The sequence below is a fragment of the Crassostrea angulata genome, chromosome 10, assembly GCF_025612915.1.
Source record: "Crassostrea angulata isolate pt1a10 chromosome 10, ASM2561291v2, whole genome shotgun sequence".
Lineage (NCBI taxonomy): Eukaryota > Metazoa > Mollusca > Bivalvia > Ostreida > Ostreidae > Magallana > Magallana angulata.
In genome coordinates, this window is record NC_069120.1 from 45,679,355 (window position 1) to 45,934,309 (window position 254,955).

Sequence of the window (254,955 nt, forward strand, 5' to 3'; positions counted from 1 at the left end):
AATTACTAATAACTTTATCACTAAATTCTATGGTCTGATGAAATGGAACTAATTTTGTACATAGTGTTAGGATTTCACTAACACATAACAAAAACACATTCAAACGAACAAAAGGTTGTGTAAATTAACTCTTATATGATATTTAGAAAAATGAAAACCATGTATGTAAGATGAATAAAATGTCAAAGTAATAAATGGCTGATCTATCTGCGTGATAAGTTGGAGACAACAACAAAGAATACATAAAAACATCGATAAAGCACATTGGTTGGACGTCACTCGTTTAAAAGGTTTAAGAATAATATTTACATTACATCATTGTTAAAAAGTAGTCCCTATTTTTTGTAATGATCACATACTTTTTTACTTAATATCCCACCTTTAGAATTAGATAAAGATAAAAAGAAAAGAATATACAGTTGACACATAAGAGGTTTTTTACTTTGTTTAATATTTTAACGTTGGAAGAATAATTTGATCAATTATTACATAAACTGACCTTAAACTCTACATTTTTATTTCAAGCTGGGTTTATCGACATGATAAAATAGAGGAAAAAGAAATCTTTTGATTTGTTCTTTCTTCCCGTGCAAATTGTTGTTTAAATACTGGGGTATAAATATAGAACAATTCAAAAATCATTTTAATTACAACTCGGAGCAGAATATAAAAGTTTCCTTGTCTCCTACTGTGGAATCATCATTGTTCGTGGGAGACTAATGTTCGTGGCTTTCGTTGAAAACCCTTGCCCACAGCTTACATCCCCACGATCGTATATACAATCATTTGTTTGATATTAATTAGATTTATCCTAATTAAACTACCAACGAAACTACGTCCCCACGAACCAGGACAATTTTTGCTATCCACAAACGTTGACCCCCCCCCCCCCCCACAATTAAAAATGATTTCACAGTATCCAGCTCGAATTCACTCCTCATTGCTCTAAACACTTACTTAATATTGAGAACAGCTAAGCATAATGATTTACCCCCCCCCCCCTCCACTCCTAACCACCAAATCGATTTGATTTTTCTGATTTTTACACCGTAAGCAACAAAAGGAGAGCCAAGCCAAGCGTTTAGACATTACCAGCTTATTCCACGCACAGAGTTGAAAATCCGTATCAAATGACTGTTAAACTTTAAATGTTAGAAACCAACCGTTAAGAGGGTTGATGTTCGCAATTAACCTACTTCCTCTTAATGCCGATTACATGAACATGTGTTCATGTTTATATTTGACACAAATCGAACAGGCCATTTAAAATTAATACTGTGAACATAAATCTTAAAACAGAACAGGTCATAAAATGGATTGGGAAAGACAGTATCGGGAATTCGTACATCACTTCAACAATTTGGATATTCACCAGGTATGTCGAGAGAGAGAGAGAGAGAGAGAGAGAGAGAGAGAGAGAGAGAGAGAGAGAGAGAGGGTAACATATGTTTCTCAACTTCACCAGTTAAATGATTAAGATTTTAAAAACATAACTGAACGTTATGTTTTTGTAGTAATGCATAGATCCCATGAATATGAAATATTAAATAGTTTCTATCTGTATTTATTTTGTTTTTGTGTTTTAGTCTGTGACACTAATTCTTGAAGTTCATATGGCTCAAAAACATGGGCGATACTGGAGAAGGAAGCCAAGAAAGGTTCGCCATTTTAACTTGTTTATTTAAAGGTTTAAATCGTATAGTAAATACAGGAATATTTTCAAATGATAATACTCTTACAGTACAATTCTTAACAGGACTGGGTAAAATTTAAGTCTGTATTTAAATCATTGAGACGAAGAACTCTGAATGAATGATTGGATCCGATGTTTTCTTCAAAAGATAAAATGATATGAGCTGGTATACCAGTTTTAAAGTAAAGTAAATCTTTATTTACCGTTACTGTGTTAATTATCCAGTCGCCAAACGTTCTTAATGAAAACGTCACTGTATTGAATGCATAAAATATGTTATGGATTACACCATTCATGCTAAAGTTTCAGAAAGGTTTGTTAATCAAACATCATTGCTCGTTTTTATGTTTATCTGACGCTTTTTTTTTAAATTTCAGATACGAACAGAAGATAAATTTTTAGTAGCTTTAAAATGTTTCTTTATTATAATTATGTGCATGATCAGATATTCGTTTGGAGAGTTCGGTATTTTTAAAGAATTGTCATATACATTTAGACGGATGAATAGCCTTCTTTAAAAATTGTGCATTTACCAAGTTTGGAGAAAAATAAGATTAACATTTCAAATCCTTTAGAATGCTACGATATATTTAACTTTGTATTGTTAGTATATGTGGAAATTGAGATACATGTTAATATTTATGTATAGTTTAGATAATAAATGTTACTATCACTAGAGCAAAAGTAATTAAAATCTTAAAAACAAATTATAGCCAAAGTTTGTCTTTTATAAAGCGATAAAAAATGAGCTTACTTAAACTAGTACTTAAGAGCTAATGTCTTATTTTGTAAAGTTATGTATTGTAGATTTTCTTTACAAGACTGTTGTTACGTCATTCATTGTTTTATACTGTGTATAAAATAAAATATATTCAATTCAATATATGTAATAAAGGCTTGAACAATTTATCAGTTTCAGTTGTAATTCACGGAATGTTTAAAGTCAGAATTTGATTGGTTGAGAATTAGGGACGTCAATTTTACTCAAACTGATTAGTCACTTCATCATGGGCTTTATTCGATAATTAGGTGGACTTGTAAATTTAAATTGTGTATCTTTTTTCAAATCACGTTATGTTTAAATATTTACATTCACTTTTTTCCCTCTGTTAAATTGCATTGGTTGATTTGAGTGATATTTATGCATAACACAGAAGACCCAATCACCAAATCTGGTGCGTATGAATACATTCAGTATTCCTTCAGTATTTCTCGAAGAACATGAACTGACTCCTCTTGCTACTTCAAACTGGATAACGACCTGATATTATACTTACGCTGATAAATATTTCATTGATGTAAATATATTTTGACAGTTAAATGATCAATTCAGTTGATTAATTTCTTAATATACCAAGAGTAAATTCATTAAATTACAAAAAGAAAAAGAAAATTGTGTTATTAGAATTTAAAACGCTATGCACTATTTTTGTCAGCATATTTCGGCTGTTCCAATGGCTATTCCGTTAATTTCACATTACTCATTGAATAAAACCGAGCCTTTTAAAAATAAATCATATTTCCGGGAAGGAAATAAATGTTTAAAAAAACGTAAATATAAACATTGAATCATTATTTTTTGAAAGATGTGGTCTCATAACTGCAACGATGAGTGCAAACAAATTATCATAACGCGCTAGCGCGCGTTATTCAATTTGTATGCACACACCGCTGCAGTTATGAGACAACACATCTTTCAAAAAATAATGATTCAATGCTTAAAAATATGCTTACACGTGATATTTGCATGTAACATTAAAACATCTATAAACTTATAAATGTTTGTACTTAATGTCTTTTATTTAAAATTAAGTCGAAAGGTATTTTATGTGTATCTATCAATAAACTTGACCTATAGTGCTTTTACTGGTTTTTGTATTTACAAGAAATATATCGATTTCCGTTCCACTTCTTGAATTTAGGCCTTACACAGTAAACTCTTAGGTTCTTGATCTCATAATGTACAGTCGCATGCCATAAATGAGTTCGCAAAATGGCCGTCGTAACATAGTTTTTTCTGTAAGGTAGATTTTAAAAAGAAAATAAAGCCTATTTTATACGATAACCAGAATTAAAAAATCGTCCGATGATTCTCCGACTTTTTTACTGCTTTCGCCTATGTTATTTTTTGGGTTATTTCCCTTTGGTAAACAATCATCGTCAGAAAGCAACATGGCACCAACCGGAGAAAATGTATGGGAAAAGAGTACCAATTCATTTCCCATCGGGCCCAATGTTAACCCAAACCCACCTGGCTAGTTTGTTATTATTCTTACAGACACATCCTTGGTCACATTTGAAAGTTCATTCCAAGCACAAACGAAAAATCAATAGAAATACATAGGGTCCCATGGGTTTTATAGGTCAAAATTGAGCTTGTTTACAACTTACAGCGATCCGGAGCAAATAAATCTAAGTCCCAAAATTGACACCCACCCCTATTTCAACCCCTCTTATTTTTTTACTTTCTGCAGTACTTCTTCTATCCATCATTTATTGTAAACAGTGATAAATTTACTTTGAAATAATCATTATTTCAGCAATTAATTCAGCCAATCACCTTAGCCATACCTTTTTCTGTATTAACCCTTCTCTGATGTCAACATCCGGTGCATTGGTACTCTCATTCCTAGTATGGGAAGTTGTTTCCCGTTACGCGATTTTAAAGGTCGCAAACCTTTTTGACTTTGCGATAAATAATGCACGTCGTCTTAGTTTTTCCAACAGAAATAACAATGAAAAGTGATGTTTAAAATTGTAGAAGGATTTTTACGAGGCTTTCAAACACTATCCTCGTTCACCGTACATTCAATTGAACTTTTGTCCGTATTAACATTAAATTTTGTGATTTCAGGAAATTACATGTAACTCAGATTCCATATGCTTCCTTAACACCCCAGCGTCCATTTCCTATATGGGTAAATTCTTTTGTTATTAACAATTGATACTTTCTAGTAGTAAATGTCTTGGTTTTTCCTTTCTCTTGAGACGCTTATTTATCAATAATTGAGCTAGTCAAACATATCATCAAAGACAAACAAAACGTGTCTTTATTCATGACAAGTTCTTGTATCGTACCAAATTATTTAGTTTACTAATTATGAAAATAAACGCCAAGATAGTAGATATAGTTTAATTTTTATTTATATAGCATCTTTCACTCAATCCAATAATTCATTGAATTGATGTTCAAAATTAAAAGAAACATCAAATTGGTCTTTTCAATTACATAAAAGCTTATCAATACTATCAATATTAATAATATTGATAATCACTGATTTAGCCATACCAATATATAAGCCGTCTAAAAATGCATCCGTGGCACAAATGGAACAGGCTACATGTATAACATATGGATGAAACTGCTGAGAAAGCCTTTAAATTTCATTCACATCCTGAAAATTAGTTCGTTAAGAAAAAATAAGATTGTTTCAAAATCTAATTGTTTTTCTTTCTACGAGAAATAAACCAAGAAGTTTTTTGTCGAGGATAGGAAGGACTGAGTGATAGTCTAAAAGTCAGGTACATGTACTCTTTAACATCCAATTGTTTTTTTTTTCTAAAGGATGGCATTAACTCGGAATGAAAAAAAATGATAATAAGGAAAAAAGAACTATTGAATGTTATAGAACCTTTTCATTGTAGGAATTGTTTTCCCATTCAAGGTCAATGGGTCAATGACCTTCTTTTTGAGTTATTGGCCATTGAATATTTTTGAAAAAAAATCACTTTGGAGATATAAATATAAAGCAAACAATACTCTCTTTGGTAGTTAAACGTGTTTAAAAAAAACCAAGCACTTTAAACAAAACTTACATACACCAAACGAAATTCGATAACTGGTATTTTAAATAGAAATTTAAATGCAGGATATCAATGCAAATGTTTCAATATTTAATATGTTTTACGGTGCTACCGTTCTGGCGAGCGCAGCAAGAATTACACAGACCTTGCATCATTGTCAACTTGTAGTTTTGTTTAGGTATCAACGAACTTCAAAGAATTTTTGAGAGAGTATTGCTCTACAATAAATATGCCAAAGGTACTAATTATAATGGTTATGATACATACGGCGCAACCCACTACCGAGAGAAAGAGAGAGATAGATAGAGAGCCCGGTACCTGTTTGTAGGTGTGTAATTTCCCACAATTTAATGGTCTGAGTATATGTAATATCTACATAATTTTTCAACTGTTTATTTTTTCATTTTATTCATTTTTATTTAGTTCAAAATGTCTTATTGTTTATTTCCTCCCTACTCATATAGGCTACATACCTGCCTACTGTACATGCATGCACAATTAGCTTAAAAATGGATCGATATGACAGTAAAGTATGGCTCTTGCTAGTATATAAATATAAAATCTCTATATTATAAAAAAATAAAAACAATTCATATGTCAATGAGGCAGGTATCGCGGTCTATACTGAAATAGCCAGTACACTCATTACAGATGTTTGATCCACCTCTAAATTTATCGCGGGAAATATAGCGCGAGTGCACTGTGACGTCATCCATAACTTTGTTCGTCTTTGTTTACGTTTCTCGACTCAATACAAAAGTATAGAAGCATGTAACAAATCTTTTGAGTGTCGCCAAAGCATAAACGGTACTCAAAACGTGTCTTCAAACTTTAAGTCACTGTAAATTACGAGTTAAAAGTCGTCCATTTTGGCATAGCACCACGGATGAAAACATTAGAGAGCATTATGGGACGTAGACAAAAAATTTTGTTTGATGAACTGTAGGTTTAGCTCGTGCTTTTTCCCGCGCATACTGGTTCTTAGAGCTCGCTTCGCTCACCGGCGCTGTGCCCCGGCGAGCTCGCTCGCTATAATACTTAATGATAGCTAGAATGCAAGTAATGTGAGAGATATCGTTGTCCTGTAGATTTAAAAGTGCCAAAGGTAGAACGGAAATTTTTAAAATGTCATACATGTATACAGGTTATTGAATAAATCATACAAAGATGTTTATTTATGTGTATTTTATTGTATACGTAATACAATATAAGAATGGTTAAGACAATGCATCAAAAACGTTATCAAAACACCCAACACTGTATATCAACATTTAAAATCCAGATCTAAAATATTTGTATAAAGTAAAAAAAATAGTAACACACTTTATCTTTTTACAAATTGATAATTTGGGGTAATAATACATCTATAAATCATATAAATGAAATTAGAAAATATATTGTCAGACCACATATTAATGCATACATGTAGGTAATTTTTTATTGTCGTCCATTTAACAATACGAGTGCCATACTTTTTTATCGTTATCAAACTGTTTATCAACCCAATGTAAGAGGAGTGGAAAACAGATTGGTGTTTCAGATTGATTAAACATTATTTTGATAACAAAACATATGCATATATTTGCTACCACCAAGGATGATTCCCTCAATTTTTATACGGAAATTGATTGGAAATTCATAGCTCTAGAAACTGAAAGGAATATAAACTACATCCCTTGTTAGACTCAAATTCCTACAGAAAACAATTTGGCTGTTCTTTAATGTAACGTACTGATGTACATTAAAATTAATTTGTTAATATGTCTTATTTTTTAACGCGTGTTATGTACACTATTTAATGTGCAATGTCGCTTTCTTTATATCCCGCATGAATCATCAAAGAAAGCGTTTGGTTTTTAAATGTACATATTGCCAAAATCATTTTAAAATGCACTGAATTTAATAGCATTTATTAAATTTTCACATATTGTGTCTGGCACTGCCAACAGTATACATGTTTATATATATATATATATATATATATATATATATATATATATATATATATATATATATATATATATATATATATATATTAACATTAAATGACTAAATACTGTAAAAGTGATAATGGTTTAAGACAAACATATAAAATGATTGTAAAGCACGAAATGTATATAAATAATGTCAGATCATACAATAATACAGTTTTGCCAACTCTTCACAATGAATGTTTCTGTTTTGTCTGATTTTAAGGTAGTCCATTCATAACTAAGGGAAATTTAACAAATTTGGTTGATCTATACTATATCAAACACGTATTTTAAAGTTATTATGAGGCTGACAAAAACCAAACTTGGGAATATGTATGTAATCAATTAAATTAACTTTTTGCACTTAATATTTTTATAGAGTTGTCCGCCCTTCAGGAAAATAAAAAAAATCATTTTCTGAAAATATAGTTGGTAAATTATGAATTATTTTAGCATATTCGAAGAAAGGGAAAGCTTTTGCAACTTTTTACTTAAAGAAATTTGAGAAAACTACTTAATAAAAAAATAAAATTAAAAATGCATATCCATAGACTTCAGTGTTTACCTCAACATATGGTAAATTTGTTAATATGCAATTTTTTTTATCAATTTTAAAGGTGAATCTTTATTATTTAATAGACCCCTTAAAATCACACTAAAATTCTAATAATTAAACGTGCAATTTTTTAGATATCAAATATCATAGTTATGGATGGAATACCTTAGGATAATGAACAAGAACACATAGATGAATAGAAATTTGGTCATTAAATAACAAAATGACGATAAACGTTATCATATATAAAAAAAATTATATACATCATGTAAAATAATATCAAAAACATTGATCATACAATAATACATTTGTTAGAACAAAGTTTTTCTATCTCACACACACATTCATTTTTTCTCTCTCTCTCTCTCTCTCTCTCTCTCTCTCTCTCTCTCTCTCTCTCTCTCTCTCTCTCTCTCTCTCTCCCCTAAACTCCAATTGGAACAATTATATAGAAATGCCCGACTTATTACATATTGCATATTCTAGTACCTGAATGTGTCACATACCCGATTGTGTTGGTGCTGTCAATTGTAGCTATACTCTCTGGGTTTGTTGTAGAGATTGAATTTGATTTTAGCTCACCAGGAACAGAGAGTTCTATAGCTTGTTGCTGATTACAAGGTACGTAATCACTACACATCATGACTATGCCATTGTTGTTGCTTTCCTCTACCAAATCAGCTGTTTTGATTTCAGAATGGCACACATGTTGGTTTTGCCTTAAACGCGCATTCATCGTCGACATGTTTGATTCTGTTGAAACATTACTCTGTAATGCATGGCATGATGCGGTTTCGTTCCAATCATTTAATGAAAGTATGTTCTGCATATTGCAATCTTTGTTTTGTTCAGGTTTTGTGTCTTGTTCATTCAAAGTTAGAGTTCCTAAGTTACGTTTCTCATCATCATATTGAATGTCATCATTCATTCCATTATGAGACACATAGCCATTATTTTGAGTAGAAAGTTCTGGAGATTCTATGTAATCCAAAATATCTGCATTCTCTAAAAAAATTAAAACATAAGCACATTAATATATTCAAGAATTATAGTAGTTAATAAAAATATGATGAGCGATCTACTGTCAGCTACTTCAACACACCTCAATCACTTTTGGATTCTAAAATGTGCTTTGCCCTCAAAAAAGTCAAAAGAAATCTGAGAACATTATAACATGTTAGATGTGTATATATATATGTTTTTTTTACTTTATGCGTCAGTGTTGGTAATGTTAAAAGAAAGACAGTACATGCATAGACGAATACAGTTTCAAAACCTTTACCGGATCTTACCCTTTAGGCATTGATCAACAGTAACTGCTTGTGTATAATCCGGAGGTAATTCTTTTTTCTGTTTAGGTTTGTCGTTTCGTTGTTTCTCAATAAATCCGCTTGCAGGTTTGTCGGCTTTTATACTGTTTTTAACTTCTTTAAGTTGGTCATGACGCAATGTCACATTAACTGAATTTGACATTTTGTTCATCTGAATAAGAACGCCATTTGATTGCGCTACTCCATTTGCAAAGTTCTGTGTTGAAAGAGATGCTGATTCTGTCTCTCTAGAAATGGATACGTTTTTCTCGACTTTTTCATATTGATGTGATTTCCCTTGTTCATCGGTGAAAATCTAAAAAGTTAAACAACATTTTTTGACTAACATTTACTATGAAATTTATGAACACATTCATTGTTCAACACATTGTTCATGTCAGACCTAGATAAGAGTAAAATCACGGCGTTTCTAAAATCCTGAAAGTTTGGTAAGTTATGATTTCTCAAAGATATAATCAAAATAAAAGCAAGAAAAAAATTTACAAAAGAGAACCATATTTTTCAAATTGCCCTTTCATTGCCATTTTAAATGGGCTTGATGATCATGGCTATTTTAAAACTTTATTAAGCTCATAAAGAGGAAGAGCTGTGCATAAATATAGAGAGAAATAAAGGGAAAATCTAAAAATATCAAGCCAAAACGTACTAATTTTTTAAACATAATAATATTTTATAGTGTAACAAATCAATTTTTAAAATCAATGGTTAATTTTGTTGACCAGCCACTTAACAGTTCAAACATATCAATGCATCTTGTCACAGAGTGGCATAGAATAATATGTACATATTCGCATGGATCTTAAACATTCCATGCATCTAATTAACACAGCTTTAAAAAAATAGTTAACTTTTGAGCCACGAGTTAAATAACAACACGTTTCAATATGTTTTCAAGGGACATGCAATTTGTGCACAGCAATTATGGCAAAACACTGTAAAGTGACCTTTGTATGTATTGTACTGGTTTACATATCTATTTTTAGAGGGGGCAGCGATATAAATGTTGAAATGACGAAGCATGTTCGTTGTGTGGAATATCAGCAATCCCTTTATAGAAGATCTGATAAAACAGGTTCTGTAGAAATGATTTATCTGTCAATATGTATGTTGGATGCTAAACATATAACAAACCTTGTTATCCATCTCTGGAATGTGTATGGGAAATGCTTCATCAAAACCGAGTCTATGTTTGACATTTCTAAAAACAACATAAAAATGTTAACGTAAATTGACTCAGATATTCAATGCTTTTTAAATGCACTAATAAATGTTATTTCATTTCATTCTTGTACCACCTGATATGCAACTATTTCATTATTATTCAAATTTCCTTTTCTATTGTCTTAAATTTGACGAAATATTCTACTAAATTTGTATAAATGATTAAATCCTTTTTAAATCAAAATGTTTACAAAATCCTTTGTAATCTGGGTCTTTTCACACTTTCAAAATGTTTAACTTGATAATTCGATATTATATAGTTACAAAAAACATACATATGACATTTCACCATGCATATTTTTTAAACCTAATATGTTTTTTAAAAGATCAGTGCGTTTAAATATAAAAAATGTGTACCTAACAATGAACATTACTCCAGCGAAAACAAGGGCAAACACAAAAAGAGAAGCAACTACTATTCCTGCAGTGGCTCCTGATGGTAAATCTGCAAGTAAGACTTGAATTCAATAGTCCTGAATAACGAATTTTTTCTTAATTCTCTAAAAATATCAGGACATTTTTTGTAAAGGACTTTTCAATAAATCTTTTGATATGAACCTTAATCAAAGATTGAAGAATTAATTTTCGATGAGATATTCATTATTGAACTTAGAAAAAATGAAGTTATTATTTTAATGAATAGGGCAAACATAAAATGAATCATATAAGAGAAAACATATGCATCCTTCCTGGACAAAAAAGTTTTGATTATATACGGCTAAAACTGCTTTTGAGTATTTCCCAATTACCGTTGTTTGTGGGTCGACCAGTCACAATTTCACTCCTTGGTCCCTCCCTTGTCAGAGACGACGCCTTTACCCATATTCCATACTCTTTTTCGGGCTCAAGGTTTTGAATCATGTATTGTGTATTAGCAGATGCTAAAACTGAAACTGAACTTTCGGTCCCTATTAAAGAAATGAAATGTATAATACAATCATTTCTGATTCATAAAGTTTTATTTTTTTTCTATAAAATGCCAAAAATCATAGATTTTATATATATGTTGCAAATGTTTAACTATGTTGAAAGGCTACTTTTTTATTTAGGCTATAATATGTTATAATACATGGAGAAAAATGACTATTTTTCTGATAAACATTTTAAAAGTTTACCTTTACAGTCACCAGATATCAGCTGGCAGTAGATGATTTTATAGAAATGGACGTAAGCATTACTATCTGTGCTGGTGTCACAGAGATGTGGACTCCATGAGACGACCAAACTGTTTTCTGGTGGTTCAGGTTGTAAAGACACATCCCGGATTTCTCTTGGCTCTGAATTATTTAAAAAAAAAACCTCTCAAGGCATTCTAGTACAAGATTTCAGAGCAAATCAATAATCACGGGATAGTTTGTAAACGTAAAAGTTTCTGTGCATACATTAAATCTAGTTCCTTTAACAGGGTTTGTAAATGTAAAGCTAATTCTCAGAGAAGAAAAGGTTATAAGAGACAGACGAAAATACATTTTACATCTTCATAAAAACACACACGACCTTCAGTTAATCTGAGTTAAAATCATTGCAATTACATATGTATCAAAATTGTATATTTTTACAATACAGTATTTTATGATACCATAGTCCTTTTTGTAACGACAAGGATCCTGCCATCTTATTCCACTGCTGACCTTGTTCTTATCTAAAATAGCAACACCAAAGATGACATCTTGAATAGAGCTATTTATCTCATTCTGATGAAGGACTGTGTGGGTGACGTTTCCTTTGAATAACAGTATGTTTATTTCGTTCTGAAAAAAAGACAATACATTTTGCATGCAGTATCGTATTAGCACTTGCTTTGATATTGAAGAAATTGGATGCTTTTTCATATAGATTTCGCTAAAAATTAAAGTAGCTCTATCAACAGACGGCAAGCTGTATATTAATATTTACACAGCGACATGGTCAATAAAATCTATTTAGAAAATCGTACATTTGAATGATCATTTTTTTTTTCAGATAAGACGTATATGTTGCATATTGATAATATGGGACCAATCAATACTACTTGAATTTTTTTTCAAATATCCATTCATATATATGCTGTTCATATAATTTATATAAAGCTCTAAAGTCTGAGAAATTAACACAAATTTGGAGCAAAAAGTACCAATAAAAAAATCTTCGTTACATGACAGGGATCTTTCTATATACCTGACATAGGAAGGAAGCAGTACACCAAACAATATCAGCCTCGATTTGACCTTCTCCTCCAAACCAGGTCAGTTCTACCGCAGATGTGTTATGATGTTCAACTATTAATTTCGTTGGAGCGAAACTGTCTGTTATAGTATGAGAATTTATCTAATCATTCAAACAGAATAAGAGGTCACATTTGTGCCTTCTTGAATTAAGATAATATATTGAACAACATGCCTCCATCACAAGTTTATTCAAATCTTCAATAAATTATCTTATAACGGTTAATATATCAGTACAAGCATACGGTAGCGTATTGCTGCTAAATTAATTTGATTTAAACAAGATACTAAGTCGTTCGTACTTTCATGTTTTACTCATAATGTTAAATTTAATTGACCTTTGAATTGAGGTATTGCGCTCGTTGAATTCGGTGAACAGCCAATTTCATTGCACCCATATACGCTTATAGAAGAGTTTCGTGCACAGGGGGTTTGTAATTGGCCATGTGAGTTCTCTGCTGACACCGACACTGAAGCACCATCATATGCAAGGATGTATTTCGTCAATTTTCCATTTTGATACTTTCGTGGAATTTTCTAGTTGATCATGAAACAGACAAATATATAATCAAAAATCACTAAATACTTTGACAAACAAAAACATATTAAAAAATTTAATTCGAACGTCCCCATAACAAATATATGGTGGTGTAGTTCTGCCACCACTTGTCATATAGTAATGTCTACTTGTCAGATCTTTAAAATATGACACGTGAATAAGTAAGAAGTCGTCATTAAGATCTGACAAGTCAACATAAGATCTGACCAGACAGTAAAATTATCTGACAAATCGGCATTTAATTGTCCAACATCTGAAAAGTGGATCATTCGATAATTAATGTTGATTTGACATATCTTTATGGTTTTTTTTGTTCAATTGAAAAGTTTACTTGTCAGATAAACTTCGTAAGATAATTGCAAATACTGGGAATTTACCTTTTTTTAGCTTTAAATTAGACATGTGAATAACTAACCAGTTAACATAAAGTTCTGACAAAGCAGAATTACGATCTGACAAGTCGAAATTAATGTCTGACAAGTGATGGCAGAACTACTCCACCATATAAAAGGCTAACGCATTACAAACTAAGTTCTGTGACTTTGAATACCTTCCAGTAGACCGTGACATTGCGATAGAGCGTATTGTAGCACGTGCCCGAGGAGAACCCGCTCCGGAATACAGTGGGCGCTCTCGATGGTGCTTCCAATATAAAAACAAAGTTTCTTAACTAATCGTTGATGTAATGTTTGACAACGGTAAACAACACTTCAAATACGATCATCTATATTATGCACATAATTCAGTTGCTATAATTCTTTGATAAGTTAGTATATGCTTCAAAACGTTTTTGATAGTATCAATTGCAAGGATAATTTTGGCGTATCGTTATGCGCTATACTATGTTATATTAAATTATGTCATAATTTAATTCGGATTGTAACGCCTCATTTTATTAGCTAAACAAATTCATATACATCGTATAACATATAACGTATAACTTGCCTACGTCACAATACGACACGCGTGCAAAACGTATTAATCCGCTTGACGTTACGTTTAAATTTTTTACAAATTTACATATTTTAACTAATTAATGGGCCTTATTATCTGATTTGAATAGTAGAAAATTAAATTATAAGAAATAAAGTTTAATTTCTACCTATGTTATACGAGTATAACATAACTTGGAACAGTTTACTTTTTTTATAAACCGTTCGCGGTTTATAAAGCGTAAACTGAACAAAGTTATGTTATATCGTATAGCATAGGTTGAAATTAAATTCATTCCTTAAATATTAAAATGTGTTTTTAAACTTAAAGTGGCATGGTCACGATTTTGGTCAAATTCTATTTTTCTGTTTTTATCATTTTAAATGCTTTAGGAATGCATTTCTAATGATCAAATGAAATATGAGAGTCAGTCATAGAGTTATAAGCAAGATACAGGGCTCACAATTCTTTGTCATGTAAACAAGACCAGCGCCTTGTTTATTGTTTACATAGCTGCAATATATCAGTAAAAATCTTTCTCAAGCTGATTTGTCTACCTTCTTATTCAGTTAAGAATAAATGAATAATCCCCAACGTTCAACACATTCATTTTAGGTCTAAAACTGGAATTTTCACATCAAGATTCAAAATCTAAACAAAACCTTTGTTTACATAGCAAAGAGCTGTAAGCTCCGTACCTCGCTTATAACTCAACGAATGACACTCACATTTTGGTTGCCTATTAAAAATGCCATACTGAAGCATTGTCAACAATAATATCAGAATTTTTATTACTAAAATCGTGACCATGTCCCTTTAAACTGCATACATGTATACAGTCATGTAGATGCGTTACCTGCAGAACACGTGGAGAAACTTGATTGTTTTATATCACTGTAGTATAGTCCATTTGGATGTTTTACCTGAACCGTTATGTTGTATTTAGAGTCTGGTATGAGATCACATACCGATAAAGTTTCATTTTCCGTTGTCTGAAATATAATAAGTTTTTCTTTTTCACCATTTCAATGCTAATATCGACTTAACGATGAATTTTCATTTTTTTCAGTTTTACAAGTTGTATATATTTTACCCTTTTTTATTTAATAAAAGGTATGAAATAATTAAGTAATTATATAAAGTATAAAACCATCATGCAATCTCTAGGCCATGACACGGAAATAATGAGGGGCTTTCTAAATGTGGTCGATATGCTGAATATAATTAGGTCGAGATCAATTTTAATTTATCGTGGAACTTTGTAAAATATAATTCAATATTAAAATATATTATAAGTTGTTTAAATACACACATATACTTTGGAGTCCCATTCTGAGTGAATAGTTAACTTGGATGAGGTTCGTATAAGTCCTGGTATTCCTTCCCAGGTAATATTGGCGCATGTACAAGTTGTCATCTTCTGAATCGTCGCATTTATGTCACTTGTAGGTCCATACTTTGCTATCAGAAAATCAGGAATGAAAGAAAATAAATTTGGAGCAAGTTTAAAACTGGATGAATATCTATCACTGGAAGTAAAATAATAGAATCGTACGTTTCTAAATAAACATTAGCAATTTTATGTAGATTTCCATTAAGCTGTATTTCATATTATCATAGTATTCAAGTACTTGTGCAAATGTAAAGATTCGAACTTAAAATTTCAGATTTAATTGTATTTTCTTAAACCAATACAAAACCCAGAAATTTACAGTGCACAAACACTGACGTTAGTTTAAGTGTTTGTTACCTTATTCTATAGCGCATTGTATAGAGATGCGTGTATTTGATACCAAAACCTTCTTTAGATAGCTTAATACCGATGATGTCTCTTTACAATGTACCTGCCTTAGACTTGCTTTCTCTCATTTTAAAGTTTATACTCACTTATTTCTTGTCTGTAGTAAGTTCTTTGAAATAAATTTGATGAAACGTCATATTTGCTGTTCCGAATTTCCAGATCAATTTTGTTCTCTAAGGCACCAATGGTAGCATCAGCTGACGTCCAGGTACAGCTTATCTGGGACATCCTTTTGCAGTCGTCGTTTTTGATTATCGCTGGACAGGTAACTACGCTCTCCTGATTCACAGTCCTAAAACAAAGAATACATAAGAAAAACCATCAACAAATCAAATGGAGGCTCATTTGGTTCTATCTGCTCTGACTTACAAGTTAGCGTTGAACCGAAGAAAACAAGGGTGATGATACAATCCGAGATCCCAGATACATGTCAACTCGCTCGTCTGATCATATATCACACAGGTAATATTTGTAACATCACGGATAGCTTCATCTGAAGATTGAAAATTGTAACGCGCTATAAATTAATCAAAGCAATCGTAATTCATCTAAATAATGTTTTTTTTTTAAATCAAACTCAAATCCATTCAATTTTACTATTTAAAATTTATGTGTTTTCATCAGAAATCGCTTTCATCCATATTTGATGATTTACTTTTATGTTGTACACAGTTCAGCGTTCCTAGTAAACACTCACTTATATCACATCAAATTGGATTCTAGCATTTGGCTGCAAGTTAAAAGACCTAGTATGCCAACCGCTCAATGATTTTGAAAAGTAAATTGCTCTTTCAGTAAATACCATAGCACAACTGGATATTTTAAAGAAGACATAGTATTCTTGAAAGAAATATCGCAAAAACTTCAGTTTTCTTCATTAGGGGTAGGGGGGCTACATAACTACAGCTGTTAAATGTACAAATTGTTTTGCTACTCCTTGTTCATTGGGTATTTAACTCAATTAAACTACACGTCGCTATATAAGATCTAAAAACCTAAACTCGGCACTCATGAGAATTATCAATGACCGTAATGTAACGGGATCCACAAGGTCTAGAAATCGGGGGAAAATCTCATCCACGAAATATTAGCTTCTATGGGCAGGTAACCATTTGATCATTTCGGCTTCCATTGGATAAGTTAGAAATTTTTTGCACACCCATCTGCTTCAATCTCGTGAACTTGATTTTCTTGCCGTTGTGCCACAAATCGAAAATCCAGATTCCTTTCTCATAAATATTAGATTTGCACGTCTTTTAACTTTTAACTTAATAGCTCATTAAAAATTTACTCAAATAAGAATAATAAAGGGGAGAGAAATTAATTCCCACAAGTAATATGATTTATTGGTAAAATATATCTTCTTAACTCCCAAACGTGTATGTAATAAATTATTTATTACCATAAAACGGCATATGGCTATGCGTTCTAACATTTGGTGAACCCCAGGGAAGAAAAACTGCATCATTTACCTGGCTATATAAATTACCTTATCAAATTGTCGTTGAGCGAGATAAAACCGCATATTTTATTAATTAAATGACCAATATGAAAATATTAGTAGGACATAAATGTGGTCTATTATGGAGACGGTCGAGATGAAGTCACACAATTAACATTACAATTGCGTAAAAAGTTAATATTCTCTATTATACAAAAAAGCAAGGTGTTTTAAGTGCAGCACATTGTTAGCTTTGTATTGTTTATAGATGTGAACACTTACATTCGACGAGAAGATGTGTATAAGCAATAATTTCTCCTTTCCCATTCGTACTACTCTTTTTACATGTATAAATTCCCTCTTCTTTAACATTTGTGATTTCTTTTCTAAATAATAATGTCCTTTCTCCAACGGGGATCACGTGGTCATCAGGCACTCGTTGTTCAAATTTATCCTCCCAGTAGAGCATGGAGACATTTACTCCGGAATCCTCAAACACCGTACAGTTAAGCTCCAAAGTTTCGTTTACGACGACTTGTGGGTCCTTAGGTGTTATTTCTATAATGAGTAACGAAAGGCGCTAGGTTGTTCATAGTCAAATCAATTTTTAAAACTATTTGGTTAGTTATTTAAATATAGAATATCAATATTTGATTTTTTAAAAATTCGAATTCTTTCTGGCCAATCTGCGTGAAACTTCCTGCATCTCAATGGCCATATATCATGGGAATCCGTTTGAGAAAGATACAGGCATGCTTATAAAATCTTCATAATTTTGTTATATTAAGTCGTTAATGAAAGGCTTTGCATCAGATAAATTTCTCAGACTTTGCGCCACCATTGTCATTAACTTTTCCAAAGTGATGAAAACAACTTTATTTTTGTTGGTGTTCAAATTTAATTGAATCTTAATATTCAGTACATATACTTAGTCTTAGATCAAACTCCCATCCATTGTTAATAGTAAAAGTAATACATAAATTTTAAAGTAAAAAAACTGGTTAGTTTTAACATTAGTGTAAATCTTTAAGGAATAATCAAACTTAATAAAACAAACAGATTTATATCATAAGATTGTTGTCAAAATCTGCAGAACTTCTCGTTTCGTAACCATTTTGGACAAAATACAAAATATTCATACATGTAACTCAAGCTTCAATACGGAAACGTACAAACCTCCGAGTTTATTGAAAAACCATCCAGTTGCTGCTGAGTGTACCAAAAATGCAATGACAAACACGCTGCTTTCTTGCATCATTTTCTGAAGTTTGATCACTCACGATAACACTGCAATATCAATGATAACATATCTCAAAGAGTCTGAAAATTTTAACTTTGATAAATGGCGGTACGTTTCATGCCAATGAAGCTAGGGGGAAAGTGCATTTTGATGAATTGAGAGAGCAATTTTACAGTTTTCTTTATTCTGATGCTGTATTTGAACACTGATGTTTGCATGTGGGATATTCTTTTCTCTGAAAAATTAAAAGTTATTGAACTGCAACATCTAATATGTAATTATCATTTGACAGGTTACTAAAAATTCATAATTAACACACACACACACACTCACTGATAGGAGAATAGGTTCCATAGGTCGTGAGTTCATGTACTGGCCGGGGTGGAGGTGAAGCTCCCATAAGGTGAATATTTCTGTGCTTTCTGTATATATATGATCTCTTATGATTTGCGATGATATATGGTTTTTATCCCACGAGTTGCATGTGTGTTTCCTATAAGCGAACCTATTTTTTATCACATGTGTTCTACGCCTTTTATCAAACTTTTTATAAGATCTTCATAGTTGTGAGCCCCACACCTCATTTACCAAATATCAAGCTTTTCAAACAAACATATCATTTTCAAACATATTCTTATCAATCTATGAAAAGAGGGATTATAAAACAGCATTGAATGCTTTACAATTATAACTCTAGACTTCTCAGTTTTTTTTTCTTTCTTTTTTGTGTGTGGGGGGGAGGGGGGTTATATTTTCAATCTACGTTAATCTACGTCAAACATCCGACTGAAAGAGGATTGTTTATCTGTTTTTAAGCAGACATTTAATTTTGCGTCATCTGAAGTCTATAAATTCTGCATCATATGTTTATTCTATGCCCTTGCCAAGGCTTTGAAATAGAAAACAACTTGTTAGAAAAAATCATATACCATTACAAATCAATCTTTTAAGTTTTAAGTCTGTTGACTTACGAGTAGAATCTTTTTAATTCAAGGCTGCTATGTCATGTCAAATTGTTTAAATTTTCACAAATATAATTACCAGTTCTTAAATTCTACCTGTAGTGCTTATTTTGATTGTCGTCTATTTGAAGTTGTGTGACAGTTTTCCAAATCAACAGAAAAAAATGTCTCAAATAGGACAGCAATAGTTATACTAGTACATGTAAATTGGCATTGAATTAGCCGCCTTAGATAGTCCCTAAGTGCCTATTAACTTAAAAAAAATGGACCATAGTATAAATCTGTCACAGATAATGAAATAATGGATAAGTAATAAATAAAAATAAATAAATGATAAATGAATGATTAAATTTCTAGAGGTAATGAAATCTTTGCACATTTAAACACAGAGATCTAAGTTTCTTTATATTGATTTGTTGAAGAGTTATGTAAAAAAAAATTCCTCGAATATAACTGCTTTAGTATACGTACTTCGACCGAGGCAGCAGATCTGGAGAAACACGATATTATAACTGGTTGTTGACGTCGATGCCTTAAAACAAACTAGGACTATGGTAGCTTTATGGTTTCTATGATTAATTTGATTAATTCCAATCTACAGAATATGAAATTAACAAAACACAAAAACGGTGTATACTTCACATTTAATAAGATTCATTGTATGATGATCAATACATCATTAGTTATGAAGATAAAATCCTCCGTTGTCATAAAGTTGATCTGCACCTGAAGATTATGCATTTTTGTTATTTATGTCTTTCAACTAGCAGTCCGTAAAACAATTAAAAATTCATGATTTTCAGGCTTTCGGTTCTGTAAATTAATGGCCATAATAATGCTTCTCAATTTCAATTTGTTTATTTTCTCAAATCATTAAATACACATGAACATGAGGTACAAAATTGTGTTATTTGCATGAAATTGTAATGTCAATGGTCTTATTAAATATAATATTATATTACAACATAGTAACACATGTTTCTAGTCTATTCTTTAAAAACGGCTGATCAATCTTTTTTTATGTATATATATTATATACCTCAAATTTAAACAGTTTAGAATTATTTACATAAACCTTTTAATCATGCAAGTGCCCATATTGGGTTTCAACATATAGAATGTTTAGTGCAATGATTTTGCAGAAAATTGCTGATCTATATTTTTTTTAAAATGTGGGGATTTTTATTTATTTATTCTGATTATCATGTTATAGGCAAAACTAAATGTTTTTTTAATATTTGGTTTCAACAAATTATTCTCAGGTAATTGATAACAAATACATTAACATGTGAAAACAGACTCTAGCCTCCTGACCACTCAGGTGTGAAAAATCAAAATGTTGGCCAAGTGGGAATTGAGAATTTCAGAATGTTGGCCAAGTGGGAATAAACCATGTCGTTATTGTATTTACTTTGAAATATTTGTATCTCAAATGTAAACGTATACTTTTTTGAAAGTGATACCTTGTAAATACTAAGCATAGCTAGCTTCACTGGACAGTTGCGCCGCAAGCAAATTAAAAGCGGGGTGGGGGGTAGACCTTATCAGAAAAAAGAAAGGATGATGAGTATGAATAAGTCTAACTTTGCATATAAAGTGTAAAAAGCAGGGGGTGAGGCCGAGCCCCCTCACCCCACACCCCCAGGTCCGACGCATATGCTGGAATATGAAGTCAGTTAAGTTTAAATCTAGTTAGAAGGTCGTTAGGCTTCTCATAGTTGTTGTACTAACCAACCATTTTTATTTTCAATTTTTTTTTATTTATAAAAAAGTGTTTATATATAATAGTTGAACAATTTATTTCAATAAAATATGACATTATTTCTATATTATTCTAGTCTTTTGATAATAAATCCTAGTTTCAGTTGGACCTGTAAAAGGTAGAGCTGTATTTTTTATTCCCGTACAACCTATCCGATTTTTGAAACACAGTAAGACACAATATCAGTTTATTCACCCTTTGTGTTTGTTCACCCCTCTGTCTGCCTTTTGAGCGCAACACGAGACAGATATCATTCAACGAAAAATTCGGTGCAAAAATGTTTTAATGAAACTTTAAATCGCTACCAGGCAATGGTACTTGGTTAAATATTTAAACGCACTTTGGACTTGAATTCCTGTATAAATTCTATTTATGAACCTGGCATATTTATACTGTACAGAGGATACCAAAAAAAAAAACCAAGCAAACAAGATTTATATCTGCAAGACTGTTTTCTCTCTTTGTCATGCAACATTTTTGTGAATGAAATCAGATTGACTATTTCTTAAGTTTCCTTACCTGTGTGCAGATTGCCTTGCAGATGCACTAAAATGAACATGGTTAACAGATCCTCCAAACCCAGTTAGACGATTTATATTTCCCGGAAAGTACTCATTCACACACAACAAATAGAAAGTGCTCCAAAAACACAGTCACTTCTCTGAGATAGAACCCACATCAATATGCGATCGGGTGGTGCTGTCCTAAATAAAAAAGGACTTACCCGGCAATGTGTATCAAGTGATGTATAATCAAAATATAAGCTTTCAGACACTCCGTATTGTAACGCGTAAACTTCTTCCTTCGAAATGTTTACAACCGTTCAGATATAAACGTCATAACAGATAAGAGACGCTTCAAATGAATTTCGGGCGTGTTACACAAAATGAAATATAAACGTTATTTCTAAGAAATAAATCGATACTGTGTGATACTACATTTATCAGTTCGAAATCAAACGTCTATCCGACATGTTTAAGTTCTCAATGGAGGCCTTTAAACGTTGATAAATAGGTTATATTTATGTCATATAAACCTACGCAAAAGACACATATGAGATTCCCAGTATAATTTTGAGTTAGCGATAGTAACTGTTCTCTCTCTCTCTCTCTCTCTCTCTCTCTCTCTCTCTCTCAGAAGAAAACCCTAGCTCAGTGATTTATATTATCATAAACCATACAATTTAGGGGTATATACTGTACGCCACAAAAGGTGGCAATCATAGCAGACGATAATCACAAATCCCGAGTGAACGGGTAATAAATTTTTCCCCTGCAATTCTCTTTTCCTTTGCCCCCCCCCCCCAAAAAAAAAACAACTTAAAGTTATTTTAATTGTTTTAAAAGACAAAATCAAACATGTACATCGTCGCTTCATGGTTTTTTTGCCAAACGAAATGTTCTAATAACATCAAAATCCAATCAAAATGAAGTAATTCAGCTGTCAGTTCTATATGGTTCTAAAACATTACTGATTTAAAATTGGTAGTGAGTCTCTAGGTCTCTCTCGAGATATATTAACCTGCTAATCAAAAAAATTCATAACCTTTTCTTTCGAAAAAAAACCTATAAATTTTAAAACTTTTTTAGCAGCAGTTCAACATCGATATATTGTGTAATGAAATCGATTAGCAATAAATAGTTAGATATAAAGATATGTTTATTACACCTAAGTATTGATCTAATCATAAATATCACATGTCAATATTGATAGTCTTCAAGTGAAAAAAAAAAACTTTCATTTGTCAATGTGATATGATCAAGATATACTTTATTAATTTTTTTGTGGTATCTTTTTACCAACCACCCATCTTCTTTTTTTAAGACAATACTTCTGTAAATAAAGTATGTAATTTTTGTAACCTCTGTAAGAATGTTAATGTGTTAAAAACTACATTCTTTTCTATTGGAAACAAAAGCTCCATACTATAGGACACAGTGTTTTTTTTATCTGAGTGATATCAATGAAAAAACGTCTGTTCGTATTTATTTTAATGACAGCTGCTGTATACAGAAAAGGGCAAGTGGTGCTTTTTTCACAATAACCTAGTCTGCACATCAACAAAGGAGCATCTGAAGGATGCCTTAAAACAAACTAGAACTATGGTAGCTTTATATGTTTTCTTTAATCGTTCTCACATTGTTTGATAATAATAATTCATTTGTTATAATCATGTTCTTTTATTGTTTTAATGCATATGCCCGCCAAGAACCCTTGATTGGTGAATAAACATATCTATATAACATACCCTCCACAACCACAACTGGAAAATAAATATAACTGTTACATATCTTTGGCAACGTTCTAGTAGGGGATGGCTTAGGTTCGTATAAATTACAAATGACGTGCGGACAAAGTTCATTCTCTACATATAAATAATTAAAATACCTTTAGTTATTGTTCAGTTTAAACAACATTAGTTATTGTTTGGTGATAAAGGAGTCAATGAGAACTATATAAATCGGAAATAATTTGACTACTGATAGCCATAGAATAAGTGGGACATAATGACCTACTTGAGGATTCTGATAAAACTTCCGTTCAAGATCCCTTAGCTAAACTTGTTTTTATGGATCAAGGCCTCTGAGTGTGCGAAGTAGATGTGATATCGTCATGGTATTTGTACAAGAAATAAAACCACTGCGTTAAGAATTGCAACAGCCCACCCCCCTTCCCATCTAAAAAAGGATATGTATTGTCCTTAAGGTATTCGGATAATGTTTAAGTATGTACTACAATAAGTTACAAAAATTACATAAAGAAATGAAAAGTGATCTATTTCTTGGACGAGACAAACCATATCTATTCAGAGCTGTATCCGTTGACAATGCAAGTTTAAGGAAGCAAACAGAAGGACGAACTGACGGATGGACATAAAAGCTCATAAACCATTATACGACCTGATAAGACAAGCTCATTAAAAAACAATCGGAAAAGTCATTGAAATTAAAGAACAGACAGGCAATTCAAGTGAATCACTGGGCACCTAAATTCAAGTCTGATTTTGGTTTTGATTTTTTGTTCTTTTTATATTGTTGACTTTTTTTTAAAATCTTTTTTGTTTGTTTTGTTTTACGGACGGCACGGTTATTCACTTTGGGGATTTATTTGCTAGTTACTGATAAAATATCAAGTTCCTGTGGTGATAACAAGGAAATGGTGCAAACCAATCTTCCCACGGCATCTACTAATCATTTTTATGGCGAACACATTAAATATGAACATGGAATTATAGTGTAACTTCTGTCCAAAAAAAAGAAATAACACTCAAAATAATGAAGATTTATTCCCTGCAGGTTGAGGTTTTTTGAAGTCGCTTGTTCATTATAAATTGAAAAAATAAATTGACAGTTTTGTGAAGTCAAATAGTTTGCCAGGTTTTTTTTATTTAATTTGTATTAATAAGATATAACAGGTTTTCATTTCATTTTGTTTTTTTTCGTTCGTTTTTTTTCTTTTTACACATTACAGCACCGAAATAGATAAACCTCACGCATTCCTATTCTAAAGATAAACATGTACACATATTTCTCGAGTTCTGAGAATAGAGCGTCATTATGGCCCGTTATCAAACCGAACATACGCTATCTATAACAGAAAAAACTCACGAAAATATAAAACCGGAACAGTTGGGACTTGTTTTTGTCTTGTTTTTCACGACCCAGACACCGGCAATCCTTACACGATTAAAGCGTCTTTCTGTTTATAGTACAGCAGCGCTTTGAGATTGCAAGTTACATTGCAATAAAGCGCTTTTTGTAAAAAATAGTTTTGAAACTGTTTAGTAGAAATGAATAACACATTGTATGTTGATAAAAAAAAAAACTCATTTAAAATGTGAACGGCAGATAAAATGTATATCGCTATATACACCCAATAGTCAAAAAGATGTACATGCATATGCAATTTATTTCAATTGTATCCAATTAATGTTCTAACTATTTAAAACTTTGTCTCTTCCAAATCATAATACATTTCATTTAATATCTTATATAGCATTCACCTTTATTAAATCATTTTTCTACACCAAATTAAAAAATATGGCGGGTGGGGGTGTGAGAGAATGACCAATTATTGAGATTTCTATGCAAGGCAGGGAATAATTTCAATGCTTAAACCCTTGATGAATAACTAAATGTGGCGGAAGAAAGGGTAAACTATGGTAATGCAAAAACAAACTACTCTCCAAATTATACTGAAAAGCAAAATAAACTAGAATTGCACTAAACAATTTGGATATTTTTTATTTCAGTATTTTATTATAAAAAATCCATAGTTTGTTTTGTGTTAAAACCTATATCTCTTCCTGGTGATTCCATTAATAACTCTAATAGAATATGCAGTCAGTTTAGACTTGCTCAAGTCTATATGTTTCTGTATTTTCTTATTCATTGCAGTTTTCACTGTGTTTCAGAAATTTTAAATTCTTCTCTTGTTAAGGTCTTCCGTTTTCAACGGAAGACCTTGTACTGATTCTGTTGGTAATTCTTTTTATTCTTTTTTTTCTTCTAGACGTTTTTTAAAACTCAAATATCTTGCTTGTTTGTTGTCCTATAACGTTCAAATTTTCAGAGCTTATTGGTAGTTACTATTTCTCAATATCTAAGGAAAATCGTTGAAATCGACACTTCCGGTACCGAGTAATTCCCCTTTTCCCCAAAAATATAGGCATTCTTGTGCACGCAAAGGCTCTGAAACCGCTCACATCATTTGTTACAAAGTCGCAAATCTTAAAAATAGAGAGTTTGAACGTTGTCCTCCGAGTTTTGTTTTTACAATTTTCCTCCTTTAAAGTTTCAAAAAATTTATTTGAATTTCTGTTTCAAAAAATGCTGATTTTTGGTTGTGTTTTTGTTATGTAGCTCTTTAGTTTAAAATTTATATAGAGCAAAATATGTGCAAAGTATCAAGGGCTTTCACTTGACACCATTGAAAAAGGGCTGGTCCTTTAATTAAGGGGTCTAGAGCCCTTAAAAGTCTTCGCTTTATAACTCAAAAATGGTTAATATTTCGCTATAGCTGTCGATAGAAAAGTTGTTCATTATTGTGTTATCAATGTCGTTACAAAATTATTTTGTACCGGTAATGCGTAATATGAGTGTAAAAAGCTTGTCTTGTTAACATGTACCTATATTCATTTGGCAAGTAAGCGAATCGTCTTCGTGCGCATAACGTACATAAATTAACAGCTTAAAGTGTACCAGCATATACGGGATGCTTTAAATCATTTGAAAAAGTGTCTAAAAAGTATACGTGTACATGTTTTTCTAACAGCCTTTTTTTTTGGAGTCACCTGTGTTTAGGTCCTATAGTGGACAACCGTTAAAAAAAGCAAAAACGAGAAAATATAAACGTTCTTTTTCTTATCTAGTGAGATATATAAACTAGATTTAAAAAAAAAATAACTTCCATGAAATAGATTTGAGTCATTTTACTGCAAGCATTTCAAATCGACCTAAATTCTTAGCTGTCTGCGTCATTACATAACCCATCTCGCCCGCGGCCGAGAAAATCGATCGTCAAGGTCGCGGCTGGACTACCTAGCGGTCAGCGGTTATCTAATACACAAGAATCGCGTCTGTCATATGTGATTTTATTTAGCCGCAAACACTAGAATCGTACACAATGACATTAAAGCTTACTCTTCTTAATTTGAATTAAACGATAGAGTGTCAATAAGAAATCGTTCTGTTTAATCATAAAAGCAATGCCATTCTCGAACTGAAGCAGTATCAGACAGATAGATCAACTGTGGGATTCAAGGGGGAAAAAACTTAAATTAATTAGAGTTTAGTCATCATACTGCAAACATTGTAAATCTTCCTGGGTTCTGAGCTTTCTATGTGTGTTTTACATTTCCGTAAGTTATCCGATCCCTCATCCGCGGCCGAGGAAATCGGTCGCGGCTGCACTACCTAGAGGTCAGTGGTTATCTAATAACAAGATATATATACAAGAACTGTTTCAATTTTATGTTCTTAAAGTTTGTTCACCTTCAATTTATTTAATTAAACATTAGAATGTAAATTGAGAAGCCCCTCTAAAAATTGATAAAAGCGATATTATTCCAAATCAGAAACATCATCAATTCTAAAATGTTCTAAAAACTATACATTTACTAATAATGTTATAAACAACAAAAAACCACAAAGATTAAACCTTAAAATGATGACTACCCCTAGAACATAGCCAAGGAGATCCCGCGCGAGTGGACAAGTGATCCGCGGTAGCTTCGTGTTCTTCTACATGTACTTTATCACACGTGCATGTTTATTGATATTTTGTACGATTCCAACTATTTGTTTATTCGAGATTTTGACCGGTACATGTAAGATTGACTTGTGTTTCAATTTAATTTTTTCTTATTTACCCACGAAAATTTCCGCTAAATACTGCTGAGAGGTTTTATAGATATCGTAGAAAGTAGTTGAGGTCTTCATAAGGTTGCACATAAAATGAGAGAGAGAGAGAGAGAGAGAGAGAGAGAGAGAGAGAGAGAGAGAGAGAGAGAGAGAGAGAGAGCGCGCAAAATTGGAAGAATTATTTAGCCGAATTTAGAAAATGAAACAGTCCCCAAGCGTTCAAGGCAGGATGAAAAAAATCAAATATTAAATTAACACATGCGGTAGAGGCAATTGCAACTTCTCTGACCTTTCCGGCAAGTTTGAAAAAGCACCTCGAATGTATTAACATCACCAGATGTTAAAATTTTATACAAAATGGAGTCGCTTCCCATTAAAATAAGTATGTATCGGCAAGAAGTCTTGTATGTCGTTTCTGTGTTATATTTTAGTGTATATTGATACCTTTAATAAAGTATAGCTCACATCTCAACATATCATAAAATGTGTTGTAATTATATCAAGTTTTATAAAAGGGGGGGGGGGGGAGTTGTCATGGACGCCTAGGTAATACATTCGAAGTGTTTTTCCGAGCTTGCCGGAAAGGCCCGAGAAGTTGCGATTGGCGGTAGAGGCTTACACGATAAAAGAATTGTCCAGAATTGAGGGATTTAGTGATTTTTTTTAGAATGTTCACGTTCACATGAGTTTTTAAACAAGATTTGTTTAGATTTTATCGGTTTCATGATCACAGTGCAAGGGCTTTATTTTTTTTCAAAATGTGGCGAAGACCTATTTTTGGCGACTACTTATCATGTGTACATTTTTCTCCTCAATGTTTGTCATTTTCCCACCCGTGTGTTTATTCGGTCAGTCTATGCTAAGTCAATCCGCTCCACGTGCGACCGAAAATCTCGTGTCGCGTCAGCACACATAGCTCAGAATATTGCCCCTGGGCTGCAGATCAACAATTGATAAATAATTGAGTAACATTTGGAAGGACGCTTTCACTGCAGCGGTCAATTGTTAAACAATAAGTGTCTAAATATTCGATGTCAATCAACCTCACATTAAAGGTGCGATATCGTAATCTGAGAATGTGGCTAAAAAATTAACCTGTTGAACACGCTAAACTTCTATAGTTATGAACAGAACTAGAGCAGAGCTCGTGGCAAAGCCACGAGTAGGTCTTCCGTTGTTGCTGCGGGTTGAAAATATATGTGATATGGTGTCAAACGATTATAATGACTAAACATTCAGTTCTGCTTTTGTTATAAAAACGTGTTGTGATTGAAAGACTGTATATTAAACGTGTTTTGAAAAAGAAAGGAAGAAAATGTTTTAGGAAAACTATTTGTCGAACACAGTTTTTGTAATCGTTTCAAAAATTCTCTAAAAAAATGAGATGTTTAATGGCGAGTTAAATTCTCAAAGGGTAGCAAGCATTGTTGTAAACAGTATGTACTCATGATTCATGTCAGGAATTGTTTTTTTTTTTTTTAAAACCGCACCCGCCTACAAAACACGTAACCTTTTCTCTGGGATAACTTCTTTATTTAAATCTTTCTAAATTTTTGAAGACTATGTGCAAGTTTAGAATTGTTACGTGCTGACAAAATTTAGTAATTAGTCAAAATTGAAGGCATCTCTGAACTTTTCTACAGGGAAATGTGTGTCGTCTGATATTATTTAATGATACAAGTAGACTTGGACATTCAAAATAATATATAATCAGCTAAAAAATAAAGGATCTGCGGGAGAATTTATGCAAAAGCCAGCATCTAAATTTTACACCAGATGGTGTTGTTTCATAGAGACACCGCTATGTAACGTGAAATTAAATAACCTTATTTACAAAAATGAATATTTTTTCTCTCGACGGTGTAATAATATGCAAAATCCTTTCTTTTATGTCAGTGGGTTGACTAATTAAATTGAAAAAAAAAATTCAATTGCGCTTGCGTAAATTGGAATTCTGGGAAGGAATTAGACAGTCCGTGTTAGAGAAATTCGAAGAAGTTATGAAAGTGGTCAGTTTCTAGATCAAACTGCGCATTGATGTATTATTAGACTATCATGGGTATCGTCTGTAGCCACGGTCCGGAATCCGTATGTGCAGTCATACATTGTATGTACCGGTACATCGATACACCTTTACCTCCTCATTTACAGCCATACAAATGAGGGTGCAACCTTCATATACACATGCATAGTATTATAGTTCTGGAAACTATTTATCTTGTATTTTAATATTGGGTATTCATTGTTCACCTAGAATTAATATTCCACTGGCTGTAGCTAACTTTGTAAGTAAATTAAGTTGCATTACAACCTCATAATACACAACTTCAATTAAAAGGTTTTTTTTATCAATTTTCATACAATTAGCAATAAATATAATCCTCAATAACGCACATCTATCTCACTTAAGTGTAACTTTCAGAAGCGCATTTATTTTTGGGAGGCAGATATGTCGCTATATTATAGTCTGCAAGTCAAGTGAATTATCATGGTCTTTCAAAGAAATAAGAAATCTGTCGACACTTGCAGTACTTTGATGATTTCTATGGCGATCGACTGCATTGCATAATGTAGTCGTATTTCCCACGAACAATATTTCCTTTGACTTCAAACTTTTAATTTTAATATTTTATAAATTATTCTGTTCATAACTATAAAGGTTTAGCGTGTTCAACAGGTAAATTTTTTAGCCACATTCTCAGATTACGATTTCACATCTTTAATGTGAAGATGATTGATTTCGAATAATAGTCTTATTGTTAATAAAAGCACCCTCCCAACTGTTACTCAATTACATATGTTCTGAGTTGTGTGAGCTAAAGCGACACAAGATTTTCGGTCGCACGTGGCATTTGAATTAACACAGACTGGCCGAATAAACAAACGGGTGGGAAAGTGAAACACGTTGAGTAGAAATTGTTGCACATAAGAAGAAGTAAAAAAAATGTTTTTTGACAGATCTGGATATCTTTTCGCCAATTTAAAAAAAAATCCAGCGCGAGCACTTATCAGCGGGGCGGGAGGGGGGGGGGGGGCGCAGCAATGAGTTCGCTTCCACACTGAAACGAACAACCATGTAGAAAAACTACAGAGTGATTAATATGTGACCGATAAAATTTAATCGTAATTCGTTTAAAACTCATGTGAATATTCTTTAAAATAATCATCAAATGCCTCAATTCAGGACATTCTTTTATCGTGCTAGCACCTACCGCAAACATGTAACATGGAACTTTGATTATAATTTGATTTGATTTTTAAACTACCTTGTACGCTATCGTATGATTAAATCCATGCTTAATCAACCGTACAAGTAAAATAAATTTATCTTTTCATCTTAAAACTATATAGACGTCGCGCACGGTGTTGGTGTTAATTTCGGTAACGTAAAAAACCCGTCAAAAACGTCATTTTCACTCATCATTATCATAACTTAATTAATAATACATTTCATTAACCACAACATACAAATAAATTAAAAAATAAGACCTTTAAGTTGATTTTTTTTCCCACATGTAAGAGATTTTATATTTCAAAACTGTTATATGAATAAATATTTGTAAGAAATATCAATGTTCAAAAGCATGTCATTCGCTCACAGCTTTCAATTCTTATTCCTAAATTCTTAAATGAACTTCCTCTGAAATTAGTCATATATTATAAAGAATAGCTCTTGATTCAAAAATGATATACAAAACTCCTTCATTCCTGAGTCTGTTCTACCCTTCTATGTTTCCTTTTTTCTTCATTAATGTTAATTCGTAGAGTAGCAGTCAAAGATCCCGTTGAAATAATCAAAATACATGTTCATCGTCACATCACGTTTAAGTCCTTGCGTCATTTTACGTACCCGTGACATATAATGTTGACATCATTTTTTTTCCTAAAAATCAATTATTTTTATTCGCAATGCTTGTATATTTGGCATCAAATTGTTTGGGAGAAAAAGCACATTTCTAACTGCGATTCATTTTTGTGAATTTTCTGCGCGACTTTTTAAAAGAAGTGTCTAAGTTACTTTCTCTTTCATTGCTTATGTAGTTTAATGTGTTTTTATGAAAGTGTGACATTTCATGTTGACATTCTAAAATGTTTCTATTAAGAAAATTTGCGGACATGTTTGCTTCTTTTTAATGGCTATACAACTTATGAAAATGCACATTCTAAAATGATTTCTATTAATATGAAATATAGCCACCATTTTTTAAAATGGGCATGATACTTGTGATCGCCATGCTACGCATAACGTTCGACTGTGAAATGTATCTCATGTGACACGTGTCTTGAATAAACTCCAGCATATCGAATTTTTTTTATCATTGAAAATTAAATTATTATAAAATATATATTACGAAAATTTTACACAGAAACAATTTCTCTTTATTAAAAAAGTCATATATTTAAAAAAAACTTCAATAAATCATTGCAAGTTCCTGAATCACAATTTATATTTTGGCAATTAACTCATCTTGCCCTGGCCATTTTCGAGGATTTTTTACGCATCTACAACTCCATTCTGGGAATTCTTTGATCCGGCGTCGATTCCTGGCATTGATTACGTCAAAAACGTTATGACGTATATCTGTTACATTATCAAAATAATTAGTCCACCAAAAATTTCTCTCCCAAAATGAAAGTTCACCGAGATAATGTAGATTATTTGAGATATGTACCCAAAAAGTGTTACCTATCTACATGCCATTTCTAGAAAAAATTTCAGGTTTTAACACCGATTTATGAAATATTAAAAAAAAATCCTACATTTTATTACATGTTTTGTTGAAGTCCGTATACATTCGAACAGATCGGTATATAAAATTACATATGTCCAAATTTTTGTTTTAAAAAATACTCAAATACTGTGCGCGCACCCTGAAAGGACATTTTAACACCAACACCGTGCGCGACGTCATAACAGTTGAAAACATAAAAAAATATAGTTCTGTCCGTGAAAATATGAAACATGACCGCGTGATAAGGTACATGTAGAAGAACACGAGCCAACCGCGGATCACTTGTCCACTCGCGCTGGATCTAATCGGCCATGTGCGAGGGATAATAATCATTTAATATTAGTGGGGTGGGGGGTTAAAATTTTATAGATATACAAACCAACCATAAATTTATGTCTGACGATGTTTCCGATTTGGAGTTCTTGTATTTACGGCTTTTTAAACTCAAACACGTTCATATTCATCTAAGTGTGCGTCACGGTGTGCGAATCTTGTGTATTAGATAACCGCTTACCTTTAGGTAGTGCAGCCGTGGCTGATCTCCTCGGCCGTGGAGGAAGGATAGATTACGTAAAGGTACAACGCACAGACACGCACAGCTCAGAACCCAGGAAGATTTGAAAAGTTTGCAGTATAATGACCATATTCTATCAAATAGAAGTCCTTTATTTTAAAGTGAAATCCACAATTGATCTATGTCTAATATTGCTTTAGATTGAGAATGAAATTGCTTTTATTAATTAACTGAACGATTTCTTAATTGACACCCGATCGTTTAGTCCATAAACTTTTATGTGTAATCAAAACTAAAACAGTTCTTGAGTTCGCGGCTGGATAAACTCTTATACGAGAGACGCAACTCTCGTGTATTAGATAACCGCTGACCGCTAGGTAGCCCAGCCGCGACCATGGTTACCGATTTTCTCGGCCGCGGGCGAGGGAGAGTTTCGTTAACTTGGCCAAATTGCCGCGAGTGCTGGTCAACACGGATTACTTTTTACCCTCATATTATGCAATACCCGAACACAAAAACAGTTTTATGAGTTCAATAAAGTCACAAACAACATTTTTTGCAGCGACGCCCATATCGAAAAATTTACCGTTTTAGAGTTATGAAGCAAAGAATTTTAAGGGATCTAGACCCCTCATTTTAGGGGCTAGCCCCTTTATTGTGGTATCAAATGAAAGCTCGTAATATTCTGCACAACTTTTGTTCTATATGTGATTAGAAAAAATTTACTACTAAAAAGTTATTGAGCAAAAATATAAGCAAAATTTAACATTTTTTGAAACATAAATTTCGATGTAATTTTTAAAGAAGTAAACGTGGGTAAATCAAACATGTAAAACTAAGAGGACAACGTTCAAGATGTCTACATTAAAGATTTGTAAATTAAAACTACTTGCTACGGATCAACTCGGAGCCTTTGCAGGTACACGAGACCCACTAAAAAAATATTCAAAGGGGAATAAGTCAAAACCGGATGTAGCGATTTCACAATATTTTGTGCCATATTAAGCTATTATCATTTCCAATTAACCCTGAAAATTTGAATAAAATCTAATGACAAACAAGCGAGATATTACAGTTTAAAGAAACGTCTAGAAGAAAAAGAAGAAGAAAAATAATAATGAAGAATTTCCAACAGAATCAGTACAAGGTCTTCCGTTGGAAACGGAAGACCTTAATAAAATATATTATCAGAGACATAAATAACTTAATAAGTTATTTATGTCTCTGGTTTAATAAGTTAACAGTTTTAAATCAAAGATTAAATAAAATTTGTTCTCAGGATTATAAGTAATGATATACGACTACATTAAGCAATAAAGTCGGTCGATCGTCATTAAATCATCGGAGTACTGCAAGTGTCGACAGTTTCTTATTTCTTTGAAATAATTGTAGTAGTTCAATTGACTTGCAGACTATAATATAGCGACTTTTCTGCCTCTCAAAATGTATGCATTTAATCATTTAATTGTGATAGATATTTGTTCTTGGGGATTTTACTTATTGTTATATGCATATTGATAAAAGAAAATCATTGAAGTTGTGTAGTATGAGGTTGTAATGCAGATTAAGTGACCTAAAACTCAGCTCAATATTTTATTTTTAATCTAGCTTGTCAAAATAAGAGATTTTTAACTTGTAGCTCGTTAACTCTGAAAAAGTCTAGAACAGAAAAAATAAAGTCTTTATAGCTTTCGCTACATCTTCTTATTTATGTGTACGCGTACATTAAGCTATTTTAGTTTTTTTTTACTGTATAAAAAAGTGTTGTTTTTCCTAACCTTAAATCTAAATCTATAGAAATTCAATATCTACATGTAACATCTCAAAAGCTTTGATAGCTTACCGCTTGGAAATTATTTAGTGATGCAAACTGACAAATGCCCATGAAAGACATTATTGGACCCCAAGGGTTTCTTATCCTTTCCGACGATGATGAGAAGAACTCAAATGTGCATACATTTACATGTATATTTATATGTGATATGATAGAAATAATTGAAAAATATAGGTCTTTTTTGTGCCGCATAAAACGGGCGAAAAGGATTTTTATACCCCACGAAAATAAATTGAGGGGGGGGGGGGGTTAAATAAAAATCACCTTGTCCGTCCGTACGTCGTGTCCGGTCTATATCTTTCTGATGGAGAAACATTGGAAGTGTTCTTACTTCATACACGTATTACTCATTACCTGACGAAGCGTCATGACCTAAACCCAAGGTCATTTGGACAAAGTAAAGGTCACTGGCAGGAAAAGTGCAAAATTTATTTCCGGTCCACTTTGGAATTTCTTACTTCACACAAAGATTGCTTATGACCTGAGGGTGTGTAATGATTTGTCCCTATGTCATTTAAGGAGAAACATTGGGAGTTTCTATTTCATGTAAAGATTCCCGATGACCGATGATGTGTCATGAACTTGACCCAGGGTCAGTTGCGCAAGTTCAAAGTCAAACATGTGTCATATCTTGTATTAATGGAAATGAGTAAAAGCTAGAGTTTGACATAAAGATTACTTGTGACCTGTAAATATACCCTGCCTTGTCTGACTCACTAAAGAAAAAGAACCATCCATTATTCTCTAATAGAGAAATACGTGAGTAATGACTTCTTTCTTAGCGGGGATATCATTTGTGAGCTTGCTAACAGTACCTTTTAGATGGTCCAGTGGGAGCAATGCCCCCCTTTCTCTCAACCAAAATTTCCCTTAAGTTAACGCTTAGAAAATTGATTTTTGGGTCATTTCCCCCACCGCCACATCCACACTTTTATTATAATTAAATTAATTATATACATGTACATAAATGATGTCTTTTTTAAAGTTATCCTAAACTTGAAGTAAGTTAAACGAAGAACTTGCCTGGTATGAAAATAATACTTTGAAATTGAGTCTCGTTTTCGATTTCTTGAACTTACTATTATCACATTGATAATCCAGTATCATTTCCCTTCTCCTTACACTCGCCAGGTTCTGATAGACCTGTATCAATAACAGACTATCTCCACTTGACCTCCACATTTGCATACAATCTAAATAAACACCTACTTAGCAAAGATATGCCTTTATCTGTTTAATGAGTGGTGCAATACTCAATCTAGAGGTTACATAGAAAACAGGCATGAATTAATTTTTTTGTCTCCATTTGAAGAGTTTCAATCAATTTTCTACAGCTCTTATTGGTAAGAAGAAATGGTCGTGTAAAGATGACATTTTATCAATACAGGTTCTGGCTCTGACAAGTGTCAGGAGAAGAAGGTGTTTAAATCAGACTGATGGACAATCCGTTCGCGACACGAAGTTGCGACGGAAGACCTACTCGTTGCTTTGCAACGAGCTCGCCTCTAGTATTATTAAACTTTCGATTCGATATTAAACAGCATAAACATTATTAAACATAAAGACTTAAGCAAGTCTATCATACATTTTTAAATTCAGTTTTTGTTTAAATATTTAGGGCCAATGATCAAATACAATTGTTTGACGAGATTACAGTGCAAAGAATTTAAGCATTGCCATATAAGTTTACGCAATATTGGGACAATCCTAGCATTTATATTATCGTTATGAAATAGACACAGAAAGATGATATATTGCTTTGGGCAGTAATGACGTTTTTGGTGAACAAACACTGCTGAAATTAAATATCTGTATACAAAACCTGACTATTAAAAACTTCTAATGAGTCAAAATTAATGCAATTATTCCAATGGAAAATATGACTATTTCAGTGATCTTGGATAAAATTCTAAATGCCATAAGATTTATAAACGTACAGGACATTAGGTTGTTTAGCAATTTGATCTTGATTTTATCCACTCTTCTTTATTCTAATCTGCACAAACCCAAAGAAGGAAAATCTTTATCAAATGGATTTCCAGTTACATTTTATGATCAGTTTGTGAGGGTTGTAACACCTTCATAAATAGCAAACACAATTGCTATTAGATAAACTCTTTGACGACCTTTATGATTTTAGATGTAAAAAGAAACAGTTGGGTATAAAAACAACACTGTCTGTACCATAGTTTTAAAACAACTTTTTAATGGAGCTTATTTATTTATAGATTACGTCAACGAAAAAGATAATCATGTCAATATGCAGAATTCATGCGCAAGTCAACAGCCTTCAACAAATTCATGTTAACATGCACGCAAAACTACATTTGAAATCAATATTTGAGATTAAATTTCAGTAGCATACTGCAGTGTATAGGGGCCTACACTTGATTTGATATCAACAATTTACAATCATATTTTTCTATAATCTCATCAACATATTATTTATTTAAGTATTATAACTTTTTATAACTTTTATTGTGTCTAGTAGTTAAACATCTTCATGTATATACTAGTAATCAATTCGGTTTTATTGTAAGTCATATCGGCTACATGTATATATTCTAAGATTTTGGTGAAAATGAGATCTTTTTATCGATAAAGCCACTCTGACGAACGATATAAATATAATTATTTATTACTGTCATATCGGTTTAATATTTTTGTTAGATTATTATTATTTTAAAATGAAGAAAATAATGAAGGCATCGAACATTTTTACTCTTTCTCGGGAACCGAACTTCTATAGGCACGGCACACTAACCAAGATCTCACTCCATCGAGTACACGTAAACTATTTACATGTAACTGTGGATGACAAAGGGATTTAAAAGCCGATATTGCTGTTGATAAAACTAATAATTCATCACTTACTTTCGAGAACCAAATTAAATATTAATGTATAAAAAAATTGCAATAATATTTAGATATTTTTATTTGCTATGATAGGGAGCATCTAGATGTGAGCAGTTTATTTACGGTACTATATCAAAGTTAATAGGAATAACCAACTTAAAAAGAATTGAAGAAAATCTGTGACTGCGTTCCCAACGAATTTAGTATTTCAAAAATTAAAATTTATGTAACTTAGAAATTTTAGGGTAATCGGTGACTACTTGTATGCGTCCACCGAAGTATAGTATTTCAAGGAATCACAATTTTTGTCTGCAATTCAAGTTTAGTCCTAATATTCTAGCTGGTATTATTAATGACGTTGCAAGCTCTTTAAATATTTATCATATTTTGTTTGAATATTGCGGGAAGCTATCATTATAACTTATCCTATGTCCCTGATCAGAAACTTTTTAAATATTAAAAGGAATAATGGAATAATCATGTGCTGAGGTTAGTTTAATATTTAGTATTTTTGGTGAATTTGTGTTCTAAACAAACAATTATGATTATATTCTCAATACCTTTTATATGTGATATAATTTAGGTCCCAGAAGGTGTATAGTCTACATTTTTTATAATTACATGTATGACTCTCAACTGAATTTACTGTTCAAAATTTGAGATTAAAACATTATCTCATATGAATTATCTTAGTTTGTAAATTACTATTAAATATTTGAAAACGTTTTTTTAAAAACAAACTGAAAAATATTAATTCATGTAACCAGCAAGTGGAGACGAGACCCTGAAAATAAATGAATTACAAGATTTCTTATTAACATGATATACTGAAAAAGCACATATTGTCGTTGGCTTAAAATTTCGTTGTTTATAAACCAAATGCAATTTCGTTGGCATTTAATTTCTTCATATCCTTATCCCTAAAGTGTGTTACGTATGAAATCTGTATTAATTAATACTAAGGTAAAAAAATTCGTCATGGATTTTATTTCGTTGATTTATTCTGCTAACGAAAATAACGAAATTTAATCCTCAACGAATATGTCTGGTTCTACAGTATCTGATAAAATTCAGCAAAATGGAAAAAAAGGGGGTCCATACTCTTACCATATACAATTACAATATCAATCTTATGATACCACCTCCAACAGTATTTTCTGTATTTGAAGACAATGATTTTCCCACTTATAATATGGAGACCTTGATAAGTAGCCTTCATAGTTGTCAGGTTTGTTTTTTAACTCTTACCATTAACACCTTGTCAATAATGTATGATTATCTACACACAAAATGTATTTTCAATATTTTAAACAAGTTGTGGGGTAGACATAACCCAGTATGTCCATGTAGATATGGACATATTATGTCATTTTAATCGGAACAAAATATACATATCACTTTCTGTGGTTTATTGTACAAATGGATAACATAACAGTATTATAATGATACAAAGGTGATTAAAATTTTGACAGAAATTTCACTTTAAACCCAGTGCAAATACTATTAATGGCACACATTACATGGGTACTACAAAGTCATGTCATGAATATTACGTTAAGACAAAAAAGATTAATAATAGTGATACACAGAACTTCAAAGAATGGAATAGTTGGAGAATCCTGCTTGTGTCCTTATTCATCACAAAAGTATTCACTTCAGTGATTTTCAATACATTTTATTATACATACTCGACTTTTATAAATCAAAAATAATTCAAAGGCGTACAATGAAGCAGATCATGAGATAAATTAAAAATCCTGAGAATTTCACATACATGAACCGATCTATGGAATAGCACCAAAATCTCTAAAGAAGCACCATCCAAAATAATAGATGTTATAGTAAGTTTTCTACATATACGATTTTTAACCTTTACATATGGCTTTAAAGAGAGTGCCCAAACTTATTCTATCAAATGAACAAACTTGACCCAAATTATGTCGATTTATTTTCTAATAAAAAAAAACAACTGAAAATGTTTAATGTCATGGAAAGATATATAAGCATTATTTCTACATGATAATTTGTATAATAGCGAGTGTGTCCTTGGTGCTGATAAATTTGCACCATCTGATAAAAAAGTAAGTGAATTATTTATCATATAACATCTGTTGGTAATGATAGAAATTAAGCTACTTTTTTTTTACTACAGGTAATGTAAACCACTAAGGGGGAGGGGGTATCAATAGTTAAACATTCTTTTAGACAATGAACAGAGCAATTTATTCAAATGACATTTGAAATTTGAAAAATAACATGTAGTCGGTTTATTTTTTCCTTTGATTAAAAAGAAATAAACCTAATTAATAAATTTTAAACATGTTCATCGTCTTGATGTAATAATCTTTCAAAAATGAAATTGCAACTTTTTTCAATTAAGAATCTTTAAAACAATGTTATGAAATATGAAAATTACAAGATAATCAGGAGGTAATTTTAAACTTTTTGAAATCATGTACAAGAAAAATAACTGTTATTGTAAATTCTAAGTAATAAAAGTATAAAACGTTATATTATACAATAGTATATCAATACTGCAGAGTAGAATGACGACTCAAATTATCAAAAACTCGACTATATACACACCATATAATGAGTATACGATGTGAAAAAAAAATAAAAACATGGATAAAAGAGGACTCAGAAAATGTTATTAATTTAATAACAACAATCATCTGAGCTTTTGCTGTACAGGAATGTGGTAATCGGGATAAACCCTGATAGGTTGAAAACATATATGTAAATACAATAGAAACAAGAACTTAAACTTTCAAACCTGATAGACTGACTTTCAATTGTAATCAGAGGTTGCCTATTTTAATAGAGTCAGGACTATCACTAATAAAAAAAATAGCGAGGTTCCATCGACCGTTGACGAGCTTATACCTTTTGAAAGGGAGTGTATTATATGTTAGTAAACAAGAGGCCCATGGGCCACAAATCGCTCACCTGAACAATAGTCCTTGTATCATTTTATTTCGAAAGGGTTTATTATGAAGTGAACTCTGAATAAATATTGTAAAACTCATATATTTCAAGATTTTGCCATATATTAAACAATACATAAAAAGAAGAAACAATTTTATCTTTGGCATGTTTTTATTCATAATTATTTCACACATCAACTGAGACTGAATTTTAAGCTCTAAAATACCCATTTGCAGTAAAAAAAAAAATCCAATTTCACTGAAAAAATTGAATTATATTCATTAAATAATTAAAAGATGATATTGGCATCTGTTTTGTATTTCAATCTTTAAAAGCTTCTTTATCGATTCATTAAATAAAAATATTGCAGGTGTGATGAGGACATTAGGCATGTTAGATTTTGCATTTTCATCGATCATCTGTCTTATAGACTAAACTCAAAAAACATGGAAAGTCTATATATAGTTGATAAAGTCTATCAATGATTCCTACTTTTTTTCCATATCTTTTGTTCCTTTATCTTTCCTAACTGTGTGTTTGTGAATCAAAACTTCGTAAAAACTAAGATCCACACCTTTTTGAAGTTGTTTGAATTTATGATCTTTGATCCCGATCACTTGTATCCCGATATGTGAGTAATTGATGTCGGGATTGAAATTCCAAAAAAACCCAAAAAACTAGTCGATAAACATACACATGGGTAACCAGATAATTTAACGATGATAATCTTATCATGGAAATTTCTTTTTTTTTTTTTTTTTAATACTTCTTTTAATAAAACATGATTTAAACAATTTAGAATCTGCACTATCTCAGAATGATTGCACAGTAATCTCACAAACTGTAGCATTGTAATTCTTAAAAAGAAGAGTTTAAAACATTTTCCCATTATATAAGTCTATGTTTAACTTTGAACATATTTTGGGGCCGTATGTAGTATTAGTCCGGGGATCACGGTTTTCACAATTTAGAATCTACACTTTTAGGGTACTTGTATATTAATCTCACTAATTTTAGAACTGTAGTCCTTGAGAATACATTTTTAAAAACACTTCCCCCCATATATTTCTATGTTAAATTTGTCTTTTTTAATCAACTTTGAACCCCTCTTGGGACCCCAGTATTGACCCGGGGATCGCGATTTTTACAATTTAGAATCTTCACTATATATACAAGCTTTGGTGTAAATATTGGCATATCTGGTGTAGTGGTTCTTAAGAAGAAGATTTTTTAAGACACCCACCCAATTTTCGCAGTTTCGCAATTATCTCCCTTTTAAAAAGGGTTGTGACCTTTATTTTAACAATTTAGAATCCCCTTCTCATAAGGATGCTTTGTCTCAAGTTTGGTTAAATTTGGCTCAGTGGTTCTAGAGAAGAAGTCAAAAATGTGAAAAGTTTACAGACGGACGGACAGACAGACAGACGGACGGACGGACGGACGGACGACGGACAACAGGTGATCAGAAAAGCTCACTTGAACCTTCGGTTCAGGTGAGCTAAAAAGGGAGCCTGAGATAAAAATAATGACTTCGTCTAAGTTTTATTGGCCAAGGGATGGAAATCTTATATCAAGCCGTTTTGTATCAGCAGTTGCCAACTACATTTAAAAAGATTTTTCATGCCTTTAGCTCGAAAACTAACCGAAACTTGCCTTATTGAGACATATAGGTTTGAAAAGATAATTTATGATAGACAGGCGGTATTGTCTGGTACAGTCAGTAAATTTTTAACTTGGCCATATATACAGAAAAAAATCAGAAAAGGCTAAATTATGTTCAAATTTAATCAAGTAAGTAACTGGTACCATACGTAAGGCCATGCTTCAACCAAAAACAAAAAGTCAAGGAATGAGGTAGAAATTAAAGCAAAGAGATGTTTTAGCGTAAAATGGGACATCTATTAATAATGTTATATTGTGTGAGATTTAAACATATTGGAGATATAAATAATTAATTAAAAAACATAATTTTATTGCACTTAATTGCTCCAATTTGCAAGCAAGAGAATTTCTAAGCGGGGTTTTTAATGGATTTTTATTTCTTTATACTGAAAATCAATTCCTATGACATTAATATAAATATTCATAGACGTTTAAGATTTCATCTGAATTCAATGACAAATAACTTCAGAATATTAATTTGACACACGTTAGAGCATGAAAATGATTCAGTCCAATACCTGCATAACTAAAATAAAACTTAATAAATCATTCCTTTTAATGATGTAAATTCATTTCGTTTGACACAAAAGTAAAAAAGAATAAGGCATTGATTCAATATTATTGATATTTTCTTATAAAGTTGTACAATATGTTATTCCAGCAACTGTGAGAATTATCACAACGATTCCAGACTTACGGGGGAAAATAATTAACTATAAAAATAGTAAAATTAAATTTAGATTTAAAAAAAAAAATCCAACAGATAGAGCTTTTTTAACAAATCAAAATAAAACCAATAAAACATGAAATTGGTGAAGGTAGTTGTTGGCATTTTGAAATGTTTATATGAGGTAAACCAAAAATGGTTTGTATTTAAACTCTTTAGTCTTTACACGTCGCTCAGCTTCAAGGGAGAGAATACTCACAAAAGTTAGTGTTCACTTCTGAATTTCATTGTCCCGCAGATGTCATTAAGCATGTTGATTGAATTATTTTACCAAAATAAGTGCAATAATACATTGGTACTATACAAAAATTTAACCATAGAAATTAATTTACATTAGTAATACATTGTAGATATAAAAAAAAGAGTCGTAAAATTCAAATCAAGAAAAAGGTGTCGGAATGATATATGACCTTACCGTAACTAAAAATTTCAAATCCCATAACTCAGTCCCAACTCAAATCCTGAAAAGAAAAGTGCATAAAAGAGGTAAAAACTTAGTCTTTGGGCTGAATAACTTGAGGAAAGTTGGTGACGGTGGGGCCAATAGTACATGTAAACTTTGCACATGCATCTAAAAAAAAACTGGTCTACTGAATGATTGCATTTAAATGAATGCATTAACATTATTTCAAAATTTATGAAATCAAAGAAATATTTTTTTTTCATGTAATGTAAATTATTTCAAACCAGCAGATTCTCCATAAGCAAAAATTAACGATCGTATACATTTATGATATCTATAAACAAATCATTATTTTAAAAAATATAAAACAAATCTGGAATAACGGTTTCTTAATGGATATTATGCAAACACTTAATTAGATAAAAACAGTTAATCAATAGCTTTTGTTCTCTCCTTCAAGCAAAAAAATTCAGAGGGCCAGAACTGCTTCTGCAGACACATACCCACTGTTGAAGATCACTTCCTCCCTCTCCCCTTCATCCCCTGAGCTCTCTTGCTCAACAGCTTCAGTAGACACAAAGCCTGCTGAATTTATCATGTCAGCAGTAACATAGCCACTGTTATGAATGCATGACCTGTTTGCAAAACTCCCAGAACTTGTGCCTGATTCAGTTTCAAATTCTGGATTACATTTTCTATCTACGTCACTGTCAAAAAGAGAGGTTGTATTCACATCTTTGGTGCAATTTGAGAAATTTTCAAGTTTTTCTGACTCTAAATCTGTTTTTGCGGTATCATTCTTCACGTATCTCACGTTAGACAAGTCCATTGGTTTATTTAAAACAGAATTAACGTTAAAGGAATCCACGGAATCATTTGGAACCTGGTGGGAACAAGATTGATCAATTTTTCCAATAGGACATTTTATATTATTCATTTTAATTTCACCCATTTCTTTATTTGGAACATGGTTACTATAAGGCTGATTCGCAGTTCTGTCTGAATCTATATCCTTAATTAATTGTTCAACTGGTCCACATTTTCCCACTGTTCCATTCGGAACATAACCCATAACAAGTTTATCTTCAAAATCATTGAGAACGTGACTCTGATCAATTTGATCAACTGGTCTATTCAAAACACAATCTGAAACTGAATTTTGAAAAGCTTTTGCTTCCTTTGGAACATCACCCATTTCAATTTTATCCCCTGATTTGTTTGGCAAGTAGTCTGGGATAGCGGAATCATTTCGTATATAATCAGGACAATTGATATCATTGATTGGCTGCTTCAGACAGGAGCTTGTTTCTCTAGTCTTCGGGACTGAAGACACATTGTTTTCGATCATCGATTGTTTAGTAAACTGATTTCTTAAAACTTGTGCATTCATTGTCTGGTCATCCAACGAAGGCTGAGATGGATTCACATAATGCTCAACAGCAAACAGTTCTGTTTCTTTAAACTGGTCTGCACCACTCGGTGGTTCGTGAGAGGAATGTTGGGTGTTGTCTGCTTGGTAAAATACATAATTTAAAGTTAGTTCAACTGTTCCTTGCTTGGTATGTTGGGAGTGATCTTGATTGATTTCTTTGGATGTCTCTGAAGATTGCGGGCTAGTGTTGTTTGCTACAATAAAATGTGGATACAATTAAGAGTACTGGATGCTCTTTGTTTAAAATCCTCACATTGAGAAAGTGGTTGTGTAAAATATAGAGTAAGCTTTCAAATTTAAAATAAATGACAATTGAAAACATGCCATAATTAGATTTGACTTATTGCAAACACCAAAACTATCGAGTATAATACGTTAAATTCTCAGCAACAGGTTTAATAACACATGTTTTCATTCAACTTGCAATACAGAATATATCTTGCAATTTAAAAGCAATGACAAGAATATATATTTTGCAAATAAGTTTGGCAACGAGGAATCGGGCGGTAATTTAAATATATAGAGGTAGTCAAACACAAAACTCAATTTCATTGAATGTTGTTTTGGTTCCCAATGATTTATTTTGTTATCGATGTGATTTAACTTTCTGTATCCATGTAGAAAATGTACATATAGTATATAAAATCATAAACTGTTCAATCGTTTAGTTATATAGCAGCTAACGATCTAATCATTGATATCAATTTGGTCAAAAGCTAATTTTGCAACTACATTTTAGTACTAGTAAATTGTTCAATCTTGCTTGCAAACGGTATCATATGCAGTACATTTACCTTCTTCTTAAAAAAATATACTTTCAAATTTTGAAAAAAAAATATATTAGCCAATTTTATATTTTAGCAACTATGTCCAGGATTTGTTGAAATTAAGGGCAAACATCTAGTAAAACTAGGTATGAAACAATTGAATTTTTAGAACAGCAAGTGCCATGTTGGATGTGCTCAGGTGTGTGAATGGCAAGGACATACATTTCAGCATCAAACTACAAAGACAACCTTTTACATATGGCAGAGGACAATTGATATACAGGTGCTCTACTTAAACTGTGTGAACACAACACCTCAGGATTAGTGTTATATATCATTAAGAGGACAATCATCATAAAGGATGGACATAGACCAATTTAGATCTATTCCCCCCAAAATACTGATCCACCACTTCTCTCATTCTTTTCCTACAACTACACAAATGCATGATCCAAAGTATAACCAAAAATTGTCAAATGGCATGCATACATCGTCAAGTTATTATGGAAAATAATATTACTATCATGCATTTAATATGTTGAAATAACGAATCATTTTATATATTAAAAAATGGTTTTGGGTTTTTTTTAATTTTGAAAGCGTCTTTTTATTTTTTTTTTTGTAGGTGGGTGTACAGTGTATATTACTTACGTAATAAGCAGTTGCCACTTCCTGAGAGATCATTGCACTGGCAAGACGATTCTTTCAAGTCTGTTGGAGAGTTTTCTTCTCCAGTATCAAAGGATCCATTTTCTATATTAGTGAGAGAAAACAATCCAAGAAATAATATGTATTATTCTGGTATATATTTGTACAATTTTTTTTCTCGTTTTGCTATTTTACGACACCAAAATCTAATTACCTATTAGTTGTAGTTATATGAGCTATATACTAGTATATATAATAACAAATATCCACAACGAATAAAAATCTGTTAAGACTTTGACGAATAATCATTTAATATTGAACTGTTTCTTCTGCGCCTATGTGGGCTTATAATTTGAATATAAAAATGATATTATTCATGAATATACATATAAAATTGTGATAATAAAGGTCAATGTAAGACATATTTTGATGTAAGGCAGGAAAGATATTTTGCAGATAAACTTAAATAGTTTAATGCTGTATGATTCTATAAGAGTTATCTCTATTACTAAAGTCTAATTACATGCAATCGTTTGTTTAATGTGTATGAACATAATACTGCGGTATTAAATGATGAGAGTTTTCATATAAAAAATCATTTCTTACACTGCCTTGCCTCATCTTAACTATTCTTTTGAGTTTGACTTTAGACTTTACCCTGATTTTTATACAGTTTCAATACACACTTCAAAAATGTAACTCCATGTTAATTGACAATGACTTCAAAATCTACAAAATGTTCACATGCTCTTACACTAGCATGTAATCCAATTTTAATTTTAGGACCTGTAACTTGATCATTACCATGATCATTACCATGAAAACAGCGTGTATTAATGGCTGTTGCCTTGGCATATCCATGTGGAATAAATTCAGCGTTCGACATCAATTCCTTCTCTTGCACTGTCTTGTCAGGAGTAGTTGGCTGGTTTACAGAGGTGGGAGACATACTTCCGTGTCCGCTATCTTTGCTGATTTGCCGTGGAATATCGTCCAGGGCCAATGTACCTCCATTGGACTTTGAGGTGCTGTTTACAACACAGTGCTTTTCTCCTTCTTGCTCTATGGCTTTTACCTCTGAATAACTGCGGTCATCAGAACTGCTGTGTCTTGCAGTTCCATTCTACATAGGGAGCAAAATAAGAAATTTTATAAATCATTATAAACATTCACGTACATCAGTTTAAAACTAATTGCACTGATATCTAGTTATCTGTTTCTCTTTTTAAAAGTCAAAGTTATTTCGAAGAAAAGAGAACTCTAAAAGCTCAAATTGAAGACTGTCGTGGTATAAACGAGTTCAATCTACTGGACAATGTTAAAACAAGAACTTAGACTACGTGTATAAGAGGGATAACTTACTGCTGTGATCAGAGGGAGGCGGCTAGACCTATCTGAGGGCAATGCAAGACTATGGTAACGCGGAAAGACACCACTAGGCTGTAACAGACAATCAAGGTAAATGCATTCTCTTGGCTGTAGCAGACAATCAAGTTAAATGCATTCTCTTGGCTGTAGCAGACAATCAAGGTAAATGCATTGTCTTTACTCTTTAAAAGATAATTCATAACTTAATAGAGAAACAAGGTATTTACTTTACTTTACTTAAATAACTTTACTGCTCAATATACATATTAATTTGAAGAATACACCAAATTGATTTTTCTCTTTTCATTTTTCAACGGAAAAAACACTCATTGGTCATCTTTCATCGAAAAGAACAAAATTATGCTTGGTAATAAGATAATTTTAAATGGATTTGCATAAATATAAAAGAGCACAATGCAGATTTTGCATAAGAAATTCACAACAGCCCAAATTTACCGTATCCCTGTATGGAACAACAGAAGGAGTTTCAATTTCAAACTTTTCATTCAGGTGTAAGGCTTTTCTCACTTGTCTGAAAAAGAATTAAGTCTGAATTATGTAAACGGTGTTATGAATAAATTACTATCTACCTTTGTAGATATCTACAATAATTATTTTAAATTGGGGGCAATTTGATTGATGACTTCTTATAATTTAATCAAGTAAGAATGTCAAGTAAACAAGAATTTGCTTCATTCAAAATACATAATGTTGATTTTATACTTAGATCGACTACAAATATCTGTAAAAGAAATCCGATATCATTTATTTTTCGTCTTATCATTTAATGGTTAAATTATGCTTTTATCGTTTTGATTACAATAATACTCTTACGCTATGTGTAATCTAATACGTTCTTAATCAAGATATACGAGTTTATTTTGCCACGTGCGTATGAGCTAAGCGTAGACATTCCAACAAATTCATATTTCTGTGTAACAAGTGTCTTGAATAGACACAATGGCGTGATTTAATCAGTACATTATATATTTATATTTACCTGATCACACAAAAACACCCAGCAGCAACAAAAATGAGGACAAATATGGATCCTATTACAATGCCTACGACTTGTTCCTCAGATAAATCTAAAACAAATTCCATTCTTGTAAATAAATTTACACCACATAAAGACCATTTCTTCTTAACAATTCAGACATCATCTTTCAATCAATCTGTCAATCATCTAATAAATTTACAGCACATGTTTATCAGCCTGCATATTTAATTTTCTTCTTTTTTCCATCATCGATCAATAGCGATGAAATCATTTCAAAATATTTCACCAGGTTGGAGAGATTATCAACTTGCAAGGTCCTAAAGATCCGATGTAGCTATTAATTTCTAAGTATGCAACATAAGCATTAATAACATATTCATATCGAATCCAAGTATGACAGATGAGTGCTCAATAAAGCGCTTTCAACTTGATTGCTAAAAAATGAAACTGACGACGTATTTATGACCCCTATAAACCAATTGTTTCGCATGTATTATATAGGAAAGTGGACATTGTGAAAAAATGACGATATATGTTCAATTTTAAAAAGGGAGATACTTGTACATATGCAACATTAGATAGGGAAAGAAAGTTGTCCTTTTTCCTTGAAAAAAGTCATAAGGTATCGTTTTTGGATGTATATCAGACTGAGTATATAAATACGGATTGGTCACGTGATCAAATCCTATACATAACTAGTTTTAGTACATGTACTGTTATCGGGTTTTTTGGGGTTTTTTTTTTGTTTATGGTGTGTCTTTGTCATTTATTATGAATGTTTACATCCATGCATTGTACTTGACAATTTGAAAAGAGGAAAGAAAATATTGAAAGAGAAAGGTTTATTTTCTTTATTTCATGCAACAACAACCCTCACCAATTACAAGGGATACAAGCAAAAGCAAAAGTACCTTCAACACTATTATCAATGCGTTTTAAAGTCACAATCTGAGCCGACAGTTTCACACTTTTATTTTTCAGTTTTCTTAATGTTTACAATCGTACACAATTTCTTTTTTCAAACGTTCAACCAAAATTTGGATGTCAGTTTTCGAGTTCAGAGTGAGCAACGGAGATCACAGAGTTTGTAATGAAAACAGAAATCATTTGTAAACAAAACACGCCATGGGAATTGTTTGAAATAAGACAAGAGTTGAGAGCTCTGTGTCTCCGAGTGGATGAACACTTGACAACAGAAAATTTTGGTTGACTATTGGATAAACCGTATTGAACCATTAAAAAAAAAGAAAATCTAAAAAAAATTATCAATTTATTCTGCACAAATTTTAACTATGATCCTTTAAAAGGGCAGACACGTTTTAAACGAAAAAAAACAACTAAGTTCTACTACGTCATTTTAACCGATAACGCTGAATTTAAGCTAAACGCGAGATTTTCCTAGGTTGGATTTTTTAAATTTAAACTTTGCTCGACCTTTGTTTCGACTGGTGTTTAATGTAAATCCTTTCCATCAAATTTTGGTATGGTTTTTATTAATTGTTATTTATGAACACGGTTAATCGGTCTATTCTGATAGGCAGGAATTTTTGTTTAAAATACATGGTAATTTCTTTACAATATATTCTAAACAAATGAATTGCACAGACTATGTTTATATTACAAAATATTCTAAGTTTTGTGTATCTTTTGTACACTGACTTCAAATAAAAAAAATTGTAAAGTTTTAGAAATATCTTGGTTCTTGGCAACTGAAAAATAAAACTTCCAAATTTTTAGCTCAAATCGTGTCTTTGATTGTTCCTTTAAAATTCTAAAACTCTCTACATATTTTTTTTTTAATATGGATTTCCAAATTTTAATTTTTAAACACTTTCCCCAAAAATATATTACTTATAGAAATCGAATTGGACACCAAGCACATATATTGTTGTCCTTCCCCCAATTATATAGTCCCAAAACCATAAAAATTATGATATATAGAGATGTCAGGTTATGTTACTTATAGTAGATGTTTATGTATATATGAAATAGTAAAGAGAGAAAAGCAAGAGCAAAAATGAACAAAAGAAAAGTACAAGCTGCAAAAGTACCCACCATACTAGCTATGTTATGTTCTATAATACTAGATTGTAGATGCGTTAATTCAAACAACTTGCGCATGTCTTGCAGGACAATGATAGAAATAATTTTCTAACTTGCAATTTAAAACTCCGAACACTGTGGTATCCGATCGTTAAATATTGATGGTGGTTTAACTTTTAAATTAGTTGATTTTGCGGGTACCCCTCTTCAGACATTTCACATCTCAACAAATTTTTTTTAAAAAGCTACGAAATGATTGTTCCTATAAACCTGTACAAATCTGGAAATTTACAAAGTTTGGCCACCATTAATTTAAATATTCAAAAGTAATCATTTTATTCAGATAAGAGTTATCTATCTATTACATTTTTTATTTATGTAAAACGGAAAAATAGATGAGATTTTAAAATCTGCTAGAGCGACTTACCGCTGAATATATACAATGTACCTCAAGTTGAATTAAGGAATTTACAGTATTTTGTTTTCAGGGGGGTTTAAATAGGTAAATTAAAGATACTGAGATGTTTGAGATTTGAACAAGATTGATTATCTAATAGAAATCTTTTCAACAATATGTATATCAACCAAGCTTCACGTAAACAAAGATTTAAAACTCATCTTTTGCAGTAAACATTTTAGCAAATTGCAAGTGAATCTTTCTCTCACTGTGCAGTGCAAGAATCATGTATCATAAAAAACCACAAAGCGTGTGATAAACGTGGCGAGAAAAACAACCATGACAGTAGAGCGTTGAAGGAACTGTAGTTAGTTAATTAGCGTTGCTAAAAAATTGTCCCCTCTGAAATAATTTATTTCTTAGATAAAATATGCAATATAATTACTTTAAGTAATCATATGGCAGATTAATTTTTGGAAAATAATCATACTGCAGAAATTTTTGATGGGAGTCATATTGCAGACACAATTTAAGAAATAAAAATGTCAGAAGAGGACAGAATGTAATGCTAGCAACCAATGACAAGGTTTTTTTCATGGTAAAGAAGGATTTAAGAGAACGAAAACAAACAATAGGAAATGAATACATGGTTATGCTTATTAATTAGTGGTTTAGTAAAAGTTGAAACATGCTAATAAGCTAATAATCTAATTTTATCTGAATAAAATGATTAAAAAGTTAGGCCAAAGATCCTTTTTTGTTGTTTTTTTTTCCATTTTTAGTTGAAAACCAATTTTCAAATTTGATGCAACAAATATTCCATCATCAAAATCATAACGTAATAGACAGTTGAAAATGATATTTTCTTGAGGCCACAAATTTTTTTACTTGGTTCTTTTGCCAGTTTGTTGAAATATTGATACTAGAGGGTGGCACATGTAATTTTTCTTATTATTTCATAAAATTGTGACTTCCTATGATTTAATTGACCAAACTAAGTTTTATTGACAAATCTTCATGCCCCTCTGGAAACGTCGAAATTCAAAGCATGAGAGTAACTTGGTATAGAATCATGAAATCTGATAAGAGTTGGTCTGGAAATCAAGGTATTTTTTATGCCAAACATGTCTGAAAGTCACCTACCCAAACAATTTTTTTTGTTTTAAATGAGTTCACCAACCTGAATCAATTATATTTGTTTTTTTAACAGTTTTGATTCCAGGTAAAACCCTACAAAATATGTTGGGCTGTAAAGACGTACATTAATTTGCTCCTATCTGATTTACCGTTATTGTTGGGCCGTCCAGTAATCATTTTACTTTGTGGTCCCTCCTTTGTCAGAGATAGGGCCCTGACCATAACTCCATACTCCACATCAGGCCTCAGATCTCTGAGAGTATACTGAGTAATACCCCACGCAGACACATTCACCATGGAAACCTCTGAGGCTGAAAAAAATGAGATATAAATGCCTCTTATTATTAATATGTGAATTACTCAATGCAAACCTTAGCATAAAACATTTTATGTCAATGAGTGATCAGAATCCATTTACCATACATCAGAATTTAAGACTACAGAAATATTTTTCAAATCATAGCAATTTGAAATGTAAGGTGTGAAAGCTTCAATTAAACCCTGGAAACATTTTCGGAAGGAAACTGCAATAATTGGAATTTTTTTAAGTCCCATGGGTGTACTGTCAAAAATTGTTTGTTCGTACAAAAAATCGATCTTGATCTAGATATTATCGTGATTAATCTGTATAACAAATTATTTCAACGAGTGTAATCTCTGCGAACAAAATCAACGGAAACTGCAAATTATTGGAATTTTTCTATGTTCAAGGGGCGCAATTCTAAAGAAAATTACTCTATCATACCCAAAATCGAACTTGACCTAGATATTATTCTGATAAATCTGTATACCAAATTTCATTCTAATATGTGCGACCTCCGGGAAGAAAATGAACAGGAATTGTTTGCAGACCGACCGACAGAAAGACTAAAAGAGAGACAAACAGACAGCAGCAAAGCATTATAACCCCCCCCCCCCCCGCATAATACAGGGCATAATACCGTAATATTACAAATAGTATTGAGAAATGTTTTCGTACTATCACAGGTGTCCGCTGTAGGCTGCTGGCAGTAGATGATCTGGTATTGGTTGATATAAGCGTTGTTAGTTCCTGAGTCACATTTGATCGGAGCCCAGCTTATGGTCAGACTGTTCTTTGGGAGAGAGGGGAGCAGGGACACATGCTGAACAGCTGGGGGCACTGCGAACAAAACATTGGTAAAACATATTCTAATAATTGCAAATCATACTAAGAAAGGGATGAAAATATTTGTGTTAACTTCTCAGTTGGAAATCCTTCAACTCTAGCTCCTTAAAAATAATCATTGTCTGCTAAATACTTTTAAATGCAATTTTGAGACACTAGAATGCTTATTGCGAATAGGAACTTCTCATGTATCATAAAATAAATAATGTATTTTGTTTACATGATGTAATCACACACAGGAAGAAAGTTCAAGTACTCAGATCCATGATATTTCAGCACTGAATTTCCTGTTTTATTCAACAAATGAGACCTTGGTGATAATGTCACTAACATACCTGCATTCTTTACATATCTGCATTCATCCTGCCATGTAACTCCACTGCTGATGTTTCTATTATTGATGGCAGCTACACCAAAGAGCTTTTCATCAATATATGGACCGATTGTTTCTTGAAGCAGAACTATGCTGTTAGCATTTTCACTTCTAAGAATATGGATTTCATCCTGCAGGACAGAAACCAAAAAAAAAACCATCAAAATACACAAAACTTATCCAAAACTTACATCATTGTCTATCCCCTCTGAATCTAAGATGAACAAATATACACTTCATATCATCAGTTTGTGTCTAAAATCGATTCATACCTGTTTACCCTCCTTCATCTTGCAGGAGACTCCCGCAAAGCGGCCTAGAATTCAAAACATCTCCCACAAACATATTTGTCTCCCCCTTAAGCGATTGATTCCTGACATGATTATTTCAACAACCACTGGGGGTTTTTCTTTGAGTTTGACTTCAAAAGCTGATTTGAAAAAATCATAATTCATCAAAGTACTGCCTACCATGATTGACGATGACATGTTTTCATCTAGTATCTGACATATTTTTTAAAATTAATATTTATAAGTTAGGGGAAAGCTATAGATGTTAAAAAAGAGATAATTTCTAATTGATGATGGAGGTATAGGTTTGTGTGTTAAAAATATATCCAAGATATAAGGCAACATTATTCAACTTGTATTATATCTACTGCCAATTCAAAATAAGCAAAATAAATTTCCTGTTTTATCCTAGATATCAGCAGTGATGGTCCACAGATAATTCTTTTTTCAATATTAAAAAACAGAATCTAAAATCTAAATATAAAAAGTGACACCATTTGCTCCTCGTATTGTATCAAGCAAACTAAATAATGGTTTTCTGAACACAGGAACACAAGAACTGGCATTCATAGAAATAATTACATTTAAATGATTGAAACTAATGCATTAAAAATGTAAAAAAAAAAAAAAAAAAGGTATTTTACAATTTTTTATAATATATTTGCATTCACTTGATAACTTTTCACGTGATAAAATGTAATTTACCCAAAATCTCCCATTAGTAAAGTTTGTAATTCAAATAAGGGGGAAATTCTCCCACATAGTAGCTTTGAAAGGTTAACAGGTAAGCAATTAATTCTACAACTCGAATTTGTGTATGCATGTATGTATCTAAAAGGTTGAAAAATCTATCAGATTGAATAAATTCGTTAATTTCCTTTATACATAATGGCAGAATAGTAATGCATGTATTGAGTTCTTACTTTACATTTGAAACCTGCAGGTCTCATTTTACACCAGGCAATGTCTACAGCTGTTAAAGCCTCATTTTCAGTTCCAAACCAGGTCAGGTGAACTTCACTCTCTGATTGTTCCATTACAACTCTCTGCAGATCCACTGTTTCTACAGATAGGAAAACTTTCATTTCATAAATGAGTTCAATGAATTTCTTTTGATAATTTCCATCTTACATATGCATGATCCTTTTTGGATGAAGGACTACTGAGATTGCCATGGTAAGTATGGTTTGCAGTCAAATTTTATTTAAAATGTAGCCCCAGCATGTACTTTACCCATGCGTTATTCTATATAGAGATGCAGTGATAGCTGGCAATTCACATCAGAAAGCTGTGCTTGCTTTAATGAATATGCCTATCACTATACAGCCACCCAAGTCAGTTACAGGTATTAATTGTAACAGACTAAACAATTACTGCAAATACTGGGATACTGTGTGACCATCTGTTCATTAGTTGTCACCATCTACCATTATGTACATATGTATGGTTGGAAAAGTATTTGATAACCTCGGGCTGATAACATAATAGTGCTTAAGTCTAAGACAGTGCTTAAGTAGGACTTAAGTTCATTCTTAAACTTACATGTAAGTATGTAACTAGAAGAGTGCTTACCTAGGAAATTTTACCTAAAACTTAAGTGGCCGATAAAGGTGGCTTCTACAGATCTTAAGTTTTGTTTTACATAGATTTAGAAGTTTATTTGTTAAACAATTTCAATTCAGCATTTAAATACAGTATATCTATCACATGATTTACACAAAATTAATATCTTAATAATCACCAATATCAAAGTTTTGGTTAAATTGATATAGATATTTACAGTGGTTGTAATAAGCTATAACATTTTCCGAATACATGTAGTATGCAAGTGGACTGCTGAATAGGTTATAAGCACGTAAGGGCGAGTTTACAAGAGGTAAATGTGACTAGTATATAATTATATGTCAAACTACAGAAGTATAAAAAGGACGTTTAAAGAAAAAAAAAACCCTCAGTGATCTTTAAAATGACTATAACCTCAATTCAATATATGGTTTTAAAGAAATTATACTTAGATTATGTGAATTGTCTTATTGGTGAGGTAAGATGTAGAACAAATGATGAAAAGAAATCCACAATGACTATTTTATTTATTACATGTAAGTTCTAACGGCATCACAATATTGTACCACAGACAGTCTTCGATGATTTTAGCATGCTTTATGTTACAAGTCCCAGGTACTTTATTCATATCATTTATTTAAACAATTCAATATATCTATATAAAATGACCCCATTTCTGTGTAAATTCACTGAATGTGGAAAAAATATGAGATATAAATGTTAACAACAATATACATCCAAGAGATCTTTTGTTCGAGATTCTGATATTTACCTGTATAGCAAAAGACTTCTATTATTTTTTTTTTTAGTTTTACCTCTGTAGCTTGGAATCAGAATGGAGGCCTTTGGAGAGCACCCTTGTTGATTACAGCCTCTGACTGACACATTATGCTGCCCCTCGCATGGTATAGAGAGAGAGGAGGACACTTCTTGAGGACCCCTTGCTCCCACTTCTGCATCGTCCACAAACACTTTGTACTCTAACAAATGCCCGTTATGGAACTTTTGGTTAATTTTCTGCATAGTTAAAAAAACAGTACATGTTCAATTGATAGAATCATTAGATTTCCTGGTGGATAAATTTTAATAAAAATGTTGGGTACCTTTCATTCACAAATAACATCCTCCACAAATTAATTAATTAGTGTTATAAAGCTGTTTTTCTTCGGTAGGTATAAGTTAATACACGAAATTACCTCCCCTAAAACCTGTAAAATTTAAGCAATCCACGAAAATTAGCCCCACAAATTTTAATGATTCCACAGTAATGAAAATGATGCAGCTGATAATTTGTAAAATAAAAAACTTATATGCTTAAGCACTTTATTTTATTACAAGTACAGTAATGAGAAGCTTTCAAAAGTCAAAGCTGTTTTGAAAGAACTGTATACTACTTTCACCAGAATATAATATACTGGCATTGTATTGTAACGGGAATGGAGAAATAATGACGGATCAGACCGGGATTTGAACCGGGGCCCCCTGAATCTCTTATCAGGTGCTCTACCAACTGAGCTATTGGACGCCGGTATTCGATCCGGTCTACAGTATATTTAAAGTATATTGTAAATTTAAAGTCTATAACTTTCTGCATAATCATTTTCACATTGAATGTTATACAATTGTTGCTGTTTTGAGGTTAATACTATGATTTAGCTATCTAAGATGTACGATATTTGTCGAGCCAGAATGAGATTGTTAGATTTTAGCCAATCAGAGGGCTAGGAATTAACCCCTCATACTGTAACAAATCATGGACATTAATGTGACGGTATTATACAGGTCCACAGTGCTTTGCTATAAATGTACAGTAAAACACAGTTATAGTGAACATGCTTAAAATGAATTTAAGCTTTCAGCGAAGTGATTTTCATTCCCCGTGACTATATTACATTGTAAACTTGATGGATAAAATTAATACAGCTTTTTATATAATGAAGTATAATCGCCCGTCCCTGGCACTTCATTATAAGCGTGTTTTACTGTATATCACAGTCTACATTATCAACATAAAACAGTGAGTATTACTGATTAATAAAAAAAAGAATATTTACTTATGAATATACATGCTGATACAAAAACACTGAATGTTTGATACTAAAAAAATTGTCTAAATATTCAGTTTTTTTTAAAGTTGGACAGATCAATGAAGTTTAACATTCATTTAACATTTATTTAACATTTTAACATTAATTTGATCTTACCTCCCAATACACCACCACAGGGCGATCTCCATTGGCACAGTCTCTACTGAAATATCCACTGGCTTCCATATGAGGTGCCGAAGATGGGGCTATAATAAAAAAAACACCAGTCCTATTGTAACCATTAACATTTATTCAATAAATGAGTTTATACAGTTGAATTAGGTCACTCTATAGTATTTTTTAACACAATTAAGGAACTAAGTTTCATGATTTTAACAGTCCCTATACATGTACCAGTATACAATGCTCACAGATCAAAACCGAAAAATACTATCAAATACTAGCATACTGAAAACAGCAATAACCACAATTTTGGAATCAGTTTTACTGTTAAAAGATGTCAATTAAGTAATCAAGAAAATTTATTTGGAAGATGATATTTATATTATTTATTGATAACCATCTAGCCTCCTTAATTCTACTGCACAATTTATTTTGTTGCTTTGAAGTAACTTGTCAATAATATTTTAATCTTGAAAAGAAGCTAGTTCCATCATATAATATTTGAAGATTTTTTTAGCATTACAAGTGATACAATAAATAAATTGCAATCATTATAATCATTTACAAAAAGACATTATAAGAAATAAATCTTCTCAAATCAAACCAAATTTCAACGCTTTCCTCAGACTGGTCTGGTCTTATACAGTAGTCATTATTCACTGTGACATGCATTGTATGTCACAGTTTCAAAATGTCACAATCTCAGTATACCAACAGCATTTCACTGAAAAACCCACCTGTGTGACAAGTTTCAAAGTCCATATCTGCCGTGTTGCTGTAATACATTCCCCCTACAGGTTTGATCTTGATTTCCACTATGTAATTGGTGGCTGGTACCAGGTTACAGACTTCCAGACTGCTGTCTGTATTCACAGTGTGAGTCTGAAAACAATAGGCACAATGGTTATCTCAACAATAACTAAACATGTGTTTTTCTGTTTAGCTGGCTGTAGCAGTTTTCATAAAAACATACTGCAAATATATAACATGTAATAACAATTTTTGTTTGGAATGTAACATATTCCACGTAAAAAAAAAATAACAAATGCATTAAATTGTTAAAAGTACATATGCATCCATGTACATAACTTTCTTGAATTAATACAAATAAAGTGGATGTGAATTTGTACAATACTATTTACAGAAAAAAACTGTACACATTTGACCTTTATAAACTACTCCATATGCATGCAGATTGTTTCTTGATATTATCTACTGATTCATTTTTCACAGGGTGTATGAAAGTTTATAGGTGCAGTATCAATGTGTGTATAACATTTTGATGGAGGTCTAGCAACACATTGAAATTTGATTTTCTCTAAAACTCAAATTTAATCAACTCAATCATTTTACAACCATCAGAATTTTACAGATTTGTTTAAATTCAAGTAATTGTTGTAGAACTTTTCTCTTTAAATTTGTAAGACAACTTTTACAATATACACATACCTCTATGCAAACTAAATACTAAATTACATATAAACAGGGAAGGAAATAAACTATTTTTGAACCTCATTTTGTTTATATATTCACTCAAAAACTATTAAGCAGTTATAAAAACATGCAGTGTTAATTTGAGTGTAGATGTTGTAAACATTGAATTTTTTTTTCAATTAGTAATTCAATTCTCAATCATACAGTATAGAAATTAAAAAAAACTGTCCTCATGAATTACTATAATAACCCAATACATAAAAAAATATTAAAACCTAACATTTATAGCTTTTTTGTGACATCATCAAAACAAGAGGCCCATGGGCCACATTGCTCACCAGAACAACAGTCCATAGTATCATTTAATATATATAGATATATATATATATATTTTTAAAATAGCTTCCCAATATATTTCAAAGTTAAACACTGACCCCTGTTGAGACTCCAGTATTAGTCCAGGTTATACAATTTTAACAATTTATAATCTACCCTCTCTAAGAATGCTTGCATTAAGTCATTGTATCATTGTACTTATTGAAAATAAGATTTTTAAACATTCTTGATTTATATTTCTCTGTCAAACTTTAAACATCTCTTGGGGTCCCTAGTTTAAGTCCGGGGGTCACTAGTTTTACAATTTAGAATCCACAATAAATCAGGATGCTTGCATAGTAATCTCATAAATTGTAGAATTGCAGTTCTTCAGAAGGACATTTTTAAACATTTACCCTATATATTTTTATGTTAAACTTTGAACCCCTCTTGGGGCCCCAGTATTATTCTTGGGATCATGATTTTAACAATTTAGAAGCTTTGGTGTATAATTGGCATTTCTGGTGCAGTGGTTCTTAAGAAGAAGATTTTAAAGGTTTATGCCCACTGTAAAACAATTATCATAACGATGCTTTGTACCAAGTCTGTTTAATTTTGGCCCAATGGTTCTAGAGAAGTCGAAACTATCAAAAGTTTACAGATGGACAGACAGACAACGGGTGAGCAGAAGAGCTCACTTGAACCTTTGGTTCAGGTAAGTTAAAAAGTGAAAACAAGTGAAAATTTTTTTATATTTTGCCATTAAAATAGTACTTAACAAACAGAAACTAAATCTAAGGTATATATTCATGAAGTCGAGTAATAAACAATTAATAAAGAAAAATTGCTCTACAGTTCGCGGTTTGTACTCACCAGAGGGACGGTGTTCCACTTTGACTTCAGAGTGACAGAAGAGGTTGTGTTCACTCCTCCGGGTATGGTCGCCCAGGTAATGGAGGCACAGCCACATTTCTCCAGGGAGGAGGAGGAGGCGTTGATGAAGTTTGGGGGTGCAGGTTTACCTACAAACAAAGTTATAATATAATCAGCATGAACAGATTTATCTGAAAGTAAACCTGAAACATATGAACAGAACACTCAACTACTGTACAGTTATATTGTGGTGGTTGAGGACCCCTTGACAGTATGCATCAGTTTGGTAGTGTCCTATTCCTCTCTAAAACAGTTATCCAAAAATGGGAGCATTCTGCAATGAGGATTTTAAAAATATAAATGGCTGGCCTATTGGTCAGTGATTTGTTTAATTTGATATTTCCAAATATTGTATACCCTTGCTTTCATTTTTTCCTGACAGCATGTTTCCAATGAAAACAAGAGGTAATGTGAGCAAGCTAACAAATGATGCTCCAGCTAAGAAAATATAATAGCTCAAGTACCAGTATTTCTCTATCGGAAAGTAATGGATGCACCATTTTCTAATAGTGACCTTGAACCTTGGTCAAGTGACACATCCTCAGGTCTTAAGCAACCTTTGTGTGAATGATTCTCCATAAGAAACATTTAAAATAAAGCACACACAAATTTTGCAATTTTCCTTCCAGTGACCTTGAACTTGCTTAAATGATCTTGTGTCAAAATCATCACACCCTTAGGTGATAAGCAATATTTGTGTGAAGTAAGAACTTCCAATGTTTCTCCATTAGAAAGATATGGACCAGACACAAATTTTGCACTTTTCCTTCCAGTGACCTTGAACTTGCTCAAATAACATTGGGTCATAATCATATAATACCCTCTGGTCATAAGCAATCGTTGAGTGAAGTAAGAACTTTCAATGTTTTTCAATCTGAAAGACATAGACTGAGACATGAATTGTGCACCTTCCAGTGACATTGAACTTGTCCTAATGACCTTGGGTTAAAATCAAGACACACCCTCAGGCCATAAGCAATCTTTGTGTGAAGTAAGAACTGACGGGAGGGGTGGGGGGATAATAAAATTATGGGACTGTACTAGTTGAATGAAATACCAGCTAATGTAAAATACAATGGAGTATGAATATTTAAGGTATATATAGCAGATTAGAAGCAATAAGCGTAGTGATACGAAATGAAAGCTAATTAATATGGCAGTAGTAAGAGATAAAAGTTGGAAAACTTTAAAATTTGAGCAGCTATTGTTACAAATCATTATCACCTCTTTATCTATACCTGAATCAGCCAGCTAGCCATTAGTGCTTGCTGTATAATAATGTCTATGGAGCTGAGACTAACACATGTCTAAATTACGAATTAAAGTGCATGGGAAAGTATCAATCTGTGTGAACGTCTAGTCAGAATAAATGTAGCATTAGAACCCACCACATGTGTTATTTTTATGTCTGAATAGACAGTCTGATACTAAGCAATTTTACACAAATGTTTTCTGGGTTTTTTTTACTCAAACCAAATATATATATATATATATATATATATATATATATATATATATATATATATATATATATATATATATATATATATATATATATGTCAATTACACTAAATTATAGTATAGACTACCATGGTATTTTTCTGGAAATAAGAAACTGAGCAATATATACACACATTAATAACGATGTTCTGTATACTGGGTCATTTTTGGTATCAATTTTCTTTTTGCCCTTCTATACAACTTCATGCAAACTGTTTGGCCCCATCTTGAACTCACCCAGAAAAGTTGTGTTAAAATTTAAGAAAAATAATTTAAAACATCAGAATTTACCAATGCAATCTTAAATTTCCCACTGAGAGTGAGGGCAAAAGGGGCAAAAATGAAACAGGGGCAAATATTTTCCTGTGCACAGTATTATAATTAACTATACTTACTAATGTTCTGTGTCCAGAATTCCTTTCTAAATATCTTGGAAGTCTTGAACTCTAAGTTTGTGACGTTAAGTATGACTATTTTAGACATGGAATTAATGCTTGGCTCATCATGTTCTGTCCAGACACACTGCTCTCTAATTTTCTTCTGTGGACAATTGACACTATTCTGTCCATTGTCTACTGACCTGTTAAAAAAAAAGGAGGAATAGCTTATACCAGCACGTGTAACTGATTACCTGTTAGAAATGACACTGTTAGACGCAAAACTTGTGTATGGAAACAAGTGTATGTCATTGAGACAAATTTATAGGTTGGTTAGCAAACTCAGCAAGAAAACTGTTGGTGGACTGACCGACCGCCGACCTACAGACAGACAGCAGCAAAGCAATTTGCCCTCCCTTCTACAAAGGGGGGCATAAAAAATATTCATAGACATACTTGCCAACTAGCCAATTGCAAAATGATCTGACTAAAAATCCCAAACTTAAAGTCATGTAAAAAAAATTACAACAGTAACTTGATCCAAAGGGTCGTTGCCAAAGCATCTTGTTTGATCTGATGATCTCCGCCTGGCAACTAGACATGATCAGGCTCTTTATAATGATAAATTTATTATATACCCTTATCTGTTTAAAAGTTTTAATTACAAATATATCTATTTAAAACTGACTGTATGACGTTTACTTATATAACAAACTATTTTTTAAAACTCTTTAAAATGCTAAAATACAGATATTATTTATTGCATACGTCATCAGTTTCAGAGAGTGGTGATACGGAATTGGAAACTTACAGTGTGGTGATCCGGAAAATTGGATCATAGTCTGTAAAATTGACTGTATCAAGAAGGGAAAATTGATGGGTATAAAGTAAACCAGGCTCTGATTTAAAAAAGAACACTTAAGGAGGCCGACGTCAGTTTTCATTGCGCATGTTTTTGCGCATTCTGGTATAAAACAGTGGATTTCTACTTCTTATGAAATTTTTATAGTATTTATAAGATTGAACACAATACACAAAATACAGATAATTTTTATTAGATATTTTAAGGAAATTCATATTTTTTTAACGATTTTTCCGTTGTGTGGTAGGAGATCATTGCCATTGCGCTTTTATGACGTTGTGAAAAACATGAAGATTTGTTGGAGTAGGTTATAAGAAATAATATAAAAGAAAAAGTAAAAATCATAGTCTGTTGAATGTGTATACACATAATAATGCTATCCTGGAGGACATTTAACTAATTTTTTAATGAATGTATATAATACCAATCTTCTTTTGTAATACTCCAAAAATAGAGCAAAATTTAGTGCATTTTAATATTTGGAGATGGTCCCCACTAAAATCCACATCGTAGAATTTGGTATTTTTACGTTTAAGGTAGGAAATGATATGACTAAGCATATATAACTTGATAATTTGATAAAACAAGCAATTGTAGTATTTTTTAAATCTGCTTGGAAGTGCGAAAAATGACAGTCTATATATTCCTATCGTAAATGTACCTCTATTTTGAGATGGTCCCTTAAAAGAACTAGAAAGTGGATTTTCTTTAAACTGCGCAAAGAAACTAAAGTTGGTTTAAATGGCATATGGTTAAAAAATAAAAGAGTTTAAAAGAGCTGTGCAGTGCACAACAGAAAAAACGTTTAGAAAATAAAAATTTCATAAAATTGCTAACTATTTTTATCAGTATTTTGTTTATTGTGTTCAATGTCATAAATGATTTCGAAAAAATTTCATAAGTAGTATAAATACACTACAGTACGCTAGAATGCACAAAAACATGTGCAATGAAAGCTAGAGTCGGCCTCCTTGATTCAGTTTTTTTCTCAAATTGATTGAAAACTAAGATTTTTTTCTGAAATGTAGAGATTTGAGTTTTCTCAAATTTCAGAAAAAATCAAATATTTGAGAAAAAACTCAGACTTAAGTCTGAGATTTCACTTAAGTTTGTTTTGTGAAATCGGAGCCTGGTTATCTTCTGTAATATACTTACAAAATTATGTTAACATCTAGGTATGCAGGATTGAGGTACTTTCCTAAATTCCAGTTACAGCGGAACTCTTGTGGATTACTTGTATTGTCCAAAATACATTGAAAATCTGTGACATTCCTCACATCTTCATCTGAGAAATGTAAAAAAAAATGTTCAAAAACCTTGAAAAAATCAGACATGTAATGAATATGGTAATTTCTGCCGCTTTCAAAAAGATCTAAATTATATTTGTGTAGCATCAAAAGTAGTTAATCATTAGTTATCACCAACTTTCGTTTAAATAAATTTTTATCTCTGTAAACAATAAACTAATTAAGAAATGAATTTAATAATTTTTCAATTGATTAATGCATCAAAGGAAAAATTGACCAGAAAACTTTTTTTTCATCAATGCACTCCAATTTGAGCTTTTCTGACCTAATAATTTTTTAGAGGTCAGGAAATTTTTATAAGATTTTCTCTATATATTTTTATGTAAAAATTCACACCCCCCCCCCCCCCAATTGTGGCTCCACTCTAGACCATGATTTGAACAAAATTTAATCTACACTATCCAATTTGAGCTTTTCTAAAAAAAAAAAATAGTGGTTTTAAAATGTTGTTTTAAAGTATACAAATTGGAAAAAAATATAAATATATTCCTTAATTGAATACCAATTAGGTTGTTAGAAAAGTTTGTGGACAAGTTTGATTGTAAGCACGAGACTTGCTTGATATTAGCAAAACTTTTCAGATTTTAACAACGTATTCTCCAAAAAATAAGTAAAAATTGTTTGTTTTTTTCTCAAAGGCACCATAAGAAATATAGGCTACGGCTTAATCTTTATGATTAGATATGCTTCAGGTAGCATTCTTGTTTTATTATGCTTTTATATTTTGTACGGATTTTCCGGTTATCTTTCATTAGAAAATGTAAGGTTTAAAGGTATGTAAATGCCCAATATTTCATATGATTTAATTCCATGACAAACACTTATGAATGTCATTGGGATCAATTAAATTTGATAATTTATGACCATTTTATCACCAAAAATGGATGACCAATGCTTGAAAATTGAACCGAAAACATTAACATTAATTTAATATATCTTGGAAGACCGGACTGTTATTATATTTTGTGTGTAAGCAGGAAAATCTCTGATGGAGATCAAAACATTAATAGATGCTGCTGAAGATGGCTGACATGTGTCAAAGACAATGGATTCCAAATGAAATCAGAGCTTTAAAGATGGAAGAACTGATATTTTGAGCTCTTGCAGCACTCCAACCAACCTCCATACAGCTTAAATCTTGCACCTATGAATTTCGCTTTATTTCTAAAGTTGAAACTGCTTGGACAGAGATTTTCGAACCTAAATAGTCTACGATAAGCCACAAAAGATAATATACCAAAACTTTGTGTAAATTTTATCTGCAATGATCGCCACCTAATCATAACCCGCCTTTGACCAATCAATAAATGGGTCTTGTAGATTTTAGTGTGGCTGTTTCTATAGAGCTATGAATTAACTATATAAGTTTCCGTAAGATATAGAGGAAATCAGTCTTGGAAGATGTAAATATAGAAAATAATTAGGGATGTCAATTTTATTCGGTAGCGATAGTTGAATGAGTATTTGTTCATTTATTTGAAACTGTATGTCCTTTAAAAATTACATATTGCAACTATCACATACACCTTAAAGTAAACTCAAAAATATTTTTAAAAAATTATGATAACATCCACTTGATATATTTGACAAAAATACATTAAGAAGTATTGTATCTAAATATCTGTTAGCTAATGTCTTAGCTTTTCCTTTTTCTTTGGACAGTCACATATAATTGAGCTCCATATCATCAAAGGCAAATTAAATGTGACCTGTTTCATGTTAGTCATTGCCCCGTGGAAATCAACATTAAAAGTCAATGATTATAAAAACAAACGCCTCGAAACAATTACTGATATGATTAAATTTTTGATTGATACTAAATCTTATTCAATAAATAACTGATTACACAATAACCACAAATTGATCTCTTTAAGTACATGTTTGGTTAAGTATTGCTATTCCAAGAAAAAATGATAGACAAAATAAAAGAAATCAATTATTTGCCGCTTCAAATAAAAGAAATCAATTATTAGCCGCTTATAAATATATATACTAAAACATAGGTAATCACAGATTACAAAGCTCACCGAGACGAGACATCACCCTTATGAGACTTCACCTTTATGAGACCACCTTTATCATATTAAATGAAAATCATACTTTATGATCTTGGATATTCATGGATTCTGTTTTGACACAATATCGTATATCATCTGTTAAAAAAGTGTATGATAATCATATGTTCATATGTTAATCAATACAATAATATAAAATTAAATATTGCATCCTATCATATTTACAACATATATCATATAATACAATAAAATACCACAATAAACAATGATGAGTTATGATATTGTAACGTATGATATGACATTGTATTGTGTTATACGTTATTGTATTTGATCACATAATACAATATCATAATGTATTAAACAATATAGTATTATATTACAATATCATATTACATAATACATCATAACATTGTAACATATGATATTATATTGTATAATATAGTATGATACTGTATGATACTATCATTTTTGATACATGATATGATATTGTATCATATGATACCCTATAATTTGATACAACATTGTATCATATCAAATGATACAATATTATGTGATAAAGTAAAATATTATATAATTATACAATATTATTATATCGTATCATATAACTTTTTATAATATTACATATGATATCATATTGTATCATATTAAACAATATTGTTTCATACAATACAATACTATATCTTAGGAATCATGTTATATCATTTATCATCAAACACATCTATCTTTCCAGCAGGTTTGAGTGAGGTAGGAGATTTCTTTAGCATCCTTGATAATGGAGATCAGGCTCTGCATCTGAAGCAACCTCTGCGTTTCATTTATAATAAAGTTAAATCATCTATGCAAGCTATCATCTATAAAACATGTGACCTGTTAAAAAAAAACTTAACCTCATCCAGCATCCGAACCCTATGGCTCAGATTCAGCATTCAAGCCTGTCAGGTGCATCTGCATCATAATACACACAATCCATTCAAGTTTGGTGAAGTTAGGACCTGTAATAACTAAGATATATTTTTTAGCATCCTTGATAATGTAGATCAAGCTCTGCATCTGAAGCTTCCTTTGTGATTCATTCATATTACAGTTTAATCAACTATGCAAGTTTGAAATAGTACTATTTATATCTATTAAACATGTGACCTGTTCCAAAAAACTTAACCATATCCAGCATCTGAAACCTATGGCCCAGACTCAGCATTCAAGCCTGTCAGGTGCATCAGTATCATAAGACGCAACATCCATGGAAGTCTGGTGAAGTTAGGACAAGTAATAATTAAAATATAATCATCAGAGGGCACCTGTTTCAAAAACTTTAACCAGCTCTAAAAACCTTAACCTCCTACAGCATCCGAAACCTTTAGCTCAGATTCAGCACTCAAGCCTGTCAGGTGCATCTGCATCATAATACACACAATCCATTCAAGTTTGGTGAAGTTAGGACCTGTAATAACTAAGATATATTTTTTAGCATCCTTGATAATGTAGATCAAGCTCTGCATCTGAAGCTTCCTTTGTGATTCATTCATATTACAGTTTAATCAACTATGCAAGTTTGAAATTGTACTATTTATATCTATAAAACATGTGACCTGTTAAAAAAAAACTTAACCTCATCCAGCATCCGAACCCTATGGCTCAGATTCAGCATTCAAGCCTGTCAGGTGCATCTGCATCATAATACACACAATCCATTCAAGTTTGGTGAAGTTAGGACCTGTAATAACTAAGATATATTTTTTAGCATCCTTGATAATGTAGATCAAGCTCTGCATCTGAAGCTTCCTTTGTGATTCATTCATATTACAGTTTAATCAACTATGCAAGTTTGAAATAGTACTATTTATATCTATTAAACATGTGACCTGTTCCAAAAAACTTAACCATATCCAGCATCTGAAACCTATGGCCCAGACTCAGCATTCAAGCCTGTCAGGTGCATCAGTATCATAAGACGCAACATCCATGGAAGTCTGGTGAAGTTAGGACAAGTAATAACTAAAATATAATCATCAGAGGGCACCTGTTTCAAAAACTTTAACCAGCTCTAAAAACCTTAACCTCCTACAGCATCCGAAACCTTTAGCTCAGATTCAGCACTCAAGCCTGTCTGGTGCATCAGTATCATAAGATACACCATCCATGCAAGTTTGGTGAAGTACGGACCTGCAGTAGCTTAGATATTGCTATCAAAGGGCACCTGCAACAAAAACTTTAACCAGCTCTAAAAACCTTAACCTCTTTCAGCATCCGAAACCTTTAGCTCAGACTCAGCACTCAAGCCTGTCTGGTGCATCAGTACTATAAGACACACCATCCATGCAAGTTTAGTGAAGTACGGACCAGCAGTAACTTAGATATTGCTATCAAAGGGCACCTGCAACAAAAACTTTAACCTGCTCCAAAAACCTTAACCTCCTCCAGCATCCGAAACCTATAGCTCAGATTCAGCACTCAAGCCTGTCTGGTGCATCAGTATCACAAGACACACCATCCATGCAAGTTTGGTGAAGTACGGACCTGCAGTAACTTAGATATTGCTATCAAAGGGCACCTGCAACAAAAACTTTAACCTGGTCCAACAATCTTTACCTCCTCCAGCATCTGAAATTTAGGACTCAGATTCAGCATCCAAGTCTTTCAAGTCCATAAGTAGGTCCAGATGCATCATCCATGCAAGTTTGGTGAAGATAGGACAAGTAATAGCTTAGATACAGGACCTGCAACAAAAACTTTAACCAGGTCCGGACGCCGACGCCGACGTCTCGGTGAGCTAAAATGCTTTAAAAAGAATACTGTTATTTTCATTTCAAGCCCAACAATTTCTGAATTTAAAAAAAATTGACTGTTCATTTTTTCTTCACTTTATAACAAGCAATTGACTAAGAAAATTTTAGTCAATGATCAGCATGATAGTCAAGTACTGGAATACTCGGTGATATCCCTGAAAATTGTATTAATTTTCTATATATGAGAATTATACTAATTTCATTTGCATCTGGCCCCAGGACCATAACACTTAGATGTGCCTACTTTTGATCTTAATCCGAGTTTCACAAAAGGAAGACATGGTAGAAAAGAAAGACTGAGATCACACGTGAGCTTGTTTATAAAGTTTTATGGCCCCCGGGCCTGGACTCAATTATAAACTTACATTCTACAATAAGATTGACAGAGCCGACCATACTAACAGGAGAGCCTATTTCATTAACCCTCCAACAATTGTAGCTGCCTTTGTCTTCGATCTTGCTGATAGTTTTTTTCAACAACAGCGTCCTGTCTCCCACTACAGTTAGCATATCAGAGCTCGCCTCTATGTTAAGTGGAAGCTCAAACTTCAAAAGACTGGTATTCAAGCCAGAGTCAGGAAATACTGTACAATTGAGCTCCAATGTCTGATTTATTAAAATCAATGGATATTTTGGAGTCAACTCTGTAAGAATGAAAAAAGATTAACAAATTAGTAATCATCTTGGTATATTCTACATGATATACTAGAAACAAATGCATGTGTAATTAAATAATTTGAAAACAACTTCAGTCTGAGTTCATTTATCATCATTCACAGTGATTTGAAGAGAAATTGTGTAAAAAACCATGACTGACAGATATACAGACTGACAGTTTGAATGAGGACATAAAATCATTATCCCCTCCAACTCTTTTCAGAGATGAAAACTTTAAAACACTCGGTCATTCTTATTTTCTGACACACACTTATGGAATAGCAAACTTAACAACGACTGGGACAATAGATGACGAACAATATTCATCAACCAGATCTCAAAACCTGAACATTCAATAAATAATATTTTAAACATCTGGAGGATCTAAGTCAACAAATTTTAAACCACTAACCTCCCGATGGTTGAAAAAAAAATGCTTGGAATATTGGGATCAAACTGAGAAGAAATCCCACCACAAACCAATGTGAAAGCAGATGCATGGTTTCCACTCCTTAACACAGCAACAGTTGTTTACTTCCTCCAATGTTGAGCATCTAGATTAATTTGACCTACCATATAAAAAGAAAATGAACTTCCTATAACAACAGCACAAGGGAATTATTTTTTTCCAAGAACTGCTTTTGATCTTGTGAATGTCTGAAACTGGTGTTTGAGTTGTTTAGTTACTTGGGCCAGTTCTATATACACTATATACCGGTACAAATACTATAAACAGTTCTAATGTGGCCAACTAATAATGGCACTCACATTTAAATTTAATAGAAAATTAAAAAAAAACTTATAAAATAGGAATTTTTAGATTTAAGGTGTAATATCCCTCTGCTATTAATTCTACCATATATTTTTTCAAAAATTTCATATTGATTTTCATGAAAGTCAATATCAATAGATTCAAATGAAACAAAGCTGAAGTAATGAAGCGCTGCTAGATTTTTCAAAAATTGATAATGTGTCTTATTATGATATGAAGAAAACTAGACATAGTGAATAGAAAAAGCAAAATTTTACCATCGCAGCATAAAATTAAAATATTAACTGTATTTGAAAATAATATACAGCTATATACATCGCCAATTCATATTACAAAACACAATGAAGCGCTGCTTTTTAGTTTAGAATAGCACTTTGTTGTATAGGTTTGTAACGAATATTGCTTCAATTAGCATGTTATCTTTCTTTATCATAGACTATTGAAGGTTTTACATATGTTTTACATACAGTACACTATAAACTGCCACAGTTTCTAATTAATCAGAAAGGTTTTCTGTTTTTAAATTTGGATAAGATAATAGTACATGTAGTACATATGTTTTAAAAATGCTAAAAATTTAAACCAGTAGCAAGAGCAGTTTGTTATAACACAAAAAGGGGATCAAATGAATGATCTTCCATTGATCCAGAGAGAGAGAGAGGGCAAAATTTCATCCAAAATTCTGTGGCCTAAAACACCAAACACATACTGTTCATGTACTGATCTAGTACATAAAATTAAGTAATATTTTTAAAAAAAATAATCCATTGGGGGAGGAGAATGGGTATACATTTTTCCTCATCAAAATTTTGACAGTCTTTTTGGAAAAGATTTCTTTACTTTTTCCCCTGCAAAAAGGTTGGGTTCAGTTCGTTTCGTTTAAATTTTCTTTTCTTTTTTTTATAATTGAATATTAAATAAATGTCGTCTTCCAACATTAATTGGGGCCCAGCACTGCCTCCCTCATTGCTACATCCCTTAATAATTGTGAGTTAACAGAAACAAAGTGAGATTATTTTCTACAGAAGTTATCTCTCTTATCAGAGGGATATTCCACCTTAAAACACTTTTAAAATAATCATAAAAAATCAATTCGTACAGAAAATTTGATTTAGGTTAGTTCTATAAATCTGTTGTGTCAAAAAACCCACTTTAAGGGTCAACTTAAGAGTGAAATTTTTAAAGAAATCCTTTCTTACATATGATAAATGAATAATTATATTTTCTGAAAAAAGGTCACAATGGTAATTATTCATCTCCGCTTGGTAGAAAACAAGGATTAAACTAACTTTCTTGCCCACAAAATAAAACCGAATGATTTTTTAATATTTGAACATTGAAAATGATAAATTAAAGTTATTAAGTAAATTTAAGTAGACAACATTGAGATGGTTACCATATCAAAGGGCCCAGTCTAAATGATGGACGATAGGTGAAAAACATTTCAAAGAATTTTGCTTTGACTTTATCCTATAACTTGGAAATTTCCAAGCTGCCTTTAAACTCTTAAATCATTGACATTACCCCTTACATACAGGAATTTTGCTCAACATAAGCAAGATTAATTAAATGAGAAATAATTTACAACCTAAAATTGATAAAAAAGAGATCTGCTATGACCTTTACATTGACTTGGTTCAAAGTTACTGCACGCCATTAACCCAAAAGCTTTTTTTATGTGAAGTATGAGCCAAATAGGGCTAAGTGGAGCGTATATTTTTCATATTGCTCTGCAATGGCTTTAACCTTAGACCTAAAGCATGGTTCAAGGTCACTGCACACATATTATCAAAAGGCACTCTGGGGGTATTGTGTATGAGCCAGATCGGGCCAAGGGGAGAGTATTTATTCTCCAGACAAGGATTTTTCATAAAATTCTGCTATGGCCTTCACATTTGACCTAGACAATTTGTTCAAGGTCAGTGCACACCTATTACCAACAGGCACTCTGTGGGTGATGTATGAGCCAGAATGGGCTACAGGGAGAGAAGATATGCTCAGAACAAGAGATCTTGGACAGACAAATGGACGGAATGACAGATGGACGGACAAACTGATCACTATAGGATGCCTGCAGAGCGGGACCCTAAAAATCGAATTGTAATTAATTGCATCTGTACATTTCATTGTCAAATTATCTCCAGAAATTAAAATCCACATGATCTGAGGCCACTGAAAATTAATTAAGAACAACAAAAAGCACTTCACAATTTCTAGGTCAATATTTTTTTATATAGCTAGGTGTATCCTGTAGTTTTATAATAATGCAGATCAGTTACATAATTACATTATAACATTTGTATTTCAGAAATGTTCACAAACAAATTTTTTTCTGTGAAATTTGATATCTAAATAATGGATTGATACTAGGAGTTTTTATCTTAAAGCACTTATCCGTGGAAATGACGTCACAATTTTAAGTACTTGTACTTCATAGATCATGAGAGAATTACCAATTAATCATTCAATGTAAAAAAAAATCCTCCAACTCTAAATATCAGGAGGGAGGAAGAGAGAGCTCCATTATGTCACTTTTTTCTTGAAAATGATGAAGTCTATATATGATTTGATTTTCCTTTTTATAATCCAGAATTCAAAGAATAAAAGGATATTTGGAATCAGCGAATTCATAAACATATACCATAAATATTCCTTTTTAAAATGTCCTTTACATTTTGGAAAAAGAGTGAAACTGGGACTCTGTACATTAATAATAGTACATGATATAAGAGCCACACTCTTGAAAGGATCACTTACTAATAAAGCTGACATAAATTTATTAAAACATCTAGTCGCCTCATTAGTTTCAATAACCTCTTAACTGCGCTAAGGGTATATACTAACAATTGATTTGATTTTAATTTGATTCATTTTCCATTTCATTAAAGTAGTAAATGTGATTGAATTATGAAATGGAGCTATTGTACTTGATATATGTGTTTGTGTTGTCTTGTGATGTGTATGTTTCTGTACGTTTGTGTATGTTTCAGACCTACATTTGTATATCTCATTCATCACAATAAAACCTGTTACAATACATGTGTGCAGTGATTAAATCCCGTAACATAACTATAAACTATAACTATATACTACTAGTGTACTAACTAGTATACAGGTCAGAAAGTTACGGTCAGTTGCTATCCGATCAAGGTATTTAGGTTGCACGGACGTCTAAATGCATGTTGTACACATTTTAGCTATAAAAGAACACACAATAGAAAAATAAGAGATAGTATACATTGTATTTCTAAAAGAATTTCTAAGGTATCTGTATTTTTCTTCTCAGATGTAAATGTAAAATGCTGCCTAATGCCTAGGTCACATTTAAACCAATGGCGGGGCGACCATATTTGATAGATAGTTGGCTGAAGAAACATGATCGCCAAACACTGGTATCGGTAAATATGGATTGGTCAAATTAATTTCTAGGAAAATATATATCTTCAATAGTTTGAACATACCGGGCATATTAGTTGATGAATCTTCACTCGATCATCGAACATTGAGACACAGTTTGATTTTTAGGTCAGTTGATTACATAAACAACTTAGCAATTGCTAAACCATCACCTGTAAGTATGCATCATTGCTTCAATTTACTGACGAAAAAAGTATCCAGCATAGCGTCGTCGGCCTGGCCGCACGTTGATAAAGAGTAGATGTTTAACATAATCCATATATGGTCAGTCCTCCATCAGCCAATTTGTCAAAATTGCCTGATAGACCAATCGACCGTTAGTCAATTTTCCGGGGTCATGCGGTCAGCTAAAATATAAGAAAATTCCAAATGCCATAAATTAACCAACAGCAGACATATAAACAAACTGTCCCCGATGGTTGGACCATGATCAAAGGTTGCTTGATAGACTATTCAATGACTGTTACAACAGATGAAATCTGCCATCACCACGCAGAAAAAATTATTACTTGGACAGCTGAAATATAAGAAAATTCCAAATGCCTTAATGTCGACCAACCAACAACAGAGATAACAAACTGTTCCTGATGGTTGGACAATGATCGAGGGTTGTTTGATGGAGTATTCATCAACTGTAATTGAACTGATGAAATTGGTCATTGTCACACAGAAACATCATAACTTATAGCCGGACAGACATCAACAGCCAACACTCCTTATTCATTCTGCTGGAAGCAGAAACTTGGGACAGGGCAATAGTAAAATGATGAATTACCAATATATTATTGTTTCAATTCGCATAGCCCACAACTTAATATAAACATGTTTTTGTCTCTAACGTCTTGATTTTATTGTCATTATTTATTTATTTATTATTATCTTCATCGATATTATCAGCGATTATCACTTTTTTCTGTCAAGTCAAAACCTTAAGAAATCCAACTTTCGGTTTGAAAAGAAACATGTACTAGTAAAGTGTCAACTTATATTTTCATTTTCTTACCATGATGTACTATATGAATCCTTCATTATGACCTAATTTTACGAACCACTTCTCATCATTATGGTACATCAAATATTCCTTCCCTAATCATCGAGTAATCGTCTCTGATAATAAAACATGGCTCGTCTATTGATATGTCTAATATCAGGAAAAAGAACAGTTATTAGATGTGATGTTCTTCGTTAATAATGAAACTGGAAAAACCAAACAAACTGTTTGGAAACAAACATTAAATGATAAGGAAAACAAAATGTTTTCTGTGTCATTTTTAGAAAATCAAATCTTATCAGACACATGCAAGTAAGGTCAAAAATATCAGAGCGGTAACGAGATCATTCCGCGTACAATGCGTTTGAACCATGGGGCGATTCGATCCGAGAATTACACAAATTATTCATGCATATAAATCAAACAGAGAAGGGAACTGGATTCTTTAAGATCAGCAGCATGTGTTATAAATGCAAGAAAGAAAGAAAGAGAGAGAGAGAGAGAGAGAGAGAGAGAGAGAGAGAGAGATAGAGAGAGAGAGAGATAGATAGATAGATATTTATTTCTCCGGCTCTGGAACCTCAACCGCCCTTTTCATGAATAAATATTTTTCAAATATCAAACAATAAAAGCAAGGTAACAGTCAGAGGAGTCTCTGATTATGGTTTAGACTTCAAAATGAAGCTTAAATTGCAAACATCAGAATATCCGACTTGTCGATCTGAGGGATATGGGTCTTCAGTGACTAGATTTAACGGTTGTAAACTATAATTTACGGACAGAAACCTATAGTTAACGACGACAATCTATATTTCACATCTGTAAACCATAGCCGACATGATTATCTATGTTTCAGAAGTGTCAAACTATAAATAACACTGAAAATAATCATTTGCAATTGCAAAACATAATGGATCAGATAAAGATAGCTTCACGGTTGTGAAACTATGATCAACAACTATTAACTATAGCTAACGAATGTAAATTAAAGTTTACAGACCTGAATCCATATTTTTATATTTATCGGCAAAATTTATCGTTAACGTTATTTACAGACTGAGAAACGTATATTATCAGTCGTAAAATGTTGTTTACAACCGTTATATATTGTTTTGCAGATGACAATTGTTAACTATAGTTTAGCGTTTGTAAACTATAGTACACGGTCGATAAACCAAGTTTATCAGCTGTGAAGTTTTTTTTTACGCCGTTAATCTATATTTCACATATGTAATTAAACCACGATTAACGCAATCGTCTAAGTTTAGAAGCAAAAATCTAGGGACCTATAATTTAGACTGAATTAAACCATTTTTGATTGCAAAACAAATACTGATAAATACCGGTAAAGTTTCACGATTGGGGAACTATGATTAACAAGTCTTAACTATAGTTAACGAATTTAAATTATAAAACTGTAGTTTACAGATGTGAATCTATTTTAATCAGCAAAATATATTGTTAACGTTAAATGAAGACAGATGGATTATCATTTGTAAACAATAGTTTACAACCGTTAAATTAAGTTTGACAGATGAAAACTTTAGTTAACGAATCGTTAACTATAGTTTGCTGTTCGTAAACTATAGTTAACAGTCGATAAACTTTTCATCAAATAAGAAACTATGTTTAGGTAATTTGTTTTTTATTTGGCGTGCCATAGACTTAATGGACATCATAACCTTGCATTGAGCTTTTATTTCGTATATGGGTGCAGAGAAGAAGATTTTTTGAGATTTAATTTGTTTTTACTATATGACCATATTGGCCCCACCCTAGGGCCTGGACCCCAGACCCATGGGCCATGAATTTCTCAATTTCAGTAGAGGACTTCGCAGACATTATAACCACGCATACGTTTTCCTCAAATATATATATATATATATATATATATATATATATATATATATATATATATATATATATATATATATATATATATATATATATATATATATGAGAGTTGAGAAGAAGAGTGTTAAGATCCAATACATTTTTACTATACGGACATATTGGCCCCACCCTAGGGCCTGAACCCCTGACCCAGGGGCCATGAAGTTCACAATTTCAGTAGAGGACTTCGCAAACATTATAACCATGCATACGTTTTTCTCAAATATATATGAGAGTAGAGAAGAAGAGTGTTAAGCCATGATCCAATACATTTTACTATACGGACATATTGGCCCAACCCTAGGGCCTGAACCCCTGACCCAGGGGCCATGATTTGACAATTTTGGGCTTCATGCACATCATAATCATGCATTCAAGTTTTTCCCAACATTTGTGGGAGTACGGAAAAAGATTTTTGTAAATTGGCTTTTTTGTGTATTGGCCCCACCTATGGCGCCCTTGAGGAGGTAGAGCCATGCATCTCACAATTTAGATTCCTCCTACCATTGAGATCCTTCACATCAAAAACTCTAACAATTGCCTTTGTAGCTTTCAAAAAGAAGTTAAAAATATAAAAATGTTAACGAACTATGCACGACGGACGACGTACGACGAACGTCGACGGACGAAGACCAATTGCAAAAGTCACCTGAAGGACTCAGGTGACCTAAATAAAATCAATAACAGATGCGATTTCATTCTCTGTATCAGTTATATAACTAATTACTCGTCTTTTCTATGTAGTATATACTTATTCTGGTAAAATTTCTGTAAAAGTGAAAGTATTATGCTTTGTGTAACGAAGAATGTTGACCCAGGTTAAAAATTGACCCAAAGGTCATTTTTCAACATTGAATGTTGAGACCAAAAGTCGTGAAATTCATATCCAGGGTAATTTTTTAACAGTTTGAAGATTTTTGAAAACTCTGTTGACATCGACCCTTTAAAAATTGACCCTTTTAAAAATCGACTCCCACTTCAGAGTAGAACTGAATTGCTCTACATGGTTAAAGTGTACATGCATTTAAATGAAAATTTCTAAACACAAAATGTATATTTAATATTTTGAACAAGTTGTGGGGTAGACATAACCCAGTATGTCCATGTAGATATGGACATATTATTTCATTTTAATCGGAACAAAATATACATATCACTTTCTGTGGTTTATTGTACAAATGGATAACATAACAGTATTATAATGATACAAGGGTGATTAAAATTTTGATACAAATTACACTGTAGCCCAGTGCAAATACTATTTATGGCACACATCATATAAAACATCTGTACAACAAAATCATGTCATGAATATTACGCTAAGACAAAAAAGATTAATAATAGTTATACAAAGAATTCAAAGAATGGAATAGTTGGAGAATCCTGCTTGTGTCCTTATTCATCACAAAAGTATTCACTTCAGTGATTTTCAATACATTTTATTATGCATACTCGACTTTTATAAATCAAAGATAATTCAAAGGCGTACAATGAGGCAGATCGTGAGATAAATTAAAAATCCTGAGAATTTCACATAAATAAACCGATCTATGAAATAGCACCAAAATCTCTAAAGAACCACCATCCAAAATAAGAGATGTAATATTAAGTGTTCTACATATACGATTTTTAATCTTTACATATGGCTTTAAAGAGAGTGCCCAACATGAATGTATCAATTGAACAAACTTGACCCAAATTATGTCGATTTTTTCTCTAATATAAAAAAAAACTTAAAATGTTTTATGTTATGGAAAGTTATATATGCATTATTTCTACACGATAATTTGTATAATAGCGAGTGTGTCCTTGGTGCTGATAAATTTGCACCATCTGATAAAAAGTAAGTGAATTATTTATCATATGACATCTGTTGGCAATGATAGAAATTAAGCTACTCTTTGTTTTATTTCAGGTAATGTAAACCACTAAGGGGGAGGGGGTATCAATAATTAAACATTCTTTTAGACAATGAACAGAGCAGTTTATTCAAATGACATTTGGAATTTGACAAATAGCATGTAGTCGGTTTATTTTTTCCTTTGATTAAAAAGAAATAAACCTAACCAATAAATTTTAAACATGTTCATCGTCTTGATGTAATAATCTTTCAATAATGAAATTGCAACTTTTTTCAATTTAGAATCATTAAACAATGCTATGATATATGAAAATCACAAGATAATCAGGAGGTAATTATAAACTCTTTGAGATTATGTACAAGAAAAATAACTGTTATTGTAAATTATAAATCATAAAATTATAAAATGTCATATTATACAAATACAATAGTAAATTAATACTGCAGGATAGGATGACGACTCAAATTATTAAAAACTCCACTATATACACACCATATAATATAAAGCTTAAGATGAGTATACGAAGTAGAAAAATAAAAACATGGATAAAAAAATGACTCAGAAAATGTTATTAATTTATTAACAACAATCATCTGAGCTGTTGCTGTACAGGAATGTGGTAATCGGGATAAACCCTGATAGGCTGAAGACACATACGTAAATACAATAGAAACAAGAACTAAAACTTTCAAACCTGATAGACCGACTTTCAATTGTAATCACAGGTTGCCTTTTCGACTAGAGTCAGGACTATAACTAATAAAAAAAAAATAGCGAGGTTCCATCGCCCGTTGACGAGCTTATAATTTTTGAAAGGGAGTGTATTATATGTTAGTAAAAGAGGGAGACTGAGATAAAAATGGTGACTTCGTCTAAGTTTTATTGGCCAAGGGATGGAAATCTTATATCAAACCGTTTTGTATCAGCAGTTGCCAATTACTTTTTAAAAAATCTTTTATGCCTTTAGCTCGAAAACTAACAAAAACTTGCTTTATTGAGACATATAGGTTTGATTTTGATTTTGATTTTTTTTATGATAGCGCATTTCTTATAATAGACAGACGGTATTGTCTGGTACAGTCAGTAAATTTCGTGAACATTTTAACTTGGCCATATATATATATATATATATATATATATATATATTAGCAAAAGGCTAAATTATGTTCAAATTCAATCAAGTAAGTTACTAGAACCATAAGTAAGTCCATACTTCAATAAAAAAAAAAAAACATTCAAGAAATGAGGTAGAGATCTTTTTAGCGTAAAATGGGACATTTATTAATAATGTTATATTGTGTGAGATTTAAACATATTGGAGATATAAATAATTACTTAAAAAACATAACTTTATTGCACTTAATTGCTTTTGCAAACACGCGAATTTCTAAACAGTATTTTTAATGGATGTTTAATTTTTATACTCAAAAATCAATTCCTATGACATTAATATGAATATTTAAATATAAGTGGTTATTAGATGTTTAAAACTTCATCTGAATTCAAAGACAAATAACATCATTCAGAATATTAATTTCACACAGTCAGAGCATGAAAATGATTCAGTCCAATACCTGCATAACTAGAATAAAACTTGATAAATCATTCCTTTTAATGATGTAAATTCATTTCATTTGACAAAAAAGTAAAAAAAAATAAGGCATTGATTCACTATTATAGATATTTTCTTATAGAGTTGTACAATATGTTATTCCAGCAACTCTGAGAATTATCAAACGGTTCCAGACTTACAGGAAAAAATAGTTAACTTAAAAAAAAGTAAAAGAAAGGAGGCCGATTTGGGTTTTTCTTGCGGGAAAACTACAATGGCAAAAGTTTTTATTGTTTAACCATATGTTATTTGTGAATTTTTAAATGTAAAGGGTTATGGTCACGATTTTGGTAAAAAATTATTTTTTCGATGTTTACAATGCTTCATTTAGGCATTTTTAATAGGCAACCAAAATTTGAGTGTCTTTTGATGAGATATAAGCGAGTTACAGTGCTTACAATTCTTCGCTTTGTAAACAAAGCGTTTGTTTACATTTCGAATGTTGAAATGAAAATTCCAGTTTTAGACCTAAAATAAATGTGTTAATCGTTAGGAACTGTTTATTTATGCTTAAAATGAATAATAAGATAGACAAACCAGCTTTAAAAAGATTTTTTTCTGGTATATTGAACACATGTAAACAAAAACAGGTCACGAGCCTTGTTTACATGATTGTTAGCCCTGTATCTTGCTTAAAACTCAACAACTGGCACCCAAATTGCATTTGATCATTAGAAATGCATTCTTAAAGCATTGCAAATAATAAAAGCAGAAAAATAAAATTTGACTAAAATCGTGACCATGCCCATTTAAACCAACTCTAGTTTATTTGCGAAGTTTCAAGAAAATCGACCGTCTGGTTCTGTTTCGGGACCATCTCAAAGTAAAAGTACATTTACTATAGGAATATACCGGAAAATTGTTATACGTTTATGATAAGTAAAATAATTTCCTACCTTATATGTAAAAAAAACTAAATTCTACCGTCTGGTCTTTAGTGGGGGCCATCTCAAAATATTAAAATGCACCAAATTTTGCTATATATTTGGATCATTACGAATGAAGATTTGTAAAATGGATTCATTCAAAAGATAAGGAAAACGTCCTCGAGGATAGCATCATTCCATATATAAAATTTCAACGGCGTACAATTTTTACTTTTTCTTTTATGTTATTTCTTATAACGTATTCTTATAAAGCTTCATTATATCATAACATCAGAAAAGCGCAATGGCAACGCTTCCCTAACCCACAACGGAAAAATCGTTTAAAAAATAAAAAATTCCTTTCAAAATATAAATATTTTTATCTGTCTTTTATTTTTTTTTGTGTTCAATTTTATAAATGATATCGAAAAAGTCTCATAAGAAGTATAAATCACCTGTATTATACTAGAATGCGCATAAACATGTGCAATGAAAACTTAAGTCGGCCTCCTTTAATTTAGATTTCAAAAAAATAAAAATTCCAACAGATCAACCATTTTAAACAAATCAATTTGAAAATAAAATCAATAAAACATGTAAATATTGGTGCAGGTGGTTGATGGCATTTTGAAATGTTTATATGAGGTAACCAAAAACGGTTTGTATTTCAACTCTTTACTCTCTACACGCCGCTCAGCTTCAAGGGAGAGAATACTTACAAAAGTGCAATGCAGAAGTTAGTGTTCACTTCTGAATTTAATTGACTCGCAGATGTCATAAAGCATGTTGTATAAATTATTTTACCAAAATAAGTGAAATAGTACATTGGTACTATACAAAAATTTAACCATAGAGATTAATTTACATCAGTAAAACACTGTAGATATAACAAAAAAAGTTGTAAAAATCAACTCCAGAAAAAGGTGTCTGAATGATATCTGGCCCTACCGTAACCAGAAATTTCAAATCACTCAACTCAGTCCTCAACTCAAATCCTGAAAACAAAAGCGCATTAAAGAGGTAAAAACTTAGTCTTTGGGCTGAGTAACTTTAGGAAAGTTGGTAACGGTGGGACCAAATACTACATGTAAACTTTTCACATGTATCTAAAATACTGGTCTACTGAATGACTGCATCTATAATGAATGCAATGACATTAATTCAAAATTCATGAATTCAAAGAAAAAGGTTACTACCAGCAGATTCTCCATAAGCAAAAATTAACAATCGGATATATTTATGATATCTATAAACAAATCATTATTTTAAAAAAATATAAAACAAATCTGAAATAACAACTTCTTAATGGATATTGTGCAAATACTTAATTAGATTAAAACAATTAATCAATAGCTTTCGTTTTCTCCTTCAAGCAAAAATTTCAGATGGCCAGAACTGCTTCTGCAGACACATACCCACTGTTGAAGACCACTTCCTCCCTCTCCCCTTCATCTCCTGAGCTCTCTTGCTCAACAGCTTCAGTAGACACAAAGCCTGCTGAATTTATCATGTCAGCAGTAACATAGCCACTGTTATGGATGCATGACCTTTTTGCAAAACTCCCTGAACTTGTGTCTGATTCAGTTTCAAATTCTGGATTACGTTTTCTGTCAACGTCACTGTCAAAATGAGAGGTTGTATTCACATCTTTGGTGCAATTTGAGAAATTTTCAAGTTTTTCTGACTCTAAATCTGTTTTTGCGGTATCATTCTTCACGTATCTCACGATAGGCAAGTCCATTGGTTTATTTAAAACAGAATTAACATTAAAGGAATCCACGGAATCATTTGGAACCTGGTGGGAACAAGATTGATCAATTTTTCCAATAGGACATTTTATATTATTCATTTTAATTTCACCCATTTCTTTATTTGGAACATGGTTACTATAAGGCTGATTCGCGGTTCTGTCTGAATCTATATCCTTAATTAATTGTTCAACTGGTCCACATTTTCCCACTGTTCCATTCGGAACATAACCCATAACAAGTCTATCTTCAAAATCTTTGAGAACGTGACTCCGATCAATTTCATCAACTGGTTTATTTGAAACATGATCTAAGACTGAATTCTCCATTGTTCCATTTTGAAAATCTTTTGCTTCATTTGGAACATAACTCATTTCAGTTTCATCCCCTGATTTGTTAGGCAAGCAGTCTGGGATAGAGGAATCATTTCGTATATAATCAGGAAAATTGATATCATCGATTGGCTGCTTCAGACAGGAGCTTGTTTCTCTAGTCTTCGGGACTGAAGACACATTGTTTTCGATCATCGATTGTTTAGTAAACTGATTTCTTAAAACTTGTGCATTCATTGTCTGGTCATCCAACGAAGGCTGAAATGGATTCACATGATGTTCAACAGCAAACAGTTCTGTTTCTTTAAACTGGTCTCCACCACTCGGTGGTTCGTGAAAGGAATGTTGAGTGTTGTCTGCTTGGTATAATACATAACCTAAAGTTAGTTCAACTATTCCTTGCGTGGGATGTTGAGAGTGAATTTGATGGATTTCTTTGGATGTCTCTGAAGATTGAAGATTATTATTGTTTGCTACAATAAAATATGGATACAATTAAGAATATTGGATGCTCTTTTTTCAAAATCTTCACACTGTAAAAGTTGTTCTATTGTGTAAAATAATAGAGTAATCTTTTAAATTCAGAATAACTTACTATTGAAAATATGCCATAATTAGATTTGACTTATTGCAAACACCAAAACTATCGGGTAAGATAGTTTAATTTTCAGCAACAGGTTTAATAACACATGTTTTAATTCAACTTGCAATACAGAATATATCTTGCAATTTAAAAGCAAATAACAAGAATATGTATTTTGCAAATGATTTTGACAACCAGGAATCGGGTGGTAATTTAAATAATAGAGGTAGTCATACACACAACTCAATTTTATTGAATGCTGTTTTGATGTCCAAAGATTTATTTTGTGATCGATGTGATACATGTAGAAAATGTACATATAGTATATAAATCATAAACTAATCAATATTATAGTTATCTAGCAGCTAACGAACTAATCAATGATATCAACTTGGTCAAAAGCTAATTTTGCAACTACATTTTAGTACTAGTAAATTGTTCAATCTTGCTTGCAAACGGTATCATAAGTAGTACATTTACCTTCTTCTTAAAAAAAATACACTTTCAAATTTTGAGAAAAAAAATATATTAGCCAATTTTATATTTTAGCAACTATGTCAAGGATTTGTTGAAATAAAGGGCAAACATCTAGTAAAACCAGGTATGAAACAATTGAATTTTCAGAACAGCAAGTGCCATGTTGGATGTGCTCAGGTGTGTGAAAGGCAAGAACATACATTTCAGCATCAAACTACATAGACAACCTTTTACATATGGCAGAGGACAATTGATATGCAGGTGCTCTACTTAAACTGTGAGAACACAACACCTCAGGATTAGGGTTATATATCATTTAGAGGACAATCATCATAAAGGATGGACATATACCATTTTAGATCTATTCCCCCCAAAATACTGATCCACCACTTCTCTCATTCTTTTCCTACAACTACACAAATGCACGATCCAAAGTAAAACCAAAAATTGTCAAATGGTATGCATACATAGTCAAGTTAAGGATATTATGGAAAATAATATTACTGCCATGCATTTATGTTGAAATAACGAATTATTTTATATATTTAAAAAATGGTTTTCGGCGTCTATTTTTCTTTTTTTTTTTTTTTTTTTGGGGGGGGGGGTTAAGGTGGGTTTACAGTGTCTATTACTTACGTAATAAACAGTTGCCACTTCCTGAGAGATCATTGCACTGGCAAGACGATTCTTTCGAGTCTGTTGGAGAGTTTTCTTCTCCAGTATCAAAAGATTCATTATCTATTATAGTGAGAGAAAAAAACCTAGAAATAATATGTATTTTGGTAAATATTTGTACAATTATTGTTCTGGAATATATTTGTACAATTATTGTTCAAGTTTTTCTAGTTTACCACACCACAATCTAATTAGTTTTAAGTTGTAGTTATATGAGCTATATACTGTGGAATCATCAAAATTCGTGGGGGACGATTTTAGTAAATTTTAGTAAATTGCTGAAATTTTATAGGTTTATGGGGATGAAATTTTGTGTATTTTCTTATACACGAAAGGGAGTATGACTTTATAACCCTTTTTTATGAATTCGTGGAGGATGTTAATTCGTGGTTGAGAGGTACCCACGAATTCCACGAAAATTGAGCCACCACGAAATATAATGATTCCACAGTATATCTAATAACAGATATCAATTACAAATTAAAACATACATGTATTAAGACTTCGACAAATAATCATTAAATATCAAATTGTTCCTTATGCACCTATGTAGGCTTATAATTTGAATATAAAAATAATATCATTCATGAATATACTGATGAAATTGTGATAAAAAAAGGTCAATGTAGTCATATTGTGATGTAAGATAGGAAAGATATTTTGCAGATAAACATTTGTTTAATGTGTATGAACATAATACCGCGGTATTAAATGATGAAAGTTTTCATATAAAAAAATCATTTCTTACACTGCCTTGCCTCATCTCAACTATTCTTTTGAATTTGACTTTAGACTTTACCCTGATACATTTTCCATACACACTTCAAAAATGTAACTCCATGTTAATTGACTATGACTTTAAAATCTACATAATGTTCACATGCTCTTACACTAGCATGTAATCCAATTTCAATTTTAAGACCTGTAACTAGATCATTACCATAAAAACAGCGTGTATTAATGGCTGTTGCCTTGGCATATCCATGTGGAATAAATTCAGTGTTCGACATCAATTCCTTCAAGACCTGACAGTTTTCCTGCACTGTCTTGTCTGGAGTAGTTGGCTGGTTTACAGAGGTGGGAGACATACTTCCATGTCCGCTATCTTTGCTGATTTGCCGTGGAATATCGTCCATGGCCAATGTACCTCCATTGGACTTTGCGGTGCTGTTTACAACACAGTGCTTTTCTCCTTCTTGCTCTATGGCTTTTACCTCTGAATAACTGCTGTCATTAGAACTGCTGTGTCTTGCAGTTCCATTCTACATAAGGAGCAAAATAAAAAATTTTATAAATCAGTATAAACATTCGTTTACATCAGTTTAAATCTAATCGCACTGATATTTAGTTATGCGTTTCTCTTTTTAAAAGTCAAAGTTATTTAGAGGAAAAGAGAACTCTAAAAGCTTCAAATTGAAGACTGTCTAGCTATTAACGAGTTCAATCTACTAGACAATGTTAAAACAACTTTAAAAAATGAACCAAGAACTTTGACTACGTGTATAAGCGGGATAACTTACTGCTGTGATCAGAGGGAGGCTAGACCTATCTGAGGGTAATGCAAGACTATGGTAACGTTGAAAGACACCACTGGGCTGTAACAGACAATCAAGGTAAATGCATTGTCTTTACTATTCAAAAGATCAAGTCAATTCATAACTAAATAAAAAAACAAGGTATTTATTTTAATTTACTTTAAGAACTTTGCTACTCAATATCCATGTACATATTAATTTGAAGAATACACCAAACTGATTTTCCTCTTTGCATTTTTCAACGGAATAAACAGCCATTAATTATCTTTCATCGACAAAAACAAAATTGTGTTTGGTAATAAGATAATTTTAAATGGATTTGCATAAATATAAATGAGCACAATGCAGATTTTGCATAAGAAATTCACAACAGCCCAAATTTACCGTATCCCTGTATGGAACAACAGAAGGAGTTTCAATTTCAAACTTTTCATTCAGGTGTAAGGTTTTTCTCACTTGTCTGAAAAAGAATTAAGTCTGAATTATGTAAAAGGTGTTATGAATAAATTACTATCTACCTTTGTAGATATTTACTATAATTATTTTGAATTGGGGGCGATTTGATTCATGACATCTAATAATTTAATCAAGTAAGAATGTCAAGTAAACAAGACTTTGCTTCATTCAAAATACATAATGTTGATTTTATACTTAGATCGACTACAAATATCTGTAAAAGAAATCCGATATCATTTATTTTTCGTCTTATCATTTGATGGTAAAATTATACTTTTATCGGTTTGATGAGAATAATACTCTTAAGCTATGTGTAATCTAATACTTTTTAATAAAGATATACGAGTCTATTTTGACACGTGCATATGAGCTAAGCAAAGAAATTCCAACAAAATTCATATTTCTGTGTAACAAGTGTCTTGAATAGACACAGCATGGCTTGATTTAATCAGTAAATTTACCTGACCACACAAAAACACCCAGCAGCAACAAAAATGGCGACAAATATGGATCCTATTACAATGGCTACGACTTGTCCCTCAGATAAATCTAAAACAAATTCCATTCTTTAAAATAAATTTACACCACATAAAGACCATTTCTTCTTAACAATTCAGACATCATCTTTCAATCTGTCAATTTACAGCACATGTTTATCAGCCTGCATATTTTAATTTCTTCTTTTTGACATACATGTTTTTCTGTCTCATATTCCCGTCGTATTTTAATACTTCAGTAAAGATAGTGGATTTTACCAACAAAAATCTGAATGCATGACAACGTGAGATAACTCACTGCTCGAACTCATAGCCAGTGTTGCATACACTGATAAACTTTATTTTCTATTTATGCCAGATTCCAAATTGCCTCATCCAACACACACATGGTAATGCCAACATCAGCATATTTCCATAAAATGATTCTTGGTTGTTATATATGTGTGTCTCTATTTAGCCTAATTATAATTACAATGTAGATTAATTTCTGCGAATTCTTATTTTAAGATTATAAATCACAGAAAAGTTTACCTACATTTAGTAAATGTACGCAAGACTGAAAATTAAACAATTAAAATGCTAAATTTATTTGACGCTTCACGGATGTACAAATATAATAGCCTTGCAGAAAAAATACGATATTCTTGCAGGAATATCTTACTCCCTTAAGTGTATATTATAAAACTTGCTAATTACGGTATAATTATGAATGACGACTACTGTATAGTTTCTCCAAAAAATAATTATACCCATGTGCTTAACTGTAATTGTAATTTTCTGACCTTATATTAAGTTTTCAATATGTACAGTAAGTTAGTTTTTTTTCCATCATCGATCAATAACGATGAAATCATTTCATAAATATTTCACCAGATTGGAGAGATTATCAACTTGCAAGGTCTTAAAGACCCGATGTAGCTATTAATTTCTAAGTATGTAACGTAAGCATTAATAACATATTCATATCGAATCCAAGTATGACAGATGAGTGCTCAATCAAGCGCTTTCAACTTGATTGCTAAAAAATGAAACTAACGACATATTCATGACCCCTATAAACCACTTGTTTCGTATGTATTATATATGAAAGTGGACATTGTGAAAAGTTGACGATGGATAAGTATCTTCAATTTTAAAATCGGAGATACTTGTACATATGCAACATTAGATAGGGAAAGAAAGTTTTCCCTTTTCCTTGAAAATAGACATAAGGTATCGTTTTTGGATGTATATCAGTATATAAATACAGGTTGGTCACGTGATCAAATCCTATACATAACTTGTTTTAGTACATGTACTGGTATCTTTTTTTTCTTTTCTTTTTGTTTATGGTGTGTCTTTGTCATTTATTATGAATGTTTACATCCATGCATTGTACTTGACAATTTGAAAAGAGAAAAGAAAATATTGAAAGAGAAAGGATTATTTTCTTTATTTCATGCAACAACAATTCTCACAAATTACAAGGGATACAATGAAAGCAAAAGTACCTTCAACACAATTATCAATGCTTTTTAAAGTTACAATCTGAGCCGACAGTTTCACACTTTTATTTTTCAGTTTTCTTAATGTTTACAATCGTACAAAATTTCTTTTTTTTTCAAACGTACAACCAAAATTTGGATGTCAGTTTTCGAGTTCTGAGTGAGCAACGAAGGCCACAGTGTTTGTAATGAAAACAGCAATCATTTGTAAACAAAACACGCCATGGGAATTGTTTTAAATAAGACAAGAGTTGAGAGCTCTGTGTCTCCGAGTGGATGAACACTTGACAACAGAAAATTGTGGTTGACTATTGGATAAACCGTATTGAACCATTAAAAAAAAAGAAAATTTTAAAAACAATTTTCAATATATTCTGCACAAATTTTAACTATGATCTTTAAAAGGGCACACACGTTTTGAACGAAAAAAAAAATAACTAAGTTCTACTACGTCATTTTAATCGATAACGCTGAATTTAGGCTAAACGCGAGATTTTCCTAGGTTGGATTTTTTAAATTTAAACTTTGCTCGACCTTTGTTTCGACTGGTTTTTAATGTTTATCCTTTCCATCAAATATTGGTATGGTTTTTGTTTAATTGTTATATATGAACCCGGTTAATCGGTCTATTCTGATAGGCAGGAGTTCTTGTTTAAAATACATGGTAAATTCTTTACAATACATTCTAAACAAATGCATTGCACAGACTATGTTTATATTACAAAATATTCTAAGTTTTGTGTATCTTTTGTACACCAACTTCAAAATAAAATTTTTCGTAGAGTTTTAGAAATATCTTGGTTCTTGGCAACTGAAAAATAAAACTTCCAAATTTTTAGCTCAAATGGTGTCTTTGATTGTTCCTTTAAAATTCTAAAACTCTCTACATATTTTTTTTTTAATATGGATTTCCAAATTTTAATTTTTAAACACTTTCCCTAAAAATATATTACTTATAGAAATCGAATTGGACACCAAGCACATATATTGTTGTCCTTCCCCCAATTATATAGTCACAAAAACATAAAAAAAATTATGATATATAGAGATGTCAGGTTCTGTTACTTACAGTACATGTATATGTATATATGAAATAGTAAAGAGAGAAAAGCAAGAGCAAAAATGAACAAAAGAAAGGTACAAGCTGCAAAACTACCCATCATACTATCTATGTTATGTTCTATACTATATTGAAGATGATTTAATTCAAACAACTTGCACATGTCTTGCAGGACAATGATAGAAATAATTTTCTAACTTGCAATTTAAAACTCCGAACACTGTGGAATCCGATCGTTAAATATTGATGGTGGTTTAACTTTTAAATTACTTGATTTTGCGGGTACCCCTCTTCTGACATTTCACATCTCAACAAATTTTTGAAAAAAAGCTACGAAATGATTGTTCCCATAAACCTGTACAAATCTGGAAAATTCACAAAGTTTGGCCACCATCAATTTAAATATTCAAAAGTAATCATTTTATCCAGATAAGAGTTATCTATTTATTACAAGGACCAATTGACCTTTATTTCTGTAAAACGGAAAAAAAATTCAGGGTTTGATGCTATAGATATATCTTTACCAAATGAAAAGAAAAACAAAGAAATTAATGTCAAATAAATATTTATTTTCTCTTTAAAAAATCAACCTAAAACAGTTTTTTCTTTCTCTGAAAAAGAAAGAAATGTTTTAGTTAGCATGCATTATGTTCTTGCTTATTGATGACTATGGGTTTATATTTCATGAATAGGCCCAAAGGCCACGACGCACACCCGATTCTGACGATTCCTTATTTTACCTGAGTACATGTATTTATTTCCTAAATTCTTCCGTTTTATACAAGTATCAAATTGCCAGAATATAAAATCAGCAGCAAGAAACTTTTGTCATAATTTTATTTATTTATGAATGTCAGAAAAAAAAGTGAGATTTTAAAATCTGCTAGAGCGACTTACTGCTGAATATATAACCTCAAGCTGAATTAAGGAATCTACAGTATTTTGTTTTCATGGGGGTTTAAATAGGTAAATTAAAGAAACTGAGATGTTTGAGATTTGAACAAGATTAATTATCTAATAGAAATCTGTTGAACAGTATGTATATCAACCAAGCTTTATGTAAACTTTATACAATGCATGTTTGGCAGAATTTAACAAAGATTTAAAACTCTTCTTTTGCAGTACACATTTTAGCAAATTGCAAGTGAATCTTTCTCTCACTGTGCAGTGCAAGAATCATGTATCATAAAAAAACCACAAAGCGTGTGATAAACATGGCGAGAAAAACTACTATGACAGTAGAGCGTTGAAGGAACTGTAGTTAGTTAGTTGGTTAGCGTGGCTAAAAAATTGTCCCCTCTGAAATATTTTATTTCTTAAATAAAATAAGCAATTTAATTATTTTAAGTAATCATACTGCAGATTACTTTTTTAGAAAATAATTGTACTGCAGAATATTTCTATGAAAATAAAGTTAGTCATATTGCAGACTAAATTTAAGAAATAAAAATCTCAGAAAAGGACAGAATGTTATGCTAGCAACCAATGACAAGGTTTTTTTCATGGTAAAGAAAGATTAAAGAGAACTAAAACAAACAATAGGAAATGAATACATGGTTATGCTTATCAATAAGTGGTTTAGTAAAAGTTGAAACATGCTAATGAGCTAATAATCTAATTTTATCTGAATAAAATGATTAAAAAGTTAGGCCAAAGATCATTTTTTGTTGGTTTTTTTCCCATTTTTAGTTTAAAACCAAATTTCAAACTTGATGCAACAAATATTCCATCATCAAAATCATAACGTAATAGACAGTTGAAAATGATATTTTCTTGAGGCCACAAAATTTTTTTACTCGGTTCTTTTGCCAGTTTGTTGAAATATTGATACTAAAGGGTGGCACATGTAATTTTCTTTTTATTTCATAAAATTGTGACTACCTATGATTTAATTGACCATACTAAGTTTTATTGACAAATCTTTATGCCCCTCTGGAAACGACGAAATTCAAAGCATGAGAGTAACTTGGTATAGAATCATGAAATCTGATAAGAGTTGGTCTGGAAATCAAGGTATTTTTTATGCCAAACATGTCGGAAAGTCACCTACCCAAACAATATTTTTGTTTTAAATGAATTCACCAACCTGAATCAATTATATTTCTTTTTTTTAACAGTTTTGATTCCTGGTAAAAATCTAAAAAATCTGTTAGGCTGTAAAGACGTGTATGTTAATTTGCTCCTATCTGATTTACCGTTATTGTTGGGCCGTCCAGTAATCATTTTACTCCGTGGTCCCTCCTTTGTCAGAGATAGGGCCCTGACCATAACTCCATATTCCACATCAGGCCTCAGATCTCTGAGAGTATACTGAGTAATACCCCATGCAGACACGTTCACCATGGAAACCTCTGAGGCTGAAACAAATGAGTAATAAAATGCATCATATTAATATTAATAACGAGCGCAAAGCGAGGCTTAATGGTAAGACATATATATAAGAAAATCAGTGAAAAATAAAAGTTGAATCTCGGATACTAAGGCCATAAAAAATTCTTCCAGCCCTGGGCGCAGCCATTTTGTTTTTAAAAAGTTAGTTCAATTGATTGACTGGTACTTATCGATGTTTATTGTTCCGAAACTTGATTAAAAATGTTCTATTGTTTCAAAAGAAGGTAATTTGAATTAAAAGAAGTTAAAGAGGATATCAGATAAGTTTCAATTGTGCTTTAATCAACTTGAAACACGACTAGTTCTGTGTATGTCTTATCAAATAACATTGACATCATGGAACTGATCTTTTAGATACTAAATAAAGTATTCAATTTTATTACTGCAGCGTTCATATTAATTAAATCGATAAACAATGAAAGAAGAAATAAAAAAGGTAGAAATCAGGTAACTTTCTTCGGCTATTTCCGAGGAAAAAACTTCAACGTTTTACGTCTGAAACATGATGTCATAATGTAGAATGAGCTAGCGACTTTAAGTTTAACTTTGGCAAATGATTTGAGAAGGCAACCAGGTCGATTCTACTGTTGTGCGTTTCAAATAAATTTTGTTCCAAAATTCAAAAATCAAACTGCACAGTGTTAAATCTGCGCTCGGTCCAACGGTCACACCGTTTACATATTGTGTGAATTACTCAATGCAAACCTTAGCATAAAACATTTTATGTCAATGGGTCATCAGAATGCATTTACTATACATCATAATTTAAGACTACAGAAATATTTTTCAAATCATGGCAATTTAAAATGTAAGGTGTGAAAGCTTCAATTCAATCCTGGAAACATTTTAGGAAGGAAACTGCAAATAATTGGAATTTTTTTTTAAGTCCCATTGGTGTACGATCGAAAATTGTTTGTTCGTACCAAAAATCGATCTTGACCTAGATATTATTATGATTAATCTGTATAATAAATTACTTCAACGAGTGTAATCTCTGCAAACAAAATCAACGGAAACTGCAAATTATTATTGAAATTTTTCTATGTTCAAGGGGCGCAACTCTAAAGAAAATTGCTTTATCATACCCACAATCCAACTAGACCTAAATATTATTCTGATAAATCTGTATACCAAATTTCATTTCAATATGTGTGGCCTCTGGGAAAAAAATGAACAGACTTGTTTGCAGACCGACCGACAGAAAGACTGACCGAAAGAGAGACAAACAGACAGCAATATACCCCCCCCCCCCCCCCCGGGTAGTATTAAGAAATGTTTTCGTACTATCACAGGTGTCCTCTGTAGGCTGCTGGCAGTAGATAATCTGGTATTGGTTGATATAAGCGTTGTTTGTTCCTGAGTCACATTTGATCGGAGCCCAGCTTATGGTCAGACTGTTCTTTGGGAGAGAGGGGAGCAGGGACACATGCTGAACAGCTGGGGGCACTGCGAACAAAACATTGGTACATCATATTCTAATAATTGCAAATCAAATTAAGAAAGGGGTGAAAATATTTATGTTAACTTCTCAGTTGGAAATCCTTCAACTCTAGCTCCTTAAAAATAATCATTGTCTGCTAAATACTTTTAAATGCAATTTTGAGGCACTTGAATGCTTATTGCGAATAGGAAATTCTCATGTATCAGAAAAATAAATAATGTATAATGTTTACGTGATGTAATCACACACAGGAAGAAAATTCAAGTATTCAAATCCATGATATTACAGCACTGAATTTCCTGTTTTATTCAACAAATGAGACCTTAGTGATAAAGTCACTAACATACCTGCATTCTTTACATATCTGCATTCATCCTGCCATTTAACTCCACTGCTGATGTTTCTATTATTGATGGCAGCTACACCAAAGAGGCATTCATCAATATCTTGACCGATTGCTTCTTGGGGCAGAACTATGCTGTTAGCATTTTCACTTCTAAGAATATGGATTTCATCCTGCAGGACAGAAACCAAAAAAAAACCCATCAAAATACACAAAACTTATCCAAAACTTACATCATTGTCTGTCCCCTCTGAATCCTGGATGAACGAAAATACACTTAATATCATCAGTCTGTGTCTAAAATCAATTCATACCCGTTAACCCTCCTGCATCTTGCAGGAGACTCCCGCAAAGCGGCCTCGAATTCTAAAATTTCCCACAAACATATTTGTCTCCCCCTTAAGCTTATGAATCCTGACATGATTATTTCAACAACCACTGAGGGTGTTTCTTTGACTTCAAAAGCTGATTTGAAAAAATCATATTCATCAAAGTACTGCTTACCATGATTGACGTATGACATGTTTACATCTAGTATTTGACAGATTTTTTAATATTTATAAGTTAGGGGAAAGCTATAGATGTTAAAAAAGAGATAATTTATAATTGATGATGGAGGTATAGGTTTGTGTGTTAAAAATCTATCCAAGATATAAGGCAACATTATTCCACTTGTATTATATCTACTGCCAATTCAAAATAAGCAAAATAAATTTCCTGTTTTATCCTAGATATCAGCAGTGATGGTCCACAGATAATTCTTTTTTCAATATTAAACAACAGAATCTAAAATCTAAATATAAAAAGTGACACCATTTGCTCCTTGTATTGTATCAAGCAAACAAAATAATGATTTTCTGAACACAGGAACACAAGAACTGGCATTCATAGAAATAATTACATTTAAATGATTGAAACTAATGCATTAAAAATGTAAAAAAAGGTATTTTACAATTTTTTATAATATATTTGCATTCACTTTATAACTTTTCACGTGAGAAAATGTCATTTACCCAAAATCTCCCATTAGTAAAGTTTGTAATTTAAATAAGGGGGAAATTCTCCCACATAATAGCTTTGAAAGGTTAACAGGTAAGCAATTAATTCTAAAACTCGAATTTGTGTATGCAAGTATGTATCATAAAGTTTGGAAAATCTATCAGATTGAATAAATTCGTTACTTTCCTTTACATAATGGCAGAATAGTAATGCATGTATTGAGTTCTTACTTTACATTTGAGACCTGCAGGTCTCATTTTACACCAGGCAATGTCTACAGCTGTTAAAGCCTCATTTTCAGTTCTAAACCAGGTCAGGTGAACTTCACTCCCTGATTGTTCCATTATAACTTTCTGTAGATCCACTGTTTCTAAAGATTGGAAAACTTTCATTTCATAAATGAGTTCAATGAATTTCTTTTGATAACTTCCATCTTACATAAGCATGATCCTTTTTGGATGAAGGACTACTGAGATTGCCATGGTAAGTATGGTTTGCAGTCAAATTTTATTTAAAATGTAGACCCAGCATGCACTTAACCCATGCGTTATTCTATATAGAGATGCAGTGATAGCTGGCAATTCACATCATAAAGCTGTGCTTGCTTTAATGAATATGCCTATCACTATACAGCCACCCAAGTCAGTTACAGGTATTAATTGTAACAGACTAAACAATTACTGCAAATACTGGGATACTGTGTGACCATCTGTTCATTAGTTGTCAACATCTACCATAATGTACATGTGTATGGTTGGAAAAGTATTTGATAACCTGGGGCTGATAACATAACAGTGCTTAAGTCTAAGACAGTGCTTAAGTAGGACTTAAGTTCATTCTTAAACTTAAGTATGTAACTAGAAGAGTGCTTACCTAGGAAATTTTACCTAAAACTTAAGTGGCCAATAAAGGTGGCTTCTACAGATCTAAGTTTTGTTTTACATAGATTTAGAAGTTTATTTGTTAAAAAATTTCAATTCAGCATTTAAATACAGTATATCTATCACATGATTTACACAAAATTAATATCTTAATAAATCACCAATACATGTATCAAAGTTTTGGTTAAATTGATATAGATATTTACAGTGGTTGTAATAAGCTATAACATTTTCCGAATACATGTAGTATGCAAGTGGGCTGCTGAATAGGTTGTAAGCACGTAAGGGCGAGTTTACAAGAGGTAAATGTGACTACTATATATAATTATATGTCAAACTACAGAAATAAAAAAAGGAAGACAAAAAACACCTCAGTGATCTTTAAGATGACTATAACCTCAATTCAATATATGGATTTAAAGAAATTATACTTAGATTATGTGAATTGTCTTATTGGTGAGGTAAGATGTTGAACAAATGATGAAAAGAAATCCACAATGACTATTTTATTTATTCAGTTCTAACGGCATCACAATATTGTACCAATTTTGCATCTAATATAAAAATACCAAGCACTTGTATCTAATAGTAACTTGTATAAATACACAAGATATTAACCTAAAATAATGATTTATTATGGTTACATTCAAATTTGATAAAAGAAATGACCAATTTGTTTTTACTTTTTTTTCACAAGCATGACTTAGCTAAGACATTGCTAAGTTTGCCTTATGTTACGTTGTAAGACATACTAAGTACGACTTATGCAGGTCGTAAGATTCTGCCTAAGTCCTACATGTACTTATGATATCTTTTGTTCGAGATTCTGATATTTACTTGTTAGTAAAAGACTTCTATTATTTTTTTTAGTTTTACCTCTGTAGCTTGGAATCAGAATGGAGGCCTTTGGAGAGCACCCTTGTTGATTACAGCCTCTGACTGACACATTATGCTGCCCCTCGCATGGTATAGGGAGAGAGGAGGAGACTTCTTGAGGACCCCTTGCTTCCACTTCTGCATCATCCACAAACACTTCGTACTCTAACAAAGGCCCGTTATGGTACTTTTGGTTAATTTTCTGCATAGTTAAAAAAAACAGTACATGTTCAATTGATAGAATCATTAGATTTCCTGGTGGCTAAATTTCAATAAAAATTTGGGGTACCTTTCATTCACAAATAACATCCTCCACAAATCAATTAATAAGTGATATAAATCTGTTTTTCTTCGGTAGGTATAAGTTAATACAACTGTACATGAAATTACCTCCCCTAAAACCTGTAAAATTTAAGCAATCCACGAAAATTGGCCCCACGAATTTTAATGATTCCACAGTAGAGAAAATGATGCAGCTGATAATTTGTAAAATAAAAATCTTATATGCTTAAGCACTTTATTTTATTACAAGTACAGTAATGAGAAGCTTTCAAAAGTCCAAGCTGTTTTGAAAGAACTGTATACTATTTTCACCAGAATATAATATACTGGCATTGTATTGTAACGGGAATGGAGAAATAATGACGGATCAGACCGGGATTTGAACCGGGGCCCCCTGAATCTCTTGTCAGGTTCTCTACGAACTGAGCTATCGGACGCCGGTATTCGATCCGGTCTACAGTATATTTAAAGTATATTGTAAATTTAAAGTCTATAACTTTCATGCATAATCATTTTCGCATTGAATGTTATATAATTGTTGCTGTTTTGACGTTTATACTATGATTTAGCTATCTAAGATGTACGATATTTGTCGAGCCAGAATGAGATTGTTAGATTTTAGCCAATCAGAGGGCTGGGAATTAACGGCTCATACCGTAACAAATCATGGACATTAATGTGACGGTATCATATGGGTCAACAGTGCTTTGCTATAAATGTATAGTAAAACACGGTTATATTGAACATGCTTAAAATGAATTTATGCTTACAGCGAAGTGATTTTCATTCCCCGTGACTATATTACATTGTAAACTTGATGGATAAAATGAATACAGCTTTTTATATAATGAAGTATAATCGCCCGTCCCTGGCACTTCATTATAAGCGTGTTTTACTGTATATCGCAGTCTACATTATCAACATAAAACAGTGAGTATTACTGATTAATAAAAAATAAGAATATTTACTTATGAATATACATGCTGAAACAGAAACACTGAATGTTTGATACTAAAAAAATTTGTCTACATATTCAGTTATTTTTTAAGTTGGACAGATCAATGAAGTTTCACATTCATTTAACATTTATTTAACATTTTAACGTTAATTTGATCTTACTTTCCAATACACCAGCACAGAGCGATTCCCATAAGCACAGTCTCCACTGGAATATCCACTGGCTTCCATATGAGGTGCCAAAGATGGGGCTATAATAAAAAAAACACCAGTCCTATTGTAACCATTAACATTTATTTAATAAATGAGTTTATACAGTTGAATTAGGTCACTCTATAGTATTTTTTAACGCAATAAAGGAACTAAGTCTCATGATTTTAACAGTCCGTATACATGTACCAGTATACAATGCTCACAGATCAAAATATTCATTTGAAAACCGAAAAATACTGTCAAATACTAGCATACTGAAAACAGCAATAACTGCAATTTTGGAATCATTTTTACTGTGCAACGATGTTGATTAAGTAATCAAAAAATTTATTTGGAAGATGATATTTATATTATTTATTGATAACCATCTAGCCTCCTTAATTCTACTGCACAGTTTATTCCGTTGCTTTGAAGTACCTGCATGGTCAATAATTTTTTAATCTTGATAAGATTTTTTTAGAATTACAAGTGATACAATAAATAAATTGCAATCATCATGATCATTAAAAAAAGACATGTGCATGCATTATAAGAAATGAATCTTCTCAAATCAAACAAAATTTCAAAGCTTTCCTCAGACTGGTCTGGTTATTTCATATACAGTAGTCATTATTCACTGTGACATACACTGTACAGTACAGATCAGAACAGAAAGTAAACCCCAACTAAACCCTGGTTTTACTTTCTGGGTTTACTCTGGGTTTACTAGAGTAAACCCAAGAGTAAACCCAGAGTAAACCCAAAGTAAACCCAGAGTGGACACAGAGAGTAAACCCGGTCAGAAGTATACCCCTGAAAGCAGACGCTAACTGTGAATTCGGAATATACAGGGCAAGAATTACAGGCAGTAGGATGATAAGATAAAAGATGGGTCTGCTTCACACTTCAGTGTGTACAGTTGACCTCAAAAGCATTTTCCAGGTAAACCCAAAGCAAACCCTGAGTGGACCAAAATTTTCAAAAAGTAAACCCCAACTAAACCCCAAAAGTAAACCCAGGGTTTAGTTGGGGTTTAATCTGGTGTTGGGTTGGGTCTGATCGGTATTGTATATCAGTTTCAAAATGTCACAATCTCAGTATACCAACAGCATTTCACTGAAAAACCTACCTGTGTGACAAGTTTCAAAGTCTGTATCTGCAGTGTTGCTGTAATACATTCCCCCTACAGGTTTGATCTTGATGTTCACCGTGTAATAGGTGGCTGGTACCAGGTTACAGACTTCCAGACTGCTGTCTGTATTCACAATGTGAGTCTGAAAACAATAAGCACAATGTTTATTTCAACAATAACTAAACATGTGCTTTTCTGTTTAGCTGGCTGTAGCAGTTTTCATAAAAACATACTGCAAATATACAACATGAAAAAACAATTTTTGTTTGGAATGTAACATATTCCACATAAAAAAAAACCTGAATGCATTAAATTGTTAAAAGTACATATGCATGCATGTACATAACTTTCTTGAAATAATACAAATAAAGTGGGTGTGAATTTGTAAAATACTATTTACAGAAAAAAAACAGTACACATTTGACCTTTATAAACTTCTCCATATGCATGCAGAATGTTTCTTGATATTATCTACTGGTTCATCTTTCACAGGCTGAATGGAAGTTTATAGGTGCATTATCAATGTGTGTATAACATTTTGATGGAGGTCTAGCACACATTGAAATTTCAAATTGATTTTCTCTAAAACTCAAATTTAATCATCTCAATCATTTTACAACCATCAGAATTTTACAGATTTTTTTAAGTTCCAGTAATTGTTGTAGAATTTTCTCTTTAAATCTGTGGATTATATGGACCATTTTTACAATACACATACCTCTATGTAAACTAAATACTTAATTACATATAAACAGGGAAGGAAATAAACTATTTTTGAACCTCATTTTGTTTTATATATATATATATATTTTTGAACCTCATTTTGTTTTATATATATATATATATATATATATATATATATATATATATATATATATATATATATATATATATATATATAAAGCCTTGGTACAGCAAAAAATACTTAAATAAATAAAACAGAATGCAACAGTCCAAATTAATATATAATATATATATATAATTTATAAATTTTGTACATAACTGCCTGAAGAGCCAGGAATGGCGAAAGCGTTTGCGGTTAATAGGATCAATTTGTGATTTTATTCTGGATATTTATTATTTTTAAATTATTTAAAACTGTGCCGATTTATTTTTTGTTGTATTGGGAAATTATATATATATATATATATATATATATATATATATATATATATATATATATATATATATATATATACACATATTAAAAGGAAAAATTCAATATAGCTAGAAAATTTGTGCAAGTATATATTGGGTTGAACAGTTTAGTAGTGAATACCCTTCAAAAACTATTAAGCAGTTATAAATACAAGGTTAATTTGAGCGTAGATGTTGTAAACATTGAATTAGTAATTCAATTCTCAATCATACAGTATAGAAATTAAGAAAAACTGTCCTCATGAATTACTATAATAACCCAATACATAAAAAAATATTAAAACCTAACATTTATAGCTTTTTTGTGACATCATCAAAACAAGAGGCCCATGGGCCACATTGCTCACCAGAACAACAGTTCATTATATATTTTTTTTAAATATCTTCCCAATATATTTCAAAGTTAAACACTGACCCCTGTTGAGGCTCCAGTATTAGTCCAGGGTATACAATTTTAACAATTTATAATCTACCCTCTCTAAGAATGCTTGCATTAAGTAATTGTATCATAATAAGATTTTTAAACATTCTTGATTTATATTTCTATGTCAAACTTTAAACATCTCTTGGGGTCCCTAGTATAAGTCCGGGGGTCACTAGTTTTACAATTTAGAATCCACAATAAATCAGGATGCTTGCATAGTAATCTCATAAATTGTAGCATTGCAGTTCTTCAGAAGGACATTTTTAAACATTTACCCTATATATTTTTATGTTAAACTTTGAACCCCTCTTGGGGCCCCAGTATTAATCTTGGGATCATGATTTTAACAATTTAGAATCTTCACTATGTATACAAGCTTTGGTGTATAATTGGCATTTCTGGTGCAGTGGTTCTTGAGAAGAAGATTTTAAAGGCTTGTGCCCTATTTCTACTGTAAAACAATTATCATAACGATGCTTTGTACGAAGTCTGTTTAAATTTGGCCCAATGGTTCTAGAGAAGTCAAAACTATCAAAAGTTTACAGATGGACAGACAGATAACAGACAATGGCTGATCAGAAGAGCTCACTTGAACCTTTGGTTCAGGTAAGTTAAAAAGTGAAAACTTTTTATATTTTGCCATTAAAATAGTACTTTACAAACAGAAATTAAATCTAAGGTATATATTCATGCAGTCGAGAAATAAACAATTAATAGAGAAAAATTGCTCTACAGATCGTGGTTTGTACTCACCAGAGGGACGGTGTTCCACTGTGACGTCAGAGTGACAGAAGAGGTTGTGTTCACTCCTCCGGGTATGGTCGCCCAGGTTATGGTGGCACAGCCACATTTCTCCAGGGAGGAGGAGGAGGCGTTGATGAAGCTTGGGGGTGCAGGTTTACCTTCAAACAAAGTTATAATATAATCAGCATGAACAGATTTATCTGAAAGTAAACCTTAAACATATAAACAGCACACCCAACTACTGTACAATTATATTGTGGTGGTTGAGGACCCCTTGACAGTATGCATAAGTATGGTAGTGTCCTATTCCTCTTTAAAACAGTTCTCCAAAAATGGGAGCATTCTGCAATGAGGATTTAAAAAATATAAATGGCTGGCCTATTGGTCAGTGATTTGTTTTATTTGATATTTCCAAATATTGTATACCCTTGCTTTCATTTTCTCCTGACAGCATGTTTCCAATGAAAACAAAGGTAATGTGAGCAAGCTAACAAATGATGCTCCCGCTAAGAAAATATAATAGCTCAAGTACCAGTATTTCTCTATCGGAAAGTAATGGATGCACCATTTTCTTATAGTGACCTTGAACCTCGGTCAAGTGACACACCCTCAGGTCATAAGCAACCTTTGTGTGAATGATTCTCCATATGAAACATTTAAAATAAAGCACAAACAAATTTTGCAATTTTCCTTCCAGTGACCTTGAACTTGCTTTAATGATCTTGTGTCAAAATCATCACACCCTAAGGTGATAAGCAATATTTGATTTGTGTGAAGTAAGAACTTCCAATGTTTCTCCATTAGAAAGATATGGACCAGACACAAATTTTGCACTTTTCCTTCCAGTGACCTTGAACTTGCTCAAATGACATTGGGTCATAATCATATAATACCCTCTGGTCATAAGCAATCGTTAAGTGAAGTAAGAACTTTCAATGTTTCTCAATCTGAAAGACATAGACTGAGACATGAATTTTGCACCTTCAAGTGACATTGAACTTGTCCTAATGACCTTGGGTCAAAATCAAGACACACCCTCAGGTCATAAGCAATCTTTGTGTGAAGTAAGAACTGAGGGGAGGGGTGGGGGGGACATTAAAATAATGGGACTGTACTAGTTGAATGAAATACCAGCTAATATAAAATACAATGGAGTATGAATATTTAAGGTATATATAGCAGATTAGAAGCAATAAGATTAGTGATACAAAATGAAAGCTAATTAATATGGCAGTAGTAAGAGATAAAAGTTGGAAAACTTTAAAATTTGAGCAGCTATTGTTACAAATCATTATCACCTGTCCAAATTGTAACGTCCTTAGAAACCATTGATACTAAATCCTTATCTATACCTGAATCAGCCAGCTAGCCATTAGTGCTTGCTGTATGATAATGTTTATGGAGCTGAGACTAACACATGTTTAAATTATGAATTAAAGTGCATGGGAAAGTATCAATCTGTGTGAAAGTCTAGTCAGAATAAATGTAGCATTAGAACCCACCACATGTGTTATCTTTATGTCTGAATAGACAGTCTGATACTAAGCAATTTTACACAAATGTTTTCTGGTTTTTTTACTCAAACCATATATATATATGTCAGTTACACTAAATTATAGTATAGACTACCATGGTATTTTTCTGGAAATAAGAAACTGAGCAATATCACACACATTGATAACGATGTTCTGTATACTGGGTCATTTTTGGTGTCAATTTTCTTTTTGCCCTTCTATACAACTTCATGCAAACTGTTTGGCCCCATCTTGAACTCACCCAGAAAAGTTGTGTTAAAATTTAAGAAAAATAATTTAAAACATCAGAATTTACCCATGCAATCTTAAATTTCCCACTGAGAGTGAGGGCAAAAGGGGCAAAAATGAAACAGGGGCAAATATTTTCCTGTGCACATTATAATTAACTATACTTACTAATGTTCTGTGTCCAGAATTCCTTTCTAAATATCTTGGAAGTCTTGAATACTAAGTTTGTGACGTTAAGTATGACTATTTTAGACATGGAGTTAATGTTTGGCTCATCATGTTCTGTCCAGATACACTGCTCTCTAATTTTCTCCTGTGGACAATTGACACTATTCTGTCCATTGTCTACTGACCTGTTAAAAAAAGAAAGGAGGAACAGCTTATACCAGCACGTGTAACTGATTACCTGTTAGAAATGACACTGTTAGATGCAAAACTTGTGTATGGAAACAAGTGTTTGTCATTGAGACAAGTTTACAGGTTGGTTAGCAAACTCAGCAAGAAAACTGTTGGTGGACTGACCAACCGCCGACCTACAGACAGACAGCAGCAAAGCAATATGCCCTCCCTTCTTCAAAGGGGGGCATTAAAATTATTCATAAACATACTTGCCAACTAGCCAATTGCAAAATGATCTGACTAAAAATCCAAAACTTAAAGTCATGTAAAAAATTACAACAGTAACTTGATCCAAAGGGTCGTTGCCAAAGCATCTTATTTGATCTGATGATCTCCGCCTGGCAACGAGACATGATCAGGCTCTTTATAATTATAAATTTATTATATACCCTTATCTATTTAAAAGTTTTAATTACAAATCTATCTTTTTAAAACTGACTGTATGACGTTTACTTATATAACAAACTATTTTTTAAATGAACTCTTTAAAATGTGCTAAAATACAGACGTTATTTATTGCATACATCATCAGTTTCAGAGAGTGGTGATACGGAATTGGAAACTTACAGTGTGGTGATCCGGAAAAATGGATCATACTCTGTAAAATTGACAGTATCAAGAAGGGAAAATTGATGGGTTTAAAGTAATACAGGCTCTGATTTTAAAAAGAACACTTAAGGAGGTCGACTTCAGTTTTCATTGCGCATGTTTTTGCGCATTCTAGTATAATACAGTGGATTTAAACTTCTTATGAAATTTTTCTGATATTATTTATTTATTAGATTGAACACAATACACACAATACAGATAATTTTTTGAGATTTTTTTAAGGAAATTCATATTTTTTTAACAATTTTTCCGGTGTGTGGTAGGAGAGCATTGCCATTGCACTTTTTTGACGTTGTGAAAAAATGAAGCTCTGTTGGAGTACGTTATATGAAATAATATGAAAGAAAAAGTAAAATTCATAGGCTGTTGAATGTTTATACACATAATAATGCTATCCTGGACGACATTTAACTAATTTTTTTAATGAATGCATATAATACCAATCTTCTTTTGTAATGCTCCAAATATAGAGCAAAATTTAGTGCATTTTAATATTTGGAGGTGGTCCCCACTATAAACCAGATGGTAGAATTTGGTATTTTTTACGTTTAAGGTAGGAAATGATATTACTAAGCATATATAACTTGATAATTTGAGAGAAAAAAGCTATTGTAGTATTTTTTAAATCTGCTTCAAAGTGAGAAAAATGACAGTCTATATACCCGGTGTCATATAATATTTTGATACCGCGAAATATTGAACCCGGGTTCAATATATTATGTGATATTATGAACCCGGGTTCAAAATATCGCTGCGATATATTGAACCCCCCCATAAAATATTGAACCCCGGGTTCAAAATATTATGGCCGCAATATTTTGAAACCCTCTCGAATTTTCATTGCTCTTGGAGAGGGGGTTCAAAATATTATGGCCGCGATATATTGAACCCCCTACTGTTCCCAATTTCCTTTGGAGAGGGGGGGTTCAAAATATTATGGCCGCGATATATTGAACCCCCTACCTATTTCCAATTCCCTTTGGAGAGGGGGTTCAAAATATAATGGCTGCGATATTTTGAACCCCCTACCTATTTCCAATTCCCATTAAAGAGGGGGTTCAAAATATTATGGCCGCGATATTTTGAATCCCCCTCTATTTTTTTTGGCTATTGAAGAGGGGGTTCAAAATATTATTGTTTCCAATCCCCTTTGGAGAGGGGGTTCAAAATATTATTGCTGCGATATATTGAACCCCCTACTGTTTCCAATTTCCTTAGGAGAGGGGGTTCAAAATATTATGGCTACAATATATTGAACCCCCTACCTATTTCCAATTCCTATTGGAGAAGGGGTTCAAATATTCCCTTTGGAGAGGGGGTTCAAAATATTATGGCTACAATATATTGAACCCCCTACCTATTTCCAATTCCTATTGGAGAGGGGGTTCAAAATATTATGGCTGCAATATTTTGAACCCCCTACCTATTTCCAATTCCGATTGGAGAGGGGGTTCAAAATATTATGGCCGCGATATTTTGAATCCCCTCTATTTTTTTTTTTGCTATTGGAGAGGGGGTTCAAAATATTATTGTTTCCAATTCCCATTGGAGAGGGGGTTCAAAATATTATGGCTGCGATATATTGAAGTCCCCCTTCCTATTTCCAATTCCCATTGGCGAGGGGTTTCAAAATATTATGGCCGCGATATATTGAACCCCCTACCTATTTCCAATTCCCATTGGAGAGGGGGTTCAAAATATTATGGCAGCGATATATTGAACCCCCTACTGTTTCCAATTTCCTTTGGAGAGGGGGTTCAAAATATTATGGCTGCGATATTTTGAACCCCCCTCAATTTTTCATTGCTATTGGAGAAGGGGTTCAAATATTCCCTTTGGAGAGGGGGTTCAAAATATTATGGCTACAATATATTGAACTCCATACCTATTTCCAATTCCTATTGGAGAGGGGGTTCAAAATATTATGGCAGCGATATATTGAACCCACTACTGTTTCCAATTTCCTTTGGAGAGGGGGTTCAAAATATTATGGCCGCGATATATTGAACCTCTACCTATTTCCAATTCCCTTTGGAGAGGGGGTTCAAAATATTATGGCTGCGATATTTTGAACCCCCTACCCATTTCCAATTCCCATTGGAGAGGGGTTTCAAAATATTATGGCCGCAATATTTTGAACCCCCCTCTATTTTTTTTGGCTATTGGAGAGGGGGTTCAAAATATTATGGCTGCGATATACTGAACCCCCTACTTATTTCCAATTCCCTTTGGAGAGGGGGTTCAAAATATTATGGCCGCGATATATTGAAAACCCTTCTTATCACTGGCTATTGGAGATCTAGGGGTTTCAAAATTTAATGGCTGTGAAATTTTACACTGGTGTGTATATGCAGTACACAGGTGTTAGCCCCCTTTTCTCCCACCTGGGGACTACCATTTAGAGTAACCTCCAAGGATACCCTATTTTCTTGGTAACAAAAAGAATCACCAAAAACAATATGATTTTCATTCATAATATGTTTTATTACAGACTGACAATATTAAAGCACAATTATACCCCCCCCCCTCCCATCTTCCCCCCCCCCCCCCCCCCCCCCCAAAAAAATGAATATTGTATATGCATGAAGAAAAGATTTGAGGGGGGGGGGAGGTTCAAAATCAATAAAAGAAGGGGGGGGCATTATTATTTATAATCAAATTTCACAGCCATTAAATTTTGAAACCCCTAGATCTCAAATAGCCAGTGATAAGAAGGGTTTTCAATATATCACAGCCATAATTTTATGAACCCCCTCTCCAATGGGAATTGGAAATAGGTATGAGGTTCAAAATATCACTGCCATAATATTTTGAAACGGTTACTCCTCTTCAATGGAAATTGGAAATAAGTTGGGGGTTCAATATATCGCAGCCATAATATTTTGAACCCCCTTTCAAATAGCAATGAAAAAAAGAGGGGGGTTCAATATATATCGCGGCCATAATATTGTGAACCCCATCCAATGGGAATTAGAAAATATGTAGTGGGTTCAATATATCGTAGCCATAATATTTTGAACCCCTCTCCAATAGCAATAAAAAATAGAGGGGGTTCAAAATATCTCGGCCATAATATTTTGAACCCCCTCTCCAATGGGAATTGGAAAAAGGTAGGGGGTTCAATATATCGCATCCATAATATTTTGAACCCCCTCTCTAAAAGCAATGAAAAATAGAGGGGGGTTCAAAATATCGTGACCATAATATTTTGAACCCCCTCGCCAATGGGAATTGGAAAATATGAAGGGGGTTCAATATATCGCAGCCATAACATTTTGAACCCCCTCTTCAAAAGCAATGAAAAATAGAGGGGGTTCAAAATATCTCGGCCATAATATTTTGAACCCCCTCTCCAATGGGAATTGGAAAAAGGTAGGGGGTTCAATATATCGCAGCCATAATATTTTGAACCCCCTCTCAAATAGCAATGAAAAATAGAGGGGGGGGGGGGGGGGGGGGGGGTTCAAAATATCACTGCCATAATATTTTGAAACCCCTATCCATTGGGAATTGGAAAAAAATAGGGGGTTCAATATATCGCAGCCATAATATTTTGAACTCCCTCTCCAATGGGAATTGGAAAAAGGTAGGGGGTTCAAAATATCGCGACCATAATATTTTGATCCCCCTCTCTAATGGGAATTGGAAAAAGGTAGAGGGTTCAATATATCGCGGCCATAATATTTTGAACCCCCTCTCCAATAGCAATGAAAAATAGAGGGGAGTTCAAAATATCGCGGCCATAATATTTTGAACCCCCTATCCAATTGGAATTGGAAAAAGGTAGGGAGTTCAAAATATCGCAGCCATAATATTTTGAACCCCCTCTCCAATACCAATGAAAAATAGAGGGGGGTTCAAAATATCGCAGCCATAAAATATTGAACCTGGGTTCAATATTTTATGGGGGGGTTCAATATATCGCAGCGATATTTTGAACCCGGGTTCAATATATCGCGGGGTTCAAAATAGTATATGACACTGGTATTCTATTTTGAGATGGCGGTCCCTAAAAATAACCAGATGGTGGATTTTCTATAAACGGTGCATATGGTTAAAAAATAAAAGAGTTTTGCTATTGTACCGCACAACAGAAAAATTGTTTAGAAAATAAAAATTTCAATAAAATATCTAAATATTTTTATCAGTATTTTGTTTATTGTGTTTAATGTCATAAATGATATCGAAAAAATTTCATAAGTAGTATAAATACACTACATTATACAAGAATGCACGAAAACAAGCGCAATGAAAACTAAAGTCGGCCTCCTTAATTAAGATTTTTCTCAAATTGAGTGAAAACACTACTAAGATTTTTTTGTGAAATGTAGAGATTAGAGTTTTCACAAATTTAAGAAAAAACTCAAATATTTGAGAAAAAAATCAGACTTAAGTTTGAGTTTTTACTTAAATTTGTTTTGTGAAATCGGAGCCTTGTTATCTTCTGTAACATACTCACAAAATTATGTTAACATCCAGGTACGCAGGGTGGAGGTACTCTCCTAATATCCAGTTACAGCGGAACTCTTGTGAATTACTAGTATTGTCCAAAATACATTGAAAATCTGTGACATTCCTTACATCTTCATCTGAGAAATGTAAAAAAAAAAATGTTCAAAAACCTTGAAAAAATCAGACATATGTAATGAATATGGTAATTTCTGCCACTTTCAAAAAGATCTAAATTATATTCGTGTAGCATCAAAAGTAGTTAATCATTAGTTATCACCAACTTTCGTTTAAATTTTTATCTATGTAAACATTAAGCTAATTAAGAAATGAATTTAACAATTTTTCAATTGATTGACGTATCAAAGGAAAAATTGACCAGAAAACTTTTTTTTCATCAATGCACTCCAATTTAAGCTTTTCTGACCTAATAATTTTTGAGAGGTCAGGAAAATTTTTAAAGATTTTCTCTATATATTCCAATGTAAAAATTCATCCCCCCCCCCATTGTGGCTCCACTCTACCCCTGGAGACCATGATTTGAACAAACTTGAATCTACACTATCGGAGGATGCTTCCACTCCAATTTGAGCTTTTCTGGCCTAAAAGTTTTTGAGAGAAAGATTTTCTCTATATATTACGAAGTGAAAATTTTCCCCCATTGTTGCCCCATCTTACCCCTAGGGACCATGCTTTAAACAAACTTGAATCTATACTATCGGAGGATGTTTCCACTCCAATTTGAGCTTTTCTGACCAAATAGTTTTTGAGAGAAAGATTTTTAGAGATTTTCTCTATATATTCCCATGTAAAAAAAAAAATCCCCCATTGTGGCCCCACCCTACCCCTGGGGACCACGATTTGAACAAACTTGAATCTACTCTACCTGAGGATGCTTCCATACAAGCTACAGCTTTTCTGGTTGAATAGATTTTAAGAAAAAGATTTTTAGAGAATACCAACAAATTTGTAATAATTCTAAATTAATTCCCCTTTAAAGAGGGTGTGGCCCTTTATTTGAATGAACTTGAATCCCCTTCACCCAGTGATGCTTTGCGCCAAGTTTAATTGAAATCTGCCCGCTGGTTCTGGAGAAGAAGATGAAAATGTGGAAAGTTTGCAACAATGCAAATACCAATTAGGTTGTTAGAAAAGTTTGTGGACAAGTTTGATTGTAAGCACGAGACTTGCTTGATATTAACAAAACTTTTCAGATTTTAACAACGTATTCTCCAAAAAATAAGTAAAAATTGTTTGTTTTTTTCTCAAAAGCACCAAAAGAAATATACGGTTTAATCATTATGATTAGATATGCTTCAGGTAGCATTCTTGTTTTTTTATGCTTTTATATTTTGTACGCATTACCTGGTAATCTTTCATCAGAAAATGTAAGGTTTAAAGGTATGTAAATGCCCAATATTTCATATGATTTAATTCCATGACAAACACTTATGAATGTCATTTGGATCAATTAAATTTAATAATTTATGACCATTTTATCACCAAAGATGGATGACCAATGCTTGAAAATTGGGCCGAAAACATAACATTAATTTAATATATCTTGGAAGACCTGACTGTTATTATATTTTGTGTGCAAGCAGGAAAATCTCTTATGGAGATCAAAACATTCATAGATGCTGCTGAAGATGGTTGACATGTGTCAAAGACAATGGATTCCAAATGAAGTCAGAGCTTTAAAGATGGAAGGACTGATATTTTGAGCTCTTGCAGCACTCCAACCAACCTCCATACAGCTTAAATCTTGCACCTATGAATTTTGCTTTATTTCCTCATCTAAAGTTGAAACTGCTTGGACAGAGATTTTCGAACCTAAATAGTCTATGATAAGCCACAAAAGATAATATACCAAAACTTTGTGTAAATTTTATCTGCAATGATCGCCACCTAATCATAACCCGCCTTTGACCTATCAATAAATGGGTCTTGTAGATTTTAGTGTGGCTGTTTCTATAGAGCTATGAATTAACTACAGACCCTGAAACGTACTACTACACCACACGCTCGCTGCACGCTCGGTACACGCTCGCTAAACGGTTCACACGAAACGCTGAACGGTTTACACGAAACGCTGCACGCTTTGCCCGAAACGCTAAACGATTTACACGAAACGCTGAACGGTTTACACGAAACGATTCTCGCACGAAACGATTTGCTCGCTTATCACACGCTTTTATTCTGATCGATTCGGGTCCTCTCAGATTTTTACCCTGACTGTTAGTAAGAATTAATTTTAAGAAAACACGAAATAATAGAAATACTGATATTAGAAACATATATGTACAGAAGTATTGAATTGATTAATTAAATCAATTTGGTACTTACATGTATATTTGAAGCAAACAAATTTTTATTCACAGAATTCGCCAAAAATATTACTTCTATAAATATATTTATTGCTCAAAAGAAATATCCATGATTCTTATTATTGCCGTAAATAATAAAAATTCCAGAGAAAAAAGTTACCGTAACACAATACTCAATACCACAAATAAAATCCGTATAATTACAAACTGAAATCGGTTTTTCAGTATTCAGCGGTATTTGTTTTTTCTTCTCACATTAATATTTTTATTGGTTTCAGAGAATACGATGTAAAAATACTAACTGTAAATAAACCTGTAATTATTTACATTGATAATTTTGAAAGTTATGTAAAATGAAATTAGTCACATAAGTTAAAAAATGCTATTAAAAACAACCGATTAATTTTTTTATGTCAAATCATTCGCGTAAATAAATGTTCCGTACATAATATCACAGAAAAAAATCAATAGATTAAACAATAAAGAAAGTTGTCATTACTATTTCGCATTTCGGAAAGAACAAAAAATAAAAAATGATTTAGATTTTTGTCTCAATATTCGTATATATAACCGGCGCCCCGCATAACGGCGTACAATATATCCATCATAATTTATTTGAATTAAGTACCATGCATATAGATTCCCATAATAATTAATTGCATGTGTACATTTTAGGAAAATTTCAGTGTGTAAATTAATTGTTGTTTTCCGTTATCAGTGTTTAAATAATTAGAATATTAACTTGTAGAAATATTTTTAATCGGGATTCAGAAGAATTTACCTCCCGCATATTATAGAAATGAACAGTATATTTTCTTTCTATGTTTACATTTAATTTTGTTAAAATTAATGTTAAATAATCTATCATTGAAATTGTGTGCATCATCAAATACTGATTCCGACTACCTTGAAGTCAATAGATTTCTATTGGCTATTGACAAAAAAAGAGACGCGTGACCATCCAATGAAAACGAATACACAGAGTTTGATTGACAGGTTCAGCCAGGTGCAGGTCTTACCCGATGTCCGAGGTTATGTGTACTGGTTGTACACAGCCGAATAGTCTCAGTCTTCTTTCAATACGCGTACTTTTCTATTGTTTGTTAAAAATAAATTCAATTTTGTAAAAAGATAAGTATATCATTTCTTATACATGTAGATTTTTTCACGAGAATATCTTAAAGGAGTTTTGCCAATCACAAACAGTTTAAAGTAATGTTTAACACGAGCGCTTATTTGAAACAATTAAATTGTCAGAGAGTTCCGAATGAAATCTGATGAACGTTTCACACGGTTCTCGCACGCTTTGCCCGAAACGATTTACACGCTTTGCCCGAAATGCTGCACGCTTTGCCCGAAACGCTAAACGGTTTACACGAAACGCTTCACGATTCACACGAAACGCTAAACGGTTTACACGAAACGCTAAACGGTTTACACGAAACGTTTCTCGCATGAAAGTCGCACGCTTTTTTGGTGTAGTAGTACGTTTCAGGGTCTGTATATAAGTTTCCATAAGATATAGAGAAAATCATTCTTGGAAGATGTAAATATAGAAAATAATTAGGGATGTTAATTTTATTCGGTTGGATTAGTCAATTAATTGGAGCCTTCAGTCAAGCGATAGTTGCATGAGTATTCGTTCATTTATTTGAAACTGTATGTCCTTTAAAAATCACATATTGCAACTATCACATACACCTTAATGTAAACTCAAAAATATTTTTAAAAAATTATAATAACATCCACTTGATATATTTGACTTGAAATACATTAAGAAGTATTGTATCGAAATATCTGTTAGCTAATGTCTTAGCGTTTCCTTTTTCTTTGGACACTCATGCCCCGTGGAAATCAACATTAAAAATCAATGATTATAAAAACAAACGCCTCGAAACAATTACTGATATGATTAAATTTTTTATTAATTCTAAATCTTATTCAAGAAATAACTGATTACAATAACCACAAATTGATCTCTTTAAGTACATGTTTGGTTAAGTATTGCTATTCCAAGAAAAAATGATAGACAAAATAAAAGAGACAATTGCTATATTATTTGCCGCTTATAAATATATATACTAGGGACACCTGTTCAATGGAACAGAGTGTAACATATCAAATATGCTTAAAAAAGAATACTGTTATTTTCATTTCAAGCCCAACAACTTCCGCATTTAAAAAAAATTGACTGTTTATTTTTTTTTCTTCACTTTATAACAAGTAATCGACTAAGAAAATTTTAGTCAATGATCAGCATGATAGTTGAGTACTGGAATACTCTGTGATATCCCTGAAAATTGTATTAATTTTCTATATATGAGAATTATACTAATTTCATTTGCATCTGGCCCCAGGACCATAAAACTTAGATGTGCCTACTTTTGATCTCAGTCCGAGTTTCACAAAAAGGAAGACATGGTAGAAAAGAAAGACTGAGATCACACGTGATCTTGTTTATTAAGTTTTATGACCCCCAGGCCTGGACTCAATTATTTACTTACATTCTACAATGAGACTGACAGAGCCGACCATATCAACAGGAGAGCCTGTTTCATTAACACTCCAACATATGTAGTTTCCTTCGTCTTCGATCTTGCTGATAGTTTTTTTCAACAACAGCGTCCTGTCTCCCACTACAGTTAGCATATCAGAGCTAGGCTCTATGTCAAGTGGAAGATAAAATTTCACAAGACTGGTATTCAAGCCAGAGTCAGGAAATACTGTACAATTGAGCTCCAATGTCTGATTTATTAAAATCGATGGATTTTTTGGAGTCAACTCTGTAAGAATGAAAAAAGATTAACAAATTAGTAATCATCTTGGTATATTTTACATGATATACTGGAAACAAATGCATTTGTAATTAAATAATTTGAAAACAACTTCAGTCTGAGTTCATTTATCAACATTCACAGTGGTTTGAAGAGAATTTGTGTAAAAAACCATGACTGATAGATATACAGACTGACAGTTTGAATAAGGAGATAAAATCATTATCCCCTCCAACTCTTTTCAGAGAGGAATCTTTAAAACACTCAATCATTCTTATTTTCTGACACACACTTAAGGAATAGCAAACTTAACAATGACTAGGACAATAGATGACAAACAATATTCATCAACCAGATCTCAAAACCTGAATATTCAATAAATAATATTTTAGACATCTGGAGGAACTAAGTCAACAAATTTTAAACCACTAACCTCCCAATCTTGATGGTTGAAAAAAAAATGCTTGGAATATTGGGATCAAACTGAGAAGAAATCCCACCACAAACCAATGTGAAAGCAGATGCATGGTTTCCACTCCCCACTCCTTAACACAGCAACAGTTGTTTACTTCCTCCAATGTTGAGCATCTAGATCAATTTGTATACAGCTGACCTACAATATGAAAAGGAAATGAACTTCCTATAACAACAGCATAAGGGAATTATGTTTTTCCAAGAACTGCTTTTGATCTTCTGAATGTCTGAAACTGGTGTTTGAGTTGTTTAGTAACTTGGGCCAGTTCTATATACACATGTATATACAAATTTCTATAAATCTGTTGTGTCAAAAAAGCCACTTAAAGGGTCAACTTAAGAGTGAAATATTTAAAGAAATCCTTTCTTTCATATATAATAAATGAATAATTATATTTTCTGAAAAAAGGTCACAATGGTAATTATTCATCTCCGCTTGGTAGAAAACAAGGATTAAACCAACTTCCTTGCACACAAAATAAAACCAAATGATTTTTTTTTATATTTGAACATTGAAAATGATGAATTATAGTTATTAAGTAAATATAAGTAGACAACATTGAGATGGTTATACCATATCAAAGGGTCCAGTCTAAATAATGGACAATAGGTGGAAAACATTTCAGAGAATTTTGCTTTGACTTTGTCCTATAACTTAGAAATTTCCAAGCTGCCTTTGAACTCTTAATTCATTGACATTACCCCTTACATACAGGCATTTTGCTCAACTTGAGCAAGATTAATTAAATGAGAAATAATCTTACAACCTAAACTTGATTAAAAAGAGATCTGCTATGACCTTTACATTGACTTGGTTCAAAGTCACTGCATGCCATTAACCCAATAGCTCTTTTTATATGAAGTATGAGCCAAATTGGGCTAAGTGGAGAATATATTTTTCATATTGCTCTGCAATGACCTTAACCTTAAACCTAAAGCATGGTTCAAGGTCACTGCACACCTATTATCAAAAGGCACTCTGGGGGTATTATGTATGAGCCAGATTGGGCCAAGGGGAGAGTATTTATCCTCCAGACAAGGATTTTTCATAAAATTCTGCTATGGCCTTCACATTTGACCTAGACACATGGTTCAAGGTCACTGCACACCTATTACCAAAAGGCACTCTGTGGGTGATGTATGAGCGAGAATGGGCTACAGGGAGAGAAGATATGCTCAGAACAAGAGATCTTGGACAGACAAACTGATCACTACAGGGTGCCTGCAGAGTGGGACCCTAAAAATTGAACTGTGATTAATTGCATCTGTACATTTCATTGTCAAATTATCTCCAGAAATTAAATTCCACATGATCTGAGGCCACTGACAATTAATTTAGAACAACAAAAAGCACTTCACAATTTCTAGGTCAATATTTTTTATTATATATAGCTAGGTGTATCCTGTAGTTTTATGATAATGCAGATCAGTTACATAATTACATTATAACATTCGTATTTCAGAAATGTTCACAAACAATTTTTTTCTGTGAAATTTGATATCTAATTAATGGATTGATACTGGGAGTTTTTATCTCAAAGCACTTATCCATGGAATTGACGTCACAATCTTAAGTACTTGTACTTCATAAATCATGAGAGAATTACCAATTAATCATTCAATGTAAAAAAAACTCCTTCCGACTCTAAATATCAGGAGGGAGGAAGAGAGAGCTCCATTATGTCATTTTTTTCTTGAAAATGATGAAGTCTATATATGATTTGATTTTTCTTTTTATAATCCAGAATTCAAAGAATAAAAGGATATTTGGAATTAGGGAGTTCATAAACATATACCATAAATAATCTTTTTTAAATTGTCCATTACAATTTGGAAAAAGAGTGAAACTGGGACTCTATACATTAATAATAGTACAGTGGGGCCTCAGATATCCGGACGCCAGATAACCGGACGCTTCAGTTTACGGACGATTTTCTTTGGGAACAGATTTTTTATATGTTATTTTGTCTCATTTATCCGGAATTCCGCGTTCCGAATCCGGACGGTCTGTTTTTACCACAGAACACTGATTTACTACTAATCTTGCTTCATTTAACCGGACGGTAAAATTTGATGATACCATACTCAGTACAAAAAATTAACCCTGTCAATTAAGTTTCACACCTTTTTTACGTGCTAGATCATCATGAGTAGCTTGTACAAACACACTGACCTCCCAAATCACTTTCAAAAATTGGAAAATTGCGAACAACAGTGTATCACACACATATCACACTTGAACAGAAAGAATTTAGCTAGATTAGGTTATCATTATTGTCCGGTTAATATTTCATGACAAAACAATAAAATAAAGCAGAGTTCTTTATATCTAAAAACGTTCATATCATCTCTAGCATGTGTTGCTATATGGCATGAGAGGCAAAAAAACCTAGTATCAACACTGGGAGCCACTGTATACAAATACATTATCATTCATGACAACAATAGACACATTTCAGATATCCGGACTCTTCACCTATCCGGACGATTGGACTTGGGAACGAAAGCGTCCGGATAACTGAGACTCCACTGTACATGATATTAGAGCCACACTCTTGAGAGGATCACTTACTAATAAAGCTGACATAAATTCATAAAAACATCTAGTCGCCTCATTAGTTTCAATAACCTCTTAACTGCTTCAAGGGTATATAGTAACTATATACTATAACTATATACTACTAGTGAACTAACTTGTATACAGGTCAGAAAGTTACGGTCAGTTGCTATCCGATCAAGGTATTTAGGTTGCACGGACTTCTAAATGCATGTTGTACACATTTTAGCTACCGTATACAAGAACACACTATAGATAAATAAGAGATGGTATATTTCTAAAAGAATTTCTAAAGTACCTGTATTTTTCTTACAAAGAAGCGCATTGAAGTGGTAAAAATGTTCGTTTCAATGGAATATTCTAAACTTTGTATCGAACGTCAATTGTTACATAGGACACGCCCATTTATTTTATAACGAGGAAAACAGTATTCATAACAATGCTTTCTGAACCGCTCATCTTCTAAACATCACAAGCAGGGCTGCGGACCAAAATGTGGACACAAGCTGAATCACGATATTTTCTCTGTACATGTTTTCCATGCCCCGCGCATATCCCAGTCCCCTCAACAAGCTGCGAACACAGCAACAAATGCAGAAGATCGAAGAAGACGAAGAACGTAGCTTACCCCTCTAAAACGAAAAACTGAAACATGTGCATATATGTTGGGGGTGACCATATTTGATAGATAGTTGGCTGAAGAAACATGATCGCCAAACACTGGTATCGGTAAATATGGATTAGTCAAATTAATTTCTAGGAACACCTATATCTTCAACAGTTTGAACATACCCGGCATATTAGTTGATGAATCTTCACTCAATCATAGAACATTGAGACACAGTTTGATTTTTAGGTCAGTTGATTACATTAACAACATAGCAATTGCTGAACTATCACCTGTAAGCATTGCTTCAATTTACTGACGAAAAAAGTCTCGAGACTGGCATAACGTTGTCGGCCTGGCCGCACGTTGCTTATTGACCGAAAGACAGTAGATGACTAGATGTTTAACATAATCCGTATATGGTCAGTCCTCCATCAGCCAATTTGTCAAAATTGCCTGATAGACCAATCGACCCTTGGTCAATTTTCCAGGGTCATGCGGTCAGCTGAAATATAAGAAAATTCCAAATGCCGTAAACCAACCAACAGCAGACATATAAACAAACTGTCCCGGATGGTTGGACCATGATCGAAGGTTGCTTGATAGACTATTCAATGACTGTTACAACAGATGAAATCGGCTACTACCACGCAGAAAATATTATAACTTGGACAGCTGAAATATAAGAAAATTCCAAATGCCTTAATGTCGACCAACCAACAACAGAGATAACAAACTGTTCCCGATGGTTGGACAATGATCGAGGGTTGTTTGATGGAGTATTCATCAACTGTAATTGAACTGATGAAATTGGCCATTGTCACACAGAAACATCATAACTTATAGCCGGACAGACATCAACAGCCAACATTCCTTATTTATTCTGCTGGAAGCAGGAACTTGGGACAGGGAAATACATGTAGTAAAATGATGAATCACCAATATATTATTGTTTTAATTCGCATAGCCCACAACTTAATATAAACATGTTTTTGTCTCTAACGTCTTCATTTTATTGTCATTATTTATTATTATCATCATCGATATTATCAGCGATTATCACTTTTTTCTGTCAAGTCAAAACCTTAAAAAATCCAACTTTCGGTTTGAAAAGAAACGTGTACTAGTAATGTGTCAACTTATATTTTCATTTTCTTACCATGATGTACTATATGAATCCTTCATTATGACCTAATTTGACAAACCACTTCTCATCATAATGGTATATCGAATATTCCTTCCCTAATCATCGAGTAGGCTTAATAGTCTCTGATAAGTAAACATGGCTCGTCTATTGATATGTCTAATATCAGGAAAAAGAACAGTTATTAGATGTGATGTTCTTCGTTAATAATGAAACCGGGAAAAACAAATAAACTGTTTGGAAACAAACATTAAATGATAAGGAAAACAAAATGTCTTCTGTGTCATTTTTAGAAAATCAAATCTTATCAGACACATGCAAGTAAGGTCAAAAATATCAGAGCGGTAACGAGATCATTCCGCGTACAGTGCGTTTGAACCATGGGGCGATTCGATCCGAGAATTACACAAATTATTCATGCATATAAATCAAACAGAGAAGGAAACTGGAATCTTTAAGATCAGCAGCATGTGTTATAAATACAAGAGAGAGAGAGAGAGAGAGAGAGAGAGAGAGAGAGAGAGAGAGAGAGAGAGAGAGAGAGAGAGAGAGCGATTCCTCCGGCTCTGGAACCTCAACCCTCCTTTTCATGAATAAATATTTTTCAAATATCAAACAATAAAAGCAAGGTAACAGTCAGAGGAGTCTCTGAGTATGGTTTAGACTTCAAACTGAAGCTTAAAATGCAAACATGAGAATCTCCGACTTGTCGATCTGAGGGATATGGGTAATCGGTGACTAGATTTAACGGTTGTAAACTAATATTTACGGACAGAAACCTAATAGTTATAGTCTACAGATGTGAATCCATATTTTGATATTTATCGGCAAAATTCATCGTTAACGTTATTATTTTACAGACTGAGAAACTGAATTGTTATAACCGTTAAGAATTGTTTATCAGCTGTGAAGTTTTATTTTACGCCGTTAATCTATATTTCACATCTGTAATTAAACCACGATTAACGCAGTCGTCTAAGTTTAGAAGCAAAAATCTAGGGGGCCTATAATTTACACTGAATTAAGCCATTTTTGATTGCAAGACATAATCTGATAAATACCGGTAAATTTTCACGGTTGTGAAACTGTTACAATGGTTTCCGCTCTGTAACTCGCTTTGCTGAGGTACCGGGGAATATAAGATCTGTTCGGGGACTTCGAAACAAAACCAGGTATTAAAATAAAGCCAAAATATAAAGTTTAGATTAATTTAGATTGCAAATGTCAAAAGGTATAAACTCACAATAAAAACAGTTCTTAAAATTGACAAAGAAAAATAACATAAAACTAGAGCAGAGCTCGTTGCAAAGCAACGAGTAGGTCTTCCGTCGAAGCTGCGTGAGTTGAAATAAAAAGAATACAATCGTCAATGTAATGAAACATATACTTGTAAAACCGTGCTCTACGATCCATGTTCTCTATAACTTATTTAATAACATCCCACTCGACGATGTGACCTTTAAAGTATGAATAAACGTAGGTTTTAATAAACAAGTTTCAAAATAATGTGATAGCATTATCTCTTATAAATCGAATTCTCATTCGTCTATTTCAACCAAGATAAGTTTTGCCAACCCAAATTGTAAATAATATCTTTCCGTTATGCTTTCCATTAGATAGTTTGATGGCTTTATTTTTTATAAATCTAGCTAATACTCGATCGTCTATAGACACATGCTCTTCACGATGACTGTTTAGTACACGAGTGGTATTTTAGGTTCATCAGTAATGTTGAAATAAATATTCGAGCTATAAGCCACGATTTCGCTAATAAGTTGAAATTTGTCTTTAAATTGTACTGAAAGGGACATTAGGGATATTTGAGATTAAGTTATAAATAATATCAAATATTGATAAGCTTTTTTAATGCGTTCTAGTATTTTATTTCATTTGGTTATATCTTAAATTTGGCTGAAGAAAGTATTTCTTCATGTCATCTGAATTAGGGTTTTACCAAGAGTTTCATTTTTTAATTTTATTGAATTCGGCTAAATGAAAATAATTTACTTTGTAAAACGAAGTAATTTTGTATCGTATTGATATTTACGAATGTATGTGGACAGGATATACCATTTAAATGATAACTATACTTAAGAAATTTTAAAGTGTATGCATTCGTTTTTCCATGCATGGATATAATTTTAATCTTGAAAGACAAGTTTTCTTTAACACAGAAGCTGGTAAATTACTTTTCTACATTATCTTTTAAGTGCGTATTTCAACGATTAGTTTGAATCGCATGTATTGTATACAATAACGGGCATTGCAGTAGTTTTCCCAGTAAGTTATCCCAAAATCTCCCCCGATTATACATTTTGGCCGATATAGCGATGCGTTTAGTGACGACACTATTTGAGGTTACAGTTGAACAGGTCGAATCACGGGTTGCAGCTTATTAATGAAGCGTTTTATTGTCCGATTTGATGTCCCGTCCACCCCTACACTATATTGATATTTCATTCCTAAATGCGAGCTATGACGTTTTACTTTGTATGAAAACTACAAAAATGAATCAAATATTAATACCGAAAAAGTTGACCAGGGGTTGTTCTTTCAATAATCACTTTTTGTTTCTATGGCGTAAAGATTGATGTTTTAAACAGGTTACCAAATTCATTTATCAGCATAGTGCTTTATAGATAAATTCAATCATTCTTTATAATAACGCATCAATATAATTTGTGGCATTATTTATTTTGTGGAGCTTAAATCAAAGAATTCACAATAGATATTGCAGATATTACATTTTATAGAATTTAAATCGATCAATGGCACAACTGACATGTGCCTTCAAACATACTAGTACATAAATCTTTTTACGGTGCAAACTAGTACATTATTGTAGATTGATCTGTGATTGATCCTATTTTGTAACTCAGTCTGTAGTTACCTCAAAATTCATCAATTACTATAAATGTTGACGCTTTATTTTCCGCAGACTCTCTAAACCTCGCTAACCGATGACGAAGTGTTAAATATACTAGCAGGTCGTGTCGCCATTTTACAGTTTTAGACTTTTTTATTTTACGTAGATGGTGACGATGTTTCAAAGATTTTAGTGCAGATTTATTGAAAGTAAATGAGTGCAGACATTTACTGAAACACGTCTAATGGATTTACAATGTATCAACTCGAATTTTCCCATGGATCAATTTTGGTACAAATTTGGAACAAGCTATTCACTCACGTAATATTCCAAATTTAGTCCATTGTGAACGGTAACGTAACATATATTTGTTCAGAGTTTCTCGAGATTTTTTTTATTGACATAAACTGAATACGGTCATTTGATGAACGAAGAACAATTCGTATTTGTTTAAACTATAAATGCACCAACATTGTTTACACATACACATATACGTTAACATCACCCTGTTTGTTCTTAAATGCCTTTTATTTTTAACTAGCAAATTTAATTTTATTATTAGTTTTTTTTCCTGATGTTTGTTAGTACGTGACATGTATTTAATAGACGGAAGGGTTTATAAAATATACGCGAATCAAAATGTTTGCTCCAAATCGCAAGTGTAATACACACCTATTAGAAGATATAATTACTCAACGCAATGCTGTATCGACCGCAGGGTATACTTTCAAGCGATATTTAGCTATACCTCCATGGGAAAGCAGAATCTGAAAACTTCTTTTTTAAAGAAAGCACAGTTTAAATCAACCCAACAAAAACAAAGCAAAGACTTTCTATACATAAATTTTGTCATCTCGATTTATTGAAAACACAACTATCATAATAACATCCCACTAAACAGGCCAAAGAACCAATTTCTCTGGTGGATATCTATTTGTAAGTTGTAACAACATTGGTCGCAATTCAAAAAATCAGTATAACCAACGGAAAATGGATACCCGATTATCTCTCATCTCGTCAAATATCGTTTTTAGCCTAGTAGCTTATCTGTGAAATATTTAATGAAATAGCCTCATGGTAGCTATAATAAATTGGCATCGGCTTTGCTTGAATTTTTGATCGATGTAGTTTTGAATACACATGGTCAATAAGTGTAGCATTTTCTGTAGTTGGGAAATCTACAGACTGGTGATATCCATATTGTTCCATGAGTTTGAAAACTGAAACATCCGATGCAAATAAATTTTCATTAAAGTCTCCCATAACAACCTTGTCGTCTGTTTTGTTGTCCAACTCCTGTAAAAGCATTTCTAAATTCATTAAAAATTTCTGGGAGGTGTAAACGTTTGGTCTGTAAAGAACAACATAGATAACTTGATTCATTGGATCTTCCAAAAGAATACCCTCAATGTTGTTTACAGGAAGCTGTTTTCTTATAATATTGCAGGTATTTTTAATATATATTGCTATGCCACCGCCTTTTGATGTTTTTAACTTTTTGTAAATGTCATCCACGTCGTCGTAGGCTTGATATCTTGTAAGCTGGTGAAATTTGAAATTTTCGATATAGAATTTTTCTATGTCGTCAAAATTCGTCAACCATGTTTCAGTCAAGCATATCATATCTGAATCTAAAATTCTGGAATCGTGTACCATCTCATCAAAATGCTTGCGGAGGCTTTGAACATTGTGAAGAACGATAGTTCTGTCCACTGTGTGATCTCTTGTACAATCATTGTCTCTGAAGAGATGCGGCATTTTAGACAGTGCTTCGGACACCTCTTTATCGGCATAAATTTTGTTTTTTAGTACATTGTCACTGGAAACTGATATACTTAAACCTAGCTCAGACGTAACCCTACTTAGAGCAACATATGCCTGACCAGGAGAGAAAACTCTGTTTAAATTAACAACTATTTCAGAAGTTGTAAGTCCTTGCACTTTGTGTGCAGTACAAGCCCATGCTAATCGAAGCGGAAACTGATGTCTGATGAAAGTTTTATTTGTTGCTGTTTTCATTTCTTCTTCACTTCTATGAATCTGAACGACAAAACTTTCATCTTTTCTTATTCCGCTTTTTTTGCCAACAATTTGGTTGTCAAACAAAACATTAATTGATTTAAGGTCTCCATTTGATTCTTCTTGAAATTCAGTGATTGTTCCAATAACCCCATTTACAAGTCCATCTGATACATCAATATTTCGAATTAACATGACTCTTGCATTAACAGATAATACTAGCAAGCTGGACATACCATCGCTTTTGTGTCGTACAAACGGCTTTTCCCTCAAAGACATTTTCCCACTTGTTTTGTCCCTTTCGAAATCTTTTGCCAATATTTCTCGTAAATCTGTGCAAGTACCCTTAATCATCTTCAAATTATGTTCATTCACCTCATCGTTTGTTGCAAACACATGTAAAGCATTTTCATTTCCTACTCGAATACATCGTTTCAGCATATGCAAAACCTGTTCTCCTAATTCCTGATTTAAAGTTCTAGTACGTAGCGAATTGAGGTTGTTTGCAAAGGCTAGATCTTCCCTTTGACGCATTATTTCATCTAACTCTACAAGTTTGAAATACTCATTCCAAAAGTCACAAGGATAGCTAGCATTTTCTTTGTACAATCTTTCAGCTTTACTTTGCTTCACGGGTGGTAGTTGATAAAAGTCCCCAACGGCAAGAACTGATACACCACCAAAAGGACACTTATTTCTTTTAATTTGTATCAGCCTTTCGTGTATATAATACAACAGTTTCTTGTAAACCATGGATACTTCATCTATGACAAGTATTTGCAAATTTTCCAACTTAGCACGTAGTGGACTTAAACTTTGCTCTCTCAGTGGTTCGTATGGAATTGGCATGTACTTATTCAAAGAGAATGCATGGTGGATTGTGCAACCACCTATATTGAATGCAGCTGTTCCTGTAAATGCTGTCAACAATATTGTAGTTTCTTCCGGTTCAGAGCAAATTTTTTGCAAAAGCCTAGAAGCCTCATAATTAATTGATTTGATAAGGTGACTTTTGCCAGTTCCTGCACCTCCTGTCACAAACAAATAAAATGGTGTAGGGTTGCATCCAGCAGCTTTCTTTAAACACCACTCTCTCAAATGATAGAACATTTTGCGTTGCTTGTAATTCAGTGACCTCAACATGGGAAATATTTCTTCCCTTGAAGTGTTTTGATGTGCCACTGTATATGCTATGTTCAAAGTATGATCAGGCGTTTCAAGCTCTGGAATAGAATCAGTATTGACATTATCATGAGTCTTTCTTTTTTGCATTTCACATAAATCCCTCTCATTCTCGGTTTCTGGACATAATGAAGCCCATGCGTCTTGAACATCTCCAACTAATTCGTACACTTGTTGAGCTTCATTTAACATCTGTTCGTTGGAAGCAAAACGTGTCCAATTTGTATCTACAATTTGTTTCACATGCTCTAATTTGTTAGATCCTTCTAAACAAACATAACCACTTTCGTAAAATGTTTGATACATGTCAAACCCTGGCGGCTTTAGATGTACTACTTGCCTGTAAGGTAGATACAACTGAAGAAGAGATTGATAATGTTTTTCAGAGTTCTTTTCTGTATTGAACCTCGGATACCGAATAACAGCTGGATCAGTTTTACATCTTTTTTGAACAAACCCTTTGTTATTCTGCAACATATAAACACCCTCGCGTTGCTTTTGGGGAATTTGTGACTTTGACAGAACTCTGTATTCAGAACAGAATGTTGCTAGACACATATTTGGAAAAGGTTCACAAACGGGTCTTTGTTGATAGCGATCAACAATGTTCGTCATCCAAATGTCATCTTCATCGTTCTGGTTCTCTGAATCACCGTCTTCCAGTTCAGGGATCTGTGTTTTGTTTTTAGTCAATACAGAGAGTGGTTTGCTCAACCTTGTCGGGTTTTCTCCTACTGGAACGAACACCACTTTTCTCGAGCATTCTCTCATTCTCAGATTGCAAATTCGAAAAACAGCCTCTTGAGCACTGACCTCCCGATTAGATAAATATGCCGATCCAATCTTTTTCATGGTTTCCTTTGCATTCATGTTTCCTTCAGAAGCTTCTATCTTTGTCTGTTTCAAAAGCATGCCCATTTCTCTCTCAGCTTTTGATATATAGGAGACCACATAGACAATACAACTGAAAGGATCAAGAACAAACTGTATGTCCATATTGGCATCCCAGCATTTAAGTAAATGTGGATTATACTGATTAATCCACTGTTCTTTGGGGTTTCTCTTAAGGACAATAGTTTGTTTCGCCGTCATCAACTGAAACGCTTCTTCATAGAGCTCTTGTGTGATTTTAAGATCTTTGAAAATGTCTGTTGTTGTTTTATCAACATCAAAATCATCGGCTTGAATTTTTTCCCAAACATTCTGTAAAACATTCCTTGCCTCTGATCTTTGTAGCTTTATTTCATCATCTGCAACTTCGACTTCAGCTTTTGATGTTTCCTCAGTTGGTGATGAAATGAACGTTTTGCTTGATGGCGGTCTGGGGAAATTAAATCGACATTCTTTCCCACCTTTTCTACACGACTTAGAATGGTTTTTACTGTGTTGCTGGACTTGGAGAACAGCATTGTGCAACTTAAAATCTTCCTCTCCGCTTGGAATGGAGCATGTGATATATTTGTCAATAAAATCACACACTGTCTGCTTTCCGTCTTGCACTAAATTTGGGGCGTTTTGAACCCAGAACATACAATGCACATGTGGTGAACCCCTTTGCTGAAATTCTACTCGGTAAAAGTAGTCCTGAATTTTTCCAATGGGTTCTGCTGGGCTTAATATAACTTCATGAAGAAATACATGAAATCTGCGTTCAAACATGCGTGCAACAATTACGGGATTTGATTTCAACAATTTACTCTTTTCCGTCCAGTCTAGCTCATCCACTTTTCTGTCATCACCTTGCTGATGCAATAAGACATTAATAATTTCATGCCATCTGAATTCAGCCGAAGAGAATGAGCAAAACCAAGTCGGTATACCTAGCTGCCTTAACATTGCAAACAAGTCCTTTTGTACACTTTGCCAAAATGATGGTGTTCCACGTATGGGTTGAAGAAAGCGCAAAGCTTCATCAGATTTAAACATTTCTTTCAAAATCTCTGGATCATGCAACATATTCGCTGTAACTTTTGTCCCTTGTTTTGTTTTCACAGAAGACTTTCGAATCGATATTTGTGTCTTATCAATAACTTGCTTCAGTTCTGATAGATATTGGCTGAAAAATATATAATCAATATCTTTCGCAAACTTACCATCAGCATTCATCAATCTGTTGTTAAAGTACTTTGCAAGTGTAATCCTCTTTTCTCTACTCTCAGTCCATGTGTTTTTCCCATTTGGGAATAAATGTGGAAAAGACTTTGCTTCATTTCCATCTTCTTGAAGCATTCGAACTGGATTTTTTCCCTCTGCTGGTGCTATGTTGTATATATCATTGAAATAATGATCAAGAACCTCCTGACCTATGTCAACTGGTTGTAGGCAAGTGTCATATTGAACTCCAGTCTGAAGATCTTGCTCTGAATCATTTTGTTCTGTTGTTCCCACATTTTCAGCATCCAAAGAAGTTTCTTCCTTGTCCAAATCTTTGCGAATGCAGTCCTCTGTAGTGTCTATTTCTGAATACCAGCTATTGTGTTCTTTTAAATACCTTAATGCTTCTTGAACATGTAGTGGATTGACAAATTGGTATTCATAATGACCCTTGTACGAAAGTTTGCGTTTAAGCTTGACTTTTATTACCATATCTTCTTCTGCTCTTCTTGGCAGAGCTTCGACTTTCTTTGGGTCTGATGGAACACATACAACTGGGCCATATATAGCATTCTGACCTCCCCTTGGCAATGCAGCAACTTTCATAAATGGAATGTGCAGTGCTATTAAATGTTTTTCCAGTGTATTTAGATTCTCTAGCTCAACTGGTACATCAAACAGTTGCATGTTGTTTGCAGCACATTCGGCAGGAATTTGACTACTCATAATTTTTCGTTGGCATGTTTTGCATATCCAATGAGAGGAGAAAGTACAGTTTAGAGGACAATGTGCTGAACAAGTGTGTAGATATTTGTCAGATATGCATTGTCTTGCAACATTCCATATTGACTCTGATTTTTCTTTAAATGATTCCAAATCACATTTCTCCACCTGATTTTTAAATAGAAGTCGATGACATGAAGAACATGCATAACAAGGCCCCTCTGAAGCTTTCTTCTGGAAATTCTCCAATACATAATCTGTATCAACACATTTTGATGCATTAATATTTCTTCGTCTCTTTTTGCTTTGCATTACTTTTTCTTTGAGTTCTGGTTTCTTGTGATATCTTTCTTTTCCATATTCTTTCTTTCTCTGCTGAAAATCTTTGTCTTGGTACTTCAGTCTTAGGCTTTTTCTAACCTTTTGTCTAAAACCTTCATTAGTTTTATATTTTTTTGTGCTGTACTCAATCAATTTCCTTTTGAATGAGTCATTAGTATTGTACTTTTTTGTACTATACTCCCTTAGTTTCTTCTGAAAAACAACATCAGTTTTGTATTTAGTTTTGCTGTACTCTCTCATTTTTTTCTGAAATACTAGATTGTTTTTGTACTTTGATTTAGTTCTTTCTTTCAACTCTTCTTGATGCTTTTTATCTGTGTTGTACTTTTCTTTGCTCAATTCCTTTTTCCTCTCTCTATGCTTTACATTTGAGCTGTACTCTCGTTTGCTGTAATCCTTTTTCTGACTTTTGTGTTTTTCATCTGTTTCATACTTGTCCTTACTGTACCTTTTCAGTTTACTTTTAAAGCCTTCCATCTCTTTGTATTTTGTTTTCAATTTCATTAATTTGCTCTCTCTTTGGCTTTGATAATCAAGTTTCCTCTTTTGAAGTATATTTTCCCTAAATTGATTATTGTTTTGATACTGCTTTTGGAACCACAATTTCCTTCGTTTTTTATCCTGTTCACGACTTGAATGATCTGCAGATTCTTTAGTGTGCATCCTTTTCTGTGTTTTGATATTGGCGTTTACGACTTCGTCACAATTGCTTTCATTTCCATTTGGTAAAACCATTGTGTTTAACACAGACTCTACAACATTGTAATGATTTCCATTGACATGATTAAGATAAATACTTCCATCTATTGGTGAGAATAGTCTGTCTACAAGGCTGCCTGAATATTTTTTCCATGCCCAATCAGAATATGTGAAAATGTTGACATTCAACATGTGTGACATGGCTATTATTTCAAATTCAGTTGCCCAAGTACCAACACAACTCATACTCATTAAGTAATCTTCTAATGATTGGCTGGGTGATCTTAAAAGTCCTTTGAACAAAGCCTTGTTTTGTGTGACATGTGTACACATTTTAGACCTTAAAATTTCATGCGATTCCTCAGAGCCTGAGAGGCATACTGATAAAGCTCGAAAGAAGCAATTTCCATCACCCAAAACTATTTTGCATTGAAGAGGTGACCTGGCTGTATCTGGTTTTTTTCCTTCGCTACAAAGTTTCTTTGCTATAAACGGGATTTGCAGGTTTGAACAAAGCGTTAGCTTGGCATTTTCTGACAACTGATGAAATTCTGTTTTAGGAGTTTTCTCTTGTTGAATGTAAACAACATCACAAGACATTAGATTATGTGCTTGAACTTGTTCATTCTCAACATTTTCTTCAATACCATCTTTCTTGCAACACATTCCTGTTATTTCACATTCTATAGCATTAGAAAAACCCATAGAAAGTGCCAATTCAATAATGTGCATATGAACTTCATCAACAGTTTTAACAATTTTACAAGTGCTTTTCCCATTTGCAGACATTCTTCCTGATGATGTTCTAGAATGAGAGTCAAACAGAAAGAAACCGTTGCTTAAAACACCACACAAAAATGTATTGTCTCCAAAACATATAAAACAGCCATCTGTGTTTTCAAGACTGCTTTGTATTGCTTCTTTCAATGGTTTAGCATTAAACTGACTTAAATCTGGCATTTCCTGCTCCATTGATATGGGTATCAAAGTGGCAATTGATTCAGCAAATGACATCGAAAACAATTCTGAATGGATATCAAGATTCCTTGGGAGGTCTGATATAAGCAAGTAATGATGTCCAATATTTGTGTATCTCTGCAATGTATCATACAGTTCATTTCCAGTTGTCAAAATTTTGTCCATGTCTGATGACTGCCATAAATGGGCTGGTTTATTTTTATGGTATGATAATGCTGATAAGCAATTTGGAACACATTGTAATCCAGCATTTAATCCAAACAAGTCATTTGCCTGATGAAAGTTTCCCTGAACTGAGGTATACATGTTATTCATTTGCATCTCATCATTTGACTCCATCAATTCAACTGCAGATGATTTCTTTGCAATTTTGCAGTAACTTTTTGAATCTGTGACCTTGTCAGATGTTTCATTTTCAATCACCATGTTAGACTTTTCAGTTTCTGTTACCAAGTCAGACTTCTCATTTTCTGTTACCCAGTTAGACTGTTTTGTTTTTGTTACCAAGTTAGACATTTGAGCATCTTTTTCCATAACCATACTATCTTGCATTGATAGAAATGGTTGCGTCTGATCTGCAAGGCATGGCGCTAAGCCATCATTGTGCCAGGGTACCCTCAGAGGAGTACAGACCGAATCAGAGACAGATACTTCCTCAGAAGTACTCAATGAAACGGAATCAGAGATCGGTGTCGTACACACGTATACGGTACTCAGACTTCCCTGGGGAGATGCAACTCCCAGGGCATTTGAATGAATCTTTTTCTCTCTAAGAGAAGCCTGATTCTGGGCTAAGGATCTTTTATCCTTTTGTAACAATTCTGTAGTCAGACTCTCTACATCAGTAGTGCAGGACACCTCATGAAGCCTCTTCTCTCGTTTTCTTTCTCTCTGTTTAAGCTTGATGGCTTTCAGGTTTGTTTTCTTTTTCTTCGGCATCTGGAAATACATTCATATCTAATAGAACAATGTATACAGCCTTGAATTCAAAGTAGCAAAGGTTATACTTGTGGTACAGGTCTGACCCTCGTTTTATTACATCAGCAAATGGATGCCACTTTTTATTCAAATAAATGAACCAATTGGATTATGTGTCCCATACACCCCTACACGGTTACAATGGTACTGCTCTTTTGCAGGGCAAATTTATATATTTTTCCTTAGTTTTACTAGGTAGATAATTTAATGACAAATAAAACTATTGACTTTACTTAATATTTTGCCTACGTCGTTTTGACCTGCAAAATAGCATTACCACAGTCACCCTGAAGGTATCTATTTCATGTAACAGAATTAAAATTAAAGAACAAGAGGTCCACAGGCCACATCGCTCACCTGAGCAACAATAGGCATGATAAAATCAGCTTCATGGAGTCATGAAACAAAACATCTGGACAATGTGGTACAATACATGTAGATCCTATACAAAAAAATATGTTTCCCACTGGATATTCTTATATTTATAATGAAGTCCCTTTTGTAACAGGATGATTTTGTAGTCAGATCACATTCAGCATTGCAGTTATCAAAAAGACCCTTAACAATTGTCTATATACAGGATGTAAACCTACATCAAACTCTGAACCCCTTGTAAGGCCCAATAATCATCCAGGGGCCATAGTTTAAACAATTTATGGTAATATATACTTATAATTGTTATCCAATCCTTATCAAATTGAAATCTCAGAAATTATCAGTAAAACCAGGGACATAAATATAGAAGTCTCCAGTAATTTTAAACAATCCATAAATGACAAATTCCCCCATAAATATTTTACAGCTGTATTTTTAAGAATTATGAACATGGCTGCATTCAAGATCATAGCAGCTACTAGCGTTGTCAAATCAATTAGAAATCATAATCGATTAATCAGCAGAATCAGTTGACCATTAGTCCATTACCAACTGATTATCAGCTAATAATCTAATCGGAAATGAATTGTATTATATTTATAAAATAGGGTCACTAAATTTCATGCTATGGTTTAATTTAAAATTAAGAAATGCTATTTGCAATTACTTTGAAATTTATAAGAGGTATGCTGTATTGTTTTCCATTAAGGAGGCACAATGGTAGACAAATTAACCATCAGATGTGTGTAAAATTTTTTGGTATGATTTGTTTAGCTATTATTTTGTAAAGAAGTAATCTGTAAAACTTATCTTTTAAATTAGGTATTTTTCTAAATTTGTAAATAAACGAGATCAGTACTGTCTAAAGATGGCTACAACCATCAAGTTGTCTTAGAGTGTTACATATCTTTTGAGATTAAAAAAAAACAACCACCAGTTTGCAACAGTTTTCATATCAGGTATTATCTAAAACAACCACCCATCCCCCGTGGCAGACAGATACTCTCAGAGTTTCTGAAAACCAAAAATTCTATCAGTCATTCGGACTGATGACTTAGCATGTTCTACCAGTTCGAAACAAATTTTATCAGTCCAAATAAAACAGATATTAATGTTACAGTAATTGTTCAGTGTTATGTAATTACTCTGTTTCTAAATGATAGTGCCAATCTTTAATTAATTTCTGTTCTGTTTCTATTAATGACTCTTTACAATTTATCTTATTCTTTCCTCGTTTTTATTCTGCTCCATTTCAGATGTTTGAGTAGTGTATGTGCCACAAAATCACGATTTTTAGCTGCTGTACTGGACTGGTTAATTTTCATTAAATCTTAACAAACATATTATCTTATACAATCGAAAATTAATGGAATCAAAAGTGAGAGTTGATTCATGAAACGCCAATGATTGACCCGTCTCTATAATATGAAACAAGTCATGCCATTAACCTTGCTACATTTTAACAATTTCGTGCCGTTGTGGATTAAAATATCTTCATACTTTTCTTTATTCTCAATCCTCACATAGCTTTTAGCCTCGTACAAACAGAAAAGTGATGGACAGCGACCACGACATGATTCTATATCAGTGTAAGATAAGCGCTCAGAAGAAACTTAAATTTAAACACTCCCTAAAGCGTTTTGAAGATTACGACTAAAAGACAAGAACGGAGCATAGAAACATGCTTGTGAAAATGGAACATACCGGTCACACAGACCAGTTATATATGAAATGCTATCGGACATTTTGATTTTCTATCAGTTTTGCCGGTAGGACTGGTAGTTTTCGGAAACTCTGAACTCTCCCTGTAGGCATTTAAAAAAAAACAACTATTGAAAGCTTCTCTTGTATTACACACTTCTCCTGTTCCATCTTGGAAGATGTTGTCAACATCTACATTTATACTAAAATCATTTTACATGTACTGCTTATCAGTGATTTTGGTTGGCCAAATACTACTTTAGGCCATTGCAAAGTTTTTTCTTTGTTTAGCGTCCACCTAAAACTCAAAAACTTGTCTTTCTATCAGGAAAAAAAACCCAAACCTTAGAAAAAAAACCCACAACTTCAAAGGTTCAACAAAATAAAATTTGTTATATATTTTGAAGTATTTTCTTCATTTTGTAACAAAAAAAACAAATACCCACTATATGATTTCCATTTTGAATGTTGATATGTTTGATTTCTGATCCGGATTTAAAAATGCGATCCTGAGCCCGACACATGAAAAAGAGATCTAATTTTATGAACAACAGTTGTGTTTTTTTTGTTTTTATTTCAAAACCAATCTGACCGCGGACGCTAAACATAGAAAAAACTTGGAATGGCCTTACTATTATCTAAGTCTATTTGTTTATTCAGAAAGTTTAAAAACTTTTTTTGTTTTGAATGATAAATATACTTGCATAACTTTGATCATACAACATCTTAATTACATTATAATCAATGAATAATCCCTAAATATGACAAACAAAGGAAGATAACTCCGTTATGAAGAAGCAAGTGAAGATCACCCCATTAACTGTAATACTATATACTAAATATTTTTGAGGATTATCAAATTTATTTCCAATGTAAAAATTTGACCCCCCCCCTTTTTTTTTTTTATAGATTTATCCTTTTTTATTTGAATTTTAAAGATTTTTCCCTATATATATAACACTATCTGAGAATGCTTTCACTCAAGTAACAGCTTTTCTGCTCAATTGATTTTCAAAACTAAGATATTTCTCTTTACATTCCTATGTAAAAACTTGACCCCCCCAATTGTGGCCCCATTGTACACTACCTGAGGATGATTCCAAGCAAGTTACAGATTTTCTGGGCAATTGGTTCTAGAGAAGAAGATTTTTAAAGACATTTCTCTATATATTCCTATGCAAAAAGTTTGACCCCCAATTGTGGCCCCACCTAACCCCGGGGATCATGATTTGAACAAACATGAATCTACATTACCTGAGGATGCTTCAACGCAAGTTACAGCTTTTCTGGCCAATTGGTTCTAGAGAAGAAGATTTTTAAAGATATTTCTCAATATATTCCTTTGTAAAAATTTGACCCCCAATTGTGGCCCCACCGTACCCCCGAGGACCATGATTTGAACAAACTTGAATCTACACTACCTGAGTATTCTGTCATGCAAGTTACAGCTTTTCTGGCCAATTGGTTCTAGAGAAGAAGATTTTTAAAGATACATGTATTTCTCTATTTATTCCTATGTAAAAATTCGACCCCCAATTGTGGCCCCACCGTACCTCTGGGGATCATGATTTGAACAAACTTGAATCTACACCACCTGAGGATGCTTCCACGCAAGTTACAGCTTTTCTGGCCAATTGGTTCTAGAGAAGAAGATTTTAAAAATACACCATTACTTTTTCACTAATTCCAAATTATTTCCCCTTGAAAGAGGGTGTGGCTCTTCATTTGAACAAACCTGAATCCCCTTCACTTAAGGATACTTTATGGCAAGTTTGGTTGAAATTGGCCCAGTGGTTCTTGACAAGAAGATGAAAATGTGAAAAGTTTACAACAACGACGACGACAACGACAGACAACGGACAAATTGTGATCAGAAAAGATCACTTGAGCCTTTGGCTCAGGTGATCTAAAAAGTACCAAAGTACTGACGGGAGTTGATTTTATTCATTATTATTAATTTTAAAATCAACGAGATGTTATTTTGCATGGCAAGTAGTTTCTAATATGTATTTGAATGACGCACATTTTCATAATATGAATTCTCAAACTTTTCTGACAAGAATTTAAAGAAAACCCCATATGATTAATTCCATCAAACTATGTATCATTAATCGAAATATTTCTAAAAATTGAACACATGTCTGGATCCGAGCAATATTGAACTCTAGTCTTGTTCAACCAGACGCTCGGTAGTTTCCGTTAATCTCTGACTACCAAGAAAGACTCTTTGTTTGTTGGAGATTTATGGATACAGCCAAGCGTCTGGTTGAACGAGACTAAATTGAACTCTGGCAAAGGAATACATACGACTGCAAAAATATCTAAATTGTTCGTAAAATCTGACTTTTTTTAAGGTATATATAAATATGTTTCCCTGAAAATTAATGGTTCAACATACAATACAGCGAATTTATATGTTATTTTCAAGATTTAAGTCTTGTCAGCGGTGATGATTGGTATGGGCCCAAACACTGTTTCACTTTGCCTGCAGAGTAACTGCATTGGAGAGTTGATTAAAATAAACTCCTAAAAACCATTCAGGAATTAATCAGTATTAATGCTGCTTGGTCCAATTTTTTATCAAATTTTGTGTTAGCTCTTATACAATGGTTATGCTAGTAAGTATGTGTATAATAATAGGCAATGCAGTATTTACTTCAGTCAATTAAGCTATATTTCAATGAAAAAAATTATGTTCAATATTTTGTTTACAACAGAAACTACATAAAAGGGCATCGTGTTAATTCCCCCACATTAAATATGCCCCTGACATCAAGGCAGATATGATTGTATTGTTGTTTTATGACTTTGACATTGCTATAAATAAAGATCATAAAGTTTAATTTTGGTCAATCAAAAATTTTTTTAAAGACATGTATGTTTTGTTCACTAATATTTCTTTAGTTTGTTTTATTTACAATCTATGCATAACATGCGGATTGATTTCACCCAATTATTAGCGGGACAACACCCAACAGTTCACTTTTCTACACATTCCTGTGCTACATTTTGGTTTCTTTTTGTATAGCCATAAAGAATTTTTTTAATTTACTATGAATATTTCTAACTTTGAAAGGAGAACAATTCTGTTAGTGTAAATGAATGAAAATCTACAACTTTCTAAGAAAATTAGTTTGAAAAATTATTTGATACTGAACTGCAGCTTTAAAAATGTTGCTCTTTTAGGGCAAATGCAGTCAAAGTTCTAAAAGTTTTGAGGCTATGTATAACTTTTTATGTGTTACCAAACAGCTACCTCTTAAATGGAATGTGCAAAGAAGAACAGATCTGGTCAACATGATGATTGATTGGTAATAATTCAGCACAATGTGAAGTAATCACAACTAGAACTGTCCTAATGGGACTAATACCCCCGCAAGGCTAATTTCAAATGGGACAAATTATTGAATTGAACAATAAAGGTTTGGAACAAATACAAAAAAAAATATTCTAGAATTGTAAAAAAAAACTAGAGCAAAGCTCGTTGCAAAGCAACGAGTGGGTTTTCCGCTAATGTCGAAAGCAACGCTAGAAGTACGTCTAAGAAGCAGAGTTCTTTATCTAGTAACAAAGAAACCTAAGTACAAAAAGATAAAAAAAAATCGAATGATTCTTGGTACAACTTAACATAATCCGAATGTTTTTAAGTACGACTTAACCAAAAACCCTTAACCATTTCAAGAACGACTTAACCAAAAAAAACAATGTGTTTAAGTACGACTTAACAAATTTGACTTCATTTTAGGAACAAGTTTACTTAGTCTGGTACCCTTCCCACAATTCCGTTCGCGCACTCTCTACATTGTAGAGAGTGCGCGAACGGAATTGTGGGAAGGGTACCAGACTACAAGTTTACTTTACCTTGAACTAACATCTTGTTTCTTAACCCAGAATGCAAAATTAAAATTTACGTAAAAAATCAATTTTGTTTAAAACATAATTCTGAGCAACTTTTTCTCTTCACTGCTTTTCAAAGGGTTGACCTTTCGTACTGTGTGCTCGTTGCGTCATTAATTGTCAGAAACTTATCGATGTAAAGTTTACTTTACTGTACCTCTGTGAATATTTTTTATGTAAAATTACTATGAACCAGACAACATTGAAATGGTGAACATTTTAAAGGGCCCCGCTTATGTTATTTCAGAGAATTCTGCTTTGACCTTGACCTATAACTTGAAATTTTTCCAGCTGGCATAGAACTTTTAGTTCAATTTCATTCCCCCTAACATACATGCATTTTTGTTCAATCTGACCAAGATTAAGCATATTTGGAAAATAATCTACTGTCTAAAACTAATTTTAAAAAGATCTGCTATGACCTTGGCTTCACATTGACAGACTTGGTTCAAGGTCACTGCAAGCCATTAACCAATAAACTCTGTAAAGGTAAAATATTAGCCAAATAGGGGCTAAAAGGAGAGTATATCTATGCTCTTAAAATATGGATTTTTGTGTGATCTGATATGACCTTGACTCTTCATCTACAAATATCATTCGAGGTCATTGCATATATTTTGATCAAAGGCATCATGTGGGTGAAGTATGAGGCTGAATGGAGCAAAGGGAGAGAAGATATACTCCGGACAGGATTTTTAAAAATATAATTCTGCTATGACCTTCACAGTTTCTTTTCACTGAAAATAGGTTCAAGGTCACTACACACCCTTTCACCCTTTACTCAAACGCTCTGCTTTTGTGAAGTCTGAGCCAAATAGGGGTTAGTAGAAATTATATATACTCTCAAAAAAGGATTTTTGCATGATCCGATATGATCTTCACCCGTTACCTAGAAATTTCATGCAAGGTCACTGCACATCGTTTAACCATTGAGACACTCTGTGAGTATTAGCCAGATTGGACCAAAGGGAAAAAAGATATGCCCCAGACAAGGATTTTATATATATAATTCTGCTATGACCTTAACCTTGTACCTAAAAACATGGTTCAAGGTCACTGCACATCCTTCAACCAAAGGAACCCTGTGGATGAGGTATGAGCCAGATTGGGCCAAGGGGAGAGAAGCTATGCTCCTGTCAAGCCATCTCGGATGGACAGACGGACAAATTGATCACTAGAAGGCGCCCGCATAAACATGCCATTTTATCTAATTTAAAATAGTATCCATGCTATCTGCCCATGGTGAATAGTCATCAAAACCATTCATCAGCAAAATTTGATTTCCCTCCTTTTTAAGGTAGTATGGGACATAATCTGTCGATATTAATGTGGATTAAAGTACTATATAATTGAAAAATTTTCACTGGTTTAGAATTTTCAAATTTTACAATATTTAACCAAAAAATAGCTTTTAAAAATATTTGAAAAGGTAAAAATTGTAAAAACCCCAGCGGGATTCGAACTCATGACTTACAGGTTCCTAGTAACCCTCTAACCCACTGTGCTAAGGAGTTAGGTGACCATTTTTGAAAAGAAACTACATTTACTTATATAATTACACTTTATTTTATTGTTTATTTCGATAAACAATACGTCACAACATGGAAGTGTCCCATATCACCTTAAACTCGGAACACCTCTGACCTAATAAGATCGCCGCATTAAATACAAAGTTTGATTTAACTCTAATTTGTTTATCATCAAGAAATTCTGCATCGCTGACAAATAAAGTTTTCTTCTGTATAATGAAATACCAATTAACTGACTATTTGGACAATAGCAAGTTTATTGTCCCACTCCACAGCAACTATTTCCCTTGGCTTTGCCTCATTAAATAGTTGCTGTCTTTGGGGACAATAAACTTGCTATTGTCCTCATACCCAGTAAATACTAAATAGGCATATAATATCCCATCCACCTACATTTCATGTTATATAACCTCCCGTTTGTAACCTTCAATTTCACTGTAAAGTCAACATATCTGTCATAGCCGCAAGTTTCACAATTTATTTCTGCTTCTCATGTACTTAAAATTAGGGGCCTTAATATTGCTTACCAATTCCAACAAGAGACATCCCTCTAACTATTGATAATCATTAAAATTCATTTCATGAATCTACGCAACAATGATAAACCTTCAAGTACAGTCACTCTCAATTTTACAAAAATATTGACGGTACTTTATCCGAAACTGTTCCTTGTACCTTTAACTTAGTACACTAACATTTTTATGAAAAGACTAAGAAAGCTAATGCAATTCTGAGAAAAAGAATACCACATATTGCCAATTCCATTGAGGTTTAATAAAAATATGGCCATTTAAGTGAACCCACCATTTCCAATTTCCTTTAGTAAACACAGATTTACAGGGTTCTCCATAGTAAAACATCTTTACCTGACCTTTTAGAGGTCAACTTTTGTTCAACCACCTTTAAAAAGAAACCTTATTCAATACAACATACGCCTACATGATATAATCATGATAAAAGCTTCACATCACTTAGAAATACCCTTACATGTATACCCCCCACCCCTCAATCTTTTGATTTTCATAAAAAGTCATGGTTTGAAATGTTTTACCTAATTTTATGAAACGTGTGGCAATTTCCTTGAGTAATTTCTCACACATATTTGAAAACAATCATCAATGATTCTAAAATTTGATCTTTATTTGTTTATTGTATGATTTGTACCATTTTAATTAACAAATAGACAGCTGTCCTGCTTGTGATTTCTTGTTTTCATGAAAAAAGTAAGCTAACAATCATATTTAGTGAATATCTAATCTATTCTGATTTCTAGTCTCCTTCTAACCATGCTAAAACAGTAAGTTACAACCTACAAGTTAGACATCTGCCTTAAATTAAAATTAAATTCAAACACACCCAGGTAGCTGGAGACAGATCGAGTTGATTTCCATGAAAAATTTTCAAGTTTGACATGTTTTTCTACTTTTTTTATGCATATATACCTTAGAAAGGTAGAAATAGGTTGTTTCTTGTTCATTTCAAAAGTAATTATCATAGCAGATGTTATTTCAAAGTCAAATGTACATTTACATATCCTACATGTAATCTTAATGCAGACAATTAAATAGAGGGGGGGGGGGGATTTTTCAATTATGTAAACACATCTAAATATCTTTATGAAATAAAAAATAAAGGAAACATAATTGCATACTTTTATTGAAAAACAAATTTTCACAGCAATTATGAATTTCTTTATAAACAGCCTTAATTTTGTTTTCATAATTTCTTATCAAACACAAACCACAACATGGCATGATGCTTTCTTCAAGTTCCATTATTGTTCATGCATTATCGGATTTAATTTGAATTACCGGTAAATAGTCTGTAGAACACAAGGAATATGCATGTGGATAGAGGTGACAGGTTAATCTCAGGAGCTGACCCACAAGAATCAACAGGTACCGGTAAAAGCCATGTGGTAACAAGAGTCTGTTTTGAGCTGAAATAAAAAAAATAATAATTAGCTGTGTTTACATACATGTACTAGTAATAGCTGTGTTTACATTAACATATGCATAGTATATCTGGAAAAAATACACTGACCATGCAGTGTAATAGGTATGACATATCCCAATACATGACATAACATTTAGGCAGTAAAAGATAAAAAATTGGCATATCAAGTCATAATATAATATTAAAAAATTTTCATAGGTATAAACACTTATCAAATTGAGAGAGAGAGAGTTTGAGAGAGAGAGAGTTTATTACCATACTTGTAGTGCAACAGTCAATATTTCAATTCGTAAATTACAAACGAATATTACCCACCGAACAGCGTCAAAGTACATGTACTGGTATTAGCTTCTGGTATACCATTTTTTATCAACTCTACTGTGTTTTTTTTTTTTGCAAATAAATTAGCGAGGGTTTTTGCTTATTTTCTTATAAATCACATGTTTTAAAAACAATACTATGTGTAATCAGCATAAAACATGTATGAGTAAACTTAATGAAGAATTTTTAATAGATTATTTTTCACAGAATGTGGTACATTACATGTATGTCAATCTTTATAAAACTAGCGTATATTTCGTGCGCCATAAATTGCAAGTTTTTTGTAAATATCATTTACTTGCATGATAGGTATATATGGTCTAACCAAAATTTTCTTCATAAAGCTACAGCTGTATGTACCACATATATGTTTTGTCACAAGTATACATTTAAAAAAAAAACAACCCAAATTCCAACAGTTGAAATAAACTCAACTCATTCTCTGATAAGTTCATTGTGTTTTGTGCGTGCATATCTTATTTGTCTGCTGCAACAGCAGCCAATCAGCGGTAAGCTGAATCCACAAAAAGAAAGTTTGTGTTTTAGGAGCGGGTAAATTGTTTATGCGACACTGTCAAGAAAACCACACCAAATAATAACAAGAAACATAAATATTCACTTATATGTATTGTGTTGTAAAGTAAAAGTTTTTAACACTTATTGCATCTTGCAAAACATGTGATGACCCTTAATCATCTGTCATATATCTGATATACATGTATATGTAAAAGATGGGAGAAATAACGACGGAACAAACTGGGATTCGAACCTGGCCCTCTGAATCTCTAGTCAAGTGCTCTACCAACTGAGCTACATGTATCTGGCACCGGTATTCAAACCAGTCTGACCGTCACATTCCTTCCCCCTTAAATGATCTTCACCCTCGAAGATCAACCCTGGCAGGAGTTAACCTGTTAGTTCCAGGGGTTGGTCACAACACCAATATTGTAACAGGATGGGAGAAATAATGAAGGACCAAACCGGGATTTGAACCTGGGCCCCCTGAATCTCTAGTCAGGTGCTCTACCAACTGAGCTATCTGGCACTGGTATTCAAACCGGTCTGATCATCACATATATAAAGAATTATTTTAAACAATGTTGTTCAATAAAAAATAACACGCGCAACCTTCAGTTTTTGTCTGTAATTAATCAATATTGGCGTGCGATCAGTTCTCGCCGAGTACCATTTCTCACCAGTGCATTCACTGCATTGTTACGTCATTTTATCAACACATAAAATTATATACGAAAATATGATGTAACAGTGCACCAGCGAGAAATGGTCCTCGGCGAGAACTGCTCGCAGGCCAGTACTGCCAGTAGTCAGATTAAAAAAAGAGAATAAAAAATTACATTTAAAACATTAACAAGGACAATTTAAGTACACATCATAACTGCTAAACAAGAAAAATTATGTGAACTGGTAGAATAGTACGCATAGTTCTAACTTGTAACCTACATGTACAAGTACATGTACCGGGTACCCGTTGGTCTGCTAAACCTTTCTAATGATACAATGATTGGCATCATAAAGATATTAAAGTCATGTTTTAACTCTGAAGTCTGAAGTATACAATTTTATTTACTTGAAGTTATGTCTACAGGATATTCATGACTACATTTGGAGTCTTCTGCACAAGAATATATGATATGTTTCTAATTAGACCCTGCTTTGAATTTTGAGTTGAAAATTCACAATCTGTTATTTTTTTAAATAGATAAATTCAGTTACCCTTTCCAGTCCCCCATGAACCTCGAGCGAGTCTAAACATCCATGAAACATGTAAAAATTACACGTTAGTAAACAAACACCCACACCATAACACAAAAACAAACAGTGTGCACGTACTTACATGTACATCTATACTATATACTAAATTTTAACTTTAACTTTTTTAAACTTTAAAAGGAGTAAAAGCCTCACCTTCTTCAGTAACATCCACATAAATCACACACTTTAATGTCCATCTTTTCTCCTTTATTACTCGTAGCTTATCAACGGCTGATCGTCGACAGAAGTGTGGCTGTCAGAATTTCCTCGTAAACGATTCACACGAGAAAAATATCCTCCTTAAACAAATATGTAGTATTGTTCCCTGTGCATGTTCATATGTTTCACAGTAAATTGAAAATGCATTTGTACATCGAAAGAATACGCAACTTCTCTTCTGCATTACGGCTCTCTCTTTTCTACAATGCTGTTCGTTACTGTTTACATTCGGCGCGCGCGCGGGGGTTACAAACAGGGGCGCCCCGACAAATAGTTGCACATAGAACGTTAAAATAATGTGTGTTCATTGAATTCATAAATGATATAGATGAAAAAAATGAAATTGAATCACAACTATTTATCTAAGATGCAACACAACGTAATGCAGTAAATGCCTGGGCCTTAAAGTGGCATTTGTTCGCTTGTGTGTCTATGTAGACAAATTAACTCGTTCATGTAACGTTACGATTCACACATATTTGTTTTATGAAATTTAATAAAAATAGGGCACAGAACTTTTTAAATTTGATACCAAATGACATCATTTAATATATTAACAATAACTGAATATTTTTTTTTCATAAAATGATAACGATTTTTGCTATTAGAAAAATACGTGTATGAGCTGCTGACCCCTAATTACAGGGGCCAGCCCTTTTTTCTTAAATTTAAATGAAAGCTCTCATTATTCTAAACAACTTTTGTTCTATATGTATTAACAAATTATTTTTAGTTTAAAGGTTATTATACAAAAAGCAACAAAATTTCAGACCCCCCAAAACCTTAAACTTTACCGGCAAATAGCTTAAAAACTAAAAAACATTTTGCCACAATTTTCATGCCAGCAAAACTAAAAAATGTTACCAACAATCCTGCTAAATTTCATGCAACTATCTTTTGTAGTTCCCGAGATCAACTCTGGACAAAAGACCCCCCAATTTTCAATTATAGGGCAATAACTCATAACCGGAAGTGAATTTTAAAAATTTCAAAAAAACGTCCCCAGATATTAACATTGTCTACATACCCTGAAAGTTTCATAACAATCAGACAACAAATGTACGAGAAATGGCCTACACAAAATTTGCGGATAAAAAAAAAAAATAATAATAAGAAACAGTAGAATAACAGAAGGGTTTTCCGTTGAAAAACGGAAAACCCTAAAAATTAGTTAAAGAAAATTTAAAATCAAAATTGTCAGAATTTCACTGTAAATACATATCTATAACAGTAATACATTTACAAATGTATGTATCTAATGATATATTTTTTTTAAAATTTAATTGATTTAAAGAGAAACCAACAAAATGACAATAACCCCTCCCTTTGCAGTAAATGGAAATACTGGTAGCCAAGCAATGCTCTTCTGTTGATAAAACTTTCAATATCTTTCTAATAAGAGTCTTGACAGATGCAATTAGTTGTTTCAAATTTTCCTCACTTTCTCCTATGGCACCAATGGAACTCCATATCAGAAAATTGATCCCATAGGACTTTGATTTTCTTTGATGAGCTTGCTAAATTTAATAAACTCCCAAAACATTACCATAATTACCATACTATGTAAAAATATGTAAAAAAGAAAATTTAATATTACAAACAATTTTAAAATTGCCAAAACACTACAATCATATCAGTAATTTTGAATTTCATTTAAATTAATGCCCAATAGGGTCACTTCATCAATGTACTTGACAAATAAATTTAAACAACCTCTAAAAATAGTTTAACTTCTTTAATAATAATGATATTATTTATTTCCTTATGATAGAACTTTTGGTTTACATGAAACAGTTTTAAAATGGCCCCAAAACCATCACCCACTTTACAGATTTACAATTTCCCCTAAACACATGCTCTATCTGAACCATGGCTCAGATAATGGCTCCCTTGGGACAAATGAATTCAGCCACACTTGTCTTTGATGTTCTTATTAGCTCCTAAGAATTTATCATTGACAAACAAAAACTTTGCATTGTCAGTTGATAGAATACTTATAAAAAATAATTTTTTTAAGACATAAAGACAAAAAACCTCCATCTGGATGTATTATATAAATATATTTTAGAGTGTTTTAATACTATTAATTAATTAATAAAATCTGTTAGGATTACCTCCCTTACTTTTCAACATTAGTGTACAATATATAGAATAAGGAAAATAAAAACTGTCATAAAATCATTAATTCTTGTCTGATCTTAAAAAAAATTACAGGTGCACATCTTCAGATAGTGTTCAACATATGTACAAATTTTCAAACTGTTCCATGCAGTAATAAAAAATTCTATAGGGGGACAAAGTTGCGTCTACAGACAGACGGACAGACAGACGGACAGGGTGAAACCAATATACCCCCCTAAACTTCGTTTGCGGGGGTATAATTATACCTGTCCCATTACACACAAGGTGTCATACAGTTACTCAAACAATAGAAATGCATATTTTCCTTAAAATTGCTAAAAAGCAGCAACTTTTTCTGCTCTGGGTTGCTTCTATTAAAGCTGACATGAATTCATAAATACACATTATTTCCCTTTTATCTCAACTACCACCATATTATTTGTCAAATTCTTCTGTTCTGCTCATCACTACACAACCCCTATATAAGACCAAGTGCACTATTCATATTTACATGCTTTCAGGTATTTCATTGACCCGAACACGTTACAATGGAGGTAAAAATTTGAAGAAATGTTTTTTGAACATAAATAAACAGACAACCTGCAACCTGCACTGGTAAGGAATATCCAACAAAAGACGAAACAAAATAGAAAAAAAAACCAAGCATACATATTTCAAAAATCTTTGATCATCGTAAGAACTTTCCTGTGTCATACCATTCATCGAACATGCGCAAACCACACACTGTAGAGGATCGTGCAGGGGCAGCATGGACTTTTGAAAATAAAGAGTTCATGTTGAAACTGATAAAATCAATGTTATGTTGTTACTCTCTTAAATTTACTATCACTTATATACTGTCTCTAGTGTACTGCAGCCAAGGTCTACGAAAAAAATGAGGACGTTATACTTATACATTCAGTAGGAACGACACACGCATTTGATATGCATGCGAAGTTAAGCAGCACTGCTCTATCTGTGCAAGATAATGTGAATACATTGGAAATTCTTTCACAGAAAAAAAACAATCATTTATGTTTTATTGATAGTAGTTAATTCTTTTTTACAAACATATTAATATATAGTGTGTGTAGTCAATACATTAAGATGTCGGTGCAACATAAATGCCTTAATCGGAAAGCTATTGACTGTAACTTTCTTGGTCTGTATATTTACACCAGTAGCAGTTGAGGAGTAATTAAAACTTATATGGCAACCAAACTTTTTATAAATTCATGTCAGCTACAACACAGTAGAAATATTATAAAGGTTGACAGTACCATGAAACTTTTTGTCTGTTTGACAAAAAAAGAAAAATTGCATAAAAGTACCTTAAAAAACCTACTTCAAGGCCATTACGCCAAAGGTTTTAAACCGGGTGGTTTACCTCAGGTAAGTTAAGGTAGGGGTGGAGTCTATATCAATATAGATGTGAAGCCCCTAGGGAAACTCACTCGCTTGTTTATACATGTCTATATACACAGGGTGTTAAAATGCTCTCAACAGAGTTTTTTCGATGATCTAGAAAAATATCGTATTTATATATGTACTTCAAAAAGCAAATTGTCAATTGTTGAGATGAATATAAAGGCATGAAATAACCATGTGCGACATGGCCGAAATCTTTCATTTGTTTAAATAAGTTTCTGACGGGATCTGAGAGAGTTTATCGCAATGTTTTATGCAATGTTATCATCATACTGTACTCAAATACTAATGCAACATTTATACAATATACGTTTGTATTACCTCTCCGAACAGCTGCTAAAGTGCACGATTCTACCTGCTGCGCATGTTCCAGAGTTGTCAGTACTTTTTCTTTTCCGGTTTCGGCTCGTGAAAATTCTCAAAGAAATATGATAACTAAAGTTATAAATTGTGGGCCCAATATTTGATTTAATTTAAATCTGTATTCTCAATTATTCACAAACATCTTTATTAATAAAAGAAAGTTCTCATAAATGATTGGCACCACGTGATTTTGAAAGACTGCAGGTGATCAGCGCGTTTTGTGTGGTACATAAACCAAGTACGAGTAATTTTTTAATTCATATCTTTCACAATTTTCAAGAGCAGAAAATTTAATTTAGTTTTATCGATGTCCACAGTAGTTTCTTTTGATTATAAAGACATTGCGTTTTATGGTCACGGTATCCATCAAAGGACAAAAGTTAATTGCACGATCGTCGCAAGCGCTAGACATGGTATACACAGGACAAGTAAACGAGTGTCAATCATTTTCTAACATCCAATCTGGGCCCCCTCAACTCAGTTGATTGACAGGGGAACACTGACCAGGTAAATTTGAAGGCGTTGCTTATTTTCTCGGCTTTTAAGGTAGGTAACAAGAGCCATATAGGTAAATCAAGCTACTCAGCTAAATCATGTGATTGCACAGGACCTGTTCATGGTGCACGTTTTCAAAAATGCATATTTAGAATATATTCATTATATGTTATATAAAATAACAGGATATATATATTAATCAATGTCAATAAACATCTTCAGTTTAAAAAAATGTATTGACACCCAGATTCAACCACAACGAAATAAATTTTGCAGTATGTTATCCGAGTAATGGACGAGTTTATCGCTGAATAAAGGGTTACAAGGCCATTTTACAATTTTTCGGGGTAAACGGACAAAAAGTCAAAATTTTAACTGCATCATTGTACAACGTGTAAACCTAATATTGTCGACGTAGTTTTCAAGATACGTGCCCGAGGAAAACACACAGTCAACAATGCGTAACCGCCAAAACAGAACGTGAAAAGTCAAAACACTCAAAGCAACATTTTGTTCCAATATTTGCTACCCATTTACTCATAAAACACTTACAGCTGGTGATATTCAACTTCGCACAGATGATTCTCTCTATCTCCTTTCTTCGTATTAAGTATAGGCTACCACAGAGAAAGCATCAACATGTTCAAAGTAAATTACAAAACGAGTTCATAAGACTGACAAACTCTCAGTCTCACTAGATGGCGCTTTTTTAAAAATTGAGGTGCTGCTAGTAACGTGAATAACACGAAAACCTTATTTATATTAATTTCATTGATTACGAGGAGCGTTTTATTGAACGCTTTTCTAATTTATAGCATAGAACATATTAAATTATGTCAAAACAATTTTAAGAATTATCTTTAACATGTGGTTGGTTTACTGACCGATCATCGATCACTGCACTAAGTTCGGTGCAGTTCATAACATGGCATGTAAAGAAGTAACATACGGACTTATTATCATAAAAAAAAACAAACAAACAAACAAAAAACCGATAAATGAATTTGTGATGACCACAAAATCTATTTCTTTAAAATTTCATAGCCATTGCCTGTCATTGCACACGTAAAAAATGGTAGGTAAAATGTAAAATTTTTGTGTCATTAGCGGATCCACACCCCTCCTCGACCACATGTAAGGGATGAGTTATGTAACCATACACACAAAGCTAACGGGAAGGATATGGATTTAGAATGCAATTGCATTTATGATATGACAATAGTTTTCATTTATACCATGTGCCCAAACATTAAAAGGGGTGGAGGTGAAAAGATTAAATTAAATTTTAAAGTTTGTTTTCATAAATGAACTTTTAAATTTGCAAATATCCATAAACGTGTTGGAAAGAAAAAATTGGACACGTAAACGCATTTTTCTGATAATGTGTAGCATTCCAACTAGTCAGAATCAACGTTTATGCGTCTTGTTTCACTTTTAAGCACAAGCAGGTGCCGTTTATTTGCCAGATTGCCACGAGTACTGGTCTACATGTATTACTTTTTACCCTCTTATTATGCAATACATGGACACAAAAACAGTTTTATGAGATTAATAAGATCACAAACAACATTTTTCTTAGCGGTACCATTATTGAAAAATTTACCGTTTTAGAGTTATAAAGCAAAGAATTTTAAGGGATCTAGATCCCTAATTTAAGGGGCCAGCCCCTTTTTCATAATACCGAATGAAAGCCCTTGGTATTTTGCATAACTTTTGTTCTATATGTATTTAGGAAATATTTAGGGCTAAAAAGTTATGGTGGAAAAACATGAGCAAAATTTAACATTTTTTAAAACATAAATTTCGATTTGATTTTGTTAGTAGTATACATAGGTTGATAAAACAAATAAAACTGAGAGGACAACGTTCAAGGTGTCTACTTTGAAGATTTGTAATTTAAAACTTCTTTCTACCGACCATCTCGGAGCCTTTGCAGGTACACGAGACCCATTAAAAAAATATTTAAAGGGGAATAACTCAAAACCGGAAGTACCGATCACAAAATCCTTTTAGTCATAGTGAGCTATTGACATTTCCAATGTACCCTGAAAATTTGAATAAAATCGGATAACAAACAAGCGAGATATTAAGGTTTAAAGAAACGTCTAGAAGAAAAAGAAGAAGAAAAATAATAATGAAGAATTTCCAACAGAATCAGTACAAGGTCTTCCGTTGGAAACGGAAGACCTTAATGAAAATATATCTACCTTCGAAACAAAACCAAGTATTAAAATAAAGCCAAAATATAAAGTTTATTAATTTAGATTGCAAATGTCAAAAGTGACAATTTGCGTTTGGTTTTATTTCGACGATAGTTACAACAGCACGCCCATAAAGTTAATCCCGAAATATATAATATAATTGGTTATTTAATTACTTATGGGCGGGGATAAAAATGAAACGAACAGGTAACAATCATTATAATTAGCGTTAATAACCACTGTTCAAATGATGTAATTAAAACGCTCACAGGTGCCATGCAGGTAAGATGTCAAGACAGGTTGAATTATGTAATTATAATACTAAGCGGTCCTGTGAGGCTTATTTAACAATTGGCATTAATTTGAAAATTAAAGAAATAAGTATTTAAAGATTTCGACATAAAAAGTAATATTAGCTATTTATCAAGTTAAATCATTATTGCAACATTTGAATATTCTCTTTTTTATTCGTTTTTTTTTTTCTATTTAAAACACGTATAAACAAAATATCTTATCTACAAATTTTACTTTACTCGTGCGAAGTGTGGGGTTACGAAAATTTAGATATTATTGAAAAGGTACATTTAGAATTTTTGAAATTTATTCTTAATCTTAAATCTAGTACTCCAAATCGTATGGTGTATGGAGAAACTGGAAGGTATCCATTGTCACTCTTTGTTAAAATTAAAATTATGATGTACTGGGCAAAAGTTTTGACAGCCCACGATTTTTAACTCACTAATGTAATCTATTGTTATTTTTATAGATGTTATAAAAATGGATATTTTATACATCCATGGATAAAATGTATACATGATATGCTCAACCCGTGCGGGTTGTCTTATATATGGGAAAATCAAACAATATACATGTAGTTATAACTGGCTTAAGTCAATAGTTAAAGAAATATTACAAAATCAAAATTGTACAAGATTGGAGAAGTATAGTAGATAACTCACCAAAATGTATTAATTATAGAATTTTTAAAACAAATCTCAATTTAGAAAAGTACTTGTTGATTTTACCTACAGATCTACGGATCACGTTTACAAAATTACGAACATGTAATCATCGATTCCCCATTGAAACAGGTAGATGGCATAATATTGAAAAACATTTAAGAAAATGTACAATGTGTGATTCTAATAGTATTGGGGATGAATTTCATTATATTTTAGAATGTACAAATTTTGTAAACGACAGAAAAATGTTTTTACCCGAGAGATATTATGAAAACCGAAATATTATAAAATTTAACGAGCTCATGAATACTTTTAATGTAGAAAAACTAAAACACTTGTCAATATTTATTGAGAAAATTTTCAAAGTCTGTTTTTCCAGAAACCAACTTTAACAACCTATTGTATTGTGATTTTAACCTTTTTTGTCATTATTACTCCTACTGTACATGTTGTCTTTCGATGAGACAACATTTGTATATACTAATTTTGAACCTCAAATACCAGTGAACTGGTCTTGAGCGAATAAAGAATTGAATTGAACAAATCTAAAACGTAACATTATTAATTTAAAAATAGCATTTGAAATGAATGAAATATACACAAATTGTACAGGGTAAGTGATATTTAAAAACATAAACAAAATATATACATTGAGCATAACAAAACTATGATTAACAATTCTTAACTATAGTTAACAAATGTAAATTATAAAACTGTAGTTTACAGATGTGAATCTATATTAATCAGCAAAATCTATTTTAACGTTACATGAAGACAGATAGACTTAGATTATCATTTGTAAACAATAGTTTACAACCGTTAAATTTAGTTTTATAGGTGAAAACTTTAGTTAACGAATCGTTAACTATAGTTTGCTGTTCGTAAACTATAGTTAACAGTCGATAAACCTAATTTATCAAATAGGAAACTATGTTTAGGTATAAATGTTTTTTATTTGGCGTGCCATAGACTTAATGGACATCATAACCTTGCATTGAGCTTTTATTTTATAAATGGGGGCAGAGAAGAAGATTCTTTGAGATTTAATTTGTTTTTACTATATGACCATATTGGCCCCACCCTAGGGCCTGAACCCCTGACCCTAGTCCATGAATTTCACAATTTCAGTAGAGGACTTCGCAGACATTATAACCATGCATAAGTTTTTCTCAAATATATATATGAGAGTAGAGAAGAAGAGTGTTAAGCCATGATCCAATACATTTTTACTATACGGACATATTGGCCCCACCCTAAGGCCTGAACTCCTGACCCAGGGGCCATGAATTTCACAATTTCAGTAGAGGACTTCGCAGACATTATAACCATGCATACATGTACGTTTTTCTCAAATAATATAGAAGAGTGTTAAGATCCAATACATTTTTACTATACAGACATATTGGCCCCACCCTAGGCTGTGCGTTTTTCTCAAATAATATAGAAGAGTGTTAAGATCCAATACATTTTTACTATACAGACATATTGGCCCCACCCTAGGGCCTGAACCCCTGACCCAGGGGCCACGATTTGACAATTTTGGTAGAGGGCTTCATGCACATGATAATCATGCATTTAGTTTTTCCCCCACATTTGTGGGAGTACAGAAAAAGATTTTTTGAAAAATTGGCTATTTTGTGTATTTGGCCCCACCTATGGCGCCCTTGGAGTGGTAGAGCCATGCATTTTACAATTTAGATTCCTCTTACCATAGAGATCCTCCACATCAAAAACTGTAACAATTGCGTTTAATTTGTAGCTTTCAAAAAGAAGTTAATTAAAAATATACAAATGTTAACGAACTATGCACGACGAACGCCGCACGTCGACGGACGAAGACCAATTGTAAAATGTCACCTGAAGGACTCAGGTGACCTAAATAAGATCAATAACAGATGCGATTTTCATTCTCTGTAACAGTTAACTTATTACTCGTCTTTTCTATATACATGTAGTATATAATTATCCTGGTAAAATTTCTGTAAAAGTGAAAGTATTATGCTATGTGTAACGAAGAATATTGACCTGGGTTAAAAATTGACCCTAAGGTCATTTTCAACATTGAATGTCGAGACCAAAAGTCGTGAAATTCAAATCCGGGGTCATTTTTCAACAGTTTGAAGATTTTTGAAAACTCTGTTGACATCGACACTTTAAAAATTGACCCTGTTGAAAATCGACTCCCACTTCAGAGTAGAACTGAATTGCTCTACATGGTTAAAGTGTACATGTATTTAACTGAAAATTTCAGACTTAAATCTAAAAAATCTTTTATACTGTTCGCTGATTGCAAAAGAGAAAATTTTCAGTTTCATTGTCTCATGCAGGAAGTACTTTCAGACATTATAGGTGTAGGTTAGTGGACATGACTTTCGAACATTTAATGAACATTAAGTTGGTATATATGTACATGTAGGACACATCAATATCAATATTTTGACATACGTGTACTTCGTTTTGACAGAAAAATAAAATCTATATTTTTTTCAAAACTGTCACCTAACAATGTAGTTATCAAATTCTAAAACAATGAAAGTGTTTTGATTATAATGTGCTTTTATCCACATTTAAGTCGACAGATGTCACATACCACCTTTAATGTGTTGTAGCTAAATCATGGTTTTGTTGATGACAAATGTAATTTGTACCTTTAAAAATAACTTGCAAAGTAAATGTAATTTAATTTATTACATTTGAAAATCACTGTAATCGTAATGGTAATTTAATTGAAGGTTTTAAGGAAATAATTATAATTTAATAATTTAATTTTCAATGTAATTGACTCCATCCCTGTTTGAAAAAGAGTACAGCACGATAGTGAAAAAGGGAGACCAAAATCAAAAGGGAGACCAAAATCAAAAGTGAGTTCGTCAAAGGTTTATTGGCCAGGGATAGAAATATCTTATCAAACTATTTTTGCACTAGCAATTCCCAATTACTTTTCAAATGATCTTCCATGCCTATTGCTTGGAAAACTTAAAGAAACGTGCCCTATTTTAAACAAGAGGCCCATGGGGCCACATCGCTCACCTAAGCAACACTGACTTTATATGGGCATTCAAAAAATATTGTTCCATATGGCCCCTCGGTAGAATAACAAAAACAAAAATACCGTAAAAGATCCAAATTTATCACTTATTTTTTGCATACACTTAATCCTTGACATTTTACCTTTATGATATACCATTTTTACCGAAAATAAGATCCTAAGCAAGATATTTAACTAATTTTTTGGCAGGAGTTCACGGTTAACCTCCGGTTCTCTTTATTTCAGCCCCCCCCCCCTCCAACCACTTTATAAAAAGATCAAAATATATGAGAGCATATAGGTACATCTTCTCCCTCAGTTACTTACTAGTTATTGTATTTTATTTCATTTTTATTCCTTTATGTGAAAGAAGAAAATTGTAGCTCAATGCGCTCAATTCTCGAATCAAAAACATTCAAAAATGTAATTGGTCTTCTCCATTTTAAATGATTGTCGTTTACCTGGCGTGAATTCATTTCGTATGACGTTTCATAACCTTACTCACTTGACTGATGAATAAACTATAAAACTGAATAATGTTGTCACATGATAATTCTAATCAGTGTATTGACAGGCATATCGCTCTACTGTACTAAGGCCCATCCATTACACTATTTTCATTTTCATTAAAAAAGAACAAATGGCTACAAACAAAGATGCTTTTCCGCTGCAATATTTTTTAAACAAAAACGATAATGCTTTTAACCTCATAATAATAATGTGTCAGAATTATAGCAACTATTTAAAATACTTCGATTTTATTTACTTGTGTTTAAAAATAACTATCCAAATTGGTGTAGATTTTATACATATATGTAATTCATATAAGAAGGGGCACAAGAAAGTAGTTACTGCATATCAATTTTTAAGCAAGACATTTCTAATGATTAACCAAAATGTCAGCGTCAATCGTAGAATTATTGTAGTGATGATGTTATTGTAGATAAAGACAACAACTCCAACGTAGGGTTCTTGATTATTACTTTACATTATATAAGCTCTGAAATATTTAACAATACATGTATCACCATAAGTAATTTATCAAAATCACATCATCATAAAAATAAAATAGATCACACATAATATATCATTGAATTGTATAAGAATCAAAACATCCATTTCATGATTTTGCCCAGCACAGTTTACAAGCAAGAGTTATTCCCCTTATCACAGTGCTAACTGATATCTAAAGAGTTCAATAATATTTATCCTGTGTAATTAATAATTAGATAGTTAACAATGTTTTAATACATAAAACATTATGATATTAAACTTAAGTTAGGCAATAAGTATCAAATCTGAAGATGGACTCTTAGATAAGTCAGTAAATTATAGAAAATTGTAAACAATTAATTCAAATTTTACAATATTTAACCAAAAAATAGCTTTTAAAAATATTTGAAAAAGTAAAAATTGTAAAACCCCCAGCGGGATTCGAACTCATGACTTACAGGTTCGTAGTAACCCCTCTAACCCACTGCGCTACGGAGTTAAGTGACCATTTTTAGAAAGAAACTACTTATATTTAATTATTGTTTATTTCGATAAACAAAACGTAACAACATGGAAGTGTCCCATACCACAAGAAAGAGCACAATTTATTTTTCATCATAAATACACCTATATATTTCTAGCAGCGAAAATAATCTCCGTTTATACTGAAAATGCAGAGCATCTTAACAAATCACGTTGCATTTTTCAACCATTACATAGAGATCGTACCGAATTACGAATAAAATGAATAATACAAATGAATTGTACATGTATTTTATAAGATGTTGTTAGTGCATCAGATTTTGCTCACTTAGCACAGGTAAACAATTAGCTGTCTGATTTACCGAAGTCTGTGTTTGATTTGATACGTAAATATTCCAAAATACAGGCGATAGTTCCCTCAAATTTAAAGGCATATTTAACGAAAATGAAACTAAAATCAAAACAAGCTAAAACCACCGTCACAAGTGAACATGTTACGCATTGAAATATTAAACCTCAATTTACTTTAAAAAATCGGCACACATACATTTTGAAAATTTTATATAGTCCCTTCGCTACTAAACTGTTGCACAACAAGCAAATTGTTTGACACGTGTTCGTTGGTTGAACATGGCTGCCTGGCAATCTCTCACCAGAGGGAGTATTACGCTTTGCTCCAACAGTGAAGCTTGCAGAACGCGCCCTCTGGTGAGAGATTGGGCTGCCTGGTTTTCGATGGGATTGTGTAAAAGTAGTTCGGGACATATGTCGAATCTACATTTTTGGAGAAGGAAAATTTGCGATTTTAAACTTATTAGTGATTTATTTGAAGTAGAAATGATACAATCGACCAAAATCAAGATGCTTTTTGATATCTGATTAATGGTTTTTAAAAAAAAATAAGTGAAAAATAGGTTAGACGCGAAATAGGAAATTGGGACAGCGCGGGACATATGGCCAGGACTACTTTTACACCGTCCCGTTTTTGATATACAAAATACCGAACCCGAAGTTATAAATTGATCGATCCCCTTTATTTCTTAATTATTATTTTCGTAAATTACTCAAATTTGAAACAGAATTAGCCCATGATTTTTGAAATTTATATTTTCCTTTCCATAAGGATTATTTAGGGCTAAATTACGTCGAATTTGCATGGCTGAGTAGTTTTTTAGAAGAAGATTGCACCCCCCTTTTTTTTTTACAGTTTCGAGGTTTTCTCCGCTTTGAATAAAGATCGATCGGTCTTTCATTTCTGCAATTTATATTTGTCTTACCATAAGGATGCTTTGTGCCAAATTTGGTTCAAATTGGCCCAGTGATTTTTAGAGAAGAAGTTCAAAATGTAAAAGTTTACAGACGGACGGACGGACGACGGACAAAATGTGATCAGAAAAGCTCACTTCAGCTTTCAGCTCAGGTTAGCTAAAATAAACGTTGAACATTCTTTATTAGAGCGTCAATACTTAAAATTAAAATTTTGATTTGCAAAATAAAAACATATGCGCGATCCCTTCACGTTCGATGTAAGTTGAAATTAAGTGTTTTCTAATCTATTACAAATTAAATTAAATTTGATTCGGAAACATCCTTTTATTCTTTACAATTCTATATGTAAAATGGCTGGCACAAGACGTTTATAGGACCAAACTAGGAGCTAGGGCGGATAGCATAAAAGCCATTCGGTCAATTTCGTTTTAATTTGGCAAACAGTTAACTTATACGTTATCCTTCTATCTCTGAAAATTGAAAGAGAATCGCATGGTTGTAATTTTTTACATATGAAATTTAACATGAAAACCCCCTTTTACCTATATGTTAAATTAATTCTTCGTAAAACGTCGGGGATGATTCGGACATACGACCAAAATTTGAGCGCGGCAAACAGATAAACTATCCGGTCAATTTACTAAACTGTCTTTATATTTTGCACAAAGTTTACTCAGAAGTTGACCTTTCATTGTAAAAAAAATGGAAATCGTATGTTTGATCTCCCCCGAGACATAGAGATCCATGTTTGGGAACTACTTATGTAAATGAATACATGTAAATTCATACGCAGTGATTAAGCTATTGCATTTAGAGGCATCTAAAGATAAGATAATTTAAGGGAAAACACAGTAGAATGTAAATATTGAAAATTCAGAGGTGAACACTAGCTTCAGCTTTGTAGTGTAAGTATGCCCTCCCTTAATTGAAGTTGAACGGAGTGTAGAGAGTAATGAGTTTAATTATACATATCATTTTAACAATATTTCGTTTACCTCGGTATAAACATTTCAAAATTGTTAACAACCTCGTGCACCAGTTTAAAGTTTTATTAATTTTATTTTGATTTGTTAAAAATGATTTATTTGTTGGAATATTCAGTTTCTTGAAATCTACTTTTAATTTCTTTCACTACTTTTAATAAACTTTTTATTTGTTTTAAAGTTATCATAATCATTCCTATAAGTCTGAAAACTTAGTGATAATTCTCGGAGTTGTTGGGATGACATATGGAACAATTATATCAGATAATATTATCTAAAATTGATAACTGACGCCTTGTTCGTTTTTAATTTTTTGTCATATGAAATGAATTTACAGCATTAAAAGGAATGATTTATTAAGTTTTGTTTTAGCTAGGCAATAATTGAACTGAGGAATCATTTTCATGCTTTAATGTGTGTCAAATTAATATATATATTCTGAATGATGTTATTTGTCTTTGAATTCAGACAAAATTTTATACATCTATAATAACCACGTAGTATTAAATAATCACTTTAATTTAATGGATTACTATTTCATAGAAATTAATTTTCTTTTAAAAATTAAACTTTCTCTTAAAGGGACTTGGACACAATTTTAGATAAATTATTTCTTTTTGATTTTTTATATATAAAATGGTTTACTTGCATATTTTGAATGATTGAACAAAATTTGAATGTTAGAATTCAAGTTACAAGAGAGATACAGAGGTAAGAATTCATTGCTATGTAAACAAAGCTCGAGTCTTATATTTGGTGTGTTCCCGTTTTGCACACATTTGATAATTGGGTATAGAACAATAGGAGTGAATTGTGTTGTGATAGCAATTATAGTCTGCTTTCAGTCAAAGATTTTACCTGGATTTTTACCTGTGTTTTATCAGTGCCTTAACGATAAAACAAGAAGAATACAGATATTTTGTTGTGTTTTAGGTCTAATAACTAATAACTATCATTATTTTTTTTTGTTTGATAAAATAAAGATAATGATATATTTAAAAAGTCTGATAAAAAAATAATGATTAGATTAGATGAATTGACTTTTACATTTTTGTCCATTTACCTTAAATATAAAAACCAAATGAATTAGGAAAAATTACTGGTCTAAAGCCAATTGGAAGCTGATTCAATGGATAATTATATGATGAAGGGGAAAACTACATAGACAGTCATATGGGGTACTCCGTGTCTCTTTTTACAATTGAGTTGCAAATTATGTAAAACGCATGTTTATGATTGATTGTTTGGTATCAACAGAAAGAATATTATGAAAGAAAACAGATCTTTATCACAAAATATTTCAATGTTTGAAGTAGCGACCTTGACAGTAGTTCTTATGACATCACCGCTTTAGTATATGGAGGGTCACTTTCTAGTTTTTCAAATCAGAGGTTAAATTCATAAAAAATCAGACAAAAATAATATTTTAATATTGATGCGATATACCTCAAACTGAAAAAGGTTGAAAATGCATGAATTAGGAATACATTTGATAGGTTTTGTTAAATAATCTATACAGTTTTTGAAGCATGCATATAAAATTGCACATTTATCATCATACAGTTTGTCTATTTTCTTCGATTGTTCAAGATATAACAACATAAATGAAAAATATTTAGCAGCGTTTTCACTAGACATATTTCTTCCATTTATGTCAGCAAAAGCAATAATTAAATATTAACATATGATATTTTCTCTTCAAACTTTTAGCATGTACATGTACTTCCTATCGGCAGTAAGTTAAACAAAGGCGCCACATATTCAACACTTTTGCAAATAATCTTTCTTGTTTAAAAAAAATAATGAAATTGTTCATGACCAAATTGATGTTTGAAATCAAATCCATGAATATGGATGTCAATTATTATGTAAATGTGCTTTTATGCAAGTTATATTGTAACATACATGTAAATTTCAATTGTGAATAGATATGTTTTATTTATTTTATTGTCAATTGCCCTCGCAGGAATTGAGATATAGACTATAGCAATTAAGCAATTATCTCACCTGGTCAAATTCCCGTTTCGCACACATTTCTTCGATACCTAATTTTCAATTGTGTGCAAAACGGGAACAAACCTTATATTTGTATACAAATAATGTTAAGTATGGAATTACCATTTCTTTGACAAAATGACTCGATCGTGGAAAACAAGGTAAACTTATTCAATGTGTCTATAAATAATATTATCAACAGAAGAAAGCAACACTAGATTGAAATGTATATTATCAAAACACATATGTAAACAATAACAAGGCTAGATCTTTGTTTACAAAACAAAGAATTTCAAACTCTGTATCTTGCCTATAACTCAATATTTGACTTTCAAATTTTGACAAAGCATTACAAAAACCCATAATTACCATTCTAAATATCAAAAAATGAATGAAAAAATAAAATTCAAAATTTTGAGCTCAAATCGTGTCTAAGTCCCTTTTAATAAAAAGAAAAAAATTAAGCCCCAGTACACCATTTGAAATAAAGGTATTGTTATAAAATTGAAAGAATTTATCATAAATCACTTTTTATTTACTACAACTTGACTTTAATTTTTTTTTTAACACATGTCTAAATGAGTTTTTAAAAAAGTTATGGCTTTAATTTCAACATGTGAATTAAGAAGACCCCCCCCCCCAAAAAAAAATCCAAATATATGGTAAACAGGTAAAGTTGCCAAAATAGACATTGGGCAATTTTTCTTTCGTGCCGAAACATCTGTGAGTCGAAAAGAGTAATACATCCGGAAAATCGCAAAGCACCACGAGCCTGAGAACCGTAGTTGAAAATTTTTATTTATTGACAGTGTCATTGTGAGAAGTTGACAATATTGTAGACCTAAACATGGAACGTATATTGAACACTTTACTTACTATGCTGAGCGTGACGTGAAAACTGTCTTCATCACTGAAGCAGGCGGGAAATCCGGAGTCGAATTCAACTCAGGTCAATTTCGTTTTGAATTCGGGATTCCCGATGTAAAGCATATCAACAATGACAACATAGTCAACACTTTCATAGTTTGGACTACGATAATAGATTAATGACTTAACTTCGTTGGTACTCGGTTGTTATGAAACTGAAAATACAAATGAAATGGATTCCTGTTTATAGTTGTGCCAATATTGATTACAAGGGTAATGTATCATTTTTTTTAATCAGTTATTAACAGAAAAGGGGGATGTGTATTCTCTTTTGAGAAGTGGACAGGCATAGCCTACATCCCGAAATTGAAAGTCTACGGAGATTTTGCATTGCAACAGCCATAAATAAGCCCGGATGATAACGTTAAAAAATTGCGCGATGTATTCCGAGTGTATTCCGAACACAGGGGCTCGTCACGAAGTTTTTTCAACCTTTTATATATACCACCTCTATACTGTATTTTATAGTATAGAGGTGGTATATATAAAAGGTTGAAAAAACTTCGTGACGAGCCCCTGTGGTTCCTTTGAATTTTTCTGAGTGGAAAGGGATAATTGTTCAGTGAAGATATCTTGGATAAATTCCCTTTTAACGATTTCAACTGTATTTCTTTCACAGGTATGTGTAATTTTATTAAAAAGCAATGGAAGCAATTACTTGGGACAGACTATAATGCTTGAGCAGTCAATAGACCCGAATATTTTTCCCTAGTTGCAGGGAACAGCTCAGTATGATCTGTTGTCTCTGCCCGGATGATAGAAATCGAAAGTACAGAGTTCAAGGAATGAGGCCATGTCGTACTTTGATTAAAATCGATCTATTAGAATACATAAACACTTTGTTTATAGCGACTTCCGGGGAGCATTTCATTTCGGTCTTTTTTTAAACCCATGTGCAGAAAAATCGACACATGAAATTTTTTTAACAAATGTTTAATCATGAAGCAAACGTGTCAGAGTTCTTGCCCCGGTAATAAACGTGATGCGCCTTTCCTCCAGAAAAACGGAATCCCAGTTGAAAGAAAAATGAGTCCCATTTGGTAGGTAAAATAGGTATACCGTTTAGGCATTTAACCACCAAATGGGACTCCAACCACCAAACGGGGGTTGGTGCCCAACCTGATCATACTGAGCTGTTCCTTGCACCAAGGGAAAAAATTCAGGACTATTGACTGTTCAAGCATTAAATAATTGTTTTATTACCTAATTCCTTTTTTAGTTTTCCGGGTTTAAAATTTGCATATTGCAGATGGTTTTCGTGCCAGTATGTAATATACTTAGATTTTTTTTCATCTTTTTACATGCACAAAACCTGTTGTATGCATAACAACATCTCATTTTAATATTAGATCCAATAGATCGCAGTCTATTGACCAGCATTAAATAATTGTTTTATTACCTAATTCCGTTCATAGTATTTTGTGTTCACAATTCTAATCTAAATTACAGAAGGTAATACCATTATGCATTTAGGTCATTGTTAATCAATACCAAGATGACTAAATTACAAATTTTAAGAACAATATTGGCATGCGACCAGTTCTCGCGGAGTACCATTTCTCGCCAGTACACTGTGACATCATTTTATCAACACATAAAATTACCGGTATATACGAAAAATGATGTCACAATGTACTGGCGAGAAATGGTACTCGGCGAGAACTGGTCGCACGCCAGTATAGTAAAATAAACATAATAAAGTTATCTTTTAATCTTGTAGCAATTAAACTTTTTCCAAAATACGTTACTGGTCCATACATCATTCCCCGCTTATATTTTGACGGTAGAAAGTAGATTGTGTATACATCATTTTGGATTTCCCTATGGCGTATAGAACTATTTTTAGATACAAAAGCAGACGTAAACAAAATTGGTTTCAAATCGCCGTATATAATTACCGTACTAAAACTTCGGCAAAGTATACCAATTTGCCTTACAAGACTGCAATTATCGTGAAGGGGTCTAATCTTAAAGGTATATGTGGCATATTTGGAGTAAAATTTTTGACATGAGTTAGAGTAAAAATATACATCATGCTTCTTATAATTAGACGTTTAAAAAACTCTAGGCCTGTAAAACATGTTCTTTCTTTAGTTTTTTGTAACTAAACATTACTATACATCTGATGAATATTAATGTGAATTGCCATTTGTAACGCCACTGCGTGCGAGTGTGGAAAAACCTAGTATTGAAAACACGATGGAAGAACAGTTTGTTTACAAATTAGATAAGAATCACGTTTTTCATGTCTTAAATTTGATAATTCTTTATATATCAGATGATATTCAAAGCATTATTATTTCGTTATTCATTAATGTAGAACGATATAAATTGCTAATTATGTGTAATGAAGATGAAACACGATCTTGGCATCAACGACACGATGAAATGTATGAATATATACCCCTCTCCCTGAGGGATGTGTGTAAGCTGAGAGTGTTTATTTTTCATTCAAAAATTCCTTTAAACAAAATCCACTTGTGGTTTATAACTTATAAAGACATGGAGCACGTACGAACCTGACTAACAAAACCCCTACAACTTCATGATAAAAACTTAAGTTTAATTTGGCTTTAATTCATATTCCATCAATCTACATGGTCTCCGACGACAATCTTCCCTTTGTTCCTATCCTTGTCAGTCTGTCTCTTTTTTCTTTCTTTGCCAAATCTGTCAAACTTAACAGTAAACCTATCTTCCTTGTCGTTGCCATTGTGATAAACTGAGCGTGGTATCACGTGACCGACTAAAGGCGGCATTTATTCAAATACTGTATTTATTGTGGACTCCACAATAATTATAAAAATTATTCATTAATTTCTATATCTTTTTAAACCGATTGATATAAACTGCGTAATTTATTGTGAAGATCTATCTTTATATAACATATTTAAATAAATAAATCAGTCAAATATTTCTAAGCATGAAAAAATGTGCCACATTTACCTTTAAAATGGGTCTCAAAAACCATCAATTTGCATGAGTTATTTTTGTTTGTGTCAATGGAAATTAATAGTACTTTGAAGTTATATTTTCATTGAAAATATGTGTATATATTTAATTTTTTCTTTATCAAAGACCATAATTTTTGGGCCCCTACTATACTTCTTAAAAGAATTAATTTAAACTTAAACACTGTATAACTAAAAAAAAAATTGGAACACTATAAATATATAGATGTCTTTCACATTCAACATATTGCCAACTTATCTTTTTTTCTCTGTAAAAATATAATGTCAATGTGCCTCCAAAGACAAAGGAGTTCTAAGTATAGACAGGATTTTTCTTGTTCCAAAAATAGATCCTATTCTGACTGATAAATATAGGGTACCGTAGCTTATTCTGAGGCAAAGTCAATTATGTGCTTTTACAACTAATGGTTGTAGAGAGAACACCAACGAACCCTTTTCTTATTTTTTCAGATTTTTTAACCTTCAAAATAAGTCTGCAGCTGCGCTGTTCTACAGCTGTTCTAAATGGTTATATATATACCGGTATATGGTTTTTCATCTTTTGACCACAGATTTGGGCAGTAACAGGTCAGTTCAAGAAATGTTTACATTTTTATTCTCAAATGTACAAGATTACTGCACATCCCCTTCAAGCCTGTAATATTTTAGAATTTTATCACAAAAATGTTCGTATTCACCATTATATTATACTTGCACTAATTAATGAAAATGACACATGGCCCAATGTCCAGAATATATCATCTAGCTTTCCATAAGCATGAAATAACAAAATTGATAGCATGTAAATGACTTTAAAATAATATGATACATGTATTGGCTGATAAAAAAAAATGACTGTGAAAATAAATTTCAAAGAGAAATGACAGAAAAGTTATTTTCTACTTGATTAACAAGAATGTACAAATTTTACTTGAATGAAGGAATGAGAAATCTTGAGGCAATCAAGTAAAGTCGGGTGATCAATTAAAAAAAAACCCAAAGGTGTTACCATGCATGTACAGGCAAATACACTGAAAAATGTAAATATTAATTATTGAAGGAGTAAGGAATTATTTTTTGAGTGTTATGAGGAGATAATTTCAGTCGGGGCATGATCAAATCCAAAAATGCTCAAAGGGCTTAATGATAGATTTGATCACGCTCCAACCTAATTCCTAAATTATCACCTCATGATATTGGAAAAATGATTCCTTATTAGTTATATTTATATAATTTTCACCAATAGTAGGATGAAATATTTGAATGTACATGTAAATAAGCAAACCCCACTTGCACCCTAATTATACATCATTTGAGTTTATTGGGCGTATAGTACACAATCGATAAAAAGTGTTATCATAGGCAAAGACACTAAAAAATGTTAAATATTTTTATGTAATTATCAGTAATGTACGATTAAATATGTGACAGCCAAACCTGTTCGAATGTTAACACCAGATAGTTCAGTTGGTAGAGAACCTGACTAGAGATTCAGGTGGCCCAGGTTCAAATTCTGGTCTGGTCTGTCTTTGTTCTTCCCCTTCGTTACAATTAAAATAGGGAATATGGGTTAAAATAGTCATTAAATTGATGAAATATACATTTAGTTTACATTACAAAATCAATTTGTAATATTATCTTATAGACAAAGACTCTTCAAAATGTAAATATTATAGGATAAATTTCATTGCAGAAACAAATGCCTAAGTGCAAACAATTGAAATATAAAAAAAATCATAAGTATTATAACTACAGACATTATCCTTCACTTGATTTTTCATTGCAGGGACTTCCTAAGACATGAGATTCAGATGTTAAAAATGGAAGAAAGGTGTTTCATCTTTCTTTTGTTTACCCTTTTACATCTTCCTCATACTGCAGACCTTTGTCTCTACAACTGCTGCTACTGTGGAGGTGGGTGCTCATTTAAAGTCAATAAATTAAGAACAAAGACCATGAAGTATCTATATTAACAGAGAATCTGTCCCAAGTTACTGTTTCCATCCCTTTTTAGCTCACTGAGACGAAGTCAGGGGGAGCTTTTACTATACATTCGGCGTCAGTGTCGATGTCGGCGTCCAGACCTGGTTAAGGTTATTGTTGCAGGTCTTGTGTCTTAGTTATTACTACTGGTCCTATCTTCACCAAACTTGCATGGATGATGCATCTCAACCTACTTATGGATCTGATACAGGGTTGGCTGGGAAATACCAGTGGTGGGAATTACCGGTGGTAAATACCGGTATTTCCCGTCCCGGTAAATACTACTGTTTTTCACTAAACTGGGAAATACTGGGAAATACAAATTTATAATCTTAATTTCTTTAATTAGGTCAGCGTAAAACTTATGTTTAGGATATAAGATATTAACAATAAGCATCAAAAACCAATTAATCATACTTTCCCATTTCACAGTCAGTTTATGAATCTAAGTTCACCAGATCACCTATTCTCAAAGACTTCTATAGATGCTAATGTACAAATTTTAGTCCAGCTTTTTGAATTTCAAGTTTTGTTTTACAGATTTTATGATTCAAAGCACAAAATAAACTGTTATAATTAGTGTTTGTGTTACAAGTAAAAATTTAATAATCACACATGTTGTTTTAACAAATAATTGACACTTGACACTTTTGTGGTTCTGTTTTGGGGAGATATATACTATGAGTGGGGCTGATTGGCTTCTTCTTAGGTGTGTTGCATACTGAGGTAGTGACACAGTCACACTTTATTTTTCACAATTTTCTTGCCCCATTTTCACATTTACCATATAACCAGAAAATAGAACTTTTGATATTATGTTTATGATAACTGTACAGATGCATCTATACCTGACTAAAGCCTTAAAAACAATTAAAATAACAATGGTGTATGAATGAACCATGTTTTGAGTATTCATAAGAGGATAATTAATGCATTACTGACCAGTCAAAACTTGTTAAAATCAAAGAACATTGTAAAATGTCATATAGCTGACAAGGTGTACTATTGTCTACATCCCTACAGATTTGATTAAGACTAATGTCTAAGTATGAAGTACTATAATATGTAGTTGTACTTTATTTCCCAGTATTTCCCAAGAAATACCAGTAAAATTCCCGGGAATTACCAGTATTTCCCACCGTCCAGGGAAATATGAGTATTTCCCGCTTTTTTGCCAACCTTGATCTGATATATATACTTGGATGCTGAATCTGGGCCATGAATATCAGATGCTAGAGGAGGTTAAAGTGTTTGAAGTAGGTTAAAGTTTTTTGATCAGTTGCTCTTTGATGGCCATATCTAAGTTACTGCTGGTCCTATCTTCACCAGACTTGCATGTATAGTGCATCTTGTGATACTAATGCACTCCACAGCCTTGGATGCTGAATCTGAGCCAACAGTTTTGGCTGCTGGATGAGGTTAATGTTTTTGGAGCTGGTAAAAGTTTTTGGAGCAGGTGCCCTTTAATGACTATATCCAAGTTATTATGGGTCCTAACTTCACCAAACTTGCTTGGCTGGTGCATCTTGTAATACTGATGCACTTGACAGCTTTGGATCCTGAATCTGAGCCTTAGGTTTTGGAAGATGGATGAGGTTAAGGTTTTTGGAGCTGGAAAAAGTTTATGGAGCAGATGCCCTTTGATGACCATATCTCAATTACTACTGGTCCTAACTTCACACAACTTGCATTGATGATGCATATTATGATACTGAATCTGAGACATGGGTTTTGGATGCTGCAGGAGGTTGTGGTTTTGGAGCTGGTCACATGTTTATTTAAATAAAAGTTCTTTGTCAAACTGGTATGGTTGATTTAACCATGTAAATGAATCACAGAGGTAGCTTCAGATACTGAGAGTGATCTTGATTATCTAGATGCCTAATAGGCAGGTTTTTCCTAGTCAGACCGAAACAGTTAATAAAGGAGTGTAAATAGAGATAGCTTCAGATAAAGAGATTGATCTTGATTGTATTGATGCTGGAGCAGGTGTTTTTGAGTGGTTAATTGCAGGTTTGATTGTTGGAAAATTTTTTGTTCCAACTAACTTTCAAGGTACAATTAACTTCAGTTTTGAAAAATAAGGCTGGCTTCAAATACAGAACCTGTATTCTGTCATCAAGGATGCTAAGAAAACCTTGTCTTTCCTCAAACTTGCTTGATAGATGTAAATGTTGATATATAAGATATCATGATTCTTATTTTTTATTAAAAATATCATATGAAATGATACATATAATACAAAAATATTAAAAATATTACATGAAACAATATTATATGATACAATATCAGTGATTGGGAAGGACCTGCGCCATAGTCGCATTTAAGAGAAAAATGGCGCATTAAATCGATTACTCTATAGGCGCCGAAGTGCGCATTCAAATTTCTCATCGGTTATAAAAGTTTAAGCGATGTCAGCTGGAAATTTACTCTGTACGACTTACCTAATCGTCTTTTAATACATTCGTTTTATAACATCAAATTTCATTGGTCGTGTTTGGTAAAACAGAAATAAACAACCAATAAAAACGTTTCCACTCATTTATGCGTGGTAGATCATTCCAGAATTTTCTCCAAAAGAGAAGTTGTAGTCGCCCAGTATTCTGAGTTCTCAGTTATGTAAACTAACCCCAAATGCAGTAAAATGATGATTATCTTATTGAAAAGACATTTTCACAGCCTCAATTAATCCCTGTTGTGATTATGAAAACTAACGACTGTCTTACTATGCTTATCGTTACTATAGGGGTTATAAATACGGGTGATGCAACCACACTGTGCATTGAAAATTAAAACCGATGTTTATTTATTTAAGAGTCGATACTACAATTAGTTGTAACTTGTAATTAGTTAATCACTCGCAACATTGATGTTTAAATAATAAGAAAAACTGTTTCCCTTCAGTTATCTTCAAAGTTTGAAAGATTCTCTACATAACGGTAATAATTGGGTCAAAGGGTTTGACTTATACCTCCAAAAAACACAGAAGTACAGAGACTGATTTTATTTATCATTAAGCAAACACCATTACATAAATTGCATCAGTGAAATGTATAAACACATCAAATAAATGAAATTTAACCAATTGGTTAAGTTTTTAAATTTTATATTAGAAGTTGTTTTGCTCTAGGTTGGTCCTTGATAATTTCAATTTTACAAAATGGCCCCAATGAATAAATAGATGGCCCTTTCATTATGAAAATGGCCCATTAAAATTAATAACTGTGGGGCCATAGTCCCATTGACATTTTTGGCCTTCCCAATCACTGCAATATTGAATCATATGATATGATACAACATCATATCATATCTTATAATATTTTATCTTTTGTAATGCATCAATGTGATACAATATTGTAATCTATTTAACTATAATGTATCATGATATGATAAAAAAAAATTAAATATGATATTGTATCATTTATGTTGTATCATATGATATTGTATCATAAAATTTTGTATTTTATTATATTAAGATACATTGTGTCAAAAAACGCTACAATATCTTAAATTTATATACCCCGGTATTTTGATTATAAGACATCAACTCTAATTTTCATATTCATGCATTATCATCAAGGTGGTCTTATAATTTAAAGGCGATCGGAATGTCTCATCTCGGTGAGCTTTGTAATCTGTGATTACCTATCATGCTTATGTTTGGGTAATTTTTTGATAGTCATAAAAACCTTTGTATCCAACTACATTCTTTTCCTAAAAATAGATAATGTCCAGCTATTCTGTTTTGAAACACGTACCCAGGCTTCTTACTCTTTAGGTTTGAATATACAGCAAAAATTAAAAATCATATGGGGAATTTTCACTATACAACAATGCTTTATGTTTAGTCACTTTGTATTTATTTAGAAAATCAACAAAAAGTGATTGAAACAATAACCTGGGACAGGCTATACGGTCTTTAACTCGAGTCATTATCATTCATAAATTAGTTATTTACCATAAACTGACAGATATGGAATAGGCCTAAAAACAAATTTTAAACAAATGGACTGCCAAGTGGAGCATCGTAGACAGAGGACATTTTTAAATTTTTCATATGATAAACAAAAAGTTGCAATTACTGGCAATATACACACATTTGTCTTTCTTTTATCGTGTTTATTACTGTGAGAATGGGCTTCTATATCTGATATTCAGGATAATAGTTATCACCACACAAATTGTTTTCACTCTAAAAGACTATAACTGTGTTTGAGGAATAAGAATTCTTCATGCAAGTACAAATTCAGTTTGTTTATTTTTTGAGAAATTATTCAGAAGAAATATCTTTCTCAATTAAATACAAAATAAAACAGACAACATGCACTGTACTATGTTTTCAAAATGCTTCAGAGAAAGGAATCATTATGTAATCTTTGTGTAAATGTTTGTAAACAACCCGTCCACTCTAGCTGTCCTAGCTGTAAATGAAATTGCAAAGACTTTATTCTGATTGATGCAATATATAGCTATGATTGAAATCGTATCATAGAGATAACTATAATTTGGCATTGTTAATTTTTCCAGAAAGATACATGTGTAACTTTTATAAATTAAGTTCAAAACCTACCGTACTTGCACATTTCATACATTGATTATCATAAATAATGTTAGTATGAGTCTTTTTTTTATCATTAAAACAGAAGTGTCTCCTCCAAATGTCTATGTATCTATGGGATCAACTTTAGAACTGAACTGTACCATAGAGAAAGATGACAGTCCCTATCGACTCATGTTCATCTTTAACCAAAAAGAAGTCCATCCACCGGAGTCCAGTAGAGCACAGAATAACAGCATTGTGTTGAGGAAGGTTATACAGAGTGTGGAGGAGGGGGGTGACTACTCATGCTATAAAAATGACAAGAAAGTGGGATCCTCCACTGTGGAAGTGGAATGTAGGTGGCCATTTTATATACTGTAGATTTCTAATTAAATGCGAGGAATTAATACCGCATAAATACGTGAGAAGTACATCTCGCGAATTTTGAAGTCTTGCGCTTTTAATTTTTGAACAGTCTTGTAAAAGTTGACAAAACTTAGAATGATAAATGTCCGTGATTTTACTGCTAGATTCTCATGATCTGAGTCAAAACGGTTACATCGTGGGATTATAAGTACTCACATAAAATGAGGAATCTACAGTACTCCTGTTTCATGAGTATTTGTTAAACACCAAGTTTTGTTGATATCGTCTTTGAGTTGATTTATGAAATCATATGTCATAAATGCATTTAACAACATACCGGTATTCTATTCAAAAGACAATTAACCACAAAGTGTTGTACCCTATAAAAATGCCCATTCTACTTGATCAAGAATTGATGCCCATGAATATACCACAATACATATTACATTGTATAAACAAACTTATTATTTTATTTCTGCAATTCATCTTATACATCGTAAAAAAATGTTTGTTACATGTATGTAGGTACTAAGTTAAATGAACTAAGTTCTTAGTTATTATAAAGACCAAATAAGTCATCAAGTGACCCTCATTTTCTATATATATTCATTTTTACAGTATTTTAAAAAAAAAATTATATTATTACAATAATTATTTTAATAAAAGTTAAAAAAAATATAACATTTTAATAGATCTGGTTTTTTGGGGTTTTTTTTTTTCACATGTGTCACATAACTTACAAAATGGGGGTATTAAAATATTCAACATTTCTATGTGTCGCCATTTTTTGCACTATAAAAATACAAATTTTACTGGACCAGGTAATAAAATCTTTCGATATGATGCTGTTTTACATAGACCCACTTCAGCCAGTAAAAGAGAGCGCCTTTGTATGTGAGCTGTTTGATTGGGACAAGTATTTGTCCTGCTCATGGAGGATTGGAACTTACAAGAGAGAGTCTAATATTGATGTTGCTGTTGTGGCTGAAACAGAGTGAGTAACAGAGTCGTTATTTCTGTAAGTAATGTTTAAGTGTTAGTTACGTTCATCATGAAGCACATGTTGTACTAGTAACTTGGTTCCTAGACCATGTTCTACACCCTCCTACCCACCCCCCCCCCCCCCCCCCCCCCCCCCCCCAAATGTCTTCAGATAGCTGATAAGTATAATTTGCATAAATATGTGTTTAGTCATAAGTCACAAGTTCATACCAAATTGCCTCGTGGAGGAAAAGCTGATCTGATGAATTTTTTTTTTTATTAATTAACCATTTAGGAATAATTTGCAGTATCCATGTGCTGATATAAGTTAAATTAAACTTTTGAATAAAAAAAAGAAAATAGGTTGTAAATTATTTGTTTAGTCACAGTAATTAATTAACGCAAACTATGACCTTATTGAACTGCATGCAATTCTAAAAATGTCAAAAAATATTTTCATGATTAGGAAGGACCCATTCATGCCAGAGAATATAGACAGGCAAGTACATGCGTACAGAAATACCTAGAGAATGATGGGTCTATCACTCTGTATAGTCGTGTCTTATGTGATCTTTGGATGGGTCTCTCTGTTGTCTTTGATCTTGGTAATTCCTTGCAAAGCATCTTGATAGAATTGTTTCACTTCCATGCATATACATGTATAATAACATGTAAGTGAAGTATTAGTTGATAGGCATGATGAAAAAATGGACTTTTAAAAGGGCATGGTCAAAATTTGGACCAAATTTTATTTTTCTATTTTTATTGTTTACAATGCTTTAGTATTAAAGGACTATGTGCTGTTTTATGCATTTTTTGCCCCAAAAATCGAAGTTTTAGAAAGAGCTTTAAAAATAAGGTGAAAGTTAGTTAAAATCATATTGGAAATAAAGGTGTAAAAGGTTATCACCATAGTGACGTCATAATGTAGAAATGACATCATGAAGATAACATTATTTTGATAAATGTAGCGAAATATGGGTGTTTTCCGATGGTTTTTCGATTGGGAAACATCAAGCGCAGGCTTGCTCAAGTACCATATTTTAGTATAATGTGTATAACTATCTGAAGAAAAACATATGTTAAAATCGCACTTGAGCAGACCTGCGCTCTATACTTCCGAATGCAAAATATATAGCAAAAATGAGAATATTTTCATTTGTTTGCAAACTTGCGGGATTTGGGCCATATAGGTGACGTCATAGATACACAGCGAATGAGCAGTGGTGAATAAAATCATTATTAAGTTATAGGCATCCTCTATACGATGATTTGTGAAGATTTTATTTTTATACGATACTATTTAAAAATTGGTTGAAATCGGGGGCAGATATTTGACCATACCACATATAGTCCTTTTAGTGTCAGTCGAAGAGTTATAAGCAAGATACAGGGCTTACATTTCTTTGTTTTGTAAACAAGGCTTATGCCATGTTTTTGTTTACTTTGGTTCAATATACTTGTAAAAGCTCTTGAAGCTGATTATTTTTATCAGTTTATTTGTTTTGAACATAAGTAACAGTTCCTAGTGTTTGTCACTTCTAAAACAATAAAATGCTCTCTTTGATGATTCATTCGGGATATGAAGGTAGCAACATTGAAGAAAAAGTACATAACCCGCGTTAGCGAGTTATGTAATTTTTTTTCTACAATGATCGTCACCTTCATAACCCGCATGAATCACCAAAGAAAGCATTTTATTGTTTAAATTTTCTTTTAACTTATTAATAAATTGATTATGAAATGTTAGTAAAATTCACTAATTTACTGTTAATGTACCTATATACGTTGGCTAAAAGAAACAGCCAAATCGTCTCCTGTGAGACTTTGAGTCTGACATCATCATGATTATTTCCAGCAGTCTGTGATTTTTCTTAGGTTGTTGTTGGCTTCGACCAATCGATAAACAGGGCGTGTCAATTTTAGTCCTGTCAATTTCTTGTCAGTTTCAGCCGTTGTAGATTTCGACTTATCATAAACGGTGCGTGTATATTTCAGTCTGGCTGCTTCTGTAGTGCTATGAATTTACTATAAGTTTTTGTAAGAAATAGAGGGAATAATACTTGGTAGATGTAAATATATTCATTTTAAGTCAAAACCTGGAATTTTCATATCGGCATTTAGAATATAAACAAAAACTTTGTTTGCATAACGAAAAATTGTAAGCTCTGTATCTCACTTATTACTTGACCAATGACGCTCAAATTTTGGTTGACTATTATAAATGCCTTACTGAAGCATTGTACACATTAGAAACAGAAAAATGATTTTTCACAAAAATCGTGGCTATGCTTCTTTGAAATTAACAATTTTAATGTGTGACAAACTTGGTTTATAATGTGAAAATCAAACCTCTAACTTACTCTTGTGTACATTACATTGGCAATCAGTTATTTTCTATCTTGAATACATGTTTTTAATACATGCATAAGACTTTTTGTGAAGTTCTGTTGTAATTCTGTTGTAATTCTGTTGTAATTCTGGATTGCAAAAAAAAGTATGTGTTCTCCTGCCTGTGTAGTTAACATAAATAGATTCACTTTTCAACGATTTCTGATCAGTGTAATGTTAATGGACTATTTTATTCAGAGATGCTTGCAACTGCATGCGAACTGGGTAGTGATTGTGGATACTGCATTATTTATTCCTAGATGAGTGACAAAACATCATATATAAATTGGTACAAGTATTTTATTTACAACATTAATATGTACTAACTGCATGCAACACATACAGTTGAAACTTCAGATTAACTTCTTCTTTTTTTAAGTTATGTTTGCAGCTAACTTTTGAGATTTGGATTGATATATGTTAAAATTCTAAAATAATTTTCAGTTTAATGAAAAACTTCTGGCTGACCTTTTTTAGCTGCTTATGTCTTACAGTTATCCGTACCATGTGCTTTTTACTCTTGCCTGTTGCAAACTGTATGTTATACTTATTTTGAAATTCACAAATGTGGTTGACTTATTCCCTCTGGAAGTAGCAATTTGATCTGTATAACAATCTGCTCCTTACACTTCTTTTAAGGAATCATTCAACTCTGCGACCAGCACAAACGAACAACACATTTGCCTCTTGGAATGCAAACCTGGGACAGCCATACACAATCAAATTTCATCTGACCATTACCCAGACCCGTACAAATGAAACTCTGAGACAGACACTGACTAGGAATGTTAGAGATATTGGTATGTATCATACATGAATGTTAGAGATAGTGGTATGTAACATACATGAATGTTAGAGATATTGGTATGTATCATACATGTATGTAAGAGATATTGGTATGTATCATACATGTATGTTAGAGATATTGGTATGTATCATACATGTATGTTAGAGATATTGGTATGTATCATACATGTATGTTAGAGATATTGGTATGTAACATACATGAATGTTAGAGATATTGGTATGTATCATACATGTATGTTAGAGATATTGGTATGTATCATACATGTATGTTAGAGATATTGGTATGTATCATACATGTATGTTAGAGATATTGGTATGTATCATACATGAATGTTAGAGATATTGGTATGTATCATACATGAATGTCTATGTACTAGTACTGTAAAGCAGATAAAACAACATCTACAATAATTTTCATGCTTTGTTAATAAGATGTACATTTATTAATTAACTGCAGGTAAACCACTCACACTGTCTAATGTTGATCTATAGGGGCTTGGTGGTTGGGCCATTTTTAGTCTAAATTGATCCCTTTGATAAATAGAACTCCATATACAGATTTAGGAAAATGTTAATGCTTAAATATGGAATTTTTCTTGATTTGATAATAATTTTTGTGATTGGTTTTGGCTGATCCCAGTTGTGTCCATTTGAGGCATCCAGCAAATTTCACTATTTACGCATGCATTGTGCCTTAATTGTCATACTTTATTTACTATACAATGATAGCCTCATGTTTATCTTTTTATAAAATTATACATGCAGATTTATTTACTAAAAACGTCATTCTAATTCATTTGCCTTGAGAGTAAATTATTTAGACAGTTACACACAGTATGATTTAAATCCCGTATTTCTTAAACATGAATGTTAAGAATATTAATCGAAAGTATGATTTGTCTACTAAATTATTAAGGTAAAGTTTATTGATGCTTTGCTAATTCAGAAATATTTTATAGCGAACATGCTTATAATGAATTGACGCTTACAGCGAAGTGAATTTCATTCCCCAAGACTCTATTTCATGTTGTAAACTTGACGGATATAACGAATTACGCTTATAACGAAGTTTAATTGCCCGTCCTTGGGACTTCGTTACAAGCGTGTTTTACTGTATTTGAAAATTGAAGATATATTTGATGGATACTTTGTTGACCACCCACCCTCCTTAAAATCTCAAGATTTATATCTGTATTTGTGTAATGATATTATATTAGGTTAACTAGAAACATGAATTAAACCTATGAACTTTTCTTTTTTTTCAGTCAAACCTGCTCCAGTGTCTAAGATTTTTGCAGAAAGCATCTCGAGCACAAGTTTAACATTGAAATGGGAAAATTCACATCCTGATAGATTTCAAATTTATGGTATTTTTTCTTCTGATGAATGGACTAGCCATAATTTCTCAGTAAGTAAAATTAAAGATTATAGTTATAATCTTTTACTGTGGTTTCATCAATATTCGTTGAATACCAATTTTTGTGGTTTTCTTTGTTTAGTTGATCCACTAAATTAAAAGTTCATTTAATTGCAATTTCTTCTGACATTTTGTATTGTTATGGTCATAGGTCACATATTTACACATCCTTGAAATTGTTTTTTGCATTGAATACATGAAACCACAGTAGTATGAATACTGATTTATTGAATCTGTAGCTTTAAGGTATACGTTTACTCTGAATGAAAAAAAATCCACTGATGATAATGAAAACCATCTATTCGGTGTTAAAGACCTATAATGGTAGTGCTATTTTTCACTTTCAAAAAAGTAGGTCAATGACCTACTTTTTGAGATAATGGCCATTAGATATTTTTTGAAAAATCAAGGAAAATCACTTAAAATTTTATACTATGTCTAAAATTTCTTATTTGTGAAAAAACTACAAATTGCTAAACACTTTTAAAAATGAAATACAGTTTATGAATTGCAGTGACACTAAAAAGACACAAGGCATGAAGTTTTCATTCACAATTTTTATGATATTCCAGTCCGAATTTCCTCTATCAATTTTCAAATTCTTACCCTTTTTTGATTCAATTTTACAAAAAAATGAATGATGATAATACTAAAACATTTATAGCATTAAACTAGGTATATTGACCTCACTCTGCAGGCATAAAAGTTATATGAGGTCAATGATCAAAATTTTGAGATATGGTGTCTTTTATCATTTTTAAGCATTTTTTAATATTTTTGTACTGAGTGTCATTCGAATATCTAAACAAAAAAGTGAGATAACAACAACTTAAAATATGCAAAATTATGTTGACTAACAAATAAAATCTTAACTTTGAATATTACAGTACTACCAAAAATATTTCAGTGAAAAACAAAATCTGAAAATTTTAGTCCGAATTTCCTCTGCTTTGCTAAAAGTCCAACTTTGTTTGAGCCTAATTCCATAATTTAGAAAAAAATATCGAATGGTTTTGTCAATAATACATGTAATTCATTTCATAAATAATTTTAGTGTTTAGAATAAATTTTACTCATGATATTGAACTTTTTAACAATCCCAATTTGAGAACTCAAACCCTGAGTAAACAACGTCCTTAACCAATTCATGCTTGTAACATCATTTTTAGCCCACATAAAGCAATATAAGTGGGTGCTCATGTGTGTAATGCAACCCAAAGGGCCTCTAATTGTTTTATTATCCCAATGTTTGAGATAATGAGTTTATAGTTTGATAACAATGCTTTCAGAAAAATCTTTCAAAAACAAAGGACAGAATACAAGAGATGAATTTTACAGACCTTATTCCGTTTACCAAGTACAATTTCACTATCACTCGGCGGCCATTAAGAAAAACGGGGGCAAACTCGTATGTACAGAATGGACATTGGAGCCGTCCAACATCAGCAACAATCAGAACCCTGCCGGATGGTGAGTTTACAACTGCAGTGTAACCTCAGTCATATAGGGTATTCTATACTTTGTCACTGCAGGTTCACTTCTCAGTCACTTTTTGCTAAACAATGATGTTTATTTTTCATGAATACTTAGGTGTCAAAAATACTGTGTGACCATATTACATGTATATTTCACAATTTATTGCAGAAAATGATTTTTAAACAAGATTTAATCATTGACAAATACCGGTAAATCTTCAAACAGGATTTTAATTTATTTTGCTTATTGTATAATTATTATGATGTACTTGATTCAGCAGCCAATTCTGTGGGCATAAAGAAGGAACATTTTAAATTTTTCTGTGAATCAATTACAACTGTCAACTATCGGGTAGTTATGTACAAGTATATGCTTACAGTATTAAGAAAATTGATAAAGTGATGGAAATTGAAATCTCATGTAGACGGAGTATAGTAATACGTTGTTTATCTGTATATCAATAAAAGCTATATAGACTTACATGTATACCAACAATATTACAACCAGTGATATAAAGAAAACCTGTCTGAGTAATTTGATAAAATTCAGGGCTGCGTTTTACAAAAAAAAACTTGCGACTTACAACCAAATTCTTGAATGCTTTCATTACAAATTTTTCGATGTTTTATTCTATTGGCTGTAAAATATAATTATTAAAAATCAAAATAGTTGTAAATAAATGGCTTTATACAAGATCATCCCAGTAGACTGAATATTTTTATGACTTTGTCGTAAGTTCTGTAAAACGGGGTTCAGATCTTTTAATATATTGATTAAGACAAAACTGTACCTTTTCCTCGAGTAATGGACTACCTGTTGCTTAGTACATAGTTTTACACAATGATGGTTTATTATAGAGCCAGTATCTCCTCCAATCATTATCGAGGGAAGTTTCAGTCGTGTGGGGGAACACCAAGTTGTCCTCTATTGGAAGGTCAGTGCAATTTTTGGGAGTTGATTTTAATCAACTCTCCTATGCAGTTACTCTGGCAAACCGAAACTGAAACAGTGTTCGGACCTATGCACAAATTATCACCACTGACAAGAGTTAGTTCTTGAAAAAAATCGTTAAATTCGATGTAATGAACGCTGAAGCATTTTTTTTTTAAAGGAAACCTATTTATAAACACCTAAGAAAAAGTCAGATTTTAAATAGTACGAACAATTTAGAAGTTTTTTTGCAGTCATATGTATTCCTACGCCAGAATTCAATATAGTCTCGTTCAACCATCGGCTGTCTCCGTACATCTCCGACAAGCAGAGAGTCAGTCTATATTTAGAGGTCGCACGAGCTATCACGTGACCTGGTATCTCTTATTTGTCAGGGATTAACGGAGACAGCCGAGCATCTGGTTGAACGAGACTAGAGTTCTTTATTGGTTGGATCCATACACTTTTTGAAATATTTCGAATACTGATACATAGTTTGATGAAATCAATTCTATTTTTAAATATCACACAACATGATTCATAAGAGGTTTTCTCGAAATTCTTGTCGGAAAAGTCCGAGAATCCATATTATAAAAATGTGCGTAATTCAAATAGAGATTATAATCTACTTGCCAAGGAAAATAACATATCGTTGATTTTAAGATAAATAATAATTGATAAAATCAACTCCCGTCAGTACTTTGATTTTATATTTGTTTTCTACTTCAAAGTGTAAGTCTGTAACCCCTGTATCTCACATGATTTTCTTATTGTGGTGTTCATGTGTACATTTGGATGTGAAGGTAAAAAAAAAAATAAGTATAAAAAATTATTTTATTGTGAGGATAAATACTGATTGTGTATTCTATACAATGATTGATTTTTATACCGATCACTTTCAAGTTGAATCTCTAATGCTGTTTATTATTTTCTGAGCAGCCAATAAAACCAATGGACAGGCGTGGAATTATATCCAACTACACAGTTGACTTTGCCTCATTAAATGATAACACGAAGAGTAGTATCGTCAGTCAGTATGAGAACATAAGTCTACCTTTGGATAGCAACAAATGGTACAACATCTCCATTTTCGCAGTGACTCTTGAGGGATTCAAAAGTCCATCCAACTCCGAAATAGTTCCTTCAAAAATTGGTATGTGAATAAAGGGTTAAGTTCCATTTTTAACATACAGCTGCATGGTAATTGGTGTGTTTGTTGTTTTACATCACCTTGAGGGCATTTCATCAATAAGAAGTCTCCATTGTGGGTCAAGAGTTTGAACCTAAATGCTAAGGCACTGTCTTAAAGTGTTAAGACTGTTTCAGCGCTAGAAAGGAAAGTCAACAATGAACACTTATACAATTTTATGAATACCAATACATGTAATAGTCTTCACACAAGCCTAGTTTTGTTCACCCAATGTTTTGTCCATTGTAGATTTATTAGTTAATGTTTAACTTTTGCATGCTATGTTGAATGTTTGTTTTATGTAACTCATATTCAAGACATGGTAATTGTCAAAAAATGAATTGAATTAAAGTTTTTGTATGTAAAGCAATAAAAAGTAATGATTTTGCAGGGTCAAGGTTACTTGCTGAATCTTAATTTTGAGCTGTGAGCATAGTTATCCAATTTAGTTTGGAAGTCTTTCACTGTTACAGAAATATACACTATTGGGAAGGGATTCCTTTCCTAATTTGGGAAATTAATTTTAGCAACATGTTAATTATTTTGTTTCCAAATACATGAAGTATCATTAACATATTGTGATTACAATTGGTGATGTATTTACACATAAATTTTCACCCTTATACTCTCAAAAATAAGAAAAATTAGATTGTTTTATAGAAAAAACTTTTTAACTTACAAAATGCAATAATACAGATACTTGTCCTTGTATTTTCTTTTTAATGGGGTCTGTTTTGTTTATACTGGTAATTAATGCAGTGACATTGGTTTGTATAGAAGGTGAATTAAAAATGGAAAATTCTTAGCAAATTTATTACATGTAGTATTATTAGAAAATGTTTTTAATGTAAACAACACAGGAAATTTATTGCGATGACTTGCAAAGAAAATGAAATTATTATGTAATAACTAATTAAAATGACATTTTTGTGATCCTTTATTCGATAGATGGACCACAGATATCTAGCGTTGTGATAGAGTTAAACAGGGACAGGACCGAGGCCCTGGTACACTGGGAACCAAACTCAGAGTGTCTGTACTATGTTGTCTTCTGGAAAACAGTAAGTTCTATCGCAGATTACAGCTTCTCCATGTACTGTTATTGGTTTCATCAATGTTCTATGATGTTCATGCATCTTTACCAGTAAATATGCTGGTGTTTGTATGTTTCATGTAATGCAAAAACTTCATCTTTTTCAAATATTTTTTATTAAAAACAAATGGTTTCCAGCTGTTCTTTTGATGCTTGCATCAATTCTTTCTTGTTTCTCTTTTGGACAGGACACCAAGTTGGACTGGAAAACTAGCATTCGGAGTAATACAACCTTACCTCTGCAGAACTTATCAAACTTGAAAGTGGGTGTCTCCTGTTCAGCAAATCTATCCCATAGCTCTCCAGCAAATCTATCCCATAGCTCTCCAGCAAATCTATCCCATAGCTCTCTAGAAGAGTCCATGGTTGTTGGAGGGGGAATGTGGTGGTCCAATTGTAAATATCCAGAGGAAACAGGTTTGTCGCAAATACACATGCAGACTCGGATAACTCTGTGTTCATTAATTGAATAAAGCTCTGAAGATTTGATACAGTATCCGCAACATTATTTTTTACAATCTTATCATATCGTGTGTGAACAATCCTACTGTATCATGCGTGTAAACTGTTCTATCATGTATTTATCCTATCAAATGGTGCATTAATGCTATCAGGTTTATCGTTCAATTTTAACAGTTTTTCCATTTATCGTATAGTGCTAATCATTTTGTGCTTATTCTTATGCAAGTAATTTTATTTTGATGTTACAAGTCTTTCAACTTATACGATATTTTATCAAACAAATAATGTACAATTCCATTCAGCATTATATCAAACCATAAATTTCTAAATTTTTTAGACAAAAATTTAACAAGATATTATAATTTCAATCACATCTGTAAGCATTGCAATGAAAATGAAAGATTAATGTAAACAATTGAAGTTCTTAGAAGAAATGTAATGTATTTACCTGTTTGTCGAATATATTAATAATAGTGCATAACTGCGTTACAAACATTTGCTTGTATGTAATGTATTTTGATGTTACAAGTCTTTCAACTTATACGATATTTTATCAAACAAATAATGTACAATTCCATTCAGCATTATATCAAACCATAAATTTCTAAATTTTTTAGACAAAAATTTAACAAGATATTATAATTTCAATCACATCTGTAAGCATTGCAATGAAAATGAAAGATTAATGTAAACAATTGAAGTTCTTAGAAGAAATGTAATGTATTTACCTGTTTGTCGAATATATTAATAATAGTGCATAACTGCGTTACAAACATTTGCTTGTATGTAATGTAATTCGTTATTTTTGTTGTTTTTTTTTAAACAGAAACAAACTTAAATTATTTATGATAGATCATATATACATGTATATATAGAACATGATTTGTATTTTGATTGAAACCGGTATTTACCGTTGGATTTGATGGTGGGCTGAGAGGTTTAAGGCGTTCGACTGGGGTATTTGTTAATGTAAACAATGTTAACAATGCAGACACATTATTCATATTTTAAGATTGCTTAATTTATTTAGCTCATGAATTTTAACTTGTCATTTTTGTATATTCTATACATGATGCAGCTATAAGTATTAATTATAACAACTCATACTGTAAAGAAAAAGAAATCTTGCAAATATCTTGATTCGTAATTAAGGTCTTCCGTTTCCAACGGAAGACCTTGTACTGATTCTGTTGGAAATTCTTCATTATTATTTTTCTTCTTCTTTTTCTTCTAGACGTTTCTTTAAACTGTAATATCTCGCTTGTTTGTCATTAGATTTTATTCAAATTTTCAGGGTTTATTGGAAATGACAATAGCTTACTATAGCACAAAATATTGTGAAATCGCTACTTCCGGTTTTGAGTTATTCCCCTTTGAATATTTTTTTAGTGGGTCTCGTGTACCTGCAAAGGCTCCGAGTTCATCGGTAGCAAGTAGTTTTAATTTACAAATCTTTAATGTAGACATCTTGAACGTTGTCCTCCTAGTTTTACATGTTTGATTTACCCACGTTTACTTCTTAAAAAATTACATCGAAATTTATGTTTCAAAAAATGTTAAATTTTGCTTACATCTTTGCTCAATAACTTTTTAGTTGTAAATTTTGTCTAGTCACATATAGAACAAGTTGTGCAGAATATTACGAGCTTTCATTTGATACCATAAAAAAGGGGCTAGCCCCTAAAATGAGGGGTCTAGATCCCTTAAAAGTCTTTGCCTCATAACTCTAAAACGGTAAATTTTTCGATATGGGCGTCGCTGCAAAAAATGTTGTTTGTGACTTTATTGATCTCATAAAACTGTTTTTGTGTTCGGGTATTGCATAATATGAGGGTAAAAAGTAATACCTGTTGACCAGTACTCGAGGCAATCTGGCCAAGTTTACGAAACTCTCCCTCGCCCGCGGCCGTGAAAATCGGTCACCATGGTCGCGACTGGGCTACCTAGCGGTCAGCGGTTATCTAATACACGAGAGTTGCGTCTCTCAAATATGAGTTTATTTAGCCGCAAACGCAAGCATTGTTTTAGTTTTGATTACACATAAAAGTTTATGGACTAAACGATTAGGTGTCAATTAAGAAATCGTTCAGTAAATTAATAAAATCAATGTCATTCTCATATACTTAAGTAATATCAGACATAGATCAATTGTGGGTTTCAAGTTTAAAATAAAGAACTTTTATTTGAGAGAATATGGTCATTATACTGCAAACTTTTCAAATCTTCCTGGGTTAAGAGCTGTGCGTGTCTGTGTGTTGTACCTTTACGTAATCTTTCCTTCATCCACGGCCGAGGAGATCAGCCGCGGCTGCACTACCTAGCGGTAAGCGGTTATCTATTTCACAAGTTTTGCACACCGCGACGCACACTTAGATGAATATGAACGTGTTTGAGTTTATAAAGCCGTAAATACAAGAACTGTTTTAAATTTATGTTATAAAAGTTTGTCCATCTTGTATTTATTCTATTAAAAATTTGAGTGTAAGTGAATATCAATGAACGATATTACTCCAAATCGGAAACATCGTCAGACATAAATTAATGGTTGGTTTGTATATCTAAAAAATTTTACCCCCCCCCCCCCCCCACAAATATTAAATGATGATCATCCCTCGCAAATGGCCGAGGCTGATCTCCTCGGCCGTGGATGAAGGAAAGATTACGTAAAGGTACAACACACAGACACGCACAGCTCTTAACCCAGGAAGATCTAGCGCGAGTGGACAAGTGATCCGCGGTCGGTTCGTGTTCTTTTACATGTACATTATCACGCGTTCATGTTTCATATTTTGCACGGACAGAACTACCGGTATATTTTATTATGTTTTCAACTATTATATAGGTTTAAAATGAAAAGATAAATTTATTTGAATTGTACAGTTGATTAAGCATTGATTTGATTATACGATAGCGTACAAGGTAGTTTAAAAATCAAATCAAATTATAATTAAAGTTCCATGTTACATGTTTGCGGTAGCTGCTAGCACGATAAAAGAATGTCCTGAATTGTCCTGAATTGAGGCATTTGATGATTATTTTAAAGAATATTCACATGAGTTTTAAACAACTTGAGATTAGGTTCTATCGTTCACATATTAATCACGCAGTAGTTTTTTCTACATGGTTGTTTGTTTCAGTATGGAAGCGAACTCATTGCTGCGTCCCCCTCCCTCCTCCCGCCCCGCTGACAAGTCCTTGCGCTGGATTTTTTTTAAATTGGCGAAAAGATATCCAGATCTGTCGAAAATCATTTTTGGTGACTTTTTCATATGTGTAACATTTTCTCCTCAACGTGTTTCATTTTCCCACCCTTTTATTTATTAGGTCAGTCTGTGTTAATTCAATCGCCATGTGCGACCGAAAATCTTGTGTCTCTTCTCAGAACATATGTAATTGAGTAACAGTTGAAAGGGGGCTTTTATAAACAATAAGACTATTATTCGAAGTCAATCATCTTCACATTGAAGATGTGAAATCGTAACCTGAGAATGTAGCTAATAAATAAACTTGTTAAACACGCTAAACTTCTATAGTTATGAACAGAATAATTCATAATGTATTATAATTAAAAGTTTGAAGTCAAAGGAAATTTTGTTCTTGGGAAATACGACTACATTATGCAATGCAGTCGATCGCCATAGAAATCATCAAAGTACTGCAAGTGTCGACAGATTTGAAAGACCATGATAATTCACTTGACTTGCAGACTATAGCGACATATCTGCCTCCCAAAAATATATGTGCTTCTCAAAGTTACACTTAAGTGAGATAAATGTGCGTTATTGGGGATTTTATTTATTTCTAATTGATTGAAAATTGATAAAAAAAAAAACCAACTTTTAATTGAAGTTGTGTATTATGAGGTTGTAATGCAACTTAATTTACTTACAAGGTTAGCTGCGGCAGCGGAATACTAATTTTAGCTGAACAATGAATATCCAATATATTAAAATACAAGATAAATAATTTCCAGAACTATAACACTATGCATGTGTATATGAAGGTTGCACCCTGATTTGTATGGCTGTAGGTGGGGAGGTAAAGATGTATCGATGTACATACAATGTATGACTGCACATACGGATTCCGGACCGTGGGTACAGACGATACCCATGATAGTCCTTTAATACATCAATGTGCAGTTTGATCTAGAAACTGACCAGTTTCATAACTTCTTCGAATTTCTCTAACACAGACTGTCTAATTCCTTTCCAGAATTCCAATTTACGCAAGCGCAATTGAATTTTTTTTTTCAATTTAATTAGTCAACCCACTGACATAAAAGAAGGATTTTGAATATTATTACGTTGTCGAGAGAAGTAATATTCATTTCTGTAAATAAGGTTATTTAATTCACGTTACATAGCGGTGTCTCTATGAAACAGCACCATCTGGTGTAAAATTTAGATGCTCGCTTTTGCATAAATTCTCCCGCTGATCTTCTTTTTTTAGCTGATTATATATTATTTTGAATGTCTAAGTCTACTCGTATCATTAAATAATATCAGACGACACACATTTCCCTGTAGAAAAGTTCAGAGAAGCCATCAATTTTGACTAATTACTAAATTTTATCAGCACGTAATAATTCTAAACTTGCACATTGTCTTCAAAAATTTAGAAAGATTTAAATAAATAAAGAAGTTATCCCATAGAAAAGGTTACATGTTTTGTAGGCGGGTTCGGTTTTTAAAAAAAATACAATTCCTGATATGAATCATGAGTACATACTGTTTATAACAATGCTTGCTACCCTTTGAAAATTTAACTCGCCATTAAACATCTCATTTTTTAAAGAATTTTTGAAACGATTACACAAACTATGTTCGACAAATAGTTTCGTAAAACATTTTCTTCCTTTCTTTTTCAAAACACGTTTTATATACAGGCTTTCAATCACAACATGTTTTTATAACAAAAGCAGAACTGATAGTTTACTCATTATAATATTTTGACACCATATCACATATATTTTCAACCCGCAGCAACAACGGAAGACCTACTCGTGGCTTTGCCACGAGCTCTGCTCTAGTTTTTTTTATCAATTTCTGTCATTATCAGATTAATCATGAAGATTGTTTAACGCAATTATAAGTTTATCATAAACATCAATTATCCTTTCATTGTGGCCCCTGAGCCTCTTGTTTGAGTTGATCATATGGAGATGAACTTTTCATATTGTAGAGCCGGCCCTGGCTAGTTCGTTGACTCTGACTCCTGACCAGGCGGCTCTGGATGTGACATGGACCCTATTATGTGACGGACTCTCCTCCTACCCTCAGTGGTTCAATCTTACATGGTGTGACCTTCACCCTTCAAAGGAAGTGTGTCAAGGTTAGAAAACGTTCAGTGTAATTTACTATTGATTTTTACAACATTTCTTTGAATTATAGAGACTTTGCTGCTTTAGTGGCCAAAATATATTTTTTTGGTGTTTTTAATGTTCTTTTTGTAGGGTTGATATGTAGACAAAGCAGTACTATATGTATACATAAATACTGACTTTATGAAATATTTTAGATGGTGCTAATTAAAAGGAGTGGCAAAAGTAATAAATAGGAGTGTGTTTTTCAGATGGTTCAATATCAATAGTATAAGTGATGATGTCTGTAAATTATAGCTGAATATTACCTTAAAAGAGATGAATGTTAAATAATTTTCCTTTTCGGTAAACTACCCTGAATAACCAAAAATTGGACAGCTTAAGTGGATCTAGCTAGGTCATTAGAAGTCATTGGGGTTTACCTGGTATATGGAAATGGCAACCAGATAAATCCATTAGTATATGATATATTAAGCATGTTTAAAGAAGACATTTTTTTGAAAAAATAAGGTGTGTTAATTTTTGTTTTTGTCATAAATTGTATAAACAGATGAAAATCCAGATAGAATCCATAAATTGAGGCGGTGTGTAAGTAAGACATCGTGTCAATTATTATGATATTTGCTGCTTACAGTAACAGTTTTCCATGCTTATTTTAATCCATTTTTGTCCCCCGCTGCAATGCGGAGCGGGGACATAGAAATGCTGGGCGTCCATCCGTGCGTCTGTATTTCTGTAAGCGCTCTCATGCCTACAAATTTTGACAGATTTTCATTAAATTTATACCAAATGTTTATACCACTATTACCTTGGTCAAGTTCGAAAATCAGCATTGGTTGATACTTTTTGTTGGAGTTATGGGACTTTGTGACCTTGTAAGCGCTCTCATACTTTTTTGTAAGCGCTCTCATGCCTACAAATTTTGACGGATTTTCATTAAATTTATACCAAATGTTTATACCACTATTAGCTTGGTCATGTTCGAAAATCAGCATTGGTTGATACTTTTTTTCCATGCATGATCGTGTGGTGAGTAAACTCAGACGATTTATTGCTACTTTATTTTTTGCCTGTCATCGTGCATCTGTGCATCCTCCGTCATGCGTGTACAATTTTACATTTTTAAATTTTTTTTTGAAAACTACATGCAAGGTCAGTTGTTACCAATTTTGGTGTGAAGCATCTTTATGGTAAGAGGAATCTAAATTGTAAAATTCATGGCTCTACCAACCCTGGGTGCCACAGGTTGCGCCAATATGTATTTAAAAAAACCAAATTTTCAAAAATATTCTTCTTTCGTTACTCCCATACTTGTGAGGAAATAGTGTATCTTGCGTGATTGTTCATGTATCAGAATCGTGCGTGTCGTTTGTCAACAATAACGTTGTCACCACTGTAAGATAATTAAAGACACTATTAGTACATTGTTGCAGGCTTTGCCATTTTTACTATGTATTTGGTTCCTTGAAAAGAGTTGTAAGTGATGGCAGTCTAGTCGCCTCTTTGCATTACATGGCATATAATATACATACGAGAAAAGTCTTTATACTTTTTGCCCCATGTTATCCCATAGTATCTTAAGAAGTCTTTGTTTGAAAGACATCAAATTTGGTACATTATATGGTAACTGCTAATGATAAAAAAATACTCCACTGAATATTTTGTAAACCTTTCGTTTTGCAGAAACCATACTTATTACACTAATGCTATCTGAGATGTAAATGCATCTCATTGATTATCAGGTCACAACTTTGAAAGTCTTGATTCAAATAACTGTCTGTTTATTTTGAAATGTCTGCTCATTATCTTTCAATTGGAACTCTTATCACTGTTTTGTATCTGTTAGAACCCTTTGCTTGACAGATGTCAAACTTCGCATTGTAGTTGCTCATCTATTGTTACAGACTTTTTAAATTCATATTTTAACATCATTATATTATTCTATTACATGATCAGTAATCTGGTCATTTCTATCTCAGATTTTCTGACATAATATGTGTTTCATTTTAGATGAAGATTATGTTTTGCTGGATCCGAGAGAAAAGTATTACAGACTTGAGGACTTGAATCACAGCAGAACATATCGAGTGAGGATTAATTCTGTGTCCAAAGATAATCATGTTAGAACTAACATGGAATACAAGGACAAAAAACCAGGGATTTATGAATATCTTGAAGGTTAGTTTTAAGTTCTTTTCATTTCATTTTAGAATATGAAAGATGACTCGGAGAAGAAACTTCAAGGTACTGAGTATATAGACATTCACATGTACATTTAGATTTAAGTGAGGGCAAAGTTCATATATGATATAAATGGTAATTTGTTTTAAAAATTAAGATGTATTGGGAAGTGAAATCTTACTGGTTGCAAAATGTACAATTTCTACAGCTTGCTTTGCCTTCATGTTTGATTTCTTTAACTTGTCGTATAAGTGTAATGTTATTAACAATGATCATTTTCATTTTACAGATAAAGCAACTTATCTGATCTTACCTTTGACCATTATATCGAGTATAATCATTGTTGTGGTTATACCCTTAATATATATTGTCAGGTAAGCCTTACTTTTGATGATTTTTTATACTTCAAGAATTTTTCATTTGAAAGTATTGTATTGTACAGTAGATCCATCTAGCATAAAATATAGTGGAAATAAAACTGCAGCTAAAATGCTGTCATGCTCTATGAAAACATTGAATTTTAGTTCATGTATTGCCTCATACTTAGTGATTCAACAGAATTATTTGACAAGTTTATTAATCTCATTAAAAAAAACTTCAAGTTATCGATGTCATCACTGTCCGAGATATATGCCAAGGATAAATATTGTATATGGAAGTGTATTTGAACCTTTTTAGCTCACCTGAGCTGAAAGCTCAAGTGAGCTATTCTGATCACATTTTGTCTGTCGTCCGTCTGTCTGTCCGTCCGTCTGTCCGTAAACTTTTCACATTTTCAACATCTTCTCAAGAACTACAAGGTTAATTTCAACCAAACTTGGCACAAATCATCCTTAGACAAAGGGGATTCAAAGTTATGAAAATTAAGGGCCACACCCGTTTTCAAGGGGAGATAATTAGAAATTAATGAAAAATTCGAGAAATTTTCAAAAATCTTCTTCTCAAGAACCAGAAAGCCAGGAATACTGAAACTTGTGTGGAAGCATCCTCAGGTAGTGTAGATTCAAAGTTGTGAAATTCATGACCCCCGGGGGTAGGGTGGGGCCACAATGGGGGGTCGAAGTTTTACATAGGAATATATAGAGTAAATCTTTAAAAATCTTCTTCTCAGAAACTAAACAGCCAGGACAGCTGAAACTTGTGTGGAAGCATCCTCAGGTAGTGTAGATTCAAAGTTGTGAAATTCATGACCCCCGGGGGTAGGGTGGGGCCACAATGGGGGGTCGAAGTTTTACATAGGAATATATAGAGTAAATCTTTAAAAATCTTCTTCTCAGAAACTAAACAGCCAGGACAGCTGAAACTTCAGTGGAAGCATTCTCAGGTAGTGTAGATTGAAAGTTGTGAAATTCATGACCCCCGGGTGTAGGGTGGGGCCACATTGGGGGGTCGAAGTTTTACATAGGAATATATAGAGTAAATATTTAAAAATCTTCTTCTCAGAAACTAATCAGCCAGGAAAGCTGAAACTTGTGTGGAAGCATCCTCAGGTAGTGTAGATTGAAAGTTGTGAAATTCATGACCCCCGGGGGTAGGGTGGGGCCACAATGGGGGGTCGAAGTTTTACATAGGAATATATAGAGTAAATCTTTAAAAATCTTCTTCTCAGAAACTAAACAGCCAGGAAAGCTGAAACTTGAGTGGAAGCATCCTCATGTAGTGTAGATTGAAAGTTGTGAAATTCATGACCCCCGGGGGTAGGGTGGGGCCACAATGGGGGGTCGAAGTTTTACATAGGAATATATAGAGTAAATCTTTAAAAATCTTCTTCTCAGAAACTAAACAGCCAGGAAAGCTGAAACTTGTGTGGAAGCATCCTCATGTAGTGTAGATTGAAAGTTGTGAAATTAATGACCCCCGGGGGTAGGGTGGGGCCACAATGGGGGGTCGAAGTTTTACATAGGAATATATAGAGTAAATCTTTAAAAATCTTCTTCTCAGAAACTAATCGGCCAGGAAAGCTGAAACTTGTGTGGAAGCATCCTCAGGTAGTGTAGATTCAAAGTTGTGAAAATCATGATCCCTGGGGGTAGGGTGAGGCCACATTGGGGGGGGGGGGGTGTTATAATTTTACATAGGAATATATAGAGTAAATCTTTAAAAATCTTCTTCTCAGAAACTAATCAGCAAGATGATTCTTTATAATTGTTAAAGGCTTTGGCTCCAGGACAATTCTTCGGCCTCACGAGAAGGTTCAGAGTTTGATGTAGCTAAATATCCCATATACATGTATAAACAATTGTAAAGGATCTTTTTGAGAACTGCAATACTCAACATGTGATATGACTATAAAATTGAAGCAGGCAGCTATTTTTTCATTAGAATCTTTTTGTATTACTGTATTGAGTTATTGCCCTTGATTTATTGATTCTTGATTATTTTAATTAATGCATCCACTGTTAACCAATTATTGTGATGATTATTTTTATACAATAATAAATATTCAATGTATATAAGTTGTTCTGCATAAGTAGTTTTGGGATTAGTTTGTTTATTTTTGATTTCCAATTTTTCGATACTATGAATTATTTTAGGCTGGCACATATATAGGGACAGTGTCTATTGCATTATGATGAGCAACTGTTTGGGGTTAAACTTGAACAGGTACGGATTGATTGAGGGTGTGGACATCCCTGCTCTGTTTAATCTTCGTGTTTTCTAACCTACAATTCAGAGTGTGCGGTCATTCCTGCCCTGTATCCCAATAATACCAGTGTGCGGTCATACGTGCTTGTATTGATGGTGGTTGCAGCGGAGCATTAGTGTATGGTCATCCCTGCTGGTGTTCTGGCCTTTCTAGCGCGTGTGTGGCACTCCCTGCTTGCGTTAGGTTGAGCTGCTTGCGTTAACGTTGGTACCTGTTGAGTTGTGTAGGTGTGCGGTAATTCATGCCTGCGTAACGTTGAGTCCCTATATATGTGCAGGAGCGGTGATTAAAGTCTGCTCTTGTAAATATTGGCAGCAATCAGGGCTATTCGAGTTCCAAGGGGGAAAAGGGATTTTATTTATACAAGATCTACATGTATTATTGTACATTGTCCAATTGTTTGTATTATGACTCCATTAAGCTGACTTTATCATACCTATTGTTCCTCAGGTGAGCGATGTGGCCCATGGGCCTCTTGTTTGAATTATGAATATTTCATCATAGGAAGTGTAAATCTGAAAAAGATGCCATGGCAGTAGAGGTTCCTTTTGTCCAAAACAAGGTAAGCTGATTTCTTAATTCACTGGACAACTTTGTAAGTCTATCATCAGATATTCCCTTCAAGAAAATCATCATTCATTAGAGTCAATAATAAACCACACGTTTACCTGCTGACTTCACAAAAAGCATATTGACTAAGCACGGAATTTGAAACCAATGTGTGTTTTTTCTCTGAAAGATAACACATCTGTAGATACTCTTAGCGAAATTGAAATATTTTTTAGATCATTTAACTGTTTCAATTTGTAAGATTTTCATTAAGTATTGAATAATGTAATATTTTATGCAAGTTATAATGTGGAGTCTATTAGCATATTGGGGGGGGGGGGGGGTCATGCTAGTTGACTTGCATCCATTTTTAATTCTGTATTTTAGGATGCTAAAGAAGATGTCAGCTACAACACTAGAAACAAGCAATTCTTGGAATTAACAGATAAAATGGATTATCAGGTAAGTCTTTATCATTTCTATATTACGGTAACTGGAAATGTACCGGGTAATCAGATCTGTGAACTTGTTGTGAAGACAATATTCATTGTATATGGTTTACAGACATGAATTTGGTGGTTAAATTAATGAAAGCATTTTATTATTTTATTTTTGTATTTTATTTAATCTACCACAGAAAAACTTCAAAATTTACGGGTGTTTGAGATATCCAGAGATATCCAAAGTCAAAATTCTTAGACTCTATCAGTGTTATATCCTGTTGACATAGGAATTCCGATATGCACTATCAGTTGAGAACGGTATGAATAGAAATAAAAAGGATTGATTATTAAAACGATTTTTTATTTATAGACATTGCACATAGACAATTAAAAAATAAGTAAAAATAAACCATTATAATTTAAGGTATCAGATGTACAATTGACCAAAAATTAGTAGAGTGCATTAATAATCTTATTATCAGTATTGTTTGGGGTGCTAACTTTTGGGAACTGTGAACTTGTTGTTTTATCAATCACTGGAGTATATACCCAAGCTGTTGTAACAATTACCATGTCATCAATACCTGCACTGACTAAGTGTGGAGTTTATTGACTGTCAGTCTTAAAATGGTGTGAATTGCCGCGCGTTGGAATAACGAGGAAACGACGTGCGGGGTGTTATTAGCAGATCAGAAAATTGACTTCATTTCGAGATAACCCAGGTAAAATATGGTATTGGGACCCCCAAAAAAACTACTTCGACATAAGCAGGGTATTTGAGATTACCATATTTGAGATATCAGGAGTTTTTTAAATCATAAACCGATATATAGAAAATTCCGCAGGTACCAACGGCCGACTTTGACATAAGCGGGGTATTCAAGATATCCTATTTTTCGAGAGGTTGTCATTTACCGGTATATGATGATCATGGCACTGGAATTTTTTTTTTTAAAGATAATTTAATGTTTTTGGTTTTTTTTATAGCACTCTTTATCATACCACTCCAACTTAGCTATAAGTTTAAATATCACCTTTGTCCTCTGTACATATTTCATATGTTGTGCAAACTTGCTGGAATAATTTCAAGTATTATGACGGTACTTTTTATTCTTCATAGGTTGTGGATGGCAGCCAGTACAGTGATTTGGAGAAAGATTCATCAGAAACTAGAATGAATGATATTGAACTTGGTCTCAAAGACCAAGAACCAGAAGTTGAACCAGAGGTTCCATTCATTTTGGACGAAATGATGATGGTGGATAAAGTCAAGAAATCCAAAAAGACTCCTCAGTCATCAGATTACTCAAAGTTCATCGTTGCATCAGGTCACACCAACAATAGTGATGTCTTTCACCAGTCTCAATCCCAGTCTGGTAACCATGTTCATGAATCGCAGTCTCCATTGTCAAGTGATGATGTATCACCAAGTGTACTAACCAATCAGAACTTATCAACTGATCTCAGCCAATCAGATCCGCTTTCTAATCAGACTTGGAGTGGAATGCAGAACAAGAAAGTTACTTCTTCTTCCTCTTCCTCCTCCTCCTCCTCTGATGATGATGATAATGAGGATGATGCCTACCAAGATATAGGTCATTTTGATGACTCCTCCTCTTCAACAGATACCTCAGCTTATCCGCCTTTGCAATCCGTTCCATATTCAAGGTCTGGTTACACAGAACAGGATATAGACTCTTACAGTAAAGCCAGAGTGAATGAAGACATTAGTGCAGGTATAAAGAGGGTTTGTTCTCAATATTCACCTGTAAAGAAGTCGGGGAGAGCTTATGCTATACCCCTGGTGTCGGCGTTGGCGTCCGGACCTGGTTAAAGTTTTAGGAGCAGATCCTGTATCTAAGTTATTACTTGTCCTATCTTCTCCAAACTTGTATGGATGGTGCATCTGGAACTACTTGTGGACTTAAAAGATGTTGATGCTGAATTTGGGCCATGAATATAAGATGCTGGAGGAGGTTAAGGTTTCGTAGCTATTACTGGTCCTAACTTCACTAAACTTGCATGGCTGGTGGGTCTTATGATGCTGATGCTCTTGACAGGCTTGAATGCTGAATCTTAGCCATAGGTTTTTGGATGCAGGGATGATATAATATTTTTATATTATATGATATATTATTATGCCTTCTGTTAGTTTGTCACTATATATTCAATACTGGTCTATTTTCGCATAGTATCAAAGGATTTATATAGCGTAAGCATACTATGCCCAAATAGAGCACGGCGAATATTTTCAACGAAAATCTGTCAAGCGCCGACAGCGGGATTCGAACTCACGACGCTAAAATCATTGATTCTAGCATGAAGCCCAACGCGTTACCGCTACGCTAAATTAGCTGTTATTATGACAACCGGTATTTAGGTATATAAAACGTAGATATGTATGACTGACATCAAGCAATTAAAATTATTCATTTTTCCAAAAAAAAAATCATTATTGACGGTAATTTTAAAGTTAAAGTTTCCTATAAACTTTTGAACAAATTGATTGAACATTTTTCAAAGAAATTCTACATGAGAATCACAAAAACGCTTTTTTAAATGACGCTTGATAAAGAATGTTCAAGCAAAAAAATTCACTGAGATTTCGTCTGCTAAACATTTCGAGTTTTCTCGGTAAGGCCAAACGTCTCTCTATTTCTTGAAAAGAACATTAATCTTTGTTGACTTTTTATTGTACAACAACTTGTTGATTAAATAAACAATCAATCAATTGATTACATGTAATTTGAAAAACAACAACAAACGCTTGCTTTTCCGGTGATTATTTTAAGGGACTTGTCAACACTCGAACGTCAGAGCTACTTATAGCAAAGCACGTCAGTATATTTAACAGTCGGCATAATAATAACAATAGTGTTGTGTTGTGCATGTACTATGCCTAAATAGTAGTCAGGGTTTGATACATAGTGCACTCGCCTCCGGCTCGTGCACCATGTATCAAACCCTGACTACTATTTAGGCATAGTACATGCACAACACAACACTATTATATAAATATCACATTATATATTAATTCAATATCATATGTTACTATATAAATAGTGCCTGTTTGGGAGGGTAACAGTTGAAATTGACACCCCGAGAAAACCATTGTCAACCGACGCGAAGCGGAGGTTGACAATGGTTATCGAGGGGTGTCAATTTCAACTGTTATCCTCCCAAACAGGCACTATTTATTTTGTTATACTGAATGTCTTTTTTTAAAATTTTTAAGAAAATTTTACTGCTTTTATATAGGAATAGCGTGAATTCTACAGCGAACCGTACGCGCATAATTTTCGCGCATGTAACATTTTTTAATGTTACCCGTTGCCAAGTGCGTTGCTAACGCTGAGGGTAATAGTAAATATTATTAACTGCGTCTTAACCAATCAGATTTCAGTATTTAACATGAAAGTATAACAAAATATTTTAATGTATTGTATGATACAAAATCATATGATATGATATATTATATCATATATTATGATACAATATTTTATCTTTATACAATGTCGCATCATATGATATGATATAATATACTATCATGATTTTATGAAAGATTATATAGTACCATATGAAATATTATATGGCACAATATTGTTTAGTATCGTAGGATACAATATTATTACTTATTAGGTTAGTTACTGTTCGCTTCGCCATCTATGAGATTGATCAACCCAATATATTTCCATAGTGAGTCAGTAACCAACCTGATAAGTGTTTTGTTTTTCCCGAGGACTATCAATCGACATATTTATTCACAAATAGCGATTATCTACGCCAAGCCATGTACAAGATGCCTAACATCTCGTCTAATTTTACTCATTAAACTCTTAAAAATTTTCAATCTCACCTTTCAAATACTCCTTAAAAATCTTTGCTTCACCCATGTTTACTTACAATGTTTTGTTGCTATTCAATTTTAAATGTTTTCTCCCTTTCTCTGCAGAGATTTGAGCAAATTTCAACGCTGCCATTTTGTTCTGCTCCAAACAAACCAATGTGACTTCAATATTCTAAGGGCAACTTCTCTAATTTTAAAGAATTTCAAAGGGCAACTACTCCAAATACTTTAAGAACTTACGGCATGCGGTTACATGTAACGTATTAAATACTATGAAATGTTGAAATGAGTAAGCGAAGCATCGGCTAATGATAGCCATATTGCCTAATATTATTTCTCACCTAACAAATATAGAGATATATGAGGCAATCACATGCTATGTTTAAACCAATGAAAGTGTGACATTTCAGTCCAAGGGAAAACAAAATATTGTAGTGTATTTGTAAAAATGTATGAAATTTTCATACAATACTATACAAGATTTTGTCAAACCATACAACAGTATCCAATATTTTATTTATGGTCATTAACCATGATTTTCATATAATATGATAAAGGTGATCTCATAAAGGTGATGTCTTGTCTCTGTGAGCTTTGTAATCTGTGATTACCTATGATTGTTGATCACACGTATCTACTTATGACAATTTAAGATGAAGTTATGCTGTTTATGTAATTAAACAATCAAAGTAAAGACTTTCTTATTTCAGGAACAGATGATGAATTGTTGATATCATCACAAGATCCTGAATCAAGTGGATGTGGTAAAGACTCCACAGAATTTGATCTCAAATCTCCTCAATCCATAATACACAGTGCAAAAACACAACAGGTGCTCAGTGAAGCTGCATTAACTTCATTCCCTGCAAGTAATACACCAGTCCTTCAAAGCTGTGCCAATTCCCCCTCTCCTCCTCCTCTAGGGGACCTGGCAGATTCCTCCAGTCCCACTGAGGACTCTGTGGGTCAGCCCTCCTCTACGTCGGGGGCCTCGGTAACCAGCTCTACCTCTGATTACAACGAGGGTGGATACAAAGCTGTGGATTTAGACAGTGGGTGGACCTCATCTATCCAGTCCTCCGCCTACCATTGAAAGGCACATTTACTGATGTAAAACCTACCTAACTTTTAGGTTTTAGGTGATCATTTGTTTTCTCTGTTATTATATACATTAAGTGTGCATGTGCCAAATCCATGGAATGTATGTTCATGAGTATTTTCCTTATATACTTGTATCTTAATAAGAAAAATAGGGGTTTTTTTTTTTTGTTTATTTCATTCCAATTAGCAATTGTTGATAATTACAGAAAATACCAAGCTGTTAACTTTTTTAAAGTTACTATGGTTACTTTTAATGATTTGCATCCATTGACAAATCTGTGAATCAGTTATGCATTATCAATCAGCTATTCTATTCATATATATAAATATGAACATGATAAGGCAGCATCGAGTGTCTCATTTTTGACATGATCTACATGTACTAATAAGGTGTATACCTTTAATATACATGTAAACAGGACAGTATGGAAAACATCTTATACATGTACTTAAAAATATCAATATAAATGAAAGTATAAGAAAGTATAAATTGTATATAATTTATTTAACAATGTATTCATCATTTTAAAAATATACAGTTTTTACCATAAAATGCATTATTATTTTTTTCATAAAGAAAATCAAGACTTTTTATATTCCCAATGGTTCAGACTTCTAATTTGACTTACAGATAAAAAAAAAGTTGGCTTTTACTGATTGCAATCGCTTTACTTTATTAAGAATTCTGGAAGAGAAATACAGAGTTATATTTAATCTAATTATATTTAATTTTATTTTTATTGGGGGTTTTTCTAATACATCCCAAAATTGAAGTATCCTTTAACTCCTGAAGGGGTATTTACAACATCTTGTACGCATGTGGACCAAAATGTAAACATTTCATAAACTGACTTGTTATACAAGATACAAAAAGCAAGTTAGTTATTGTTGAATTTAGTTTTCCTCTGTGCAAGGTATGCTTAGAATTAACTGAGGAAAGAACATATCAAGGCATCTTGCCTGCTGTTCAATCCTCTTCAATGTATATTTGTATGCTTAAATAATAAATAGAATACTTCTTATATTAACTTTAAGATAAATATTGTCATAATTAAAAGCAAAATTTTTTATTATAAGTGCACCTTAACTAATGAATGCTTTAAGATTTTGAACAAAAGAGTTTGAAATATGAAGTTAAAGTAAATGAAGTGAAGATATTGTATAAGAATCATGGTGCTACTGAATTTTTAAAGTTTAGAAAATTGAACTTCACGAGGCATTAAAATAGAAAACTTGCATGATTTAAATGTACTATTGACATCTCAAGAAAATATAACATCAAAATTATACTTTCATATAATTTTTTGCTTTTTGATTAATGTGATTGTTGTTTCATATATATTTTGATATTGTATAGCAACTAACTATGCACAAAGCATTTTAAAAGGAACCTTCTGATATATTGTACCTTCTGATGTTTATGACAAACTACACAATGCTTGTATTTTGCTTTAGGTTTTTTCAGGGGTATGCAAACCTGTTTCAATTTCCCTTTGCTTCAATTTTGTATATCATTTTGGCAAATTAACTGCTGGAGATCTAGTCATTATTGCTTATTGATAACACATGTGAGTCAATATTATACTGTCAGGTAAAATTTAATACAGAAACAGGTGCATCCTGTGTAGACAGGGGTGATGTTGGAGACAGATATTTGTTTGAACAAATGGCAGAATATGATGACTGCAAATTCTGTAACTAAATGCATATTTAAGATTTAGTATGTTAACCTTTTATTTACCTCTTTTTATTACTGAATTTTACAAGTGCATTGTTGATCAAAAAGTTTGTTTTGATATTTGCTTTTCTTAAAGTTTTTTTTGTAAGAAATGTACAATTTACAGTGTTTTGTACACATACCTTGAACAATTGTGCTTCACTGGAATTCAAGTGAAAAAGATCAATTTTTTTAATTATATGTGAAATTCACATAAAAATCTTGTTCAGCACAACTGCCTGCATTTGTCACGTTTGATTCATAACTTGACTCAAAAAAGTTTCTAGGCATAGCTTTTGCAAAAATTCCATTTTTGAAAATTTCATTTTTACATTTGGGTTTTTATCATAAATACTAAAATTAATGAGATTTTATTTTTTTTTAAATTGGTATTGGGTTTTGATTTTTGTTTTAATTTGTTATAGTTTTTTGCACTGGTAGAGAGTAATAGTTGAAAGAATATCTATTTTCTTCACAAATGGAAGAATTTTTCAAAACACTGAACGGCAGTCGTATATTTATTTTGTAACTGGATTAAGCTCTTCTTACTGACCTTATAAGTATTGATTTAAGTCTTGTGGTGTCATGTGTTTAAACCTTTGAGAATATCCTGTAGATAAACAGTTATTAAGTTTTGAAAAGCTGAAATGACCTCTACTTTAATGTTTTAATGGAGTATTTTGAACACAAGAAGTTCTTTTTGTATTAGAATTGTGTAATTTTTGAACCCAAAATGAATTGTCATGCAAGGACAAAAATGTACTGTACGCATTTAGGAACTCTACAATTAATCTTTTTGATTGATTGGTTTTTTTTTCTAATATTTTAGGTCACCTGGGTCAACCCATGTGATCTATTGCCATTCATACTATGCCATCATTTAGCAATTTTACTTTTTTGTAATAGTTTTTATGAAAACTGTAAAAATTGATGTTTAAATACTTTTGAAAAACTATATTCTTCTCTTGCTACTGGTTATCCAGTAGGCAAACTGCGTGAATAAACTTGAGCATTGAGACTTCTAATAAAGCTGAAATATTTTATTTTATTTTTTTATTTTGCCTTGCTGCTTGGCCTCTTGCAGACAGAATATTTGCATGGCAAAAATAGAAAGCATGGGAACCTCTGTTATTAGCCAGACCTATATAAACCTTTCTTTTTAGGAACACATTTTCTTCTTTCATAAATTCATACTCCATTGAATATTGATTCAATTGTCATTCTGTGAATCCTTTACAGGGTTGTATTTATATCTCTATTTCTATTGACCTTTATAAAACATGTGTGCCCCATTTTTTATAAAAAAAAAAATTCTGCTGTTTTTTTTTTTTTTAGTTTCGTTTTCTGATTTTATACTTTTTACCCATTAGATCTGTTTAAGCTGACAATAGATCTGTTTAAGCCTCTGATATTTTTTTGTATATTATATTTTCCAAGCTGTTTTTAATTGATGATAAATTGTAGCCATTTTAATACGTATACTAGTTTTTAAAATTAAAAAGGCATTGGTTCAGAAGTAAAGGTAGGTGATAGGTGTTAATAAATCTGTAAGTGATATATTATATTTTGAAATTGAACAAACCCTTACATTGTTGATTGTGTTTCGTTTGTTATGCATGTCAGTAGATGAATTACGTATACCACATTGCAGTGCACGATCTGAATAGTCAGCACATGTTTCTAGTCTTGTAGAAGTGTATGCATGTTTATTATAGTAAACAATGATTCAAGTGTGTTTTGTTGTTTTATTAAATATCTACAGATGATTTGAGTTTGGAAATTGAAATGTACATGCTCTTTTTTTACGTTGCTATTTATGGGGTGGGTTCAGATCTAGAGTACTGCCGTTGGCAGACAAAAGTTACCAAGCATTGTAATATGCCAAAAATGCAACTGAATAAAATTTCTTTCCATGTATGTAGGCATGTTGCAGGTGTTTGGGGGGCATTGGTTGGAATATGACTGCCATCTAAACCACCAAAAACATTGTGAAATTGAAAGTTTTCTCCAATTATTTGCTTAATTGTGATGTAAGCTATCTATTCGGCCTTAATATTTTTTAAGGAGGAGAATATACATGTACTCTATAAAAAAAAAACTTCCTTTTAAAGATGTTCTAAAACCGATCAGCCATACACCGAAAGCTCAACGTAGTTTTCATAAAACACCAATAGTTCCTTTTCAACATTAGGGATGGGACCATTTAGATTGTTGTTGGAATTAACCATAGCATTGACTTTCAAATGTGTCCCTGGACAAACGGTATAAAAATCATCGGGTGTCTATATTATGGTATTGTAATGACTCTCTCTAGCCATGTTTTTCTAAAGATCTACACACGTTTTGCGGGAGAAAAAAATGTAAGGAAAAAACCACTTAAATTATTGTACACAAATTATGTTTCCGAATGTATCCTTTTGGTGCAAAATGATCAACGAGGCCAAAATATCGCCTTTTGATTAGACATTTTCCGCTAAATAATCAGCCAAAGGTACCATTGTTAACACTGGTAAATCTCCCAATATTCGTACCCAAAAACTCGTTCAAAGTATATATATTACCATTGGCAAACAGGTATTGGTACCACTGGAAATACTCTGAACGCACCCATAAGATAAAGATATACATGCGCGGATCTAGAGTGAGGGTTAAAGGGGGGGGGGTCCGGACCCCCTCCCCCTGTAAAATTCAAATTTCTTTAAATTACATTATAAAATTACCAAAAATATGCCTTGGACCCCCTGGCAAACTCAAATAACCGCCGCCCCCCCCCCCCCCCCCCCGGGACGTGCATGATTGAAATGCACCAACTTAACTATTCATGTGATTGATTTCTGCACAATAAAACTATATAGTTCAGAATCCGATATAATTCCCAACTATTGGAGTATCAACTCATGTACTATTTAAAAGTTCTAACGCCCCGGCCCAGGCTCGTGTTTGTATTATAATGTTGATAATTCTAATCATTCTTACCATGACAATGATCAAACATGAAGAAAAAGTAGTAACAAAGCATTTTATGAAAAACTTTATATAAAAAAAATCATTTAAGAACTTTTTGAAAGAATCAAGAAGGTGCAGGTACTCTAAGACATAAAACTCACAAAATTAATACCTCATACGTTCCCCATTGGGCTAAAAGCAGCATCTCATAGAGATGGGTACCAACATGTAGCTACACAAGATATAGTATTATATTCGGTAAGAGTGGACTCGATACAATGTCCATTTCTTATGGATGATCAAAGCGTGCGTATGACGACAGTGTATTCGGTAAATAAGTACATTTATAATTCCTTTCCACCATCGCTTGAATGCATCTATTGGCTTCAATTTGATTATCTTCCGGAATTAAGCGGTTTTCCTTACCTAGATCGATAAAAAGTGCACAACGAACAAACTGTGTTCCAAACAATGTGATAATTGTAAAACTTGGCATCATGCACAGCACAGGCTGATACTGGCATACTAATAGGGGTGGCATCTATCGAATACCAAGTCACCACGTTTACTGCGATAACTATCTCGAATTCAGTTCTGTCCAACTACTGTAGTCAGAAAACTTCGTGATCATGATAAAAAGACAAAAATTTGTTGGGTAAAGTCGGATCATTTTAAGGTCACCTGGTCCTCTGCCTCTACCAAGACAAATACCAATTTCTGCCTGCTTTACATGTATAAATTTATATGGCCTTGTCATTATTTAGGACAACGAAGATGACCCAATGCACCTTCTAAGTACGAATTTGGTCCTACCAGTACATGTATCTTAATCAATGCAATGAATTCTGATATTCTCATCCACTGTTATACATGTAGAATTGCAATGAAGTCCAATCTTGTAGCTTTTCTAATACTATTCAAAGAAATATGAGTCGTATAGCCTTTAAACTCAATTTTATTGAGATATAAATAGCAGCAAATAAACAATAAAAGTATAACAATTTGTAAAATTTCAAGTGGAATGATTATCTGAAGTTTTCGTGCGCTGACACCAATGCAGAGTTGAAGCGTTGGTCTGCAATGTGTAAAAAAGATTAAAGAAAACAATACAAACACAGTCACCGTGAGAGCACTTGTAATGTCTACACAGCCCAATCATGCCTCACATAATATCACGTGAACTTTCATGCGCTATGTTATGCTAATCATGTCATTATATACCCTTATCTTGAAACTCTTTCACTTGAATTCCAATATTGGCGCTTTTTTTCATGTGAAATTTAGGTGGGACACATTTGCGTGTGTAAATGTATATCAAAGTGAGCAAAAGTGAGAAAAAAATTACAAGTATACACAAAGTACCAAGTGCTTACGTAAAAGTTACATCAACACTTCAACATGATTGTTGTACTGTACAAGTATGTAGAATATTGCTTCATTAACACGAAAACGTATCTTGCAAGTCACGTGATTTCTTCGGACATACCATACGAGTTTCATCTGCTCTTATAGAAGAAAACACTTATAATGGACTGCTATAACACATTCCAAAATCATCAAAGGTGACATTGTTTACATGTAAAATCGATAAGTAAAAATGGAAGTTTAAATGCTTAGATGATTAGTTAAACAATACACAGTTAATTGCACACTAACAGACACGTATAAAAAATCAATTGTGACTATGAGCAGAGTAACAGTAAAAAAAGTGAACAATAAAAATTCATTAAATGTTCGTTGATGAGACACAGTATAGATCTATCAATACAATCAACATTCAATCAATCGTCCTGAAATATAAATTGCTTAATACATGTACATATAGACCCACTTTCCCAACAACAATTATTAATAAGTATATGATATTTACTACATAAGTGTACAATTATGGCATCGACTGTACCTATAGCTTTCTATTTGCGAGTAATCGGATCATCTGGTTGGGTAACCACGTGACTCATGAGTTTGATCACGTGTTCACCAAACTACATACCCTAGTAAAGTTTTTACCACAATGGGAAAAGACTTGATGTAAACTAGCAAGATAATTGTGATAAGTACTAGTTTATTCCAATGCAATTTACCGAGACACTGGTAGTAGTCTTGCTCTGAAGAGAACAATGCCATTTTCAATCGTTTGATATCATAAAGATTAAAAAAACACCTTGCAATAAAAAAAAAGATCTGCGACGATGCACCCAGTGTGTCCAAGGAGCCTGGCGTACATTACAAAATATTATTATTCATGGTAACAATGCGTTCAAGTTTTAATTCCACCACTGCTTTTACTACTTTTCACAACATTAATCTTGCATAGCATAAAATATTTAAAATTTGTACGATATAATCGGTTTCATATCTATTAATCTAATCAGTCATGCTTTAGTATCTATCGAAATCTCGACTGGGTTCTCTTGCAAGAAAAAAAAACAGGTCTTTTTAATGTTTAGCAGTTGCAACATGAAATTAAGACTTTACCTAGTTGATAAAAAGTTAAAAATCCAAAAAAGCATATAAAACACTTTGACGAGAACTCGTGTATTAAAGTAAGCATAGAATATTTAATGATGTTGCCTCTTAAACTATGATGATTTAATATGAAATTCAGACCATATTTGTTTAAAATTATCCCATAATGTTCCGGGAGAACTTTATCAAAGCGTTGTTTCCCCTGCATATGTAACCCCGTCATCACTCTTTGCTTTACTACTGTTATTTCTAACAAAATCGAATTCACTGTTGCATATTCGTCGCTCACATATATCTATCAAGGAGTTCGATTCCGGAATTCGTCTCAATATTGGAGAATACTGGGGACTTCCGGATTTAGATGTCAACTTCCGAATAGCATGAGTTCCATTCATGTAAGCTTCGACAACTAGAGACCCGCTTGATAATTTCCGTTTTTCGTCAAACTCCTTTTCTCGATCCCGGTCATCGAGGGAAGAAGCAAGAGATTCATCCGAGTCGGAAGAAGGAGGGCCTGTTGTCCCTTTTGAGCGTACATGTGTATAGAAAAGTGTAAAATTATTGGATATAACTGGAATTGTGAGAGCTATCATAAGAACACCCGCCACAGCGCATGCTGTGCCCACTATGTAACCAACAGTCGTCGTCGGGTGTTTGTCTCCATAGCCAACGGTTGTCATGGTGATTAACGCCCACCAAAACCCAAGAGGAATGGTTGAAATAGTCTCAGGCGCACCTGAGTTTATGTTATGCCGCTCTGCATAGTAAATCAAGGAGGAAAATATCAACATCCCGATAATAAGAAAAATTGCAAGCATGAGAAGTTCTTGCAGACTTGCCTTTAACGCATACACTAAGATTTTTAACGCCTGGTAATGTTTCACTAAATGAAATATTCGAAACATTCGAACAATACGTAATACAAACATGATTTCAATGATAAGCTGTTCGTTCATGTAGCAAGCGCGATTTTCATCGGAGTTCAAAATTAACTGCATATACAGAGGCACCAGGGCAAGAAGGTCAATGATGTTCATAGCTGAGCGAATGAACTTCAGCTTTTGTGGAGCAAAAACGAAACGGACGACAAGCTCTATCGTAAAATACACAGTACAAATAATGTCTAGGATGTATAGCCCCTCATTCTCCTTGAGTTTTAACACTTTTGTTTTGTTCCCTGGACAGTTCTCGTTCGTGTTGTTGTCCGATATATTGCTTGGTCTTAGACCCGGTAAGGTTTCTAAACAAAACCCGAGGATAGACACGACAACAAAAAGAAGGGAAATAACTCCGTATCCCTGAAAGATAAACAGCGATAGAGTAATTGATAACTAAAAGTATTGGATGAAAAGCATAAGATTTAACACTTTAGTAAATAATTTGTGTAAATTCGAACATTTCATATATCTACATATGCGCAACACAAACAGCGCTAATTATAATTCAACGTTATTTTACTTCTATTTCAATTGGTTTTACTTCAACCTAAAAATATCGCCAAAAGACAAGTTTACAATGGAAACATTTATCTATTTACCATTAACATGTTCAATCTATCTGAAATGTGTCGTTACTTTTTTGTATTGTCTTACATTATGTTAATTTAAAAAAGATCATATGAACAACTCCAGTAGTGTTTTTCCAGGAATAATTAAGTTTGTCCTTGTTTAAAAGAACAATATCGCATAATATAAATTTTGAAACATCATTTTTTAAAATGCTTGAATTTTGTATTTGCATACAAATTTCCCAAAGTTATGCATTCTTCCGACTCACCATTGCTAATTTGGAAGTTCTTGGATGCTCGAGAATTAACCACATCTGCATTTGGAATTTCTTCCATCCTTCAAATTTACTAACATCTAAGGAGAAGGTTTCTTTTTTTAGACTGCGCTGAAAGGAGTCTAGAATGCGTTTGTTTTCTATGTAAGACCGGTAGTGACGCCAGCAACAAGCCTTGATGACATGTTGATCCACCTGCCAGAAATCCAACTCCCGCATCACCACTGCGCCGCATACTTCGAGAGGTACGTGTAATTCACCTGGAATAATATTCAAACACTTTTTTAGATTTAAACAAATAAACGGTTTTTATTTAATTGTTTCTTTTTTAATTTCATTTTTATTTATTTTCATCTTTAATTTTTTTGGTACAAAAACCTTTAATTTGACCTTGAAATGCTTAACCAATGATTTTCCAAACAGTATTGAACTCTTACATTGCAACAATAGATGTACCGGCACATTGTATCTCGGTAACGGACAGGTTGTCTTTATTGCTTACATAAATTTAAAAAAAAAAATTAATTGCAACATTTTCCCTTAATTTTATCACGTTTGATAATAATTTGATAATAGGAATCTCAGGTTTTGAGACTGATACATACACCAAATGCATGATGAGCTTTATTTGTATGGGTACAAAACCAACTTAGACAGACTGACAGACAATTAATATTATGACAATACACCTTGTTGTGCAGCAGACGTACATGTATTTATTATAGGAAAAATAATTGGAATCTTAGTGTAAAATTCTAAATTTCTTCTCTGCAGCTGAAACAACACGATAATTCTAAAAATGTTCTTTGTACAATTGCTAATGGAACTATGAGAACGAAGAAAACGGTAAAAATAATATATACTGATAAACGAATTCCAAGTACCTACACTCTGCTGACAGTAACTCAAAATATGTGATACTCGATGTTTCTATGAAAAAGAGATGGACGTTAAAGAGAAAATCATTAGTTACAATTACATCGAATTGTGATGTTATAAATACTTTTTTACAAAAATAATATAATAAATACGAAATAGGAGATGCAGCTAATAATGAATTGCCGTGAGCCGGGGTATTTTTTTTTCCTGCATGACACAAACTTCGGAGGGGATGCGGTAAATTAGTAACCATCTTACATGTATTTGCGTCAGTATTTTTTTTTTTATTTTTATGGCTTAATTTTTTGTGATTCAAAAAATAAAAATCTTATGGCAAACAATATCAGATATAATTTCTGCAGGTTTTTTATTTTCCAAGTGAAAAAGCGAAAATTAGATAATCGCAAAACTCGGATATACGGTACTTAAACTTCGACTTATATGTTAATGTTTCCCATAATAATGGATGACAGATTTATTAGTTAATCGGCACCTTTATCAGGTTAATGCTGGTTACCTGACCATATAAAGTTAAATTTTCTACAACCATTATGTATAATGACCACCATCATATTTTAACAAAATGAATTCAATAGCGTGATAGTGTCCATAATTAGATATTGATAGCGCTTATAAAAAATTCAACACGACTCTCTTTGACACACACTAAATGTTATGCAAAAGCCTGTGCTATAACACGGAATGGTTAACCCGCTTTTGTTTGTTTTTTAGTCTCCGTTGCAGTGTTAAGCGAATAGCGACATAAGCTTTCAATGTTTTATGAGTTTTTCCTTCTCCCGGGTGACGAATGTGAGAAGCCGACGTCACTGTCCAGATTTGGCGGGATAACAAATGTCCCACGTGACTCAGTCATCATACACAAATCAGCAAGGACCGCGCAATTTGCACCATCAATAATACATGAACAATAGCGAACCAACACGACCTAATTAAATTAAGAATATATTGATATAAGCTCTTGCATATCTCATAAGTCAGTGATAAGATTTCACAATCTCCCGTGGGACGCTTAAAAATAGTCACATGACACGCGAGCAAGCCATCTTGTAATCTTACTGTCACTGGCAACAAAAAATTGAAACAACGGTAGCATTAAGTAGAAACTCTGGTTGACGGTGTAGCATAACAAAGCTTTCCGCAGCTTGACTGGGCAATGATATTAACTACACTCGCTAGAATGTATCGATATCTGCACTGCACGAGGCTGCACATGGAAGCGCTGTGCTGCTATTCATCCCTTCATCGATTAAACGAGTTGATCTCAAAACAAGACAGACGTGCTCTCTATATCTGTCTGGTTTCATTGCTCGTAGATTGCAGAACAATGCTGCATTCTCCTTTTTTTCAAAAAGGGATAACTAGATTTTAAGAATAAATAAACTGTTTACATTTTAAAACTGTAAATTCGATAAGATTGTTATTCTGAATAATTTATGAACACTTTCAGTACTATTATCGCCACACCAAATCACTTCTCCTACTCAGATTTTTCATTGTACTGTACTTCTCACTAAAATGGAAATGCTAATTACTACATAATATGCTGTCAGAAATTTCTGGGATGCTCAGATTTAGGCGAGAAGTAAAAATATCAAGGTTACCGCTGTCATTATCATAAGATTTTTGCAACCCCACCCCTCCAACCCTCCAATCAAACGGTACCAACCAAAATTCAAATTCTTTAAGCATATACATGAACAAGTTTTATTAGACGATCATATTTCAAAAGTATGTTATTTGTTTTAAAAGCATGACAGTATAAGTCTCTTTATACTCTGTTTATTTTTTTTTTAAATTGTCCAAAAACAGATGGAAAGTGACATTTTCCTAATCGAATCGGACCGACTCATAAAATACCTCAAAATTTGAAGAAAAAAAATGAGATCCAAAAAAAGGTGTTGAATAGCTCTCAAAATGAAAATAGAGTTCTAATCATAGAATGTTCTTCTTAAAAATACATTTGAACAGTTCTTTATTTACTCAGCCTTTATGTAATAATCTGAAAGGCCAATCAAACTCTACATCTATTTTTTTTTTCGCGTTACTTATTATTTGCGACGTACATTGATGACCAAATTTGCAGAGACTTCCTTAAATGGGCATGGTCACGATTTTGGTCAAATTTTATTTTTCTGTTTTTATTATTTACAATGGTTTAGAATTGCATTTCTTATGATCAAATTAAATTTGGGTGCCAGTCGATGTGTTTTAAGCAAGATACAGGGCATACAATTCTTTGTCAAGTGAACAGGGCTCGTGTCCTGTTTTTTTTTTTTTTTTACATAGGTTCAATATACCAGTAAAAAAAAAATTTCAAGCTGATTTATCTATCTTCTTATTCATTTTTCAACATTCAAAATGTAAACAAAAGCTTTGTTTACATAGCGAAGAATTGTAAGTCCTGTATCTTGCTTATAACTCAACAAATGACACTCAAATTTTGGTTGCCTATTAAAAATGCCCTACTGAAGCATTGTAAACATTAAAATCGAGAAAAATAATTTTTGACCAAATCGTGACCATATCCCTTTAAGGTATTCAATGTATAATGAAGGGATATTGAACAATTTTGAATCATTTTAAACCAGTTAAATATATATTGCTAGATAACAATGAAAGTGAAATAACCAAATTCACATGACTGAAAACATATTCGAAGGCAGTTATTTTGCACCTTTAATTTTCTAAAGAGTTATCTCCCCTTGACGAAAACAAACAAAATTTTAATTTCGTCAAAATATCTGCGGTAAAAGATTAATTTTATTTCATATTTGAAATAAGAGAAAGTTTATGCAGGTATTAAGCAAGAGTTAATTTTTACAATATCTTAATAAAACATACGTTGCCCATAGACTTCAATGCAAAATTCAAGGTGTAATTAATTGGACCATAATCAAAATTATGAAATTTCCTTTGGATTATTTTTTTTTTTATAACACCTTCAAAATGGTATCATGATTAAGAGTATTGGACCATTCATTTATTAGGTACCGTACAAAATGTGGTCGTTATACATTGAATACCTTAAGTGAACCAGACGGTCATTGAGCAAGGTTGTACGACTGACAGACGAACTAGAATACATGTAATAACAATTAGTATACCCGAATATTTTTAGATTTGGGTAGATCTTATCACGTGAACATTTTCTTGGCCCAAGTATATGATTTCATTCTATCGGCGAGATTTATAACACCTACATCGAATTCCTACTATTATTATAATTATGTGACAAACAAAGCCTGCTGGTTTGGTGTCCCTGTCGCCGATTTAATATATTGTTCAGGGAATAACAGTGCATGCAGTATTTATTTAGTTCAAATGTTCTTCTTGTTTTGAGTCCTTTGCATCCATAATAATATTTAAGTCATGTAAAAAGATGCATTAGGTCACTGGTTACACTTTAATGTGTTTTACTATAATAGCCTCTTTGGATAAAAAAAAGAGATTTTACACGATAATTTAAAAGGCGAAAAAAAAACAAGAAATAAAAAACAAATTTTATCAATCTTAGTGTGTAAGCACCCTTTTTTATGCAGGGTTCTTTTCAACAAAGTTCAGCTGTCCCAAATTTTATTTAGTAGAGTTCATTGGAAAGAAACCCTAGAATTATGAAGTTAGAAAGCATTTGACAAACCCTTGGGATTTCAAGATGATGAAAAATAGAATAGCTGTGGTTCTGGGTGGTTCAGTGGTTTTGTATTGTGGCTCTCCAAGGATTCCAAATTAATTTACGGATTATGTAGTCTGACAGATGAGCATGAAATCGATAGCTTTAGTCCAAAAAGTCGAGCAGCCCATGATCTCAACAGCTCTATGATTTGTTTCTTGATATTATATCAAATTTCCCTCACCATCTCCTCACACCGACTTATGTTTTCGGCATATTACATTGTATACTTCATTTGGTCATAATGCAGCGTTTGAAGAGAGCTGCAGCGCCGCTCTTGTGTCGTTTAAACTCTCCATTGTACTGTCACTTGTCACTTTTGTATCAAACAATTTTGCTCAGAATGTGCCTGAAGTCAATTTTTGTTAAACACCAATTTGAAAACCCATTTTTCCCCTCTGGGGATAACAACACCAAAGCTGGCACTGTGATCGACTAATTGTTTACACTATGTTTGCGTAGCTTCATCATCATTGATACATTATTTGATTTTCATGTCTCATTTCTGTTTCCACCACATCCTTTAAATGCCGCTTATTCCGTATGGTAGAAGTTTAAGGTTCGAATCCAAATTACTCAAATTCTGAGTTGATTACAACGAAACACTCAATTAAAAAAATCTTTTGAATTGAGACCCAATGTCAACAGTAAATTTTCCCAAGAAATGACTGCTATGAGAAAGCTTTCTTAAAACCTTTAAGTTTTTGTGTAGCCTCACCTTTTAAAAACTGTATGGACATAATGCTATTTATGCTAATTCACACGGTTACCAAAGTGTTCTCGATGGCATCACATGAAAATACTTTAAACCGAATCACTTTTTATGCTAAAAGTTTATCTCTTTTTTTTTTAAATTTGTACAAAGACGCAGGCAAATCCAACGGGATATTTTGCATTCATGCATACAACAATTATGGTTTGTGCAGAAAAAGAAGCATTTCATAATGTTTAACGATCTGTCTTTTTGTAATTTGAGTACATGTTAATCATGGCTGCTGTCACTTCTATTTTTAAAAAATGCCATTGCCGATAACCCTACAGTGTGTATGATCTATCAATACAGTTAGTAAGGTATCGTTCACAGAGCTTGCATGGTACATGGATATTTTTTGGAGGGGGTGTGGTGATTGTTGTTGAGTTCAAATCTATGATGATATAAGACTAGTCAGAGACACCGCTCAGAATGTCTCTGCAATATCGTCACTGGGGCCAGACTTATTGATCTTCAACTTGTTGCTTCAATAAATAGGTATTCGAATCATAATTCCGTTACAAGCTTCATCAAAAATTTATAGCTACATATTAAACCTCATTCTTCGGGTTAACGGTTGCTTTGTTCACCTATATAGCAGGTTAATGCCCCCGAGAAGACATCCAAGCAGAGCATCTCGAATTCCTGATACCGAAAACGAGGCTGATTTTCTTCTACGCCCCATCTCGCCGATTAATCATGAAATTTACGTGTTTTAAATTGATTCATGTCTATAGTCTCTCCCAAGTTGTTGCTTCCATCAATTTTTGATGATTTTTAATAAAAATACACATACCTGTGAAAGAAATACAGTTGAAATCGATGAAAGGGAATATATCCAAGATATCTTAATTGAACAATTATCCCTTTTCACTCATAAAATTTCACAGGAACGAAAACAATTTTCTTACGGAGATTTGTAATGGGAAATGTTTGCATCTTTTCTCCATTCGGAATACACTCGGAATACATCGCACAATTTTTTAACATTATCATCCGGGCTTATTAATAGCTGATGCAATGCAAAATCTCCGTAGACTTTCAATTTTTGGATGTGTATTGAAACCTGAAGCGGTAGAGGGGGCGTTTCAAAACAGATAATCTGGACATTTTTCATATAAGTGGATGAACGTAGTTTGAGCACAAAGGCATTTACTATCATTGAAATATCAAGCAAAAAGTGGTTGAAGCAAAAACTGGGGACAAAGTATAGCTGTGTTTTACATGGCTTGAAAAATGAACGTGAGAATTGAGAACATATTTTTATCAAATTATTTATACATCGAGTTTTAAAATGCTAGGGAAAAAGTATTGTATAAATGCAGTGCTCTCCTAAATAACTATATCTGATTCGACGGAAAGTCGATCTCCGAAGAGAAGCCCCTCGTCTGCCTTGCTGTTAACATCCGAAGTGAATCGGAGAATCCCCTCAAATGCATGATTATCCCTCCATACACAGATTAACTATACCGTACCCAGTCAGCATTTTTAAGACAAATTCGTATCTGTCAGTCTGATCTTCACAAAAAAATTATTTTAGATACTAAAGGACTTGAAAAAAAAATGAGTGACAGGATGCCTATTTTTCCTGTAATTAAGAAAATAGTATATTCATACAGGTGCTTTCCCGTTTATCGGCAAATTAAGCCCACGTGTGTATAAACAAGAATTTTCATGCCTTGTAATTATTAATAATATTGCCCCATGAATGTACATGGTTGATGTCACCCCGTGTATGTATGGTTAATATATATTGACGTAAATTGTAATGAAATGATTAAATTGTTCATAACCATTTAAGTCCTTTTTTAGGAAGGTTGACTCCATCTCGTCATATATAAGTAATGTGCTTTCGGTTTCTAATGCTGCTTGATGTATACGTGCATCATATTGCAGCTGTTACCAAGTTAGTGTTTTATAGACGCGTTCAAGACATCGGTTTTAATAATAAAGCTAAATACATACCATTAATTAGAAGACCTGGGAGCTACAGTGCTACCTATTGAAAAAAATTGTAAATTTATTGCGCACAAAAATCTGCACTAGTTTTGGACTGATACCCTTATTTATTACCATTAAATTCTTCATGCAATTTACAACTGATATCGTCTCTTTACTTGCCTCAGACTTTCTCCGGAGTACGCTACCGATCTTGGAAAATCAAGAGTGGTAAATTTTCATCATTTTTACATGTAAACAAACTGCACCACTCTGCTTTACGGGGCTGGTGATGGTGTTTAAAATATTATCAAAAGCAAGTAAAGAGACGCTATCAGTAGTAAATTGCATGGAAAATTTAATGGACTAATTGTTTTCATATAATTTGCGTATAAATAAAATTAATGGCACTGTACCTCCCAGGTCGTCCATCCGATTTTTTTTTTCAGACCGGGAGCTACAGACTTGCAGCTAGGTACAGGTATGCAGGTGAAGTTTATAATTACAGGTTTATTTAAATGCACCCAATTTAGAATAACCTTGTTCATATCTGCATACTTTTTGTTACTGGTAGAAATGACACATTGAAGAAGAAAAAAAATATTTTTATCAAGAGTAAAAATGTTGCATACTGCCAATATTGAACAAGTACAAACAGATGAGATAAAGGAGATATAAATCTACAATGTCTTCATTCATTTGCACTGTTCAATTAGAAACTTTCTGCAAATTCTATTATAAACCCATTTAAAGTCACATTTAAAACTAATCAAGATATAATTTATTAATCATTTATACTTTCTCAAGAGTCAGAAAATAAACGCCCCTTTCGAAAAATCCATAATTACATTATGTTGCAGACTTATTTTCACATGTAAGATTTTAATATAAAGGCTTGTTGGTGGTGGGGTAATGCACATGCGCAACTTCTCAAACATAAAACGACACTAGAACTCACGCAATTGTAAGCATGTATGTTAAGGAAGGAGTCTTTTCTGGTTTTTGACTTGTCAAAAGTAAATTTGATTTAATGGTCATTAAATCAAGATGAAAGGAAATTAATATACTATATTTTTCTTTCTTTTTTACAATCATACTTGGCATAGAAATAGAAATCAAAGTTTAGAATTGAACAAAGACTATATTTTAAGCGGAACACTGGCGTAGGAAAATATCACATGTTTTTGCAATTCAGAATTGCTGTAGATTCATGAGTCTATTTAACATTTCTTAAACAATACCATTAAAATGATAAGGAACTTGGATTTCAGAATATGTATATGAAATATGATTTGCCTATCAATTTACATTTTTATTAGCTTTTTTAAGCGCTCATTCTATGAATAGATTTGTGTGAAAAATCACTATAATAAGATTTTCTCTCTTAATAAATGGTCAATTAGCTTTACTGTCAATTTATATCTTTATGGAAGGTCTTCACACCCCTGCGAATATTATTGTCATTCAAATTTTAGACCATGTGGTTTTATTTGACCCTTTCAGTTTCGCAGTAAAAATAGTATCTCGTGTTTATAGTCTATTCCACAGTATCTTGGTTCTTGTAGTCAAATATAAAATCTAGAGGTTTATTGATTTTAAACTTTATCTTCATTAATTGGTGAATAAAATGTGTTCTAGAAATAAGTGTGACTATACAAAAATTAGTTTTTGTCTGCTGTTGCAACAACTAACATGCTTAAAAGAGATCCCTCCTGAGGATTAATTTTCGATCCGCGCCTGACCTAGTAATAACATCAATAGTGAAACAAACTATACTATTTTATGCAGAATGTTCCTTGAAAATGGCTCGATATACTAAGTTTTATGCAAAACAGACACCCATTTTTTTTTTAAAACATGGTATTACACATCACAAGCATTAAACATGGTTATGGTTTTATTTAGCAACCAAATGTTTATATTTTCAACCACTCTACACGTGGTTGAACTCGAACGATAACTATGTTCTGAATATTATCGTTTAATATAAATAACTGCTAGATGGTGAAATAAGACATACATCTTAAAAGCTTTTCTCGTTTTAACATAAATCAAAGTAGGATATGATATGAAAAACGACCAGTACATACGTATTTTGAGAATATTATCCGAACACTTATACTTCCGCTCAAAATTTCACAGGAACTGAACAAATCTCGGTGAAGTCTCGTGAACTTTCATTCGAGCACCTCTGGATTTATTACGTACTTAGCAACGATAAAGAAAACATTCCGAACACATTCGCAGGGGTGTTCATAATATTTTAAAATCAGGAATATTTTAAAATTGGAAGCATAAAAAAATAATAAAAATATCTTCAAAATTTAAGAAAATTAGAGGAAATGCGGGATAAGCAATATCAATTTAAGTTTAAATATTAATTCCAATTCAGTAATATAAGATGATAGATATTCTGATATTCTATCATTTCATTGAAGAATAGAAACTTCATATCTTAAACAACTAATGTCTGAAGAACTGCAGATAACTACATTTATTTTTATCATCCTTTAAGTTGAGGAAAAAGGTAGTGACCTTGACCTGACCTTTATGCATAAACAAGAAGGTCAAATTTGATGAGACTGTTAGAATCATTGGTTATATGATTTTTTTTACTGTGTCAAAATTTTATGAATTTCTTAATATAAGAACAATGTCTGATAACGAGAAGACTACTTCCTTTGTATTATAATAATGATTTTAATGTGGTAAGGGACACGTGTCGATATCATTGTGGATAAAATTAAAAATACATTAAAGTCAAAAACTTTAACCAATTTAGATTTTTTTAAATTTAACAATATTTGACCACAAATTATGTTTTAACAATTTTTGGAAAGGTAAATGTAAAATGTATGAAAGCCCCAGCTGGATTTGAACTCATTACTTAAAGACACGTAGTTATCGCCATAATCAGTTATAGGATTGAAAATTTTTGTCAACTTGTTAAGGTATCTCACTACACCTACACTTATACTTTTTTAGACACTACGTCACAAGATGGCGATTTAAATGTTTTGTTAAATTGTTTATATGGTTCGATTGGGTTGTATATCGTCTTAGCTCAGTGGTTAAAGTATTGGGCTTGTGAACCGCAGATCATGAGTTCGAATCCACCTGGATCTTTTGTTCATGTTAACTTAATTAAATTTTCGAAAATGTAATTTTTCACCCAAAATTGCACATTTTTAAGCATATTAGACATAAATACTTCATATCCATTATGATATATATCAAAATCAAGTAAATCTCCGCTGATTTGAAAAAAATATTTAACGGTGTAGTGAGCAACCTTAAAAATCTATTTTAAAATTAGCGGATTAAATTACCTTTGCGTTGACAAATATTTTACTACTCAATGATTTAAAACTTCCATTTGATTCATTTTCTTTTGATCGCAACGGAAAAGACTTTGTGCAAAGTCCGAAATTTGTAGAACTATTATAAGGTGATTCAAATGATCAGTTGCCTTGTTACAAATCGTTTTAATTAAGTTCTAGTGTTCAAGAATCGTGTCAACACTGTTCAATCTAATTATTTGGTCGATGTTTGTCAAAACTAAAAAAAAATTAAATTGACTAAATTATAAAGCTGGACAAATACATGTATTTGGATTCAGATTTCGACTTATATTATTGAATAGGGCGTAACAATCTGGGATAACAATGGGGACAACGATTTTACAGTGTTGGACAAGGAATCTCAATGAATTCTTTATAAAAGATAAATCATGTATCATTAAATGCATTTACAGAGTGGTGCAATGTAACAATAAAATGAACTTTTTTTGTATATTCACGTGACGAACAGCAATGGCGTGGATTTCCCTAAAATTTCTGCATCAATCAAAGGTATGGTGAATTGATACACGATTGATTTGAATTGGAAACGGTGTGTATTTTATTTTTTACTTTTGAAAAGGGGCATGTTTAAATAAAAAGGGTTAAAGAATGGAGAACTGATACCAAAGACCGTGATAATTTGACCGTTTTTGTGTCTGTCTCAAATATGGGGAAAATGTTTAATTTAAAGCAATTACGTATTTATAGACATCGAATTACTGTGCAGGATACATTCTCCCCTGCAATTCTTGAAGATAATATCACACAGCCGACTCTAGAAAAATCATGAGTGATTGATTACAAAGGAAAGCATACGAAACATTCGCATCGAGCCAGAAGTTGAAGTTCTAAAATCGAACAAGAAAACGACACAGCAACGCTTCCCTATCTTGACATTTGTAATCTGGTTCGGGCGCTCGGCTCTTGATAGATCTAAACACAGAGAAGATGCCATATTAGGTAATTTGATGCCCATACTCTTGTTTTGGAGCCAATCCCAATATATTTACGATCTCTTGTAATCATGCAATTGGTAGACGTTTCCGATTGCTGTATTGAAATTTGTGTTCTATAACATTAAATTGCACAATTTCCTGCTAAGTGCCTTTGGCCAATTCATAATATATAATTAAACAGTTAATAATTACTGCATATGCCATGAATAAAGATTGATATACCAATTACGTACATATTCAATTGATACTTAGCGACATAATATATATTTATAAAATCTACGTGTTCTGTAGAAGATACAATATTCTTGATGGAACCAGACATGACACGAACTTGGCAGAGCCTTATTATTGATGCACGCTTTATTGACTTGGACTGCTGTTATGTTTATATCAGAGGAAAAGAAATGATCTTATTTGCCAAGTTAGGAAAACCTGACGCAATACTGTCGGCAAAAAATACACGTAAGATTGCGGTATTGTCACGCGCCACCGGGCACTGTGATTCGATTTGATAAATAATTCAGTCTATTACACAAGACTCGAGTCATTAGAGTGATTGTACACGGGTAAAGAAGATTCCTTTCAGACAAGCCTTGTAGTGAGTCTACCCGACCATTTCCTACCGAGGCCGCGCTAAGCGACCATTGTGCTGCTATGAGATATGGTGATATGAAAAATAAACACTGATTCTAGGTCCAAACGATCCCAGGCCTGATCAATGGGTTATCGTTGAAGCTAAACGCTGATCAGACTCTTGGTGCAGAGGAATTCCTTTGATAAATTGCCTAGACCGATATGACAAGTCGGACTCAGCCTGCCAGAAATTTTTGTTTAGTACAATGTCCAAGTGCTTAAATTAATTCTCATCGTGGCACATGTACCAAAACAATTTTTGGATAATATGTTTTCTCGATTAAAGATCAAATGTGTTGGGAATATTAAAACATGATTGAGTTTAATTTGTTAAGACATCTTTGTCTTCTTAATTGGCAAGTATCTAAATGAACATGTCAAGACAAGATTCATTATTGCGGGTATTCAAATTAAATGTATTAGAAAATATTGATGAAAACCTAATCATAAAGGCCTTTAAATTATGCTTGCAGCCTTTGTGAAATCTCTGTCTGGAGAGTGATTGCCCATCCAGATTATCCAAAATTTTAAAAAAGGACATATCAGTGTTGGCTTCACTTGTCCTTGATACTACGAAAGCGTCAAAATGGTGTTTTTATGCTAATAACTTTTGCGTAAGCTAACATTAAATAACTATTCGGTTGTCGTCATTTACTCTGATGTGTAACTATCTAACTATTATGGCCAATATTCAGACACTGTATCTTAAAGTGCTCTGCACATTGATCTGCACAGAATAAACAATTTAACCACGTAATTCATTCTGATATTAATTATTAATAAATGCATGATATGATTGAATTATTTACGTTTTGAATAGCGGTGTGTTATTTCACAATGTTTATAAATAAACAAGTGTACGTTCTACAAGTGGCACTCGTGCGACCAAAGCATATTTGCATGAAAATGGATGGCATAGCAAGATTTGAGATTTATATATATTTTCCAGAGATGACAAATTTTGCTTTTCGAATTATATGCCAAATTGATGATGTTATCAAAGCAGAAAATCCAGCGCTAACTTGACTCTAAAAATACCCCCCCCCCCCCTCTAAAAAACACAAAATCAAAAAACAGAAACCGATGAGCATGATGAATTGCATTGCGTTGGTTATTGGTCCGTCCCCTATGGTCCTACATGTACATCAATATCAGTTTTATACAAATATATTGTTACAAGAATCATTGATATATTTCACCGAGTACAGAATAATAAAATAAAGAAGTGGCTTAAAAGATCGAATATTAGTTATTAACTGCTAAGACATTTAATAAATAGATACATGTAGTTGGGTATGTGATAATTGTATATCTACATGACTTGTATTCATTTGACAATGATTTATTATCTTATTGTATTTGGTCAGCTTTGCAAAAAGACACCCTTTTCATAGGACATATACAATACAAATGATAGTTTAAGTATTAGTAATACAATTTAGGAAGTACTTACCCGTTCTATAGTAATCTATCACAGAATTGAAGACAGATGGATGTCTGTCAAAGAAATATTCATCTCTTCTATGTTTATGCCTCAAATGTCTCTCGGCCAGTCTAGCTAGCCGTGTGTTGGCAATAGTTCGTAGAGTGGAGACGTGCGTCTCATGTCGGACCCCTCCTACATTCAGAATAATCCGTTCACTGTCCCCAGAAATATGCCCATTCTTACGAACCGGGGTGGCGCCAATTTCGTCCAAAATATTAGCCTGAGTTGTCTCATCCTGCATTGCAGGCGTTCACATTGATTAATTGACAAAACGGTTTCTTGAAAAAGTAGCTCTGACCTAGGCGTCCTTCTGCATTAATCAGCTGTAAACGACGTTGATCTCGGTCCACAGACGACACTGTAGCAGAAACCCATCCGGTGACGTGATGCCATTTCTACTCTATTTGGCGAAAAAGAGGCCCATTCTTTTATTAGAGCGATCTGTATCACGTGCCAGACCGTTGTTTTTGGAGGCTCTCCCAGCGGATATGGCGCCTCTTCAACACAGTAGAATCCGCTGGCCGTTGTGAGTAGAATATTCCGTGAGATTCATTACCCTCATCTTTCATACATATATATATTTATTGACTACACATTCCTCCGGCTGCTCGATATAGAGCTCTAGCGCTTCACGGATTTGCAATAGCCGAGTTAGGCTCCCATTCTCAAAGAAGTGTGATATCCCTGTAAGGATTAGAATTCTACTTTTCTTTTATTTGCTGCTCTGATATGCCCATTCCCTTGAAGAAATAAAGTGACGAAAAGTAAAAAGTTTACATCTATATTAGCTGGAAACAGAATATAGTCTGTGTAGCTAGCTACGTTCCACTCATTACTATAGTAGATTAATTATAATATTATCGTTATAATCAGAAACAATACAAATATCCATAATTTTGTACGGTCAGCGAGCACGAAAATCATTACGATAATATGCAAAGACCTGAATAATGAGAAAACCAGAAAAAAAGTGCAGAAAGGCATATGTATATTTACCTTAGCAGTGACTGTTCAGTCCGACAAATTGTCCCATTGCGCGACATTAAGGTAGGTTCTGCACAGTGAATACAATGCAGCGCCAGTTCTATTGATTTTCAGGGGAGTAAAACATCATCTGCAGTAGTATTTGATTAGCAGCCAGTCTTATGGCAAACCCCGTCTCTCTTCAACCTTCAACAAAAAATAAAAAAAAATATATACGCTTAAGACTCTTGGACTTGTCATAACAGTTGGAGCAGCCTCAAGAACTCTTAGTGGGAAAAAATATGGTTTTCTTGTATTCTTAATGAATGCATGCAATATGTCAATACACTTCTCAAAATTGAAAGATGATAGTTAATATTGATAGCAAAATGATTTGATGGAAATTCAATCTCACTTTATATTGAGTAGTTCTGTTCCTTTTTCTCCAGAGATTAACAAATAGCGTTAAGTCAGACTGCTCTTAAGCTTGGATGATTATTTCTGTTAAAGTCTTAAAAAGACTAAAGACTTTAAAAAGAACTAAGATAATTTTATGATATTATGAAATAAATGGTATTTTTGGTTACAAGAATTGAACTGTAATACAAATTAATGTACATTAATTAATAGGATGAAAATTTGTAAATGAAGACTTCAAGTGCTTCTACGCATTAAGTAAAAGATAACTGAATTAAATTTCATTTGGCGGCAGTTTAATCGTGAAATGAAAGGTTTTAAAAAAATGATGAGACAAGAACATATATCGAGCCTGACGTTGAAATAACTGTAGATGTCTCGAGTCTCCCGGGACAAGGACATAAAACAAAGAAACCAATTACTGTGTTCAGACTAGGAGCAGATTAGAGAGTAAAGAGACAAAATGTGGAAAAGGAAATCTCAATCCTGTCAGTGTAAAAAATGTAACACTAGAAAATCCGGTCGGTCCCGGTAGGACTCGAGCAGGCAGGGTTTTGTTTTGTATATGCGTTGACAATTGTTTTCTTGCAATGATTCATAATGTGGGTTTATCAGAGTGCGTTGAATTGGCAAACGTTTAGGTTTTTTTAAAAGTATTTTCCCATAACTGTTCTATCAATATTTGATGGTTGTGACAAATTGTAATTTGATAGTGAAATTTTAAAGAAAAAAGTTCAATTTGTGTAATGTTATAATGAAAACAAATAAAAGAGTATAATCAAATATTATGGACTACGTGGGATAATCATAACTCATTGTTATCAAATGCTTTTTTGCATCTACTTTACGATGTATTTCACTGCAAAATTTCTCTTAAAAAATCAATATCAGCACGTAAACATTTCCCCAAAAGTACGCTTATGTATTCATTCACAATTTTAGCATGATGGAATCACGAACAAGCTAATGAATTTACATGCAGCATAACCATTGTTAAAGAAGTAAACTCCAAATATCGCAACTTACATTAATTAGAAACTTCAGAGCATAATGCGTAACCTAACAACAACACCCGCATAAATTCCTCCAGATCCTAGGTCCCGACATTTATTGCTCATTTCTGCATTAAATATTTATTGAGAACCTTGCGTTTCTCCTCACATTAGGGGTTCTGGGCAGCCTTTTGATCGCCGGGACTCAGTAGATGAGAATATATTGGACCGTTGATATTGGTCCAACAGACAGTGCTAGTGATTAGTTCTTTACAAGAGACCTGGAGAAAATTACGACACGTCATAACTTTTACTCAGCATGTTTTGTTATGTACATGTATGTTGATTGATATAAAAATTAGTGTATACGTTGTACATTAATATTGAATACAATTGTACATGTATGTTATACAGTTGTATATGAAATGTTATACAGTTGTACATATATGTTATACAGTTATACATGACATTTTATACAGTTGTACATATATGTTAAACAGTTGTACATGACATGTTATACAGTTGTACATATATGTTATACAGTTGTACATATATGTTATACAGTTGTACATATATGTTAAACAGTTGTACATATATGTTATACAGTTGTACATATATGTTATACAGTTGTACATATATGTTATACAGTTGTACATATATGTTATACTCATCTCATTTTTGTGTTAATAAACAATGTGTATATTTTAACAACATATCTTCAGCTTTTCAAGTAGAAAAAGTATTAAAGTAAGCGTCGCAATGGTGCACGCGAACAATAATATAGCATTGAATCATGATTTTTTTAAGTATACACTCTCATAACTGCAGCGGTGTGTGCATACAAAATGAGTAACGCGCGTTAGCGCGTTATGAAAATTTGTATGCACACACCGCTGCAGTTATGAGAGTGTATACTTCAAAAAATCATGATTTAATGCTTATATTTACATTTTCTTAACTTCTTGTCTTGTCTGCAAAAATGATTCATACCTTAAAATTCCTATCTTATCCTAGGGATAAGTTAATATTAATGGAAGAGCCACAGTAACAGCCACAAGCGTGAACTTTGATTTTCGCTTGTGACGTTGCAGTTTACAGCGTTCAACGTTTGTGACGTCATAATAAAACTCGTCAATTTGACCTTTGACTACTTGTTGCATTTAGAGGCATTTGAAGATCATAGAATTTAATGGAAAAACACAGTAGAATGTAAATATTGATGTTTATCATAATCCCATATCTGAAACCTGATGGCATATAATTTATATAAAAAATGACCGTTGAACCATATTTGCAAGTTTTGAATTAAGTGAGAATGCACGTATCTTCCATTTAGTTCAAGGCAATTTTATCTATTATTCATTAGCATTAATTTATTTTTCTAATATTAACAAACTGACTGACTAGATTGAGGTTTCAATATTCTTTATTCTTTATTTTACAACTATACTTAAGCAAGGTGTAATGATTCTGCAAAATTAAAGTAAGTGAGCTTTAAGTTTATCTCATTACCACAAGTAAATTGTAGAAAGCTTGTATTGCTTCGGTAAAATAACATCAGCATTTTCTTTTTGTGTATAGAGAGTATTGAAATGTTTCGATAGTTGTGCAAGTGTAATCCGCCCTGTTGAATGTATATAAAACCTGTGAACACACCCTCTATATTTTGACATTCAGCTCGCCGACGATGCAATGTCAGCAGATGAACTACAATATTCATTAAAAAGCAGTTTTCAAATCTTTTAATTATTAAAAGTATATATTGTTTGTTCGAGTTCATTTACATCAATTTGTTTTGAGGAGAACATTTGATTTAATTAAAGATTTATCTCCGAACGAAGATTCTGTAGTGTGTCACTGCCTTGTAATCTCTTGTTCCTGTGTCATATATAAATCTGTACTGTGTAAATATCGATATCAACATTCCATTGGGTATTGTTACTTCAGAAGTTCCCAGACACATTACGAAGGGCTTGCAGTTTTTTTCCTGTTAAAACTTGCTACAGTTACTTTCTAAATTACTTTCCAATAATCAAAACTTCATTTTGCATAAAGAGTTCATTAAATGGCCAAAATGATTGTTTTCATTACGTAACTAACATGGCATATGCAAATCAATAATTGAAATCAATTGCAGAGCTGGAAACTCCATATATGATGCCGTAACTTCTCAACAACTCACCATGAAATAAAACGTTCAAATACACGGTCAGATTAAATCAGCTTTCGTAGTAATTTATTTTCCGGTCGGAGTATTTTATTCCGGCATTAGTTGCAGTAAAACAAATCCCTAAACAGTGATACTTTTCAAGTAACTGACAGAAACAACACTTCGGAATATGGAATTCCTGTGCATTGCTTGTATCGATCGGGCAATGGAAGAACTCTTCTAGTGCCTTTCATTTTACAATATTCTGCTGTTATGTTTGATCCTAGACGATTGAACGCTATGGATTGTATTTCTGGTTGTAGATACATGTGTAAATAAATTGAAGAAATTAATAAGCTCTTGATAAGACTAGGGGACTGGAAATAAAGTGTCTAACCTAGTATCCGATGCCTACCCCCTCCCACCCCATTCTTAGGGACTATAGTGAACCAGTTTTACAGCCCGCTTTAGGTTTCAAAGGGTAGGGTCATAAAAATTAGTCGAACTCTTTTGATCTGTTTCTCTTTTACCAAGAATCAATTATTTACAAGCGCTTCTCAGAGAGAGAGAGAGAGAGAGAGAGAGAGAGAGAGAGAGAGAGAGAGAGAGAGAGAGAGAGAGAGAGAGAGAGCATGCTTTGTGTGTGTGTAATAAGTTTCGTATTTTTTTCTATAAAGAATGCACTACTCATGTTTTGTATTATTGGCAATAAATGAATGTGGATACCACAAAATAATCTCTTTTGTGTTCATACCTTTTTTTTTTTAATCCCCTACCGGTTTTCACCGGAGGGGACTATAGCTTTCCTCTGCGTCCGTCAGCCCGTCTGTCTGCCCCACTTCAGTTTTCCACACTTTTTTTCTTTATGCGTTTGAGGAATATTATGAAATTTGCTGAACAGCTTCAAAATACCAACTACAGATCAAGTTTACACGTTTGTAGCGTCTGGTTGACATATTTTCGAGAAAATTAATTTTTTATATTCCAATTTTTTAATGCTCGGGTTCGATATCCTGTATATATTTCCACAACTCGGTAGGGGGCGTGCATTGCTTATGCAATACTCTCAGAATGCTCGTTTATTTTTGTGACTATCTAATTGATCATGTAATCTATATAATAGTTTACGTTTCCATCGCTCACTACCTTAAAAATTGAAAGAGACCAAACAAAATCAATGAATGAAACCAAGCCAGAGACAAACCCAGCACCCGAAAAGACAGTATTCCAGCTAATATGAAATAGCGGAAAACCTGGCGGGCTGTTTCTAAATATATAGAAACGTCGGTAACAAACAAACTCTTAACTAATGAGAACAAAATGTCTCAATTTTCAATTACAGCGAATAAGATACAACTATCGACGACTTCTCTGTAAGACTGATGGGGAAAACATATACCAGATACCGTAAAAAAAGGAAATTTTGAGAACACTGAGCATCCCGATAGATCCCTTGGAGACAGATATTGGGAAAGATAAGGAACAACTCGAAGGACGCAAGCAGAAATTAAAGTTGACAGGAGCTGGCATCTCAGACTTGGTCGCTGAGATTTGTGCAATAGGATCCCTGATTAAAATTGTGCATGGAAGATGCAAACAACCGCTGTTTTTGTTATCTACATTTGTATATCTAGTTCATGATATTGGAGGTAGGGATATCAACAATCACAGGGGACCAATGGTGGCTAGGGGTCTGTTATTGAACATAGAATATTGCCACAATGTTAAAACCATTCCAACAAAACCACGGACTTAAGGTAGTATGCATCAATCACAATTTGATGCAGACATGTCTGTGTCGGCCATACTGACATTGGATCCTGGAATCGGACTCTGAGCTGTGCCTACGTAATCACTGCATAATCATCAATTTGAACTTAATTTGTTTTGTGAATCAGATACATTAAGTTACGTTGTGCAGAACACACAACATCGTTAGAATAGCCCTACATGTTCATTCATTCTGATTGCTATCGGTCATACACGTCAGTATAATAATCCAGAAGACATGCCGAGGAAACTGTAGATGAACTGATGATTGGATTTCTATCCGAGATGTATTTATTTTTCTGATACTGAATATAAATGATTTAGATAAGGCAATGAAAACAATATAATTCTAATGTAAATACATTGTACTTACATTACATTGTGTATTGAATTGTTGTCTGAAGACTGCTTTATTTTTATTATGAATTCACAAAGCATTCCGCATTTGGCAACTCGCATGTTCTTAGAACATAGTACTATATTTCATTACACTATAGTTTAGTGCCTTTCACTAATTAACGATTTTCGATTGTCAGTGCATTGATGACTAATTAATTAGTGATGTATAATATACTTAGTCGAATCTGGTGAGCAATAAATATTCAAAATAACAGATAAAGTTACAGATTCCGATTCATTGGTAGGAATGGCACATGTATAAACATGCACGCGTACAGATATATATACAAGTTTATTGCACTGTACACTGACGTGTTCACATTAAGAGGGCTAGGTGATTGCGGCCATTTTTAGGTTGTATTTACCTCCTGCAGACAAAGAGACCTCTATTCAAATATTGTGGTATCATCAATATTCGTTGAATACCAATTTTCGTGGATTTCTTTTTAAGTTGATCCACGAAATTAAATGTTCATTGAAATGCAATTTCTATAAATATTTTGTATTGATGGGGTCATTACCCACGAATTTACATATCCTAGAAACTGAGATTTTTACTGTATCCACGAAAATTGATACCCTTGAATATTAATGAAACCACAGTATAAGAAACTGTCCAAATTTTAAAGCCAAAATAGGAGGTATTTTATTTTTTTTATATCCAGTCTATGATAAAAAAAATATCATATTTAAAAGTTTATAGCAGATCTGATGGGTAATTTGTTGACCTACCTTAAGGAGACTAGAGGACAACAAATTGCTTGGATCAGATCTCCTAAAACTTTTCTTTTGAATATGATATTTTGGGCCATAAACTAGTGTTTAGTAAAGAAAATATCCTAACATTTTAACTTTAAAATTTGATCATGTTTCTGTATATTTGAACAGAGCTCTTCATCTGAAGGAGGTAAATATAGCATAAAAAATGGCCACACTACCATCCAACCCTCTTTAGAGTCTGCACAGACAATCAGTGTGGCATGCAATATGTACGACGACAACTCTCCTATTAATTATTCATAGTGTGATTGTCTCATAAAACAGGTAAATGGATCATGGGAGAATTAAAAGGGAATTCTATCGACAGAATCCTTATTGAACCCTTTGCTTCAATTCATGAAAGGGGCAACATCAAATAGACTTTAGAATTTGTGTGTATAAGACACTGTGTACTTTGTCAAACAGAATGTGCGAATATGAAAAAAATAACAAACACACAACATTTTCGGTAAACTTTTGATGGTCCTATTGCAGTATGGTGTTGGGAAAATTACAGTCATGTTCTTCATTCTACTAGTTCACTCTCTTTAGCCTGAAGGTAAAATCGGTACCCGGCGAGTGATACATAAGGCAATAAGAATGTGCGGGTGTAAATGCATTAGCGCTGTAAGCTATGCTTTTAATGCTCCCAGGGGACTTAGAATGATGTGGGTGGTACCCCCGCCCCGAGGGTAAATGGTCATGACATACAATTTGAGAGCAAGACCACAACTCCCCTTCTTTACATTTTGCCTTTACAAAGTACATAACACATAATCACGAATTTCAAGATTTCTTCTTATTCATATTTGTATATTTATATAAAGAGGACTAAACGACATTATATATCAGAAATTTAATGTTGTTTGGTGGATCAGTTCATTAAATTATACATGTTTACAAGCAATCTATATAATAAATTTTGTTAAGTGTAGTTTTATTTTAATTGAGTTTACCATTGATGTGTTAGGGTCTGAATGAATTATTAAATAAAATAATAAAATAAAAGTAGAAACAATTATTTACTAATCTAATAATTATATGGTATCATGTGATGTTTCATTTACACAATTATGAAAAAAATAGCTCTTATCACGTTACAGAGTAAATTCCAATATAAAATTCAATAAAATGATATTTCATTCGAACGAAATAATAAAACCCGCAACAGAGTATTGATCAATTCTTACATAGAGCGTTGTCTGTAAAAAAAAAAAAACTACTGCAAATGGGCTCGCTTTAGATATACCACGGATTACGCAATATGTCTGACAGAGAAAAGTAAGATATCGATCTATATCATATCTTAAACAGAAAATCCTTCCTCTCCTAGCAATGTGAAATACCGATGTTTGTACCCATAGGATTTGTCAACTAGCAAAGTTTGTGTTGGTTCTGTAACTTTTGTATACCAACTTATGCGTGTACTATGTGATATTTACACCGTTAATGGTATTTTCTTTTCTTTTATAACCTCAAGAATACCCCTGATGAATTAAAATAACACAAAAGCTGCATTGAGCAGCGAATCTGAAAAGGAAGGGGATGATTCATAAAAAGAAACTCCTAGCAATCAAAAAGAATCAAAAAGGATGGTGTCAAAATCCAAAACATCAATATACTTTAGAGAGAAAATGTAAAAACCTGTAGATAAGATAGGATCATTCTTAGTTTGTCATACATGTAAAGGACTATGTGCGGTTTGGTCAAATATCTGCCCCCGATTTTAACCAATTTTTAAATAGTATCGTATGAAAATAAAATCTTCACAAATCATTGTATAGAGGATGCCTATAACTTTAATCTTGATTTTAGTCATCATTGCTCATTTGCTGTTTATCTATGACGTCACCTAAATGACCTTATTCCCGCATATTTGGAAACAAATGAAAATATTTACATTCTACTGTGTTTTTCCATTAAATTCCGTGATGTTTAAATGCCTCTAAATGCAACAAGTAGTCAAAGGTCAAATTGACGAGTTTTATTATGACGTCACAAACGTTGAACGCTGTAATCTGCAACGTCACAAGCTAAAATCAAAGTTCACGCTTATGGCTGTTACTGTGGCTCTTCCATTAATATTAACTTACCCTTAGGATAAGATAGGAATTTTAAGGTATGAATCACATTTGCAGACAAGGCAAGAAGTTAAAAAAAATGTAAATATAAGCATTAAATCATGATTTTTTGAAGTATACACTCTCATAACTGCAGCGGTGTGTGCATACAAATTTTCATAACGCGCTAACGCGCGTTACTCAATTTGTATGCACACACCGCTGCAGTTATGAGAGTGTATACTTCAAAAAATCATGATTCAATGCTATAATATTCTCATTTTTGCTCTATATTTTGCATTCGGAAGTATAGAGCGCAGGTCTGCTCAAGTGCGATTTTAACATATATTTTTCGTCAGATAGATATACACATTATACTAAAAAATTGTACTTGAGCAAGCCTGCGCTCGATGTTTCCGAGTCGAAAAACCATCGGAAAACACCCATATTTTGCTACAAAACATCAATTTATCAAAATAATGCAATCTTCATGACGTCATTTCTACATTATGACGTCACTGTGGTGATAACCTTTTACACCTTTATTTCCAATATGGTTTTAAGGGTGTTGTTTACTCAGGGTTTGGGTTCTCAAATTCGGATTGTAATAAAGTTCACTGTAATGGGAAAATTTGTTCTAAACAAAAAAAGTATTAATAAAATGAATTATTATTGACAAAACATTTGATATTTTTACTTTACTACGTAATTAGGCTCAAACAAAAATAGACTTTTAGTCAAACAGAGGAAATTCGGACTAAATTTTTCAGATTTTGTTTTCCTCTAAAACATTTTTGGCACTACTCTAATATTGAAAGTTAAGATTTTATATTTTAGTCTATATAAATTTTCATATTTTCTGCTGGTTTTACCTCACTTATTCATTAAAATAATTGTATGGCACGAATTGCGAAAATATTAAAAAATGCTTAAAAACGATAAAAGACACCATATCTCAAAATTTTGATCATTGACCTCATATAAATTTTATGCCAACAGAATAAGGTCAATATAAGTAGTTCAATGCTATCAGTGTTTTTTTATTATCATCATTCAATTTTTTGTAAACTTAGATCAAAAATGGGTAGGAATTTGAAAACTGATAGAGGAAATTCGGACTGGAATATTTTTTCAAATTGTAGCTGAAATCTTAATGTTTTGTACCTACATGTATTTAGTGCCACTGCCATTCATAAAATGTATTATACTTTTTAAAGTGCTTTATTATTTGAAATATATTTACAATTAAGAAAATTTCAATTGTAGTATAAAATTTTATGGGATTTTTCTTGATTTTTCAAAAAATATTCAATGGCCATTTACTCAAAAAGTAGGTCATTGACCTACTTTTTTGAAAGTGAAAAATAACACTACAATCAAAGGTCTATAACATACAATAGATGGAGTTTCATTATCATCAGTGGAATTTTTTATCATTCTGAGTAAATGTCATCCTTAAATATTTTTCACTTAATTTTTAAAGCTCTTTCTAAAACTTTGATTTTGGGGGCAAAAAATGCATAAAACCGCACATAGTCCTTTATATTTCATCCTCTGTATAGTAGGCTGTAAACTTTTCACTTTCAAACTTAGGAGCTTTTTAATAAACTATTGCTCTGTAATTACAGTATTTCCTTTTATCCGAAAGAGGTGTAGCGCCTTTTCCTATTATTTCGCCTTCACCTGTGTCTGGACGGAAAGTACCCATTACTAGATATAGCTTCAATTGAAATACAGCTTCAGGTACTTGTCGCTATATGATTTTCGAAACATGGATACTGCTTTTGTAATGGTATCTGTAACAATTGTTTGTCATAAACTCAGAAAACCTGCATCGAGAAAAGAACATATATAACTCTGTGTATAATGTCAGTTGGTATAACCTCCAGCAAAATGCAACGAATCTAAGTGTATAGTTGTATATAGAATAAATGTATATAGTGTTATTGAAGAGATCTGTTTATATTGTGTGTGCTCATACTCAGGCTGAAAACAAGATAATTTGAAGAAAAAAACCCAACCGATTAGATACATGTAAAATTTAAACTATTCTTATCATGCTTCAATTTAGTGAAAAAATAGTTACTACCTGGTGGAATCGATCCAGGGACCACAAAATCAAAAAAGACCTCCGTGTTACTACTAGGCCACTCATTTAACAGTTATTATATTCAAAGTCTTTTAAATATATATGGCTGTATATATATAATTGTATTAGAAAAGTCACTAATTGAAATATTTCTCTAATTTTTAATACAAAGATCACGTTAAGCTAAAATTAATTCAATATAAACGTGTACTACAATACTTGAAGAACATAATTTTAATCGGATTTATTTGGTTTAAAGTGGTTTAAATAGCCAAATATACCATTTCAAATAGCATATTAACAATTTCCTATATATCCTTATCAAAACCTGCCTATTTCGTGTAAGATGATTTACACTCTTACAGCATAGGAATTATGTAATTTGCGTTTCTTTCAATATATCTTAACTAAATTTTGTATAATATTGAAAATGTCTGATGTTTGCAAAAGTGCTACTAGTATAATTAAGGCGAAATCACATATCCATTATTTCCATAATTATATATTATAATAATATTCAACGAAGTTTTTCATTATGATTGCTACAGAGAGAGCAAAGAGAAGAATTAAAAAACTTAACTGGTATGCGCGGCCATCTTGTACATTGGAAGATAAGGATGTAAAACATTGCTTAGACTGGCTTGTTTTTATGCAAAACTATTTCCAAAAGATAAAAAAGCAACAAATATGAGGTTCTACTCGTTGTTTTGTTTGCAAATTATGCATACAAGAACAGAACAATGCTTTTTATAATCACTTTCAGCAGCTGTAAAGTTTCGAAGCTGCATACTAATTTTGAAGATTTAAAGATCTGCGAAAATATGAAGGGGTTCATTGGTGTCTGTTCTGCAGTCATTTATTGAGTAAAAGTTTGAGCATTCATGTTGTAACTTTGCATCAAAATAGGGTACACTATTTTTTATCAATCGGGATCTTTTTTAAGAACAAGACAAATCAAGTTTATATTTAGTTCTATCTCCTGTATCTATGGAAACACATTGGCGTTATAATTTGGAAAAAATAAATTTCAATTCAAAACAATGTGTGTCAAATGTGACATACATCTCCATACCAGTCTTAAGTCTGTTTATTGGAGTTTTTTTCAGTTCTAAAAGTAATTTTTTTAAGTGGAGTTTCTAAAAGTAATTTTTTTAAGTGGAGTAGGGGTCAAAAAAGTATTTGTCTTTAACAAATACTATATATAGATTTTTCAAGGAATAAACATACGTATTTTCATTCGATACGTTCATAGACATTGACAAAATTGTAATTTCTGAGGCCCATTTTAAAAATAGAGTACCCTTTATTGAGGCAAAGTTGCAACTTAAACAAGCATTCTGAGAGTATTGCATAAGCAAAACACGTCCCCTACCGGTTTGTGGAAATTGTGAAAACAATGCACTGTTATGCAGAATATCGAACCCGAACATTAAAAAATTGGAATATAACAAATTAATTTTCTCGAAAATATGTCAACCAGACGCTACAAAAGTGTAAACTTGATCTGCAGTTTGACATTTTGAAGCTGTTCAGCAAATTTCATATTATTCCTCAAACGCATAAAGAAAAAAAGTGTGGAAAACTGAATTGGGACAGACAGACGGACGGACAGGCGGACGGACGGACGGACGGACAGACGGACTGACGGACGCAGAGGAAAGCTATAGTCCCCTCCGGTGAAAACCGGTAGGGGACAAATAAGCAAGCTTAGGCCTTTTTCTCAACATAGTTGTAGAGTGGATACCAATGACCTCCTTTCATATTTTTTTCAGATTTTTCTTGAATTTTAAGTCTGTAGCTGCGCTGTTCTACGTGATTAAAACCGTCATTGTTCGGTATAATTCGATACAAAACAACATGTAGATTTTCATATTTATTGCTTCTTTATCTTTTGTCAAAAGTTTTGGTGTGTTTTGGACAGAAACAAGCCAGCTCAAGAAATGTTTACAATTTTATCCTCAAATGTACAAGATAACCGCACATCCCCCTTTAAGTCTGAATAGATAGATATTACAGATATTACTTTGTTAGCAATGAACGTGGCAAAAAATTTTCATAACTGAAGTTACAGTATAGAGTAAATACTTATGTACAGTATACAATTTACTGTAGATACTACAATATAATAGATGGAAAATCATTGGTACAGGCATGACGAAGGGATAACAAATATTTGTTTAGAGTTAACCAAGAGAGCTAACTCTTTAATTCTTGTCTTAACTCTCTCAAATATAATATCTAATTGTTAACAAACATTGATGAGTTAGATTTTTGTTTATGACATTGAACAGTGCTTCAATTTTTACAACTTTGGATTTGTTATAAAATATTTTGGCAACATATATATATATATATATATATATATATATATATATATATATATATATATATATATATATATATATATATATATATATATATATATTAAACCATCTACCTGTCTCAATAGGTAATATAGCATTACCCGTTCTAAAAATAAAAAAAATTCTTACATAGTTTTGTTAGCAAAATCAATAAAAAAAATTCCAAAATCCAGTCATTTTTTAAAAAGCATATTATTTAAACGTTGTGGAGAATGTTGTACCTCGATATACCATGCTTGCTTAAATTGGTCTAATAAAACATTGTATACCTTAGATTTGAACCAGGGTATATTTGCTGAGCTTTCATACCATATATATGTCAGGTCACATTGGTCTCAAATTTTCTTAATAGCTTAACCAAGGGTTATTAAAATTTTTCAGTACAGTAAAAAGTTTTGCTGACAATTTTTAGTTCTGGCAAATAAATAATTAAACCCAGAAGGAAATCATTCTGACTTTGACATTAGTCAAAAAGGGGCATCTTCCCAGTTCCCAAAATACCATAAAGTTTGGTGTTAAGCTCCCTCTAAAGTTAAATATATGTTATAAAATTTTAAAGGTAATTTTTGATAAAGATAAGAGTTATGAAAACCCCAACCTTCATATAACAGTATTGGTTCGATAACTTTATCGAACATGTCTATTTAACAGTAGACGTCAATTGCTTAATTCTGATGTTTGCACTCTACAATAATACTATTCATTGCTTTTGAAGCCTCTTTAATATATAGATTAAAAGAATTGAACTTACGAATTAAAATGTAACATCTATAGGTATTAAACGTTGTTAACTATCCTCAGTTAACCTTGTCACCTCTCAAAAGTAAAAACAGCTATTGTTTTTACCTTTTCCAATTATTACAACTTTTTTTTACAAGTTTCTTTTACTATTACCCTTAAGATTTCAGTTTTTACAATTGCTAGAAGAAAAAAAAACATCGAGCAAGTGTTGAAAATCTTTAGTATTTTCTAACAATAAGATTGTATCTTCAGCATACAATAAAACAAATTGGTTTAAATAAAGATCTTTTTAAATTTTCTCAAACAGACGTGAAAAACCTCTGACGCTGTTTGCGTATACGTATTCGTCAAGGTCTTTAAAATATTAAAATAATGTCTTACTGTACATTCGAAAATTTAGACAAGCTCTTTTGTCCCAAACTTTTGGCTTAATACCTTTATTCATATCTGGGATATTTTCGAACATTTTCTACAAATACTGTTCAATAATACCTTGTTACGATATGCCAAATGGAGTCAAATGCTTTCTCAAAATCTATGAAAGCACAATATAATTTCATTTTCTGCAATTTGAAGAGCTCTATAAGAGAATACAATGAAAAAATATGATCTGTAATACTATGACCTCTACGAAAATCTGCTTGTTTCTCTGAAATGAGTTGAACAACATCAGCATACATCAGGAGTGTAATTGGTCTATACTTTTGGGTTCGTACTGTCCTCTTTGTGTTATTACACGTATATTATGTTACCACTAACTCAGTGCGTGGGTATCATATTTTGTTAAAATAAATCCAGTATAAAAATTCAACATAAAATCCTGGGTACTTTTGATACATTTATCAAAAATTCGAGCATCGCCACAAGCTTTGTTATTTTTCAACATATCGATACCGTTAAGTATTTTTTACGTGTAATTGCTTGATTAATATTAGTGTAAAGATGAATATCAGAAAAAATATTGAGTTCATCAAGTAAAAATACACTGTTATCTGACTCGTCTGGTTCATTACATTTCTTGTTAGTGTACAACATTCCTTATAAAATGTAAAAAGGTCATATGAATTTGTATTTCATCTTTTCTTATCTGTGTCTGTATTTAAAAAAATCCAGTATTCTGTAAGATTGTTTGTTCCTCAGCAAATGTTTTTCACTTCTACTCTTCTACATTACATTTTCATTTTTCAACCTCTTTTTATACAATATTTCTGTTTCATACAAGTCAATTTTTAAGAATATCTACACCACATGTTTAATCGAACCTTCTCGCTTTTGTAAGATTATGTCGATCATTTTTACATTCACGAGCGAGTTAACCATGGTTTCTTATATTTGAAAATGATCTTTTACTTGTATTTGTAACGTAGGTTAAGGCGGATGATTGTCGTAGAATAACAAATAAATTTGAAAATAATTCAGTTGAAGAGTTTAGAGTTGTAAATGTGACGTTTAATACTGTTTTGTTTTTTAATGGATTAATATTAAACAGAGGTTCAAAAATGAAATGTTTGTTAATCTTCATGCAGCTTTTGTAGTAAATGTGTTATCCCTTTTACAGTAAATTTTATGGTTTAACAAGAGACGTGATAAACATGTGATAAAAAGAATCTGTTATGATTTGTGATGGTAAAAGATTTCTATCCAACATGTACCTTTGGCATAATACAATATAATATGATATTATTTGTATCATACCATACAATAAGATGATTATAAAATAAATGAAAGAGCTATTTTGTAAATACATATTTGATCAACGTTTACTCGTTTAATGTTCTGTCACGTTTTAAATGTACATGTATGACAATGAAGAACAACAGGTGTTCTCGAATATTATCAATATTTAGGCATATTTTGATACATTTGAATTTTAGTCTAGGCAGCTTTTTCATATCTGTCCATATAGCCGTGATCGTATAGTGGTTAGTACTTCGCGTTGTGGCCGCGACAACCCAGGTTCGAATCCTGGTCACGGCAGTGGCTGTGCAGTCGCTGTTACGGCAGGGCAAGTTTTTTTTTTACACGCACTCTCTTTGCATTTTGCGAACACCGAGACTTTATAACAAACCCTTTAGTAAGCATACTTATCACCATCCAGATAAAGCTTATTGCTTTTCCAAAGTTATTTATAATTTAACTTTGCTTAAAGCTGCTTGGTCCGATTTTATATCAAATTTTATGCACGCTTTTAAACGATGGCTATGCTTAGTATATGTATTATAATAGACATTGCAGTAGTTTTACCCGTCAATTATGTCAAATTTCAATTAAGAAAAATACGTACAAAATTTGCTAACAAAACAAACGACATTAATAGGTACCGCGTTATTTTGCCTCATGTTAAAATTCAACTCTGACGACGAGACGAGTATGGTTGTATTGCGACTTTGACATCGCTTTAAAAAAGGTCGAAATGATCAGACAAATCACAAACAAACATGTGAACGTTTTGTTCGCTAATATTTCCAAAGTCTGCTTTCTTTACAATTGATGCATAGCATGCGGGTTGAATAACCCCAATCATTCGCTTTCGGATGCTCTATAATGATTATTTTTAACTTTTTGACATTTGTTAAAGGTAGATGTCATTTCACCATAAAAATGCGGTATATTTAAATTTCGGAAAAATCCCCATATTTTCAAAATTACACACCTTTGTTCTCACAGCATTTTAATCGACAATAATAATATTATTGACGTACTTAAATCACTTTTTATGCATAATTTATGAAATGATCAAAAGATATATGTTAATATAAACGGTAAAATGTTTCGTTGAGGCTTCATGTGGTCAAGACGTAAGATAGTATGGGTTGTGTATTTTTTCTGCAATGTTAGCGTTTTTGTCATATGAAAATTTTCAAATCACAATTTTCATACTTCTGAACAAACTCTTGTTTTTGCTAATCTTTTTACTTTGAGAGAAAGAAAGAGGGTATTTTTTAAAATACATATTTGATCAAATCGTTTAAGGTTCTGTGTAATTACAAAAAATCGGACCAAGCAGCTTTAATCTTTTACTAAGACTTTACGAGTTAGAAGAGATTTAAACGGCGTGAATGCTGCATCTGGGCCATACCTTTTAGATGTTGTAGGATGTTTAGGTTTTCGAGGAGATTAGTCTTTTCAAAGCAGTTGTCCTAAGATAAGCAATTTTAATTATTTAAACTGTCTCAACAGTATATTCAGCAAACATGGACGAATTGCTTGGATGCTGAATCTGAGTCATTGCTTTCGGATGCTCTATAATGATTATTTTTAACTTTTTGACGTTTGTTAAAGGTAGATGTCATTTCACCATAAAAATGCGGTATATTTAAATTTCGGAAAAATCCCCATATTTTCAAAATTACACATCTTTGTTCTCAGCGTACTTAATTCACTTTTTATGCATAATTTATGAAATGATCAAAAGATATATGTAAATACAAACGGTAAAATGTCTCGTTGAGGCTTCATGTGGTCAAGACGCAGGATAGTATGGGTTGTGTATTTTTTCTGCAATGTTAGCGTTTTTGTCTTATGAAAATTTTCAAATCACATATTTTCATACTTCTTAACAAACTCTTATTTTTGCATTTAATCTTTTTACTTTGAGAGAAAGAGAGAGGGTATTTTTAAAAAATACATATTTGATCAAATCGTTTAAGGTTCTGTGTCAAGTTTTGTATGTTCGACAGTGAGGAACAGCACGTGTTCTCGAATATTATCCGTTTCCAAAGAAAATTGTACGGGACACCTACGACTAGAACGTCAAACGTCCTCTTCTCTTGCATTGCACTCTCAATCACTTCTACACAATTTTAACGCTACGATCAGCCATAACTGGCAAACCCCGTAGCACATGCATGACCACCAAAGAGGTACGGATAGTTGTGACTGAGGCTTTAGATAGGATTGCGCCTTAGAATTGAAAATATTGAATCTGATCATGAATTTCATGTTTTCCAACATGTCAAATTGTTTACAAAATATTTGACATCAAAAATGTATCAAAGCGATCAAATTATAATCATTAATGTTAACAATATGTTGATGGCAAAGACGATACATTTTTAATCTACCTATTCTGACTCTTCAAAAACAATTGCGGTTGATTATGTATTTGTATTTGACGTCAGGGTTGTATATCTTTGAAGTTTTAAGTTGATCACTTGGATTATTTTTATCCATTAATAGTGATTATAATAGTGATTAATAATTTTATCCATGATAGTGTATAAAAGGATACATAAATCACTTTATTCTACACATATTATTATCCTGAATTCTTTACGTTAACATATATGGCAATTTCTCTGGTTACTTTTATAAGTTAATCATTATTATCTTAGAATATTTTATAATTGTGACTTTCATTAAATTTATGAAACACTAGTTCTACAACCACATTTAAAATATATGATGCTTCAAAATAGTAACTACGACCAATTATTTCATATATTAAAATACTAGTACATAATTAATTTGCATTTTACAAAAATAAGAATAAACGTTATTTTTAGGAAAAAAAGTTACTCAGTACAACCTACTTGAATAGATTTTTGAAAATATCGGAAACACCTAAACACTTCTACTTTCACTTTAAGCTGATAATTTGGGGAGTAAGAATGCTTCGTAACTTGGTGGACATATATAGAGGGATTTGTTTCATTTTTTTGATTTTGAATTTGTGAAGAGATATGTTTCACATTTTTCATTTTTTAACTTTGCCACATATGGGAATAACTATGACCGTGTTCTATAAATAGATTCTTCCTGGTTAATTCATATTTTTAAAAAAGCCTATACCAGGTAAGTCTTTTAAGTCTTTTAAACCCTTTAATATGAATGTTTTTAGATTTGTCTTATTGAAGCAATGCAATGTTTATTTTTGTGTTTCACGCGGCAAGAATTGAATATTCTAGCAAGCAATGCAGATAATAATCGCAAAACTGTGTCAGCGTCAGCGGCCTATGATTTTGAATTATTTCCTCAAAGAATACTACCTTCATAGCCCCTATTAAACACTAAGAGAAGCATCATACTATTTAAATTTACATTTTTTTCCATTATTCAATTATTCGTATGACGTGGGTAGAAGTATGATGATAAAAGGCATGCAATTCGTACATGTTCAATGTAACATTTTAATTTATACCACTTCTTTGAAGTTCGATGTCAGTCAACTGTGCTGTCAAACATACTTTTACACAAATTGAAATATTACAAGTCTCCTCATCACTATGGTGATATTATAAACACTGTATATTTTTGCTGAGCTAAACAATTGAGCTAATTTGATGGCATTGTCTGTCGTCCATGTATCTGTCTGTGCCTTTGATGGGAAGAATCAAAATTTAACTTTAAAAAACTGCTTTAGATGTATTTTTTGCCTTCTAAATGTCTACTTTAATTCAAGTAGCTATGATTACTTATTTTTAAATCGTCATCGATGGCTTACTTTCCGTGGATTATCTCTTGATCGATCGAAATTAAAACTAATTTAAAGCACGTAATTCACGGACTCGCATGACCTCAGACTTCCAGGTTGACAGTTGAAACCATGGAAATCTTAACATATATAAAATATTTCCTTCTCTGTAATGTTTAAATCGAATAACGATAACTTACATATTTTCATTTAAATTAAACCTGTAAATATAAACAATAATTTGCTTTCTTTTGTGCTTCTTTCGCTTGAAAAAGAATGTATCTCAGAGAAAAAAAACTACATAACCCGCAAACGCGGGTTATGTATTTTTCTGCAAGAATATTTACCTTAATACTCATGTGAAGCACAAAAAATAAAATGTTATCTTTTAAATGAAAACTTGATGTGTTATATAGAAGCAATTTATTACAATTTACTAGTATATATAATTTTAGTTTTAGTCATGGCAACAACTCTTTGGGTCTAATGAATGGGGCATTATTAAATAGGAGGGGACCTCCATTTCTCATAAAACTTGAAAATAAGACACCCTTCTCGTAAACATGTGAATAGTATCAGTGAAATGTGTAGTTCGGGTTGGAAATACACGTATTCAAGGTTTAAAATAAATCAGGCTTAAAAAGATGGAGGTCAGATAATGCGTACATAGGCAATCCACTGAAATAAGTATACGTAATTTTTAATGTGAGTCATACAAACGGTCGATCGATCGATCGAGAGAGAGAGAGAGAGAGAGAGAGAGAGAGAGATTGTTTTATTACTTTTTCAAAATCAATTTCAGTTTAATGTGTCATGAATTTTAATATTATTTGTTAATAAACCGTTTAAAAATAAATGTGTATGTAAATACCTTTATTATCATTGAAATGTATTTCACAATGCAATACACGATGAAAAAAGGCATGTCCAATGTGAGTAATGTGGCAAACGGACCTATCCTTTTATAATATACTAGGTAGACTTAACCTATTAGGCTTTAATTCTTATGCTTTATCTATTTCCATGTACTTTTTCTGTATATATATACTTGCTCTTCTTTGAATAATGGCTTAGAGTTCAAGCATAAACAAATTTTAAGTTTTATTTCCTTCTGAGTGTTTAATTAAGTCTTTTTCAATAAATAAAAATATGAATAATTGTGTACTTTATTGATTTTCGACACAATTTAGAGTATAGTTTATTAGTAAAACAAGATTAATTAAGTTTGATACAATGTTGATAATACATGTAATTAAAATTACTGACAGCTCTCATCCAATTTACTGGTATTAAGGCATAAAAATAGAGCATATAATTTTGATATATTGGAGTTGTAAAAAATTTATCACAATTTCTCAATTAAACATCTAATCAAAGTATCTTGCTTTGTAGAATGGATCGAACTGTTAACTCAGGAGAAGCGTTTCTCGCCTACAGTTTGCGAGATCGTGTCAAAGTTCACAACATTGTGAAATTTATGAGCGAATTACTAGGCATTCGTACCTTTGACCCAGAGGAGGATATTTTACCGGGACAAACATTACTCAGAAGTATAGAAATCGGCGTGGCGAAATCTAAAGCTTCGTTTTTGTTTATCAGCAAAAACTTTATTCGGGATAAACTTTGTCAATATCTGGTAGACAGTTTACTTTCTAGATATATCATCACCAAGGGAAAATACCGTGTCATTCTGATTGTATTAGACAATTATAAAATTCCTCGATTTTTGAAGAATTTGAATTGCATTCATTACCAGAAATATGTAGAAAAGATTCAGACTTACAACTTGAGTTTTGTGGAGAGTCTGATCCAGCTAGGAAGAAGTGTTTTAAGTGCCTTGAAAGGTTTGTAATTTCTTTTAACATGTTTTTGGTTTAACGAATAAAAATTGTTATGGTAAATTTGTAATATTCTGTTAGTTTTATTATCATCATTTTCCAGCTACGACCAGTTGAATATGTTCAATCTAACTATTTTTATATTATTAATATTGAACACTGTATCGGATAATTATGCCAGTGCCAAAGTGGCATTTTTGCATCCGCATAAGCTGCATGTATCAAAAAATTTAAATATACAGACTTAATAATTGTTATTGATGAACCTCACCTGTCAGGTAAGATATAGACCCTTCAGAATAATTTCCTACAGGATTTTTGCATAGGATACACAATTTTCCTGTAGGATATATAGCTATTCCTACCGAAATAAAAGAGCTTCCGGATTTAAAATTCCGATAGGATTTAAACAAAACTTGCTTAGGATTTAAAAATCCGATATTATTTTTCCATTAGAAAAACTACCTGTCTGAATCAAATTTCCTGCAGGAAATACTTTTCTACTACAGTAAATATAATTCCTGTAGGATTTCTAGAAAATTCTTAAGGATTTTCAATATTTCCTGAAGGAAAATTATTTCTCCTATTTTCCTATGGGATATTAATTTTCAAAGGTGGACATCTCACCTCACTGTTGAGCCACACTAAAACAAAAGAGAGTATGTACTGTCTAGACAATGGTCTATCATTTGGTAGGTATGGATTTTTACAAAACTGCATCTTAAGCGGGTGCAAAATGCCACCTTGGCACTGGCATAATCATCTGGCACCGTGTTATAGTATAAATATAACCACGACTAACCAGCCCTATTAACAATGCAAATACACCATGTTTTACAATTGATGCAAACTTTCAGTATCCAAACTAGATCACACACAACATGATGATCACTGTTGAGCTTAATTATTCAATATTTCAAGGTACCATCTCTAGATTAAGTTTCACGTTGAAGGAGTTTACAAATGAATGGTCCATGCATCGCATATCAAAGATTTAAGCTTTTGGTTATACCTGTAAACAGAGAACATGACTCTATAGCTTAAGCTAAAGATTACTTCGAGATATACAAAAGTAATATAAACGTTTCATTTACCAAAAAACTCGCAAAGTATTTACCTTCTTTTTTTCACAGGTCCACGTCATTTATTTCGAAGGATTCGCCCGAGATGTTTTGTGAAGGCCGAAAAACATGGCGAACACATCCTTTCCCGTCTTCGGAGTTTGATGAAAAGAGAACGTCTCAAGGAAGAGAATGACGAGTCTAACGTGGTATTCAGCATGTTTAAGATGGCCACCATGTTAAAACATTGTATTTTGTCCTGTAAATATGGAGACTGTCCCTTTTCTTGCAGTGGAAAACAGGTTAGGAAATTTGAAAAGCATCTCAAGGAATGTTGGTACATTCCTGTGAAGTGTTCCAATAAGCATTGTTTGTACACGTCACGAAGACATTTAATGAACGACCATTCCACAAAATGTCATTTTGCCATTGAGAAATGTCCAAATGTTGACTGCAATGTCAAACGTCAACTAAGTAAAATGTCTTCCCACTTACAAAAGTGCCCACATAGGGTGGTTTTGTGCACAAACAAAAGCGTTGGGTGTATGGCAACAATGTCATACCAGGATCTTAACACACATCTGAAAACATGTCCATGGTCATCTCAGCTTTGTGAGATATGTGGCGAACAAATAATGTACAAAGACCAATCTAGTCATGTGTGTCCATTAGGTACAGCTGAATGTCCTTACTGTAATCAAGAGTTCATCATGAAAGATTTCCTAAGTCATCTCAATTCTTGCCTCACTAAATGCGAGCTTTGTCAAGAAGATTTCCCAAAATCCAAAAAACGACTCCATGAGTGTCCGATCATGCAGTGCAAGTATCAGTTTTGTGATTACAAGGACAGAATTTTGAAGGTAGAATTGCATATGATTAACTGTCCGTATGAACCCACGAAATGCATTCATTGTAATAAGTACATTCTATCAAAATATTTGAAGTCGCATACTTTGGAATGCAACAATATTGTGCGATGCAGAAAATGTGGACTCGACATAGAAAAGTAAGGTGTTTTTGCTTAAATCATAATTCTTATCAACCATTTTTATACCCATCATGCTTTTATGTTTCGTTATTTGAGATTTTGTTGTTGTTTTTTCACTTAAGATCTTCCAAAACAGTACATGACATGTTCTTGTGCATAGGAAATACAAATCGCACAACATGTCCAATTTGCGTCGAACTACTTACAGCCGGTTCTATCAAAAGTATAACCGAGATGGTCCTCCATCACGAAATGCACAAAGAAAACCCTGGTTTCCGGAAAACACGCGTCGGACTCTTGGTTTGTTTTAATTTAATCAAATATGTAATATTCCTCTTTTTATTGTTTCTTAACAGCTATAAGAGAACACTACAAAAAATATTAGAAAACTTCATAAAATGAGATCCTAAAGGCCTGGCTGAGTAAAAAACTTAAAGATTAAGAATGATAAGAAATTATATGTCACAGCAAAAAGAATTGTAAGTGGTGTGTAGAACTATAAAAACTATATAAACATTTAAAGAATTCAAAATTTTACTCTGAATTAGTAAGCGAGGGTTGTAATTGGTAAAAAAAGGAAAAATGTTCAAAAAGTTATATCGTTATTCTGATATGGCAATCTCCTCATCAGAATTTCTGGTGAGTTTAAGTTCTAAACGATCTAAGGACAAAGCAAACTGTGAATTTTTTATTATAAAATTTCAGAGTTTTTGTTAGATCTTAGCTTTAACGATGAAAAATTCAATTTTTCAAATCATATGCAAAATGTACCTGAGTTACATTTTGAGACAAGTCTTTTAAACGGTGCATAACCTTGATAGAAAAAGGCAGATTTAAATATTGCATGTATACATTGGTAATTTAGACATGCAAAGACATATTTAGTTTAGACAAACCTGAAATGCATTAATTATGATGTTATATACAGTAACGATCTTTAATTTCACGCGTAATCTTTTATTGAATATTTCCGTTAACACACTAGATTTCTTTATAAAAATCGATAAAACCCCTCAAAGATTTGTAATATGCTGATGAAAACAGTAAATTTTGTTTGAGAGTAATTCTCATCTTAGTTACTTAGTGACTAATTATGAAGGGATTTTATATAAAGTATTCCAGTCTTTCTGACTTTTCATTAAAAATATATGAATCCGGATTGATAAATGTCCAACATTATTTCAGCCTGAAAAAAAATTGGGATCTGTGGAAAATGGGGAGACTCCAGAGGTCACCTGCATTGAACTTGCCCATGGTATTTTACATAATATCGATGTAGATCCGGATAATGTATTAGATAGCAAGTATTTACAACCTTCTAACTGGAGATCTGGCAAATGTCGGTTCCGGAAACTCTGTGAGATGATTGACAGAGAAGAGGACGTAAAACACGTGGTAAGGAATGGACAACACAATCATCTTCAAGTTCAACGAACTGTTTCGTGTGTCTGCCTTAATGACAGATCTTACATTCTTCATTGACATATTTATACTTATTATATGTTTTTTTAATGGTTTTCCATTATACATATGAATATGGTTGATACGAGTTTTACATTTTTCATATTTGTGTAGATAAAATTAATTATTTAATTCTAAGTCGACATATATTTATATATAGTTTATGTCCTTAACTGGTTAGAAGCATTTCAACGAGCAGCTGTTTACTGAAAATTTTTCATATCACGCTTACAGAATTTCGGCTAACAGTGAGTCTTCCATTCAAAAAACAAAATAAGATATTGAAATATTCAATTTTTCGTAGATTATAGCACGATTTAGTTACTACTAAAAATACAAAGCATTCCTAGTAGACAGGGTAAATATTACATCTCTTAATACAATTTACCTTACTCCATAATTAACAAGATATTATATACATAGTATATGTTTTGGAGGGTATCAGTTGAAATTGACACCCCCGAGATAAGGGGTGTCAATTTCATCTGTTACTCTCCTAAACAGGCACTATTTATTTTATTATACTTTTAAGGTCTTAATTTCAAAGAACGTGATAACATTAGAGTTTTTGAAAATGATTTAAAAAATGTTTCTTTGTAAAAATTCGACCCTCCATTGTGGCCTCATCTTATTCCCGAAGATCACGACTTTTACAAATTTGAATATACACTATGTGAGGTTGGTTTCACTAAAAATACAGCTTTTCTGCCCTATTGATTTTTGAGAAGAAGATTTTGAAAGATTTTCTTCCATATAATTTCATTTTATTTTTTACGAATAAAATGTATTATTACCTTTAAGGAGAGAAACTTCATGATTAAAAATAAAAGACCTTGTACCTAAAAGGAAAATTTATAAAACTTACTTTGTTATTTCTTTCTATTAATATCCTCAGTTATGTATTCTGCCGGCAATATTCTTATAGTTAACAACAAAATGATCTCATTACATAATAAATCCAAGCATTGAAAGTACAAAGAGAGTTGAATTTTATCCAAAGTAATACAAAACAACTTCGTTAAAGAATTCGGTTCATTATATAAACTATACAAATTTGGATAATTTTAACAGACAGGAATTTTATATCCAGATGAATCCTAAAAATTGCGATAAAGACATGAACGGCGATAAGGCAACCATTTCTCCGCTAATTATTTTTTATGTCTATATTTGTTTTTCTAGAGATTGCTTTTAAACTATCCTTTAGTCACGAATGCAATACATGTAGGGAAAGTTCAATTTTACTTAGAAAGACATCAAGTCAGACATGCATGCATATCAATTGGAGAGTGGGTTTAAAAAATATTCAAAAACAGAATGGGGGTCAATATTTTGCGGCCATAATAAGTTAAACAATAATGTTTAAAGATTACATTTTCTCTGGTTACTATAATAAGAAAAAAATTGTTTATACAGCATTTTACTCATAATAGCTGTGAAATTATGTTAATATTATATTTAAATAGTAAGAACTTTAAATTTTCATAATTTTGGTTATTCCCACAATTTTCTATTCTATTGTATAGTAATGGTTACAAAGATTTGATGATAGAGTTACTACGGTCAAATAGTTTAAAAAAATAAATAAGAAAACTAAATCCGTGATAGCTTAGAAAAAATTAAGAAATTGAAGTTTTACAACTGATGAGTAGAAAAACAATTACTCAGAACAACCAAATGAAATTAAATTTTTTTTAAATGTCGGAAAACACCTAGTGATAACTTCTAAGCTTTCACTCCAAGCTCACATTTCTAATTTTGAATAGACATAAATATTCTTAAGATTCTTAAATATCTTAAATTTTTCCGCCTATGAAAATATTTATGATAATCCCTATGCTTTGTTCAGGGTTTTTTTGTATTCTATGAGTAGGTTCTTCCTGACACTTCCCCAAATTATTAAGTTATTCAATACTAATGATGGGAAAAACTCATCATATCGAATAGCTCGTGTTTTAATCTGTATAACCATATATAAAGTACATGTATATTTCCCTCTATTTTTTACGGAAACTGTTTGTAATTCATACATGAATGACAATACATAAATCTACGTCCTCGAGCAGGCGACGTAATTGTCAGCGTAAGAATATACGCATTTTTTAACTTTTAAAATTTGTTTTAGATGCATTGTTTTACCTTTTTAAACGTCAATGTTAATTTAAGTAGCTATAAATATGATATTTTAGCAATGTTCATTTTTAACGTTTGCTACTTACTTTCTGTTTATTATTTCTTGATCGATCGATACAAAAGCTACACTGAGAGCATAAAACCAAAGAACGTGCTGGGGCTGACCCAAGACTTCCACGTTGTCTGTTGATGCAATGGAAATCTTAACATACATGTATATGGAATATTGGCTGTTCCTTCTGTATAACGTTTTACTCAATAATAACTATAATTTACAAACTTTTACTTTTAATCATAGATTTCAATTAAAATGCATGACAGAAGGAAAAAGTGATGCCGTAATCCTGCCATATCTATGTTCGAACCAGGCAGTGTTGTCGGACTGACCTCTAGTAATTTTTTTCTATTTCTAGTTTAACATCTGATGTGTAAATCATTTTTAAATGTTCTAAAATGGAACATTTAAGTGACAGTGTATGTAAAGCAGTTTTTAGTGTAGGAACATCCATTTCATCAGAAAAGCTGTCATCACTTGGAGGATCTAAAACTTGTAAAAGTAATGAGTTGCTTGATTTAAACAGAGTAAATACATTTTTCTCAACCTCCCTTAAATTGATCTCACCACAAGGGGAGTATTTTGGGAGTTGGCATAACTTTTTTGTCAGTGGGTGTATTTTTCTGCAAATCAATGTTGTCTATCTCCATTGGCTCAGATGTCTTCTTCGGCTTGTCCCACATACACACAGTGTCAGTACATGCCTCCGAATTGCGATCACTATAACTCACCAGGGCGAACAATAGGGCAACACAGTGTTTACATGTCCCATTACCTATGAAAAGGAAAATGCAAAATATTATCAAGTAAATCATTGATATTGTTCTTATCAAACAAATTGAAATGAATTGGATGACCGAATGATATGATAAAATGAAGATGATAAACCATACCAGATTCATACCAGATGAATGGCTGGTTACATGAAAATGTATTAAAATGGTTACCGCCAAGTTGCCAGCACTGGGGTAGATGATAGGTAATGTTTGAATGTAAAGTCAACGATTAAAGTAATAAAATGACCCATTTAAATTAAGAGCCTCTTAAGTACTTCTCTCAGTTGCAACACAAAAATGATAAAAAAATGTCTGAAAATGCTATTAATGAAAGGAAAATAAATGCACAATCTATAACTCTTACATGATTATCATAATATCATGCACAAAATACAGATAAACAAAACTTGCTTACACAACACAAGAAAAACCACCACCAAATATCTGTCCGTTAGTTCTCAAGAGTACCCAAGTGACATATGGGGCCTCAGTCTGCCTTGTTTCTGGTACACACCATGCCTTCACATAAAAGTATAGTGAAGAATCTAATACCTCCGCAATAGTTACATCACTGATGTGGATGTCTCTGTGTAACTTGTAACCATTATCCTTTCTGTAGGATGTTAATCGTAAAGCTTCCCAAACGCAATCATTCAAGAGATACACCATGACGTCACATGACTCAACTGATGGTAATGTTGCCAAATTTACTGACCACTTTGTAACATCTCCTATTGGCAAAATATCCTTCTCAGTACTTCCACTTTGCAACTCGTCTAGGAATTTAAAGATAATCAAAATCCTGTCTAATAATAATGTTTGTGATAGCTTAGGTTTATTATGGCTCTTTAGAGAGGATTTATAAATAAGAAATAAACACTGAATTCAAAAACATACTAGTACATTGTATTTTATTGTATAGAGGTGGTAGATATATCAGGTTCAATGTATTTTATTGTATAGAGGTGGTAGATATAAAAGGTTGAAAAACTTTGTGACGAGCCCTTGTGTGTATTATTGTATTTTATTGTATAGAGGTGGTAGATATAAATGGTTGAAAAACTTTGTGATGGGCCCTTGTGCTTAACGTGCATAAATTGGCTAGATATTTTAATCATTAATAAATATAATGTAATGAAGTTCATCAGAGACCTAACCATTTTACATTTGAAAGGATTAATCGTAAGGTTTATGTATTGTATTTAGTGTGACGATTTCAACATGTTCAAAGTGACTGCATTTTTTAAATTCCAAAACATTACCTAATTCGTCGTTTAAAACTTCCAATTTTAATTCCTCAGCAAGTTTGCACAACCTTAAAAGGTGATCTCTTCTGTAAAAGTGACAGGTAACTCCGCGATTCTGTAAAAAACGCTTTAATTGTGGCACTTTGAAACTTTCGAAAGTCATTTTTGCGAAACCGGATGTTGATATGCCCGCATCGAGTACAAACTTAATGTTAGAATCTTGCCGGAATACGGTAACTCGAAAATGGACTATTGATAAAATGCTTCAAAGGAAGATGTAAATATAAACAATAAGATGCTTTATTCGGATTATGGAAGGTTGACATCGCTGAAAAAAAATACTTATCCCGCTTACGCGTGTTATGCATTTTATTGTGCATTGCTACATGTAGTTCTTTTATACCCACATGAAGCGCAGAAGAAAGCATGTTTTTGTTTAAATGAAAATGTCATTTGTGATGTATAATATAGAAGCACAAAATTACAATATATCTATAATTTCCGTTTTAGTCATACCAATAAGGCTTTTTGTCAGATAGTGAAGAATTAATAAAGTTAAGTGGACTTCTCACAGGGCGAAAAACAATATTTAAGCAAGTCCTTAAAGGTGACTTAAAGGTGGCGTAAAGGTGGTTTAAATGATATAAAATCTTTAAGCTACCATCAAGTCACCTTTAAGCTGAGCTTATAGGTCCTTAATATCCAAACTTCTTTAAGTCACCATTAAACCACCTTTAAGCAACTTTAAGTGGCATTTACGCTCCCTTTATGTTGTCTTTACGCCATCTTTAACTTCCCTTTAAGTCAAGTTTAACCAAGCTGAACAGATTCATCTTGAATACAAAAATTAAATACAAAGGTTTTTTTATAGGGATGAGAGGGGGTGATCCGAGTGATAATATAATTTCCAAGGAAGGGGGGGGGGGGTGTTCCAGGTGGTTTTAATTGTTGCTCCATTGAACATAGATCGCTATTATCAACTCCACTCCAATGGACACAGATTGCCGTTATAAAATTCTTTATTATTATTATCAATTTTTTTTGGTTGCAAAGTTATTGTAGTGGCGAGAACAGTCTCTGTATCAAATCTGCGCATGAAATTATAATAAAGTATATTTGTTTCCTATTATAAATTAATCGGTGAAAGAGCTCTCTCTCTCTCTCTCTCTCTCTCTCTCTCTCTCTCTCATCTGGATATTAAACAAAATAATGAACGAATAATACATGATTTAATTTAATAAACAGTTTAAAATATGTATTTTTTTTTTACTTTTAATTAGTTCTAGGTCTTATTCTATAGCTGATAAATACATGTTGAATAAAGATGAAAAGACTCTCAACTGCTTTTGTTATATCGGGCGGGATGTTACTGCTTTGTTTGTCTAGCCATAGTTTTGTTAGTTTGTGTATATCTAATAAGAGTCTATTGTTTGTCCAACTGAAAAAAAAATCCCTGGAACTAACACAGAATATACAAGATATACACAACAGGTGTGTCGTATGGCCAGGTGCACGTCGGGGTTTCTAAAGGCGTTGAAATCTTTGTATGTACATGTATACGATAAGTTCAGTGAATTAAAGTTTATTTACATTTGTAATTCATTCTCAAAGTATTATTTCCTAACTCTGGATTTTAAAAAAAAGTTAAGTCTTTAAATTAAAGATACATGTATGTAAGAGTAATATCTAGAGGCTATTTTTTTCTGTACCGATGATCATTAATGGGGGTTAATTATTTAAAATCGCTGCGTTGTGTGTCTAGACATGCTTTTATTTCTTTGTGTATATCTAATTAAAATCTATAGTTTGTTAAACCTTAGAAAACCCCAGGAAGTAACGCATAATATACAGGATATACACAACAGGTGTGCTTTTTTGTCCAGACGCAAGCTATGCAAAAAAAATACTTCGCATATAGGTTGAATAATTTGTCCATTGATCACAGCTGATTAATTTGTCATGAAGTTAATACATTTGGTTGGTAAATTAAGCACAGCATTGAATTAAAAGATTTTTTAATGGCTTAAAAGTGGCTTAGAGGTGGCTTACAGAAGTTTGGACATTAATGATCTATAAGTTGTCCTTAAAGATGGCTTAAAGATAGTCTTTAAGCTGCCTTTAAGCACCTTTAAGCCATCTTTACGCTTTCTTTAAGTCCCTTTAACCCACCTTTAAGCACCACATATAGCTTTAAGGTGGCTTAAAGATCGTCTTTAAGCTACCTTTTAGCAACTTTAAGCTATCTTTAAGGAGAACTTTAAAATGGTCATTTATCCTTTGTCTATTCAAATTAAAATAAAAGCAAGACATCCTTCTGAAAAATTTATAAATGTTACAGGGGAATGCATAGATTGATTTAGAAGTAAATTAAAACCATGTTTAAAATGATGGAGATGGTATTTTCCGGAATATACGTACAGAAGCATTATACTGAAGGCGATCAGAACAAGCTACATGTAGTTAAGAAATATTCATATATTCAATCAATGTTAACGGGTGATCAGAAAGAGATATTTTTAAAAGGAATATACAGATAATATGGACTATAGCTTAAATGATAAGTTTTTGTAGAGTCTGTTGCTATTCAAAGGGGACTCAATTGGGTACAAATATTTACTAAATTTTCGAAAATATTTGCAAACATAAAGATTTTTTTTTTAATTATAGAAGTATAATTTATTTCAAACGTTATATATACTCACAAATATATATACCTTTTTTAAAAGTCTTCTCCAATAATAGTTAAAAAAAAGAAATTAAAAGTGTTATATATGTTAAGGAAAGTTGAAAAAAGAAAGTAAGGTAAGAAAAGATACCCCCATTGTAGTATATACCAGTTGGAATATACTAATCTAATTCAAATCTGTCAATCTTTTTGTTTTTATAAAAATTAAAAACAATTTAATAAAAAAAGCTATATTTTTCCAGTGTTTTTCACAATCATTTCAGTATAAAGAATCATGAATTTAATTGTACAATTTTAAAATAAATGATGTAATTGTTGTACAGAGTGATTGTGTTTTTAAAGACCACTAATGCCACTTAACTGTATCTGAAAATGTATCAAAAAGGCACTGTTGCCAACGTGAGAAATATGACCAACTTGCTAGGTCTCTTTTAATTGAATATTTTTGTGCTTCTGTGTTAATTTTGGCTTAATATTTCCTCTTCTCAGAACATTTTTTTTTTCAATTATTTAAATTTTTTTCAATTATTTAAATGTGTTACTTCCCTCGAAGTATTTTTATCAACCGGACCTAGACACAATTTGAGAGCGGAATTGTATCTTTTAATTTTTATGTATAAAATAGTTAACTTGACTGTGCATTTTAAATGATTGACCAAAATTTCAATATTAGAAGTCATGCTAATAGAGAGATACAGAGGTAAGAATTCATTCAGATATAAGCAAAGGTCGAGTCTTATATTTGTTTAGAAAGTCTCATAAAGAAATAAAGTAAGAAATTACTTCTTTCGACAAATTGACCCATGGTAAACAAGATAATCTGATTAAAGGAAACTGATTTTATTTCTTTATTTATTTGCGTAAAAATTACAATTGCGTTTTTTTTTTTTAATTTTTAAACCATATGTAATACACACCAACACTACATGTAGAATATTTGCAAAATTTCAAGAAAAGCTAACATCTGGTTCTTTTTTGGAGGCGTTGTGGCCGCGACAACCCAGGTTCGAATCCTGGTCACGGCAGTGGCTGTGCAGTCGCTGTTACGGCAGGGCAGGGTAATGTTTTGGTTATTCATGAGAAATGTGTCGTCTTTAAGCCCTTTGATTTGTAATTTATACATTACGTTTTAAATAGCTTTTAATTCTATTCTATTCAACTGTAAATTTTTAAGAGAATGTAGGATGATTTTTAGTTAAAGCAATTATTCATGAAGCTATTATATTTTAGTTCCTTTGTATATTTGTAGAAACTAAGCTTTTATATATTAATTACAACAGGCAAATGCTTCACACTTTGTTGATTAGAGTCACTAAAAATAAAGAAATTGGTTTCAATCCTAAACAACAAAAAATATTAACAGGAGTTTGGGACTTACATGAACATAAGAATTAAGGTACATTTTTTTTTTAATTTTATGATGGTATTTGATAACATTTGGTCACTTATAAAGTTTTAAACAGAGTCTGAACTAAAATTCCTTAGTTTTATTCTCTTACCACAAAGTCAACCGTTCTGCATGTCTAACAGTCCTTATCCTTATGCCTTTTTAAACGTTGAAAAACTAAAAATCATTGAAAATAATTTTTTGAAAAAATCAATCAAATCATCATAGAGATTAGACAAGATGGTATCCAATCCTTTTATTTTGGTTCAAAATGTTAAAATCATTTTATAAAAATGATATTTTACGTCATCTATTTTCACAAAACGAAAATACATCATTTACAATATGAGTTGGTATCAAATGATTTGTTACACTGAATTTCAATCATAATATTGTAGACAAAGATAACGACATTGACCTGAAATGGTTCATTTGTCGTTCACATGTATATGAAGCCCTGAAAGTATAGTATAATATATTATAGTATAGTATAATTTTTTTCTAACAAATAAAACATTAACAAGTATTATGTTTAAATAGTATTCTGAATGTCTATCATATACATACAGGTAATTGAATAAGCAATTATACCTTAAAAGACTGCGTTACGTGGTATTTGATCCATCAAAGACGTTTATTCATTTTCGTATCATCATTACATTATTATATGTTCAGTTATATGCGTGCCTTAATATATATATATATATATATATATATATATATATATATATATATATATTAAAATTTCATCGCCCAATTTAAATACTTTATAAGTGAGCTGTGGTCATCTTGAATAGAATCGAAATTCGCCTAGACTGAGTTTCAAACACTCATACAAAATGTTATAAGATTTATATCACAAACTACTCTGACATGGTGTAGATACATGAATCGGTTTCCTTTTCTTTTAAGATGTAATGATTCACAACCTACATTCTTACTTTTGAGATTATTAAGGATAAAAGAGCTGTTTGGATGTCTTAAACTTAAGATTATTTTTAAGAGGTGTCGTAAGTTCGTAAGCCGTCTTGGCTTTCTAAAAGCAGTATATATAAAGGGTAGATACTAGTAGTTAACGTTTGGTATTGTTAAGCATTTTTTTCTACAGTAATGATATCTAAATGTCTACCAGTTTATTCAAAATGAAAACAATCTGTTATCCTGTTATTATGTCCTGTTGTGTTCGTTGGAATTTTAGTAACAGAGGTCTCTGTTTATGGGAAACGAGAGGTGTGGACCAAAAAATCCTTAACTAGCAAAGTTTTTTTAATTAGGAGTCTTTCACATTGCATAATTTAATATTTGAATCCACCAAGCTTGATCTCCTCTATTTCTTACGGAAATTGACTGCAATTCATAGCTCTGTAGAAACTGACAGGACTGAAATTTACAAGCCAGGCTTGGGGCGAATTACATTGTAAAGTAATGCATCACATTACCATTACTTCATGAATTTGGGCATTAAATTACCATTACCATTACTTGATTTTCTTGAAATAATGCATTACATTATCATTACATGAGTAAAGTAATGCATTACCATTATCATTACTTTGTTTTAAAAAGTAAAGCTAATAAAAAGTTTTTGCAAATGTTTCAAATATAAAACACTCTTTAAAATATCTACAGGTTCATGTTCAATCAGTATCAGGTTCAAATTCAATGACTATACAAGAGTTATTCTTTATTTGCTCAATATATAATCATCTTGTGGCATTATGAACAACATATTACATAAGTAAAATGATTTTTATTGACATTTGGCATGATACAATGTAGGATACGAAATAGAGACACAG

The 254,955-nt window shown here is 32.5% G+C and overlaps 7 protein-coding genes, 1 long non-coding RNA gene and 1 other non-coding gene across 21 annotated transcripts; 4 read left to right on the forward strand and 5 right to left on the reverse strand.

The window, feature by feature from the left end:
* The first annotated feature begins 1,197 nt into the window (after positions 1 to 1,197).
* LOC128168365 (uncharacterized) lies at positions 1,198 to 2,585 on the forward strand. The gene is made up of 3 exons (XR_008241328.1): positions 1,198 to 1,375; positions 1,587 to 1,658; positions 2,071 to 2,585. It is a non-coding gene; the product is annotated as an uncharacterized LOC128168365 (long non-coding RNA).
* Positions 2,586 to 7,521: 4,936 nt separating this feature from the next.
* On the reverse strand, positions 7,522 to 43,970 carry LOC128168363 (uncharacterized). Of its 5 annotated transcripts, XM_052834621.1 has the most exons (18): positions 22,000 to 22,547; positions 18,693 to 18,803; positions 17,799 to 18,074; positions 16,445 to 16,568; positions 16,162 to 16,367; positions 15,587 to 15,735; positions 15,131 to 15,266; positions 13,892 to 13,983; positions 13,121 to 13,319; positions 12,736 to 12,863; positions 12,158 to 12,329; positions 11,694 to 11,855; positions 11,328 to 11,486; positions 10,936 to 11,023; positions 10,489 to 10,555; positions 9,319 to 9,652; positions 9,129 to 9,163; positions 8,907 to 9,031 (listed from the first exon to the last, which is right to left on the reverse strand). In XM_052834621.1, exons 2-17 carry the CDS (start codon positions 18,772 to 18,774, stop codon positions 9,147 to 9,149), a joined length of 2,391 nt encoding a protein of 796 aa, XP_052690581.1. In that variant the 5' UTR covers positions 18,775 to 18,803; positions 22,000 to 22,547; the 3' UTR covers positions 8,907 to 9,031; positions 9,129 to 9,146. The 5 variants fall into 5 exon arrangements, with proteins under 5 accessions (XP_052690577.1, XP_052690576.1, XP_052690578.1 ...); XM_052834617.1 differs by lacking the exons at positions 9,129 to 9,163; positions 22,000 to 22,547 and adding an exon at positions 43,512 to 43,970 and having other exon boundaries at positions 7,522 to 9,031; XM_052834616.1 differs by lacking the exon at positions 9,129 to 9,163 and having other exon boundaries at positions 7,522 to 9,031; positions 22,000 to 22,545.
* Positions 40,368 to 75,545, reverse strand: LOC128168360 (uncharacterized). Of its 2 annotated transcripts, XM_052834609.1 has the most exons (20): positions 75,253 to 75,545; positions 74,402 to 74,596; positions 70,473 to 70,629; positions 69,769 to 70,047; positions 64,451 to 64,580; positions 62,452 to 62,636; positions 60,497 to 60,645; positions 58,612 to 58,756; positions 57,869 to 57,957; positions 56,480 to 56,681; positions 55,025 to 55,164; positions 53,774 to 53,942; positions 53,271 to 53,432; positions 52,441 to 52,602; positions 48,715 to 48,802; positions 48,171 to 48,246; positions 47,709 to 47,786; positions 47,151 to 47,469; positions 46,350 to 46,451; positions 40,368 to 45,125 (listed from the first exon to the last, which is right to left on the reverse strand). In XM_052834609.1, exons 3-20 carry the CDS (start codon positions 70,558 to 70,560, stop codon positions 43,969 to 43,971), a joined length of 3,720 nt encoding a protein of 1,239 aa, XP_052690569.1. In that variant the 5' UTR covers positions 70,561 to 70,629; positions 74,402 to 74,596; positions 75,253 to 75,545; the 3' UTR covers positions 40,368 to 43,968. The 2 variants fall into 2 exon arrangements, with proteins under 2 accessions (XP_052690569.1, XP_052690570.1); XM_052834610.1 differs by lacking the exon at positions 74,402 to 74,596.
* A 4,626-nt stretch (positions 75,546 to 80,171) lies between these two features.
* Positions 80,172 to 160,197, reverse strand: LOC128168359 (uncharacterized). 4 transcript variants are annotated; one of them, XM_052834607.1, is made up of 20 exons: positions 119,259 to 119,549; positions 114,895 to 115,074; positions 114,192 to 114,470; positions 109,371 to 109,500; positions 104,072 to 104,256; positions 102,150 to 102,298; positions 99,812 to 99,956; positions 98,653 to 98,741; positions 97,252 to 97,453; positions 95,725 to 95,864; positions 94,500 to 94,668; positions 93,996 to 94,157; positions 92,516 to 92,677; positions 87,741 to 87,828; positions 87,208 to 87,283; positions 86,809 to 86,883; positions 86,229 to 86,550; positions 85,250 to 85,351; positions 84,965 to 85,025; positions 83,911 to 84,026 (listed from the first exon to the last, which is right to left on the reverse strand). In XM_052834607.1, the coding sequence occupies exons 2-19, from the start codon at positions 114,986 to 114,988 to the stop codon at positions 85,009 to 85,011; spliced, it is 2,586 nt and encodes an 861-aa protein (XP_052690567.1). In that variant the 5' UTR covers positions 114,989 to 115,074; positions 119,259 to 119,549; the 3' UTR covers positions 83,911 to 84,026; positions 84,965 to 85,008. The 4 variants fall into 4 exon arrangements, with proteins under 4 accessions (XP_052690566.1, XP_052690564.1, XP_052690567.1 ...); XM_052834606.1 differs by lacking the exons at positions 84,965 to 85,025; positions 119,259 to 119,549 and adding an exon at positions 160,093 to 160,197 and having other exon boundaries at positions 80,172 to 84,026; XM_052834604.1 differs by lacking the exon at positions 84,965 to 85,025 and having other exon boundaries at positions 80,172 to 84,026; positions 119,259 to 119,559.
* LOC128166000 (uncharacterized) lies at positions 123,145 to 131,085 on the reverse strand. The gene has a single exon (XM_052830920.1). The coding sequence runs from the start codon at positions 131,083 to 131,085 to the stop codon at positions 123,145 to 123,147; it is 7,941 nt and encodes a 2,646-aa protein (XP_052686880.1).
* Positions 160,198 to 160,217: 20 nt separating the features above from the next.
* Positions 160,218 to 199,573, forward strand: LOC128168361 (uncharacterized). 5 transcript variants are annotated; one of them, XM_052834613.1, is made up of 20 exons: positions 160,219 to 160,356; positions 163,566 to 163,682; positions 164,881 to 165,008; positions 169,721 to 169,972; positions 170,842 to 170,977; positions 171,431 to 171,463; positions 173,995 to 174,155; positions 175,428 to 175,570; positions 176,869 to 177,049; positions 177,913 to 177,989; positions 178,925 to 179,138; positions 180,123 to 180,235; positions 180,456 to 180,684; positions 185,914 to 186,063; positions 188,063 to 188,230; positions 188,523 to 188,607; positions 191,385 to 191,442; positions 191,817 to 191,891; positions 192,993 to 193,608; positions 196,430 to 199,573. In XM_052834613.1, the coding sequence occupies exons 2-20, from the start codon at positions 163,642 to 163,644 to the stop codon at positions 196,810 to 196,812; spliced, it is 3,243 nt and encodes a 1,080-aa protein (XP_052690573.1). In that variant the 5' UTR covers positions 160,219 to 160,356; positions 163,566 to 163,641; the 3' UTR covers positions 196,813 to 199,573. The 5 variants fall into 5 exon arrangements, with proteins under 5 accessions (XP_052690574.1, XP_052690573.1, XP_052690571.1 ...); XM_052834611.1 differs by having other exon boundaries at positions 160,228 to 160,356; positions 163,667 to 163,682; XM_052834614.1 differs by lacking the exon at positions 163,566 to 163,682 and having other exon boundaries at positions 160,218 to 160,356.
* Positions 199,574 to 202,420: 2,847 nt separating this feature from the next.
* On the reverse strand, positions 202,421 to 220,582 carry LOC128167862 (potassium voltage-gated channel protein Shaw-like). Its single transcript, XM_052833807.1, has 4 exons — positions 220,406 to 220,582; positions 219,377 to 220,149; positions 205,729 to 205,994; positions 202,421 to 205,250 (listed from the first exon to the last, which is right to left on the reverse strand). Exons 2-4 carry the CDS (start codon positions 219,648 to 219,650, stop codon positions 204,138 to 204,140), a joined length of 1,653 nt encoding a protein of 550 aa, XP_052689767.1. The 5' UTR covers positions 219,651 to 220,149; positions 220,406 to 220,582; the 3' UTR covers positions 202,421 to 204,137.
* Positions 220,583 to 236,016: 15,434 nt separating this feature from the next.
* Trnah-gug (transfer RNA histidin (anticodon GUG)) lies at positions 236,017 to 236,088 on the forward strand. The gene has a single exon. It is a non-coding gene; the product is annotated as a tRNA-His (tRNA).
* A 2,599-nt stretch (positions 236,089 to 238,687) lies between these two features.
* On the forward strand, positions 238,688 to 245,715 carry LOC128164393 (uncharacterized). Its single transcript, XM_052828186.1, has 5 exons — positions 238,688 to 238,905; positions 240,917 to 241,368; positions 242,496 to 243,429; positions 243,534 to 243,711; positions 244,597 to 245,715. The coding sequence occupies exons 2-5, from the start codon at positions 240,918 to 240,920 to the stop codon at positions 244,891 to 244,893; spliced, it is 1,860 nt and encodes a 619-aa protein (XP_052684146.1). The 5' UTR covers positions 238,688 to 238,905; position 240,917; the 3' UTR covers positions 244,894 to 245,715.
* The last annotated feature ends 9,240 nt before the right edge of the window (positions 245,716 to 254,955 follow it).

Coding starts and splice junctions, on each gene's coding strand:
- LOC128164393 (XM_052828186.1), top strand. CDS start 240,918: ATGGATCGAACTGTTAACTCAGGAGAAGCGTTTCTCGCCTACAGTTTG. Junction 243,430..243,533: donor TGTGGACTCGACATAGAAAA/GTAAGGTGTTTT, acceptor TTTTCACTTAAG/ATCTTCCAAAACAGTACATG. Junction 243,712..244,596: donor AAACACGCGTCGGACTCTTG/GTTTGTTTTAAT, acceptor ACATTATTTCAG/CCTGAAAAAAAATTGGGATC.
- LOC128168361 (XM_052834611.1), top strand. CDS start 160,293: ATGAAACTGAAAATACAAATGAAATGGATTCCTGTTTATAGTTGTGCC. Junction 170,978..171,430: donor GCTGTTGTGGCTGAAACAGA/GTGAGTAACAGA, acceptor TTTCATGATTAG/GAAGGACCCATTCATGCCAG. Junction 180,685..185,913: donor TAAATATCCAGAGGAAACAG/GTTTGTCGCAAA, acceptor TTCATATTGTAG/AGCCGGCCCTGGCTAGTTCG.
- LOC128168359 (XM_052834606.1), bottom strand. CDS start 114,988: ATGCATCTGCTTTCACATTGGTTTGTGGTGGGATTTCTTCTCAGTTTG. Junction 114,471..114,894: donor TCAACCATCAAGATTGGGAG/GTTAGTGGTTTA, acceptor TCATTCTTACAG/AGTTGACTCCAAAAAATCCA. Junction 99,957..102,149: donor AGTGGAACACCGTCCCTCTG/GTGAGTACAAAC, acceptor TATTGTTTTCAG/ACTCACATTGTGAATACAGA.
- LOC128168360 (XM_052834610.1), bottom strand. CDS start 70,560: ATGCATCTGCTTTCACATTGGTTTGTGGTGGGATTTCTTCTCAGTTTG. Junction 53,433..53,773: donor CAGATATGTAAAGAATGCAG/GTATGTTAGTGA, acceptor TTTTGTTCGCAG/TGCCCCCAGCTGTTCAGCAT. Junction 46,452..47,150: donor TTTTCATGGTAATGATCATG/GTAATGATCAAG, acceptor TCACTAATATAG/AAAATGGATCCTTTGATACT.
- LOC128167862 (XM_052833807.1), bottom strand. CDS start 219,650: ATGCAGGATGAGACAACTCAGGCTAATATTTTGGACGAAATTGGCGCC. Junction 205,995..219,376: donor GATAGATTACTATAGAACGG/GTAAGTACTTCC, acceptor ATATTATTCCAG/GTGAATTACACGTACCTCTC. Junction 205,251..205,728: donor GAACTTCCAAATTAGCAATG/GTGAGTCGGAAG, acceptor TTTATCTTTCAG/GGATACGGAGTTATTTCCCT.
- LOC128168363 (XM_052834617.1), bottom strand. CDS start 18,774: ATGATGCAAGAAAGCAGCGTGTTTGTCATTGCATTTTTGGTACACTCA. Junction 13,320..13,891: donor ATGTCACGGTCTACTGGAAG/GTATTCAAAGTC, acceptor ATGATCAACTAG/AAAATTCCACGAAAGTATCA. Junction 9,653..10,488: donor TTCCAGAGATGGATAACAAG/GTTTGTTATATG, acceptor TTAACTTTTTAG/ATTTTCACCGATGAACAAGG.
- LOC128166000 (XM_052830920.1), bottom strand. CDS start 131,085: ATGCCGAAGAAAAAGAAAACAAACCTGAAAGCCATCAAGCTTAAACAG.